This window comes from Pteronotus mesoamericanus, unplaced genomic scaffold, assembly GCF_021234165.1.
Source record: "Pteronotus mesoamericanus isolate MK-2021 breed Mesoamerican mustached bat unplaced genomic scaffold, CSHL_Meso_final contig_68, whole genome shotgun sequence".
NCBI lineage: Eukaryota > Metazoa > Chordata > Mammalia > Chiroptera > Mormoopidae > Pteronotus > Pteronotus mesoamericanus.
In genome coordinates, this window is record NW_026555234.1 from 4,336,407 (window position 1) to 4,622,664 (window position 286,258).

The 286,258-nt window shown below is 50.7% G+C and overlaps 3 protein-coding genes across 3 annotated transcripts; all 3 read right to left on the reverse strand.

Annotated features, from left to right (window-relative positions):
* Positions 1-787: 787 nt before the first annotated feature.
* On the reverse strand, positions 788-33,498 carry WDR1 (WD repeat domain 1). The gene is made up of 15 exons (XM_054581939.1): positions 33,284-33,498; positions 32,733-32,854; positions 25,083-25,173; positions 20,753-20,900; positions 19,446-19,626; positions 12,250-12,327; positions 11,869-11,949; positions 11,346-11,579; positions 10,565-10,654; positions 8,774-8,928; positions 7,408-7,495; positions 4,913-5,023; positions 3,750-3,923; positions 2,087-2,231; positions 788-1,120 (listed from the first exon to the last, which is right to left on the reverse strand). The coding sequence occupies exons 1-15, from the start codon at positions 33,297-33,299 to the stop codon at positions 1,014-1,016; spliced, it is 1,821 nt and encodes a 606-aa protein (XP_054437914.1). The 5' UTR covers positions 33,300-33,498; the 3' UTR covers positions 788-1,013.
* A 52,196-nt stretch (positions 33,499-85,694) lies between these two features.
* Positions 85,695-102,861, reverse strand: ZNF518B (zinc finger protein 518B). Its single transcript, XM_054581940.1, has 6 exons — positions 102,750-102,861; positions 102,123-102,324; positions 101,632-101,732; positions 99,909-100,262; positions 96,313-96,416; positions 85,695-92,302 (listed from the first exon to the last, which is right to left on the reverse strand). The coding sequence occupies exon 6, from the start codon at positions 92,104-92,106 to the stop codon at positions 88,888-88,890; it is 3,219 nt and encodes a 1,072-aa protein (XP_054437915.1). The 5' UTR covers positions 92,107-92,302; positions 96,313-96,416; positions 99,909-100,262; positions 101,632-101,732; positions 102,123-102,324; positions 102,750-102,861; the 3' UTR covers positions 85,695-88,887.
* A 16,466-nt stretch (positions 102,862-119,327) lies between these two features.
* Positions 119,328-197,754, reverse strand: CLNK (cytokine dependent hematopoietic cell linker). The gene is made up of 18 exons (XM_054581832.1): positions 197,624-197,754; positions 196,493-196,564; positions 187,613-187,641; positions 178,590-178,627; positions 173,170-173,311; positions 171,898-172,004; positions 166,817-166,862; positions 155,691-155,716; positions 155,457-155,476; positions 154,346-154,459; positions 147,436-147,463; positions 143,733-143,751; positions 141,858-141,939; positions 138,404-138,444; positions 132,066-132,199; positions 130,552-130,632; positions 126,821-126,976; positions 119,328-119,673 (listed from the first exon to the last, which is right to left on the reverse strand). The coding sequence occupies exons 1-18, from the start codon at positions 197,752-197,754 to the stop codon at positions 119,527-119,529; spliced, it is 1,413 nt and encodes a 470-aa protein (XP_054437807.1). The 3' UTR covers positions 119,328-119,526.
* Between the last annotated feature and the right edge of the window lie 88,504 nt (positions 197,755-286,258).

A 286,258-nucleotide genomic window follows, 5' to 3' on the forward strand; every position in this document is an offset into this window, starting at 1 on the left:
CACAGAGTCAGCCATCCACAGTGAAGAGAAAAGATATTTAATTCTCTCTCGCTCTAGCCTTGCAAAGCGCTCAAAGTGTTTTCACAAGTGCAGGGGGAGGGGCTGCCTCAGCCAGCATTTACCAGTGATTCCGACACACGCAAAAAAAATCCAAAGCACTGAGCTTTATACTTACTTTTAATTTCTGCACTGAAAAAGAAAAGGTGAAAATGACGACAGGTTACAGTGACTTCTTTACCTTTAAATTAATCTTTGCTCTGGGGGACAGAGGGACGAAGACAGAAAAACACCCAAGGGTGACAGTAAACGGTGACAGGACACCTCGGTCTGGCTAACAAGGGCTCTAAAATCCCGGAGGCGGCACCCTCAGCCCACTAGCTTGTAAACAATGACAAGCAACAGTTAACACACATTAAAAAAGAAAAAAAAAACAAAACAAAAAACCCCTCACGGTTCCATTCTTAAAATCAAGCACAAAAACTGACAGTGAAATACAAGGTCACGTGTGTGCCCGTCTACTCTGAGGCTTCCTGGAGGCGACCGCACGGCGCGGCTCCTGCTCCAGGGCTGCGTGGCGTACGCCACTTGGAACCCGGGCCTCGCTGAGCAGCGGGCGCGCCCTCCTCTCCCAGCGCAGCCTCCGCCTGCAGGTGGGCTTGGGACACAGCCTCCCTCGAGAGATGGCAGGAGCCACGGGAGCGGTCTGTGTGCTTTTGAGGCTCCGCCTCTGGAATGTTCCGCACTCGGGCTGCGCTGGGGGCGGGTTTGAGTTATGCTCCACACACTGTTTAAGTGCTCACTTTATTTTTCATGTGCAAACTGTCACTGTCTAAAGCTTTCAGAAGGACGTGGATAGACACGAACACCCTGCAGAGACGAGGGTCATCGGGGGTGAGGGCCCCTCCCTCGCGAGTGGGGCGGGGGGCGCGCGTTACAGAAATATTGAGAGAAATGCTGTGTTCTGCTGCGGTTAAACTCTAGTCCCTGATTCGGTCCGTCCAAGGGCGGGGTCCTCAGTAGGTGATTGTCCACTCTTTGACAGAGGCGTCGTGGGAGGTGGTGACCAGCGTGTGCTCGTCCAGCCAGGCCAGGCTGCTGACGTGGTGGAGTCGGTGTGCATCTGCGAAGGTAAAACACACTTCTTAGGAAAACCCCGCTTCTCCGCTCCTCCCCACGCCTCGGACGAGGACGACGCAGCAGCCTGGGACGAGTGCAGTTGGCCCGGGGCGCCGGGCGCCACTATTAGGCAGCCCCCTTCCCTCTGCACAGGGACCGGGGTCTGGCAGGACGCAGGTGAGAGGGGCGAGCCCCACGCCGGCGCTGCACATCCCCTCTGCAGGACGGCCCCACCCAGAGCCCGTGCCGTGAGCTACTGCCACGACGTGGAGGCAGCGTGCTGGGTGAAAGGAAGTAGACTATTAAGAACAGCTTCGCCTGTTTCTTTTTGAAACGTGGCTGCTGGAAAAACGTTAAGTCCATGTGTGGCTCACATGCTGGTCCACCGGACGCCACTGCAGCCGAGACGCGAGCCTGAAGGGCGGGGGAAGGGAGGCGGCGATGGTCGGAATGAACGCTGTCACCCCCCCAAAGCTGGCTGAAAGCCCAATTCGGGCCAGAGCGACGGTATGAGTTCAGGTCACAGACAAGAGCAGTGTGCTCATGAAAGGCGTCCCGCAGAGCCCCCTGCCACCGTGGGGACACGGCGAGAAGGTGGCAACATGGAGGAGGCCTCACCAACCACACTGGCACCCTGACCCCGCCTTCCAGCCTCCAGGACCACGAGCAACTAATTTCTGTCATGTGTAAGCCACGCGCTGTGTAGGATTCTGCCACGGTGGTCTGAACAGACTGAGAGATGTCAAGAGCGGCCGCTTAACTCAGCACGCGTCCCGTGTACAGAGACGACCGGCTCTCACGCCGGGACGTCTCGGCCCCTCTGAGGGCCCCGAACAGACCGGCAGAGCCTGGGGTCTGACAGAGGAGAGTGAGACACACACCTTCCCCGGGTGGCCTCCCCGAAAGGACAGAAATGACACTGGAGCCCTGGGGCCAGGTGTCTGGGAGCTGAGGCGGGTACGAGAGTCACCTTGGATCTTGACCCTGGTCTCGGGGTCACTCAGGGTCCAGACGTACACCATCATGTCCATGCCGCCAGAAGCGAAGTGCTCGTTGTCCGGGGACCAGGCCAGGCAGACGATCTTCGCGTGGTGTCCATAAAAAACGTTGGTCTCCTAGTCGCGAGCGAAAGGTAGAGGTGGCAGGTCAGGACTCAGGCTGGGGAACGTGTCCTCTCACGGACCTTGGTGACGATGAGCACCAGGCAACGCCTCCCACTCCCGGCCCCCTAGTGAGGAGCCGCAAGGCCCCCGCCACTCGAAGGTACGGCCGAGCACCAGCCCCTGCCCCCCAGGGCCCCCTGGACAGTACTGGGCTTGCCGGCCACCCTCCAGGCCCTCAACCCAGCGAGGGGACAGGCAGAAATGCCCGACCAGAGAAGTGCGGAGATGGGAACGCGAGGAGGTCCCTCCTGCCCGCGCCCCGCAGGGGGCAGGCAGCCTGGGCCAAGCCCTAGGCCCCGCACGGGCCCCTTCCAGAGCGCCCCAGCCTCAAAGCCTTGCCTCGCAGGGGCTCTCCGTTTGGGAAAGCACCCCGTCTCGTTCTTCAGCCCCGAAAACAGCCAGCTTAGCCACTGCTGCCTTTCTCCAGTTCGTCTGCTCCAGCCTTGGGGGACTCGGCTCCTGTAGGTGGCTCAGTGCCTCCTACACAAGGCTTGTCACAGGCCAATGAAACCGCCTACGTGACCCATGTGGGACCAGGAGGCCTGGGATACAGGTGGACACACGCAGATGTGCCCCTGCGTTCGCGGTGCCTGTCGTCCTTCGTGAACCTCACGGCAGCAGGGAAGACACCGCTGAGCTCCAGGTCCCCACCGCGAGCTGCAGCGTTTATGGGAAGACCTGCAGATGGCCTGAAACCTACTTTGCATGCACCAAAAACTAGCTGACCGAATGGACAACGTGACACAGTGATGTCGGCGGGAGACCCTAGACGGTGGACCCTTTCAGCTCTGCCGCAGCTATCCCAGCTGCCACAGGGGCTGGGGCTGGGGGTCGGCAGGTGGTGGGGAGGCCCCGGGACTGGAGACCCCATGGTCTCGTGCTGCCTGCACCAGTCCCTCGCCCAGCTACGGACTGCGTCCCTCCTGAGAGCGGCCCCCCTCTCTGGTGGAGCGGGGTGGACGCTGCCCAGGGTGCAGCTCTGCCGATGAAACAGGAGCGTTCGAACGCTCTCGTCAGCTGCACGCGCGGCTGCTCCCCATGCCCTTCCTGCTCGGAGCAGAGCGAGCTCCCAGGTGTCTTGGCCCCTGGGTCCTCCCTCCCAAGCCACCTCCCAGCATGCCCCAGGCACAAGGCAGCACTTGGTGACCCGCACTCCTGTGTCCTGGGCTTTAAACAGTGAGGACACAGAAAAAAAATCAAGCCCCTGCCCTTTGCCCAAAAGAGAAACAGGTCCCGTACAACCAGGCCACCTGGCTAAGCCGATCTGCTGTCCCCACCCACTACGGCCGCTGTCTCCAGCTCCCCAACAAGACCTCCAACTCCCGCCCCGTCAGTCATGCTCTAAGAGCAAAGAAGTCGCGTGGCCTTGTGCTTCCCGCCTGGTCGGTGACAACAGGACGGAAAAGCCGCGGCCTCCACGGGCCCCATGCCACCCAGCACGCCACAGACAGGCACAGATGGCACACTCACCGAGTAGCCGTCAGCGACGCTGAAGACCGTGACCGCCTTGCTGGCGTCGCACACGGCGAGGAAGGCGCCATCGTGGGAATAGGCCACGTCGGTCACGGGGCCCTTGGCCTCCAGGAGCTTGCCCTCGTCCTTCAGCGCGGTGCCCAGGATGGAGTACAGGCGGACGTTCCCGTCCTGCAGGGGACAGGGCCAGGGCCGGGGGCAGTGAGCCGCTGCCCCAGGGCATGCACACCGCCCCCTCGGGAGGTGGCCCAGCGAGGGGCCCCGGGCACCCCCCAATTCTCATTCTGTCCAATGCTGCGTATTTTACACTCTCCAGCACGTTCCAGCGCAGGGGCTCACAGGCCAGGCTTTGGGAAGCACCCACACCCATCAGCTCTCGGGTGCTCTGCACCCTGCACCCCTCCCCACCCCCTTCATACACCTGCTGCCTTTGGCGAGACAGCACCCCCTCCCCGTCCTGCAGACTTGCCACCCTTGGGGTGGCCCACGCGCCACTCCTGGGGGGAGGCACACCTGCTCTTTCCAGGGCCGAGGCCTGCCCCTCCGCCCACGGGCTGCCCCCTCAGCCCCAGGGAACGCGGGCGTGGGGCCTGTGGCCGACCACTGCCCAGCTCCCTCCGGCCGGAGCCTCCTGTGCGGAGGGAGCCTGACCTGGTGGCCACGCCTTGGGCACGTCCCCTCAGGGCAGGGAGCCCTCAACTTCGCACCCCCAGGCCAGGCACTGAGGAGCGCAACACTCGCTGGAATGAACTGGCAAGGTGAGCTCGCGGGGCGAGGCAGGGTTGGGCGCGAAGGGAAGGGCAGTGGCCGGGGCAGGTGGTGTGCCCGCAACCGCCTGAGCTTGGCCCCAGAGCGAACCAGGGACCAGCTGTGACCTTGAGGCAGCTGAGCTGCCGTGTTCCGGAGAGTCCAAGGCCTCCTGGCTAGGTCCCAAACGCCCCTCCCTCGGCGCTCTATGCCACATGCACAGAACCGGGGCAAGCATCTCCAGGCGCAGGGCCGCCCTCGGAGACTGAGGGGCGACATGCAGGCAGTCACCTGGGTGGCAGGAGGCGCCCCAGGCTGGTTCCCAGGGCCCCCATCCCACCTCCCTCCTGTTTACCCAAGACAGTCCCACAGCCCAGACACCCCAGGCTGGGGTGTGGGCGGAGGGGCCTTACCGCGCCCCCGACGGCCACCATGTCCCCGCCGGGGTGCACCGCCACCACTTCAGGCTCGTAGTCGAGGCTGTCGATGCTGGAGCACTTCCTCTGATCCTTCAGCAGGACGATCTGCAAACACGCAGGCGGCCGCTCAGAGCCCGGGCCCGGGCCGCGCCGCTCGGGTCTGGTCCGGGCTCGGGGCCGGGCGGGCCACCCCGACCCCGTGCCCTTCCAGAACGGTGCTTCCTCCCTCATCGGCGACAGGCCCCAGGACCACAGCGAACACCGGCTGTGACTGTCAGGGCACTGCCCCGATTGCCACTATCACCACCGCCAGCACCGACCTCTGGGGAAGCCAACTGACGCTTGAACTTTCGTTCCTCCAGTTATACGATGAGCCCAATAAACGCGCTTTGCTGGACCAGCTCCCCTGAGATGCAGGAGGACAAGGGCACTTGGAGGTGAGCAGGCTCCAAACCACCCCTGGGGACGCACACAGCATGCGCGCACTCTCAGTCCTGGTCTCTCGGACCCAAGGACACACCTTGGTGGCCCTGACCTGCTGCCTGTGGGCATCTGCTGTGGTCGGCGTGGGCTTCCACGGCTTGGGGCTACAGCGCTGGCCCACCTTAGAGAAAATGGGGGCCCCAGAGGCTGATACCCACAGGCGGTCAGCAGAGCGGGGACCCTGGCCCATGGGCTCCCCCGGCTCCAGCGACAGGACAGCCCTGGGGGCGCGGACAGATGCACCCCTGTCCTGTGGGCCACCCTAGTCCTGGCCCCTCCTGCTGACGGGGACGGGGCGAGTCCTCAGGTGGGGCTGGGGGCCCGGGGGCCTGGGCCCACCCCTGGGCCCTGGGGACAGACAGACTGGGGCTTGACCCCGCCTCAGCCACCACTGCCTCTGGGGGCAGCTCACAAATGCCTGAGTCCCAGCCTCCCAGGGGATAGGAACCCCGTGGAGCCTGGGGCCTAGGCCCCGTGAGGATGGGATCCAGGCTCAGGGTTAAGTTCCTAATAAACACACACATAACCAGCAGCCACCGACCGAGAGCCCCGCGCCGCGGCCATGCTACAAGAGTGGCGTGCGTTACGCCCCTAGAAGTTGGCGGGATCCCCTCCCCATGGCGCAGAGAGAAAACAGGGTACGGAGAGCGCCCACCGTGGGCCTGACGCCCCACAGCTCATCCCCTCACCTGCAAAGGCCTGGTGCTTAGAGAAGGGCCGGGGAAGTGCCCACTGCTCAGGGCATCCACCTGCCCTGTCCTAGAATGTCCCCCCAAGTCCCTCCCTGCACTTGGCTTGGGTGCTGCAAGCCATTTGCTCCTCTGCACCCCCACTGACCGACCACCCAGGCCGGGCGCAGCAACTGCCTGGCAGGCAGCTGGTGCTATCTAGGACACAGCATCCACGCTCCCCGAAGCAATTAAGTTCACGGAGCGGGGGAGGGGCCGTGGGTGCTGAAGGACAGCTTCCTTTAGCAGGGTTCGTCTCCCCTGCCTCTCTGATCCACAGGCCGGCACTCTAGGTCTGACAGATAGCACCTGCGACAGCAGAATCCTATACACGTGGGTCATGCTGGGGTCTCAAAGGCACTTCATTCAAAAATTCCGAAAGAGAAGCTATGCAGGGACCTCAGCCACACTGACCAAGAACCAGGCGCTGGGGCCAAACAGCAGCTAACACTCCTCTGGTCTGGTGCCCCTGCCATCAGGCGGCCTTGGGGAAGTCACCAGGTCGCTCTAAGCTTTAGTCTCCTCCTTAAAGAAGGGAGCTCACGAAGACGCAGGGAGCCCGATGCGCATGGTGCTTCCTCGTAACCCTCTCCGCGAGCCATTAGAGGTGAGGGAACGGACGCCCGGAGGGCGAGGAGGGCGCCCAAAGTCACACAGCTCCGCCACCAGGGGGCTGGGACAGAGCCCCAGGAGGGCACGCTGCCGGCCGCGCCCCGGCAGGCCTCGGGTGGGCGGACACACGGGCTGGCCTGACTCGGGGGCAGGGCCCGCCCAGCCGCCTAGGTCCAAACCCCTGCTCTGTCCTGAGCCGGCAGCTTGCCATCTCTGTGCTTCTGTTTTTCTGCCTGGAAGAAAGGGATGACATCACACGGCGCAGACAGGACTGACGAGGACAGATGAGCGCGTGCCTGCGACAGCCAACACAGTGGAGGCAAATGACACTCAGTAAAGAGCCCTGCCCAAGCCCTGGCGGGTGTGGCTCAGTGGACTGAGCGCCAGCCTGCGAGCCAAGGGGTTGCTGGTTTGATTCCGTCAGGGCACGGGCCTGGGTTGATGGCCAGGCCCTCAGTGGGGGGTGCTCGGAGGCAACCACACACTGATGTTTCTCTCCCTCTCTTTCTCCCTCCTTCCCTCCCCAACTCTCTAAAGGTAAATAAATACATAAGTAAAGTTTTAAAAAAAATAAAAAGAGGTCTGCTCAAGCTGCTGCCCACAGGACAGCATGGCGTTCAGAGACCGGACGCCGCCCGCCCCCCGCCCCCACCGCACGGCCCGTACCTGCCCGATGCACACAACCACCGCGTATCCTCCAGGGCCGACGGCCACGCACTTAGGCTGAACGTCCAGTTTCACGATGCCCTGTCCGCTGTGGGAGGAGGAGACGTGTTACTTCCATCTCCGCGGGGCCCGGGGGCGGGGGGTGACGCCGGCCGCACACACGGGCGGAAGGACTCGGACGGGAGAAGGGCTGAGCCCAAGATGGGAGCTGCGGCCTGGGGCGGGGCGGTGAGGGACAGAAGGGGCACTTCCCCTGCTGTCCCACGCGGCGAGCCCCCGCCAGCCAGGCGGCACCCCGTCACCGCTGCGGCTCCTCCTCCGCCCGCCCAAGTCCCTGGTGCTTCCTGGGTGCAGAGAGCGCTGAGCTCTGCTCCTGCCACCCCAGGTCACAGCGTCCCAGCAGATCATTTAAAAATGTAACCCATTATTTTTAAGAGATGAAAATTGTGTCATTTTTCCTTTTAGCCAATACAAAAACGCATCCCAGAAAACCTTCTTGAAAACAATAAACTGAGGAAAGTTGCACGTGTGGGGTCCCAAGGGCTCAGGAAACCAGCCCGCAACAAGGTGAGCGGGCCAAGGCTCTGCCCTGGCTTCTCTCCTCGGCCGAGGCTCAGGGGGCCCCAAGGGAAGACAAGCTGGGGGTCCCTGCGGGGCAGCAGGAAGACGGCTGGAGCCCACATGCTGGGCTGTGGGGCGGCTTCCGCATTCACCCTCGGGCCTGAGCAGACACGGGCGTGTCAGGGTGGCCTGGGGCACGCAGGCTCGCTACCGCCGGGCCCTGTGCCCAGGGTAAGGGTTGCCAGGGTGGCCTCCAGGAGCCCACCATGTCTAGGAGAACAGCAGCACCTACACAACTGAACTGAGTGCGGCCAGATAAGGCCCAGTCTGGGCCGTGGATGCGGGGCCGAGTCTGCCCAGGAGCAGGGACACGGTTCCCTGCCGTGCACCGAAAATTGCAGAGTACTTGTTAACTCGGCCATCCCAACCCCAGTAACCGTCAATCAACGGCACAGCGCAAACTGAAGGCCACCCTGAGTGCCTTTCACCCCTGTCTCCTGGGTGCCTGTCTGCCCTCCGGGTCCCACCTGCCACATGCCAGGAACCTCACACTGCCTCGCGGGCGCCACAGTGACCTTACCTGACAGGTGAAGGACAGAGCTGAGGAGGGGGGCACGGGTGAGACCTGGGCCGCCCAGCCTCCCCAGCAGCCCACACCTGGCCCCGTGTCTGCCGTTCACCTGGACGCTAACTCAGCTCCCGGCCACGGGCCCGGCAAGGACAGCGAGTGCTCAGGAAGAGGAGCGAAGGGCAGAGCAGGCGCTGCGGAGGAAGTGCCGGGGCGGGCGGGCCCCCGGCAGCTCACCTGTAGTCCCGCAGCGCGAGGCTGGTGTAGCGCACCGTGTCGTCCATGCTGCAGCTCACCAGCTGCCCGGACTCGTCCACGGTCATCCTGGACACCTGATTCGTGTGGCCCTTCCCGGTGAAGGAGTCGTTTTCCCCAGTCTCGGAATCCCAGTAATGTGGGGCACGGTTAAGGCAAAGCTGAACGCCAGGACAGGGTGCCCCCTCTCCGAAAGGCCCAGGGCCAGGCCCTCGCCCCGGGCAGCAGGGGAAGCATAGGACAGCATGCACTGGGCCTGGGGCATCTCCCCGTGCACATCCAAACCTGACTTCTAGAGCCGCCTGGTAAACCAGCAAGGGGGCCGGCCCGACCGCAGGCCCATGGGGCTGTTTGAACCCCGCCGTGCCCCGTCAGAGTCCCCCAAGCTGCGGTGACAGTGGCGCGCAGACCGCAGGACCGGGCTGGCCTGCGCAGCCGACGGTGCAGACAGACCGCAGCCTGATGGCAGGCCTGGGGGGGGCCGGGCCCCTCGGGGAGACTCCAGGAGGGCGCCACCTGCTGCTCTTTCTGGGGGCCGCTGTCGAGCCCACGGCCGTCAGCAGGTTACGGGCCCTGCTGCTCAGAGAATGGACGCCCAGGGGCCCCCAGGGAAAGCCTGGGCGGACCTCGCTCAGCGGCACTGGCTCGTGACCGGTGAGCTCCAGGTGGCTGGGTGTGAGGCGTGTGTCAAACTGCCTCAGTACCCGAGGTCCGGGTCGGTGCACCAACACGGGGTGGGGGTGCCAGGCGGTGAGGGTGCGGGCTGAGGGCCACATGGCTGCACGGGCCTGCACGCGCCTTCAGGAGAGGCAGACTCTAGCACCGTCTCTCTCCCCAAAGGGATAGAGCCGCACCCTTACCTTGCATCTCCCTATACTTAATGGGGCTGAGAGTGACTTGTCTGCTCTCCTCTCTTGGGACTGCAAGGGGACTTCCCACATGGAGCTCATGAAAATGGAGCTCTGCCCTGGCTCGTGTGGCTCAGCGGGTTGAGACCGGCCTGAAAACTGAAAGGTCGCCCGTTAATTCCTGCTCAGGGCACATCCCTGGGTTGGGGGCTAGGTCCCCGATTGAGAGGTGAGAGAAAGGCAACCGATGGATGTATCTCTCGTGAATTAATGTTTCTCTTCCTCTTTCTCTCTCCCTTCCCTTCTCTCTAAAAATAAATAAAACCTTAAAATAAAACCAAGACGGACGTCTGCGGCAGCCCAGGCTGGCAGTGGCCTGCACAAGGGCAGCTCAATGGCGCCCCTGCTGGCAGCCAGGCCGGCGGTGGGCACCTGTGGACAGACTCCTGCCCCGTGTTCAAGCTAGTCCTGGGAGGCAGGGCTACCAGTCCCAGGCCACAGACGTGGGGGCGGGGCCGAGGGGCTTAAGGGCTGCCACACAGGCCTCTAGGGACCCTCTCAGAGAGACCGCAACGCTTGGGCTCTGGGTCCACCCTCGCTGCCAGCAGGCACTGGGGTGAGACGCTTCAGCAACCGCGGCTTGTTTTCACCTTTATAAGACAAGAGGCTCTATGAAGAGGTTCCAAGTCCTTCCGAACCTAAGAGCCAGCGACTCTACTGCTTGGGAGGGACAAGGCCAGCAGGAGAGTCACGTACAGGAGAGCACCACTCAAGGCAACAAAGTGAGAAGTGACCTGTCAGGTCAAGGCCACGGCTGCCCGGGACGGCTGCCGCCAGCTGGCTGGCCCTGCCTCTGGCACCGTGGGAGCGAGAAGCTCCCCTCCTCCCGCCAGGGGCCCCGGAGCCAGCCCGTGAGTCAAAGGATATTAATGTGTCCGTCGTGGCTCCCAGAGTAGATGTAGGACTTGCCGCCGTTTTTGTGCACCGTCAGGCACTGGATGGATTTGCTGTGACCCTGGGGGGCAGGCAGGGCAGGGTGAGCTGCGGACTCGCCAGCCTGCCTCTGCGACTCGCCAGCAGCGCTCCACCGCGCTGCCTGACCCTGAGCTCCTGCTTCAGGGGCCTCCGCCACCCTGGCAGAGGCGGGGCCCGCCCAGGGTGGCACTGGGGTTGGCCTGAGGGCAGCCCTGGCCATCAGCTGGCTCTTGGGCGACAGGGCCAGGAGCCGCGGACAGGTCCCCCCACCCCTCCAATAGCTCCCTGCTGCCCAAACTCCCGGCCAGGCACTCGAGGCCACCTCACCCCAGGCCCCACCACTTCCGAGTCCTGTTCCCACGCCCCGCCCCGTCTTCTGCTCTAACCACCCAGAACCCAAGGGGCTCCCCACACCGCACGACATCCAGGCCCCCGGCTAAGGCCATCAGGCCCTCTTCCTCCAGGTTCCCGAGGCTCCAACGCCTGCAGCCATGCTCCGCTCACCCTGGCTTGGGGCTCTGGGTGTCAGAGCCCGTGAGCCCGCCCACAGGGGGCCGAACCCCTCAGGACAGGAGGGCAAGGGCCCCTGGCCTCCCATGTGGCTAAAGTTGCACCCCCAAAAGCAACCTGCGCCCCCAGCCTTCCGCCAGCCCCCGTCTCCCTGTTCCGAGCCGGGAGCCGCCCTTCCTCCCTGTGACCCCTGCAAGAAGGGCCACACGGTGTAGCCTTACCTTGATGACCCGCAAGGGTTTGCTGGGGTTGTTTTTGTCCAGGTAGTTGATGTACCCAGACAGGGAGATGCTGAGGAGGTGGTCCTTCTGCCACAAGCAGCCCAGCTGCTGGTCCAGAACGTTGGAGCCCATGGTAAACGTGGTGACGACAGAGTTCACATTGACGTCCCAAATTTTAGAGGTTTTGTCTCCAGAAGCAGAAAGCAAATGGGTGCTATCGGGACTCCAACTAATCTACTCAAACAAGACAGTCGATCACATGTCAGAATTTCCATGGGAAGTGGTCTCAGGAAGCACCCGGTCACAGCCCCCACTATGAGTAGGGAGAAGCAAAGCCGTAGGTGGCACGGCATGCCCAGGCAGGGCTGGGACCAGTGTCCAGGCCACGTCGCCCGCCGGACGGGGCCCTGAAGCTCTGCACCCCCGCCCCGATGCTGAAGCCTCTAACTGCCCACCTGTTCAGATGAACGCGAACGCAGCGGGGCCTGGCCACGACCCAGACGAAGCCACCCCTCATACTCACGGCGTAAATGCCTCCATCGTGGGCTTTGCTGCCTCCCAGCGCGCACACCTGCTCTCCTGTCTTCCCGTCGTAGATGTAAATCTTTCAACAGACGGAAAGACGTGCGGGTTACCCGTGCCTGACCTCTAAGGAGCGAGCACGCTACATGTGCTCTTTCCTACTTATCGCCCTTCTATCAGAGTTCCTAACTAAGACTCAATGACAAAACCTAAAAAGTCCTCTGAGATTTCGAATTTCACTCCACTCACAAGGAGATGGAGCGCTGTGTTCCTGGACCTTGGGGACTGCCCTGTGACCGAGTGGCCTGTTCTGGACACTCCAGGAGGAAGTCCGGTGAGCTCCCCCAGCACGTACCCCACCCCCGCCTGGCCCGGCCCTCACCTGGCCATCAGCGCTGGCCGTAGCAAATCTGTTCCCATCGGGGGAGAATCGCACACAGTTGACAAAGCGGCTGTGGTCCTGTGGGGAAGAGAACTGTTATCGACCCAACAACAGGAGGTTTGGGAAAGGTCTCGGTGAAATGCGCAGCCTCCGTCAAACAGCCCCCATCAGCAGCGGGAGCCCAGAGCCTGCAGGAAGGCGGCAGAGCTTCAGCGCGCCCCAGTGCCCTCCTGCCTCGGCCCAGCCCACGCCTCCCCTGGGAAGGCCTCCGGCCCCCGCCCTCCAGCCCGGCCTTCCTCCCCGAGGCTCCCTGCTCTGCAGGCTAGGCGCCTTCTTCCCGGTCCCCCCAGGGCGCGCTCGAGCCCCGCCTCTTCCACTTCCTGCCTGCCCACAGCATGGGGGGAGGCCTCTTCCCCCAGGCCTGGCACATGGCAGGTGCTCCGCTGGCAATCAGCTGGTATTTAAAAAAATTAAACCATGCTTATGCCCTTCATAAGGAATAAGGACCTAAGTGAGAAGAAGTGACCTCCAGGGTGATTCCCCCACCTGAGGAAGTAAATGAACTCATTCCTTACTCATCAGAACAGTTTGTATGACAATGACTCTCTAAACCCCTAAACACGAAGGCTGAACACGAGGCCTGGTCCCTCTCCCGTTGGCCCCGCCTGCAGGTGCGCATGGCCCCCCCGACCCCCTTCACCAGGAGGGCAAACTGCCTCCCTGGGGCAGACACTCACCTTCAGAATAAACAACTGGACTCAATGCTCATCACCTGTCTCCCCGCCTCTGCCCCTTCCGAGATAAAGCACTGACTTTATGATATTTATTTGAAAACAAGGTCTTTGAAGACACGGTCAAGTTAACATGAGGTCACAAGGGTGGGCCCCGCTGCAGTGACCAGTGTCCTTGGAAGAGGGAGACTTAGACAGTCACACAGAGAGGAGACGTGTGAAGATGGAGGCAGAGACCAGGGCTGCGCTCCCCCAAGCCGGGGGGCCCGGCCATGCCCACACTGGGGTCCTGGGCTCCTGGCTTCAGGGAACGGGAGGACCATGCCTGCAGCTGAAGGGCGCAGGCGGCAGTACTTTGTTGCGGCGACCCCAGGAAAGGAACATACGTAGGACCAATGCTGACAACTCATAGAACAACCTTTGGGTCAACTGCGCCGGCCACGCCAGTGAAGGAACCCAGACCAGGATAGAGGAGTTCAGTGTGAGGTTCACGGCAGGGGCCACCGAGCCAGGGAGCAAGGGAGCTGTGTCCCTGCAATGCCCGCGGGGAGGACACAGGGTCCCCACCCAGGTGCCGCTCACCCCAGTCGCACACGGTCCAGGTCTCGGCTGCAGGCCAGGCCCTCCCAGGCCCTCAGGCTGATGGTTTCTGGTCAGAGGAGACAGGGTCCAAGCTTGGGGATGGGCTCCCCGCCCCTCACAAGACGGGAGACGTGGAACGCTCCCCGCACCCCTGGGCCCCGCCGCGGGCGCCGCATCCCTCAAGTCGGGAAGAGATGCTGCCGGGCCCTGAGGAGAACGCAGGTTGGAAACTCCAAGTCTCCTGGCAGCGGCAATGGCTACTGCTGACAGGCACAATCATGGCGGCCACCTGACGGATGAGTGGGTGCCCCCGCCCCCGCTGCCCATCTGGCAGCGCCATCGTGGGACTGGACTGTGCCCGGACCTACGTGCCCGCCTCCTTCGGGAGTGTCACCAGCACCCGTGACAGAGGCCAGCCCCTCACCACCCACCCACTCCTTGCAGCGCCGCAGCTCGACGGGGCCCCTCCCGTGTGCTGGCTCAGCCAGGGGTTTCGGCGCCCTGGTTTCTGGTCCGCTCCTCCCATCCATGAGGCTGGCCCCACCCTACTGTGTGCAGAGCTGGAGGACAGGGCTTCCCAGCAGGCGCAACCTGCTCAGCTGAACCCAACTGAACACCAGCGTTCCAGCCCAGGCCCTCGGCCCCCCGGCTGCCATTGCCACACGCCCACCGTCCTTCTGCCCCGAGCGACCCCCGGGCCTCTGGGCACTTTCATGGGGGTGCCAGACCCCCGTGATGAGCTGGCTGGCTGCTTCCCCACCCAGAGTCCCTGAGGCCAGACCCTAACTGCTTAGGCTGCAGCCACCACTCTGCCGCCCGCTCGAGGCTGGTGGGAGCCAGGCGCGCCCCGGGGCCCAGCGGTGGGAGGGTCTGAGGCGGCGCCCTCCACACGCCCCCGTCCTCTCAGGGCAGCCCTGCGGAGAGGATGGGGCAGGCACGGCCCACCCTTGTGGGTGAGGGGACAGGAACACTCTTCAACGACCAAAGCCCGGCGCAAAGGCTGCGCGTCTGAGCAGGCGTCGAGCTCTCTCGCCCCCGACCCCGGTGGGCCCCTATCCCTGCTGCTCCGGGTTTTCTCCCTGGGAAGTGGACAGTGGGGAAGGCTCAGCAGACTGGGGGGCGGAGCTCCCTCCAGGAACGGGGAGCCAAAAGAAGAGCAGGAGAGCAGGCCTTGGGGCTAACAGGGGACTCCTGGGGGCGCTGGCCCCCTGCCCGGGGCGTGAAGAAGGGGCTGCGGGCTGGAGGAACACAATGAGCTCGTCACAGCGCCGCCCCCCAAAGCCACGCGGCGCACACGGTGGTTCCACTGCGATGCCGCCGTCTCCCCGCCGGGAGGCCTTCCCCAAACGCCTGTCCCCATCTTCCCCATCACAGCGCCAGCTGCCCTGACGTCACGGGGCCGTGGCCCATGGCACGAGCGGACGCGCTCGTTGTTGTCTCCCTGCCCAACGCCCCTCCGGGCCCTGAGGCCATGCAGGCCCCTGGGCGGGGGGGGCCCTGCACGCCTGCCTTCAGTGGCGGCAGAAGAGACAAACACCCCCGCCCCCAACCAAGTACTGGGAGCTGAGTGGCTTTAGAAACTCCTGTCAGCTTTTCCTGCAATTGGAGCCAAGCATCCAAATGGGAAGACCGGTGTCTACTCCTGAAATAGCCCATTTAAAAGGGAGGGTGCCGGGAAAAGCCCATTAACCAAAAGGGGGAGAGCTAAAAATAGCCCTTTCCACGGGGAGGGAGGCTGGGCACAAAGAAGGAACGGTCTTCGGCAGCGCCACGGGGGACTGAGACGCGGGCCTCTGTGGCTGTCCAACCCGGCCGCCGTCCCCTGGGCTGGGGCTCGCGGCACCTGTCCCGCCCCCACCACCCTCGTGGCTCAGAGCAGTCCCAGGGCCGGTCCCCTCCTGCTGCCCTTCAGTCCCAGCCAGGACTCGCTGGAGCTCCCGGGAACCCTCCCTTGTCACCACCCCCCATCACTAGCCCCCCGCCCCCGTCTCCTCCCTCTCACTCTGAGAAAACTGAGGCATCAAGCAATTAGGTAATAATTAACGCACCTGAGTCCGTATCACTGCTAGGGACAGGGAGCCACAGGCTCCAGGGCCCGACTCCGGGCCGCTCAGGTGTCCCTCTGGGCATCCTCCCTCATCCCACTGGCTGCCGCTGTCCCTCCGCTTCTAACCCTTAGGCCGAAACACCCTGTGCCCGCCTGCCTTGTCCCCCTGCCGTGAGCTCCCGGAGAGAAAACGGGCTCAGACACCCGTGCTCACCACCGCGCCGCCCCCGGAGCAGGGCCCGCGTCCCCGCACCTGGGGATGCTGCCTCGCCCTCCTTCAGCCCCCTGCCTTCCTCCGGCTCCCTTCTCGCTCCATGGCTCCCTGTACGGAGCCTCGAGGGGCAGCACCTAACCTGTCACCTGCCCCTCCTGTCACCAAAGGGACAAAGGCTTGCTCTAATCCTCTTTGGGCCACTCACTGTTCACGGGCACTCACCCTGCCATCAGCCAAGCTCTGCTCAGGAGGCCCGGGGAGGGGCCCCCGGCACAGCCTGCCCTGCCGCGCACCCGGCCCGTGAGCAGCAGGCCGGCCAGCACCAGGGGATCAGGGCTGAGGACGGGTCGTGGCAGACAGGGCACATGCGCGGTGACTGTGAAGAGCTGACACTGCTGCTGCCTCTGCCCCTTCATGAGCAAAGAAACAGGAAAGAGAAAAAACTTCTCCTTTTTCTGCTGTTGCGAGTAAGGAAACAGGAAGGAGAAAAAACCGCCACCAGTAAACCCTGCATGCCAGAGACTGAACTTCACTCACTGGTCGAGGAGGGCAAGACTTCCAACACCAGCCCAGGCCCAGGTTTCTAGCCTAACTTGCCTGACTGCCTGACAGGAAGTGAGACCCCGTCTGGGGCCGTGGTGACGCGCAAGACCACGCCCAGCTGGCAGAAGAAAGCCCGTCCCCAGGCAGCTGGCTGCCGAGCCACGCGCCCCGGCCCAGGGGAGACCAGGTGTCCCCTCCACTGCAGGTGTGCTCCCGCTGCTCACAGACACTGCGGCGGATGTGGCAGAAGATCCCTGGCCCAGATGCTGGCTGTTCTAAACAATCACTCCATTCAACCAACTACCCCACCTACCGCAGTGCTGGGGGCCTGCAGTGTGGACACACCTCTCCGAGGTGACAGAGGCGCATCCTCGGCCAAGCCAGGTGGCCACCTTGCACACCTGACAGGAGGAAGTGGTGGCCGGAGAGGTGTGGAAACTCGCCCACGCCCACACCGGGCCAAACACGCAGAGACGCTGAGTGAGCAGGCGCAGGCAAGGCCCCGCCCGGCCTCCCTCGCAGCCCACCCCAGGCCCTCGAGGGGCCGCCCCTGCCCACAGAACCCCCGCGCTGGCGATGGGGGGCGGGGGGTGCTGCCCAAAGAGCTTTGTCCACGCTCAGTCTCCTGCGATCCTGGGAAGTCACCTCCCCAGGTGGCCCCTGCATTGGAAACATGGGTGGCAGGGGACAAGCTGGTGCCAGGTCCCTCCATCCCACGCTCCTGCAGCCTCTCAACAGCCCATCCCGGGTTTAGGCAGACAGGACACCGGGCCTGGGTGGAGCCGGCAGCCTGGCTGTGGGGGCCACGGCCCAGCTTCGGCGGAACCAGGGTCTACACTCCACACGCACAACAGGAGGAGGTGGTCTGCAGAAGGAGGACTCCGCGACCCCACACTCCAGCCCCCTGAGGAAGTCCAGCCCCCCTGGCCTGTCTGAGAGCTGCTTTCACTTCCCCACAGTTCACACAGCATCTGTTTTGCTTCAACATGGACTGAGCTCAGAACACAACTCACTCCTTTTCAAGGTGGCAACCTGAACTTGACTCCTCTGTGCTCCTCCTATGCCCACCCCCGGCCCTGTGGCCTTAAACGTAATCAAGAGGAAGGCGGAGGGAGCTGGAACCTGGATGGACAGACAGATCAGTCTCCCGCATCACAGCTTTGCTCAGTGTGGTGAGGGCCCACGGCAGGTACGCACCGAGGAGTCGCAGGCCCACCCCAAAGTCGCCAACACCCTTTGAACAGGGCGCTTCGGGAGGGCGTGCGGGACTCAAGGCCCCCCACCCCACCCCCATCCTTGCAGCACCAGGCCGGCCGAGCCTGTCAGAACCTGGGCCATCGCCCTGCTTCCTCGGGGAATGGCGGGGCATCCAGCCTGAGGGTCGCAGAGCCGTCGGGCAGCAGTGCTGGGCCGACACCCAGGGTCCCCCACGCCAGCCCACAGTCCCTCCTGATCTCTCCGAGGTCCATGCGCGATGGGCTCCACAGAAAGACCGAGGATAAGCTGTGAGCCCACCCTGGAGACAGGTGCCAGCTGGGCAAACCTTTCTACCCCGCCCTCCTCTCCGGCTGGGGCCTCGGGGTGAGCGCTGAGTTCCCAGGCCCAAGGGAGAACGGAGGAGCAAGACCACCCCGGCCAAGCGAGCACAGGGAGAAGGTTGGTAGGGCCACGAGGGCAAAGACCGGGGCTGGCTCTGGGTGCAAAGCCTGGCTCCCCTCGCCCGCACAGAGCCTGCGCGCTGGGCTTAACCCATATCTGCAAGGAGGACTCGATCCCACCCAGGAAGGGGGAGGGCCCTGCCCTCTGCAGCCCAGAAACCAAACAGAACATGTGCGGTGGGGGCGGGGGGGGGGAGGCCTGGGGAGCAGGCCGGCTCCACTGGGACAGCCAGGGCGGCCAGGAGGTGCCATCTGACTTGGCATGGCTCACCCCTGCACACCATGGTGCGCGTCCCCGTTAGGAAACGCTGACCACGAGCCAGCCTTCACCAAGCCCCACTCCGCCCACCCCCACAGTAGGGCAGCGGTCCCAGGAGAGGGCACCGCGGAAGGGCAGGGGGCTTGGCGGGGGGAGGGCACACGCCCCACATGGTACAGGCCACTCAGGGATCGGCGAGGCAGTGCTCAGCGGCCCCCTGACAAAGGAAAGACCACCTCCCTACCACCAGGAAGGACTCCTGGCCTGGAGATCTGCCCACGCCAGGGTCTGCCCTCAGGGTGTCCTCTCCCTCTCCAGCCCCGCCCAGCCCAATGCTTATGAGTCACTGTGCTGCCATCAGAAGCCACAGGGCCTCGTGAAGCCGAGGAGCCGGCCTCCCGAGGGACACTAAGTCACTAACACTCCAGGAGGCTGGACGCAGAACCGCTCCGAACCTGCGGGAGGCTGTGCACAGCCCAAGCTCTTGGTTAAAATGCCCTGAGGCCGACGCGCCCCACACCCCCCTGGCAGGCGGGACAAGGGAGGCCTGGAGCGCCAGGCCCTGTGCCGGCCAGGAGCACGTGGACAGCGCAGACTGAGACCCCAGGGCCACGTCCGCCCAAAGCCCGGGACACTTCACTGGGGCACTCGGAGGCCCATCTAACCTGGTCCTCGTGTGTCACTTTAGAGGGCGTCCCCGCACCCGTCATCTTCCCTGGGGAGGGATGGGGACAAACCTCAATGTCCCTGAAGGTCGCCTCCTTGTCCACCCCGGTGGCTCAGCAGGCCTCGAGGTGGCACGACCGGGGAGCAGGCCGACGCCAGCCCTGGGCTGCCCCTCGCTGACACGGCACCCGCAGGCCAGGCAGGCTCCCAGGCGCACCCCCCAACCCCCACCCCAGAATGCGCACTGCACAGCGTCCCAAGGCGAGCCCCGCGGGCCCCTCCCTCCTGCTGGATCCAGCGCCACCCGCCCACCCGAGCGCAGGAGGCCCGGCCCGGTGTGCGGCCACGCACAGGCCCCGCTTTCCGCCCCCTCACCACCGGCCTGCGCCCGCGGCCTCCCTGCCGCCGGCATCTGACAGGCTCGGACTCCGTGGGCCTCGCATACAAACCACGAAGTTCATCCCAAACAAACCGCCCTGGAGAGAAGTCCACTTACGCCAATTGTAAACTTGAACTTGAATGGTGGCCCCTCGAAGAACGCAGCGCAGTTATCGTCGCTGCCCGTCACCAGCCGGTATGGCCTGCTCTGCTTGATGTCCACACTGTTGATGACTTTGTTGTGTCCCGTGATCTCACCCACAGAAGAGCCACTGTCCCACAGGAAGACGGCTCCAAACCTTTACCGAGAGGAGTCACAGGAAGGAAAAATCAGCCCGGGAAGCTGAAGGACACACGGGCAGCTGTGTGGCCGGTGCAGCCGCGCTCCTGACCACGCTGCACGCACGCTCGTCTAAAGAGCACACTCCGAAGGCACTGGGATTTGGGCTCTATGCAGTACTTGTTGAAAGCACTGAGGACACGTGCCTTTTGGAAGGAACTGGAGATCCTTCCAAACACGCCTGTGTGGCCCAGGGCCAACGAGCCTCCCACATGGAAGGCGCCTTAGAAAGTGCTGGCCAAAGACCAGGTTCGCGGTGTCAGTGGTCTCCTTATTGGGAGGAACCAGGAAACACACCGCGTTACTACCCTCCCTGCCTACAAAGAAGATGCCGCCTTGCTGTCGGCTGGCATTCAGTGAGAATGCATTGTTTTGGTTACTATATGCAAACAAATAAAGGAATTGTTAAGACCAACAAGAATGACTTGAAACAGTATAGAACAGTATAGGATTGGTACGTACCACGACATGGGTTAAGGGAGATAAACACATGCGCCTGCCCAGTTCCAGTCCTTGAGGGCAGTGTGGTACCCTCGAGGGAAACCTGGCGGACGCTGCCTATCACTAGACGCGTGAGCGCAGCAGCCAGCAAGGGCCACCTACCCAGCACCCCCTTGCCCCATCTTCCCTAGTGGGGGACCCGGGTGCTGTGCCCAGCTAGGGAAGATGTCCCGTCTCCCATGCAGCCGGCTGCGGCCCTGTGCAGCTGCTGGGAGGGACCCCAACCCGCCGTGCTCTATAGCAGTGTCTTCCGCTTTCTCCGTTTCCTGCTGCCTGCCGCCTGCCATGTAGGCGCGGCAGCAGGCACTCCAGGACTTTAGACACAGAACAGGCGCCTGGGCCCTGAGACAAACTCGGAGGCCTCACCCACTGTGACACGTCACTGAAGCCCACCCTGCAGGAGCCAGTGTCCCGTGCTGGTGACGCCTCTGTGAGGAAGGCCCGAGGACCTGGCACCTATGGGGACTTAACACACACCAGACCCAGCTGGCACACCGAAGCTACCACACCCCTCCCCCCAGGGACGTCAAGGAAGCAGCAAATAGGGGGACGTGGGTAGGGAGGGGCTGGGGCCAGAGACTCACTTCTCCCTTCCTTCCCCGACCACTGCGATCCTCTTACTGTCTTCCGTCCAAGCAATGTCCTTGATCTTCCCAGCGAAAGGCTGATACTCGTACTTCAGGAGGTGCTCCTTCTGCGTGGTGTCCCAGATCCTCAGCTTCCCAGACACATCTGCGGACACAGCGGGCAGCAAGAGCCACGTCACCACGGGTCCAGGCCACATGGGCACAAGCTGCCTGGGTGGAGGGACGTGTCGTGGGGTGACAGTGCCCGGCCGCTCACTGGCCCAAGCCTGCTGCCTCCGCAAGGACCTCGGCTGGGCCTGTGTCCCTCGCCTGTGACCACTGGATCACAAGGTCTGCACAAGCAGCGGGGAGCCCAGGAACACAGGTGCAGACCCAAGGCCTCGGGACGCAGCCTCCTTTTATGACCATCTTTCTTTCTTCGTAGGAGATCCATATGGCCAGTGGGCCTTGGGCAACTTCCTTCACACTGGGGAACTGAAGTTCTTCACTCGCACAACGTTCAGTACAACAGGACACCTGCCTCTCCTGGGCAGCCGCTGAGCTGCTAACAGAAACCAGGGCGCACTGTGCTGCCCAGAGCATGCTGGGACGGCATGGCGACCCCACAGAGGTGTGCAGACCCCTCCCGTGCCTCAGGCAGCCAGCAGCCCCACTCACGACAGCACGGCATGACCCCCCAGCTCCCAGCTCCCAGCTGAGGCATAAGGACGCCTTTGTGAGACGCAGGGTGGGTGCCGGAAGGAGGCTACAGACGGAATTAGGTGCCGCACCTCGTAGCATCTGCCATGGATTCGTGATGAGTACCAGTCCCTTCCTTCCCTGCCACCAGCCTGTCACCAAGTTCCAAGCACCAACCACCCCACCGCGCGACACACACACACACACACATTCTCTCCACCCACCCCCGTCCCCAAATCCACAGGAAAAAAACAGAAGACTTGACATTAACACTTGATGCTTAAATGCTCAGCCCCGGGGGTCTGGGGGACACACCGTCCCAGCTCCGCTCCCAGGGCCCCAGGCCACTGGGCCCCAAACCACTCGAGCACCGAACACCAACTCTGCCGCGGCTCCTGAGGGCAGCTTTGGCCCCGCTCAGGGGGCCGAGGGAGGGGAGCCAGCGCCGGGCTCCACGGCTGCAGCTGCTCCACAGGGGCCTCCCACACTGACAGCAGGGGCATGACGGCGGCACCGGGACCCAACGGCCACCAGCGGCGTCGCAGGCGGGCCCCCCCCCCACACCGCTGGCTCCGACAAGTCAGCGAATCTGCGGAGGCTCCGCAGGAGGCCCCCCAGGGGCAAACAGCTGCACCGCCAGGCCAGCTGTGGGACACGCAGGGGACACCGTCCACGAGAACACTGCTAACTGTGGGGCTTCAGGACCCCGGTCCTCTCCCGGCCAAGTCTGGAAAGACAGCCTGGCGTGTCACCCCAGGGGAGTTACAACAAGGTGACCTGCACCTCGGTTAAGTCCCTTCCCTGAGCAAACTGGCCAGCAGAGCAGGGAAGGGAAGGGAAGGGAAGGGAAAGGCAGCAGCTGGGAGGGCAGTGTCGTGGGCGGGAGCAGCGTGTGGGCGGGAAGGGCTCACTCACACACGCGGTGCAGGGCAGGCCGTCCAGGGGCCGCACCGCACCACCCAGACCACAACCACGGCCCCAGACGCGGGGCGCCCCACCACACGCAGGTGGGCTCGGCTCCCCTGGCTCAGCGCGCGCAGGCCCCTGCCTCCCCCGCCAGACCGGCGGCCTCCTTCATCAGGCCCCACGTGCTCATCACGCTCTTTTCAGAAGCAGCTGGGGCCCAAAAAACACCCCGGCGCTGGAGACCAGGCGCTCAGGCCCTCTCTGACAAGGGCGCCCTGAGCGGGAGTCACCAGACAGCGACCGAGCGGCTGCCTGGAGTCCCAGGGGGAGCAGCCACTGAACATGCGCCCACTCCTGTGCCGGCTGCGCCAGAGCAAGGAGACGGTGGCTACAGAGAGGCCTCTGCTCTCGGCGGCTCCGCAGCCGGCCCTCTCTGGGCTCGGGGGGCCCAACTCCAGAAAGCCTGCCCCGCGCAGCCTGAGGGTCCTGCTGTCTGAGGGTCACCTGGGAATCCCTGCTTGGACGCCCAGGCCACTCAGCATGGGGCGCGGACCGTCAGCACCAAAATTACCGAGGAGGCCGCCACGAGAAAGAAGGGAGGACCTGCCCGGGGATGGCTCCACACGAAGAAGCATCAGCCCCGGCCCCGTGCGCCCTGCAGGCAGGCACGGCCGGCTTGTTCAGGGCCGGGGGCCAGGCCCTAGCGGAGGCCTCCTCACGCAGGCCTTCCGGAGGGTTCCACCGTTGGGCAGACATGGACCAGCCAGACTTACAGAGACTGCAAGATCCCGCAGAGGGCTGGCACCCCACCAGGGAGTGAGCGGCAGGCTCCGCGAGGCCCCAGGACCCCACCCCGCCCCACATAGCAGGAACCAGGCACCACACTGAGCCAGAGAGCACAGCGCTGCTCAGCCTCGGCCTCCTCCTCCTCCTCTTCTTCCTCACCGCAAACCATGCACACGCGCACACAGTTTCATTTAGCCCCGGGCTCTCATCTCTGCAGTCTGTGTGTCGTTGTCTTTGATCTGGGCAAAGGACCAGGGCGCTACAAATGTGAACAGGAGCTCCACCCAAGAACACCCGGACCGGCATGCAGCCTGTCTCCTTGAGCTGCCCCATTCAACTGAGGCGTTGGGAGGGAACTGTCAAGCTGACCCTTGACATGTGTGGACTGTCCTCTGTGACTGTCTCTGTGCCAGCCCTCCTCACAGACTCCGCACCAGCATCTGAAGGCCAGCGATCGCTGTCTGGTTGAACACCCTGCCTGGGGACACAGGACAGGGCAGGCCTGGGCTCGCCAGTGACTCAGCAGCCGGGCCCCCGGCTCCAGGCCTCAACACACCAGGCACAGGAGCTGTGCCATGTGGGCAGAGGGGCCTCCCACCCCGCCTGCTCTCTCGGGAAGACACTCTTTTACAAGGCCCCAGGGCCAAACCTGGGGTTCTAACGAAGAGGCATTTGCTGGCAAGCTAGGCCAGAACAAAAAAACCCACAGGGCTAAAACAAATCAAAGGAGACAAATTAGAGCAAGTTTTATAGACGGAGTCAGAGTAGGTCAAAACACAAAAACCATCAAGTGCCCACTACGTGCCAGACTCCTGCCAAGTCCTTCTCACACAGCCCTGGCTGGCGGGCGCTGCTCTCAGCCAGCACGCCAGTCGCCCGGTGTGTCCCGGTTTTGGTGACAGACACTACAGTCGCCTGTCATCAGTTGCCCACTATACAAGAGCCATCCTAGGCATTCTGCTGCGTGGCCACAGGGGACCCTTCCCCGACCAACCTGGTTGGCCCTAGCAGCTGCTTACGGAAGAGGAAACCAAGGCCCGGGAAGGTGAGCTCCCCGAGGAAGGCCGCAGAGCCGGGAGGGGCGAAGCCTTTGGGGACAGGTCCAGCACGGCCTGCCATGCCTGCGGTGAGGGCAGTGTGGACAAAACAGCCACTGAGGGCGCCCTGAGCGGGAGTCACCAGACAGCGGGATGAGTCCCGGCCCTTCCCTGCTGGCTGGCCAGTGCCTTCAGCAACACGGTTCTACGTGTCGCTCTCCGGGGCTGCAGGGAGGCCCGCACCGGCTCCTCCCTGGGCTTTCCCGGGGCCTGAGCCGGGCTGGGGTGCAGGCAAGGCACACAGCAGACACCCACCGAGCGTGTGAATGAATGGGGGGCATGGTGATCCACCCTAACTCTGTGCCTCCCTTTCTCACCTGCAAACGGTGAAAAGCTACCTCAAAGGACAAGGTGACTAAAGGCAGCCTCCTGGCAGGTGAGGATCTCTGTGCCAGCCGCCCACGGAGCCACAGAGCCTGGCCAGAGAGCCAAGGCCCAGATGAAGCATGAGATGAGTGCCGACCGAGGCTGGCACCGCGCTGGGAACCGGGCGCGCAGCAGCAGATAAGAGGGACACGAGACAAAGCTGCAATTGAGAAGCACGCGCGCACACATGCTCACGAGCTCCAGGAGCCCTGACACGGCCAACTCGGAGGTCTCTGGCCACACTCACCAGAGCGTTTCTGCTGACCTCCGAGGCCGGAACGGCTGGCTGTCTGCAAACTGACAAGTAATGGACCGGGGCTTTTTGGTCGCTTATATTTTTCTTTTCAGCCTCCAGAACCTCATCACACTGGCTCCACCTGCCACCCCCACATCCCTTTGACGCTCCCCTGCCCTCCCAAGATGGGAGCCCCGCCCGGCTCCAGGGCCACCTCGGCCACACCACGTGCGTTCCCAAGCCACGTGTACACAGGTACCTCCAGAGGCGATGTAGAATCCGCTGGGCGCGTACTTGGCCACCACCACCTGATGGGCGTGCTCCGTGTAGATGTCAGCGACGGCTGGGTTCTGCAGGGAGGAGACCCAAGTGAACACAAGGCACGTGGAGGCACGCACACTACTTTCCCGTCTCCCAGTGACTGGATTGGCTGGGGGCGGGGGGAGGGTCGTGACACAAAACCAAGGTCAAAGGTTCAGGAAGGAGCTCCCAGAGGCACACCCACCCGCCTGCCTCGGGGGACAGAACTCTGGGGGACAGAACTCTGGGTGACCGCAACACAACTCCTTTTCTACGGTTACAGAAGTCGAAGTAATTTTCTCTCCCAGATATTTGTGAAATACACACATGAAATAAAGTTTCATTTTTTAAAAATCGGATTGCACTTTTCTCCCTTTTGTGCACATCGCAGCTGGTTCTTCAAGTCACAGCGGGTCCCCCCGCCCCGCCCCCGCCCCGCTCAGGTGCAGCGCTGCCCCCAGCTGCCACGCAGGGCAGGACCCAAAACAGAGTCTCCACTTTGGGGCAGGAGAACAGAGTGAGCACTGGGCTGGGGGGCCTCTCCTTGTCAAACCCTCGTGTGGGGCGGGTGGACTCCCGGCCCCCGGCCTTGCACAGACCAAAGGGTGGCTGGACTCCGCAGCTACAATAGGGCCAGGCTGCCAGCCTGGGAGCATCTTCACTGCTCAACACAGGGTGTTAGCACGGGATTCACTGAATGTAGGTCCCGGCGCTGACCCCCCTTCCGATCCCCTCTCCACACACACGCTGAGATGCCCTTGATTTGTCTCCGCGGCTGAACTTGCTTTTAGGAGGGAATGAAGACTCGGCCCCCCAATCTCTGAAAAGCTGCTGTCAACTCTCGCTCTGAAAGAGGCAGCTTCCCACAGAGGCGGCTGTTGTAGGCGCACCTAACCTGACCCCAGCCACCTAGTGGTCTCCCCTCTCTCCCTCCTTTCCTCTCAAGATCAGAGGCCTGCACTCTGCTCAGGCTCCGGCCACAGGAGCCCACATCCTCTATCCCACCAGAGACGAGGGAAGCGCACCCTAAATTCTAGCCTCGTCAACCACCAGCCACCTCCTGCCAGCCCTGGCAGCCCCAGGCCACTGTAAACGCGGTTCTCTCAGCCAGCAGCGCCTCTCCCTGGCTGCTCTCACTACTTATGCACCTGCACAAAGAGCCACCTCCTCCACGAAGGCCACCAGGATGGCCTGTTCTATCCTGTTTCCAAAGCACTCCACGCGTCCCGGGGGGCAGCTCTGACACACGCCACAGTCCCCCACCCCCGACTTTTCTGTGACTTGTTCCGTGTGCACTTATCTCTTTAGCCATCACAGCAGTTAGCAAACAAGAGGGGCTCAAGAAATGCCTTTTGGAGGAAAAGTTTCAGAGTCCTTCTCTTTCGCCCCTAAAAAATTAAGTTATTATTATGTGACTCATAAAATAATTCATTTCGGAATAAGCATTTGCTAGGGAAGTTAGAAAGATGTCAGATACACAAAAAAGATAGCACGAATGGCAAATGAGGAAATGAAATGGTGCGCAGCATCCCCGGTCCTCCGGAAATGCAAATCAGCACTACACTGGGACATCACTATGTTCTCACTAAAATAAAATGAAAGGCTGATGCCACCAGAGAGCAAGAGTGAGGGGCAGGGATGGGCCGCTGCACTGCCCGTGCCCCGCTGCTGGGAACGCCAACAGCCAGGAAAGCGCTGGGCTGGTTATTTATAGTTAAACATACACTTACCCTGCAAAAACCAGCAATCCACTCCCCGGCCTTTACTCAAGAAAAATAAACATGCAAGCCCACAAAAAGCCACGGCCATGAAGAGTCAGAGATGCTTTATCCATAAGTGACCGAAACTGGAAACTATCCAAAGGCCTGCCGGCAGGAGACAGAAACCAGCTGATTCTAGTCGGCAATGAAGAAGAGCAGCTACTAGCACTTCCAACAACGAGGGTGAATCCCAAATCTAATGCATGATTCCTGTGATAAGAAATTCTAGAAAAAGCAAACCTAAAGTGAGAGGAAGCAGATCAGCCCTTGCCAAGCGCCGGGGATGGAGGGAGCCAGCTGACTGCAAAGGGCAGGGTGGGGGTTTGTGGAACCCCTGCACTGGAATGTTCTCTGACTATGGATTATGGGGGCCATTATAGGACTGTATAGACTTCTCAAAAACTCAAGGTGTCCATTCTTCAAAGGGAGGGATGCTTCTTCCATCTAACTTACCCCTCAATGAAACTAAGATGCCAGCCGTCCACTGAGCGCCTGCCCGTCCCTCCCCGCCCCCGCCCCCCACACTCCCCCCCGCACCCCGTGCCGACACCGCCCAGTTCCCCACAAAGGAGCCGCAGCCGCCGTGTGCAGCCGTGCTCACGGGCCACCACCGAGGGCCCTTGCTCAAGTGCCTGTTAGACCGACAAAGGTCTTACACCTCCCCCCAGTGGGCACGAGTGGCCCACTTTACAGATGAGAAAGCCACCCTGAGGGCAGGCACCCACCCCCGGGCGACTTGTGCATGGCCGTGCACCGCATTCTGTGGATGGGCCCTGCGGGGGCCTTCAGGGAGGCGTGCAGGACGGGAGAGGGGGCAGCGGCCCCGGGAGGAGGTCCTCCTGAGAACTCCTTCCCCCAAATGGGCAGGGCCTCCGCAGGCCCGGGGCAGGGCGTGGGGCGCTCCCCAGGTGGCCCCAGCAGGTTCAGCCCCAGCCCCAGAATCCTGGGCCGGACGAGACACCCCCTTCCAGACACAGCGTGGGGGCCCGTGGGGGCGGCGGGCTGTGGAGGAGAGCCTGTGTCGGCGGCCACCTCCTCCCCACTGCTCCTCACACAGGGAAGCCTGCTAGCAGCGGCAGAACGGACACACCCCCTGTCCCTAAGGTGTCCTGCCATAGATTGGGCTCACTCCGCAGCAGCGGGGTCCAGAAAGCACCAGGGCTCAGACCCAGCGCCACTCCCAAGCCTCCTACTGTCTCGGGGACCGAGGAAGCAGGATTTGGGGAAAGGGGCCAGGGAGGGAGGGAAAGCCACCCCTGGGTGGGCCAACAAGCACTGCTGCTGGGGCGGGACTCCCCCCACCCCGACCCCGTCCTCAGGAGGCCTGCAGAATGGGGGAGCCACGGGGGTGCCCCTGCCCTGGGGCTCCCTCCCTGTGCAGCAGCGGGCACGGCCAGCTCTGGCAGCCAGAGGACAAGCCTCCAGGCAGCACGAGGCCTGGCGCTGAGGCCCTGTGGGCGCCGCGCAGAGGTGGGCAGAGGCTGACAGCACCACCAAAGCTTCCTGCGGCCCTGCCTGCCCCGTGTTCTAACAGCTCCCAAGCCCACCTCTTCTGTCCACCCCGACTGCAGACTCCGCCTAGTCCTTCCTGTCCCCTGGGGACCACGATGGTGTATTTGAAATGTGTCTCTACCTTCCATCAACCCACCACCTGCCTAAGTCCCTCGCTCCTGCCTGCGAACCCGTCCTTCAGCAGCTACGAGGCCCCCAGCAGGAGCTGCCTGGCCCGTACTCTGTCCCACAAGGTGTCCCCCCTCTGAACTGAGGGCCCAGCTCAGGGCTGGACTGGAGGCAAGACACAGAAGACGCTGTGCGAGAGGAGTCGCACACGTGACAAGGCTCAGGGCCAGGGGCCACCCTGCCACACATCTGCAGAGACACGGTGAGGGTGGCCCCCGGGGGGCGGTTGGAGCGCAGGTGCAGGGCCCAAGCCTCAGACTGTCCCTGCCTCCCACCTGTGCGGCCTTCCCTCGAAAACACCACACAGCCTCCCGTCGCCTTTCCCAGCCCTGCCCTGCCCAAGGAGACGGCTGCATGCAGCCTGGAAGGGAGGGCCCCTTAAATACCCTGCATCCTGGCAACATTGACCCGAGCCACCCGTGTCCCCAAGCCCTGTCGCATTCCTCAGTCTGGGTGCAGATGAGGTAGGGCCAGAGGTCGCCACAGCGTTTTACCCGTAAGGTGGAGTGATGGCTTGGTTTGGGGCGGGGCAGGTGGCGGAGGAAGGGCACTTTCCAAGGGTCAGAACTGGGCGTGGACTTGAGTGAGCCATTCCCAGGAAGGGTCAACTTCCACAACCCAACCAGAAACACGACCATCTCTCCGCTGGCCTCCCATGTGAGGCTGCAACCTTTTCTTTTACCTACAAGGAGGCTTTCTCCCTCCACCCTGCAGGAGCCCAGAACAGTGCCTGCCGAGGATGCAGGCCAAACTTCTCCCAGCCTCGGTGGACAGGGGATTCCGTCTAGATTCTCCCGTTCCCTGCTGCCTCTGCCTGTGTTCTTCCCAGAGAACTTGTACTCCTCCTCTGAAACCCAACTCAAATGTGCCCTTTCTCCTGAAGCCTTCCTTGCTGCTCTGCCGCACCGATGGGTCTTCCCCCGTTCCCAATCGGTCAGGATACTTTTTCTGAAGTGTGTAACCTGGTGCATTAGAATGGTACCTGTCAGGGTTCTCCCATGGCCCCTACTGACTTCTTGGGCTGGATGATCCTCTGTTGCAGGGCAGTCCTGTGCACTGTAGGGTGCTTGCCAACATCCCTGGCCTCCACCCACTCCTATCACAAAAAGGCCCTCGACTGATAAATAGCCCTCAGGGGGCGGCAGCAAAATGGCCTGAGAACCACTGATTTCAACCTTGGGCACCGTGACTATGGGCAGGGCTCAGCTACACGGGGGCTGGCGGATGTGGGAGACCCCAAGACACAAGGACTGGCTGTACCGGCTGGCGAGGACTTGCGGAGCAATGCAGATATCCTTGAGCGGCTCCCTACCTGGTCCCCCTGCCCCGAACCCCAGATACAGAAGAATCTATTCCCTCTACCGCAAACTTCGTTACTGGCTGCGTAACTTCTTCCTGGTTCTGGAGGGCGTCCTGTGGACCAGGGCTGGGCCCCGTAGTAGGGCTGCCTGCCTCCCACTGCGAGAGCCCCGTACCCCGTCCAGCAGAGCCTTCTCGCCACCCACATTCCACCGGGCTGGCACCACTGACCCCGCAGGTGCTCAGAGGCCTGCGGCACCTCTGCTTCCTGTGTCAGTCCGGTCTCCAGGGCTCCCGAGTGGGTCTTCCCTGATGGACAGCGGGCACCGACGACGGGCCTGCCCGTCGGGGCTTTGCCTGGAGTGGAGCGGGAGGTGCGCCCTGAGGCTAGACGGAGAAGCCTCCTCGGCTACAGTGCGGGGAGCCAAGGAGCAACTCGGCCGACCACTACCAGCCCTGCGCGCTGCCGCGAGCGACTGAGGCAGCGTGGGGCTGTTCCTGCTTCTACAACCCAGGGGAGCTGGGGCGGGGGGGTAGCTTGGACGAGGATGGAAGTGGAAATAGCAAAAACTTGTCAGATTCTGAAGTTACTGTGAATGCAGCATCAACAGGATTCTGTGAAGAGTTACATATGGTCTGGAAGAGGAGGGAGGAATGAAGTCAGAAGCTGCAGGCCTGAACAGCCGGGGACTACATTGCTGTTCTGGGGGAAGGACACATGGGAAACCCAAGTGTGGCTTCGGCACATTAAGAGTGAGATGCCAGTTGGACTTTCCACGGGCTGGTCCCCACCTCCCTTTCCCGACCCCTCTATGCACTGAGCCCGTCCCCTCGCTGGCCGTCTTCCTCCGAGCCCCTGTGTGTTGATGAGGACTCGTCTTTCTCACAGGAGCACTCTGCCCTCCTAATAATCACAACTTCACTGGAGAACCAGGGGCCTCCCGGCCAGTCAAACAAGGGCCCATGTGCCCGGTTGACACCCAGAATATGGAGGGACACATCCAGCAGCGTCCCCTGCTGTCCCAGGCCTGCAGCCACTTACAAATAAGTGGAAAGCGAAACAAACACACCCTCCAAGGAGAACCGCACGCAAAAGGGTGGCGGTAAAAGCAAAGCGCTCAGAAGACAGCCCAGCACGGGCTCCCTGAGCCAGGGGATGCCTCCTGCAAAGTGGGTGCTCGTCTGTGGCTGCAAACAGCTTCTCCACAGGAACCAGCTCCAGCTCTCGGCCTCCTTCACCTGGCTGAGCCTGGCGCCCCCCGAGAGCCATGGGCTCACGGGGGTTGGAGGAGATGCTGCTGCGTGAGAACTGTTCACGCCCGACACAGCAGGTCCCTCATGTGGGGTCTGCTTCTGGAGTGAGTGTAGGCGGCCAGGACACGTGCCGGCCCTGTCCAGGGCAAACCCAAGGGGCCCACAGTCTGCATCCCTGAGACGCTTTCATCCGTTTTATTTGCTGAACTACCAGTGAATGTCCACTTAGGGCCACCTCAACTTTTCTCAAAATTTCAGGCCCCCACTCCGGAGATCTCTGGATCGTTGCGATCCAAGTCCTTGGCCATGCTTCCCTCAGTTCTGAGCAAGACCAGATCAGCTCTCTAGGAATCCACGTGAGCAGCAGAGTAGCTGTTAGCACCTTCAAAGCACATTCACACCCACCCACCCCCTCACCCGAGGTGCCCGGCAATCCTGGGCAGAAACTGCCACACGGAGCTCCTGGTTTCTAGCAGACTGTCCAACAGGCTTCCGCAGTGGCTGGCTTTGCCAGAGGGACGGGGGCAAACCCAGCAGCACCCTGGCCCCACCGAGCCTCTCCTTTTACAGCCAAGGAGACCGAGGCCCACAGAGGCCCTTCATTCCCTCAGCCAGTTGGGAGGTTCCTAATGGCAAGCACGTCTCACCAGGGACAGTCCCAACCCATGGGGCACAGACACTCCCGAGAGATGTGAATTTAAGTTGACACCACTGGGGAACATTGCCAAGGAAAACCATCCACCTCCATGCTGTGCAAAAGGCCCAAGCCCGGCTGAGAAGCCCCTCCAACCCCAAAAGGTCCTGCCGGCACCTCTAGCTCCCATCCCCCACTCCGCCACTCCAACTGAGGGAGGGAGAAGAAAGCTTTCAGTGTGCAACCCTGGCAGTGAGGAGAATGACAAGCAGACTGGGTCACTTCAATGATCCCGGAGCAGTAGCAGAAATCTGCGAGGATTTCCCAAGGAACTGGCTCTGGAAGCATTCTCAGCCTGGGGACAGGAGGGCCGGTGATTCACGGGAATTAACTGGTTTCTGATTTTGCACTGGGGCTAATCGGATTCATAGAGGGAAGATGAGGCTGCAGGGTAGAGACCTGGGTCTGAGTCAGGGCTCGGCCACGCGGGGGGACCCTGGGTGTTCAGGCCTGAGTGCCGTTTTCCAAGTGCTGCGTGTGTGCCAGTCATGCTGGGCTGGAGGGCCACCTCATCCCTTCAGCGGGCAGGGCACCCAGGGGAAGTGGGGGGAGCCTCATCTCCTCATCTCCATTTCACAGAGAAGGGAACTGGAGCTCAGGGAAGCCTAAGTCACCAACCACCCCAAGGTCCAGCAGCAGCGGATAGGCCTGTATCACCCCCCAACTCCAGAGACCTTATGCTTATGGACTAAACCAATCTGAGCCTCAGTTTCCCCATGGAGAGAACCGGTTCTGGATAAACTTGCAACAGTCTCCCTGGGTTTCTGAGGTGTGGTCCCAAGGCTGAGGGGGCGTGGTGTCCTCTCCTTCCCAGGCCACTAGGCCGGGAGGATCCGGTGAAAAGGGAAGAACTAATCTAAGAGCTGCGCTGCTCGCTGCTGGGGAATGAACCGGCGCCTCCCGGGGGGAAGAGGGTACTTACATCGATGTTCCTTAGAATGACACACTTTCCATTGGTGTAAAGAAAATTATTGCCTTTGGGGTCGCCACCGATGATTTTGGAGACGCCCCTCTCCACTTGGGGGAGGCTGGCGAACACCTTCTCTGCGGAGACACAAACGAAGCGGCGCACGTTAGTGGCGCCCCGCCTCGGTCCCCGGCTGGCTGCGGACGGAGGGGGACGAAGGGGAGGAGAGCAGGGGCTCAGGACCGGTCTCAGCCGGTCACCTGTTGCCTCCACCGGAGGGGCAGAAGCCACCTTGAAGGAGCGCAGGGGACCGTGCTACTTCCTGGTCCACTATCCCCACCGGGCCCTTCGGGAACGCGGGGGCTCCACAAGGCCCGGGCGCAGCTCCAACTTTGGGGTCCCTGGGGCCGAGGTCGCCCCCGAGGGCGGCAAGGCGCTCGCGAGCCTGCGCCCGCACCCCTCCCCCGCGCCGGCGGACTCTGCCGAGCCGCCCACGCCCCGCCGATGGCCGAGAGGGTCCGGTAGTGCTGGCGCTCACCCCGGGGGCACCGGGCCGCGGCACTTACTGATCTCGTATGGCATCCTCGCCCACTTGTTACCGTCCCGCGCTCGCCAAGACCCTCAGGAGCTGCCCGCGCCGCGAATCAGACCTGGCGGAGGCCAAGCCGGGGAAATGGACCGAAAGGCGGCGCCGGGCGTGCCGGACGCGGAGGGGGCGGTCCGAGGCCGGGGCTCCGAGGTCTGCTCGCGCCCTGCCCTGCGCGCAGCCGCTACGGACGCGCCGAACCCGGAAGCGCGGCCCCGCGCGCGGCTCGCCCCCAGCTTTGACCATATATAGTCAAGTGCTCTGCACAGCGCTGCGGCCCCGGCGAGCCTGCGCGGACCTGGCCGCGCCCCTCCCCCTCCGCGGGCCCGTCCGGACGCCCCGCCTCCGGAAGTGGCGTCACCGGGCGGCCCTATGAAAAGGTGGCGCGGGCAGCGTTCCGTTTCAGAATGTTCCCGGGAGCGGGTGGAATTGGGCTTGGGAGGGAAGGTTGGGCTCCTCAAAGCTGGTCTTTGCCGAAGGTTTGGGGGCTCTGAAAAGCACAAGCGCGTTGGAGGGGAGGGGGTTTGGGAAAGATTTTCGTGCCTGTGTTTGCGTAGCGGGCGTTCCTGAGCCGTTAGCTTCTGGCCCTGTCCGCGTCCTGTGTTTGCAGAAGCTGTAAGGCGCCCTGCGGGGTTTTGCAGGCATGGTGCTTTTTCTTTTTTTAAAAACATGAGTAAATGGGAGTCGCCCTCCCTCGAAAACAGTTGCTGGCGCAGGGACTTGCGGGGTGTTTTTTGCTGGGCCCGAACTTTCATAACTTTTAGAAAGCTAAGAAGCCAACAGGAGCCCTTGGGGGTAGGGGTGCGAGGGGGGTGTGGGTTCTCAGAAACTCTGGGTTTATTTCCTCATCGAGAAAGCAGAAGGAAAGGGGAATCTTATCTCGTAAGACCGAGGCAGTGGCTCACTGGGGAAAAGCAAGAGTTTTGAGGAATGTTACGTGAAGCCTCACCGTGCGGGGCGGGTGGGGGGCCAGGGGGGGTACTCTTTCCCGAGTTGGGTGGAAGGGTCAATTTGAGAAATGTGAACCATAATTGCGTGTTTCAGTTTGGGCATAAAACATTTGAGCGACTCAACTTTCTGTCTAAGCTAGTGGGAAAGTTTTTCCAAGTGTATCCAGGTTCATCAATTTTTGCCTCCTTGGCTGTTCTGCAGAACACAAGTTCTGAGGGCTCACCTGGGTTATTCATTACAGGTGTGTCCAACCTGATCGCTTGGCTTATGCTTCTCCCTTCCCCCACTTTGCTCTGAGTCTGTTCTCCAGGTTACCCCCTGGGCGTTTTAAACGAAGAACAAAATCTCACTATTCCTCAACTTAAGACCTACAGGAACTCCCAAGTCTCAAAGTAAACGCGGAAGTCCCTGAGATGGCCTGCCGGGCCCTCTAGGATAGGGTCTCGTGGGTTCTCAGCCTCCATCTACACTGTCCTCTACTCTCAGCAGTATCCTTCGTCGCTTTTCTCCCCCAAGCAGACCTTGGCCCTTCAGGAAATAACCTAGTTGCCCCTGCCCCAGGGCCTCTATCTGTTCCTTACCTCGAATTACTTATCCAAAAGTGCTGAAATGCTCAAGTCACCTACCCTGACCTTTATTTTAAAGTGCAACCTTCCAGCCCTTGCAAACACTTGATGCTCCCATCCCTGACTTCTGTCTAGAGTATTTTCCCTGGCACACAGTATATGCTCAGATCGATGACAGAACATCCCAAATGCTTTCTCGATTGAATATTGTAAGGGATATGAAGGTCGTTCTGTGAAACGAAGGACTCTAGAAATGTCTTGGGTACAAAATGGTGTGATTCCTACCGCAGAAACGCAAGGCACAAGTGAAACCTGTTAACTAGCCTGAGAAACCAGGGTTTAATGATCAGACCTTAACAGGACTGGGTTAAGAGCAGGTGTGACAATTGAAGTTCATCCCTAGAGCATTTATGTGAAGCAAGGACTGACTTGGGGACATAAAACTAAGGCATTAACCTCAAGCCCTTGCAAGCTGATAGCCCTTATCAGGCGCATAAAAAGCCCTGCTGGACTTAACACTGTTCAAAATGAGACTATAAAGCAAACTTGGGTAAAACGTTCCCAAGTCCCTGGCAGGGTGCTAGGCTCTATGGAAATCATGTTGGTCTCAGGGCTTAGAAGCTTGGGGAGAGGGAGGGATGCTGACTGATAGAAATATCTACGAACAACATGACTTGGCAGGCAGTTGCAGGGGTTGAAAGAGGGCCCAGGGCATCATTCCCCGGGGTCCCTCTGTGGCGTGGTTCCCAGCCTTGAGGGCTCAGTAACAGCTGGATGGGGTTAGCTGTGCCTACTTGTGGTTCCAGCACTTTCCTTGGGTTGGCCTACTCCTCAGGTGTACCTTTGTTAACACACTCTAACAAGAGCAAGGCCTGGGGGCGGAGAAGCGGGGGTGCAGCGGGGCGTGGGGAGATTGAGTCAGCCCAGGGTTGTGAACGCCTCCCTTGAATGATCAACCGCCTCCCTGGTATCTAGGCAGGGATGTTTAAGGCCGGTCCCTTCAACTGAATTCTCAAAGTAGGCTGAAGGCCGTACTTGCTACAAGCACTCGCGTGCCTCCTGGATGGATTGGCTGCCGCCCCTCCACCTGGCAAACATCACGGGAACAGGGCCCACGTGCTTTCCCCACCAAGGGAGCCAAAGGAGCGTCGATTGTGACCTAGAGGGATGAGCAAGGGGAGCACCACCTGAGTTTGCATTGAATTCTAAAGTGTAAGGCAGTGTTTTATAAACATGCTCTGTGGGGCACCTCCTTAAAACCAAATCTTGCTTGAGGAAAAGTCCTAGGCTGGCTTCGGATAAGCTGGTTGCAGTCACGTGGGCTGGCTAACGTGGACGAGGCCCTGAGAATTGGCTTCAGGTGTGTGTAGAAGGCCTTATGGCTTCCCCTCTGTGAGAGGAAAATGGCTTTCAGGTCAGTGCTGCTTAAAGGCTTAGTAGTAAAAGGAGGGCTGGGGACATGTGGCTCTACAGGAAGTCACCTTGTCCTGTGCATGCCTGGCCTCAGCCCTGCTTCCTCTCCCGTAAGTGCAGAAGAGACGTGTGAGGCTCCTGCTCTCAGAAGCTTCGGGGAGGAGTTCTGAACGTCTCTCGAGGCCCGTAAACCTTACGTGGCACTTGCAGCCCTTGTGTTCTCATGCCCAGGCTCTGGAAAGGCATCTTCTAGTTCCTGTTGGGCCAGGAGGACAGGGAGCAAGGTGGGCACTCCCTTCTGCAGGAGTTCCTGGTGGGGGCCCGTCCACTTCCTGAAAGGACAGGGCCCTGCCGCCTCTAGGAATCGGTCTTTCTGGATCCTTCCCTGTGGCTCAGGCGTGCCACACTCAGGACCGCCATCCCTAAAGTGTTTCTGGAACAGCTCACCTCCACCCCCACTCCCTTAAGCCCTGGTACCACCGTCGCTGCCAGTGTTCACCACGAGCTAGCCCCTTACTTACAACCCCCCCGAAACGCTCTCCCAGGTCACATCAAGGGTCCTTTCATGGTCAGCTTAGCGATGAAGGGGGGCATGGTGGCCAAGTCACCTGGGGCTAACCCAGCGACACAGTACCTGGTGCTTCTGGAATGCTTGGTGGGGCTCTGGGCTTTCCTACTAGAGAGAACTACTGAGGGCTGGGCCACGCCACCCCAACAGCACGCTCCGCTCCTTCTGTCCTCTGGGCTTCTTTGAGGACTGATAACACAACCCCGGTCACCCTGTACACACCCTACACAAGCGTTAACCTCAGGGTCTGAATTCCAAAGCAAGTGCCGGGAGTGTCTCCAACGCTGAGCGCAGGCGCATTCAGGCTGCTCAGCTGAAAACAAGCAGGATTTAACCAGGTTCAACGGGGCGGCAGCCTTGTAAACAAGTGAATGTGAAACACGTGTAACCAGCCCTGTGCGTTGAGCCTCAGTGACTCCGCATCTGGGGTCACCTGCAGTAGGTGGACCTCCGCCAAGAGGGGAGCTCCTGGGGCTACTGCTTCACTTCAGACCAGCTTTCATGGTTCACGGTGTAGATCTCGAGTTACTGACCTGTTACTTCTTTACGCCATCACTTCATAGGCAGCTAAACCTGTGTCACTGATCCTCCTAAGGTCGGGGTGAGGGCTAACTGGCTCCACCGGCCACCCCGGTTTCAAAGACCTCTCGCCTCGCCTCGCCTCGCAGTCCTCTCCCGCAGAAAGGCCACCGTCTGGGCCCCTGCCTCTCCATTTCGCACAAAGAATCCCAGAGTGAAATCCTGCGTTTTTTCTCTTCCGTCTAACTTGTTCCATTTAGCATAATACCCTCAGGATCCACCCATGTTGCAAGTCACAAATGAACAAAACAAGCTCCTAAATACGGCTGGCAGAATGGAGGTTACCGGGGGAAGGTGGGGAGGGGAAGGGTGAGCTGGCTAAAGGCGGTCAATTATAAGGTAATGGAAGGAAACAAGCCTTTGTTAATAACGAATGTTACTTCAATAAACTTGAAAGCCTTACAATTTTTATCTCAAAACCTCCCATGAGCTGTAAAACAAACACATGCTTCCCTGCTGTTCCCTGCTGCCTGAAACCCTGAGTGTCCATGAACCAAATCCCCCCTTTTTAATAAAGGCACCAGCCGTATCGAGTTGAGGGCCACCCTATTCCAGTGTAACCTAGTCTTAAATAAATACAGGTGGGGTAGCCTTGAGGACAGGTGATGTTCTCATCCTCGGCTTCCCTGAGGGACCCTTTCCAGAGCAGCAGACGTGTCTGCCCTTGCACTTGGGAGCATTTTGGGAGACGTGCTCTCCCTTGGGTCAGAGGTTATGACTTGCCCAAGTTCGAAAGTTGGGGTGCGGCCAGGATTTAAGCTCAGATCTACCTTCAGAGTCCAAGCTGCTCTTGTCCTTCACACGTGAGGAAGGGCTGAGCCTCTGCCAGTCTTCACTGTTCTTGAATAGGCAACTTGATCTTGTACTAATAAATGGAAGAAGCATCTGTTAGGTAGGATAGACAGTAAACCACGGCAGAGAGGAGGGAGGCACGTCTCACCCACTAACTCAGTGGTCCTGCGCCTGGTTCGATAACATTGCCGGGCGTTCCAGCAAACACCGTGATAGCGCAGAAGGAGAGGAGCCCTTGAAATTCTGTATGTATTGTTTCCACTAGCTGGGAAAGAGCCTTTGAAACTGTATTGACCCTAAGGTGTGGACGGGGAGGAGGAGGGGGAACCTAAAAGCTGACTACAAGCATAAAGCCCCTAAATCCCAATAGTCGGTGCTCCCAGACTCGCCGGGCGCCTGTTAGCAGCTTGGTGCTCAAGCGCGTAGACAATCTTGCAACTGCCTTTCCTTGGCATCCTGCAGTGCTGGGCGGTGGGGTCAGACCTGAGAGCCGCGCTGGTGCCGTTGCTGATGACATGAAGCCTGGGGATGAGGGTGTGTTGCTCTCTGCAGAACACATCCTGGGGAAAGCCCACGGTTGCCTTTGCTCTCAGGGCTGTTCAGTACCTGGGTCCTCCTCAGCTGCTGCAGGCACGGAGAACTGCTAGATGTCCGCACCCTCGGTACAGAGTGTGTTCAGGCTCCAATTCTGCAGAACTGGCCCCATCCCCTTTCCCAAGTGACTGAGGACATCAGGGAGTGCCAAAGCATTCCGGAAACTCACACTGGCTACTTCACGCCGCTGCCTCTAGCTCCTAATCCCCTTCACACGACTGGTCTTCTCTCTCGTCCGCTTCTCTCCAAGGTGGGCGGAGGGCCCCGGTCCTTTGGCCCAAGAGCAGACAACACTAGGCCGGAGGTGTTTTGGCCTAGAGGGCTCTTGCCTGTTTGCTTCCACGGAGACAGGAACATTGATTATCTGGACACACTCGTTTCTCCACCCTCTGTTGTGGGGGTGAAGTGGCCCGACCCGTGGGTCGGGCCAGGGAACTGGCCGGGCACAGCTGGGCTCTCGGGGTCTGCTCCCTCCACTGGGTCACGTGTTTCTACATAGACATCCGCACCCCAAAGCGGCAGCCCAATGTTGTCCAGGCCTGCATGTGGCTGCTGTGATTAAGTACTACAGGCTGAGTGTCTTGAACAACAGACTGTCTCGAATCAAGGCATCGGCAGCATCGGTGCCTTCTACAGCTCATGAAGAATCAGTCCTGTGTGTGTGGCTTCTGGAAGCATCAGCCCGATCTCTGCCCACGTCCACAATGACGTTGCCCCTGAGTGCACCTGTGTGAACTAAATCCCTCCTCTATAAAGATGCCAGCCATATTGGATTAGGGCCCCCGCTGCTCCAGTGTGACCCCATCTTAGCTACACTGGCAGTGGCCCCACTTTTCTACAGTGTCCCGTTCTGAAGTGTCGTGTATTGGGACACAGTTCAACCCATAATAGTAGGTGAGAAGGGGCTTGCCTACCTTACCTCCCTGTGTCCTCTTACTGCCTTGGAAGGGAAGGACACAAGACATTCAAGTTTGCAGATATTCACTTTGACAGAGGCACTTACCCTATAAGTTGCCACCCATTCTGGGGTGACTGCTCTTGGGGAAAACCCCCAATCGGGACCCAGCACACAGGCCAGTGTCCTACCAAAGGCGTGATGATAAAGCAGTGACTCCTCAGCACTCCCTCCGCCCCCCGCCAAGTCTGGCTTCTGTTCTAAAACGTTCAAATGCAGTGGCTTAGAGTAAACAGCTAATGGAACACTTCTGTTACTTTTAGGGGCTCCTTGGCCCCGCTGCCACCCGTGGGGCTGTGGGCACAATTCTGCAGCCCGGCATGAAGTACTTCAGCAGCCAAGCGCAGCTGCAGAGGGCCGGGACCTGCTCTGCCTCCACGCCCCAGGCTTGCGTCTGGGCCTGGAGAAGGCCCTGGCGGGCGGGCGGGCTGCGGCCCCCTACCCATCGCGTCGTCGGCCTGGGAAGTAAGGGCCGCTGTATGCAGACAAAGGGAGTTGTAGGGTGTTTACTACAAGTCGATAGTCCAAAGAGATGGCAGAGACGCGGCAGGAGACGAATGAGCTGACTCAAAGTTAACAGATCAAGTAGCACCACTAACCTACATTTGGGGACAGTTGGCATCTGGTTTTAATTTTAAGCAAGGTTCTTGCAGCCTTATTCTGGGCGTGTGTGTCCCGGGGAAGCCCTAAATATCGTTGCTGCCACTGTTCTCAGGGAGCTGGCACGTCCGTGTCCGGCTGGGGGACGCTGCAGGGTCGGCCACAGTAGGGAGTTAGACGTGCAGGGCGCGCGGGCCCTCAGGGGAGGCTCGCCCCTGCGGGGTGCGATGACGGAGGTCAGGCAGCACGACTTCTGCGCACCGGCCCTGCGCCCAGTACCTCCCTAGTGTGTGCTAGTGATTGAATAAGTGACCCTTAGTCTCTGCATTGCAAGAAATCAACAGGGAGAGGCTGATTCCGGGAGTGGTGGAATCAAAGTAACGGCGGGGCCTAACCCCAAGGCAGAGCTGACACTGAGTCAGCCGCTGGGTGGAGGTTGGCTCATTGTTTCAGTATTTCAGTGCTGGTTGACAAAACCCTCCCGTGGATGCCCTCCAATTACCTCACTTCCTTAACTACCAAAGAGTTTGAGTATCATCCTTGACCATGGGGAAGTGAAGCCAGCATAGCACGTATGACTTCAGTTCCGTGGGCTGTCACACATGGAGTCCTGCTTACACGTTAGAGAAGACCGCCCACACTCCTGCATGCCTGGCAGGCACAAACAGAAAGCACGCTGGAGCCTGGTGTTCTAGAACTCGAGTATGCTGGGAAAGCAGCAGAACCTTGCTACGACCCGCCTGTACGGGAGACACGTTTCCCTGAGGGGCGAGCGGCGCCTCATGAGTGCCCTGGAAACAGGGGCCATGTTTCCCTCACTTTCGTAAATAGGTCGGGCCCTGTTCTGTAGGAGAAATGACTCAAGTGAAAAATCTGAAAGGAAGTGCGTGTGATGGTAACGTGTGTGTCCTACAGCCTTGGGCTGAAACTTGGCAGCTCTGTCGACTCGCTCAGCGGGGGAAGGCCGGTGCGCCGCCTGGGTCTCCTGTATCAGACGGAGGCTGCCCGGGACCATTGTTGCTGATGGCTCTTTGCCTTTTCCTGAATCCAGGGCTGGGTGGCACGGGGCATTGTCTTCCGTCGCACCATCTGTCACTGTTATGTCCTCTTCCTCGCTATCTTCACCCTCCAGCACATTCCACTGCTCTGCATCCCAGCCTGGCTTTGTCACAGTGGCCAGACCTGAGGTGGCAGCTTCCATCGCCCGGTTTGCCCAAGTGACAAGCTAAGATTTCCAGCTTGCCTTTGCTCCTCAGCTGTGTCAGCCGGTCCCAATGCTAACAGGGTTGTGGGCGTTTAACATCTTGGAATTTCAGTTCTCACTTCCTGACCCTGCTTCCACCTCGTCCTAGGTGGTGGCAGCGACCAGCTGAACCGCCCACAAGGGGGGCCAGCCCCCATACTTCCTGTCCTTGTGGCAGTGTGTGATGCATCATTCCTCAAATGCATGATGCCATCTGGTGTTTTGGGGGTCTCCCCACACTCACGCGGCAGCCCACCTGCCTCCAACATACAGGCCACCCCTCTTCACAAAGACGGGTGTCAAACCCTGGATTTCTCCCATAGATGACTCTTTCCCAAGGCCCATTTCTTCTGTCTTCTGGCTGGCTTGCCAAACGTTCCTATGCTCAGATGCACAGAAAGGCCCCAGACTGAAAAATCTACCTCTAAGTGGAGGACAGAGAAAGACCCAAAAAAGAGACCACTCAGTCTGGTAATGGACAGACCATTAAAAGGGAGGCTTGCAGTCACCCAGGGCACACCTTGTAAGAGGAAAGGGACCCCCAGCACCACCGGCAGACACCGAAGACTGACATGGGACAAAGGGGCAATTGTCATTGATACTAGCACCTGAACGCCACCAGGTGTGGAGAATTGCGTGCTGACCCGATCAGGAGCCAGCGCGCAGTGGGAGGCAGGGGAGGGTCCCCATTTGTCAGAATGCACAGGAAGCTCAGTCTGTAGGAGGGGCTTGCGGCAGCACTCTGTTCTGGCCTGGGTGCAGCAGCAGTTACGTTACAGAGCAGTGTCCCCTCCAGCACTTGTCCGTCTTGCATCCTCCCCACCTGACACAAGCATCTGGATTTAGAAGGCATAGCTGGCCCTCTAACCCTCTCAACCTGGACAAAAGAGCTGCCTCAGCCCCTAATTCAAGTTGAAGACTTAGGATCCCCAAGTTACGACCCAAAAGCTATGTCTAGGTGTAGCAAATCAACCAGGTTCCTCTGTGGTTAGCTTGTTAAGGACGCTAATGAGCTAAGTTACGCTTCGTGCAGTGGGAGTTGGCTGAACCAGTGGTGCTAGGATAGCCCACAAACTTCAGTGTTGAGAAATAAGCTCGAGACTTAAGGGGCTAGCTTGGCTGTAAAAATACATACGAGGGGGACCTCAAAAACACCGGGTTTATCTTCTGGAGGGTGGGCCCCTCGTACAGGCTTCCCTACCAGGTGAGTGTTCTAGGAACCCATCTGCGTCAGCGCAGCAGCTGGCATTGTGGAGAGGCCGTGTTCGCCTTCAGTGAATTTAAGACTGACTCAAGGTTCGCCCATTTCACGATGGGTGACTTACCAGTACCCTTGCCCACACCGCACTGAGTGTTCAGTTTTTGATCAAAAACGGCACGCCCCCCCCCCCCGCCATGCGCCGCCCTCCCTATTCACCTGACCTCACCCCAAGCAACTTTTGTTTCCCTGCCAGGTGTTCAGCCCCCCGCCCATGGCTGCATATGGCCCAGGATGGCAATGAATGCACCCCACCACAAAATCGTAAATTTACTTAAAAACCATTTTTCTTCTCATCAGTTTTTGTTAGTGTTTGTGTGTTTAATGTGTGACCCAAAACAACTTCCATTGTAGCCCAGAGACGCCCAAAGGTTGGAGACCTCTGAAAAAAGTCCTCACAGGGAAACATTTTGCTGAGGTGGAAGAGGCGAAACAAAAAACGACAGATGCACTAAAAGGCACCAAAACCGACGAGTTCAAAAAACTGTTTTGAGCAGTGGAAAAATGTCTCAGAGTCTCACTAGGTGTATCGCATCAAATGGAAAGTACTTTGAAGGTGACTGAAGCTTAAACATGTAAGAATAAATACACAACATCCTATAAATCGTTTTGAGTCCCCCCTCTTACATGCCCATCATCACTAACATGACCAAAGTTAGTGTGGCACGACAGGAGGTAAGACATCCGAGCAGCGGAGCGATCCATGATCGTCGGCCGATGCTATAAATCACGTGCGCACAGGACGCACGGAACTGGGGCAGGCTTGGCCTTCTCAGCAGTTTTGTTATTTGCGCGGTTCCAGGTTGGTGCAGGGCTGTCCGAGGCCCATCCCACCCCACACTTCTGTGGGGCGGGGTACCGGCTGCTGGGAGCCTTGCTGGGGAGGCGGACTCTGCCCTGGTGAGGATTTTGTCATGCGAATGAAATTGTTTGGGGGGGGGGGGGGCGTTGTGGGGGTTTAAAAGATAGCCATCCACAACAGAAGGTTCCAGCTGGGCTTGAAAAGAGGCCTTATCTTAATGCATTAAGCCACTGTCCGCACCCCCAGTCCGAGCAGAGCTGCTCTACTGGGGTCTGAAGAGGCTGGCGGGGCAGCTGGGAAGCCAGGACATGACAGCAGAGCCTGTGGCGCAGAGAGGAGCCCAGCCGGCTCCCTCGCGATGGCCCGGTCTCCGTGGGGCCTCAGTTTAGCCGCCTCTTGCTGGGCCCGCTCCATGGGGAAACAGAGGTGGTAAGACACACCGAGGGCGTGGGAGGGGAGCCGAGCACTGCCCGGCTGTGGGTGGCAGCCGCAGAGCCCCCGGAGGCTGACCCCAGTGAGACGCAGTGACCTCTGGGCACGGAGTTGACCCAGAGAAGCCTGCTCAGCAAGACTCTGTTGGCTGCCTTCCAGAGCCTTCTCGTAGCGAACCAGAGCAGGTGGGCAGGTCGGGAGCGTGGGCCCCCACGGCCTGGGACTTCTGCCTGTGTTGGCCCCTTGCTGCAGGGCTTCTAGTTTGACACAGCTGCCCTTCAAAATCGGTCTCCTTTCCCCGGCCGAGGCCGTAGCCTGTGGAAGAGGAGCCGCAGGTGCGGCGGGAATATGTGACGTGTGCACCTTGCATCATGAGAAGCCACGGGCCGAACCGGCTGCCTCAGTGTGGCCACGGAGCAGCAGCCTGTGTCGTTCTTGCAACTCAGATTTAGCCCCCGTTTTTTCCTTCTAACGAGGTGAGGTCTGTGTGCCACTTTCCTAACGATCCTTTCACTTATAAAGATTAAGATCTTATGGTCGCAGGGCCCCCAGGGTTCCAGGGTGGGGTTGAGACCAGAACGTTCAGCTTCCACAGTCTGCTGCTGTGATCCCCTAAGGCCACCAGGTGGTGCCAGAGGACGCCCCCTCAGCCCGCGGCCAGGCTGGAAAGGGGGAAGGTCCTGGGCTCTGTTGGGCACTTGGAGAAAAGGTTTGGAGACTTCAGGGGGGCGTCTTTCCTCTGCCTGACCTCCTTTGCTCTTGCCCTGCCTTCTTCAGAGCAGTCTTCATTCCGAGTCATCTCACTCCATCGTCCACGCTAAGCTCGCCTGCTTCCAAACACCAGTGGCTCCATGCCTGGGGGAACTGCGTGAGGAGCAGGGGTGCCTGGACCACGCGCCTCCCCCCGCCACCCCCCGCCGCCTCCCCCCGCCACCCCCCGCCGCCTCCCCCCGCCACCCCCCGCCGCCTCCCCAGGTAGAGAATTGAGCATCAAGCGGGTAAACTTCCTTCCTAACAAAACTATCTCGTGACATGACTCACGAGGTCTCAGCACAACTCTTAGCCTCTGAGGTTTTAATTTGATATAACCAGTAACGCCACTTGGGAACCACACTTTAAAAACTGACCTCACTTGAGGCAAAAGTAAAATCATTATGCAATAGTAGACAGGCGAACAAGCAATCCAACTCAAAGCCTCATGTGACCACTTGTAGTGATTCACAAGGTAGCAGTCTCCACCTTTTAATTTGATTCTGAGTATTCGATGCCGTGAGAGACTATAAAATTCTAATTTGAGGGCTAACATTTAGATAACCAGCAATTACCGTTCATGATCCTAACAGTCAAAAGCTTTCATTGAAACCTACTTTGTGCACGCCAAACCTTGATAACACACCCAGCGGCCCACAGCCACACGGCAACTAAGTTCCCAGGACGACCTGTAGGTCACCCTTCTCTCTGGAGGTCCCTTGTGGTTGCTGACTCGGCCCTGGGCCTGGCCCGCGCACTGGGTGGGGGGTGTACAGGCTCTGGAATGAGCGCCTTGTGCCTCGGCAAGGTCCTGGAAACGTTTCCTGAGCACATCGTGAATGCCCTCACGGCGGTGCCCTCACCTGAGGTGTCCCACAGCGTTGTGGCTGAGCTGACAACGCTGCCCTCTGTCCCTCGGCTGGTAGAGACGACTGGCAAGACCTACTGCACTGATAACAAGGTCCCCTGGCGTCTGCTTCGGCACCCCAGGCTGACCACGCCAACCAGGATGCTGAATTCCCCCCCACCCCCCGCCGGGGGCTTGCCAGCAGGGAGGGACTTCCCGACTCCAGGGCTCCTCTTCCTTTCCGGCCTCTAGGAAGTGACTGGGGCAGGACCACACCCGGTCTAGTGTTGAAAGGTTTTGAGGGATTCATTCGCAGTTGGGTGACCACATGCTCGGGGAAGGTATGGCTTGTTACAAGGCTACCAAAGAACCAGGAGCGGCGAACCTCGGTCCTGTGGGCTTAGTGCTGGTTGACACATCAGCCTTCCTCAAATGACCAAAGAAAGTTCCAGGCGGTTCTCTCCACATCACCAGTACTATCCAGTGAGGGGTGGCTCTCTTCCTTCCTTCATTTGCCGAGGTTTGGAGAAAGAGCATGCCATGTCTACAGAAAAGTTTCTCCCCAATCCCCCAAGCTTTCCTAGGTCCTTATGGAAAAGTATTTGTCAATATAGGTTCACTATGAACAGTCAAATTTTGTGCTGTGCTCTAGACTTACTGGATGGATGAAAAGGGCGCACAGTGAGACTGGGTGTCTGCTCGTCAAGGCTATGGGAGGGGCTTAGAATTTTCTCAACTTAGTTTCTGTCGTATAAGCTCTTCCTGCCAGACTGTACTGCTCCCCAGCCGGCCCCAGGCTGGACAGAATCCACCTCTTGCAAGTCTGTCTTCTGAGTGTCCACGCTCAAGCTTGGTCTCAAGGGGACCCTAAAACCAGGCAGAGTGCCTGGCGGGTCCTGAGGTGGGTGATGGCAAACAAAGAGGTTTTGGTCAGTATCCTGGCTTTCCTCTTAGAAAGACGCTTCCGTGGAGGATGCAGGGCGACAAACCCTGTCTCCCCCACCCCAGCTCTCTAGGCCTCATCTGGAACGTGGGATATTTCTGTGGCCACATACAGTGTGTCGGGCCACCTCGCCGTGATGCCAGGTCTAGCACACGTATGTCTGGACATGGCCGTCTCGGCTGCTCCCAATGTGACGAGCTCCTCCTGCAGGGCTGGGAACCCCACACCTTCGGCTCCGTTGGTGTTGCTCAGGCAGCAGAAGCTCATGAGAGCTGACACCAGTGAGACAGGAAGGCTGTGAAAGTGGTAGCGGGTAGCAGCTGGGAGCTGGAGGACATCAGAGGGGTTAGATGCCACGAGCAGGCTCACCTTTAATTCTAGGTGCTCCAGGGGTCTGGGGTTCTCCATCCTAGAAGGTCAAGGACTTGAGGTGGCTACTGAGCACCACCTCCTGGTAGGTGCACAGTGGGAGGCCTCCAGGGTCTGTGGCAGCCCAGTTGCATGGCCTCTGATGGTGGCTGCCAGCAGGTGAGCTGGGATGCCATCAGCTGGATGGGCAGGAGTAAGACAAACACGGCCCAGGGAGGTGGCCCAGTTAATTTATCTGGGTATAAAAATCTTTGAACCTTATCAGGCAGAGGGAAAGCAGGGGCGGGGGTGGAATGTTTTCAGCCTGAGTTCCTGTCCATTTGCCTCAAACAGTGGGCTTGTGACTGCCGTTCTCACTGGCCAGTGGAGCCAGCCATTCAGGGTGCTTTCAGGTGTGGGATGCAGCCGACCTACAGGATTCGCAGGAGGTGACAGGTGTCTTCCACCATCAGAATCAGGACCCAAAGACGTATTAATTCCATGGGCTCCCATCTACTGAAGCTTAGCCTGACTTCACCCCTGCAAGGCCCTCGGCCACGCTGCTGAGCAGCTCATTGGAGCAAGGCATGCAGGCAGTGACCACAGCGCTTAGCACAGAACGGGGACCGGGCACCGGGGGGCGGGCGGACCACAGCGCTTGACGGCTTGGGGTCTGAGCCCTGCACCCAACCTAACAGACTTAGCCTCTAGGAGAAAGAGGCAGGTTGGTCTCCTAGTTGTGACTTTCATATGTCAGCAAGCAGGCTCCGTATTGTCGGTGTCCCAGAGGGAAATGGAGAAAATCCACCTTACCTTCAATGTCTCTGCACACACTTTGGGAAGGCAGCAGTGTCTTTGGGGGAACTTCGAAGAGACAGGTGGAAGATGCCGCATCTTTCTTCCCTGGGCCATCAGCACCAACAGTCTCGGTTGGGCTTGTTTATCTCTGTGCTGCTTCAGGTCAGGAGTATTTCAAAATCCTAATGGTTTTTGCCTGCGCTCGTGAACAGATGCCAAAGACTGCAAATGTTCAGATTTTATCTTGCAAAAGTGCCAGATTGCTCTGTTTCTCAGTACTGTTGTTTTCATTTGGATGGTTCTTTGTTGGGGGGCTGTGCTGCTCATCGCGGAGTTTCTAGCAGCATCCTTGGACTCTTCTTGAAGACGTTAGCCCACTTCCATGTCAACTAGTAACATCGTCCTACATTGCAATATCATTGATATGAGACTCTCTAAAACTTAGTGCTGAAGGCCCTGTCACTTAACCCGCTGGTTTTGCTGGAGGGAGGGGCTTCCTTCTGGGCAACTTGGGCTGCCCAAGGCTGGCCGGCCAGCCTGAGCGCGCAGGCGGGCAGTCGGGGCCTGCTGTGGCAGGGGCAGCCTGCCTGACGCCACAGGGACTGAGAGCAAGAAGCGTGCACTCCCCCCCACCACAGAAACCAGCCTGCCCAACGGGGTGGGAAGGCTAGCCTTCCACGGCCCCTCTCCGCACCTCCCTGCTGTGGTCCCTCCTGGGACTCGGTCTGGGCAGTTGAGGGCTGGGGAAGACGCCAACTGCCTGCAGAGTGTTAAAGTAACTCCCGCGGGGGAGGGAGCTCAGGCTCCAGGGGGGGCTCAAGTGACTACTGACCTCATGGTCCCAGCTCAGTCACTCAATGGAGGAGGCCAGCTAGACCTTTGGCTCTTTTGCTGACACAGATTTGGAACTTCCTGTCTTAGTGTGCCTGGCTCACAGGGCTTTGGAATCTTGACCCCCTGGCGTGGGCCCCGGGGCTGGCTGAGCAGGGGACCATCTGCCTCTTCAAATGCCCCCTGCAGGCCTTGTGAGTCAGCCATCCAGATGCCTGGCAGGTAGATTCCTCTGCTTGGCACCCTCCCTGTCACTTTGGACTCCATGAGAGTGGGTTCTCATACACACGTGTTTGTGAGTCATTTTATTTTAAAGAAACGTGTTATTTATATTAACTCTTTAGCCTTGGGTACAGAAAATGAACTTTTATTTTGCCCTGCTGGGGTAATTCGGTTGGTTAGAGGGTCGCTCCAATACTCCAAGGGCGCGGCTTTGATCCTCGATACCGGGGTGGTACCAAACCGTACTTGGGGTTCTGCAGCACACTGTGGCCCTCTTGGCAAAAATTCCAGAGGCAAGAGTTTGGTGATAAAGGAAAGAAGTCTTTATTCAAAGGCAGCTCCTTAAGCCTATCAAGTCACAGCTTTAACCACTTAAGCCCATCAATTAAGGCTAACCTCTTAACACCTGAGTTCTATCCTGTTCCCTATTTTTAGTTCTCTTGTTTCTATAGGGTTAGTTTACACACTAAAAACAACATAATATACAAAAAGGACACAATTTTGAAAGAATGGTAGCCCTCTTTTCACTTCCATTGGCTCTAGAGGCGTCAGCTTCTCGGCCAGTCCCACCCTAGACCGCCCGCAAGGGCCTCGGCAAACTCCTCGGCAAACTCCTCGGCAAACTCCTCCTACGGCCCCTCCCTACTCCCCAGTGACCTGAGTCGTCTTAATTAGATCTGTGTCAAGGGCATAAGAATCAACTCATGAACAAATGGGTAGGTGCAACAACAAACTCTCTAAAATCAATAAAATGAACTGTTTGGTTTCTATAAGAATGCTCTACGCACTTCTGTTTTATCGTGCATTTATGTTGTATACAGTACTGGCTGATTCTGTAAATGGTTGCATTTTTCAGAGAACATGAACATCTTATTCTACATCTTTGACATTGTTGCATGAAAGTGGTGCAATCTGAAGAAAAAATTATAGCTTAGTTGGGGGCAGAATCGCCCCCGAATGGGGACCACTGAGCTAAGTTTTTTCCAGGAATATTAAGAAGGTGCTTTGCAGGAGGTCTCTGCTGATCAGACAAGCGGTTGGGTGTTAGATGCTGGTAAACCGGAGTTTCCATTGATTCCAGAAAACGAGGAGAACTTGGGTGGCCTTAGTCAAAGACCCAGGGGAGTTCCCAAGAGAACAGGCTCTCTACCTCCTTGGATGAGTTCCCTAAATTTAGTTCATAAGTGATTCGCACTGGATCCCTCTCTCACTTTGGGAAATCCCTCTAACTCTTGAGTTTTGTCCTGCAAATTGTAGCTCAAAGTCCTCACATTGTATATGCCAACGTGAACTCTTAGTACCTGAGGACAGAGCTCAGATTCAGACACTTAACGTGGCATACTGTCTGGTCATACTTAGCTGGTCTGGACAGATGCTAGATGAAAAGCATGTCTGTCCTGTTGATGCCACTGGGACATGTATCCCTGGGGGTGGCACAAATGACCACCCCTAACCACAACCACAACCACAACCACAACCACCTTGTTGCTGATAGATGTTCTTGAATGACTTGTGGCTACACTCAGGGAGTTGATAGAGACTTGAATTCTCAATCCCTGGTTGTCTTAGAAAAACACGTTTAGCTGTATAAAAAAATTTTTTTCCTGACTTCTACCACTGGCCACCATGTGGTCATTCTTAACAGCCAGGTATCATCCAGCGCCCAGATGTCTTTCCCAGGGCATAAGTTAGAAATCCCTAATGCCTGATTCATCCTGATCCCCAAAATCCTTGCCCACGCTGAAAGGACCAGATAGGAAAGGGGACCCACTGTGTCTGGGACAGCTGGTCTTCGGAGATTTCTCCCCTCAAAGACGTATGTGGGCTGATCAAGTGTCCTACCATGTCCCAGACAAAGCACAGGGGCCCATGTGAAGTTGGTATGGCTGGGTGAGGGGGCACTGGCAGGTCTGGGGTTTGGGGACCTGGGCAGGAGGCCCACTCATGGGAGTCAGAGCTTCACAGGCCTCTGCAGAACCAGCGTGGAGAGAGGACAGCCATTGGCGGGTCCTGTTTGTTGATGGACCAGGCTGCATGTAACAGGTGGATCTCTGGATAAGTGATGCCCTATGACCAACATGAAAGTTGGCAACTTCATGATGTGCTCCAATGAGGTTTGGTTTTGGCGCTGAACGCAGTCCAGTGAGATCGAGGGGTAAGGAATGGGGGGAGTTCAGAAAGTCTCCAAAGAAGTTGGTACGATTTTTCACTTCCCTGAATGTCGTCAAGCTCCAGTCCTCTTTCATATGAGGTGGTGCCTCTTGCAGTTTGGCTTTCGCCCTAAGGACTGGCTCACACGTTAGTCTCCTTCCCTGTAAGTGGCGTCAGTGCTCTTGCTTCCCGGGGTTTTGAATGCCTCCCTGCGCTGTGCCCCTGCCCTCTGCCCTCTGCCCCCTGCCCCTGCCCTCTGCAGGGAAGGGGCCTGCTTGTTTGCCCAGCGGGGGAAATAGCTGATCATGATCCACCTTCCTGTGAGGGATTAACAGAGAACGAGACCTGTTACGTTTGATTACTTTGTAAGAGATCAGAGCCCTACCAAGCACAGGGGAACTCTTTCCACATGCGCATCTCTTGCAAGAAATGAACAACCTTTACATTCTCCCCATTACATTCCTTATGGGTCCTGGGCCCAAGACAAGGACACGCAGGTCACTCCAGGTCAATGGAGTACAGTGGTACCTCAGTGCTCATCATTAATTTGTTCTGAAAATCGTGACAAGTGCCGAAATTGACGAGTACCAAATGAAATTTTCCCATAAGAAATAATGTAATTAGAAATACTCATGAAAGTTGCTCAGAACTCTCACACTACTGTGCTAATACTAAGTAGGGAGGTTGTTTTGTAATATAGAACCTTAACACTAAACAGATGTGAATAAAAAAGCAATTAATTACATAAAAATAAAACTTCACTTTACCTGTACTGAGAAGAGTTCCTGGCATAATGGGATGGTGTCGAGGAGGAGGAGGAGGAGGAGGAGGAAGAGGAGAGGGGGTAATTGTTGGAAGAGGAGGAATTCCCTTCTGAAACAATTTCTGGCGACTTCTCAGGGGTTTCTTGTGTTTTGACTCTTGGCTTCACTGAACACTGTTGGAGACGTGGATTTAGGGAGTTTCACTAAAACCCTATCAAGAAAACTTGTCACACTTTAGAAACATTCTGAAACAGACATTGTCTGTTCATGAAGCAGGTCCGCGTTTCAGCTCTCCAGGGTTCTGCCTGGGGGGTACAACTCGTCGGCATCTTCACCGTGGACCTCCCGGCCCATGCACTTGCCAAGGGGTGCGACATGCCCCGCTGCGGCTACCAGGGTCATCCCCAAAGTCCCTGGGAGTCACAGCCTCTGGCCCCAGGTTCTTCCGGGCAGTGTCCATGGTCTCGTAAGAGACTTCACGCCAGGTGTCACCCAGGAGTGTCACGGCGGAGGGTATTGAAATGGTCCTTCCAGAGCTCAGTGTCAACTGTGAGCTTACTTTAAAACACCTCTGGAAAAGGACCACCGTCCAGGGTTTTCTTTAAGTTGGAAATGGCCTTGCTGGTCTCTGGGCGGGAGCAGAGGAGCTGTGTTGGGGGCGAGAACTTCACGGCTACGGCTAGGAATGCGACTCCTCCAGGAGGGCAGGCTCCACGGGCGGGAGCACTTCCGTGACGGACAGCCCTCCACAGAGGCGGTTCATTTTCCTGTGAATAGTTTTTCCACATGGGGCCAAAAACGTCCTTCGTCCCCTCTCCGGAGAGCTGCCTCGTCACCCAGGCTTCTGGTGCTGGCCCTCCCCATCGCCCTGAACTCGCTTCATCACATTTTCTTGAAAGCTCGCAGGTTTTCACTGCGATACACTAGTAGAGGCTTGAATTTTAAATCCCCACGAGCGTTCCCACACAGCAGCAGAGTTAGCCTGCCCTTCATCGGCTCGTGCCTGGCGAGCCTTCTCCTCTTGAGTGATGTAGGTTCTGTCTGGCATCTTCTTCCAGAACAAACCAGTCTCGTCACAGTTACACGTTTGCTGGGAACAAAACCCTCAGCCTCCACACACTCCCGAAACTCGGTGACTTAGCTTTCGGCACCTGCTTTGTTGGCACTGGCCGCCTCTCTGCGCCTCGCCACACTGTGAATGCCGGTTCTCTTTCAGATTAATCGAACCATCCATGAACTGGCTTTAAAGTCTTCAGTGCCCGCCCCCGCCACTGGTTCCCGGCTTGTCTTTAGCAGGTCAGCATGCGATTGCCTTGCTTTCTCGTGCGCTATTGCCTCAGAAATGCTGTCACCTGCCCACTGTTTTTTCATTAATTATGAAAAACAATCAGATGGAAAGCAATTTTTCAACTTCTTCCAATGTCTGTGAACGTTGCTTACTCAGACTTTACACCTTCAGCAACACTTGCTGCTTTTTAATTGCTTCCTTATTTCCAACAATCATCGAGATCACCGTTCTCCGCGTCTTGAACGTAAGAACGGTATCAGTCACCTCTGTCATACCAAGCTATGATCTTTTCGATTGTGGTTCTTAATAACCACCTTTTAGGCATAGTGACATCCCTCTTAACCTTTTTGCGACCCGTGATTAGCACTTAAAATGCACAAACGTACAAGGCAGTGGCGATGAAGGCATGAGTGTTCTGCGTGGCTCACGAGCTGCCACGAGAGGGGTACGCCAAGGGCCGAGCGAGGGACAACTCCCTTACGGGGTGGCGTCGTGACTTGCACGAGTTCTAGCAGGGGTGGCGAGTCCCGAGCAAGCACCGAGCACGAAACGTCTTTTTTCTCGTCAAAATGTGACGACTGCCACCCTTCTCCTGGACCCTCGCTGACATCTAGGTCTTTGGTGGAATGAATGAGGTTTTGAGCCTGACTAGGACCCCCTGAGGAACCTGTTGCATGAGATAGAGGGCCCAGTGACCTTCCAAACATGGACTTCTAGGGGGGAAAGTGACCTCCAGCTGTAGCCTCCGAGGTCCTCACGTCATTTCTGGGGTGACTTGTGTAGTCTCATTTGTTCGTATTCTGCATTAGTTTTGAAGGGAGTATGGAGAGACACGGACCTAGGCAGCTGCCTTTGTTGCAGCCCCTGTAAAAGCCAAGCTTCCTAGTACAAGTGTGAAAAAGTCGCCAGCATCACTACTCCTGCACCCTGGGACCAATATGAAGTAAAATAAAGGCGACATGTTGGTCTAAAAACCAAGACAGCTGCTTATTGGCTAACGAGCAGGGAGTTGATACACGATGGGCAGCCGAACAGAGGCACGATTTCATCACGCTGCTCAGAACAGCGTGCGACTCAACCTTATTGTTTCTGGAATTTTCCATTTAATATTTTGGACCACGGTTCAGCCTCCATCAGGCAGGGTGGATCTCAGTGACACAGCCACTGAGAACTTACGGGCCAAGGACACTCTATGGGGAAAACCAGTGCATGTTTGGAGAACCCAGGCTCCTAGACCACGGCCCTGGCTGAAGGGGGAAAGGTCGGTGTGTGGCTTAACCGCCATCCTGGGCATGAGAGTCCTGGTCTGGGGGAGGCCTAGATGCAGTGATGCAGGGCCAGGGGTGGCCGGAGGGGTGGTCAGAGGTGGCTGCCCAGCTCCCTGTGGGTCCTCTGCCTTTCAGACAGACCACATACATTTATCCGCTTGGGTCAGGAGGCAGACTTTGTCTCAAAAAGAGGACCTCCTGAGTCTTTTCACATTTAGAGGGACTTTGAAAAGATGAAGGTTATAAAGTTTTCTATAGAGGCACAGCCTGGTCTCCCCCTAAAATCTGAGCCTTGCCCTCACCTTGCAGGTGATGCCCGGTGAGAGAAGCTGAGTGTGGGGACAGGGAACCGGGGAGGGGGGAGGAGCCGACCCAAGGGTGTGTGCTCAGGTGGTTGCGGAGGCCGTGGGGACTTGATTTCTTAAAAACTGAGTATATAGGATGCTTCTGTTTCCATCTGGAAGTGGGTCTCCAGGGAGAGCGCATCCGCTGCCTCCTCCCCTTCGCCGGCGAACGCTCGCGCTGCCTGACGGCTCCAGGCTCTCGGGGCTGCCGGGGGGCGGGCTTCCGATGGCGCCCTACGCTGCCCACAGCCCCGCCGGCCGTGCTGCTGCTGGTCCTGAGGTCCCTCTGTGCTCAGGGCCCGGAACCAGAATTCTCTGTCCAGATGGTCAGCCCAGAGAATATTCAGTCTTTTTCCTCTGGGTAATTTCTTTGTACTCGAGGATGAGGTGGGTCCTGTCCGGAATGAAGAGCCTCGAGCCGATTCTTACTCGGGTGCAGCATCAGTGAACCGGGGGACACCTGAGGGGGTCTCCTCTACACGTTTGACGTGATCTACTCGGAAACCCCACTCCCCCACCCAGAAGCTGACTGTATTATTAAATAATAAAAACCCACCTAAAGGACTGAGTCCTTGTCTAGAAATATAAGTGAGATGTGATCACGAAAATTCAGAGGGTGACCCTGTTTCCTTGGATGAAATTGCAAGCTTTTATGATCGAGGGGCCCTTTAAAACTGCTATTGATCCACGCAGGGTGGAAGCTCAGGACTGGGTTACCCTTGGACGCCATGCACCCCAGAGTCAGACCGCTCTGCGCCTCTGCTCCCGCTGCACTGTGGGAGACCTCGTTCTCTGGGAGCGTGGCGGGGGGGCTGCTCGGCTTGCCTTCAGCTGAGATTAGAGGGGCTTCCGATGAATGGACTCTTAATGTTTATCATTCTTTGAGTTGCAGGCATTTAATCCTTGATCCTGTGGTTACCAGGACACCTGCATTGTAGCAGAACCACTCTGGTGAGATTATCATAGTTTTAAAACAAAGGGCTATGATTTTGCCTATATCTTGAGTATCATTTGTAGTTTTTTTAAACTAAAGTTGATGAAGGGCAGAGAGGTGAAAACATTACCTTGTTAAAATGTAGTCTGGCGTCTGGGGCTGATGCGCTGAGACGGGTTCTCGGAGCTCTGCACGGGGAGATGCTTGGGTCTCCTGGGTCCAGGCTCATCGACATGTTATCCACGGACCGAATCAGTGCAGAGTCTGACTAGTCAGAACTATTTAGTAGGTGGGTGGCAGTAACTGACTGACAGATGCTCTCAAGAAGAGGGTTTCTCATGAAATTCCCCCGCTAGAAGCCTAACATTCCCCTCGAATTGCAGAACACAAATAAATGACTGCGTCTTGTCAGTACCGCATCAAGAAACACTCGACCACAGGGCGGGGCTCTTCGAGGATAGGGTGAACCATGAATAGGGTGCAGGAATCTCCTTGGGACCGTGGAAAACAGTCACCAGGGGAAGGAGTTTTCCCCTGCAGTCAGATAAGATCAATTCTGTATTTCTCAATCTTCCGGCTGACCCCCGGTGGGCAGCTTGCTTACTGCATCCCAGGCGTCTTCCCCGCTCCCTTGTCTTGCCCAGAGGTAAAAACTGAGGTCCACATTTGGTTGTGAAGTTGTGTGGTTGTTAACACAAAATAGGCCGGGCTGCACTGCTGGCTGGAACTATTACTTCATGCTTTTCTCCTTTTGCTATTCTCCTGCTTGTTGTGGGAAGATGAGTGGCTGCCCATGATCCTTTGGCTGAATGTCAAAACCTGAGGCTGTTTAAGACATTTTTCAGCCTACCCCTGCCCCAGCTTGTGTGTGGGGAGAGGTTGGTCTCATCTGTCTTTGCATCCCAGGGCTACGGCACACCAGTGACTTTGACCCTGGCTGTGGAGGCCGTGCAGAGGGGGCAAGGGACGCTGCTTACTCACATTCATGTGTCGCCACCCTTTGTTTCTACAAAGGGATGCATTTCTCCGCAGGTCCGTTATTCCTAGGTTCTCTCTCAGGCAGAAAACTGGCCTAACGGAGCCCGTCCTGTCCTTGATCCCACAGCCGATCCCCAGAGGAGCATTTCCAAGTGGAAGGCTCCTACGATAGAAAAACCTTACCAGCCAAGAGATCTTAGGGAATCCCTCAGTCCTCTATTACTATAAGTAACTAAAAACGGCAAAACATTTACTAGATATTCATTAGCACACAAGGTAAACAACCTTTGTGTTTATCTCCAGAATCAGTACTTTAACATGACATACAAAATGAACAGGGCTAAAATGGCCATGTTTTTCAGAAGAATCTATTTGTATAGAAGCTCGTCTGTTTCACTGCCAACTTCACCCTGGGGGCATGGGCGAGAGGGTGCGGCAGACTCCCGCCCGCTTTCAGGGAACATGTGGAGCCTTGGTCCTAAGGGCTTGCGCACCGGGCTACGTTGTCCAGGGTGGTCAGTGCAGGGTGCCCACCCAGCTTCCTTTAAGCCAGTCCTGCCGGGGAGAAACCAGCACTTGAGGATGAACCACAGCCCAGCGTCGCCATGCGTGAATGACAAGATCGCTCTCGCGGACGGCTGCTGAGTCTGGTGGTAAACAGTGCCTGGATCTCAGCGGTCTGCAACAGGAAGTGTTCACTCTATTTTTCTCCCTCATTTTCTGGAAGTGTTCGTTCTCGTCCTCAAAGGCCTGGGGGTCGGCGGGGGGCAGCTCTATTCATGTGCGCTCCTGAGATCCAAAAATGTACATGGCCAATTTCCACTGAGAATTTCCAAACAGATGCTCTCTTGGGTTTGCCCTGTTATTTCTTCAGCATGTTCTTTGGGAGTGAACAGTCTAATTACACGAAGCGGTCAGACTTTGAGCAAGGAGGAACTCGACCGCCCCATTCCACAAGGGAGGAGCCACATCCAAAAGAAATGTTCGGCTATGAAGCTTTTCTAGACATGACCCTCAGTCCTACTCCCTGTGTGCTCAGTTTCTGCAACTTGGGTGGCCAGGAAAACGCCCCCTCTTCACTTCAAGTGCATCGCGGCCGGGTACAGACACTTCACTTGGAATAAATGAAAGTCCAGCCTCTCATGTGTTAACCCAGGAACAGACGCCTGACTACTTAACGCAAGTGCCAATGCGCTTCTCGTGTGCCTCTCACTGGGGGAATCCTGAGGAAGGAGCGTTGGGAGAAAACATTGTTTTCCACACTGTTGCATCCACAACTTGCTCATCCCCGGAGAGAGAGGAGCTGTGCCACCTTTTCCTCAGGAGTGGTCGGCAGAGCAGGCCCAGCCTGCCTGAGTTCACGTTCATTCCGCTCATTCTGGCACGCCTTCCCGTGATGGAGTAAACGAGAGACTGACTGGGGGGCCGTAACCTCCGGGGACAAGCTAGCCCCTCGCTGTGCCTGACGAGGGAGTCGCCGCAGGCAAGGCGTGGGATCGTGAATTCCGTCTTGCTTCACACCCCTGCCGGCCTGGTCAAGGACAGGAAAGTAGGGCAAGAGAGGATAGCGTCACGTGGGTTATCTCAGATTTTATTAATCTAAAAGTGTCAATTTCTTTTTTTGAAGAATCGTTTCATTGGATAAAGAAGTCTTGCTTGAGGGGGTCTTTTTTTCTTTCAACGCTTTTGATGTTTCTGTTGCCTTTTGTGTCCCCCATGGTTTCTGATGGGAAATGATCTGTACATCTTATAAGGGATGCCTCGTATGTGATAAGTCACTCTTCTCGTTGCTTTCAAGATTCTTGGCCTTTCAACAGTTGTGTTTAGTTATAGGTGTCTTTGAATTTATACTCTTAGGAGTTTTTTGAGCTTCTTGCGTGTGTTGGTAAATGTGTGCAATCAAATTTGGGATGTTTACAGCCATTTCTTCCATTCTTTCTGCCCTTTTCTGTCCTCTCCTTGGACTACCATTGTGTACATGCTGTTGTGCTTGGTGGCCTCCCACAGATGCCTGAGGCTCTGCTCATTTTTATTTTGTCCCTCAGTCTATAATCTCAATTTATTTTCAAGTTTGCTGATTCATTCTTCTGCAAACTCGTATTTGCTATTGAGCCCTTCAGGTGAATTTGTTATTATATTGAATTTGTATTTGTTAGTATATTTATATCAACTCCAGAATTCCCAAGTTTTTAAAAAATTTCTATTTATCGATACTACTTGATGAGACATTGTTCTCATACTTTTCATTCGTTCTTTACTACTTTGAAGGCATTTAAGATCATTTAAGTTTTCGGTATGCTAAGTACACCATCTAGACTTTCTCAGGGACAGTGACTACTAACTGAAGTTTTCCTCAGGTATGGGCCTGTTTTTAATATGCCTCAATTTTTTTTTTTTTAACTGGATAAATCATTGGCAACTCTGGAGATCGGATTCCTCTACCTCCAGGGTTACTTGTGATTGTTGCTTAGTGAATTTTCTAACTCATTCTATAAGGTCATTATTCTTTATCATTTTCAGCTGAACTCTGCTGAGTTCCCTTAAGAGCTGTTCAATCTTCAGGTGATTATTAAGTACTTTGGAACAATAAGTCTTCCAATTGTGGATAAAGAGCTCTGAGTGTGTTGGGGTGCACCGCTGATGATCTGGCGGTTATAACTCTGCCTTCGTCCTTACTTCTCACTGTAAGCCTCAAGGTCATCCAGAAGTACGAGACTGGGGCTTTCTTGGGTCTTTCCTGGGGGTGTGCACAGGAAAATGTGCACATGGACTTGCCTCCTAAAGTTCCAGAAACACGTTGCTTTTCAGAGCCCCCTGTGTGCACCTCATTCTATGCTCTGTCAAGTTTTTGATAATCCTCCTGTTTACCCCGTCTAATAAGGCTGCCGTAGATGTCTGTATACAAAATTGCTGTTCATTCTTTTTATGACAAGCACAGAGAGACAGGACTTTCTTCTACTGAGCCAATTCTAGGTAAGGGTAACTAAAGACAAACTGAAGTAAAGAGCAAAATAGAGACTCAGAGCAGGCTGACAGCTCTGGAGGCGGGCGGGTTCATGGAAGCATCGAGCCAAAAAAACCCTTATGGACACAATGTGGTGATTGCAAGGGGAAGTGGAGGTGGAAAAGAGGGGGATAAATAATAATGAAAAAATGCAATAAAGACATTCTCTAAGAAATAGGGCTTTTTATGGGAAGTGCCAGAAGGATCGAGTAGTGACGAGCTTCTGGGGCCAGGGATTTTTCGTGACGACCCATCGCCCCCACAGTGGCCTATGGCTGCTCTTTCGGCAGCTGCCATGGCTGTGAGGCTCCGCTGCAGAGCTGGGGAGAATGAGACAAGTTAAAATACCGCACAGCTCACCGACCAAAGCATCGTCCACATTTTTTCTCGACTAAACACTCCTTGGGTTGCCGCAATCATTCGGCTCCTTTCCAGAATACTGGAAAAGTTGACTCTGACAACATGTCCTCATTGCTCTCGCTGCTTTTATGCAGGAACCGATTTTTGGAGGCCTGTACCCTGTCATTTTGGAGGCACTTCCTCTGTGCTGACAGTACAAGGGGACACTCTTCCAAAGCTACTTTGCTTTGACTTCTGATCACAGGTCTGTGTGGGATGTGCCTCATAAGACCCTGCCGGGTACAGCACAGGTTGATGTTTTGCCCTTGCCCACCTGACGTTCACAGCCCTTTGTCTCAAAAAGGGGTTCCTTTCTCCTGCAGGATACTTGGGGTGGTCAAGGTGACCTTTTCCGTCTTACAGCTGCCCGGGAAGAGGTTCGCACTCTCATATACCCCCGGACGACTGTCCCTGAGGGTTGATTACTCAGGAAATATGGACTATTGCCCTGGGGTTGCCTGAGTCTTCTCTTCAGGGTTTGCACACACTTGGCAACTAGAGCTGAGGATGCTATGAGGTCTGAAGGGGGCGGGCAGCATCTCGAATTCACACAGAGGAAGCACAAAAACTGAATGCAGAAAGCTTGGAACCAGGTGTCTTCTGCAATTTTTTAATGGAAGCTTTTGGCAGAAAGAGGGTTGTCCCAGGTAGGCTGTGCCAAACAGGGTCAACATCCACACCCTGTCTGAGAAGGGGGCCTGGTCTGAAAGACATGAGCAGACAGCTCTGAAACCATTTTAGCCGCTGTGCCATCCACCTGCGGGGCTCACCTCCCTCTAGTGAGCCCGGGACCCTGCCACTGAGAATGTCGCCTGTAGCTGTAGTACACCTCCTTGGGCCTCGGGGATAAGACCCTGGTGCTTCCGGGGCGCTCTGTGTCCTGGCTGCTCACAGGACTGTTAGCATCCCAAGGAGTCTGGGGTTGCTGTCTGGCACCATGGGATGGGATTTCTGAGGTTAAAATGGGCTCCTCTGTGGCTTCTGCATTTTTCTTCAGAAATCGCAGCTACAAACGGTCTTACTGGGTGGTGGGCGGTCTGATGACTTGTCTGCAGCTCCTGTCCGCGGGGCGCCCATTAACGCCGATCCACAAGGTTGCGAGCTGTGCCGGAGGCGGCACCACCCTCTGGGATTTGGGCGAAAACCCAAGGCTGAGAAAGGGACTGAAGGAGGGGGCTTGTGGGGGAAGCCAGCGACGGGAGTGTGGCCGCCGTCCTCAGCTGCGCCCAGCACCAGGGCGAGCACTGAATACGTCACTGAAGGAGCTATGCCTCGCCTCTGCCACACCTGCCCGCCCACTCCAGAAGAATGCCTGGCCGCGGGCTCTCCTCCCAGGAGAGGAGGGGCGCAGGCTCAGGGCCTGCTGGAGGAAGGCCGCCGCCCCCCCCCCCCCGCCCCCGTCGCTGAATCCCCAGCAGCCCACCCTCTGTGATGGTGGCTCTCCTCTCTCCTAAGAAGGGTCTTCACACTAAGTAGCCCCTGCACCCTGGCCCTGTCCCTGTCCCTGTCCCTGCTTCCCAGGGACACCTGCCAACAAGTTCTCTGAACCCTGAGAACTGGAGAATACTTTACTTTCTTTGGATTCTTTTACTGTAAATCTCCTGTCTCTTAAATGCTCTAAGATGGATGTGCATTCTTTAAAACAATAATAGATCAGCCTTTGCTACCGTGGGACTTTGTGAGTCGTGCTGGAAGAAATCTTTCGGTTTCGAGATCTGCACGACGATCTGAGTGTCAGTTACTGCCTTTCTGAGGATACATGCCTCACTTTCTGAGTGCTTTGGGAAAAGTGTAATCAGTAAGTTTAATTTTGTTTCTGTTTAGAATTTGAACAATATCCTTTTTTTCATGCTTTAATTTTCCAGTCGGTCTACTTCTCATTTGAATGCGAGCATCATATGCTCTTGGTGATGGGAAGGGTTTCCTTCTGCTTACATTCTGTCACCTCCATCCCCTCCCCGCCACACCCCCCCGCCCCGGGCTGAATCAGAGGGGGGGGCGGCCTATTCTCTTGTTTGTTATCCTTGGCAGAGCCTATCTCGGGTGCATGGTTGGGCGAGATACGTTTTGATTCTCTAAGGACAATGCTTCTGAAGCTATTTTGCTCCACCTTTTGCCCACAGGGGCGAGTGTGTGGGCGAGGGAGGGGGACCTGTGGCCCTCAGCATCTGAGCCCTGCTGGGCTAGCACTAGCCTAGGTCCCCATCTCACCCTCACCTGCCTGACAGTCCTGCTCCCTTTGTCGCAAAGTCCCCTCTCGTCCCAGAACACTCGTGGCCACCCAGGCGAGGTTCAGCAGCCCAGGAAGAATGTTTCGCACCAACTCGCCGCAGGCAAGACCGGGGACATTTTTGTTACGTGGACAATATTTGTTGTGGGCTTGGGTCATCAGGGGCAACTCCCACACCCGTGGCGCTCTGGCTCCAGGTGAGGCTTCTTCCCTTTGGCGCGGCGGAGGCCTGAAGTCAAGGACTCGGCCGTTTGGGTCTGGGTTGGTGTCTACCGACGGGCCGGCCCGGCCTTCAGCGTTCGGGAAGGGCTTAGCCCTCTCAGCTGATCCAAGGCTGTGTGACAACAGAGGCCGCCTGGAGGTCTTGAAATGGGGTGGTCTCCCTACAGAACCCTGGCTCTGATGCTCCTCGGCATAGTGAGTGGCCCGAGGGACCGAGTGAAGGTAAAGCTGGGAAAACTCATGGCTTGGTTTCCTCTCGTGCGGAAGCCCCCTGGCCGCCCCGAGCACCATGGGCCACGCGGTGCTGGGACCCTCCTGGTGTGTCCATAGTGAGAAGGCAGCTCTGACCTAATGGGTGAGCACCTGGCAGAAGTTCCTCCGCCTAAAAGTCGTGATTGAGCCTTTCGTGAGGAATAACAGCTTGCGTTATTTCAGAAAGGGATTTTTTTAGGGTTCTCTGGTCTTCTTAAAAGTCAGGGATGCCTCAGGAGTGACCAGGCCAGTCACTTAACACTGGATGGTCCTCTCTTTTGTGCTCACAATAGCTAGTGGTCCAGAAGAATACTCCTGGGGTCAGCCTGGGACCGATCAACCTTGATTCATGACAGAATTTGGGTCAACACTGCAAAATTATGGATGACGTTCTATGCTGATGGGTGTACACTATTTTCTGGATAAATAGACTAGGAAATGCGTGTTATCTCTTGCTTCTGCCCCACAAAGTTCCCTCTGACCGGAGAGCCGGTGAGGGGCCCATGCACAGCAGGGCGCATAGGTGTCCACCGCCTCTCCGGTGCCAGGAGGCCCTTCGACCTAAGTGTTGAAGGTCATGAGGCGCCCTTAATTACGGGGCCCTCTGGGGAGCAAGGGGGAACTGAGTTCAGCGTGAAAACTGTCACATTGACTTGTTTCTGCTTTCCTTGCATAATCACTCAGGAAAGTCACAACCCGAGGGGTTCAAGGACGGCTCCCCCGAGTCCAGACGCAAGTCTCCCCTTTCTTGATGCTCAGACATGCGTGGGCCTTTGTGGTCTGACTGAAGGGTCCGCTGTCTGTACCCCCAAGCGGGGGCTCCCAGAGCTTGGTCCCCTGGCCTCCCTAGCCTTCCCTGCCCCGGAGCACGAGTGCAGCCTCTGTCGCTCCTGGTGGCCCGCACCTTAGTGTGTTCGTGGTGATGTTCTCGGGGCTGCGTGGCCCCTGGGCTGCGCACTGAGCCCTCCTGACTCGGTGGCCCCGGTGGCCTCAAGGCCGCCTTCTATGGCAGAAGGATGGCTGACCTCGCCCGGTGTATTATAAGGGGTTTATGCAGAGCGGGGCTTTCCCAAAGCTCAGGGCCTTGAGCATCTTTCATTGTGCATTTGACCTTCAGTCCAATCAGACGTCATCCTGTCGTGTGCAGCGAACAGGGAAATAGCTTGGATTTCCACGTGGCTTGCAGGGGGAGGCTGCATTGTGTACGTGGAAATGGGCTCTCTGCAGGGGCGGGAGGTGTCAGCGGCAGGCGGCCAGCACCATCCAGAGCACCGCGGCTCCCGCAAGAATAGCCCTGGCTGAGAGAACCTGCTCCCGGGCGGGGCCGCCGCCCGGGGAGGGCGCAGAGCAGGATCTTAGAAGAGCTTGCGGGCCAAGGCGGGAGTGTGACCGGCACTGCAGCCAATTCACTGGGCCAGCAGGGAAGGGAGCCTTCTGGAGAAGCGCTCTGCCTTTCTCCGGGTATTGGAAGGGCCGGCGCGTGGCCGGCCTGCTCCTCCCCAGACCCCCGAAGTGCCCGGGGACGAAGTGCGTTCTCTGGGCCCTGCGAGCCCTTCCCGGGGACGGTTTAAATTTACCGTGTTTTGCCGTGTGAAATGCTTCCCCACATTTTTGGCCCAAACTTTCAGGGGAAAAACCTTTTAATTTTTTAATTCAATTATTTACTTATATTGAGAAACAAAACCCAATTATCCTATTCCAAGGTATTATTGTGCCTATGGATAGTTATTGCTTTCTCGAGTTGCACTTTTAACACATAAGCATAAATAAAAGAATTTAAAAACACATAGATAAAATTAGCACTACCCATGTATAATGTACGCTCTTATTTTTCCCCTCAAAAATCTGGGCTAGAAAGTGCACATTATAGCATCCCTTTGAGTGAAACGTAAAATTCGGGCACGTCTGGAAGAGGCGGCCGCCAGTGTATGGTTGCTGAGAGTCGGATTTCTCCTTTGGGTGCCTTGCCGGTGACCTTCAGACCCTGGATCTGCCTGATCCAGGAGACCGGGCAGATCATTCCCCTAAGGAGGGGCCGTGAGAGAGAAGGCGCTTGCGTTCCAGTGACTTCTCACACTGGGCCACCAGAGGCCCTCGTGAGTCAACTCGATGTAAAGAAAATGTTACCTGGCTTGTTTCAATTGGCTGTTGACACAGAAGTGCTCCTGGCCCCCGGGTGGAAGTGGAAGTGAGGATCAGGCCTGTAGCCCCCCCCCCCCCTTTCCCGTTTGCTTTGTTATTGATGCAACTCAAGGGTGAGCCCAACAAATGGCGAAGCAAAAGCAGAAACATGACCTTGAGCATTCTTGCTGGTGCGTATCGTAAGATGTCCACCGGGCTGGCATAGAGCCGCCTCCCCTTCACGCCTCTGAGCTGCACTTGATGGGAGAAGAGGGCCCTGGAGGTGGAGTAGGGTGCTGCTCACCTAAAGGTCGGGGAACACAACACGGTGTCTTCATGTTGGTCCCTTCAAAGCACCCACTCATTTTCTTGTACCCCAAAATCTGTGGTTTTCAGACACCAGTTTCAAGCAGGAAAGGAAGGCAGCTCCATGTTAGGAAAACGACCACACCTGGAAGCCTGCACAGGGGGCAGAAGGTGTCGCCTTGTTTTCTTGCTGGAACTAAATCGTGTTTGAGCTATTTGCACATGAACAACTTCTGCAGTTTAGGAAGTGCAGGCGCGATCTGTCCTGACCGGTGACCTCCTGGGCTCCCATTACTCCTGAGGAGGCTGGACTGCCTTCCCATTTGAAGCGCCCCTGGTTGAGGCGGATGCGGGACCAAGAGGTTTCCGCCCGCTCCCCCACAGGCAATCTGGGCAGGGCCCGCACCGACGTACTAAGGGGGGTCCCTTCCAGAGCGAGGTTGCCTTGACTTCTGCCACGTGGCTGGGTGGGGGGAGGGAAGAGGGGGTGCTGCCCACCACCCTAAACTTTGATGGGCACACCTTGGTCTTCAACCTTAGTTCAATATTCTTATTCCTGCATCTCAGAAAGGGCCCCCCCTCCCCTGCACATTTGGGATGCTCCAGGTTATGCTGTCTTACTGTACTTCCTGGAAGAGAAAAATGCTCTAATTTGTATCCAGAAAATCCCTGATAATGACTACATGGGCAGTATTTTTGTTGACCTGGGCCAAATAGGTCATTCTCCCCCGACACCTGCACCCACGGCTCTCTGGTCACAGGCGTCCCGCCTTCTGTGCCGTGGGCTTGCTTACTTTGGGGCAGCAACGGCCTGAGGGGCAGAGCCCAGGACGCCTGTGTGCGTGCGCAGGGCTGACCGCTGCTGGGTCTTCCTCGACCCTCACGGCCGAGGGTGAGCTTTAAATGTGGTTGCCTGTTGATCTTGACACAGTGTGTCCCCTTCATGGATCCAGCCCTGACCCCGCTCATTAGGGTGAGGAGGTAACGGAGAAATGAGGGAGTGTGCAGCAGGGAAAGTCTCTGGGGCCACTCCTGGGATACTCAGTCCTGTGGGCTCCGGGCCTCCCCCAGCGCCTCGGTGGGTAATAACCCACATACGTATTAAAATAAAGCGCCCCAGAGGACGTGGCCGCCCTTGTGGAGGACTGTGAGGAAGTTGGTGTGGATTCTGTTGAAGATGAGGAGAGGAATACTAATTTCCATTCTTCTCAGCCCTGCAACATGTCATACTTGATTGTGTCTGTTTTTCACGTGTACTCCCCCATGTGCCAAAATAAATGCATTGAGGAAAACCATAACCTACATAGGTAAAAAGATAAGTATGGGAGCAGGAATTCTTTTATTTTTTTGAGATTCTTAAATTTTTAATTATAGCTGACATTTAATATTGTTTGGGAGCAGGTATTAAGTTGCGCTGGCTTTGCTCCTGAGGCTTTCGTGGCGGCGCTCAGCTGAACCTGGGCGGGGTGCGAGCCGGGGAAAACGGGCTTCGACTTCCCCCCGGACGTCAGCGAAAGTTTCCTGTGGTCCTCATCCCGCCCACCCCACAAGTCACACCCAGAACCTTCTCTTGTTTCTTAGGCGTCAGAACAGGATTCTTTCCCTTCCCAGATCATTCGATGGTCCAGGTGAGGCTTCTCGCCTTCCGGATGCTGGGAACAAGACTTCAGCTCCGATTTATCCCCAGATGTGCCCAGGATGTCTCCTGCCTGGGCAGCGTGCGCTGGGGTCCCGGCCCCTCCATGTTACAGGAAAACAGACTCAGACACGGCTCAGGGAACGGAGTAAGCCTTTAGTCGCGCGCGCGGGCCCCGAGGAGGCAGTCTCCAAATTCTGAGCCCCGAACTGGGGTGAGGCCGGGGTTTATAAGCCTTAGCGTGGGGTGGGAAGAAGGATGCGGAAGTAGGCGGCGGAGGCCAGCCCCTTTCCTGAGGGCTTATTGCCGCTGGCGGCAGTTCCTGGGTTAAACAAACTTACGGAAGCGAGAGCCGAGCTGGTTAGTAGCATCGGGCTGTCTGGTTTTGGGTTTTTCTTCCCCCTCCGTCCAGGCCTCCCTCCCAGGCCGGCCGCCCTGACGCTCAGGTCTCTGCTCTTCATTGCACTGCCCTGGGGCCCCGCTTCCCATGTTTGTCTTCAAGACGCTAAACTTAGTATCTTAAAGGGGCAGCACTTCAGGTGGCAGGCTCTGATCTGTGCGTCCCCTTTCTGTGGGTCACGGTGACTCTGAGAATGTGGGTCCCCAGGGTTCTGAAGCACTCGTGACTCAAGCACCATGGAGGAAGCCCTGAGCCAAAAAGCCTGGAGTCTGTGCCCCTCCACTCCGCCCCTGGGGGCCCCTGAGGGCAGTGTTTGAATGACTTAAAACATTCTGTCCCTTTTCCTCTATTTCCCCCCCAGTAATTGTACAGATAATGGAAGCTTTTAAGAGGTTATTAAATGTTCTTAATAATCCTGACACTCCAGGGTGGGCCCCTCGGATCAGATTTGGGGTCCCCCACGGGGTGACTCAGGGTCCAGCCCCTCGTGGAGCCCAGTCCCCAGAGGCTCCCGGACCCCGGATCTGAGCTGCTCCCTCCTGCCTACACTTGGTGCGTGAAGTGACGGCCCAGTGAGAGGCCTGCAGCCGCGATGCTGGTTGCCACGGGCAACATATCTGCATACGGTGAGCCAGGCGTGGGGCTGGACGATAGTCCCGACTCCCGTGCATGTCCCGAGTTTGTGGCTGTCCAGTGGGCCGTGGGATTTTGGTCCAGGCCATGAGAACTGTCAAGCTCATTTAATATACTAAGAAGCTCTCAACAGAATCAGACGTACCATTGTAGATATAAAAGGCTCTCCAGTCCTGTTTACGTTGCCACTGCTGGTAACACAGGTCGACTCCCACAGGGACAGGTGGCTCCTTGTTGCCCCGTGCCTGATGGGGCGTCCTGCGGGGTCCTGACACAGTCGCTGCCCAGCGTCCAAAGGGCAGCTCCGCCCTAGGAGGGGCCTTCTCTAGCTTATTGGTGTTGGCGTTCCCCAGCTGCGGGGCGCCGCCACGGCCTCTTCTCCGCAGCCCCGGGGCAGACCCCCGTCCGCTGACCCCTGAACAGTGACCCTGCCCCCTGACCCCTGGCCTACCGTCCCTTCTGGCAAGGCCTGGGGAAGCGGCTCTACGTGCACAGACCTTTTTCAGTGGGTGGCCAGCAGGCTTCTAGTCCGTTACGGCGGGGCTGGGCCCGCGGTCCCAGCCACAGGGGGCCCTGCTGTCCGGCATCCCAGGCTCGGGGAGCACTGGGCAGAGTTCGTTATCTCTACTTAACGACCTCAGGGGGGCAGGGGCTGTTCTCCCAGACAGCTGGGGGCTGACATTGTTGTTCGTCACACGCCGCCCCCGCCCCCGCCCCCGCCCCGGGCTGGGGCTCTGACGATGTTTCTTTCCCCCGGGCTGTGCGCGGACCATGAACGCCCCTAGTCACAGTGAGGCGGGAGGGGGGGAGGTCGGGGAGGTGCTGGGCAGGTGGAACGGGGAACCTGATTCAAGAAAATTAAACAAGGCCAAACAGTTTGAGCAACTTACAGGCAGCTGGTGAATCACGAGGCCTTGTCTCCCCCAGCCAAGGACACTCGAGAGTGGACGGCGTGTGCCTCTCCTCCCTGAGCAGAGAATGCACAGCGTAAATCTCCCTGGTCCGGGAAACAGAATACGAAGATCCCACTGCTGTCACGTGTGCCAGCTAAACCCAAGGACAAATGAAGTCAGGGGAACGAATAACCAGAACGCCGTTAAAAGCCAGACAAACTCACAATAAAAGTAACACCGTATAGAGGACCAGACATTCCAAAGCCCCCGGGGCTCGCTTTGACACATCAGCATATTGAACATGCACCTGGGAAGCTGATGTTCTTCTGAAACCCTCCCCTAAGGTGCTTGCCACGAAAAAGTAAAGATTAAAAAGACTCAGTGCAGGCTTGCTCTAGAGCGCGCCCGCGCCCGCGCCCGCGCCTCTTCTCGGGCGTGAGTCTTTTATTCCTCCTGAACTCGAAGGGCCCCGAGGAGGCTGGCAGCCGGGGAGCAGAGGGCAGCGGCAGCCTGATGCGGGCTGACCCCGGCCCTGTCTCCAGGGCCCCGCTTCTCTGACTTCCCGGTGAGCTCACAGCAGCCCCGCCTGGGCTCTCCTGTTACTTCTTTCGTCCTAAGTCCTTCCTGGGTTTCACGGTCCCCAACTTTAATAGACGTACTCTCAAAACCACCTCGACTCGTGTTGTGAAAACTCTACACGAAGTCAAAGACCCACACACTACAGGCCGGTCTGTGGTGCCTGTCCAGTGACAGGTAACAACAGCTCACCCTGTGAGCAGCCTGCTTTCTCAAGATGACAGATTTGAATCAGCTCCAGCAGTTTCTCAGAATGGTCGCTAGGAGGTGCTGTGTCCTGGGAATTCCGCCAGCTGGGGTGAGGGCCAGTAGCACAGAGGGAGAGTTCTGCCTCTCTCTCTCTCTCTCTCTCTCTCTCCAGGCCAGTGGGGCAAAGTGCGAGTCAGCACCAGCCTCTACGATATGCGCACAGCTATTAGTCTGGCTTTGCGGATCTCAGCCCCTTTGTGTTGTGTCTGCTGATGTTTTGGGGGAGGGGACTCAGGCCCTGTAGGACAGCTGTCCTAGGGGAAGGGAGAAGAGGTACAGGGCTGGGTTCTTGGGAAGAACTTGCTGGAAGAGTTGTGTGTGGCCAGCATCTTGGTCAATCCACAGATTGGCAGGGGAGAGTACCCTTTGGAAAATTTTTTAGGTTTTTTCCTTTGAAAGGAAATATTTGTGTATGATTAGCATGTTTCTTCTGAACCAGGACAGAATCCAGGGGGGACATTACCCACACCCAGAGAATACTTTGTGGGAAGATTTCACATACACGAGATATTATGTCCAGAGGGTATCCAGCCATGAAATATGAAAAAGAGGCATTTATTGAAGATACAAGGTATAAGAAACACTGTGCACAGGACAATGATGCCTCAGTCCCCTTCAAAGTAGCCACCTTGGGGCCTCACACAGTTCTCCCAATTGCCATCAGCTGCCCTATCATACTGTCCTGAATATCATCGAGGTCTGAAATCTCTTCCCTTTCAAAGGTGACTTTAATTTTTGGAAAAGTCAGAAGTTGCAGGGCACCAAATCTGGGCTGTCGGGGGCCTGACTCACCTGGGTGATTTGATGTTTTGCCAAAGAACTCTGCATGAGACGTGATGCACGAGCGGGTACATTGTCGTGATGAAGTTGCTAATCACCAGTTACCCACAGCTGTGGCCTTCTGAATCCTCTGAAGGGTTTCCGTAGAGGAATGGTCAAGCTTAACGCAAAATTTGATGCAGATTCGTTGCTCTACTTGCTCAGTCATTTTGAATGTGATGGCCACACACTACACGTGCTCACTCAACAACATCTACCGCCCCCACTGACAGTGAAGTCATCATGGTTCACGCATGTGCATTCCAGGCCACTCTCCTTGGCTGCCAGGTGACATCAATGTTGTGCAAACTGTTCTCATTATATTAACAATGGCTGGACTTTTTCCTGACTGACCTCGTATTAGTTCCTTCATAGGAAATATGGATACTGATACCTATTTCTTCTTGCATAGGTTTTAGTAATTTAAGTCTCTGAAGGCATTTACGCTTTTACATTTGATGTTTCAATTAAAATAACACCATGAAGACCCTTCCAGTGCTCTAGGGCGGGGTGCTAAGAGGCTGTTGCTATTTTTATGACTCTTCTGGATAAGTGCTGCCAGGGGAAGAGCATCTGTGAATCCTATGTCTTGAATATAAAATATTTATACTTTTTATAATATTTATCATATTTATAAATATTTAAAATGTTTATATTTATAAAATATTTTGAGTTGGTATGGACTCCCCTGAATGAAGCGCCTGAAATAAAATATTTTGACACATACTTGTTGTAGCAGCAATAGGCTGTAGATATAACTACCAAGTCTGGGATCAAATCAAACTCCATTTTATCTTCCAATTCTGGAGATCACGGTGTGAAGTGGGTGTCACTTGGATTAAACCAGGTGTTCGCAGGTTGTATTCCTTTTTGGTTTCCTAAATGACGGCCTGTGTCCTGTGTCCATGCATCCTCCACCCCCGGAAAGTCCTGCGTTCCAGGCCGAGGGCCCCTTCTTGGTCTTCAGTCAGACCCCCCCCCCCCAAGGGGCCCCCGGCGTCCGCACTTAGCCTCTCACCTCCACTCCTGAGTCCCTCCTGCATTTCTCTCTCTGCTCCCCCTGGTGCGAAATCCAGGAAAACCTCCTTAATTTAAGGTCAGTTGACTAACCACCTCCATTCCATCTGTGCCTTAATTCCCCCTCGTCCTAACGAGACCCGACCCGTTCAAGAGGCTGAGAGCCAGTCTGTGAACATCTCTGGCGGTTCTCGTCGCTGTCTGGTATTTGACGTGGCAGCGGGGGTCCAGAGGCGGGGTGGCGGGAGCAGCCTCTGCACTGGGGGCCCATGAGCCGGCCCCCGGGGCGAGGTGACGGGGCCTCTAAGGAACAGGTAGGCGCATCTCAGGCCGAGTCCACCGAGGGAAGGGTCTGGCGCTCACCTGCCACTCAGGCTGCTGTGGTGCCTGGAGCTGCCATCCTCCTCAAAGTGCAGGCCGAGGCACGGCTCTCACAGGCGAAGGGCCAAGGGCAGGCGCGGGGTGGCAGCGTGAGGCAGCCCCTCTTCGCAGCAGGGTGCCCAGCCTGTTGGGCCCCCTGGCAGGGCGGAGGCGCAGCTCAGCGCCCAGCAAGGCGCTCCCTCCGCACCTCCCTGTGATAGAGGTTCCCCTCCTCCCTGGGAGGGGCCTCTCGACAGGGTCCCCACGTCCCACCCAACATCATGTCCACCTGTCTTCTCTGGTGCCTTCCGGTGCACCTCCAGTCACCAAAATGGAAGAATTAACTTTGTTGTATTCAAAGGATGAACCACCTTTTTAAAAACCCGTCTTTTCTCACGCGCTCACCCACACAAAGATGAGAATGGACTGTTTCAGGACATAAAATGAGATGCGCCCCAGCTTCCTCTCGGTGGCTTGGGTCGTGCAGGCTTCCCCGGGCTCGCACAGCGACCTTCACCACCTGGGCGTTCCCGACGACACCTGCCCCGGGGTGGGCTGCGGTGGGACCTTCAGGTGACGCCCTTCTGTGACCTGTGGGCTCCTTTTCCATTAGTTCTAGTTACTCTGTCCAAAAATGTATTTGGGGGCTGAGATCTCCCAGGACGCGTGTGGCGCTCTGTGCTGGTGAGGGGTGGGCCACCGCATTGAGTCTGACCATTTGCTAAGCTGGCGGCTGTTCTTAGGCCGCAGCGAGCAGGCGTGCCAGCTGGGAGGGGCATGCAGGCAGTGCCGGCTGAGCGCGAGGCTGCGGCAGGTGTCCCTTCACGTCCCTGCTCCTGTAGCCACCTGCCGCATGACGGACCCGCCGGGCCGACGGTCAGCAGCAGCCCCTTCGCGCTGGGCAGCCAGGGCCCAGGCGGGGAGCAGGATTCTAAAACTGTCCCATCACCACGGTGACTCTCTGCTTGGGCTTCCGTGTATCCTGGGGAGACGTGGGCTAACCCCACCTGAGTGAGGGGGAGACTCAGCCAAGGCAAGTGCAATGGGCAAGTCGTGGGCCTCTAGTGGCCGGCCAGGGCTCGAACCCAGGCCTTCTGGCTTCTAGTTCAGTGTTCCCAACATTGCACTGACATGAACCGAAGGGACATTAAAGATGGGTTTTTCCTTCCAGTCTTCCTCCCACACAAGAAACCTTTGCCTGTTGGCCCACGTCCCACCCACCCCCACCCCCACCCCCACCCCCACCCCCACCCCGTGTTCAGTGTTCCTATAACGCCTCAACCATTTTGAAGGCCATCTGACAATGCCTTCAAAACGTCTCACACCAGGAAATGTGGGGCTGGTGTGCCTTCTGGGTTGGGGTGGGTGCTATGCTTCTGTCTTCCCAAACTTAACCCTTTTCTGGTTGTGTTTGGTGACACATTTTCCTGGAGAACATGTCTCTGCGGTCCTAGAGGGTGGGCGCGGTGGGAGAAAATAGCTAACTTGCAGGATGTTTCAGACGGGCTTGCTGTTTGCTGCGGCCTGGTGAGCACTGGTGATTGTCCCGCGGAGGCCTTGCTGGGCAGCCTGGCCAGGGGCACATCTCACCCCTCAGCTCCTGGGGCAGCGAGGCTTGAGGAGCCCCCACGGACTTGCGAAGTCCACTTGCCGTGGGGTCTGTCTTAGGCTACTGAGTTACAAAGAGAAAAGAAATGTTGCAAGCATACAGAGAAAAATACATACAGGGAACAATGTTTCAAATGATCACTGACTTATCAGAGACTAGAGACCAGAAGACCAGGGAACAACACTTAGTGCAATAAACTAGAGTTCCAAATTGAGAAAAAAAATGTCCTTCAAGGTGAATAGCAAAAGATATTTTCAGATAAAAGGAAATAGAGATTTTGTTGTCAGCATTTCCACACTACCACGGCGTAAGAAACTAGAAATCAGAGGCGGAATCTTCAAGAAAGATGGGGGAGCATCGTGAACAATGGCAAACCACTTAGGTGAGTGCCTAAGACCATTTTTCCTCTTAGTGTTTTAAAAGACAGGACTGCTCTAAGCAAAAATTAGACCATTGTGTCTTGAGGCTACTAGCGCACGCTGAAGTGATAACATGAGAGAAACACAGAAAAAAGAATGATGTATATTGAAGTGGCATAAAAGTCAAGCATAGATATTGTAATCCTAGAGCAAAAATTTAAAAATGTGGAAAAAAAAAAAAGTAAAAGGCCAAAAGATAAAATAGAATCCACTTCCTAAAGGGAGCCCCTAGACTCTCAAAAATAACCCTTGAAGATCTCTAGTATCACCGGGCTTGACTTCTCCCTGGTTTTGGTTGGTTGGTTCTTCCACTGGAGTCTACCTGGCACCATCAAACTGCCTTCAGAATGGTTATTTGAGACATTCTAGAAACACTGAACATGTGGTAGAGTCGGGGTGGGGCTGGCTGGGACGTGGGCCAACAGGCAGGGATGTCTTTTGTCTGGGAGGAAGATTGGAAGGAAAAACCCATCTTTAATATCCCTTCAGTTCACGTCAGTATGATGTTATGAACACTGAACTAGAAGCCAGAAGACCTGCGTTCGAGTCCTGGGCCGGCCACTTAGATGCCCATGACTTTGCCGCTGCACTTGCCCGGGCCGAGTCCCCCCTCAGTCAGGTGGGGTTAGCCCGCATGTCCCCAGCTCTCAGGAGTACTGCCAGCACGGCAGCGTCACTGATGGTCGTTGCTGGCTTACCCGTAGTGGGACCGTCTGTCCACGGTTTGGGTTACCCACAGGCAATCAGGGTCCAAAAATATTCAATAGGAAATTCCAGAAATAAACAATTCATAGGTCTCACTAAGCAAGCGCACCGTTTGGACGAGTGTGTGGTGAAGTCGCGCACCATCCTGTCCCTCCGGGGGCGAGAATCCTCCCTGTCCAGCGTACCCAGGCCACCGTACAGTCCTGTCGGTCCCGTCTGCTGCCCTGGTATTGCCCGGCTTCGTGGCGGCCCCGGAGTGCAGGAGCGGTGACGGGGGCAGCCTGGGGCCGCCCGAGAGAAGCCCTGAAGTGTGCGCGTGCAAGAAGAGACGCGCTGGTCAGGGCTCTCCGTGGTTCCCGGCGTCCACGGGGGACGTCTGGGAACGTATCCCTGCCGACGTGGGGGGACCACTGTGCCTCCAAGAAGCTGCGAGGGGTTAAGAGCAATTTAGAATTAGTTTAATGCCTTTATTCCATACCTCGGTCCGGTCCGTAGCCTAGGATTTTTCTTTTGACTAATTGAACACTGCCACCTGGTGTGTGTGAGTGCGCAAGAGCAGGGATTCAGTTCCCAGAAGGGAAGTCTGTTAAAGCAGCAGAAGGTCCGGCGGCCCCACCGGCGAGCACGAGGGCTTCTGTTCCTCCACCCCCTTCATGACACTCGTGTCTTTCTGATAAACAGCCATCCTGACAGGTGTGAGGTGATGTCTCCGTGGTTTGGACTTGCATTTCTCTGATGATTAGTTACGGGGAGCGCCTTTTCATGGACCTGTTAATTTGCGTGTCTTCTTTGGAAAAATGTCCATTCAGTCCTTTGCCCTTTGGAATTTTTTTTTTTTTACTGTTGTGTAAGTTCCTTATATATTCTGAATATTAACCTGTATCAGATATATATCTATGTTTGCAAATACAGGGTCCAGCACAAATAATGCCCCTTTTTAATTACAAACTCTTTTATTACAAAAATCATAAGCATGTGATTTTGTACATTACAATATCACACTCAAGCGTACCGTAGGGCATTTTAGGTGAAGTGTCCAAATTAAAAGTGTAAATCGTTACACCCACGTTGTTCCTCTACCACCCACACTCAGGAAGGCCTGCCTTCTGCCGGACCCTGCCTTTTAACTTCTCCCTTTCTATAAGCTGCCTTTTAACTGTTGATGGTTCTTCCGCTGTACTGATGCTTTTTAGTTTGTGGTCCCATTGTTTATTTTTGCTGGTATATTCTTTTGCCCGTGCTTTTGGTGTCATATTCAAAAAATTATTGTGGGGACCAATGTCAAGCAGCTCTTCCCCTGTGTCTTCCTCTAGGAGTTTCTGGTCTCGTCCTTACGCCTTCAGTCCACTCCGAGTTAACGTCTGCGGACCGTGTCAGACCGCGGTCCAGTTTCACTCTGTGCGTGGCTGCTGCCCCTTCCCCCGGCACCGTCCCCAGAGGGGCTTTCCTTTCCCCCATCGCATGGCAAAGCTATGGATCTGCCTCCCAGAAGAGAAACCGGCTCTGCCCAAACGTAATTTTGTACCTTAGTTCAGGTGTTTCTGATTCCCTGAAAACCCACCACCAGCTCCCTTACAGGATGGTTTCTGATGATCTCATTGACTCCCATATTCTACGCTGGCAACTTTTCTCAAGCCTGCAACAGACCCACTTAATCAAGCAGGGGTTGACACTCTTCCGAAGCACGGGTGGTCAGAGCTTTTAATTCTATTTGTGTGTGTGGGGTGGGGGGGTGTTCAGCAAAGACGTTATTTACTGCCCAGAAGAAAGTGTGAGTGTATGGTAGGGGGCCTTTCCGCACCAGCGGCAGTTCTCCGACGCCAGCTGGGCGGCCTGCACTTCCATTCAATTTGATTTTTACACCACGTGCCCAGAGATATCGTCGGGTTCCCCAGGCTTAGTCCTACAAAACAGTCCCCCCCCACCCCTGATGCCACTCAGCCTATGCTGTCACCTCCTTCTGACTGGCTATAGATTGGAGGGTCCAATGGTCCCTTTTGGGGTTCCGTTAAGTTGCTGGAGTGGTGCTCAGAACACAGGGAAAGATGTCACTCACTAGATCACTGGTTTGCTGTAAAAGGCTAGGACGCAGAACAGCCAGATGGGAGAGATGCAGAGGGCGCCGGCTGGGGCGAAGGTGCGGAGGCGCACGCCCTCCCCAGGCGCACCTCCCTCCCAGCACCCACCTGCTCACAGGTCCAGACGCTCTCTGAACTCAGCCCTTCGGGGATTTTGTGAAGGCCTCCTTACCTGGGCACAGGTGGATTACATCATTGGCCGCTGGCAGCTGAACTCAATCTCTAGCCCTCGCCTTTCCCGGAGGGCTGGGAGGGACTGAGCAGCGCTTGGTTTCCCTGGCAACCGGCCTCCATCCTTAGGTGAGGTCCAAAATCGCTTCATTAACATGACAAAAGACACCTTGATCACTTAGGACATTCTAGGAGTTTTAGGAGCTCTGCTCCAAATGGACGTAGACCAAATATCTATTTCGTACGATAAATCATAATACCACAGGGATTTCATGAAAAGCAGGTAGCCCCACGCTGGAAGGCAGTGAGACTGGGCAGGCGAAAGACATTGCTTTCCTCTCCCGTCGCGGACTGTGTTCTCCCTCTGCTTGGCTCCCTCCTCCCTCACCTCCGACTCAGCTCAGGCTCTTTCCGAAGGGCGCCAAGGCCCCGCGGGCTGGGGTTGGGGGGAGGCTGCCCTGCTCTCTCGGTGCTGCGTCCTCGGGCTCCCCTTGTCTGCGCCTCTAGGGGCTGAGCTGGTGTTGCTCTTTGCACCTCCAGCTCCTAACAGTTTCTGGGCTGAGCTGAACAGAAGTGTTTATCTTCCTCCTCAGCGTCTGACAGGGAGCGTGAGGACCCAGCAACCCCCACGGCCATTGCCCTGGATCCTCTCGCGCTCTACTCTCCCTTTATTTTCCCAAGTCACATCATTTTGAGCTATTATACCTGTCTGTTCCTATCCTGTCGGGCTCGACAGGTGACATATTGGGAGAGATGGGGCCAATGAATATGAATGGATAGAAATAACTTGACATTCTCTTTTCCTTCCAAAGAGAGCAGCTCTTTTTCCATTGTTCATCGGCCTTGAAAGGATGGACTGGGAAAATCGAACCAACACCTTTTATTACAGCCCGGATACTAGGTCCGGCCCAGGATCTGAAAGCCTTTGCAAGAAGAGAGTCCAGGAGCGGGTGGAAGGCTGGCCCAGAGGCCTCCCTGCGCTTCAGCCCCGCCCGAACCCTCAGGGACTGGATGGGCCACACCCCGGTCCCAGGGGGGGACTACAACACGCAGGGGTTCAAGCTGGAGCTGGGGTGGCCAGGGCAAAAGGCTTGTGAGCTGTTTCATGAATCAGACCTATGGAAGCCGCTTGGGTTTTGTAATGAGGAAAGCAGAAGGTTTGGAAGTGAGTTGGAATGTCTATTTACCCCTTTTATAGGTGAGGAAACCATGACTCAGGCAGGTCAATCTTCCTAGCATCACCCAGCTAGTAAATGTGAATATTTTCCCCATGAGCACTGTTGGAAGAAATTATGTATGTAACAGCCAGCGGGGTGCTGGCACCGAGGAGTGCCCCCCACGTTTTGCATGCCTGGGTGCCGGAAAGACTGGTCCTAAAATGTCCCGAACAGTACCCGCCCAAATTTCACATGTCTCCCCTGTGACGATGTCCCGTTGCCCCACCCCACTCCTGTTTTCACCAGTGGAAGGGGCTTTCTGCCCCCTCCCCGGACGTGTGTGAGGAGACTTCCAGCCCTCTGCCCATGACCTTCACAGCAGACAGCGGAGGGCAAGGGCGGTCCTGTCGCGTCGTGTTCAGTTCAGTGACCGGAGCCTTGGTGGCCACCTGGCTGCTCATCCTCTTCTGGGTTGACCCGGCCCCCAGGACGCGGGCTGCCCCCTGTGTCCTCCTGTGGGGCACTTCCAGGGACGGTTGCTTCACCCCGCCAGTGGCTGGGCGTCAGGTCTCCGTGGATGCGCACTCTCAGGGGGCCACTGTGACCACACGTGACCTCCGTCCTCCAGGCTAGTTGTGTCGGCAGCCAGGCAGACCCGTGTAACGCCATCCGTCTGACTTGTGTCATTGCTCTGTCGATTCTGAATTTGGGGGGGCGGGTAAAGGGGCTTTAGGAAGGCCAGCGGATAACACCAATCTTGGCCCATTGGCCAGGGACTTTGAGACACACGTTCTGGTGGCTGGGAATGAAATGAAAAGGCGCAAGATGGAGGCTTTGGGCTGAGCAGCCTGCGGGGAAGACATCAGATTTTACGACAATAGCAGCGGGTGGGCCGAGGAGCGTATTTCTTCAGCGAGGAGCTATTTGTACTTGGTTGGGCAGCTGAGGACTTGTAAGCAGGAGCTCCATGGTGCCCTGTGGCTGACCTTCCCCGGCTGGGGCTCGGGTGGCAATGAAGTGTGGCTGATGCAGCTGTGAAGCTGGCTGGACGCTGATGGATGTCCCTGTTTTTACTGTTTCTTAGCCAAATCTGCAGGCCAGAATTTTCAGCTGAAGAGACGGCTGTAATGCCCGTGGGACCGCGAGCATTCCCGTAGGCTCCATGGAGTCCTGTGAAGCCAGCCCTACACCAGCTGTGCGTTCAGTTCCTACTCAACTGTTCAGTATTGCCTGGGTTTCCTGGCTCCTGGTGTGCAGTCCTTCCTTCTAGAAGGTGGGAAGCGCATCTGAGAAGCTGGTTTAAATGTGCAAAAGTAAAGTTCCCTTCCCATTCTGCCTGATAGGAATAATAAGAAATAGCATTATTATGATCTAGTCCAACCCCCTATTTTACAGGTTAAGCACATATTTTGCTCTTTAAACAAATGTCCCATTAAAATATTTATTATGCCTGCGCTTTTTTATAATTTTAGCTTTTACACATTTCAATTCTAACTGTATTTTAACATGCAGATAACTTCCGGCTCTAGAGAACATTTGTGTGAGTCCCCAGCAAATGTAACTACCGATGGTGATCTTTTTTTGGAGAAGCCTCTGAGCCCTAAATAGTTTCCCTGTATGGATTTCTTCAGAAATTTCCACCACAGTGAATAAAAACTGGAAAGAACCCCCGTTGCCTCTACACAAAGCACACAAGCCTTTAAGAGACGGGCTTGTGTATATAAAATTGGAGGCTGGGCGAAGCGGAGGACGGCCGGGGTCTGGTTTCTAAAGCGAAGGAGAAAGGCTCGACCAGGGGTTTCCCAAAGGCTCGAGTTGCTTCTGTTCCTCAAAAGAGTTTCAAGACAAGTTAAGAACAATAGCCACACCAGCTTGTGGCGGGCGTGTCGGGTGGGGCAACGGGGACCTCAGTGCCACCTGCTTGCGCCAGAAGCACCTGGCGGATTCCCTAGTGATTATTGAAACCACGAGACCAACGTGGGTCTCCCCAGTGGCCCGCCCACCCAGTGGCTGGTTCCAGGAGTCCATTTAGGAATTATTGCTCCGAACCCCTTTGTGATATTTATTCCCATGCTTCAAATGACCTATTTGCGCCCCAAGGGCCCAAATCCTCAGGCTTGGCATTGGAGGGGGCTTGGAGGAGCGGAGTACCGCGCGCTCGGGATCCACCTTGTCTGAGATGCTGAGATACCAGGCGGCTGGCGCCTCCACTGTCTGGTTCACTCTTTTTGCCCCTGAGGTTCTGAGGCAAGGCTGGGGAATTTACCGCTGGATGTACTGTGCTCACAGGGTAAATTGGAAAATACAGCTGCTTCCCATGCCAGCTCACAGAAATAACTAAGAATGTCTGAATAGCGGGGCTCTAGGTGACTTGCCCCAAAAGCTGTTGCTTGATCTGTTTTTAGAAAAGGGACCATTAAGGCTGCAAAGGGCGGACCCTGGACCGTCGCCGTCGGGTCCCCCGACGTTCTGAATCAGAAGCTGTTTCCGGTGAGACCCTTGGTGATGTGGGTGCCCAGTAAACCAGTGCCTCTCAGGCTTCCGGCTCCAGTCACGAGCCCTCTGTGCCCCGGGCGCTAGGCAGCCGGCGGCGAGTGAAGCCGCTTTCCAGAGGCGAGGTGGGGGCGAGCTCTGCACCCGGGGCGCTGCAACAACGTGCCGGTTCCCGTCGTTCCCAGCTGGTTTCCCCCCTGGGCCAGGGTCAGCTCATGCAGCCGCAGGACTGGTGCTCCTTGAGATCCTGGCTGTCTGCCCCCTGCTCGCCTCTCCCCGCCTCACCCGCTCACGTAGCCTTAATTATAGCCCGTGGCTCTGCATCTGCCGCCTTCGCTGGTAACAAAGTGCGCCGTCTTCCCCCGCCCCCAACCTTGAGTACTCTTTTATCCCTTTCACTTGCTAAGAGTAAGAGCAATGCCATGGCAACGTCTAATCCCTCACCTCGGGGTGGGGGTGGGGTGGGGAGAGAATCGGAGCAGGTGTTCTGAGAAAGGAAACAATTGGGCAGAGGAAGGGATTGATGAAGTCGTGGTTTAGCCAGTGCTTCCCAAGCTCTCCTATGTACATGTCACCCCCGGGGAGCAACCGGACCAGAGATTGTGTAGTTCCTACAAAATACCCGGTGATGCGGATGCTGTTAAACGGAGGCGAACCCTCCGAGCACTGGGGCGCACGGAAGGCGAGGTACTTGCTCAAAGTCATACATTTATTTTGGCAAAGTGTTGATTCCCACATAGTCCATGTGCTTTCCCTACATCTCCTAATCTCTGCTGCAGTTGGAGCCGTTCAACTAATTCCCGCCAATGGACCATTGGGAGCATGGCATGTGTCACCTCCTAGCTGAGGCCGCCGAGAGTCAGCCCTCCCTCCTCCAGGCTTCTTTTCTGGTTTGTACTCTGCCATCCGCCATGTGGCGCCCAAAGTAAGGTTAGCAGGAACGTGCGCGGCCCAGCCCTCAGTGGCTGGCCCACGAGGACTTGTCACTGAGCCTAAGCCACTACAAATCTGAGTTTCGTTAGCAGATTATTCTGACTCGTAGGGGCTCAGCGTGGCTGTTGGACAGCTCTTTGTCTGATGGGCTTTTTATCTGGGCCCTGAGGCGCCCGCAGGTGAGCACACGCCCAGTGCAGCCTGGACCAGGCAATATCGGGCAGCGGGGCTGCGAAGAACGCATGGCCAGGGCCCTGAGGAACACCCGAGGGCCTGCCATGGCGCCAGCAGCTGGGGCGGTCAAGGTTCATCCTCTGACAAGCACCATCTGCTTTCTAGGCCTGTCCTTGATCCACACGGAGGCACGTCTTCCTGCCTGGCTGGGAGAAAACTGCGCTTTTAGTTTTCTAGCTATAGTATAGTTTGTGAGCTATACTCACAAACTGAGTGAAATCTTCTGTTTAGAACCTTATGAGTCACCCCTACTAAAGCGATCACCCTGCCACCTCTGTTGATTGACTCATTCAAGGGACTTGGGAGGTTACCTATGCACACGGGCAAATGGATTTGTGTGTCCCACAAAATAACATCATTTGCATCATCCTACTTGCATGTAAACATCACAAGGACCTGACTATATTTTTCTAGGGCTATGGAGTTGAACAGAATAGATGAAGTAGCACTAGATGAAGTAGCACAACTGACGTAAATTTTTAAAAACCTGAAAAAAATATAATCTGAGACATCAAATCGGTATTTGAGACTTTCCAGCTTCCTCCTCCCCCACCCATGCTTCTCCTCCTCTGCTGAAGAGGCAAGTCCAACACCATTTTACTGGTGAGGTGGCTTAACATGTCAGGACCAGCGGAGCTCTGTTTTCTGAGACAAGTGGCAGCAAATGAAGAAACAAAGTGACCCAACCCATTCTATGGGAGTAGTGTATCTTGATAATAAAATTATATCAAGAATAAAGAGAACGTTAGAGCAATGCCACTTACATAAAAATTCTAATATTAGATATGTAAACTCCCTAGTATATACATATAAACAGTTGATTGCAAAGGTTTGTCCCAGCGTATGAGATTTAACATGAGAAATCTGTTCAAGTAATATGCTACATTAGTTTTAAAAAGTAACTCAATATGTTATATATTTAATAAATGTAGTTATGAAGAAAATCTAAGCAGCTTATGGATGCAAAGAAATTGCCTTAAAGTGACAAAATCTACCTTTCTAAAACCTATGCCAGAAGTGATGCTTAAATAAAATGGTGAAACTCTTAAGAAAACTTTTGTCTCTTTCAATACTGATTTCTTGTAAGCACTAATCTTTTTTACATAGAAAATATAAGGATGACCATTTTTATTTTTAATTTCATATTTCATTGGTTAGGACTTCTATTAAAATGTTGACAAGATGATAGAAGCATGCTTCTTAGAGCTATTTCCATTGCTGATGTCTAGGAATTCAACTGATTTTTAAATATTGAATTTGCACTTGGCAATTTTGCTGAACTCTTATTTGCAAATGATATGATGGTCTAAAATTCTTTTTCTTCCTCCTTCACGGTGTTAGTTGATTATGCAACATAGTCTTCATGGTTGCTATGAATGAGATCTGTTTCCCCAAATAAAGGGAATAAATTAGAAACCGGATTAGTCTTACACAACTTTGTTATATTTTCAAACCAATTACTGGCCTAAATGGTACCACCATGTCCCCTTTGCTGCCAGCATTCTTCAGATGCACCTGTAAGTTAAATACTCTTGCAATCAAAGTCTCAATGGGGTGGACAGGCCGACTTGAAAATGCATCCCGAAGGGCACAGCCAAGAAGAGCGAGGAGCGTTACTGTAGCTTTAAAAGACATGCTAGGGAAAGTCCCCCCACTTCGTAGACACCTCTGCCAACGGTAAACTGTCTTGCCTAGAGTTCATTTTGAAGAATCCCAATAACTAGCTTAACGCAGCAGCACAGAGACTCCGCCGTAAACCCAGGCCAGCCTGGAGCCAGAGAGCAAAGCGCAGGCCCTCCAACACGGGTGTCAGGGCAGCTGCGCGACCGAGGCACCTGGGACTGACTTGCGTGAGGGTATGCATCTAATCTGCTTTAGGCATTTTTCCATTAAAAAATTTGGACTCAGATCCTTTCGAGACAGCTTCTGACAAAGCCGGTAACTTACTATGGTGTCCACTAGTCTATTGACGTTAATTTTCAATAGGGACTATCTCTGTGGCCCAAACCTAAAGGAAAACCTTTTTCCTAATGGGTTTTTGAAAATGACTGTGTTTTCTTTTAAAAGTTTAAAATAGTTTAACAGTAAAATGCACAAAATACCGGCAGGCCATACACAGAAAATGACAACATCCAATAAACACTCTCAGAAGTACACCACCTCGCCAGGAACCAGGGGAATGAGAACGGAAACAATACACTGCTGCGTCCAGTTTCGATGTGGCCCACAGTGCGTTGAAGTTCCTGTTTCTCTGCGTCTTCACCAGTGCTCGGCTGGCTGTCACTTCCTAACCACCAGGCTGGCCAGCCGCTTTGCACACAGGCGACTGCCGGCTGTACAGCCCTCCAGCACTGCGGAGGGTCCCGTGGGTTGGAGATCACCGCTGGCTGCTTCGCTGCCCTAGTCTTCTGCACACGCAGACGGGGCGGCAGGGCCCCTTTGGGAGTCTGTGGCTGCTGCCGGGCAGTGGTGGTCAGCGGGAGCGCTGTGTCTTTCTCCACCTCTCCCCTCGCTCTTTCCCTGCTACGGTGACAAAGCCTGGGTGGTTCAGATGGTTCAGCTACAAGAGGAGGACCACCCCCCCTTTCAGAGGTGTCCCGGCCAGACTGGGGACATTTGGTGTGAATGAAAAATAGTCATTGGCTTGGCTGGCCAACTAGGCTTGCAAAATAACTAACCGCAACCAGCCACAGGTGTAACAACTCTGTAAGGCGTGGACCTAGCAATAGAACCGCCAGGCACTGGCCCAGAACTGGCCCGCCCGGAGCCGGGGAGGTAGTGGAGCTGCACCTACCCTAGTCTTAGAGACACACAAACCAACGAGGATTCTTACCACTGAGCAGCTCGGGCAGGAAGCCAACATTCACAACACAGCATGTTTCCCTTGTAATATGCTGTCCCACACAGTAGCCAGGAGACACTTGAAAATGAGGGTAGGGTGACGGAAGAACTGAACTTCATCTTTATTGTATTGTTTCCCATTTACCATTTAGCCCCCTTGTACCCCTCCTCCCCCCAGCAGTCACCACACTGCTGTGCATGTCCACGAGTCCTTTTTTCCTTCTTGCTCAATCCCTCTACCCTTTCCCCTCCCCCTACCGCTACTGCCATCCTGCTTGTTTCTGAACTTTAGTAAAAATACTTTATCAACGTGTGTACATATATTTCAAATTTGTTGACTGAAAATGTTTAAATAGCAATTTGGGTGTATTGGGTCAAGTACATTTGATTTCACCCACTCTTCTCACTCTGAAGCGTGGCCCCTGGAAGGCTGAGGTCGCACACAGGGCTCGCGCTGCACCCCTCCCGCACGGCGCTGCTCCCGACTCGGTCCACACCCCTCAGCCCAGCATCGCATCCCGGCCAGCTTGTCTGGCACAGGCTGGAACCTTAACGCTCCGCATGTTGCAAAACGAGGAGCGTTACAGACGCGAGGAGGTGCCGTGGTGCCTCTGCAGCTCTGCCGCACGTAAACCTCATCAGTCAGGGTCATTGACCTGTTTTCTTAGTGCTGAAATGTGGGCAAGTGGCCACCCCTTCCTACCTTTATGGCCTTGCATTCAGTTTCAGCCCCGGTCCCCTACCATCCCCCGCTGTAGCCCCCCTGGTGGCCCATGGCTGGTACAACCTCCTTGGTGCTTTTCTTGACTTACTCCATCGCTACATCCCTTAAACAACCACAGGTGACAACTTTTACTAGGCTCCACCTGTAGGGTTAATGACTCATTTTGACTCAGATGTCCCTTTTTGACTCCTCAGGTGCTGGGAATGAGAAGCGGGCGTTGACCCCTCTCTGAGCTACCTCTCACCTGTCTTCCCACATACGTGCAGGGTCAGTTCTATTTGGATACGTGGCGTCCACAGTGCAACCACACTGTTGTGGCCCAGCAGGCTCCTCCATGGCACGGGCCGTGCCACGCAGGCCCCTGTTGGTGGAGAGCTACCCAGGTTAAGTGCCCAGACTTATCTGACGAGGCCACGAGCCCGGTGCAAGAACTGCCAACTGCTGCCCAAACCAGCCCCCTCGCAGGGCTCAGCCGAGGCGAGCCCGAAGAGGAAGCTGGCCTCCACTCGGGGCTAACCGGCAGCGGGGAGGCAGGGTACCTGTGTGTCGGGTGACGCTGGCTGGGCTTTACACGGTTTAGAAACGCACTGCACGAGGCAGGCTGTGCAATAAACAGCTGAGTTGCTTAACATTAGAAATGAGAGGGCAGAGACAATTTTACGTTTGCTTTATTTAACAAAATTTACTCCAACTTCTATATATAAATGTGTTTCAAAAACAGAGCAGCAGGCACACGAACTGTTAACACAGGACCTCTAGTAACGCTTAGAACAGGTTATGAAATGTTTTATTTTTTTGCTCATGTTGACACTGACAGATTCAAATATTATTTGAAAGGCCGAGCAGCAGTTCGCGCTCGCTCTCTGGGGCGCCTCGACAGTAGGTCCCAGAGCAAGAGAGGTGGGGCTTCTGAGGGCTCACACACTGTGTCCGGTTTAGTTCAACAGCACTTGGCTCGTCATAGGGCTTCACAAAACCGTTTGGGGCTTGGGGATAAACATGTGAGTAAAGTATAACCTTAGTTTTTAAAAAACTTCCACTCTTGGTCATATCCTAAGTATGACAAGAGCATCTCACTTCTGCTCCCCCAAAAGAAAATCTACTTTAAAAAATAAGCGTAAAATGACTTTCATTAGTAAGTGCAATTAATACAATTTAGGGAGTACAGGTCCTTCAAAATCATTGCAACAAAGAGCACACAAATACTCAACACAGTTCTGCTACCTTCTCCAACTTTGTTAGAAATGATGACACGGCTCATTTCTTGACACTCACCTACACGTTACAAGCTATTTCCTAACGCCCGTCGCCCAGGGCCGACAGCCACTTTTTCTCACTTTTTATGACTCCCAGGAGCCCTCTCAGTTCCTTAACAAGTACTGTCATTCCGAAAATCCCCCGAAGCTTAGCTACATATTCTACCCACAAAAGTTAGCTCTGTACAAGTACATGGACTGTTTCAGGTAATACTTGAAGAAGAGTTTGTTGCTGCAAAGTGTGGATATTTTATGTTGACACTGAGCACTCTGACCTGTCGCGGTCATCTCTCCTGAAGGGCCACGGTCAACGCTTTCAGGAGAGATGCTGCTAAGTAGTGAGGTATAGGAGGGAAAAAAAAAATTCCAAATCACAGCCTTTTCTTCTCCTCCTCGTCCTACCGCAGGAGGCTCCTTTCATGTCGGAGGGGTGCAGGTGCACACGTGGACAAAGCTTCAGAATGGCCTCCTTTATGTAGTGAAGTCGTCCGCAAGCTCCATTTCCCAAAAAGCACCAACTGGAAATGCGTGGGGACCAAATACTGCCATGAAAGGGTCCGCGGGGCGTCCGCTCCCGTTTGTTCATACAAATCAGACCCACACTCACTGTGCTTTCATTTTCTAAAAGTGAGACCAGACTATTATAAAAAGGTACTTCCAAAATAAATTATTTCTAGAATACAAAACATTTTATATTTTCTAACTCATCTAATTTCATTATAAAATAGGAAATCAGAAAATTAGCTACTACAGTTTTCATATGGTAAAAAATATTAATATGTGTACATACACATATATACACATACAAAAATCCAAAGTTTCAATTTCAACAAAAATCAACCAATTAATCAACTCAAAGATCATGTCCTGAATTACATGTTAACTACCTGTAATGAGAAATGATGACCAAGAACAATTGCAATCCCACCTATGAGAGGATAATCTAAGACTTTCCCACGTGGGGGAAAAAACCGAGTCTCTCACTCCCCGGCGCGACAGAAATCTCACTCAGACATAAGAGCGCCCAGCTGTGGTCACTACACCAGCACAGCCCTTAAGGCAGTGCCTACAGCGAATAACACTCAAGTGCCAAGCTCCTGGTGGCTGGGTCACTGGCGTCCTGCAGGGTGGTTGGAGCCCAGTGGAGTGGGCAAGGGAGGACTAAGATGCAGTCCGAGCCCCACCTGCCAACTGACTGACTGCCCGAGAGGCGCCATGGTGCGGAGGGCGGGCGTTTCCCAATGCACGCTAAGGTGCTGTGCAGCCTGGCAAACGTCCAGACATCGGGCAGGAGAGGGGAGCAGGAGTGTTCTTGGAGTTGCTTCCCAGGAAAAGTGAGCAACGGGGACAGTGTGACTGTGGCTAAGGTCAATCAGAAGGGGGTGGTTACTATCAGTGAAAAGCTGGGATAGTGTTCCTATAACCTTATCAAAGATGGTGGGATGCTTCCATTTAGTTGATTCCTGCCCGTTTTCAGGATCTTCACGAGGGAAATCTTTATGGGCCTCAAAGGCACAAAAGGAAAGGGACAGGAAGTGAGTGGGGAGTTATTCCACAGGTGGGCCCGCTCAGAAAAGTGGCACAGCCCGGGGGGCAGTGTCCGTGAGCCAGGAGCGATGGGCGGCGTGCAGTCTTCACCCCCATCTGTGGGTGAGTTTCCAAGGGAAAACTCGGCCAGGCTGAAGTCACAACGGTCTCTACGCTCCGGCCCTGCATTACCTCCCCAGGTTTAATCTATTGTAAGAAGCCTCTTCGTTCACATTTTTAATTGGTTAATTTGTGAGAGGGGTAAGGGCAAACAGGAGACTTCTTTTCAGGTATTTTCCCTCTGACAATTTTTCTATTTTACTAAAAGGCACATTCCTTCTCCAATCATCACAAATTGAGATACTGTACTTAAAAAGAACCCAAAGGCTTGAAAATGTTTTCTTTCTTCCCTAACACCAGCTGTTGAAGTAGCAAATTCAGGCAAATCCTTACAATCACTCTTTCAAACATTTTTTGAAAACGCACAGATCTGTGTTATAAAGAACATACGGGTCATAGAGAGGCCAAGGGATTCAAAAGAATGGCCACTTTTCTGTCACCAAATTGGAGTAGAAAATATAATTTCTATTAGGTACCAAATATTCAAAAGACAAGCTATTGCGCCAAAAAAAAAGGGGGGGGGGGTGTGTGTGTATGTGTGTGCGCACACCAAACATGGATTTAACTCATCAGTAGCATTTTGTTATATGGGCATGTGTAAAACACTCTCAACTCACCCCTGAATGGATTACAAGAGCTTTGTATCTGCTCAGGACAAGGGGTGCTGAACAAAATTCCCAGATCCCACTGAGAATCTGCTGAAAGTTTCCCTTCTCTAGAACAAAATTACGTCCATAAACTTGTGCGTACACTCTCAGAGGCTTCAAATACCTTCCAAGTTTCGCTCACATATTTAGGTAAAACCAGACTCCTGGTTCTCAACATTCCTACAAGGGATCTGAAGAACTAATGATGCTTGCTTGCATTCCTACAACCTGTGTTTCTCCTATTGAGTCAAGGATGGGAGTTAAAAAACAAAACCCAAACCTAACCAGAATAAACTAAATGAAAAACAATTTACTTCAAACACCAATTTTTCACTTATTTACCCTTGGAATAAAGAATATCCCAATCTCTAGTTGCTTCTATCAAATGCCGTTGGCCGTGACTCATCCACTCTTCCTGGTCTTCATACAGACGTCCACAAAACCAGCACTTAAATGTACACTGAGAGTCATCAGGCAAGGAATCCACCACCTGGTAGTTGTTTTTATGGACTTTTTTAAGTTTCATTTTCAACATCATTTGCCTTTTTATTTGATTGGCTTCCTCCATGTTCTGGTAGGTCAGCCGAACATGATGCCTTCTGATGCCTAACTGACACCTGGTCCTCTCTGATAAGACAACTTTGAGGACGTTGCCTTTGTACTTGTTTATTACCTTCATCACATTGGTCACTTCCGGAGAGTCAACATCAGGATGGTTTAACACGATGACAGGCTGGTTCCGACGGGGGCATTTAATCAACTGGTCTGGTTTGGCCGCTATTAGTCGAAGCTGTCTTGCAACCTGAAAAATCGAGGGATCCTTGAAACAGCGGCTGGGATCAGCCTGAATTTTGCCTTTTTTCTTGGATGAATTTATATGCCTGGCTTTATTTTTATTTATAGGAAGACTTCTGGAAAGCATTTTCCCTTGCTTACTCAATTCACTGCTTCCTTGCTGACTGTGCAGGGAGCCAGTTTTTTTCAGGGTAGCGCTATAAACAGCACTCTCTTTTCTTGGTTTAGGCCGAAGGGATGTGTCAAGGTTATGGGACATGTCTATTGGCCCACTTTCACTTGTTGAAGCCTGTAAGTCTGAGTCCACCGGCTTCATTGGATGGAGTGGAATGGGTTTTATTAACTGTGTCTCACTGCAAGGGATGCTGACAGGTGCTTCACATGTAGCCTCTATGATGTGGGCATCCTTGGAAGAATTAAGAACCCTCAACACTGCCCCTTTGGGGATCAACACTGGAGTAGCAACAGGAGCCTTCCTGGTTACTCGGCTTTCGGTTTTCCCATTGCTGCCTTCTACAAACGGTGGATATATTTGCCGTCCACTAATACCAACATCATCCTGAGGTTTTGAGAGAGTACCTGTGGAATAGCCATTGCCAGTACACGGCACATTAATTTCTTTTGGGGTAGCTTTCGAAGTTACCTTCGATGCCTGCCCTACAGAACGACGCTGTGCATTATTTGCAGCCAGAGATGAAGGTTTGCCACAGGACTCAATTAACTGAGCAATCTTTCTACGCAAGAGTTCAATTGACTTTATTTTGGAAGTTGAGCTATTCCACTTAACGCCCTCAGGGACGTCTTCAGATCCAGAGCTCAGAGAAAATACTGATGAGATGACGGGGCCATCGAAAGAGTCATTAGTCCTTTCAGAATTCTTTAACGCCAAAGGTTTATCCCCAGGTTGTTGAGATCTGGTTCTATCTTCTCCCGTTATGTTTATGTGTAAATACTCACTTTTATGTTGAGAGGAAATCTGGCCTGTATTTGCAACTGCTTTGTATTCCTCTGTCTGGTTGTCTTTTGGCTTCCTAGTAGACGGAACCATTCTTACAGGAATACTGATCTCGCTTCTGGATTCCAAGTCATTTTTACTTATGGGCAAACGGCCCTTTTCTCCAGAGAAAGAAATGGTTGTAGGTGACGCCGCAAGAGGAAAACACTGCTGTGGGTCACTGTGCAAACGTTTTCTGCCTTCCGTAAAAGAAACAGCAGCCTTATATGGAAAAGGATTGGATGCGGTGCCAAGACTACGTAAAACACTGTTTTTCACTATAGATAATGGAGAATGATCTTTCAGGGCAGCGGGAGGCAGGGCAGTTCTGTGTGGATAAATATGACTTCTTTTCTGCGAATCCTCAGCTCTAGCCGGGTTGAGAAGGGATTCTGCACAGCTGTACACACTGGAATTTGACATGAACATATCGTAAGACCGTATCCATTTCACGTTTTTAACTTGTTTTTGAACTGACTGAAGGTTATCAAGGCCTCCAACTTCTCCAACATTCCCTTCAATCGTTAGAGCCTTGGTTTGTTCGGCAGAAACCATTTTTTCTTGTTCATTTGAGCCCTTCTCTTTAGTCTTACGTCCAGAATGACCTCCATCACCCCCACCAGCTTCTAGGCAATTATTTTCTTCCAGAGGAAATAGTTTCAGAACAAGCTGCTGTGTTCCATTGACAACCTTCACATCCATCAGCTGGGCTAAACAGTTTGCAGGGACAACGAGTTCTGCTGGTGCCACCACGGTCAATGGCATTCCGGGCTGAACGGGCTCTGTGGCTGGGGATAACACTTCCACCTCCACACTTTTGTTCTCGAACACACCGACTTCATTTGGCTCTGATAGGGTCCCTTTATTTGGAACACACACCACGTCCTTTTGGTATTCCTTCAATTCAGGTACCAACGTGATGTTGTGCATTTTGTCTTTGTTTGTCTGGAGGGAGAACCTTGAAAGCTGATCTGACAACTTGCTCTGCAGTGCGGAGCCGGGATCGGAGGCTTTTAAAAGCTCTGCATTTTGTCTTGACATGCTGGTCCTTTTCGGTTCCAGCTTGGTGACAACTTTGGGCAGCCGTTTTCCACCAGCCTTCTCGTGAACTCTCTTCCTGTGTTTGACGATGTAATCATTTCTAATAGCACCATAGTCACAGTACTCACATCGGTAAGGGAATATGCCCGTGTGTTTCACCAAGTGCCTCTGAAACTCCCCCTTCGTGTAGGAAATGTGGCTGCAGTGAGAGCAAATGAACTTGATCTCCTCGTGTTGAAGCGTGTGCTTCCTGTACTGCAGAGGGTCCTTCGTGGAAAAGCGACATTTATCACAATAGTACTTGCCTGGTTTAAAGTTCCTTACCTTAAACTTGTTATTGCTGGGGCTTGTGATAGTTTCGGCTTTATTTCCGATGTGAGCAGCACTGGGATTACTGTTCCCGAAAGGCAGGTGGGGAGAAGCCACCCCAAGGCTGCACTGGAAGCACACGTATCTGTCTTCCTTGCTTTGCCCGGGCCCCTTCCTCAAATCCTGAGGGGAGATATGGTGAACACTTTTGCACTTGACACACGTGGCGGTGGTCACCAGGGCGGCCTCCGCCTCTGAGCCCTGGTACAAAGGCGTCTGGGCTTCTTGTCTGTCTGGCCGAGTGGCTCTATTAGTGTTAGGTTGTCTGGGCGACATGGTCAAAGAACTGTGTCCATCATTCACTTGTGCGCTGAACAACTGCTGTCCAATATCCTTCATCTTCTTTATTTGCATTTCTTAACAGAGTCCACTGGGATCCAGAAAGACTTGGCATGATAGAGTCCTTCAGAGGCAGCCTTCAACAAATGGCGGTTGGCAGCCATGCAGTTACCTCCTGGGAGCATGCTTAGTTAGCTTTTCCCGAATACCACCACACAGGCGCGCGGTCCTGAAACATGGCTTTTCCGATTCTCTGCTATTCCAGGCCACGCTAAAGGGGGAAAAAAGAAATCAGAGAGCGTGATGAACATATGAACAGAAGGGTTGGCTGAGCTATTTCCAAACTTACCCAGTATTTCAATGACCTTGGATTTATGCTAAATCTTGACATACTTATTATCTTAGACACATGTTGATAATACACAACACAAACGAGCTGGCAAATAAGAAACATAAACTGAAACTGGTTTCAAACTCATCAATTTAGGCCAGCCTTGAACATAAACAAGGAGTAAGGAAATCACAGCCATCGTTCAAATAGTCTCTGTAAGGGACAGTTATTTTTAAATGTCACTGAGTGCATCCTAACAGGGTCACAGGTATACTTTCACATTCACGTAGCTAGGGCAGTCTGTTGTCATTTCAGTTCTTACACATGCGAGTTACCAAGCAGTGCAGCCATGGCTTCGGATCAGGTGTCCAGTTGTTTCTACATTACAGCTAATGACCAGCTGGGATTCCCAGTCTCACGCATACACTCCATTTGCTGTCACAAGTGGTAAGTCAATACTGTCAGTGCTGGGGAGCCACATATCCACCCCCCCAACCTCCCACTGACCCTCTATCCTGTGCCAGGCACTGTTCTAAGTATGCAGGGAAATGAGCAAAGCAAATCAGTCCCTACTCTCATGAGGGATCTATGGAGATGCTGGCTATCGATTTGTCAGACAGTAATTGGGAACAAAATACCGTAAAGGACGGCAGGGGCACAGGGAGTAACAATGTGATAAAGCTGTAGGCCGTGGGCGTGGAGGTGAGAGTCAGCAAAGGCCTCCCCATAGGCTGACCTCTGAGCAGAGGCCCCGGGGCAGCCAGGGAGTGAGCATGCGGCTGTTTGGGGGAAGGCACTTCAGGCAGAGAGGCAAAGGTCTGTGGAATGTGGCCCTGGAGCACTAGAGGGACAGGAAGGAGCCAGGAGGGGGAGGGAGGAAAGGACGGCAGAGAGGCGGGGGCACGGGAGGCCGGCCAAGGCAGGGTCCACAGCACAGGGTCCTAGGACGCAGCCTTTCCTCTCCGTGAGAAAGAACCAAGAAGAGGCAGCAGCAGCGATGTCACTCGATCTGGGCGGTGACTCTAGTGCCAACCTCCAGTGGCTGTGGGAGAAATGATGACAGGGAGACTTGCTGGGACGCGAAGGCGGTCCACACTGCGGCCGTGGAGGCATAGCCGCTTCTACAGCAAGTGTCACAGTGTGTGTGACAGTGACTACTTCTTACAAAAATACCATCTTTTGCCTAATGTGCATTTTTGCCCAAGTTTGAGGGGAAAAATAAGGATGTGCATTATACGTGGGTATAATGATTACATACCATGTGTATAATAATCCCATGTATAACGTGGACAAAAACATGGGTACTCATTATACATGGCAAAATACAACAGCTAATTATCATTAAATACACTTTCTTTCTCCAGAATTCACAACTAGGACTAGGCACAAACCAGTGAAGTTTGGGATCTGTTCAAAGCCTTTTTCTATGACCTTAAAAATCCACTTAAACCTTTTAAGCTTTGATTTTTTTTTCATCTGGCAACTAGAACTAAGGATAGTTGTCCAACCTCTCCCACAGCACGGAGCACACAGAGACACCTCTGAAGTTTTACGGGCTCGTCTAAGTGCAGGGAGGCCCTCTGAGGCACGCAGAGTCGGCTCTGTGGCGGGCGGCCCCGTGGGGGGGGCAGCCGCTTCCTGTGGGCACAGTGACAGGCCGGGAGCCACAAAAAAGTCTGACAGGCTGGTCCGCGGGAGCAGGTCCCTCTGCAGGGGCAAGAGAAACAACTGCGGCATGTCCAGATCTAGCATAAAACCTGCCCTTCACAAGCATTTTTGGAAAACTTCGTAAGAACACACCACATTGGATGCAAAGCCTGATTTTCTTTTTGGAGTGTTATCCCTCCCTATGTTGCTTTTGCAAAAGACAGTTATCTCCTCTCAGGAGCAGTTCTCAGCTTGCCACCAACCCTGGCAGCGCCCAGGGACTCCGTCAGAAGAGCGCTACCCTAAGTGTGTATGCAACGGGCATCAAGGGCACAGCGGCCCAGGGGTGCCAGCTGCTGCCTTTCCCCTCAAAGCTCACACAGACGCCTGAGTACGACCGTAAAACTGATGAGCATGGGCAAAGACCAGGGCTTTCATTTTCTGCTGCACACCTATTACATACAACAGGCAGAACTTTCGGAGGAGTACCTAGACGGTGACACAGCTTATTCTTCCAGATCTGTCAGCTGACCGCGTGGAGGGAGCCAGAGCCGGCTGGACTTCCACCCCAGGCGGGCTGTCCGTGTCATCCGCCTGCCTGCCTACGCCTGTCCAGGCGACTTGTAAGCCCAGTCTGACATTGCTGATGGCTAAAATCACAGACCTCTTATCTAAGAATTCTACCAACGCCACCAGTTCCCGTCGGCACTGTCATCCCATTCCCGCAGGGAGCGCTATGGCTGCCGCCAGAACCTACGGAAACCACAGGCGCCCGAGGCTGGAAGGGCTAAAAGGGGGGGACCTGGTCCAGGGGTTCCCGAATCTGGCCAAGCCTCGGGACCACAGCGCAAACAGCCATTCCTGGGCTCCCTCCTTCAGCCAGCGAAGGTCAGCCTCGGGCGGCGGGGGCGGGGAGGGTGGGAGGGAGGGGACATCTGGTTAGAAAAAGCATGCCATGGAAGTCCGATGAGAGTCAGTATTGGAAGTCACTGGTTGAAACTTCCAGCAACATCTGAGTCCTTTCAAACATCTTCACCAGCTGACCACGCAACCATAAATGGAACTCCTTTCCTCTCCAGGCAGCCAATTTTATCATCGCAGCTCTCATGGCCGGGAACTGACCCTTCACTGAAAATGAAACCAGCACCCCCGTAACTCTTACATCCTGCCTCTGGAGCTGCAAACAACTTCATCCCTCCTGACAGGCTGGCTGTTAGCTGTACATCTCTTCTGTCACGCAGTCCTCAGTTCCCAATTTTGTTCAAAGATCTGCACATCTCTCATGGACCAGCTTCGTAATCCCACCAGTTTCAGAGGTGGGGGGGGGGGGCGCGGAGAACATAGTAACAGGCCTGCCTGACATAGCTGGCTTCCCAACTCTTCCAACTAACACCTGACATGTAACCCTAAGAAATCTGTAAATAAATCATGTCACGAGGTGCTCTGCTGGAAGCCTCACACCAACCGGGGCGCCGCCTGTGCACTTCCAGCTTCTTGGCACCGTTCCTGGCCCCCAAGTTTCCCAGCGTCACAGATGGCAGTTCTGCCATTTCCCCTCCAGGTCCTTTCAGGACTTGGGGTGCCATTCCTCCTCCAGCTGAAGACCTAACACCGTGGGCGACTGGACAATATGATCATGCACATTAGCAAGGCGTGCAGAATGTCCCGAGGGAGGAGACCCCCTACAGAATGAACCAAGCCCCCGGGAGAGCCCCAGGAACGCAGAGTCCCCTTGGGGGCGCTTCTGCAAAACCATCTCAGTAGTGACGGGGAATTAAAAGTCCACAGGGACAAGGGCCAATAGGCAGCATGCGGCTGTGACCAGCAAACACCGTTTATGGGGGAGGCCAGACACCTAGGTCATGACCACGCTGGATTACCTGGGAGAAAGCATCTTGTTGGCTACTGAGCCATTCTAAAAATAACGCGTTTCCTACCTTATCACTTCCTTTAGTGCAGGTGAAAAAGATGTCAGCCTTCTTTAAAAAACAAAGACGACACATTCTCTTTGGCCTTTGCAACGGGTGTGGCTAGTCAAGGGGAGATGAGATCTCAGATGTATCACCCCAGGTCAAAGGTGAGCGGACCAAGTGGACGACTCTGAGGCTGGTCCTCACGCGCGGACCGCCCAGGGCCGCAGCAGCACACCTGGGCAACGGGCTCCTTGTCCCTCCACTGACTTCCTCTGTCTGGTTCACATTCCAGTACACTCGGCCGGGCCTTCCTGGCACATTACTGCCCAGCGGGCTGAAGGCCAGGGAGCATACGACACACTGGAGATAAAAGGCTGTGCAAGCGTGTACCTGACACTGAGATGGCGTCCAATAAACGACTATCACCGTCGCTGTTCGCCAGCCGTCCAAATTCACACCGCGGTTGCAAAACGTCTGCACGCAACCTCCTAGGACTGGAAACAAACATTCTTTTTAGATAAAGCAGGGAAGTTCTCAAAAACACAGGAAACACTCAGTACTATTAACTTGGCACATAAAGATGGCCACATATAGTAAGTTGCTTGTTTTTGAACAGCACACACACAGTGAGCTCTTTTCAATGCAGAGTCGCCTGCAATGTCAGCCAGAAAACTGCCACGGCGTGTCACAAAGGCACTGCCTCCCGTCTTGTCTTTCTGGGAAAAGGTGAGTGCAGCATTTGCTGCTGGTGGCTTTTCCCTTTGACCTGGAGCTCACCTGCCCCGGTTTCTTAAAGATTTATTATGGGAACATATGGAAAAAAATACCGACTTTGAAAACCAGTTCAGTGACATTGAGGGCTGGAAAACCGTAAGGGACTGGATGTGTAAGTTCTTATTAAAAAGGAAGCACCTGACTTCTCAATACTGAAAATGTCCAATGTTCAACAGAACTAGAAGAAAATCAGTACAGTAGCATTTGAAGCTACAGATTCTGGAGTTAGATTACAGGGCTTTAAGTCCCAGCCCCGTCGCTGTCTAGGGGACCTGAGGCAAACTGTCCCATTCCTCCTCGAAGACAGTAACAGTACCTACACCTCATGGGATCGTCCTGAGGATCAGCTGTAACAATGTGACTAAAAGCGCTTAGATCTAAGTTACTCACACCATAGATTGTTCAAAGTATTTTCCATTTTCTTAATTAAAAACATAGAAGGAATGATGCCAATCACAAAAATAGTCAAAGGGGTTAAATAACAGGCTTTGTAGCTGCCTGGCGATTGCTCTCTCCAGAATACATACTGAATCTCATTTTGTAATTTTAATTATGTTTGCTTGGTTGTACCACCTAACAGGGAATTTACCTCTGGGGCCGCCCCCGCCCCCCCCGCCCCCGCCCCCCCTCCCCGGCGGAGTGGCTGGCAGGTGCCCCGACGACATGGAGAGGGCGCTCTAACTACAACTTAGGCTTATTATACAGAAGCCAGTTGCCAATTTACCTTTTCTTCCCCAAGCCCAGTGAACGGCGCAGTGTTCCTGCAGCAAACGAAGGGGTTTCCACACTACAAGTCCGCGTGGAAAGCAGCTGGCCCACAGCATCACACCCCCCTTATGTGCATCACCACAGGCATTTCTGTTTCTGAGGGATGCCCACCAAACACAGTAGGAGTTGGCCAGCTGCACCCTTTCTGGACAGAGAAGCAAATTTAGGAACCTCTTCCCTTTCATTGTGACCCCTGCCTCCTCCGTCACAGGGGCTGGGCTGCAGCTGTGTGCGCGCCCATGAAGAGCAAAGGGGAACGGAGTTGACGGTTTGTAGTCCAAACTCTGACCCTGTCCCTTTGCTGGTTCCCCAGGCAAGTGATTTCTCTCTGTTCACTGCCCGGCAAGGAAACAGGCTCTGATGTCTTCAAACTTCAGGGGTAATTAGGAAAAGCAAGCTGGATAATGCAGGCAAAGCACCCTGCCTGGTGGCAGAGGGGCTCAAAAGCTGCACCTGGTCCTCTTGTGCACTCAGCCTTCGCTAGGCCACTGTTCACAAAACATCCTACCCCAAAGTGCCCGGAAGCATGTAGACAGGCAATACCTGACGGCAGGGGCGGGGAGGGGGATGTGGAATCCAACATTAGGTATGTGAACTATTTCCCTAGTGGGATGATATTCAGGAAGAAATCTGCCTCAGCAAAAACCTTTTCAGACCATTACAAAAAAGAATGGAACTGAATGGTAAATGGATCTAAAGAAGGAAAAATAGCAATGAAGTTATTTTGCAAAACTACCCCACACTTGAAAATGACTTAAGTGCCATTTGTGACCATTGTAATGACAAATATTTCTGAATGCTGTAGACAAATGTATCCTCTTGGGATCCTCGTTTTCCTTCTGGAACCAAGAGATCCACTTGGAGTACAGATCGGGGCAAGAGGCTGACCCAGAGAGCCCCTGATCTGCTGCCTCCGCTGCCCGCGTGGCAGGCGTACCCGTGGACAGAGTGATGACCTTGGGAGAGGTCTAAACCAAGGTCCAAAACCTAGGTTTTTGACTCCATAGCTGCGTGATGCCAGATGTGTTAATTTCTGAGTCTGAAGTTTCTCATTTGTAAAGTGGAAAAAAATGCCTCATTTACATGGCTGATGTGACGAAAAGGTAAACAGGCAAAGAGCAGGTAACCTTACACTTGGCAATCAGTACATGTTTTGTCAAGAAATAAGTCAACATACTTTTGGAAGACTCTTTGGAACACAGAAGAGTCCACTAATCAGCAGAGAAGCAGAAAACTCTCAGCTTAACAAACGGGCCTGACAAGATCAAGGATGACCGCAGGGTGGCAGGTCTGCTGCTGGAGGTGAAGCTTCCCCCCACCCCCGTCTATAGAGGAGTTACTTTGGGTTCCACTTGACAGACACTGTTGAGCACATTTATTGAGACTACTTCAGAAAACAAAGAAAGTTATTATATAGTTTAAAAAAAAGTCTGAGAAAACCTTTCAGAAGAAAGAATATGACCAACGTTGGAGTTGTTAAACTTACAGTTCTATGTGTGGAAAAACAAACGTTAAGCAAGTATACTCTTGTTGGCATTAAAAAAAAAAAACAAAACCCTTAAAACACAATGTAGTATTACAAGCAGTATTACAAAATACTGTTATTACACACACCTAGTAACTTCAGGTCTCTAAAGATGATATATTTTTGTATTTCCTTTTCTTGTCTTTAGGAAAAACCAAAATTTCATGAAAGAAATGGATTCAAAGTATAATAAAAAGCATAATCAAACACAGCAGAAATCCCTCCCAGAAAACCAGTGATTATTAACCTTGCCGGCATCAGGGTGCCCACTTCTTCAATGTCTAGGGTGTTAAACTTATTTTTTTAAGAGGTCCCTGGGACGGCTGGTCACCCCACTGTGCGCCAGGATTACCTGGAGGCTTGAACACGGAGGCCGCCTGGGTCCCGCGGTGTGGTTCTGCTGTGCAGCCGAGGCTGAGAACCACCTGATATGAAGGGAGCGGAGGAGCGTGCAGGAGGGGCAAGAACGTCAAGATCACGTGCAGTTTTTTAAATGCCTAACCCACTTGTGGGTGCCTGGAGGCAGGTCAAGGCCACTGCCTTGCACTGTAAGGAGGTGATTAGGCAAGTGGACTCCGGGTCCTACCCTTGCTGAGCCTTGTGACCTTGGAAATATCATCACCGATGCTCTCTGTAAAGTGCGTAATGACCGTGACCACTTTGTAGATTCTTGGAAACATCAACATTCCCGACAGCGGTGGGCGTGCGGTGAACACACCAAGCACACGGCAGGACCGTTTTACTCCCACACCTGCCAGGGGCTGCTGTCTTTAAGGAACATAACAGGAGGTGGAGAAAAGTAACTGCTACCCCTGCGATCCGATCCGGATGCCCAGCGGTGGGCTGCGTTTGTCAATCTTAGGGAACCTTGGCCCAAGGCAGGCAGAAGGGTGTCTACAGAGGCAGGTCAATACATTACCTCAATACTCCTCCGAGTACATCTTCAATCGCCCGCTTCTTGTACGAAAACAGATCTGGAGAAGCTGGCTTTCTTAAGGTCATGGAGTTGGTCAGCTGGTGTCTAATCTAAATCCTTTGTTTTCTGCTAATCACTGTGCGAGGCTGAGGACTGAAGTCACAGCCTCTGTGGCGCCACCGTGCCGGGCAGTTCTGACTTCTGGCCTGGAGCTGTCGTGCTACAGATGGGAGTCAGAAGCAGGTCGAAGGGGCTCTTCCGTGTCTTCTCAGGCGCCCGGCCCAGGCAGCCTCCAGTCCAGGCCCCGCTTCCACACCCAGAACCCTGGGGCAGTCAGCAAGCGCTGCCACAACAGCCCTGCAACAGAAGCCAGATGCAAGGGCTGGAGTCCCCGGCCTGTGCAGCCTTGGTTTCTCCAGGCACTTTTCTTCCAGGAAAAAGGGGATGAGCCCCCAGAGTGCTTCTCAAGCAGGGTGTCAGGCAAAGTCACACAGGGAGCATAAAATGGTAAAATGGGGTGGGGGAAGGGGCTTCCCAGGACTCTGAAGACCCAATGAATCAGACTACCCTTTGCCTGGGGTGGCCTCAGGCATGTGGTTTAAAATTCTTCCCAGGTGATTCTGGTGCCTCTCGACCCGACAACAGCCCCATGACGACAATGTCTGGATTAGATGATCTCTAGACACCTTCAACTCTAAGAAGGAATCTTGCAAATTGCAGTTGGCTGCGTACGTATATGTGAACAAAGGAAATGCCATCTATGCCAGGCAGCTGGAGAACAATTGAGACTGGGAAAACCTTGCTGGCAAGGAGCTTGCCTGTCACAGTCAACAGCATAGCGCTTGGCCATAGAAGGCACTTAATACATACTGGTTGAATGAATGAATGAGTCAATGAAAGAAAGAAATGTCTGCTTTGCCGAGACAGTAATACAAATGTTCTTTGTTCTTCCTTTTGCACAAAAACTGGCCCAGATCCCCTTACTTACAAGCAAATGGACAAGATTTTATTTTTTAATTGCTATTACTAGATTTTAAGAAATCTACATTGGTTTAGCATAACACATCAGGGAGGAGGCCCTATAAATAAAATAATGCCCTCCCTCCTTTGTTTTCAAAATGCACTCGCAATGACTGCCATCAGCATAACAAAACTGGGTACAGACAGAAGCGTTACTTTTCAAGGCTATGTTTAGGTCCAAGATAAAAAATAATTTAAAAAAAATGCACCCTAGATTAAAAATAATACCCATCGCTATCATGCCATTTAAAAAGGCTAACATTCTACTTTCATTCTTAAAAGGCACAGTACGATGCTGGTTTCTAAACCAACGTTTACTGGGCTTCAAGTGCCCCTAGCCAGTGTCTCCTGTTGTGTGTACACACATCACAGGCTGGGCTGAACTTTGCATGTGTGACTCAGCGAGACATGACCACTCCCAGCCTCTCTGCTCTTCTGTAGGAAAGTCCTTCAGCCTCCTGGAGAGCGAGTTCTGTCTCATTCTAGGTGACTCTGATTCTAAACTTAGGGGACAATGTTTAAGGGTTCTAACACAACAGTTCAGTTGAGCCATGTAGACTTCTATTTTTAAACAGGGCAAAGTGCTCGGCACTCCCTGCCTCATTTTATAATGGTAGGTTGATTAAATTGTTCATTATTGCAGTTTTTTTTTAAAGTAGGGGGTATTTTAATGGGGCTACATTAAATACCCAACATATATGAGTACCTTGAACGTTTTCTTTCATTCTCTCCTTTGGCTTTTCCCTTTTGGTTTAGAAATGTTCATTGTTTCGCATTGTTTCCCTGGCCCGAAACTGCCCAACAGCCCTAAGGCAACAAGATAAAAGGGCAGGCTGGGATGGGGGAGGTCCCACAGAGAACATCAGCCTGTGGAACTAGGCAGATCTTCTCTGTTTATCCTCCCTTCCCCCTCCCCAGCAAAAAGGTGCACAGGTCCTCCATGGTCAAGCCAGTCCCTGGACACGCCCCAAACGCCCAAGGAAAGACGATGGCAGTCTGGTTTTCAAGTTTATTGTTGGCACACTCACACCGATGGTACACATTATCCGAAGCAAGTCCACATCTAACAGCGCGGGTGTGGGAGGGCCGGCGGGGTGCAAAGCGGATACACCGTGGTCTCTGGGGGCGGTCAGCCCCCCTTGAGGGATCGCGGGGGTTGCTTCTAACTACTGAAAATCAAAACACGTCAGCGCTTACCTCCGAGGCTTTAAAAATGGCCTCCTGACGACACTTCCTGCTCCGGCCAACCGGTAGAAATCCTCCCAGGAGATGCATCATTTAAAACACAGGGGGCGGCACCGGAGGCCAGCTCGGAGGCTCCACACCATCGACCGCAGCCCCGGACGCCGCAGCCACCCAGGGTCGCGACCCGGCGCGTTTGGGGAGAGCCTGCGGGTCGCTGTGGCACAAAGGCGGATGGGCAGGCGGGGGACGCCGGACCCTCACCCTACCGCCACCGCCACCCAGCCCCCCTGGGTCTGTGCTCTCCCCGCACCGTCCGGTCCGTCTGTCCGTCCTTCCGTCTGTCCCCCCAACCCTCCTCCCCTACCCTCCTCCCCTTTCTCCTCCCCTCCCCTCCCCTCCCCTGTACCCAATCCCCCCTGCCATTGGCCTCCTCCCCCAGTACCAAGCTTGCAGCCAGCCTGCCCTGGGGACCACCTGGCCAGGAAGCCGCAGAGGCTTGGGTGGGCACGCAGCAGCCGGCCTGCACCGCCCGTCCCGCCCCCACTTGGCGCGGGCCCCCGCGGCCCCCCTCCGCACCCAGACCCCACCTGCCCCGCGCATTCGAACCTGGAGCCCTGGCTTTCCTGCTCGGCTACTCACCGGCGGGTCTGGGTCCAGGGAGGGGCGTCTATAACCAGGCCATAGGCCGCTGCTGCCAGCGCCGCTGCCGCGCCCCACACCCGCGGTAGGTCCGGTCCGCTGTAGATCCCTACTCGGGGGCGGAGCCCGATCCACGCAGCGCGTGCGCAGTGCGGCGGGATGCTCGGCTGGAGCGGGCGCCCCCGGCGGTCCCTACTGCTGCGCTGCTCCCTGCCTGGTTTTAAGCGCTGTGCAAAGGCGAAGATCCAGCGCCCTGTTCCCTGGTTGAGAGCTGGACCCAGCACGCCCGCATTCACTGCATGCCGTGTCCCTGCTTAGCCTTGCTGCCTGCAAGCTCCAGGAGCCTCCCTGCGAAAGCAGAGCTGACTCCGCTCCCAGTGTCGGCCCAGCGGAATGTTCGTGGGCACCCGCTCTGTTCCATGCTGGGTCCAAGCGGAGGGTGCATTTGTCCCCTGCCCTCGTGGAGCTTTAAGTCCAACAGCCGGCGAGTAAAGGCGAGAGAAAAGAAGTCAGGTCTTCATTCTCCCAATTCTTCCTCTCTTTAGAGCAACAGTGATTTGAGATGGTCTAGAAGGCTCAAATTCGAATCCCAGCTCCTTTATGTCCTGGCTCGAGTCTTGGGCGAAGAAGTCCCCTGACCTCTCTGCATCTCAAGCCCGAAACCTCATCTATTACGGAGGTAGTTGTGAGGGTCAGACAAGACAAAGACTGTGGGCAAGTCGGAAGGTGCCAGCGGTTTTTTCCTTCCTTTTTGGACTCTAGCGCCATTTCTGGGAAACTGCCTCCATCCCCACCCCGGCATGCGCTCACTCCTGTCCTTCCCGAAGGAAGATGTGATTAGAATAGACCCCTCCTCTCATGAAAGAATGGGACCATATTGCTAGAGTCCCGATAATCAGTGACACAGATGCGCCTCCCTATAAAATGAAATTGCTCCCTAGTAAGGACAGATAGTAGCAGGAAAGCAGCTTCAACCGGAAAGCACAGTTTCTCCAGGAATGACAGCCGAAAGTTTGTTTCAAAGCTCCGGAAGGAGCAAGGCTGGCTTCTGACACCTTCCTGTTGGAGGCCAGAGGTCAGGGTGCATGGCCCTCGCGCCAGAAGCAGGGAGAAGATGCAGGGCTGGGGCAATTCTTCATCACGGAGAAATGGAATTCAGGACACAATGTCAGCCACAGGATGAAATGTCAGCACCGGGATAAAAATGTCCCAGACTGAAATAGCAAAAGCTGGGCGGAGAGAATGCCAACCCAGAGATGGCTCACCAACACCAGGTTCCCCCCCAACTCCATGCTGCGAAAATCGACCTCATTGCTGCTAAGGGGGCTTCCTGGTTCTCTGTCTCCTGGGGCTCAGGTCAGCTGGTGGATCTCTTCTCAAACACAAAGAGATCATGTCAGAAAGAATAGGGCAGAGAGTTCAAAGTCTCCCTCCAGCGTCGGGTGAGCTTGGGAGGGCACTGAGAATTTAACCTGGCTGCTGCCTGGAAATTTCTAGTGGCAAAAGGAGCCAAATCAGGAGAAACTGTTAATTTTAAGTATTGGAGAATCCCAAGTCTGGGTATTAGTGTTCCCCCCACCCCTAAAATGTTATCTTGTAACTGCCACGCATGCCTAAGACAGAGAGCTCTGCCCTCTTGAGTTAAATAGAACTGATGAAAGTCAGTTTCCTGGAAGTTTCTTTGCAACTAGAACCAGTTATAAATCCCAGCAGGGTGAGAAGCTGTGAGCCTGCTCCCTAACCTGTCTGAACCTCATTTCTCATGTGAAATTCAGTGAACAATAGGACCAATCTCACAAATGAGTCCTCAATGTTAAACAAGGGAAAGCAGCTCAGTGCTCGGCACAGTCCCTGGCAGATGAGACGTGCCCAATAGCTGTTATTCTTTTACATTCCCCAAGAGCCCAAATTTAGTGACATAAAATGGTTCATGACGGGTCAGATACATGAAATGTTTACAGGCTGCAAGAGGGCCAAGCTGGGTTATAAACCACTCCACTAGAAACCCTTAAAGTCAAAATGTTCCCTCAAAGTCTTGATGCAGGGAAGGTTCACCCAGAAATGTCATTTCTGGACATTCAATCAGTGACCTTTCCTGCGCTTAGGACAGCCCTTCATGTCTTCCCATTTTCCAGCTTAGTTTGGCTAACTCTGTTTTTAGCATTCCATGGATTACCTCTATTACAAGTTGAATTATATCCCCCTCAAAAGATATGTTAGAGCCCTAAATCCCCAGTGAATGGGGATGCAAATCACAGCAAGAATGTGCACTTATTTGGAAATAGGGTCTTTGCAGATACAGTTTTAGATGAGATCATTAGGTGGGGTCCTAATCCCATTATTGGCATCCTTAAAGAGGAAACAGATTCAGGGAGGAGAATGCCCTGTGAAAACATCCAGACCTGGGAGAAAGGGGCCTTGTGAAGACAGAGGTCAAGATTGGAGTGATACTGCCACAAGCCAGGAACCCCTGGGGCGATTGGAAGCCGCAGTAGTCAAGCCAGGTTACCTTCCCTGTAGGTTTTGGAAGGAGCAAGGACCTACTGCAACTTGACTTTAGATTTCTAGCCTCTAGAACTGTAAAATAATAAATTGGTTTGTTATAGCCACCCTAAGAAACTGATACAAGCTCCCAGATATGATGGCCTCACATACAGGAGAAAAGAGGAAAGACACGTGAACAAAGCCAGTCATTGAGTGTAAGGGCTGGGAGCTGATGTTCACTCAGTTACTCATTCAACAAACATTTGAGTGCTTATTTTCTTGCGGGCACAGGTCAGAGGCTGAGGACAGGATGAAGAATGAGAGAAGGCTCTGTCCTCTGGGAGCATTCATTTTGCTGGCGGTTGGAGAGCTCGCACAGTTACTGGAATATATAATTAGGGAGTGCTAGAGGCGGAGGAGAAAATAAAACTGGGTAGTGTGGTGTGGGTGGTAGCACAAAGCAAGAGAAAGGATGATCTGAAGGGCTCGCTGAAGGGGCCTTGGAAGATGAGCTCTAAGTCATGAGTAGGAACCACCACCGGAAGATGGAAAAGAGCTTTACAAGCAGGGAAGAGCATGTGCAAAGGCCCTGGGATGGGCACAGGTGGGGCATGTTTGAGGAGAAGGAAAGGCAGTGGCTTATCCTAGCCACTCACAGACTCAGCCAGAGACGACCTGGCTCACGTCCCTTGGAAAAGGACCAGGTTTCTAAGGGCCAGGTCTCTAACAGCGGGTCAGGAGCTTGGGGCTAGCGCTGGGGGGAGGGGAGGCAAAGACACGTCAATCTCGGGCACTTCAAGACAAAGCGTACATAGGACTCCCAAGGACGTGGCTTTGTTATTATTTAAAACATGTCAGAAATTTCCAGTCCTGACCTTAGTGTGCTGACCTGTGAGAGAGGCTAAGTGCCTCTTTGCCTGGGGTCCCGAGCTCCTGTAAGACAGGCCTGAGACTAAAATTCAGTTCGCCCATCCTGGGGAGCAGGGACTGGGGGCTGCGGGTCCAGTCCTGATGCGATTGCGCATTGGCTGTGTGAGTGAGGGCAAGTGTCCGCCAGTTGCTGGGGCGCTTTTCTCAATAGCAAAAGGGAGTCAAGTGGAGGAACCTTCCGTGAAGGTTGCCCAGGTAGGAGAGAGCGCCTGAGGCAAGGCGAGCCGAGGCTCAGGTTCCAGCTGCCCAGCGTCCTTTCCTGCCTCTCCGGATGGCTCCTGCCTTGCCCCACCACCTATGGGCGCCGGCAGGGAGCTTTGAGGAGCGCACTGGGCATGCGCAACTAGTAGACCCGCCTCCCTCCCCCCCCACCCCCCGCCAGGCCTCCAGGACACTGGCCCCGCCCGCAAGCGTAGAGCGCTGCAGTACCGCCAACCGCCTGTGGTGTCGCGGCGCAGCTGCCCCTCCTGGCTCCCTCGTAGAGCTCTACTAGGCGGCAGCCTGCACCACTCGCTGCCATCCCTGCGCTCACCTGGGTGTCCGGGCTGCAGCCAGGGCTCCCCTAACCCATGGCCCACCGCCCTGGATCCTGTGAGAATCACGATGGGCTGCTTTGCTTTTGTTTCGCTTAGGCTGCAGACCGGAGCAGGAACGGTGGGGGCTGGCCTTGCAGCGCGGGCGAGATAACCAAGGACTCCGCGCTGGGCACCCGCCTTAAGCCTCCCCTTACGCAATCCTGACCAATGTTTGCAACGCTCGCATTTAATCAAGTGCAATTGTCGCCCTGGAGGATCACACGATGCCAGGCACAGAAGAGGCCCGCTGGCTTCCAGGTCCAAGCTGATCCAAACCGTCAACATCCCTTGCCTAGACGAGGGCTAGGCAAAGCTCTATGGGGACAGGGACCACCCTGTTGCAGTTCCCGAGGGAGGGAGTGGGTACGGGAAGGGGAAATGAGCGTTTAGAAACATTCGTGGCAGTTGGACGAGGCTGCGGGATCAGCAGAGTAGGCTGAGGAATACGGGTGGGGTGTGCTGACGCTCAGGGTGGTTCCTCCTGGCTCAGTCAGTGTTCTCCACCCCAGAAGTAGCTGCGTGTAGTTTGAAAAGGGATATGGGTAGGGGAAGACCTGGTCGTTCAAAGTAGGGTCCCTTCTGCCCTGCACTGCCTCCTCTTACGCCTGTGCTGCCTGCCACCCTGGTCCCCTCTTTCGGCCCACGGCTCATCACTAGACTTCTTCTGTCCTAAGAGCCTGGATAGATGGCCCACCAACACCCGCCATCAGCTTAAGATCACAATGCTAGAAAAGTTTTCTGGTTGCTTGCCCAAATCTGTTTCTCCCTTTTTTCCCCTCTTAGTCATAACCCTACTCCAATTACTTGCTTCTCAGAAAAAGACTATAAACTTTCAAGTCTTGCTTGTAGAGTGATTATATCACTACGTTCTAGTCAATGGGAAGTAAGTAGAACTAGATAGAGTATACATAGCATCCAGAAGTGTCCTTAAAGGAAGGGACATGCACCTTTGTGCAACTTTCCTAATTCTGATAGCCGGAATAAAGGGAAGAAGAGGCGATGGCTGGAGCTTGAGTAGCCACGTGGACCATGTAGTGAATATAACTTGCTGAGGATGGTGGAGAAACAAGGCAGAAAATGCCTGAGTCCCTAATAATCACGGAGCTACCGTAACTGACATCCACTGCTTATCTCCTGACTTAATTTATTTAAGAGAGAAGAAACTAGCTTCTATTTTGGATTTCCTATCACTCATCGCAAAATCTAACAGGAACTGATCCAGTGTTGTTTGGGAAAGTAAAGAGTGGGAGCGGGCAAAGCATGAGCCAACTTGATACGAAAAATTAAGTTTGTTGAATGATTTATGAACTCATGTAACTCAGCAGAAGCAAAAACCTAAGAAGTCTGCAGAAAAAATGGAAGTATTCTTTCTCTTCCCACCTGCCCACCCTGCAAAAATCCCCAGGTACAGAGCCAGGGCCATTGCATCTCCTCTTATGCAAATGGAAGGCTCTCACCATTTTTATTAGACTCTCAGAGTAAAAGGTCATGTATCTTCTTGCTCCTTTAAAATAAACAGAGCTCTAAGCACGCACCATGGTTTGTGATGCTCAGACGGGCACATTCAGGAGGATGCGCTCACCTGTTACGTCATTCACTCAGCTGAGCAACACTCCCTAGCAGGATGGTGATCAGTATGAGGTTTTGAACGACAGCTTCATAATTGTGTGGCATTTAATGAGTACCCAGAGTGAGCATTAGACAGACCGAGAAGGCCAAAAGAACGCCGGAGAATGGGAGTTAAGATTTCTAATTTTTTTGGCATTTTCAAATCTCACAATGAGATTTCCTGATGACCTGAGTTGTATGTGATCCAGATTCGTAAGTATTATATTAAACTGTATTCTTCTTAGTCCCTAAACAATACATAATAACTGCTATTTACAGAGCATTTACACTGTATTAGATATAATAAGAAAGCTTGAGGTGACTTAAAGTGTGCAGGAGGGTATGCAAAGATTACATATGTAAACACTGCACCATTGTTTACAAGGGATCCCTTAGACTTGTTTGTTGCTTGCTTGCTTGTTTATTTGCCTTTTTCTTTTTTTGTGCCAGAGACTACCTCCAACAACTTACTGAGAACGAGTGTTAGAGGTAAGCTGTTGGAAACCTTGAATGCCTGAAGTGCCTTTTTCATCCCTTACATGGATGGATGATTCAAGATTGAAAACAGCATTTTCTCAAACCTTTGGAGGCAGAGCTGTACTGTTTTCCTGGTTTCGATGCGAGTGGGAATGCTGGCATGACACCTGCTTTCTTTTATAGTACAGTGTCCCCACTCCCACCCATGTCTCTCTGGGTCCTTTAGATTTTCCTCTTTATTGTTTGTGGTGATGTATCTATTAATTGCTATTGATCTCTTAATCTTTCATCCATCTATCTATTGTTCTGTGCAGTTAATGTAGCCTTTCAATAAAGAACCTATTATCTTTCAATTCTAGATTTTTTTGATTCTTCTTTTTATTATACTATCTGTTTCTATCATCACCGTCATCATTGTCATTATATTCAGATAATGAAACTTCTGATTGATCTTCTTTGCCTTTCAATCTCTTCTCTCACTTTCTACCATTTTTTTTCCTGTTACACTTACTTTCTGAAAGATTTTCCTTGACTTTATATTCCAAGAGAGGTATTTTTTTTCTATATAATTTTATGAATACAATGTATTCTCTAATCTCTCTGGGGGTTATACTACTTAGACTTTTTAAGGAGTTTCTTCCTTTTCTTGGGGACCATTTTCTTCTCTTGCTTTCAACAGGAGGTTTTCCTCAAATGCCTACTGATCCTTGTTTGTCCTCCATTTATTATAATGAGGTAATAAAACCCCAGTGCGAGGATTAGGGCCTGGTGACTTCGGTAGACTGTGTTGGAGCCATTATTCATGCCGGGAGACTCCTCAAAGCCAGAATGTGGATTTCTTTCTTCTTGGGGTGTTCTGTCTCCTTTTGGATTATGGGGTATTTAAAAATATTGTTAGAGTATTTAGCCAATATCCACATGCTCTTCACCCAGCCTTGGAGACTGCTGATGTCTCACTGTGGTTACCTCCGGTCTCCTCCTCCTCCCCCAGAACAAAAGAGGAACGCGGGGCGGGGGGGGGGGGCGACCGCTGAAGCCACCTCTGCCCTTCCCCTGTGCACGCCATCTCCCATCTTTCCCTGGAGAAAAAGACCATTTTTTAAAGAGAAGATACAATGGGACACTTGAGTTGTGTATATATTTTGAAAGGGACTCAAGATATAAAGAATATTGATTGCTTGCAAACACAATGAGAAGTTGCACAGAGCTGTTGACTTAACAAATTGTGTTTTATAGATAACATCATTTTAGAAGGATGCGTTGTGCAGTTTGGTACCAAAAAAATTTGATATAATTTTCTTTTTTACAGCCAGTTACGATGTTTTCATTTTCCCATGCTGCTCTCTCATGAGGTCTGCACACATGTTTGGTTTTACACATTTGCTGGTGTAGCGACTGAATGTTCTGGTTTCTTTCCTCTTCCCTGATGCTGGGCTGGTTTTCCCATTGCACAGCCATTGCCTCCCTGCACTGTCCACAAACACTCTGTCCTTTCTCAAGCAGGTCCCTGTCCCACCAGAACAAATTTTAAACACCAAATATATTCTTATGTAACTATAATATAAAAAACATGGTAAGATATGTGTTGTGGGGTGTAGCTGTTTTTATAAACATAGACCAATTCCATATGCATTTCTCTGCAAGGTGCTCTTATCACTTACAGCCTATAATGAACAATTCCATAGCAAAATGGATGCAATGCTAAGGCATTCTTTTAGATAGTTGCATAATATTTCACCGCATGAGTACACTTAATTTACCATTTATTACTGAATTTTAATTTTGTTGTGTTACTTGGCAGACAATGCTTTAATAAGCACCCCTTTATATAATACATATTTTTTTTTCAGTAAGTATAGTTTTAATTCTATAGGATAAACTTCCAGAACTAGAATTGGTGAGAAGGATACATACATTTTTCATTTTCACAGTTTGCCAGATTAATTTCCAAAGACTTACAGTGATTCTAGCGCCCATTGTCACTAATGGTTTATAGAGATCCGGTCTGCCCTCCCCTCCCCCCCAGGCAGCGCTGGGTGTAACATTCTTCGAGCTTTTTGCTGCCACCGGTTGGGTGAAAAACATGTTAACTCAGTGTTACTTTAATTGGTGTTTCCCTGACAATTGTGAATTTGAGCTCCTTTTCACGTGTCTATGAGCATCAGGATTTCCCCTTTGATAAAATGACTATTTTAACCCTTTGACTATTTTCCAATTGGACCATTTGTCCTTATATTATTAACTTATGGGAGTTATTAATGTAGAATATGAAGGAATCATTTCTCTGACATAGGTGCTTCAAAGGGTTTTCGCAGCCTATTCTTTGTTTTCTGATTTTCCTTAGTCTTTTTTGTTGTATTTAAAATATTTACATAGTCAAATGTTTCTTTGTTTCCCTGCCTTTTTGTTTGGTTTCCTATGTTGCTTAAGAAGTATCCCCAATACACACAGCACTGCCACACAAATATTTTCATAGATTTTCTTCTAAGGAGTTATTGTCATATATTTTTTATCTTTAAATATTTAATAGCCATGGGATTTTTTAAATAGAGGCATATTTTTCCCTCCTCATTTGACACGCAGTTGTGTTTCCAGCAAAACTTATTTAAATAAACCACCCTTTGCCCACTGACTTGTAACACCACCTTTATCCCATCTTCACCTTCCTATTTGTGAATTTCCAGTATGTTTCAGTGGCTTTATGCTCTGAAACGGGGGAGGCGGCAAGGTTGCCTCCTCCTCGCCTCCTCCCACTATTTTTTTTGTCCTACCAGAGCCCCTTGCTTCTAGGCCCCCTAATGAACGGAGCGTGAAACTGGCTGTGTGTATACTAACATGTATACACACACCTGCCTGTAATGACTTCTATGTTTAACCATGTATATCTATACGAAGTGAAACTGAACTCCTACTGATGTCTATAAAGCTCATGCAGTGTTATAGCTCATTGTGGCCTGAACTTTTTGCTTATCAGGGACCTCCCACTCCAGCAGGGAGAAGCCTGGCTCACCCACCACCCACTGTCTTATTGACTCAGTCCCAGGATACCATGCACACATGTACCTGTGTCAGAAATAACCTGACCAACTGGAGAGTAATGTTGCTCTATACAGACAGTTCTCTTTCTCTGTAGTCTCGCAGCCTCCACTCAGTTCCAGAGTTACTTAGGGCAGGCATCTTTTCTCCCCACTGGTTTGCTAATAGTTTGTGAAGGATTTTTGGATCTATGCTGGTGGCACATGATCTAGAATTTTCTTTTTGTATTGTCTGTCAGGTTTATGTGCTTATTTGTGTATTTATTTATGATTGAGTTTATGCCAGGCTTCTAAAGAGTTCAGAAGTGTTACTTTTTTCTTGATTTTCTTAAAAAGTTTGTAATTTTTGTATTGTAACTTTATTTTTTTAAAGATTTTTTATTTTTAGAGAGAAGGGAAGGGAGAGAGAAACATCAATGTGTGAGAGATACATTAATTGGTTGCCTCTCACACCCCCGCAACTGGGGAGCTGGCCCACAACCCAGGCACGTGCCCTGACCGGGAATCGAACCAGTGACCTTTCCATTTGCAGGCTGTCACTCAATCCACTGAGCCACACCAGCCAGGGATGGTATTATAACTTTAAAATTTTTGATAAGATTCGTCATGATCTAGATCTTTTTTGCATGTATGGGAAAGTTAGATTTCTTTTACAAGTGAAGCAAAGCTGTTTAAAAGCTGTTCAGATTTTCTGTTTCTTCTGGTATAAGTATTGTATGTATGGACTTATATTTTTAAACCTAACTGGAATAAGGGTGCTTATGATATTCCTTTAATAGCTTTTCAATGTCTGTGAGATCTGTTGTTTTCCCTTTCATTTCTGTGAGATCTGTTGTTTTCCCTTTCATTTCTTCTTAGTAATTTGTTTTCTTTTGCTTATGTTTTTGGCTAGTTAGCTGTTCATTAATTTTAATCATTCTGTTAGGTAGGATAGATAGCAAACCTAGGCAGGGAGGAGGAGGAAGACATGTCTCACCCACTAACCCAGCCATCCTGAGCCCAAAGTCCCCAAAGATTTGGGTTCCTATTACGTGAAGGGGGAATTTTACAGTAAAAGGAGCATCCAGAAGGGAAACAAAGGCAGGGAGGAGAGGGGGAGACATGTCCTACCCACTGACTCAGCAGTCCCTGAAATTCTATGTATCGTTTCCACTCTCTGGGAAAGAAGCCTTTGCAACTGTGCTCTCACCCAGGGCCTGAAAGGCTGAAAATGGCCTCTCAGTGCCAAAGGAAGAAGCCCATTAATACCTTTGGGTATTCACGCCCTGTCCTGGAAAGCTAGCACCACCTTTACCTGTCAGTCAATATGCAACTTCTTCCCCCTCACGCCTCGCCTCTCGCCGGGCCAACTATAAACATCCTCAGGAAAAAGGACTCAGGGCTTGGTGTTTTTAGCTCTCTGGCTGCCCGGCCAGGCCACCCGGCTTCAGGCCACTTGGCCTCTGGCCAGTGCCACCTCGGCCCTCACCAGCCCTGCGCCTGCCACCCTGGACTTTGGCCACCCTTCCTTTCACTGCCCTTACCCTGCTTCACCTTGAGACTATGCCTTTCAGACCCTCCCCCCGCCCTCCTGGCCACCTTAGCTAGGCCCCTTCTCTTCCAGGAGAACAGATCACCAATAAACCCCGCTTGCATGCTAATAGACTCGCGGATCTCTAATTCTTTATTGCTTTGGCGAAAGAATTGAGTTTCTGGGAATTTCTCCCAGAACAATTCAAAGAACCAAGCTTTAGCTTTGTTGGTTTTCTTTATTGTTCTTTTCTTTTGTTTGTTTTCTTGATTTATGCTCTTATCCTTAATATTTTCTTCTTTGGGATTAATTTATGCTTTCTTTATGTCTTAACGTCGAAATTTAGGTACTTGGTTATGGAACTACCCTTTCTAATATAAGCATTTAAGGCTTTTAAGCTATAAATGCTTATATTAAATCATAATTAAAGGATAGATGAACCCTCAAATTTCAGTGTTTCATTATCATTCATTTTGAAATATTTTTAGACTTCTTGTTTTTTTTCCTTTGACCATGAGTAATTTAATGTGTTGCTTAATTTCCAAATATTTGGAGATTTTCCCCCCCTAGACATCATATTGTTATTTATTTTGCTCAGAGAATATAATCTATATATTTTTCTAGTCCTTTAAAATTTATCAAGACTTTTTTTCGGGTCCCAAAAGGTGGTCCTTCTTGGTGAACGTTCTACCTGGACCGGGAAAAACATGTGTATTCTGTATTTATTGTGCGAACTAGTCTGCAAATACCTATTGGTTCTTGTTGGTTGATGCTGTTAAGATTTTCTATAGTTTTATTCATTTCTGTCTGCTTACTTTGTTATTTCTGAGAGATGTGTATTAAAATCCCCAATTATCATTGCAGTTTTGTCTGTTTTTCTTGTTAGACACACCTTGGAATCAAGTATTAGGGTACTTTGTGAAAAGGTTTATTGCAAATCCTGGAGGGTACGCAGCACACAGACCTCATGGAGGGAGGTGGGAGAGTTGGGGGTGGGGTGACCTGGGGCTTTGCTGTTCGGGGGTGGAGGGTGGGGAGGCGAGGCTTCTTCGGGGTCCCTTCTTATAGATGAATTTAAAACCCAGGATCCGGAATTGAAGCAGGAGAAGGGAGAAGCAGGGCCACAGGTGTTAGTCGCCTCGGTCACCTGGGGCTTTCTGCAAGGGGGCCGTCGTGGGTGTGGGGCCTGGCTCTTTATCTAGTTTTGTAGTTGGCAAGGTGTGTCTTTGAAATGGATGCCTCAGGAGTAAAAAGCTTCAAGTCGGGTATTTACATTCCAATAAAAAAGCCAATTGTCAGGCATCCTCACATTCTCAGCAGTTTTTGATATGCTCTGAATCTTTTAAGGTTGACCAATCGGATGGGTGAAAAGTGCTATACAGTTGCCATTTTAATGAGCATTTCGCTGGTCGCCAGCGAGGAGGCAGCTGTCCGGCGAGCCTGGAGCTGGGGTGCTGGGGGGCTCTGTGCTTCAGCAGGCCTCTCCGGAGGCCCTGAGCGACGGCCTAGGGTTCCCCCGCCCCTTTCGCTTTCATCTGGTGGGCAGACAGGAAGCCCACTCGCCGTTCTCATGGGGGCTGCTCGCTCTCCGGGGCTCTCTAAGCTTCCTGGCTACGGTCTCCCTCTGTGTGGGTCCATTGTCAAGCTCAGTGGGGTTGGGGATCAGAGAAGACAGGTACCTCCATCTCCCGCTCTGCTCTATTGGCTGCTCCCTGTTATCTGCCCTTAAAGAGAGCTCCATTCCGCGACTGCGTCTACTGGCACCGCGTGTTTCTGCCACCCACTGCTCCCCAGTTATGACAGTAAGCTTGCACATCTTAACATCTTAACAGGGCTAAGAGGTATATATTCACATATGAACTGCTTGTTTATATCCTTTCGTCACACTTTTATTAGGTTGTTTCAATGCCTTTTGAGCTTGACTTTTGCAAGCATTTTAAATTCTGCTGTAATGAATCTATCAATCTTTCCCATTATGATTCATGTTTCAGTTTTGAAAACTCTTTGCCTACCCCAAGGTCACAAAAATTATCAGAAGAAAACATGAGTCTCAATTTCACATTTGCTTTTCATGTTTAGCTATTTGATCCACAGATAATTTAATTTTGCGTATGATTTGAAGTACAACATAATTGTATTTTTTTTCCTCCTATACAGTGAGCCCATTTGCCCAGAACCAGCCAATAAATCACCTGTCCTTTCCTCACAGAGGCTATTTCTGTTGGGTTCACTTGCCCATTTAATATGTGGTCACTGCATGTCTAGTGACTAGAATGGTACCCTTAAAAATGAGAGCGCTCAGAAAGTCCGACAGTGTGTGTATTCCTAAAGCTTGTGTTCTATTCCAGGGGCATTCTTCACCTCTCCACTTGACTATCCCCCCCTCCCCCAGGCAGCCTTCCATGATTGCACCCTCCCCCCTACATATCCTTCTGCCTGCCAACACAATGGTCTCGTACCTGTGAGAGAATGACCAAGCCTATTATTCTGTGTTGCGTGGTTTTAATTACATGCGCTGTAGTGCCAGGCCTGTACCCCGCAGTCACAGAGCTTAAGTCTCTTTCATCTTTCTGCCCCCAAATCTGGCATTTATTAATGCTCATGTGTGAAAAATTATTCTAGAAATTGTGTCATAAATGTATCCTACGTGTGATTTCAAAAGGGCTTTAGGAACACCTAGTGCATGAAAAAAACAAAATTAAACTAATATTTTGAATTTTTTTCTAGTACTCAATTACAGTGATATTAGGACATTTAATTACATATTTGCTTTCATTTAAGTTAGTACAGCTGTAAATCATGAATGTTAAAAAAAAGGAAAAGTGCTTAGTGAGAACAAATATTCAGGATGAAAAAATAGATACCCGAATATAATGTGAATCACATGTAATATAGACCATCGTGTACGAAGTGTGTGTACTTGAACACACACACAATGGGCTAAATTTGATGATGGGGTAAAATCTGATTTCTCTATAGCTATTAAAACAGAATTTCATTGATTTCAGGTTTGATGTAGTCACTCACCCTCCCCCCATGCATATATACATATATCCAAGGGGAGGAGTTTTCCAGAAAGTAAATTTGAAAAATTTTAAATTTTCTGGTTGAAAACTTTTAAAAGCCATTTTAAATAGACTTCAGCCAAAATATCTAATATAGACCTCACCACAGGCACTCGGTGATAAGTGTTACAGTGGAAATACAGCACAGTAATGGAAAGCCAATTAGGTGATCTTATTTATTGTATACTTGTTTGCTGTCTGTTTCTCCCACTTAATTCACTGCTATAATTCCAATATCTACAAGACTGCCTAGCAACAAGTACATATCCATACATAAAACAGGTGCTTATAACAAGGTATTATTAAAGATAAGGAAGATATAAATTGAGTTGAATAGGGGAGATTTCATAAAAAAAAAAAAAAGTATCTGAGAATGCATGGACACTATAATCGGATAAAGCTGAACTTCCACTTCTCTCCTGGGGCGAGGTGTGAAGAGACACTTCTCAACTGTAAAGGAAATAACAGTGGAAGAGGGATCAAAACCCTTTGGAACCTGGGCATGCCACGCGCACGTCATCGGACTCTTACGTCCAGATCCAACGAGGAGCTAGACCCTGGATGGCACTTTGTGCAGGAAAACCGCAGCCCCAGCCGTGACTGTGTCACCGTAAGAGCGAGACCGAGGAGGCCCGTTTCCTCAGTCCTAAGATGGGTTTGGGATACCCGCCCTGCCCTCCCCTCCCCGCAGGACTGCTGGAATGCTGCCCTATGATGAAATGTATGTACCTTTATCCTGCTGTGATCTGTTGCAAGCAAAATGTCACTACAGTCCACCCTGAGAGCCAGAACGCCCCTTTGGCAGACACGGAGATGGGCCACGTGGATGATCCTTGAAAGAACTTGAGCCTCCCCAGGCTCTCTGCTAGCCCGCAGCTGCCGTGCCTCCTGGACGTCCCCAGCATCTGAAGGTCAGCTTTCCTGCACAGGCCCAGGCAATGAGGTAGCGGGGGCAGGGCACCCATGCCTGGCCGTTTCTGCCCACCTGGGACTCCCCCCCACGGGCGGTCTTTGCTCCGCACCTTACCGGTGGGGCAGCTCAGGCTCTCCCGGGGCTGCGTCTCAGTCTGGTGCTTTTCGTACTCATCCTCCTGAGACGGCGCCGCCTGCGGCCCTCCCTGCCTTCTCCTGTTCCCTCTCCCCTTTATTGCTCCAGGCATTCCTTCCCCAAATGTTTGCATTTCTTCTAACTCCAGTCTTGACATCTGAGTTCCGGAAGACCCAACTAACATGGTCCCTCAAATCCCAGTCATCTAAGCAACCCCTGTCAATATCTCGCCCTTTCTACTTCTTTTCGGAGGTGTTCCTGTGTGGAAGTATTGTGGGCATTGTATTTTAAAATGGTCAATGTCTACTTTTTCCTCCTAGCATCACATCATGTGTTTATGAGTAGGAGGTGATAAAACATTTTAAAAACATAAAGCCAAATAAAAATGCTAGCCACTACCTGATGTTCATCTATTTTAACAAGAACGATGCTTGAGGAGCAGCAGAAACGTATCTCAAGAACACAGTCTGCACGCCGTGGCCCCTGTGAATCAGTGAGTCAGCGTTCTCAGTAAAATCTCCCCAGCGCTCTTCAGCCTGTGGGCTCTCTGCCGAGTCCGTTCCCACCCTGGCCGGGTTTACTGGAGCCCAGCTGGGCATGACCCACTGCCATGCCGCCTTCAGCCCGGATCAGTGTGCTCCTTTGTAGCCCAGCTCCGACGTACCCCTTCTTGCCTCGCCGATCCTGTGTTGTCCTGGGCGGGCGCCCACACTCCAGGGCAGGCTCCGGTGGGCGCCAGGGGCTCCAGCTGTACAAGCGGCTCCGTCGTCAGTGCCCCCGAGCTGACTTAGAGGCGCCACGTCATGATGGCCTTGCGAAGGGAGAGGACCCGCGCGCCCGGGCCGGTGGGTGGCAGATGCTGACAGCTCTTCTCAGACATTGTACTATTTTCCTGGATATCTCTTGCTTTTAATTATAACTTGGTTTTACCTCTGCATGGAAGCTACAAATATATACTCTATAAATTTCACATGTAGGCTTTGGTCACATTCAAAGTCATTGTGTACTAATAATTTCAACCAGAACTTTTTTTTTTTTTTTTAACTTCACTACAAGAGTTTATTTATTTATACATGTAAAGGTGGGTCAGTCTCTATTTTCAAACTGTCTTTATTTTTCATCGGGCAGGAAATGCACCTGGGACGATGTGCTTGGAGGGAGCCGGGGAAAGCGGTTGCAAACCCGGGCTGTCCCTGTGATATGGAGCGAGCGCGCCCACAGCCTCTGTTTCCCGATCTGCACGGTGAAACCAGAATAAACGGCATCCTCCTGGCGGGGAGCTGGGGCACGTGCGGTGTCCCCACAGCGTGATACTCACTCAAGGACGGCCGCTCCTTTGAATGGAGGTCCACGGCTGGAGTTTTTAAAAACAACTATACTTTCATTCACGCTTAAGCTCACCTCCGTGCTAGGACTCTGCTGCTTCCATTTGTCTTGAAACGACTCCAAGCAGCGTATGCCGGCCGTTCCGCAGCAGCGTAAGTGCACTTCTGACTCCTGTCTTTCCTGTGATACTCACAAGAGCTCGTTTTCCGACCACGCTTCTCCCCCAGAATTGAATTTCCAGCATTACAAATAGCATGGCGCTAACATTCCCCAACACCGGCAGCATAATGGATCATGAAAACATTGTGAATGCACAAGTCCAAGCATTTCTGAAATAAAGGCAGGCCACACAAGGACCCATAAAGAGCATAGATTTGGGACTCCCACCCAGACTTGCCGTGCGCCAGCTGCACACATTCAAGCAAGTGTTTCGTAACCTATTGCTCCTCCGTAACATGAGTGTAATGACCGACTTTATCACTGTGTCTTTAGAAGATAATTTTTTAAAAGTTAGGTTTGACTTTTGCCTCTCTTATATGTCTCTTCTGTGATGTGAGCTTTCAAAGCCATGATTGAGTTAGCAGTTTCCACCATAGACTGTTTTTCTTTTCTACAATGTCAAAACGTAATTACTTAAAGCCACAGAAAATAACCTTTGGAAAGAAGCGTCAAATAATAGGGGCCTTGGGTCCAGGGAGCTGAAGATAAAACAGGCGCGCCTACCGAGGGGAGGAGAGTTTGTTGAGAGGCAGTGGCTGAGCCAGGTAGCACTGTTCCCTGCGAGTCCCGGTTTTATCTTTCCCGTCGACGAGCACAATAGGGAAACACTTGTAGTGTTCGATGATGTCTTCCACCGAGTCAAACCTCTGAAACACACACAAGAAAGTGAATGGACATCTCCCTATCTTTCGTGCCTGTAGGTTAAAGTACAGATGTTAAGTTTTCCTTGGAAGAGAGATGGGCTCATTACCATTTTGGGGGGGTTGGAAAAGTGTGTCAGAAAGTCATGTGAAAAAAATTGGACGTGGCAATCCAATTCTCTGGAGGACGAGTGGTAAGGATGCCGTGACGCGGAGAAGAAAGGCGCCTGGGGAGACCAGAGGCAAACCAAGGCAGCGACTAGGATCAGGCCACCTGGTCAAGCTTCTCTGTCACCACGGGGTCCTGTTGTAAGCAGTTCAGATGGGTTATTGGTAGATGAGCTACTTACACAGCAGGCAGCCCTGGGGAATCTTCAGAGTTTATGGGCCTCCCTTAGCTCCTCCCCCCAACCCATGACAAACCAAAACGGAGCCCATCAGGGATTGACCTTCACTTAGTAAATTGGTGGGAAAGGCGTGCAGCGAACTCTCTTCCCATGTAACCCCCTTATTCCAACAACTTCTAGAGTAATCAGAAACCCAGAGCTGGCCGCAGGGCAGCCCATACTTCTTAGCCAACTTAGCTCCCTTCCCTGGGCTTCTCATGGGAAAAAAAAAAAAACAAACCAAAAAAACCCCCAGCAGATCGTTTCACCTTGATGTTTCCAGAGACATACAGAGAAAATCCTGAGGTGATTTGATGGGAAGTAAGATGATTTCAAGTTGCAGGGCAGTGGAATCAGGAAGTGCTTTGTTGAAGATACAGCCTTGAAATGCGCTGTCCATTCTGGGCCATCCCAGGGAAGGGGACAAGGAGGGTTTGAAATAGTAAAGGCAGAGGAAGAAGCAGGACAGGGGTTGAGGGCGCGTGGGCATCGCACCCGATTCGCGGAGTCCGGGTGAGCCCTCGGAAGGAGTACTGGGAGGTGGTCAGGAAGGGGGCGCTCCGCCGGCCTTCCCAGCGGGACGCAGCATGGCTCCTCCTGGGCAGCCCCGGGAGGTGAGCAATGGCCCTCCTTGAGGAGTCAAAGAAATGGCAGCTCAGAAGTGGGCCGGCCCGCTCGGAGGTCGCCGGGCGGCCAGGACCAGGAGCGGGACCTGGTTTTTCTGGACGCTGTCAATGCTTCCCTGAAACAGCGTTGCCTGTGGCTGTGACCCTGGCGTTCCAAGAGCGGCCGCCTGGAGGAAGGGCGTCCCAGTGGGGACGTCAGGTTCTGCTCTAGTTCTGTGTCCCCTCCCCAGACACCAGAAATGTTTGCAGGCCCTCGGGGCAGCCAGCAGGGAATGGGACTGCCAAGGCCACTGTCCCCAGGGAGGTTACAGCTGGTGGGGGCAAAATAACCTCCTGTACGGAGAGATCCTGGCCCTCAGGGTGATGTGCTGTGAAGACAGTCAACTCTGGGTTCCAGACCCTCACCCGGCCGCACCCTTGGGGGCTGCGCGGGGCTGAGGGAGGAGCCTGCCTTTTGCCAGGGGAGCACCAGGTTGGGATGCAGAGGCCTGAAGCTGCTGGGGCTCTCGCCTTCCTGCAATGGGAGGGGCTTGGAGAGGGATCACTGGCTGGCGGGACTTAGGGACAGAGATGTGGGCTGCTGAGCCTCCCCAGCTCCCAGACCCACTTCATTCCTGTTCTGCCCGGCGGCTGAGGCCACAAACCTGCCCTCTTGCCCCCGAGCTCATTTGAGTTGGGTTTTGTTCTTTTTTCACTAAAAGATCACTGATTAAATTCCTGTGTGACTTGCCCCTCTGTGCCTGCTGCTGGAGCTGCCGCAGAGTTTCGGTGGGAGAAGCCGTCTGTCCACCCCCAGCAGGTCCACAGAGAGTATCAGTTCCTGCCTGATGCTGAGGTGAGGGGCTTTCCCAGGTGTCCAGCGAGGTGATGATTGCTCAGCTAAAGCAGTCAGCCGTGAAGGGCTCGGGGAGTGCCGTGCGCGGTCCCCACCCACTGGCTGTGTGTCCTCGGTCAAGTTTCTTACACTCCCTGCCTCAGTTTCTCCAGGAACAGGGACGGTGACACTAGGACCTACCTCTGAGGACCATCATGAGGACTACCTGGCCTAACACGGCATTCAGAAGAGACCTCCAGAGACCACGCGTGCTCAGCGGACGCCCAGGGTCACCCTGAGCCCCTCCCGCCCAGGATCGCCAAGGACTGGAGCAGGGAGCGTCGGAACCGGAGGCGGTTCCGGACTATTGTTGTAGGCCTTGAGAAAGGTCAGAAATGTGTCTATTTCATTTCCCTGTATAAATCAAGGACAGAGTCTTTTCTCTGTTTCCTCGGACTTGAGGAAACAAAAAGTGATTGACGAGAGCAAACTTTGCCACGGAGAACTCTTCTACAAAATTGGCTCCCCCACGCCACACAACAGGAATCCTCTTTCCTGGTATTAGTCTTCAGGGGGGAAATGTTTGCTTTGTATTCTCATTCCTGTTTTCCAGGAGCGTCCCAAAATAATGAATTCAATATTAATTGTGTTAATCACCTACATGGATGACATTTTATATGAAACTGTCATTTCAACAAGCAGCAGGAAGCAGGCACGGCAGGGGCTATCAATCGCATTGCTGTTTCTTATTATTGACTTCTAGTGATAAACCTGCAGCTGATGTATTACCCTAAAGAGACTTTTAAAAGATTATAATTAAGCTCTTGTTTTTATATTAAATGATTTTTTTTTCAGGAGGACAGTAAATGTCATCCTAATGTTGGATCTTAAACTTTGTTTAAACCTTTAAGGTTTGCCCGACAGACCAACCGCAGGCAGTGTTTCTCTGCCGGACAGGTAAGTCAGTCTGGGCACACACGTGCGAGTGAAAGCAGAGAAGAGAACGCGATAGAAGCAAAGCAGGAGGGAGGCGAGAAGCAGGCAGGGGACGTGAGAAACAAACCCACGGGGTGATCGTCTGTGCCTTCTTATCTTGCGAGTTTGATTTGTCAGGTAAACAGCTATCCTAATTTTCAGCCACTAATGGTCAACGTAAGGTCTGGTGATTGAAATTGCTCTCTTAGGAGCTACCGCAGAAACGCTGACCCGTGATTTCTAAACTCGGCTGCAGCGTCGAGGTGCGCGGCAGGGACAGCTCTGAAGGCTACAGGCGGCAGGTGCCCCTCCGGCTGGCAGGGCTGGGGGTCCACCGGCTGCTCGGTAGTTCCACTCCTGCCCCTGCTTGAGTGCATGTGCACAGAGTCACAGATTCGCCGGCCTCCTCCGGGTGGCAGGGACTCCGAAGCACTCTGCTCTGGGTCCCCAGGACAGAGCACTGTCTCTCACAGAGCGACAGCGTATGGTTAACACTTGGCCAGTAACCGGGCAAATAAATGGGTGTAGTGAGCTGAATGGTGGTCCTCTCCAAACAGGCCAAAATATGTCCTAATCCCTGAAACCTGAATATTGCCTGATATATCAACGAGTGACTGTTATTTCCCATGACAAAAGTTGGGATGAAGTTGAGGATCTTGGGAGGAGGAGCTTATCCTGAGTTATCCCTACAAGTAATTACGTGTATCCTTGTAAGACAGACGGGAAGGGGGACTCATTCAGGGGAGAGGAGGAGGCGGTGTGACCACGGAGACAGAGACTGGGGGGAGGCAGCCGCGAGCCAAGGAAGACCTGTGCCGCTGACAGCACCAGGAGGTCGAGGCGGCCAGAAGATCCTTCCCCAGAGCCTCCAGAGGGGGCGCGGCCCTGCCCATAACTCCGCTTCAGTTTTCTGGCCTCCAGAACCGGGAGAGAATACGATTCTGTTGTTTCAAGCCACCAAGTTTGTGGGGCTTTGTCCCAGCAGCCCCAGGAAATGGATACACTAGCCATTCACCACCTCTGAAGTCAGGTGTGACTTGCTAGCCACATGGTGGACAGAATGGCCCAAATGCCTAATATGCAGGGAAACGGACTCCCCGACTTACTCTTTGCAGGCGCACATCGGGTGCCTGCCTCCTCCGCTGTGAGAGGTGTCGATGTGCTGGGCCTCCCTGGGGGGCCTCGCCTGGTGGCCCCGGTGCCTGGCCTCTGCCTGGAGGGGGGGGCGCACAGAGCTAATGAAGGGGCCTTCAGGGCTCACGAAGATGGAATCTGATAGTTACTACATACCTGCCTCTGTGTGCCTGGCTCATCTTACACTCAAAATAAGTCCCTTGAGACAGGTGTTGCTGCGTGGTACGCATGGCTAAATTCTAAAGTGTGCAAAAGCGCCAAAAAGCCACATAAGATCAAAATGATCTTTGAAAACCTGGTGCCTCACTACGTTTTCCCTCTAGCACCAGATGAAGTAGCTGGCTGGCATTCAGCAGAGCCCTGCTGGATCCAAGACTTTTCTCTTGTTCCAAGCACGGGCGATTCTTCCTCAGCAGGGAGCTTACACCGTGACAGGGGAGAGGGAAGAGAGTGCAGTCTATGGCTGTCTCAGTCCTGGACTGGGACAGGTAGAAAGAACCACCTATAAATGGTCATTTTTCACCCAGTGCCCAGCACAGCAAGCTCCACGGAAGTGTGAACTATTCAGTCAATGTTCTGGGCTGGGGATGGCGTCTGGGCGCGACATTGTCTTAAACTGCGTGAAGAAGTTGGTCTTTCTGCAGACTACATGGAACCCCAGCTTTGCCAGGCACTGGCTGTGACCGTGGGCCCGCTACTTAACATTCCTGTGCCTCAATTTCACCATCTGTTACGTGGAGATATTGGCAGCATCTACCTCGCAGGGTTGCTATGAGAATTATATCGATCAATGAGTTACTAATTGTTAACTGCACGGAATAATGCCCGTGCATGTAAGTAAAGATGTGGAAAGGAGGGGACTCTTGCTTGGAAGAGGCACGGGAGGAGGAAATTCCATAATCACGTGCAAAGGGTCTTCTTGACATAGGCTTTGGGCTCCCTCAGGGGTCCTGGCTGGCTAATGAGAGCAGCTCAGCTGGAAGCCAGCCCATGTGCCCGCTGAGGCAGCCAGGCGCGGCGGGCGATCCGATGAGCCGCTCTTAGGCGCCCTCACCGACGCCCAGTGTCTCTGTCGCCTCTCTCTCGTTAGCTGTGTGGCTTGCTCGGGGGAAGAGCGGTAAACTCTTCAGGTCTCAGTCTCCTCTCTGGTACAAGGGGCTCAATACCCAGAGGTGGGTCCTTCCCAGAGGTTTCTGAGGACCGCACGAGAGAGCAACGTAAACAGCCCCCACAGAGGGTTCTGTGGCCCATGTCAGGGTGCACGATTTCCATGGTCTGTATTCTCTAAGGAAAAGGATCCTTAGTCCTATGCATGTAAAAATGATTGATTTTTTTTAAATGAGAAGTTTTATAACCAGAAAGAAGAGACTAGAAGGATGAAGGGATGGTGAGCTGGCCAGTCCGTTACCCCGGGTGTCTAGCTGAGGGAACAACAGCCCAGTTATTACCAGGACTCAGTCGTAGTCACAAATGTAGCGTAACGAATGCTTGTCGTGGGCGCACTCGCTTCCAGGTGGCCTTCTGAGTGTTTTCCATTCACTCGCTCGCTCATCCTCAGCACAGAAGGGAAAACCAGCTACTTCAATTTGGACGTAACACTTCCTCAGTCTGGCTGTCTTTGGCAGGTCTATGTATTCATCTACTCGTTCTTTGCGCTCTTATTGATGCCCAAACTGGCCTGGGCTGTGGCAAGGGCTGGTGAACGGACCCCACAGTGGCCTGGCCGGTGCTGACCAGCCTCTCTGGCCCACGTGTGATCTCTCAGACATGGGCTCTGGGTCAGGCACAGTGCGCGCCAGACTGTTCAGGCTCCGCTGAGAGGATTTTCACATGTGTGCCTGCCTGGAGCATTTTGGCAACCCTGGCAACATCCCTTACTTTGATGTCTCTTGACAAATAGTAGATATTTGTGAACTTCTGGTTTATTTCTGTATGGGTTTGCTTGGGCCTCAAAACACCACCAAAACTGTGCCACAGACTGGGGAGGGTGGTGGCTTAGAGAACAGGAATTTGTTTTCTCACAGTTCTGGAGGCTGGAGCCCCAGGTCCAGGGGTCGGCAGGCTGGTTCCTTCCAAGGCCTCTCCCCTCGGCAAACCCTGTGTCCTCACAGGGTCTTGTCCCTCTCTGTGTGTCTGTGTCCTACTCTCTTCTTATAAGGACACCAGTCAGATTGGATTAGGGCTTGCCTTAATGACCTCATTTTACCTTAATCACCTCTTTGAAAATCTTATTTCCTAACACCATCACGTTCTGAAGTGCTGGGGAGTTGCTGAGGACTTCAGCTGGCGAATTTGGGAGGTGGGGGCATAATTCAATCCATAATACATACCAGCCAATAAAGCTGAGGTCTGGTGATGCCACATGGGAATCATTGAATTATAGAAATCTAGACTTGAAAAGACCACTTACATTTGAGGACACTAAAAACAAGTGAAGTGACTAGCCTGAGCTCACACACTTCGTAAATGATGACCGAGAAATTGAACCCTAGCCTTCCCTCCCTCCCTCCTTCCCCCTCACCCAAGAAGAGCTGAAAGTGCACTCTCCTCCTTCTCCTCTCACTACCTGTATGTTTCTAGCCATTGATAGTTTTCTGAGCCTCAGTTTCCCTCCATCTTAGAGACAATTGTTACGTCAAAGAGTTATTGGAAGAGAAAATGAGATAATGTAGATAGACAAGCCCTATCACCAACATACTCAGGGAAAAATCAATCTCCTTTTCCCTCTCTCTTTGATTTATTGACCCATTTATGAATGAACACTTGAATCGATTCATTCTTTCCCCTAGCCACCCAATTAAGAACGGGCACCGGGCACTGGGCACTGTGATTAGGCTCACCTTCAGGTGGGGACACAAACCTACCAGTTCCTACTGCTACCATGCGTTGTCAGAAATGCCTGCAGGGGGAGTTAGTGCGGGGGCAGGGAAGGCATGTGGCATCAATGGGGGCTTTGGTGGAGGATCCTGGGAGGCAGAGCTTTCATGTCTGGCAGAATGAGCTTTCTTTAAAGGGCAAAGCAGGGTAGAGAGTGCGTAGAGTGGCCGGCGCTGTCTGGGGGGTAAGATGTGGGCAGGGACGCTTGTTAAAGGGGCTGGAAGGATTCATTACATGCTCTGCCTCCAGGGCGGCGCTCTTCCTTCCCACCGTGCATACCCCATATTCTCCTCTCATTGTTCTTTAGCACAGGAAAAGGAAAGGCATGAACCTATACTCACTTCACCTCCTCTGAGTCCCGTCCCCAGAACAAACTGCTGATCCCTCTCCAGGAAGCGGATTTTCACGTTGTAGACTTTGTTCCCATAAAACACCACCAAAACATAGGGCTCTGTCTGGGACTTCATGGAACAGTCTCGGACCAAGAAAGCGCCGTCCTGAAGGGAAAGGGAGAATGCTTATCTTCTCAGGCGTCCCAGCATCGCACCCTCCCAACGCAGAAGCAGTGTGGCTCATGGGAGGTGCCGCACTGGCTCTGGGTTTTGGTAACGAGTTCTTTATTCAATTTAACGCGGTAAGTATTTATTGAGTGACAGTGTGTATGAGGGTCCTCTTTATTTTCTGAGAGGTCAACCAGTTGGATCATGACACCCCTTCTTCTAGACCTTCCAACCTCCCCACCATCCTCAGCATCGTGCCTGCAACCTCAGCATGACCTCCCTGCCTTGTGGTTTTACCTCCTGTCACTCCTGCAGTCTCCGTCCCTGGGGCCTATGTCCAGCTGAGCCACCACTTACTTCCCAAGGCCCCATCTTGCTCCTGGGCTGCATGGAGCAGCCCCCACCTGCCCTGTCCCTGCGTGTCCTTCACCTGCCGGTGTTGCGGAAACCCCAGTTCTACCTGACACTTTGGTGTTACTATTCCAGGGCAGGGCGGGCGGCAGCCACCACAGGCTTTGAGCAGAAAGGCCTTTAGCATGACAGTGTGGGCCTCTGTGTGCGGAGATGTCAATAGAGGACTGGGGTCTGAGAGACACACACACACACACACACACACACACACGGGGCTTCAGGGTCCTTGAGGTCAAAGTGCATGTAGCAGCTGTTTGAAGGGGAGGATTACAGCCTGGAGGGAGGTGAAGGCAGGTGCCTGGCAAACCAGGGGAGATAGGAAAGGGCCCTAAGGTGAGGTCCGGGAGGGAGAGTCCTGGAGGGAGAGGGAAAGCCAGAAGCGCGCATTACAGAAGCCAAGGCGATGGTCCCAAACTATCCTAGCAAGCGAGCAATAGTCCCCGCTGATAGTCCCCGTGAGCGAGGGTCCCAAAGGCCAAGAGTGTGAAGTGGTCTGAGGGCTGCGGACAGGCACGCCCCGCGGAAGGCCCCCGGATGAGGCCCCGGGCGGAAGGCCCGGGACTGGAGCATGCCTCCCGAGGGTGGGCACACCTGCCTGCAAGGCTCAGTTCCGTGGTGACCGCGTGTCATTTACACAACGAAAACTCGGACTGTTATTGCACAGATCATGATGAATGCTCTATAAAAATAAGTATAATGATATTTAGCATAATTGTTATATGTATTTCTCTCTCTAGGCTATATTTAATATCTATATATTTATATGTAACTACAGCATACGTGTAATTCATAGTCATAATATATAGAGTTATATAAGGCTTATAATACTGTGTAGTAAAACTTTAAATATATTAAATTTATAAATAACACCATAAATTGTAGTGATGTTCTGATGGTGCTGGCAGCTAAGGTTTTTGAGAATTGCCCTCAAGGTATCAAGCACTTTACACACATTGTTTTATTTAATCTTTACCTACAATTTGAGGGGGCATTTTATCCTCATTTTACAGGTGAGGCAATTAGGATCCAAGCATTTAAGTGAATTTCCTAAAGCATCCTAACTGGTCAATGGAGTACGTAAAAGTCAAGCCTGATTTCTTGCTCGTTAAATATACTAGCCTCCGAGTCCACTGAGTGGGGCTGAGGAATTTCCTGGAACTTATTTTGCCTAAACATTCAGCGGTAAGTGCATCCTTAAGACTCAAACATAGAAACTGGCCAAGGATCAGAAAGGGACAGTAGCCCAGATATGTGACCAACGTGGGGTTTATCATCTTAAGTTCTGCAGTGAGCTTGTCACAATGAATCTGCGTAATCCTGCAATTTAAACTATCTTTGATAAATGGGAAATGCATTTTGACAAAACTGAAACTAACAGAAAAGGACAGATGAAGCCATTCAACTGAGATTTTGTTCTTTCATTGTTTTAGGGGGAGAGAAGGCAGCAACGGGCGTGGGAGAGAACGGGAGGGGATGGGGGGGAGCGGGGACTGAGGCAGATTTTGCGGAAAGAACACTGATCTGGAAGACAGGCTCTGCTGCTTTCTCCCGTGTGACCAAGACCTTGACTTAGCTTCACTCTTCTCATCTAGAAAATGAGATGCTTCCCTTTATGTCTACTATGTTCAAGAGACTTTGCTAGCAACTGCATCCATTTCCTATTGTGGCTCAACAAATTACATAAACTCAGTAGACTAAAACACAAGTTTGGTCTCTTGCAGTTTTGGAGGTTGAACTCCGACATGGGTCTCACTGGGCGGGAACCAGGGTGTAGGCAGGGCTGCGTTCCTTCTGGGGGGTCTAGGGGGGCCCCTTGCCTTGCCTTGCCTTTTCCAGCTTCCAGAGGCTGCCAGCTGTCCTTGACTGGCGGCCCCCTCACATCTGACTCTTACACCCCTGCCTGCTTCTGACAAGGATTTCTCTGATTACATGGAACCCTGTCAGATAACCCAGGGTAATTTTTCCATCTCAAGATTTTTAAGCACATCTGCAAATTCCTTTTTCCATGTGATGTGACATATTCACAGGTTCTGGGTATTAGGACGTGGACATCTTGTGGGGGGGGGCGGTCATTATTCTGTTTTCCATAGCAATTTATGTGTAATTTATCTTATTTAACCCTATAATACCAATCCTGAGAGTCAGGTTTTATTAAAATTTGTTGGGGTCCTATCATTTACTCACCCATTCACTATGGAACTAATTCATTTATTTTTGGGTTTCTCCATTCAACAATGACCTTTGTTCTAGTTCACTGAAGACAGGTTTTGGTGCTGCCTGCGACTTGAGAGACTTTGTATCACTTCTAAACAATCTAGTATCATTTTCTGTGCGTAGTAGAACAGTTGCTTAATAACTGCTTGCTCTTTGTGGTGATGGTTGTAGTAGTCATTTGAACTGATTGCAAAATATTTCAGTTTTCCTCTCCTTTTGGTCACATGGTAGCTTTGTAATCATCCCCCACCTCTTCAAGTTAGGTCTGGCTGTGTGCCTTTGGCCCATGTAATGTGAGCAGACATGAAGCATGTTACTTTTGAGAGGGTATGTTAAGGGCGAGCGTGTCTCTGGTATGAGCACCCATGGAGATGCAGCCTTCAGGAGCCTGCCCCACCCACCCAGACCCATCTTGAACATGGAGTGCAAGCAAGAAATACAGTTTTGTTCTGCTAAGCAACTGAGCTCTGGGGGCTGTTTTTTACTACAGCACAACCTATCGCATCCTGACTACTACGGCATTCACGGTCTCTGCTCCTTTTCAGAAGAAGCAAGACATAAAGACTCAGCTGTTTCTTGGGCAGACCTTCAGTAAGGATCTGAAACTTGAAGGAAGCAAAAAGAAGGTACTTTATTCTGACCTCCACTTATACCCCATTTATACCCCAGCTTCCACAGTTGATCTCCAAAATCGTTCCTTAGGGTTGACCTTGCTATTTCTACTTAATAAAGAAATCTATACTTAATGATATTTAGGAACTTGAGAAAGCCACACAGTTGCTAAGTCTCGCATCTAAAACTCTGAGATCTTCCATTCAGTCACACCCTCCCTGCACTGAGAAATACAAGGTGATGCGGAACCACCCCGTCAAAGCGCACTGCTTATTACGTGCCCTGACCTGTGGGGCAGACAGCCCTCGGCTGACGGGGCCCGTGGAAGGCATTACCTTGTTTTCCTTTAGCAAGGCCTCCTCGACCTCCTGGCGACTGTACTCCCCGACGTACCATTCGTTGTGGTGCTGGACAGCCTGTGGGACGGGCTAAAAGGGCCAGAGGGAAGCACCAATGACTCATTAATTAATGGAGATGCACTTTGGTTCTAGAAGTGCCAAGTCACAGTTTGACAGATGGCAGAGATGCAGTCTAAACATTCCGTTTCTGGGTCTGGGCCCAGCAGAAGCCACGGCAGCGGAGGCACCGTGTGACCGGCATGGCTGGGTAACCAGAATTTCACTGCGTCCACTGAGGAAGGCCCTGCGGCCCCATGCTCAGGACCGACCACAAACCTCAGCTCTCACGCCGAGCCGACTGAGAGGGGACGTGCACTGTTTGTCGAGCCTATGCTGCCCTCGTCACCATGAAGACAGCGGGGGAGGGCAAAACAGGCGCAGAATCCGAACGTCTTTAGGCCCCTGGCCCAAAGTCATGTGCGGGGGAACTGGGATTTGAACCCTCATCTGCCTGGCTTTTGCCCTGTGCTGTGCTCCCTTATTTATACCAGTTGATTTCTTTGGATTATAAAATCCGCCATAAAAGAGAAGAAAGGGCAGTGGGAGGAAGCACCACGGACCCGCAGGTCCCCAGGATCCTAATATTAAGCAACCCCCCGCACGAGGCGAGCATATCGAAGACATCTCCCCATCTGTTGTCCCAACCCACCCCTGCGACAACCCTGTAGGATGGGCATGTCAGGCTGGGGGCCTTAGGAAGTCAACAGCTGTCACCTGGTTGGCAAGGGTTAGGGATGTGACATTGGGCCTTTGGTCTCTCGGTCTCCGTCCCTGGTCCCCTCAGCGCAAACCCCATCTTTCCAATGACAGGCATGTGTGAGCCAGCTCCCCACTCACTCTGCCGCCTCACTTCCTGCCCCCCGCAGCCTGAGCGCGTGGGTCTGGCCAGCCAGAAGTGCCGGCCCTTTGGCGGACACGTGGCTTCAGGACGTGGCTCGAGCGGGCCCTGCTGCCTGGAATCCCTCCCGCTCCTCGCCTGTCCTCACACCCAGCTGTCATTCTCGTCCCTCAGGATTGAGATCGAACTCCTCTCCTATTGGAGGCGTTCTTCGGAGTGCAGCCCTTCACATTTTATCACAGCGTACTGTTACAATTGTTCTGTTTTCTTATTAGCTGTTAATCCTTGACTGCCTGATTTAAGTAAGCTTTATCCCAGGTTTGTAGGTATGAGAACACAGGAAGTGTAGGGTTTGGTACTATTTGCGGGATTAGGCATCTGCTGGGGGTCTTGGAACACATCCCCCCTGAATAGGGGGGGGTGATGGTATGCAAATTAAGGAACCTGGTGAAAGAGCAATATAAAATGTTACAGAGCAAACACTTCAAAGTATTAAAAGCCAATACTATTGAGGGAAAATGAGAGTCCATCACAAGGGCCCCCCCGCCCCCGGGAGACACTGCCGGGTGCAGCTCTCCGCAGAGGCCCCGCGGGGCTGGGAAGACGGGCCTACCTCTTCCCCGGGCCTGGCGGGGAGGGGCTTTCTGCTGCTGGCAGCGCTGCGGGGAGGAGCGTGCTCCCGAGGGCCGACGCTGGCCGGAGCCGGGCATCTCCGAGAAGGCTGGGGCTGCACGCTTCCTTTATGATCTGGGAAGAGTAAACTCACGTTTAGATAAGCTTTTGTCGCGGTGTCCGATTGTCTCCCTCCAACGAGGCGCTGCATGGAGGCTGCCACCCGGCTCTGTCGGCGGCCCCCTCGGTCCACACCACCGTCACCTCGCTCTGGACAGCAGTCTCCTCTGGACCCTTCTCTTGCCTCAGCTTTCGCCCCTTCCTCCCCAAGGCAGCCAGAATAAGCTTTTAAAAATGTGATTATGACTTTGCTACTCCCCATGGTTAAAATCCTTCCATGATTTCCTTCACCCATGGAAGAAAATCCAATGTTTTTACCTCTGTCAGTAAGTCCCTCGATAATCTTTCTCTTCTGATTTCTCTATCCCCGCATCGTCCCATCCATTCTTTCCTGCCTTTCACCCATCCATCTGTCCGTCCATCCACCCACCCACCCATCCGTCCATCCGTCCATCCGTCCGCCCACCCACGCACCCACAGGTCCATCCCCACAGCCATCCATTCCCCCATCCGTCCTTCCAGGCCCCCACCCATTGTTCCACCCCGCCACCCCGCCACCCCGCCACCCCGCCACCCCGCCACCCATCCACCCATCCACCCATCCACCCATCCCCCACTGTCCGCTTTGTTCCGGCTGTAATGAACTTTATTCAGTTTCTTAAATGAGTCAAGCTTGTTCCCAACTCAGGAAATACTATTTTAAAACAAACAAAAAACTTGAAGAATGACAGTTTGTCTTAACAGAATCTCACTTTTTTAAATCTGAAAGAAAGACTGACAAACTAAGGTTATTCAGACTCAGGCGTTGAGCAGATATTTTATTAGAAATGAGCAAAGTGAGCCCATTAATTCACAGAAAACAATGGCAGCATTTGGTGTCAATTAAGAAGTTAGATTTTTTGAAATGCAGATTAGGAAAAAACTTGTATCTGCCCTCTTGACATAACAGCATCTTAAAATACTTTTCTGCTGAGCTGGGTAGTGGTACTTTGAAACGTGATTTAAAAGAACTTTTATAATGAAGCATGTTAACATTGAAAAGACCTGCTCAGGTCTGTGAATCATTATTTCCTAAGTAACAAATGCATGAAGCTACAAAATCATGCCTGGGTAAAAGGTTTCCTAAAAGAGGAGACAGAACAATAAATTTTAGAGCATTTTTAAAAAAATCATTGAAAGGGTTTTGATTTTACCTGGTACCTAAGCTTTAATATTCTACCACTTGTCAAGCTTTGATGTATTTTCTCTACATACTTCAATAAAAATATTTTCATGGCATGTAATTTCATTTCAGTAAATAATAAAATATTAATTTCGGGAAATTAAGGCTGTAAGGGAGGAGTGAGGTGTTAAGAAGAATACTAAACAAAAATATTTATAAATAGTCATTTCAAGCAAGAAATAACTGTAAAAATTTCATAAAGCCTTGGGGGTATAAAAACAATATGAAAATAACATACTGGACAATAGCAACATAAAGTGGAAGAGAACTGATTAGTGTGAAGGCAGAATTATATTATAAACTATATAGTCTTAATTCATTCTAGAAAATATAACCAAAATTACAGTATTGGTGAATAGCTTGACAAGAACTGTGAAAGAATAGGATACTTTAAAAACATTTTTTAAGGGTTTAATTTATTTATTTTTAGAGAGAAGGGAATGGAGGGAGAAAGAGGAGAGAAACATCAAATGTGTGGTTGCCTCTTGCACACCCCCAAGTGGGGACCTGGCCTGCAACCCAGGCATGTGCTCAACTGGGAATTGAACCTGCAACCCTTCAGTTTACAGGCCGGCACTCAATCTACAGAGCCACAGCAGCCAGGGCAGAACAGGATACTTTAAAAAATTAATTTTTAATTGGTTTATTGGGGTGGCATTGGTTAATAAGAGAACACAGGTTTCAGGTGTATAACTATAATACATCATCACATGTGTATTGTGTTGTGTGTTCCCCACCCCAAGTCAAGTCTCCTCCCATCACCATTTAAGAATAGGATACTGTTGACCCAGCACATTTTTGAGGCAAAATATTAAATAAAACATTAGCCAATGTTTATAAGCCTGTCACCGTCAGTTAGGTAAATGTGCATTTATTGTACCCTTGTTCATCAAAATGCCACACTCTCCCTGGGACTACTAAGAAGAACAAAGAGCATCCCTGAAACATGGAAACTTCCGCGTTAATGGTTCCAAGGACTGTGGCTTTTAACATTGAGCCTAAGAATGTTTGTTATAGGGAACTACAGGCATTAAAATGTTTGTTGTAGAGAACCGTGTTGTCACTTAGAGTTTAAATTGCACTCATCATAGTGCATTAATTTCACTCACCAATTTAAGGCCCTGAAAATAGGAATAATGCTAAAGATATCTCTCCTTTTAAAGTGTTTTTTAAAAAGTGTTCTGTATTGTTTGGAAAGAGGATGTAAACTTAAGAGTTTTAAAATTCAATCATGCTTTAAAAAAAAATCTTAAAACAAATGGAAGAATGGTATAGCTTCCAAGAAAGAGAAAGGAGAATAAAGAAGAGATGAACCCAATATCTGGCAGGAAAAGAAACAAAATGTCAGCAAAAAGCAGGGCAGATAGGAGGCACAAAATTATGTAAAAATGAATCAAAACTATTAACTATTAATTGCAATAAATATCAAAGATGTAAATAAACTTAGCATTTAAAAATTAGATGCAAACCACTATGCGGTACACCTGAGACTAATACAGAATACTATTAAAAAATACATAAATAAGAAATAATATTAAAAGTAAAGTGTAACTGAAAAAATATTTTTAATGTTAAGAAACCCCCAGAGAACAAATTAGATGCAAGTTGGTTCAAACATTCCAGTTATGTGCTAATTACACATCTACAATGTAGTGACACAGAGAGATCGCTAATGAGAGAACAGGGACTTGTATACCAAGCGAATCCTGACCACAAGAAAGCTGAAAGAGCTACGGCAGGATTAAAAAGAGACTTTAAAAATTTATTGAAAATATAGTAAAGCAAGACAAAGAGACTTATTATTGAAATGGCCACAATGATCTTCCAACATGGATTGAAACAGTAAGAACGTCCTGGAGGGAGGAAAATGACCGTTACCCGCATTTGCTAGCAGTGCTGTAGTGTATGCAATAGTCTTCAGTGATTATGAATTTTTCATTATATTGTGGCAACTGACTTATTATATTTCAACTCTGAGTGCCTTGCTTGAATATTTAAAAAGTCCTACTTGAAAACGAGCGCTGGGAAACAGCGTGCTTTTCCCCAGCGCTCGTGCTTTTGTGGTTTATTCAGAGAATGAGTTAAATAAAACAAAACAAACAGAAAAACAACTTGGCCGCCCAACTTCCCCCTAATGGTCTGCTTGGGTCTTTGTTTAATGAACAAATACAATTCGGAGCTTATAATCCCCTACAATTGTTGAACTGATTTTGTTCTAAAATCATGACAACTAATCTCTGGAAAATTTTCCCTACTTAAGACATTGCACTTGCGTTTTATACCCCCATGACATAGGACTCCTACTCGGGGAATCGAGGGTCACAGAAATGGGGAGAGTGACTCAGGGTAAGTGGAGGAACGTTGTGGGGCACATTGCGTAGGCTGTCAATGAAATCTGAGGGTGCGTAGCCTAATAGAACGGTATGGGTTGCAAAACCATACTCTTATCAATAATCACTTGTATATCAGTATTCTTAAGATATAAAGCCCTTAGCACAGTGCCTGACCCGTGTTAGTAACTCAGTCAATGCTGCTGTGTCAGCATTATCGGGGGACTCGGCTCTAGCTAGACCTTTCTTTTCTAACTTATAATACAAGCGTGTTATTTTAACCAAGTATCTACACATATTTGTTAGCAAATGCTCACTTACTGTTACAACAATTAAAAAAAATAATCGTTTAAGAAAAAAGCTGTATAGTTTACAAAATAAAATGCAGAGAGAAAAAGAAAACATTAGTGGACAAACACTAAAAACAAAAGAAAACAAACTTTTCACAATCCCAAACTTAGAGAGTAATGTTATATTTTGGACTGTAACCAAATCCGCCTGGATCCTCTGCTGATATCTCAAAATAATCTTTTTTTTTTTTTTTTTTTTGGTCCTGAGTCAACTGCTTTAGGCTCCTAATAACTTCGCCTGAATTCATTTATCAGAGAACGGAGGGAAGGCTGTTTATCAAGTAGTAACTGAACTATCAAGAATAACTGAACTCTTCCACAATCTTTTCTCACTTGTTAAAAAAAGATGAAAATGTCTACATGGGCAGAGAGGTAGATTTCACTCCTGGTTATGAAGAAGGCCGCCTCCCTCCTCTGGGACATTCAAGTTAAACCAGCGGGCTGCAGGGAGCCCCCCCTGGCGCGAGGGCTCTGTGAGAGCCTGCGTTGCGTGTTGGTTTTGGTGCACCTCACTTCTACCAAGCACGGTCATCCAGAGGTGAATTTTTACCCAGTAGAACGACCATGCTCAGTACGTTAATGGACTGGCATCACAGGTGCTCAAGATCTGGTTAGTCAAAAGTTGGGGCTCTCTCTTTTGTATTCTTAAGGCCCAGCCCAATTTTGGATACAAATCATATGCTTGGTGGATACTTGTTGACTGAAAGAGGAATGAATGGGGTCTGAAGGCAGGGCACAGGCAGAAGTGTTTCCCCTGCTGGCCCTTTAAGCAACCTTGTTTCCCATGAGATGCACAGGGAACAACCTACAAGAGCCAGTACAAAGGATCCCCACCGAGCCCTAGGGTGCTGGACGGGACTCCTGTCTGTGAAGGCCACCCACTTCCCTAACACTCTTTAATTGCTATTTTTCATTTGTGCAAAATGCTGTCTTTCAAGGTAAGACTCTGCATTTCTCTTTAAGCTGCTTCCTCGTCCTTGCAATATATCCTCAAAGCCTGTAAGTAATGCCCTTTCTCGGCCTGATCAGCCCCTGGACCTTCCACCTGAGTGCCGAGCCTTATCACCTTGGTACCCTGCATTCTGGCCTCCGGACAGCTGCCCTTGGATTCCAAGGCACTGCGTCCGAGCGGCCGAACATTGCCTCCTTCAGCCACTGTCCTTTAAAAAAGTAGCCCTCTCTTGGGAAACTCTTGTTAGCAGTGTGTACATCAGGAGGAATGAGGTTTCCAGGTTGGTTTTCCAATATAAGGCCCAGAGGGCGTCGGGCAAGGAGAAATAAGGACGTGATAAGGCTGGGGGGAATGAGGTTGACTGGGTGGGGAACCCCTGGAGAAGGGAGGGGAATACAGAAAAAAAGGGAGAAAAGTTAAAATGTGTCAGTGGTCTTCTATGTGTCTAGCAGAGGGCGGGGCGTTAATGTCCTGTTTGACTGAGCCGGGTGGGTGAAGTTCCAGAATGAAGGTGCTGAAGCTGACCCTGCCGAATTAGGGGCAGAATTAGGGCGGAATTAGGGCCCAGGTCGGTGGAGCGCTCAGCCTTTCCACGGTGTCCGGCCCTGAGCCCGCTCTCACGGATCCACAGGGAGAGAGAGACTGCAGGGTTAGACCTAAACAAAAGAATCTCTCTGGCGCTCAGGGAGAAGAAAGACAAAAGAACGTGACCGGTCTAGTTCGGGCAAAATAACACTAACAATGTCCCAACCTGCCACCCGCAGCAGGCACTACGTGTGCTATCTCAAATCTCACCGCAGACGGGAACCGTCGGGGTTTTTATATTTGCCACCAAGTAGTAAGAGGGGTAGGTATGATTTTCTCAGATTTTCTTAAGAGAAACCTATTTTACACCCAATGGGTTGGGAAAACCATAAAGTTTTGTCAAAAATGACTGTTGGAAGGCTGGGGCACCCAGGGACCTCTAAGCCGTGGGTGAGGCTAGAGGATACACAATACCTACTTTGGAAACCCATCTCTTAGAAGATCCTAAGATTGATACATTTTACACTTGGAGGACTTAGAGTTTGCACATGGGAAAACAAGTACATATTAATGTATGTGGGAAGACACCAACAATATCCTTCATGACATTACAATGCTCGTAAGAGAGAAGAAATGGAAACCACCTAAGCGATCTTACTTAATTACGGGTATGCTCCCGTCGCTGACAACCAGCTGATACATTTCTACACACCAGCTGATACATTTATACACACCAGCTGAGCAACTGTGAGGTTCGGGAAATGGCAGTGGCAGTGCAGGAACAGGGCAGTGTGAAGGCTCACCTGTTTATTCCATAATGCTTGGGTAACGTGTTCTTACCTCGGTTTTGCACTCTGTGGCGGCTCATCTTGAGTGAAGAGCTAAAGAAAATGTTGAAATGAAAGAATAAATATTTCCCATGCGGGGTCTAATTCCTCTCAGAAGCCAGTCTATGACAATGGTCTGAGTTAAGTCACATTTGCAAAGCACTTTGTGTTTTCCTGGCTGAGCTAGAAGAAGCGTCTGTTTTGTAAGGCAGTAGAAGATTGGGCCCTTCTCCCCTTTTCCAAGACAGGCAAACATTAGATACGGAACAAATGGACCCACATGGGTTCTTTTCATGTCATTTCACTGAGCACATGTCCTGATTCTTTACTTTCAGAAGCCATGAATCTAGACTTGCCTTCAACCTGCAGTCACTATAGAAAAGGACATGTGGCCGGTCGAGGCTCCTATTCCGTAATAATTAGTTACCAATTGAAGGAGAGTATGGAGAGTAATTTATTCATTCTTGAAATGCATGCTGGGTGGGAAAACGATGTGGATTATTCTCAGAAAGTCCATAAAGGGAAAGGGATTATAAAAAATATAATAAGAGATCATCAAAATATCACTATACATTCTTAAGCACAATAGGAATGACGTTACCAAGGCTGTTGACCAAGGGCTCTGGTTAGCACGCTACTTCATGTTTCGCTTTACCTAACACTTCGCTCTGATTTTTTGGTTCACTTCGCCCTGTGACCAGCATCATCATCGTAAGCGCTAGGTGCTGCTACAGTGAAATCGAATTGCAAGGCTCACACTCTACCGGAAATTGTTTGATTAGCCGAAGTCTCTGGGTTAATTAGATGAAATCTAGCCCTGTTACAGGACCGCTGAAATCAACCCAGTGCCTATCTGGTTTTTGTTATCGCGTGAGAGCCTGGGGTCATGGCTTGCTTTGGGAATAAAAATATGCGCAGGCTCTTTAGTCCCTGGTCCGACTCCTGCTGGCCCCTAAGACCCTCACTCTGTTTACACCAGCGTTTCTTTACCAGGAGCCAGCGCGCGATTGTGATGAGTGTTTGGGGCCAAAAAAAAAAAAAAAAAAAAAAAAAAAATCATATGTAGCAACATGTGCCTGCCTTAATACTTTAGGTAAATAAGGATTGAAGCAAAAACAAAAATAAATAAAAACAAAGCAAACATAAAATAAAAATGATTCTTTCATTTTGCCAACGTGTGTTGAGAACTTCCTGGGCCTGTGTGGTAGGTCTCGGGAGTATAAAATGAGTAAGATGTAGCCTCTGCCCGGAAACTGCTCTGTGCTGGGAGGGAAGACATTGCGTCGTCACCACTGTCTAAGTGCTGCCACAGGTGTGCGCACAGCCGAGGTTCCCACTGTAGCAGACGGTCGCTCAACCCAGACAAAATCGCTTTGGATCTCAGGACAGGCTGCCTGGGGGACATGCGAACGGAGCTGACTTCTGAAAGACGGACAGGACGCGGGTGGCAAGTGAGGGCGTGTTCCCGGCAGAGGGAACAGCAGGCGCAAAGGCTCAGAGGCAAGAGAACAGGGCTTATCCTGCAACAGACCAGAGAGTGGCTCCTTCTGGGCAGAAGGGAAGGCAAGGAGATAGGTATCGTTAGATGGCTACTGCAATCGTCCGGGCAAGATCGATGGGGGCTGGCCCGTGTTGGGAGCTGGGGACGTGAGGAGAGACGGGGGATTTAAGACACGGTTTGGATGGAGATAGAACTTTGGGAGGCAAAATGGGTGGGATGGGGCGACTGAAGGTGGGAAAGAGAAGGCGCCATTTACTGGGGTGAGAGTTTGCGGGGTGAGGGGAGTGTCGGCTTGGGAAGGAAAGGAGAAAGGAAGAGTGAGCTTTCAATGTTACGAATTCAAGATGCCTGCCACCTATTGAAGGAAAGCAGCCCATCGGGTCCGGAGCTAAGAAGGGGGGCGGCTGCCGAAGACAGAGACTTAGGAATTGTCCGTTTAGGAACTGACATCCCACACTGCGGGGCGGACGAAACCGCCTAGGCCCTTAGAGGACACCGGGCCGCAGGCGCACCCTGAGGAATTCTACCAATTACAGGCCAGCGCGGCAAAACGTCCCAAACGCCAGTCCCAAACTCCTGCTAGCACACATGTGGGCGCAGCGGAGAGCTCCTTCTCTTTTCACAACAATACGGTGATTTTTATTTTCCTTTTGGAAAATTACATGAAGAGTGGCTTTATATGGTGCTCTGGGCAAGAATTTTGTGTCAGATTGGGCCTTCAACGAGAAACAGCCTAAGGAGAACTACGAAGCCAGGGCCCTCCTCCCCACAGGCCAAAGGCTGAGAGCGAAGCTGCTGAAAGTGTGAAACGGGACAAGGCAGGGGGCGGGGCGGGTGTGGGCGGGGGTGGAGAGCAGCGGCGCACGGGGCGTGGCCGCGGCAAGGAGCGCTCCCGTGTCCCAGGCACCTGCGGCAGGCCCGGCTCTGCTCTCGGCTTCGCGTGTCGGGCGAGGGGTGACGCCCAACGGCACGTGCTTTGCTCACGGTGAAGCCAGGCCGTCGGACCACCTCTCTACGCCACACACAGGGTACATCCCTGTCCATGTCCATTAGATAAAGGGCAAGGCACCTTCACCCTGGGCAGGCCCCTGGGAAAGTCGGGTTCGTGGGCTGCAGTTTTAGAATCAAGCCACTATAGGCCTCAGGGGCTGCTGGACAGGGAAGCTGGACTTGACCCCAGCGGTCAGGGCCTCAGCCTGTCTGGGCCTCATTTATTCCCTCTGGGGAGTGGATTCCGTGGCTCTAAGCTGGGGTCCGGTGGATGCCGAGAAGTTGTCCACGTGTGGGGAGAGTGGGGTGGGGACGCCGTGGAAGGAAGTGTCGCAGGCAGGGACCGAGCCGGTGCGCAGGCCCTGCGGTAGGTGACGGTGGCGCGTGGAAAGCGCGGGAGTGGCATGAACCGAGGCCGGAGCCACCGGTCAGCCTGGGGTCCTGAGAGCCTTAGAGCGCTCATTCTGGAGGCCCTGAGCGCTGCTGGAAGGAAGCCAGCACTAATCTGCAGTGGTTTACAGCCTTCACTTCCTTGTCTCTTTAGTTGGGCTGACAGTTGTCACGATAACCTGATCAGGAAAGTGTTTAATCAGATAATGGTATTTCTAAGCCCCGGCCATCTGTAGCGTGAAATTCAAAAGTAACTGTAAGCTTCTGTGTGGTTATCAGTGGAGTCTACTTAGAAAGGCCAACTTCCCTTCCCAGAGTCATTAGCATCTGTTCCAGTTCCTTCGGAACGAGTTAATAACGTTCAGGTCTCTGACTCTCCCATACTTCTCCAGCCCTGACTCAGCCAAGTACAAAGTGCAGGAAGAGTGACGCTATTCGCTTCTATGGTAGCTGGAGCTCCAGGCTTCCTTACCAGAGGCCGAGGACTTCCTGTTTCTGAGGAAGCCTCAAGGAGTCATTGTCCTCTACAGTCCATGGCCTGACGCCCCGACAGCTGAGACCCACCTTGGGATTCCTGGCGCCTTACCTGGCGACGGCATGAGGGGTCTCTGGAGCGCTTTGATTCCATGACAGGTGACAAGCTTCAGGCTTCCTCTGGTGATAAGGAACTGTATAAAGGAGTTACATAACGTGGTCAGGAGGTGAAAGGAAAATGACATGAGAGCCCATCAGAGGCCTATCGGAACTGCTGTAATTTCAGCCCATATTCTCTGATGACTGGGAGCAGGCTGCTGGTGGTCAGCAGAAACCGTACCCCACGTATTCTACACCAGCCCAGGCTTCCGGGAGGGGTTTCTCCTGGAGGCTATAAAAACTCCTTTGAGTATGGACACTCCATATTGTTATTGAGAATATGGAACCTGGAGTTCATCACTGAACTTCCCCAAATACAGAACATTGCATTGGAAGTATGCAGTGTGGACGAGAACTGGACTGGAATTACGCACTCAGATGAAAACTTACACATAAACAATAAGTAAAATCCAAGAACTGCTCGGGGCAGGGCAGGGCAGGGCCTGGGCATGCGCAGGGCGGGCCCCCATGCCTGAACCCGCATACCCCGCTGGGGCGGGCAGGAGGGCCCCAGGGAATCTGAGGCAGACCAGCAGTTCCTACCTGGGTTACCAGGCATGCGTTTCTCAGAATTTCCCCTTTGATCTTCAAGTTCTGGAATGTTCTGCCAACCATATGAACTGGGAGTTATTTAGGAATTGCATAAGCCCTTTTTTTTTCCTTTCCATCATGAATTGATTTTAACCTGCCATCCAGAATTACCCAGGGTGCACAATACTACCGTGATAAGAAATCCCAGAGAGCACTCCCTCAATTCGGGCTGTAAGTAATAAAGTTCAGGAAGCAGAGAGATGCCTCCAGGTCTTAGTCTGGGTTGTTACTTTGTGCTCTGTCCAAGGTTAAGCATCACTTGGGAACCATTGATTGAGGGCCCGTGATTCCTTGAAATGTGATTGGAGCCAGTGACTGGGCCACTAGTCACATGTGGTATCAAAGTGTTTCATGGCAACAGCGGCCCGGAGCATCAGTACCTTGTCAGAACAGTGTCACGTGGTTGCAATGACGCTTGGTGGTGTGAGGATGCTGAGACTCAGTTTCCTTTAGGGTTTGATTTGTTTTAGATCGCCAGCGGGCCCCCGCTCCTCCCCGGGGCCATTGGGAGTCGACAAACCCAGATTAGGCTCCGCTCCAGCCTAACGTCCTCGGGAGGAAGAAGGGCATAGCGCCCCACGGGGGCAGTGCACCGAGGCCACAGCTGCAGCGAGGCGGCGGCGGCGGCTCCTGTCGCTCTGTCGGCCACACTGCCTGTGTTGCCTCCTCGGGCCAAGGCCCAGGCCCTTGGCTCTGGGCACAAGCCATCATTCTCGGCAAGTGAGGAACAGTGTTTTAGAGGTGGACGAGAAGGCATTACCCAGTTAGCACCCTGCCAGCGGGTGAGTGAGTGTGGGTTACATGCTTCCACAGCAACGACACCTGTGAGTTGTGTGTGTGCGCACACTCAGATGAGGGTATATGTGCGTGTGCACAAGTGACAACAAAGATGGGGAGACCAAGAGCTTCTCTGGACCAGCAAGGTCTTCCCAAACTGCCAGAGGGTGACCATGTGCCTCCTTGACTGTAGCCTGTGGCTGCAGGAAGACCATGAGCCCAGCTCCAACTTAAATCGTCCTGTTGAGACCAGAGGATCCTCGAAGAGACAGGCTGAGAAGTCCTGGGTCCATCTGGGTCATGTAACCTGTCCCCTCCCCCTGCACACGCTCATGCACACGCTCGTACACCCCAGGCCCCAAAACGATCAATCCTTTTAACAAATGACTAACACTGTAAACATGGAAACAGAACGTAACCTGGCGGTATTAGGATCTGAAAACAAATGTGAACAGTTTACCTTTCTCTGTTCCAAGGACCTGTGTTAAATGGGGAAAAAAAAAGGTGTTGAATAACTTGGTGATAGAAAACTTCATGCTCTGTGTTTTCAGAGCAACTGGTTAGTAGAATTGGGCAAAAGTTTTGTTGCTATTGAGATTTTTAAAATCTACGAATAACAGTAAAAAAAACTAAGCAAAAATCAATTTTATACTCGTTGTGGGATGTAACAGGTGAGTATACAGTCTGCTGATGGGACTCTCAATTGCTTTGACTCTTTGGAAGGCAATTTCATCATAGCTTTCAAGAGCCTTAGAAATACAATTTTTCTTATCCCAGTAATTCCATTGGTGACACTCTTTTTCTAAGAAAACAACCTAAAATCCAGACCCAATTCCACGCGCAGAGATGTTCGGCATGTCATTAGTTGTAGTGTCAAAACCCTCGACACAATTTACCTGTCCATCGAAGTGGGACTGTTCAGTATTCACTTGTTTATGCAGAGTGGGAAATAAGACTGTACTCTTAAGTATGCCTCAACATTACACAAAAAGGTCAGAGTAGAAGCTGGACTCCTGACATATTTCCACAGGGGGCGTGTGTGTATAAAAAGAATGTGAAGAGAGATGAGAAAACACTAATAGAGATTGTGTTGAAGTGACTATGTGCTGAGGCTATGGCTAATTTTCGTTGTATTTAAAAAATGCACATGAAAATAGTCACATTATTCTTTTTAAATGTAGCCGTTTATCTTCCCAAACAGTTCCTTTCTCTCTCATCCCTAATAGCAGCAGAATTCCTGATCATTCCTCATTACTAAGACCTACGTGCCCATGGGACTCGCGTCCTTGGGCTCCCTTCTACTCTTAAAGCAGCAGGAAGCCTTACAAGAAGCACAGTGTTGGCTGCACATACTTTTCCACAGTCCCCTTCATGCCGCTGGGGAGGACTTGGGCATCGTCTCGACAAGAGAGTCTTAACTTGGGGGGCAGAAGGGGTCCCTGTGTGGCCTGTGGGGTCCATGAACCTTCTGAAATTAAAAGCTATTTTTCCCCCTCTTTTTTCCAGAGGGTTAGGACGGGTGGTTACACCATTCATCACATTTTCAAAAAGGGTCCAGGGTCCATGGAAGGCTAAAGCCGGGGTCTGCAGAGGAGGCCCAAAGGGCGGCGCCGCGGACCCAGCTTCCCTGCTCCCGTGGGGCTGAGCTGGCCCTGCTGCCCGGGCCTCCCAACCCATGTTAGCTGCACAGACAGGAATGTTTAGCAACGAACAGCTCAGAGAGGAGGCACCACCAGTCCGGCCCGGCCCCGAGCTCGCCGGCAGACAAGCTCTTTTGTTCCAAAGACCACGGTGGCCCCTAGGGTTCTGGAAAGGGGACATGCATTTCATCAGGAGCAGCAAATCAAGGCCAATCTAGAGGCTAAGTAAAAAGCGTAATGAATCTATTCTAATGAGTGGTTGGAACGTCTCCCCGCTGAGGCTTCCCCAGGACTTTGAACCTGGCAGTTCAAAGTGCTCAATCAGATGCAGCTGTGGTTCTCAGGCTTCTGGAAGGGGCAGGGGACGGGCTGTGAGAAGCCTGTGGGAACAGATGTTTTATCTAATTGAGACCCAGTCAGCTGTTAGCGTGAGGGCCCTGCATTTAAATTAAATGAGATTAGGAGGGTGGAGTGAAATTTCTCTGGTTTCTCTACTTTTGTTGTTTTTGTTAGAAAATAAACCTATTCAAAATAAACATATTCAAATTAAATAGTATTGCTTTCAGTGTGTCCCTCCCTCCCCCTCCTTCTTCCCTCCCTTCTCTTCTTCCTCCCTGCCCCCCACCCCCCATTTTAGCTCAGAGGTGTCTCTGTGTTTCCCACCGCAGAGTCACAGGTTGGGAAGGCCTTTGGACTCGGGGTTTCGGCCAGCGTGGGAGCTCTGGCATGTCTCGCCACCTCGCCGAAGATTCTTTTCCTCTTAGGGTTTGGTGAGAATTAAATGAGACCACGAGTCTCTACTTTGTTGGAAAATTAAAAAAAGGCTGTATGAATCGGAGTAGCTCATCGCCTCTGATCCCCGAGATTCTGGTCCTGCACACGCACACAGGCCTGGCATTTGTCCTATGAGATAAGCTTTTGTGAGGAAGAAATGACCATGATGCTGGCCCCACACAAACAATGGGGAAATATCTTGGCAAAAGATAAGGCAGATAAGGCGGAAGAATGTGTTTTTCTATGAGGCTGTGTTGTTCTGTAGATGATATCGACGGCTAGCAAAATGCCAACCAGCGTGGCAAGGAGGACACACAGTCCTACTCTTTAAGGCTGACCTTCTCACATCCTTGTTTGTTAGTGACTGGGGGCCTAGTGTCCTTTCAGGCGGACCAATGAGTTATGTAGGTCACTGTGAGTGGTGGCCGTTTGCTACTTGGGACATGTAAATCCAACCCACAGGAAGAAGCGGGTGGAGTCCCTCTGGGTGTGTGGGTTCCCCTAGTCCCTCTGGGTATGTGGGTACCACCCCCAACTTTCTCCTTCCTGGTGGCACCTGGAAGTTCAATTCCCAGCAGAGGGTGAGCAGGTGAAGTCCTGAATGGAAGCGGGGCTGGCCTCTCTGGCAGCACTGCTGTGTCTTTCTCCTTGATGCGATTATCTTATGGATTAGAGCTAATAAATTATCTCTAATTTAATAAATAAATATATTTAATAAATAAATAATATATTCAATAAATAAATAATATATTTAATAACTAAATGTCTTGTTGGAGTCACACACTTGAAATGTGACTACTGATTTTAATATTCTTCTAATGCCAATGAACAAAGAAGGAAGGAAGGGAGGGAGGAAGGGAAAGGAAGGACAGGAAAGAAAGGAAGGGAGAGAGGGAAGGAAGGAGGGAGGGAGGAAAGCCAAACTCTGCAGTCTAGATATAAGAGCACTGACCCATATTAAGACAAAAACTAAGTCCCTTAGGAGACCAGAGGGAGGGATGTGAGGATACTCCTGTTTTTGGACAGAGATTTTCCATCAGTGACACTGGACTCACCATCAACTTGTTAAGGAACCTCTTCTTTGGGGGCTTAAGGACGTAAACATCCAAGGGGAATCTGGGATATCTCCATCTCTCCTGACTTACGTGCTGTTTTATTGAGTCTCTACTGCTCACCTGGTCATTGAAGCACTTATTTTGACTTTATCACAGCTTTGTCAAGTGGTGTACGCCCATCTCTCTTTTATGGCCAGGAAAACAGAAACAGGGGTGGAGTGGAGGTGGGGAGATTTGCCCAAGTTCCCAGAAGCAGCAGGCAGCAAAGCAGGCTCAAGCCCAAGTCTATGTGACTTTGTATCTTGTATTTCTTCTACTTTGCAGTCCTGTCTTTCTTGTGAAGAACACATAGCAAGGTATAGTATGATTTCCAACCTCTTATTTCTGTAATACTGGGGCCTGAAACCCATGGGAAAATGCGAAGTCTTCCATGGGAACTAGGCATGTTCTCGTCATTGTCCCCTAAACACTGGATATGGTGACAAATAGGACCTTGGTTTAAAATCTGAATCTTACACTTGTTTTGCTTTAGTTTTCCCACCTTTAAAAGAGGGAAAATAATACATGTTGAGCAGGGCTGTTATGATGACTAAGTGTAGCAGAACATTTAAAGCAAATGGTATCTTGTCCATTGCAGACACTTAAGGCACAAAAATTTCCCTTCTTTGTTTCCAAGGACGAAGTTGCTACTTACCTCACTTAAGTTCTTTAAGCTTATCTGTCTGCTGCAGGGAAAAGAAATACAGTGTTACATAAAATACAGGTCATATGATCAAAGTAAAATCATTCTGAGCCCTTGAAAACCTTTGATTATACTGTTATTGCCAAAGCAACACCCCATTGTCCAGTGTGATCTATATCACTGTTCTATAAACTAAAGTCAGGATATTTTCCTCATAATTTTCGAAGCGAAAGGAGGAGGGGCGAGCCAATATAAAAGGCGGTGACAGAAAGGACGTGAATAAGCTTGCTTCTTGTTTGAGAGGCATCTAAATAACACGATCTTTCCTCCTGACACTGGGTTTCCCGTGTCGAGTTTCCCTACCACCGTCAGACCTGCTGTTATTACCTTGATTCTAAGGCTCTTAGTTCTTTGCCTGAGGAAGTGAAAAGGGTTTTAAACATGAGATTGTCCGGGACAGTGGGATCCCAGGAAGCAAATATGAGAAAGGATGCTGACAACGAGGGGAGCCTCGAGGCAGAAAAACCATGACACTGAACAACAGGGGAAGAACTCAGTCTAGGATCTGCTAACGTGGACATTGGTCAAGCCTCAGAAGAAACTCCAAGCCTTTCGTTGATATGGACAAGGGATGTACGTCTCTCACCCTCACTTTTCTCATCTGCGAAATGGCCGCAAGGGTATTTGTCCGTGGAGAGTCATTGTGAGCCTTGGTAGAGACAAAAATGAACAAGCTGGGCCTTCAGTGGGCTCTGCGGTTGGAATGTGCTCCACGTCCACTAAGGAGACTCTGCAGGAATTAGGGGCGTGTACACTCTGTTCACCGGGGCCTGCTGGTGGAAGGGCGGGGCCCGGGGAAACCCCAGGGGACTGAGGCTGCCGCACCAACCTCCGTGGGAGGCGGTGACCTGGGTCGTAAACTTTGTCTGTAGCAGGAGAGAGAATCTCAGAAGCACCCGGCGCTCAGAGGCCCTGTCCTGGCCTCAGGCCCCCGAGCGCCGGGGCTGAGGCCCCACACTTTTTAACCTGGGCCGGCAGCTCCTGGGCTGGCACAGCCGCTCCCTGCCTCTCCCTTTTAACAGGATGGGCGAGGGGATAAAAGAAATGGGATTAGAAGTAATAAAGCAGAACCAATACCCATCGTATTGATTGCTTTGGGGTTAAACTGAGGCTAATCTGTCACAGGTTAGCCACGTGGCTTCAAGTTAAAGTGTGTAGATTGCTTTCAGTCTTGTGATTTTTTTTTTATGTTTCAAGAGTCAACCTGTGTTTGACTCCGTTTGTGAAGCATCTGAACAATCTAGGAGAACTTGAATTTTCCTCTATTTGTGCATTGCCTTTATCAGATTTACAAAAATTCATTGTTAAAGAGTTTTGCATGTTGGGGTTTAAACCTGCCTGTCAGCATTAGAAGTACTTAAAAAATCAAGTGAGCGAACTGTGTCTGGTGTTTCCAGTGTCTAAGGAGATTTAACTCCTTTTGTTTGTTGAGGAGCCTCAGAGTCCAAGATTCCTTAACCTCTCCCAAGTGACAAGCAGAGCGATAGTCCTTCCTTCTGTTTACGTCAAATCACTCGATTTATAAACAGAGCAATATCCTTGCTAGATGGAATTGGACGCCTCAGGAAAGCGAGGCTTTGGACCTGGGAACTTTAAGTATTGGATTGTTAAGTGAGAACTCAAGTAATTGTAACAAATCCCTGCTGTGCACAACAACCGTCCCTGGACGCTGAAATGCCCCTGGTGACCAGGCCTCCCAAGCGAGTCGCTCCCCTCCCCTGTAAAATAAAGGCAGCTGGCCTTGGGGGCGGGGCTCTCTCTCAAACGAGATTGATGAAGACAGGGGTCTGCACAAAATCACAGGGGGGCCGAGCAAGGCCTGGCCTCCCCGCCGCAGCGCTGCGCTGCCTCTCGCGGAGCATCTTTAACTCCTGTTTGCCCACATTGCGTGGCTGGAGATGGCGAATAAAATGTGGTCACTGGCTACACAGAATAAGCTTTGCCACATTCTTTCCACATACGCCTAATAGGTGCTCAGCGTGTATTTGAGGATAATACCTTTTACTATCAAAATAGGCCTTTTTGAGCCCCCCTTAGTTTTTGGTTCAGTTTTACATAAACTGGGTCCAAATCCTCGCTCCGTCATCCATGAGCCTTGTCACCCTGGCTCAGTGGAATTTCCTCTCTGAAGCTGAGTTTTCCCACCTGTAAAATGGGTAAGTCCAGACAGTAGCAAAGGAAGATGATTAACGTTCTCATAAATAATATGTATGGAAGCTACTTGGAATAAAATACCACCTTATCTCTGCAGAACACTTAGCAGTCACACTTTCTTTTAAATTAAACTGTAGGTCTCGGGCAGTTGTAAGAAATGACAGATCAGAGTGGCCCCGGGTGTCCTTCACCCAGTTTCCCCCAATGACAACATTGTGCAAAACTCTCGTAATAATCAAGTTTACACTCTAAAATTGGTGAGTCCCACTCGTAAATAAGAATGTGTTTATCTTCTTCACAATCTTCTCTTTCAAAGGAGGTTTCCGACATCTGTATTCTTTTTTCACTTCTCAAATCATCAAAATGTACATTTTTTTTGCCACCGAAATTGCTTTAACTGACACGTGCCAGTGTGGCTGGTTGAAAAGGGAAGCCCACGGTTGGGCAAAACGGTGTTTTTTTTTTTGTTAAAAGCAGGCGCTTTCCTTACATTTTGGCGGAAGCCTGCACCGTGGGCCACTGAGTTTGTTGAAGCAGAAAGGAGACACCGTGGCTCAGTGACCCCATGCGTTTTCTGTGTTCTCATCCATAAGCTGGCGACTGTAGCGTTGCTTCCGCATGGCGTCATTGTGGGACAGAGTTAATGCACCCCAAAGACTCCAAAGTCAGCCCCAGGTGCAGCAAGAGCTCAGCAAACGCCCATTGCTCTCAGATTACCCAGGGTGGTTTTATTTGGTGCGTGGGCCATGGTCTTGAAATTACAATGGATGCATAATTTGACAGCCATTCCTTTTTAAACCTCTTTCTAATTCTGTCCAGGAGTGTCTCAGCGTGGCGGTTAGTGTATTTCAATGCCGCACTCACATTTGACTTCCCTTTGAACAGGGAGAAAACTCCCCAGGCTCAAAGTTTTGGTCTGAAACTGTGTGGCCGTTACTTATGGCGGTATGTTTCCTTTTTACATCAATTTACTTCAGTTAAAAAAAAAAAAAAGAGCTGAGCAAAAAGTATTAAGTACATGGATATTGTACACGTCATGATAATGGTCTAGAACGGTCGAGGACGTCTAGCCCACTGTCCCCCAGCTTCAAAGTTGTCTCTTAGTTTTAAGTCGTTGGTGAATGATTGAAACGGCACTTTCCTTGTCTGAAGTGCTTTGATTCAGTGATAGTTCTGTGAAGCGCCACTCAGCTTCGGAAGGGAGGGTCGGGGGCTGAAGCAATGGCTGGGGCCACCACCGCCGTCCAGGGGAGCAGAGCGTGTGGAGGCCGCAGCTGCCGCTGCCTTCCTTGGACCCGGTGGGTTGCTGCATATAAATCTCGGTCTCCTGTTGCAGGGAGGGGGTGGGGGGGCAAGTCGTCTCCCGGGCCCTGCGGCCAGGCTCTTGCTCCTGCTTTGGAGGAAGTAGCTCGATCACAGGTGTTCCTTCTGTTTTCAGTGAAAGTGACCCTGGCAGTCGCCTCTTGTGGGTCGTTTACAGGTCCAGGAAACATGAGGCCCAGCCCTTTAGGTGCTGCGTCCTTCCCAGGGTCCCGCACAGGGCCCCACGCGGTGTTGCCCCCTCAGCTGTCCCAGGCGAGCCCTGTAGCTTTGACTGGGCCACCCGGCTTCTCTGAGTCTTGCTGGCCCTGTGTGTGTGCGTTGGGGGGCGGGGCGGCGCGGGGCCCAGTGAATGGGGGAGAGATACTTGACCGGGCACCTGCTGTGCGCTCTCCATGGGGCTGGGCCCTTTGCCCTGCTGAGCCTTAGAAAAACGTGCTGCTTTGCCCGCTGGAAGGATTCCGTGAGATGCAATGTCATTACCCTCTGGGGACGTCCGCGATGGAGAGACCCAGCCCAGTTGCTACCACATCTAAAACTATAGCTCAAACACATGTAAACCATAGCGGCAGAAACACCAGAGGTGCAAAATGCAAACCTCTAAGGATTCCGAGGCACCAGTGGGCAGCGCCACAGTGAGACCAGACGGGAGCTGGGCGCGCTCCGAGTTCCAGGGAGCGCTCTGTCCGACACGAGACGCCGGGCACAGGCAGGCACGGCCCAGGGAGCCTGCTCAACCCCGACTGCCCCTCAGATATACCTGGGGGAGCTTTAAAAAATAGGGGCACCTGGGTCTCACCTCTCAGAGCAATTGGACTGATGCTACTGGGGACTAGTACTTTTGAAAAATCTTTCCGGATTATTTTAATGTGAAGCCAGGATGGGAAACTTAGCACTAGAATGTCTGGGCTCTGCTTCCAGGAAAACAGGGTTCTGGGGCCCCAAATCTGTTGGGGACAGTGGGAGAGACTGTTTAAGTGCTTTTCTTCTTCCCTATGTGGTGACAGATACCGTCCTCGGCACTTTAGAAAACTCGCGTCCCTCCCCACCACAGCCTGTCACATGGGATGGCTATTTGCTTTGTACAGGCAAGGAAGGCAGCACTCGGGGCGGCCGCAGAGCTTTCTGACATCGTCCAGCCGGAAGTGGCTGGACTGGGATGCAGACCCGCATCTGCTGGGTCCCACTGTCCTGGTCTTCTCAGTGGCGGGGGGCAGAAGGGGGCACCCAGAAAGAAGATACCATATTTTGCCTTGTGTAATGCACACCCATGTTTTTGGCCCAAACTTTCAGGAAAAAAATCTTTTTAAAAATTTTTTAAATTCAATTTTTTATTTATATGTAAAACCGATGATCGTATTCCAGGATATGATTTTGCATACAGATATTGTTATTGCTTTCTACAGTTACACTTTTGACACACAAGCATAAATAAAAGAATTAAAAAGATTTATATAGAATTGGAATTAGTACTGCCCAGGCGTAATGTGCATCCTTGTTTACCCTCAAAAATCTGGGCAAAACTGTGTGCATTATACACGGCAAAATACGGCAACACCCCCTTCCCTCGGCACTAACCACGCCCGTGGCCTTCGGTGTTTCATCCCTCCCGGCTGCTGTCTCCCTCCTCCCCTGCCTTTCAGCCAGACCTTCGGTCGTAGCCCATCTGCTCGCGCGAGTGTTGGGGGCATCACATTTCCCATTCCCAGTTCTGATGACACATTTCGCCGTGGGGCGGCCTAGCATGGCCGCTGCCTCCTCGGCTCCGTTGTGGAGGACAGAAACCCAAACGGGGCATGTCTGATGGCTCCCCGTCTGCCTCGGACCCTTCCTGGGGAGGCGGCAGGAGGAAGCCCAGGTTTATCAACCATCTCCTGTGTGCCGGGCTCCGTGCCGGGGAATAGGCACACCGGGGCGCGACGGCGTCCCGTGCGGGCTGAAGGGACACACGTGTAGCCAAATACATTCCACGAGATGGCAAAAGCGCCCGTGTACAAGGGCTCACGGCCGTGACAGTGCGCTCCGTGTTGGCTGTAAATGTTTGCCCCTGTTAAGGGCTTGTCAGGAATTGCTTATTTGTCACCTTAGCCCAGGGGGGAGTAGAAGCATCCCCACTTTACTGCTGCTGAGGAGGCCTCCCTTGCGGCAGGTTAGTCATCTGCCCGAAGGCGGAGTTCCTCAGCCTCGGTACTGATGACCACAGCAGGCCCGCTGGGCTTTGCTGTGCGGCCGGCCCGTGCACAGGACGGTGTGCAGCAGTGTCCCTGGCCTCTCTGTCCGCGGGGTGCCCAAAGCATCCAAGTTGTCACCACCAGAATATCTCCAGACACTGCTAACTCCATTGGAGATGCAGTCACCCCACTAGAAGTCCCCAAATCCACCAGTTCATGGGAAGGAGAACCTAAACTTCAGCCCGAGGGGTTTGAATCGGGACTCGAGGACTCTCCTCCCTGCCCACAGGCCGTGCCCATGGAGAAGGGCCCAGAGGAGGCAGGAGACGGCCTGGGGAACGGCGAGGGGGCTGTGGCCCGGAAGGTGTCTGTTCTCGTGAAGCTGTGAAGGACGCAAAGATGAAGAGACATTCTCCACACAACTGAGAGGAGAAATGACATTTCGGGCTCTGCAATGGCCCCCGTCGGAACCAGTGATAAGTGGGTTTTCCACAGAAGCCGAAGTGGGTCTGAGAGTTTGCTCTTCTGTGCCCGCGAGAAAGGCTCACTCGCCAAGAATGCTGGGCGCCTCAGCCTTCTGACTCAAGCCGGCAGCAAGAAAGCACCCCTCACTCTGGGCAGGAACCCCGGGGAGATGCTAATCTCCGCCCCCGACTTCTAAAATAAGGTCATTTTGGACATTCAAACTGTCTTGGGGGGAAAAAAATACGCCCCTTCGGGTGTGGCCCCTTCTGAGATCAGAGCTGCCTGCCAAGCGCCCCGCACGTTTCGGGGCGAGAGTCCGTCACCAGCATAATCCCGCAGGGCTGGCTTTGTGATGTGTGCCTGTCACAGAGGCGATAACGCTTCTGACAAACGGTGTTCATACGCGGTTCTGTCTGTCCAGCCTGGGCGACGGGCAGCGGGGACCAGTGCTGCTCCTACAACAGCCCGAGCCGCCGTCTGGTTTTTACACGAAAGGTCCCGACTCCATTCTGGCATTTAACATTTTCTTTAATAACTAATTTCGGGTCTCCAGGGGGCCATTCTTTCAATAACTCATTTCATTACCACAAAAGCTGTGTTTTCGGTTAAAGAATTAAACGGCAAGTTTCTAAGACTATTCCCCCCCCGCCCCCCCCGCTGGGGAGTCTGCTGTGAGCCGCGGCTGTTGGGTTGTCCCTGCCACAGCCCACGCATCGCCCTGGCCCCCCCAGCCCCCACGACCCATCTCTCACCTGGGCCCTCTCTGGACCTCGGGGTAGATGTGCCTCTTCGGCAGGGGTGACCTGCTGCTGTCCGGCTCGGGGGGAAGGGGCTGGTACATCTTCGGAAGAGGGGCCACCGGTAGCCTGTGTGAAGAGTCATGGGGGAGACAGAGACGCTTTGCTGCCCAGGTGGCCTCTCAGACAGCCCTGCCCTCAGCGTCCTCAGCTTTGGGTGGGAAGCGTCAGTTTCTGGGCGGCCGGACTGACGGCTCTGCCCGTCTGTTTCCGGCAGCTCCGGACGCCAGGCAGTTGTTCTTCTGCGGAGCCTGAATCTACCCCCCCACCCCCCAACCAACGTGCTCTGTGGTTCGGTTCTTTTTTCTGATGTAGTGTTCTACAGGGTGTCTCTGGTTCTTCGACATGCCTCCTGTTTGAGCGGTAGGAGGCCCGGGGACAGAAACTCACGATAGCTTTCCATTTATCCCAGACTGGAAGACCCGAGCTGTTGAAACTCCCCAAAGACATGGGGGATGTTTGAAAGTCAGCGAACACCTCACTCCCCCATTTCTTCCCCACTCACTCACTCACTGCCAAGTGCATCGGGCACTATTGGTAGAGGCTGGAAACACAGAGAGGAAGGAGACTCAGCAGTTGGCTCACTCACTTCCCACTAGGAGCATAGAGAGCGGAACCAGGAGAAGGTTCCCAGCAAGGGTAGAGATCGAGGCACCCACGGGACCACGGAGAACCAGGGTGGCTGCCTCCTCAAAGCCTGAGAGATCGTCTGTCTCTCTCACCTCCATCTCTAAGTATAAATGTAATAATAGCTGTGCTTATATACATGTACACAGCTCTGTTCTAAGTCCCTTGAAGGTGTTTCCCAGGGCCAGTCCTATCTGGCGGTTTCTGGACTAGAAGAAGGGCAAGAACAGGAAGGGACAGGGAAGAAACGGTGAGTGAAGATGAACGAACGATTAAATGGGTGAATGAAGGTTTGTTTAACCTTGGTCGCTGGCCAACTCATATTAATTTTTCAATGCCAAATTTTTGTGTTTCCCCTTTTTAAACTCTGGAGCTTTTCAAGTTCTGGAATTTATTATTTAGTACACAGCAGAACAAAATAATGTTTTAAGTGTCTTACCGAGGAGGCGGTAAAGGAGTCTGCAAAAAAAAAAGAGAATCAGAAATTAAACTGATTGTTGTATGAGCTGAGCTAATGGTTAAGAATCTGTCGATTTACAAACAGAAGTTACACATCCCAACTAAACATCCAGGATGTGGTTTTTAATCAATAGCTAGGCCTTCCCAGTGTCTGCATTCCTACGCAGCTAAAATAAGGAGTGGTGCACAAAAGCCACCTTGTGATTCTTCTCACCTTGTTTCTCTTGGGGGATTTGTCTCCTAAAACAGAAGAGGGAACAGCAGTGAGTTTACAGAAAATATCATCAAGCTATTTTTACACCTATTTAAATGGAAATCATTCCCATTTGATCGATCTTGATAAAAATGTAAATTAACATTGGCTGATACCTAATTAGGTACCCAGCACCACGCTAAACCTTTGGTTCTGTAATTTCATTCTGTCCCCACCTTTGTGTTGCTATGAAGAAACTGAGGCATGGGGAAGTACAGCACCTTGTTTCCAGCCACGCTAAAGTTAGTAACTAGTAGAACAAGATTTCAGGTCCCCTCTTAACCATTAATTCTTGACTAGGATTAACATTCTTTTATGTTTAGTAATCTCATTGCTTCAAGTTCTGGCCTAACACCTTCACTGGACATTTCTGCGCAGAGGAATATAGCATGACAGAATTTTCCAGACAGAAGGGTTTTCCAAGACCTCAGGATCGAGCTGTTTTATTTTATGGATGGCAAAACAAAGGACAAACTAGGTAGGACAATTGCTCAAGACCACCAAACCCTAGAAAAGCTTGGATGGGGCCAGGAAAAGATTGTCCTGACTTCTAGGTAGTTTGATTTTCATAATTCAAGTCAGAGACAGCTACTGAGCTGCCACTCTGAGCTAAGCCTAGCACCAGGCATGGGGGATGAAAGGACAAACAGGTCATAATTCTGCCCCTCAGGGCGGTTACTCTTCTGCGTCCAGGCCGCGTTCTAGGTCCTCGGGGTATAACCGGGACAGTGAGAAACACGGCTCTTGTGGCCACAGCTGTTATACCGAAGTAGGTGGACAGGCACTGGCAACATTAAAAATGTGATAGGACCTGTAAGGAGAGAGGGGTGTGGTTTTGACGAAGGTGTGGGAGACTTCCGTGTGTCTGGGGCGTCAGAAAAGCCTCCTGGAGCAAGCAGCCTTTGCTCATCTATGAGGACGGACAGGGCATAAATGTCGTTCAGGGGCCGTGGGCGGAGGCAGCGAGACAGCGTGTGTCTCACTGAGAATCACGTCTCAGCCGGGGCTGGCCCGGGTGGCCGCTCGCTGAGTCTTGTCTCCTCGTTTGTGAGACGAGCTTGGGCTGAGCCTGTGGGTTTTAACTGTGCTCTGCAGAGCTCCCTGGGCTCCCCCTGGGGACTCCCGAGAAGCCCAAGGTGGGGGCTGGGGGCAGGTTCTGGCTCCTCACCCACGTCATTGGGAGTCTCCACATCATCTGCTTCCCCCTGGGTCTCCTCCTAAGATTTCTTTTGGGTGAAGACCCATCTGCCAAAAACAGCACAATCCAACCCTATTCAACCCACCCCAACAAGATACAGTACATACTGGTCTGGGGGTCTTCCAGGTCTCAAAGAACTTCCTCATTGAACAAAATTGCCATTCTCCCTGTTCTGTGTTTGTTTTGGAAAATGTTGTTAAATAGCTAGGATAGACTTCAGTGCACGAGTTCAAACACTGATGGCAGATAGGAATCTTAGATGTTCTTGGCATTGTAAAAACACAAAATATGACCCAGGACGTATTTCAGCAACAGTAGCAATATAGTTAATTTGGATCTTTGGCTATTTTAATAATATTACCAAAAAGCATAGACCCCTTGATGCTTTCTTAAGGCACAAAATTAGGAAATGTAGAATTAGCTTGCCCTTGTTTTATTGTGTTTGGGCCTCACCTTACGAACAACCAAGCAACTGGGGGCAGGGGCGGGGGCAGCTCCCTGGCTGCCCGCGGTAGTGGGCGTCCCTGCTGGACTAGACACTGGCTTTCCAAGTGGCCTTTCTTCACAGCTACTGCGTGTCTATGGGCGATCGATTCAATTCACTGGGAAAAATCAATAAGGAGACGGAACGTCCGGCATTCAATAGGAACATTCCATTTATTGTTTCAGAGACATCTATCTCATTTGCTTCAGTGACTGGGAGTTTGGAGAAGGACATCTATTTTCCTTTTAGTCATTGACTTATTATTGAGAGCATGGCATGTGTCAGGTGTGGATTCATTTTTAATATATGTATTGATGCAGCTGTTGGGGACTGTAATACCAAAAGAAGAAGAAGAAGAAGAAGGAGGAGAAGAAGAAGAAGAAGGAAGAGGAGGAGGAGGAGGAGGAGGGGAAGGGGAAGGGGAAGGAAGCTGCTGTTACCACACAACCTATATTTCAGTGTCAGAAGACAGAAAACAAACAAAAATATACGATGACAGGTGACGACAAAGCTACAACGAAAATGGAGCAGGGTGAGAGGGACAGCAGGGCCTGCGGGGGGGGGGGGCGGCGGGGGAGGGGTGCTGTGTCTCAGGAAGCCCCCAGGAGGCGCAGTGGTGAGCGCCGGCCTGAGGGACGCTGGGGAGCGCACTGTGTGGCTGTGTGGGCCAGAGTGCTCCTGACGCGGGAACAGCGGGCACAAAGGCCCTGAGGTGCGAGGAGCGTGGGGGTGGGGGCTGGCATGGGGGGGGCGCCCGATGGCAGGGGTGCCGCGTGGGCTGTGTAAAATTCTGCTTCAGCCGCGGCGTGTCTTTTGGATACAGAGTATTCTGTGTCTTCATTATAAGGTAAGGCTGTCTCTGGCATGATGCACAATTCCTCTCACTTAAAAAATTTGTGTGCCCTACCATCAGCACCAGCGACACCCCCGGGGGTTTGCGCGCCGCCAAGGTGTCTCCCAGGTGCTGTCATGCTTCTCATTCCCCACTTCAATAACTGAAATCCTCCAAACGAAGAGGCAGTGATGGACTTCGGGGACTCTGCTAGTAAGAACACCCGGCCGCACAGGTGAAGCAATGGGCCACGTTGTCATACAGCTTTGAAGGGAATCCAGGGAAAATACAGCCAGGGTTGTTTTTTTTCTTTTTCTTCTCTGTCTTTTTTTTTCCCTCGGGAAGGGGGCTTGTTTAGTAAACACCTCAGGCATGTGGGATAACAGGAGAGGATTAAGACTGGCGTTGAATTTCTTGAATTTGAATCTTGATGCTGCTTCCTATGGGCAGAATCATAGCAGGCGCTCAGTCGCTGCTCACGGAATATACGGATTAAGGAACGGCTGAGTTTCTCATCTGGGAAAGTGAGGAATGGCTATGAATTACAAATACGAATTAGAAATTGTGAGGAATTCCACGTGTGGAATCCTGACCTAAGGAACTTCAAGCACATAGCCTCTGTTGCACACCCACTGTTCTAGTTGTTGCGTATTGTAAGATGAGAGGAAATGTGGCCATTTGCCCTTCTGAAGAAGTACACGGATATTCTCAAGCTCCATGAAAAGTTTCATGGCTGTCCCTCAAGACAACCCAAATATCTCTGCTCCCAGGTCTTTCTGGTCTTGACCTTGAATAAAGCCGTTTCACTGGGACGAGGCTGGCACGCGCGCCACCTGGCGGCCAAGTGTGCCATCAGCACCCTTCGACGAGTGTTATTGGCTCTTCCGTCTGCGAGGAGATCGATTTCATTCCAGCAGCAAAGTTTATTGCTTCTTGGGAGGTAATGTGCCGAGGCGACCCCAACGTGGCTGTAGACCTTGCTGGACCCAGTTGGAGCATTACCTGCGTAACTTATTAGGGTGAAACCATGAAGAATCTTTGAACCTCATAGGGGTCTGTGGTCTGTGAAATTAAAGCAAAACCTCCCAGGGAAGAAGAAAGTATCTTGAGACTCTTTGTGGTGTGTCTGGAGCAGCCTGTACCGACGAAGGCTGGCTGGTGCATTTTCAGGGATTTCACAATGCAGTCATTAAACCCAGCCATTATTGAAATGTAAATTATATAAACGTGCACTGGAGTTCTATAAAAAACAAAGGTAACACGTGTCCAAAACTCATGACTTCCTAATTATCCCGCTACATTCTGCTAGTATCTTTGCTGTTGAAGTTATTTACCTCTGTTGTGTCTATACTGGAAATACTACACAACGGCATTTCTTCCCAAAGCCATGTTCAAAGACCATGTTGGTAGCTTGACATTTGCCGTCGTGGGGGTGTTTGTTTATATCACAAAAACTGGCAAATGGTACAGATCAGGGTTTGACTTACTGTTCTGCTGCTTGTCTCGACTGAAGAAAGCGATGGAGAAAAAGCCAGTAGAGCAAATGAAATTTGGGAATGTGTTGTGCCCCTGTCCCTTGTGATAAGAGGAAAGCCGGGGGGATGGGAGTCCGCTGCTCCGCACACCGCCGGCGTTTGGTGTTGACCATGCTCTGGATTTGGCCTCTCTCGTAGGTATGAAATGGTATCTCCCTGTTTTGCTTCGCGTTTCCCTGATGGCATATGGTGTGGAACCTGCCTTCATGTGCTTCTTTGCCATCTGTTGAGCTCTTCGACCCATCATTTAAAAACAGGGTGCGTGTTTCCTTATTGCTGAGTGTTGAGAGCCCTTTGTATATTTTGGATTCCAGTCCTTTATCAGATGTGTCTTTTGAAAGTATTTTTCTCCCAGTCTGAGGTCTGGCTTCTAATTCTCTTGGCCGTCATCTTTCACAGAGCAGTTTTTATTTTGATGAAGCCCAGCTTACCAATTCTTTCGTTTGTGGGTCGCGTCTTCGGTGTGACATCCAAGATGTCTTTGCCAGGCCTGAGTCATCCAGGATCCCTCTGGTGTTGCCTTCGGGGAGTTTTATAGTTTTTGTTTTTCATTTAAGGCTGTGCCCCATTTTGAGTTAATTTTTGTTAAGGGTGTAAGGTCTGTGTCTCGATTTTGGGGTTTTTTTTTGGCGCGTGATAATCCCGTTGTTCCAAGAACCATTTGTCGGAAAAAAAAACAAACAAACAAAAACCCCAACAAACCTTTGACTCATTGTATTGTCTTTGCTTCTTTGTCAAACATCAATGGACTATATTTATGTCAGTCTATTTCTGGTCTCCTTGTTCTCTCTGATCTGTGTGTCTGTTCTTCCACTGCGGCTGTTTCGGTCACTGCAGCCTCAGAGTACGTCTTGAAGTTGAGTAGTGTTAGCCCTCCAACTTCGCTCCGAAACATTATTTTCAGAGATCCCGCCATTAAACATTTACCTGCTTTTGACCTGCTTGGTGCTGCTACTAATGAGCTGAGTGACTTAATACAAATCGCTTGGCCTTCCTGAGCTTTTCTCTCCTTATCTGTGATTTAAACAGTTGCAAAAGAACACTCCTCAGATCGAAGAATTCGTGTCTCGATAAAAGGGACAATGACACAATAGGACAGTCATAAACAGGGTCCTTGCAGTCATTTGAGGAGGTTTTCATCTCACCTCTGTGACTGGGTAACTCTGAGCAAGTGATTTAAACATTGTGGACTTCAGACTCTATGTACGTGAAACGCAGAAAACAAAGGGTAGTTCCTTGGGTGGTTAGGGTGAAATAAAATAATACCAGTTTTTCACTCAGCTACCATTCAACTTGTGTTAAATCTATGCCATACCCATTATCTGTGAAATATGATCATGAAAATTAAGACTTTCAGAAATAGACCATCAGTGTAAGCAGAGACAGAGACTCACTATGAGATTGTACAACGCTCGGCCTCAGTCACAGCGTTTGTTATATCTAAGCTCTTTGATATGTGAGAGGGAACCCTTAGGCTTGGATGTCCTATTGACTGATTATAGAAGAGCAATAGGAAGCAAATAGGATCCAAGTGGTTAATGTATACCTGACAAAGCCCGTGGGAGAAAACTCTCCAACTCTGTGGAATTTTTAGAAATTAATTCCAGCAATAAATTGCTGAAACCAGTCATTGGGTTGAGGGGGGAACGATCAAGTCAGGCAAAGTCAAGGATGTGGCAAGGACCCACCTGCTTTGACAACTCCTCAGAGAGGGTCAGAAAGTACAGCTTTTTGTACTTGAGCAGCTTTATGCTGGGATTAGGGAGGGATGTGGAGTGAACACGTCTTCCCAAAACGAGCCCGGGAGCCGTCTTCCCTGCTGACCGGGTGCCTTGGGAACTGGAGGGCAGGCAGGGCGCGGTGAGGCGCTGAGACTGCAGGGGGGCGGTGTGGGCTGCCGAACGCGTGGCTTTGAGCGCAGGAACCTCATCCATGGATTTGCAAAATCCTGGACTGCTGTGTCCCCCTGTATGCCTACAGGAGTGCTAGTAAGGCCCAGTGAGGGAATTTAATTTGCCAAGTTTAAAATCGGAACTGAGATGGGGTCGGGATCAGCACAGGCACTTGGCGGGCCCCTCGGGAGGCCCCCACCCGATGGGACTGGGGGACTGAGGACCCCAGGCTCTCTCTCCTGGTCCGATGATACCTGGCAAAGCTTATCTAATTCGCAATCAAAATGAGCTCAATATTAGAGTTAACTTAATAAATCTTTACTATGTATCCACAAGGTGCTGCGCATTAACTGTATGGAAAACAATGTCTAACAAACTGTGGTCTTTGTCAGCAACGAGTCGAGCTTGTTACTGTTTATCTGCAACAGATTTCTTTGGTGCGCTGAACACCAAGAGATAGACTCTCTCAGTCTACAGAGAGAGGCAGGGGGACATCCCGGTGCTGGGCGAATGGCAGAGGGTGAAGAGGGAGGGGAGAGTTCTGGGAACCACTCGTTCAGTGTCCCTTTGTTGAGGGTCCACCCACCATGTCCCGGGGACTGTGCTGTAGATTCTATACTGGGTATCACCTCGAAAACAGACAGAAACCTTAGGGTGTAGGTGCTATTTTCTCCATTTTGTAATATGGAAGCCTAACCTTGGAGAGGGAAGATACTTGTAGATTTCATGTTTGGAAATGGCACAGCTGGGATTTGAACCCAAGGCTCCAGGAACCCAAGTCCACCATTCATACAACCACATCGTAGCTGCTTCTGAGCCTCAGAAATCACGCTTAATGTCTCCTGAGGTCACTGTCTCACGCCTCACTCCAGCGTCCCCTGTTCTGCGAAGCCTTCCTGCATCTTTGTTTTGAGTTCCCACAATACTTAAATCAGAGCCGGCCAAACTGTGGGCTTCTCACTGTCTATGGTCTTACGGGACTCGATGCCTGGGCACAAAGAAATTTTGAACAAAGTGACCTTCTACCCTGGTAATTATCACGGAGAGCTGTACCTGCTTGTTTTGTTAACTCTCCTATTTGTGGCCACTGTATGTTTCCCTATCGGAAAACACATGCGGTGCACCAAGCCTTTCCTTTCCTCAGAGCCTTAGTGTTCTGTCCACGTGTGCAGCGAGACCACGCCTTGCCCTGCAGTCTCCTTACTGAGTGGTTTTACAGTTTATAACTTTAACTTTGAACTGAAGATTGTATTAATGCCTCTGTTGCTTTTGAGCCAGGGGCTGTGTCTGAAATGAATTTAAATCTGTTAACGATATAATCGATAGAACGCCCAATTCCATCCTTTTTGCGATATTTTGTGTTGCTGTGTTCCGTCACTAGGGGGCAGCATCAGCCATCAATTCATGTCTTTGGCATTGAACCTCGCAAGGATTCGTGGTCTATGGGGAAACAGGAGGAGGACTTTGCACAAAAAAATTTAGATACTGGCACATACAGTAAAACTCTGGGATCATTGCCATAGTTATCAAAACACTGGGTTCTGGTCTTGGCTGTGACTACTTGCTTGGTGACCTTGAACAAGTCACTTCTCTTGCTAGACCTCCTTGAGTAAAATAAAGGAGTTGAACCACATTGACTATAATGTCATCTCTGATTCTCATTCCTTTGGCATCTAAATTCATCTGAAAGCCAACTGGTAGAAAGGTCTTTTGATGGCATGATGTGGAATTCTATTTTACTTCTTTTCAACCAAGCTCGTGTTTCTGGATATACATGTTCAGTCACCTCTGTATAATTCTCTCTTTTCTTGGGTAGTTTATTGTATTTTGTTATAAATGCCTTCTTCTGTATGGTATGCTTGCTTGTCACCTCAAAAGAAATTGGTTTAGAGTTTGTGCTTGGTTTACATTTAAGGCCAAAAGAAATTCATTTTAGTCTCTTCTATTCTCAGCATTAAGAAGCAAAGTCACATCACATTTGAATATTACAGCTAGCCTCATTTGAAAAGAAGACGATTTCTTTTGACTCTGGGGTTAATGCTGATGGTTCATCACAAACAACTTATACCCTGTATATTTTGCTACTTTGCCCTCAAGTAAAACTTTTATCCATTTTTAGAAATGAAAATAAAGTCAAGCTTCAGGGAAGATAAGTTCTTAAAATCTGACGGTTTCCAGATAATGTCAGAATATGATTATAAGAAAAATGACACAAAATATATATTAACATAAATCTATAACTGCTCAACTTGATGAAAAATATCACCATAAAATTCTGCCATTACTGAACCACCCAATATGTTTTTTTCTATGACATTTTATGAGAGTGAATAAATTATCTGAGAATGTGTTTGCATCAAAAACACAGAAGTTTGTAATAAACACATAAATCATTGAAGCATTTTGTAGGAAGATGTCTGATCTTAAAAATGGAGGGAGCTCGTATTAATTTCCCCCTCCCAGTTTGCTTCTCTGCGCTGTACCTTAGAGTTCTGGGTGGTGATGAAGAACCATCACTTATGGAAGTATGGGAAGAGGTAAAGTAAACGATTCTTATTGAAGTTTTCCACACGACCTCCGCCCCCTCCCTACGAGGCTCCACTTCCCTAAGCCTTGCTTTCCTAGAGGTCCTGTTTGTGGCTATGGCCTCAGTTTACCTGAGTAAACTGAGTGGTTATCTCAGTTAGATCCTCAGGGATCTATTTTTAAAAAACAGTCCTACTTCTGTAGCCATGGTTCCCATACATCAGCCAACAACCCCTATAAAATTGACAGCACCTCTTTAACTCTGAAAGATCTGTCCTTGTTGCTCTCCCTGAAGACTTGGTTTGCTTTTTGTGTTATGGGCAATTAATATACATAAAGAAGTATGATCCCCTTTTTTGCTGAGTCTATCGGGAAGCTCAGAGGCAAATTAATATCTTAATCTTAATAGAATGGAGGAGTGATGTGTGCCTGAGGGTCCTAAATTTTATCTTTGTCGTATAGTCTATCTAGATTTTTCTATGATTTTTATTTTAATTTTCTTCTATTTTACTATGCAAGTTTCTGATAGCTACTCCAAAATCTTTGTGTGGTGAGACAAAGTGTAGATAAAGAAATGAATGAATGCTTGTGGTATTGCGAATTATAATAAGGAGCATACATTTGATCTTGGTTCCTGTATCTGGGTCAGAGCTCTTAAATCCCTTGAAATTTCCTGAGTGCCGAGAGCTTTAAAGGTGTCTATTGTTAGGTTAATGAGGCGAGTTTTAGACCACACCTACGGATGGAGGCTGGTCACCTGAGAAGCTACCCAGATGATTAGAGGGTTGGGACTTTCAATCAGACAGAGTTGGAAAGGGGAGAGCTCCTGGAGACAAAGGTCAGTCACGACAATTTAATTACCGTATTCTTCCTTGTACAATGAGCACTTCCTGTCCAAATTTTTTGGGGAAAAATAAGGATACTCATTATACATGGGCAGTACTAATTCTGTATCTGCTTAACTGTTTTTAATTCTTTTATTTATGTTTATGCATTTCAAGTGTAACTGTAGAAAGCAATAATGATATCAGTATGCAAAATGCTACCCTGGAATATGATAAGTGGTTTTGTTTTTAAATATAAATAAATAAAAAATTGAATACAAAATTAAAACAAAAGATTTTTTTTTCCTGAAAGTTTGAGCCAAACACTTGGGCTGCTCATTATGCACTGGAGCACTTTTGCATGGCAAAATACAGTACTCTTTGTAGTGAAGCCTCCATAAAAACACCCCAGGATGGGGTTAGGAGAGCTGCTGGTTCGGTGAACATGTGGAAATTCAGGAAGCACGGAATCTCTTTACCCTTCCCTCGTCCCTTGCCTTGTGTGTCTCTTCCACCTGGTTGTTCCTGAGTTACATCCTTTTATAATAAACCAGTAATCTAGAAAGTAAAATATTTTTCTGAGGTCTGTGAACCATTCTAGAAAGTTAATCAAACCCAAGGAGCGGGGCATGGGAACTTCCAATCTATAGCCAGGTGGTCGGAAGCGTGGGTGACACCTGGACGTGAGACTGGAGGGGGTGGAGGTGGTCTTGTAGGACTGAGCCCTTCACCTGTGGAATCTCAGGTTACACGTCTGGGTAGGTCAGGTCATATCTGAACTGACAGGTAGACGCCCAGGTGGTGTCTGCGGTGCTTGGTGGTGTCTGGTGCAAAACCCCCAACCACACATTGAAACTGGGATCAGAGCCGTCTTAGCAGTTAAACAGACATATTGATGAGTAAATGAGTGGTCGAAGAAGCTTCTGTCATCAAAGCGAAGATGGATCTCTCTAGCAAACTGTGAAAAAACAGGGGCTCCGGGCCTGGGGACGAGGACAGTGCCGCAGCTCTGAGCCCCGTCCCTGTCCTTCCCCCACACCCACGCCCCTTGGTGGGTCGGTCCTTCATAAATAACCTTCCGTAAGTTACCCTAATTTGAAGGTGCCCTCTGTTTCCTTTTAAGATCCTGTTACCCATTAAAGAAAATGTGATGTGAGTAACATGTTATAGAATGTAGCAGTAGACACACAGAAGGTGAATTTGACAGGTTTCAATGATCAGGAAATGGAAATCATGGGGTTGCCAACTGAACGTTGTCAGGGAAGATGGGGGTGGAGGGAATAATGTGAGAAGCTATAATGGATACAATCCCATTGAATTTCTTCACTGTCCTCTATCTGTGCTCCTAGCAATACTGAAATGGATTATTTCCCTCTGCTTCCTACCTGTATCTTTATCTCTAAATTGAGTTGCTTTGCCTAAAGCTTTAATATCTGTTTTCATATTAATTAATCAACAATTTAAAATTAGATTTCTATCTTGCCATGATTTTATTGGCTGTATGCTTAGAAAAATAACTTAGTATATGGTTAACCCAATCCATGTGTTTTAAAACCATTTCTTTTTGAAATTGCACAACACAGAATATGAGTTTTCACAATTTCTTCATCAATAAAGTAAGGTGATAAAAAAGCATAAGATATGTGAGAATATTTCTAAAATTAGTTATTTCATGAAAGATGAAAGTTCAATAGATCACCTTGTTTAAGAAAATCCATGGCCACAAACAAAAATGCAAGAAGATTTTGGAAGCAAAAAACTATACTTACGTGTCAAACTTTGTGACTTGACTTTACTGCTAACATGCTGGCTTCTGATGTCCTTGGAAATGTGTCTGTCCACCTGTAGAAGAAAACAGGGCACCATTATCTCTTAAATTGTGACTGTGATACCATCTAATGTCCTACTACTCTGTGTGGTTAGATTCCCAAGAATAAAGGCATCTGGACCCATCATTCTTAGAGATCCTCACATGTGTATGTTTGGCAGTCAGTATGTGCAAGTATGTATAGATGTGTGTACCGCTTGCCAGAGGAGCGTAGTGGCCTTGGGTGGTATTTGTCATAAAAATACTTGGACTTGAGATCCAACCCTGTCTCTCATTGCTATGAAATTTTGGGAAGGCATTTAGATCTAAGTGCATGAGCCTTAGATTTTTCATTGTTACAATAGGGAAAATACTTAGTCAATTCATGTTGTTGACCTATTATGAAGATGAACATACAGGATCAAGTACACTGAAAATAATTGAGCAGGTAGATCAGCGTGTGGCCCCTTTGGAATGCCTGGGTTGGGATTTCACCCCCATCACGTGCTAGCTAGGACATGTGGCTGGTCACTTGACCTTCTGAGCCTCAGTTTCCTCATCTGTGAAATGGAGGCAACAAAAGTACTGACACCTCAGGAGGGAGGAAGGGTTACAGGAGACACATCATGCAAAGTGCCTAGAAGAGGGAGTGGATTGGCATCACATAAGCTTGATAATGGTTAGCTGTCACTGTTAATATTATTAAAGGCATTAACGAACTATCGAGGGCTGTCCAATTGCTAGACATGAGGGTGTTGAAGATGATGAACATAGCATAATGGCACCCCATGCCTTTGGAAATCTTTAAGCCTCTGTCAATATTGGGCCTATGATGGTTAATTTTATGTGTCAACTCGACAGGGCCTCCGATATTTGATTACCTACTATTTCTGGGTGCATCTGTGAGGGTGCTTTCAGATGAAGTCGGCCTTTGAATCAGTAGACTGTGTAAAGCAGGCGGCCTTCCCCCATGTGGGCGGGCAACATTTGACCTGCTGAGGGGCTGGGTAGAATTAAAAGGCAGAGGAGAAAATAACTTGATCTGTAGACCTGACTGACCTGGGACATTGGTTTTCTCCTGCCTCTCACTGCGATTCGTACCATCGGCTCTCTTGGTTCTTAGACCTTTGGACTCAGACTGGAACTTCCTCCAATGAACGTCCCGAGTCTCTTGTTTTCAGACTGTAGACTGAAAGTCTCCACAAACACTGTTTTATTTATATGGATGTGTGTATAAGTCTGTAGGTCTATAGCTCTCTCTCCCCTGTGTTTCTAGAGAAACCTGACTAACACAGGGCATCAGAGTGCCTCTTTGTTGGCACCAAGTCGAGGTGGCCAAGGTGGATGGGAAAGATTGTCCCTGAATCCCATTACCTCTTTGATGTTCAATGCCCACCCCTGTCCCGCTGTGGAACATTGAGCCACCGTATTTATGCTTGGGAAGGGCGTGGCTCCTCAGCTCGTCAGTCTAGCCAGGAATTGAGTGCGGTCTGGATTTTGTCATTGCTATGGCTTCTTCCATTGCCTCTTAGCTTCCAATCCCCCCAGGGTTACCCTGTGGCAGCTGGGGTGCCGGAGGCTTATTTCAATGTCCTTGTTGCGCCCTCAGCTTGCAGCCCTCCTTGTGCGCCTGCCCCAGGGACGGGGTCTCTCTCGAGACTTTTGCCGACCTCCCCTTGTCTGTTTGGTCACGGGAGAAGGAGAGTGCTCCACGGCCTCTGTCTTAGGTGGGCTCTGCTGTCTTAGGGCTTCAGGACTGGGGCTTCCATAGGTCCCCGTTCATCTTACATTTTGTATCTTTGCTGGATCTTTTACATGAGAGAGTTTCTTTAACTCCCCCCGGCAGTGGGTGCTCTCTGATGGTATTAGCATAGGATCCCTTGCTCAGGGGCACTCCCATCTCCTATCAGATAAATACTTATGAGCACCTGCTACCTACCTGCGAGGATGCTAGATTGTGAGGAAACAAAGAGGAACCCTGGAGTCTGAGAGAGGATTCAGAGCTGCACACGGGTCCGAGTTGCAACATACTGCCCACCTTACAACACAGGTTTGACCGTGACGCCGGTTTCCTGGTCTCGGCCTGTTGGGGGTTGATAATTCATAGGGGTTGCGGGGGTGCTGCACTGTGCCGCGTGGGATCCTTGTCCTCTGCCCCCTCGATGTCCGCACTGCCCGCCCCCCCGGTCTCCAGACAGTGCCAATCGTCCCCTCGGGGCAAACCATCCTGGAGGAGAACCACGGGTTAAATGCAATGTGTTGTTGGTGTTAAAGACGGCTTCCCCCAAAGTCTCCTCCAAGGTGCCTGGCTGGGCTCAGTGACAGCTCGGAGCTCTCTCTGCACCCTGGGCTCACCCCGGGCTGATACTTCCTGCTGCTTTGAAACTGTCAGGCTGGGCACCTGCCTCCTCCACGAGAGTGGCCGCTGGCCCGCCTTTTTGTCCCCAGTGCTGAGCGCAGTGCCGGTCCTCGGGTCCTCGGTCGGTGTTCAGAACTGGGAGGTGGGCGGCGGTTTCATGGTCTGGGGCGGGAGCCAACCAGGGAGTCTGGAGAAAAACTGGCCTCGGTGAGGGCTGTTGAGGAGCTGTGTCGCTGGTGGTTTTGTCTCAACAGAAACTCGCAGAGCTAATAAGGATCAGCTCCTGAGAGTGAGGTTATCGTGAAAACATAACCAACCGGCTTACCATAAAAACTTGCTTATTCAAACGTTGATTATGAAAGTCAAACTCCCTCTTTATCTGCATGGAGGCCAAGTCCTTATCTAATTTCTAAGACGATTTCTCTCCCGGCCAAGATTGGGCTCATGCCTCTCATCTCCTTTTTCTCACGGGGTTTCCCTTGCCTTGATATGCGGAGATTGTAGTGCCACTTGCTAAGTGGTCCAGCTGAAGAAAATGTGTTTTGTAATAAAAGAAACAAAGATAACCTGAAAGAATAGAAAATAATACGCGCGGAGGCCTAAATTCTGGCAGAGTTATTTTAAAAAGTCAAAGGAGAAGCATCTCTAAAACTACTTCTTACGAAGGTTGAGTTACACGTACGGGGCCGATGAGTCCGTGATTCTTAGGGAAAGGAAAACTCGTCTTCCTGGGCTGGTGTCCTCTGCTCCTTCATAACCAGGCCGGGCCTGGGGGCTTGAATGTCTGGGACGGTTGCTCCAAAATTCGTCTCGTTCCCTGAATACGCTTTGTGCGCTAGCGATGGTGCCCTGCAGTGTCCTCGTCCCTGTCACACAGCCCCGGGGCTCACCCTGCGGCAGATCTCAGTGACTGCAAGCCGTCCCGGGAGGATGTAGGAGGACAGACTGGTGAAGGGGTCCACGTGAAGAGGAGTCAAACTGGGGAAAGACAGCTATTCATAGTTCAAGGTTCTGTGCAAGGAACTGAGAGTTGGTCCCTTGTCACCCATTGAACCACAATCTATCGAAAACCTCTTATGCGAGGGCACCGTTCTAGGTGCTGGGGCTAAAACGGTCCCTGTGCTCTACTGGCGACCGCTGCGTGACAGGCGCTGTGTTCTGTTCCGTGCGTATTACCACACCAGCCATGAGGTCTTACAGCCGAGGGTTCCTGGCCCAAGCCGGCGGAGCTCATCAAAGCTGGAGCTCTGAAAACGGGGATGACCGTGTTCCTCTTGCAAAGGTATTTAAATCTCGCTCATTCACTCCAGGCTCTACACAGAAAGACCTTCCTAACTCCCCTTACCTGGCTTTAATCATTTTTTCAAAGCACTTGTCGCTTGACATATTGTTCAACAATCCGTTGCTTATTTACTTGTATTTGTGATGTATGTAAGTTTCCACTAGTATGTAAGTTTCCTGAGAGCAGGGAGGTGCGTACCAGAGCCTATCGCTGTGTCTGGTCCACGGCAGGCACTCGACATGTGTTTCTCGAGTGAATTTGTCGAGTGAATGGTTACAGTGTTTAGCATGGTGCCCGCGCAAAGAAGGGGCATCAATATTTCACCCCCATCTTGCTCCCCCAGTCTCTCCTGGGTGCGTTCTGTGTCAATGACATTGTTTGGTAAAAGTTGTAACTTCCTTTTCTTGTCATGTTAACAGAAGCCCTCAAGTTAAACAGGTAATGTGAAAAAATAATGCACAAGGAAGAATGTGCTGTATGCAAAAGCATGTCCGCATTCACCAATAAATGGGGGACAGATTAAAAAAAAAAGAACAGTGAAATCGGTTAAAAATGCTTTAAAAAATAATAGCTGTTCTTGGCTGTATGTGGTGGACATTCCCACACAGGGCTTCTGGGCGGGTAAATTAAATAAGTTTTGAGGATAGAAATTTCACAATATACACCAAACGGCTTTACAGTGTTTTCGCTCCATGGTTAAGGAAAAATAATTAAAAATTCCATAATGGGGTATATCTGTAAAGATTATGCTTATTGATTATCGCATGGGAGATTGTTTTATAACCAGAATATAATGTGAAAGGAAAAGACAATCTGGTGTGTACTATGCAACAAGACTCCCTTGCATGGAATATGTCTGCATAGAAAATATTGGTGGGAAATAAACCCAAACATTAGGACTGAGAGCCCTGCCGCCCCAGGGGTGACTAATAGGTATTTTACGCATTTATGCATTAGAAAATTAAGCATTAGCAAAAGCGTTATTCAAAATAAAGTTCTATATGTGCGTTGAGAGCATTTGCAAGGAATTTTCATAAGATTATCTTTGTAGCCTGCACACAGCCTTCGAGGCAGGTGCAGTGAGGATCCATATTTCTGTTCCGTAGAGGAGGCCACAGGCAGCCATGGCCAACGCTGGGCCTCGAATCTGGGCACAGCGATACGTTATTTATTATCAAAATGGTCTGAGTTCGCGTTCTGCTTGTGGAGAACGGGGTGGGTACTGGGTGGGGTGCACGTGGAAGCCTGGCGCTGGCTCACGGCCAGTCCTCGGCCACCGTTCGCCCTCTTCCCTCCATGGGACCTGGGCCCACCGGTCCCACGGGCTCAGCCACCCACGCCCGACGAGATGCCCTGGAAGGAAGGGGGGCCCCGGCTGCCAGGAAGTGCCCTCCGCGTGCCTGGTTCGCAGAGCCCTGCCTTTACTCACGTCGTCCAGCTTCATCTGTGTGTGCCAGCTTCGCGCCTCTGCAGGGAGAGACATCTTGCCATCTAAGGAGAGGGGGGAGGCCACCGCATCCTTCAAACAGCGCGTATCTGTGAAAAGGGTAAACATGGAAGTCATACCCTGCATGCACTCAGCACACAACAGCTTGTAAAATTTTTGCACCAGTGCAAACTCACTGAGTCGCCAGGACCAAAGTGTGAGGCAGGCGATTGAACCTCTGCTCCACAGATGAGGAGCCTGAGGCACAGAGAGGAGAAATCGCTCCAGTCCCTCATGTAAATGCCAAAGTCTCCCCCCGCCCCCCGCCCCGCCCCGGGGGATTCCTCTCATCCTTCAAGGGCTGGGCTGCATCACACCGTTTGAAAACCCTCCTGGAGCCCCACCCCCACCCCCGCTGTCCTTTCTGTTACACACACCTAACACATTCCCTCCTGTCTATCTGCTGATCGGTCTCTTTCTGCCATGACGTTGCGACCTTCCTGAGAACGTGGATTAGGTTTTGTGGATCTTTGTGCCCCTTGGTCACTCCTGACAGGATGACACTCAGGAAGTGCCTGCTGAGCCGATGAACTGAGGAATATCGTCCTTATTTACAAGGTGACTCTGTTCGAAAGAACTTCCCGTGGATTCGTGTCAGTGGGTCAGCCCCTCAGACACCCCAGGACTTTCTCTCAGGAGCTGCTACCTCTCAGGCTCCGGGAACTCACTGAAGCTGCCTCCTGTGCCCCCGTTAGAGAGGAAAGCGGGTGTGGACTTAGCTCTCCCTTCCCCTTAAGATGCTGGGCTTTCCGGCCGCGCCCTCCTGCCCCTCACAGCCGGCTACCCGCAACATGGATCGGCCCAGGGGAAGGTCTTCCTTTCACTCTCTGCAAACGGTCTGACGTCCTCCGTGCTGCCCGCCTCTCGGCCTGCCTACCCTCTGCCACGCTCAGCACTCATTCCTCGGCCTCGAGGACATCATCATGACAATAACACCCAGTAGTCGCACCCTCGGCCGCTGCCAAGCCCTCTCGTGGGAGCGTGGCATTCCCCGCACACGGCACCCTCGGAAGACTCTCTGGATGAAGTTCTGTTATTAGGGACCCTGCTTTTCAAACAGGGAAACCTTGCTCCTTGTCCCACCTCTCAAAAGCCCTGGAGGCAGGGTTGTGACCCGGGGTTATTGAACTCGGGACCCACAGTGTTAATGACTGCGCCATACGGCAGCATGTCAAACGAAACGTGCACGTGCAGATTTCAGATCCCAGCCGTTACCTGCATATTCGGATTCCTTTAGAGGCCTGGCTGGTAGAATTTTCATCAGTTGCCACGGCCCGGCCATGGGAAACCCGGGGGCTTCGTAGTCATCGTCCCTGGGGTCTTTGGCTTCATCCCCGACTTGAGCGAAGCTCCTCTCCTAAGCAGGAGGGGAGAGTAGAGTGAGTCCAGGGAGGGCGCCAGGATGAGAGAGATCCCAGGCCACGGTGCTAGCCGGGGGGTGGCGTGGGCTCTCTCAGGTGGGAGGTAAGAGTCTGGGCTCGAGGGCAGTGGAATTCCTGTGGTGGGCAGAATTCTAATGATGTCCCCCAATAGTCCCATCCTTTCATAGTCAGGCAAATGATTATCTGGATGCTGCTGTGAGGGGTCATTGCAGACGTAATTAAGATTACAAATTACCTGTCTTTGAAACGCAGAGAGGTCATCCTGGATTATCTGACTGCGACCAGTGTAATCACCTACACCCTCAAAAGCAGAAAGGGGGTCTGTGTGCAGGTGGCATGACCTTGTATGGAAGAATTCCCAAAGAGCCCCCTGGAGAATTATTGGAACTAATAAACAATTTAGCAAGGTGGCAAGACACACAATCACTGCACAAATTTCAGTTGCGTTTTTATGTTCTAGGAATGAGCCCCAAGTCGGGACACCAGGAATGGCGGGACCGGGCACCGGTCCGCAGCAGGCGTGTCGTTGTCATGGAGATTCTGGAATCTGCGCCCGCGTGTCAGGACCTGGGGCCAGCGCTGTGCCACGTTCATACGGGGAAACGACTTCAGTGACCGCTGGTGTGCCGCACACAGGCACCCCGTGATGCTTTTTCCTTTCTGGGTCTCAGAACGCTCACCTCTCGCCTCATTTGTAGAAGTGACTTTTGTCTTTACGTGCGCCCCAGAGAGAACCCAAGCGTCACGCTGGTCAATAGTGCTGACGTCTTGAGAGATCGAAGCAGAGCGTCCTGTGATGTCCCACTCTCAGAAGAAGGAGATGGAGTCGTCTCCAAACGAAAGGTGCAGGCGGCCCTGAAACGCTGATTCGCCCTGTCTGGTTGTCTCCTTTGAGCGTCTGTCCTATGTCACAGCATGTGGGTGGCCGCAGGCCGCTGTTGGGCTGGGAGGGGGCCGGCAGTTGGAGGGAGGCAGTGACACATGCTGGGAAAATCTTTGACGTCTTCCAGCACATCCTAAGATTCCCAGCAGCCATGGCCAGGAATGATAGGTCCAGCTTGGCGAGATTTTTATGCACCTTCCCCAGTCTGGCCTTTAAAATAGTGAGCTTTTATCTTTCTTTAACAAATACAGAAGCAGGTCATAGGGTTCCCTGGCTGGGGAGAACCACAGCCGCACAGGAATCCAGTGCCAGGTCCTGAAAACTGTTCTGCGCCCTGAAAGTGGAGGCAGAGAATTTGGGGTGCTCCTTCAGTGACGGCATCCATCCATCTGACTTCTCATCGGACAGCAGTGGCAAGTGGGGTGAGCTGGGCTCAGGCCCTGCCTCGCTGCTCTGCAGAATTTCACTTCTTCTCAGCCGATCCCAGCCGTAAGAGCGACAAGGCGTGGGGCACGCGTGGGCCCTGGCTCTGGACTCCCAGTTTATTTTCCATTCAGTGGCTGAAAACTTAAAATCTTAAACTGCTTTGTGGCCTTAACTAGATCTAGGTATTTTGCGTATACAGTAGATTCTTAATATGTGCTTGTTGAATAACTAAATTTAGGGTGTAATCCTTCCTATGTGTATAATTAAAAATTTTACATTAATGCTGTAATTCATCTAGTTATAGAGACATCTTTACCAAAGGCTACTTCAAATTTATTTTTGAATTAGATGGTTATTCTAATTCACACCCGCTGGAATAAATAGCATCCCACATGGTCACAGCGTGACTTTGACAAACAGAAGTGTCTTAAATGAGACAGTGCATGTCACATTTTGAGCAAAATGCCGACGTCAGCGCTCAGTAACTGTTAGCTGCAAATATCGCTACAATTGCTGCAGTAACAACTACTATTAAAGAGAGTTGCAGGCAAGAGGAGGCCACCAATCATGCACTTTTCCTCTTCAAGTCCTGTTCACATTGGTTAAGCACTTGATACCTGCCAGGGGCTTCATGTACCTTATTTCGTGGAGTAAGCAGAAAGATCTCTAAGGTGGTTTTATTATAGTGGAAGGATCTGGAATTAGACAGGCTTTAGTTTAAATTCTAGCTCTGCATTCTTCTAGTTCTCTAATACACATGGGTATGTTGGTTACTAGCTCCAAACCTGCAAGCGTGTGGTTTTTTCTATCATCACTCCGTCAAAGCGGTTTGGTGCCAGTTACCTGATGGGTCCAATTTCCAGGTGCACAAGAGCACCGCGCGGGGAGGGTTGCTCACCCGGTCCCCATCTGGAAGGCTTTGGGGCTCCACTTTGGCTTAAAAGCAACTCCACACATGTCATACCAGGGTGCAGAATGCAGTTCAGGTCTCCACGGGGCACCACAAACAAGGAGGGGGCCCCTCAGAGGGCAATTTTGACTTTCAAGGCGCTTACCTTGATTGCCACCCAGGTGCTCCCCAAGCAGGCAAAGCAAGTCTTGAGTCTGTCTTACATGAACTGAGGAGTGAGGCAAGCCGCGCGGAGGGCAAGCTTATCAAAGCCGAGGCGCTCGGCGGCGCGCAAGGCTACGGACCCCACACAGTGCCCGGGGGGCAGGAACGAGGTCGAAGGGGAGAGGGCGCGGCCAAAAGGGGCAAGTCAAGTCGCCAGGTGTAAAGTGGAGTAGGGGCTCCCCCTATTGGGGACCTGGCCTGCAACCCAGGCACGTGCCCTACACTGGGAATGGAACCTGCGACCCTTTGGTTCACAGGTCAGGGCTCAATCGATTGAGCCACACCACCTCGGGCTGGAGTAGGGCTCTTTGCATGGTCAGGTCACCGAGACGCTGTGTGCCCTCCACGCACGGGCCCTGCAGCTGTGAAGCCCCTCCTCTCTCTCCTCCCCTCCCCTGACCCCTCCTCCCCTCCCCCCCTCCTTCTCTTCCGTCTGGTCGCAGGGGGAAGGCAGGGTCCAGGCTGGGAGCCCTGGGTGGTGCACCAGGTGAGAGCGGCACTGCCCCATCCTAGGTCTAAACTGCGGGCCCGTTTTACGACCTCGGGTGGGGGGGGGCGTTACTCAGTCCGTAAATTGGAGATGGCCAGGCCCACCTGATTTGCTTGTACTCGGAGATTAACTGAGCAAAATGCACATAAAGGCTCTCCTTGGGCCTCTGCCCATGACGCGTTAGATCTCTTCCCTCCAATCGACGTGCTGAGCGTGAGGAGAGCAGGTGGCGGGGCAAAGCTAAACTGGCTCGGGGGTCCACAGTGGCCAGGTGAAGGGGGCAAGGTGAGTGGGCTGTTCTGCTCGGGCACGGCGCGCAGGGTGCTGAGCTGGAGCACAGGCACGCGGCTCCTTCGGGAACCTGACGGATGAACGGTTGTGGCGAAAACGCCACTGATACACTGTTACCCGAACACCAAGATGTTCCTCAGGGCAGACGCTCTGGGAAAGCCCTGGACCTGCTGCAAGAGCCGGGAATGTGAGAGCAGAGCCAGTCGTCTGTGCAGCGGCCCTGCCAGGTCTCCCTGGCACGGCGTGTGGGGACGCCGGGAGGAACAGCGACTCCCCCGCCCCTGCCCCGCCAGGGGAAGCCGCGCCAGACCGTGCAGTCCTCCCCACCAGACTGAACAGAAATATTTGGGTTTCTTTCTTTCCAGGAAGGAGACAGTTTTAATTTTAATAAGTGACATCTATTTATTTATTAACCTGTTTATTACCTTCTACCTTAGAGGTTCTTAACTAAAGGGAAGGGAAGGGGCAAGTCAAGGAACATATAGCAAGGACTCATGGACAAAGCCAAAGTGGGGAAGGATTGAGGGAGGGGGGGGAGGGGGGCAGGGGAAGGTGGTGGAGGGAAGGCGGACAGAAATGTATTTGGAAAAATAAGTTAATTAAAAAAAAACACCCTCTCTCTAAAAATAAAAAAAAAATTAAAAGAGAAAATCCCCCCAAAAGAAATATAAATGAATAAATTAATAAATAAGAATTAAAATTCTCTAGTTTCAAAATGCCCATGAGTTAAGGGCTGCCATAGCAAATCTTGTAGAAACTTATATGTACACATCATAAATGAGGTTAAATTTCTCCCATTTTCTAAGATTTAGCATTTAAAGAGTCCTACATCTCAATGTAGGTCAGAAGAATAGGAGTTGCCAAGTTCATGCTTTACTTTTGTAGTTTTGCCACCTGGGGCCTAGATCAAGTTTAAATATACCACAATTTTATGCTAGCTTTATTTGTATTTTTTGATATTCAAATTATATCCAAAAAGACAAAGGCCTCATGGGAATCAATGGAAAAAGAAATAAAGTGAAACTTAAAATAACTAATTAAAATACAAGAAACCCCAGAGGACTCTGGACAATGTGAAACATAACTTTTTAATTTCACTTATTTAATAGAGCTTAACTATATTTCTTGAAAGTCATTAAACTTTGAAAAAAAGTCCAGTATTCTTTACCCATAAAACTTAAAATTAATAAAATAGTTTGTGATTGACTGATTGATTGATTGATTGTGCGTGTATGTGTGTCCTGGGGTGAAGTTCTATAGCTTTAATTAGATTTTTAAAGAAGTCTTTCAAACAGGAGAGAACCAATTATTTTATAGGCAGATTCTGTCTATCTGTCCATCCATCCATCCATCCATCTATTATCTACAGGTGTGCTAGTTAAGACTATTTAAATAATATACATATATAATTTAACTATAAAGTTATTTATAAATATTGGATAATTGAATTCTGTTATATATTTTCTCAAGTCATTAAAATTCTCTGTAAATATTGTTAATGGCTCCATGATGTGAGTATAACATATTCAACTACTTTTATATTATTGAATATTAAGCATGATTCCAGTGTGCTGCCATTTAAGATATATTATTATAAAATATAAATGAGTATGTTTAAATATTAATCCAAATTTTAGGTTAGTTCCTTAGTTTAAATTCCCAACCATAGTATTATTGGGCTGAAGAAAATGGACATTTTTCTATTGCTTAGTTAATACTATGAAATTGCTTTCCAGAAGCTTCGTTCCACTTTAGCATTTCACCGTGAGTGCTTGCTCATCACACACTTCCCAGCACAGTGTGTTGGCATGCTCACCTTATCCAATCTGCACAATGACTGTGTGAATTAATTTTTATCTCCCTTTGATAGCTGAGGAATTGACATACAGTTTTATACCCAAGAATTGAAATACAGTTTTCCCTGCCAGGAAATTATACGTTTTGAAATTTTTTTCTTTGTTTTTAATCCACCGAGTGCCTTGACAAAAAGCCAGTTATTTTGTAAATATCAAAGACTGAGAAAATAGGTAAGAGAAGCGGCTGACTTACGTAATTGAGGAGAGATTCATTAATAGTCTGGAACTGGCCTGCCAACAAAAACAGACCAAAATGTTAATGCAAAACATTGAAAAGACTGCGCTCTTGTTTTTCTCCAGAAATCTTGTGCTCATTTCACTTAATTTTTCTTGACTGTAATTGCTGAAAATGAAGTGTATATTCCTATACTTCTCACTCCACTGCTCTCGCAAAAACGGAGCAATGGAAAAGAAGGAAAGAAAATCAAATCCAAACGAAGAGGCCTCACTCTTTCCATAGCAGGTTAACATTCTCACAGGAGGAGGAAGACTCCTCCCCCACCCACCAGTGCACCCAGGTCCCCTCTCCCCGGAAGGTGTCCCCTCTCCCCGGAAGGCGCAGTGTGTCGCATTTGCAATCGGTCCACGCCTCGGTCTCCTTGGACACACTGAGAATGGGGTCCTATCTAGTCATCTATCCCCAGCTCCAGGCACAAGGCTCAATATTGACCAGATGAATTCTTTTATGCTTTTTCTTTTTAATCCTCATTTGCCTGAGGACATTTTTTTCATGGCTTTAGAAAGAGAGAGGATGGTGGGGGGTGGGGGTGGGGTGCAGAGAGAAACATCAACGTTTGGTTGCCTTCTTGTGCAGGAGACCAAACCTGCAACCTGGATATGCGCCCTGACCGGGAATTGAACCCGAGACCTTGGAGCCCCATCCGTGGTCCACTGGACGGAGCTCCCACACAGGCCAGGGCCAGATGAGTCCTTCAGAAGCACTGTCAAATGCATGTTGTTCAGTTGAAGCTCCTCGGCACTCCACTCCCGCACTGGGACTTGCTCTGTGAAGGTTGGTGGAAGGTGCTCAGGGTGCACTCACTGTCCTGTTTGACATTTTACTCTCAGGTTATGAAAACCAGCAAAGGGCTGCTCACTGGCCTGCAGGGTGTTTTTTTTTTTTGCTTCTTCATAGACTTAATTTTCTTTAATTGCCCTGCAGTTTCATGTTGTTAGTCTGCAGGAGGATCATTATAAGCAGAAAATGTTCTTATCATACTCTCTTCATTAGCACACAGGTGAGAAGTTTCCTGCAGGTTTGTCTTTGCAATTGGTTTGCATCGATTTGATGGAAAACAGCAATCCCATGAGAAACTGTATTTCCCTTTCTCCTTTGGCTGCTGTGAATCTCAGGGCGCAGATCTGGCCTGCGTCTAGGGAGTGTAAGAGGACCATGGTATGATAGGTATTTCTACATCTTGGTCTGGCTTCATCATTTTAAAGAACTTTTGGCCTTTTACTCTGAAATCTCTTCCCATTCCAAAATACGAAATTCACAGTTGTGAATGTGCGTCAGCATTCCCAAGTCTTCTGGAGGGTGTAGGGTGTGAATGAATGGAGGTTTGGCTCCATGGAAACAGCTTTCTGGAATTTGAGGGACCTGTGCTGGTGGGGAGTGGGAGGGGTGTTAATTAGCTAAACTAATCTTGCAGGTGTGGAGCTGGGAGGTGCAGAATCCTGCCTGTCACCTGTCCCAGCGCCCCCTGGTGGTGGGACTAGCAGCTGTCACTATCCTGGGGAACTAAAGCACACCTTCCTGTCCCAGCACAATTACGCCGGCCCAGAGATCGCTGGAAAAGAATCCCACAGCTTTCCCAGGCCCTCCAGAGCTGCGATTTGTACCGTTTCATGAACTGAGTGAGAGCAGTGAGATCGCCCATAGACACCAGCTGGCCTGGAAGGAGCCAACGACCCCGGGTTCATTGGGGATCTGCTCTGGCCCTCGCGACCTCAGACAGCAGCCCCACCGCCGAATTCAGGGTCTCACATAGTTCCACTTCAGGGGATCGCCCTCACGAAATGCAGTCATTTTACTGGCATCCCCACGGTAAGCTGGGGCCTCTGCTCTCAGCAAAAGCCAGCATGGCTGCCTGAGACTCTCCTGGGGTCCCCAGATGTGCTTTATGCCACTTCTGGGTCTTTGTGTGCTCCCACCTGGAGCCGCTGACTCACCCTCCCCTGATCACTGCAGGCTTCTGGGCCACGACTGAATTGTCAGAGCAGCTCATTTCCTGTCTCGCTCACCGTGACACATCAACATTATAAAAACCAGGGAGCATCCGATTGCTTCTTTGTTGTGAACAAAGGCTGTCCATCTTGGGGGCAGGAGTCGTCTTTGTCTCTCTCGTCTGCAGAACCTCTCTGTGTGCGTAACAGTGATGCATCTGGGACATGTACTTATAAAAGGGCTGTTCACAGCTCATGAAACACAGCCCAGGTTCCCTGCCGTGGCCCCGAGCCCAGCCCGGCCCGGCCCAGCCTAGGCCCTCTCCCCAGTGTCCTGCCTTCCCAGTCGCTTCCTCACGGAGCTGTTGCCATCCAGCCTCTCCCGGTCCCTCCGGGACATCGAGCTCCTTCCATCTCAGAGACGTCGCCTGTGCTCTTCCTCAGCCCGGACCATCCGTCCCTCCGCTCTGCCCTTGCTGTCAGACCATATCTTATATGACGTCTCCCTCAGGGGACTGTCCCTGGCCACCAATCTCAGGTGAAAATCAAGAAGCAGCGTCTTTCCAGCCCAGTCCCCATCACTGCAAGCTCCGGGTGTGGCGGTGAGGACGCTGTGTGCGCACCAGCCCCGAGCGCGCATGCGTGTCCCAGCAGCCTTGCCCTGGGTGGCCGTGGCGGGCAGTGTGGCCGCTGGGATGTGGAGCATGTGATGGAGTCCACTCCAGGCTGGCCCGCTGGACCCTCCACGCTCTCGTTCTTTTCTCAAGGGCTGGCCAGAGACAGAGGACCCCAAAGCCCTCAGGGATAATGGAAGCCACTGGGCAGAAGCAGCGTGTTTGGAAAAAGACCTCTTTTGATCCACATTGGATTGTGATGTGGGCAAGATATAACCCTTTATGTTCTTAAAACTGCTAATGTTTGTAGTTTACACATGACAGACATGAGCCTTCCCTGATGAAAAGTCTTTCTCGTTTCTCCATAGCATGTAGGAGCAAAGCCAATAAACACCTTGCTGCAGCCTGGGGCGCCTGCCTCCCCCGCAGCGGTGAGATTTCGGGCTCCGTGCATCGCAGGCGCGTGATCAATGGGCTGTGAATTACAGTGAGGGGTGCGGCAGAAACTCCCCAGAACGGGGACGCTGGACCGCCTCTCTCGCAGAGTAAACTGGAGATGGATCCTTCCTTTTGCTGGACCCCTGATCCCCACCAACCTGGCACCCCCAAACGCTTCCAAGTCTTCGAGTCCCCCGGAACTGAGGGACAGGTTGGCTTCTCAGAGAGCCATTTTCTGAAGGGACGAACAAAGCCACTCTTCACACCGCCGCCCTGGAAGAGCTCTGCTCGGGGACAGTGGTGGGTCAGCCATCAGCACCGACCCCGGGGAGCCCCAGAGAATGCCGACTTCTGCGCTGCTCGAGGATGCGTCCTTTATGAGAGACAGTGGTCCCTCAAGCTTCTTTTTAAGAGGGACGTGAAGACGTGTGTCCTGAAGAGGCTCAGAGGCTTTCCTGACAGGCGGAAAATTAGCCCAGGTTTCGATTGTCAACTTGGACACCTCTTCTCATGCCCACAGAGGTGTAACAAAGGCGTGTGGCCAACGCCCATCCAGTTAAGGTCCCCTGGCCATGTTCATCTTGGGTGTGGGGAAAAGAGGAAACAGGAAAAAGCAGGCCCCCAGTATAAACTAATTGCTGTCTGCACAAACTCCCATGGGGCTGTGTATTCACACTGTGGTTTGAGAACTACTGACCCAGAAGCTCCTGCTGCCTTCCATTAGAAGCTGGGCCAGGAAGACAGAGTGACTCTCTGGCTATTTTCACTTATAAACATGCCATGAACTTAAGCCCCTGGAAGCACAAGACTGGTGCCTTGCCTGTGCCCCACTTACAGGGACAGGGGAGCTGGCCCAGCCGCAAGTACTGTTGCCATGGGATAGTCACACTTGGAAAAAATTCCCCAAGCAAAACCAACTTTTGTTTTCCTTTCTTCACAAGATTTTGGAGGGTGGGGGTGGGGATAGAGGTAAGCAGAGGGTTCGAGTTGCCTCCAGCTCCAGGGGGCTTCCCGCTGGATCCACCCATCAGTTTGTGGTGAAGAGCAAGAGGCCGGTGAATTCCCAACGCGCATCCCCGCGTGCCGCGTGGCAGAGACGGCTGCGTGTCTGCCCCGCCCGTTTCCCCTTTCTTCTCGGTCCTAGGACCCCGTGGGTTAGCTGGGCACAGGGCCGCTGAGAGGCCACACGTACCACAGCTCCTCACAGCCCTGGCAGACACACGGGGCCAAGAGTCCAAGGACCAGTCGATGAAAGAGGTGGAAAGTCAACTCGGAGTTTCCTCCGGTGACACCGCTGTGTGCCGCGTATTCCTTCTTTTCCTCCCTTTGCTTCTCCTGCTGGTCGGATTGCAGGCGTCACTCTTTCAGGGGGTGGGTCAAAACCCCATTCGAGGACAGGGCAGGAGGGGCCCGGGCTGCTTGCCTCTGGACTTGACCGCCGGAAGGAGAAATGGGCCTCTGTCGTGCATCGGCCTCAGGATTTCTCTTCGAAAGTGTCTTGCAGCCTTTCATGATTTGTCAGCTTTGGAGCTCACCCACGGACACCGCAGAACCTCCAGTCAAAGGCGCGAGCCCATTTTTCATGGACGCTGAGCGAGAAGTTCTAGGTTCAAATCCTGGCCTTGTCGCTTTCTGGCCATGGGCTCCCAGGCAAGGCTGCAAGCCTGGGTTAACTGAGGTCCGCTGTAGAAGGGGAATGTAGCGTCTACCCCAGGTAGCTGTTGAGAAGTTGAAAAATGTAACTCCCAGGCTCAGCGCCCCACTCATGAGTCGCTGTGTTCTGTGTTTCACGTCTTTTCAAGTTCAGCATCGCGACCAAGTCTTTTTCCCTCCGTCCGGATCCTCGGTACTCTCTGCTTTCATATCCGTAGTAGAAAACTGTTTAAGATTTTCTGTTCATTTTAGAAACAAAAGGTGTCTTTTTCAACATTCACCTCTGCTGACAGGTTCCTGTCGTCTCTTCACAAGGGTTCCTCAAGCTGGAGTCCCTTCCAGATGTGAGGCTCAGGGACTCAGGGACCGTCACCATCTGGTTGATCTTCTCATCTTAAAGATGGAAAAAAAACCCAAACCCAAAACAAAACCCAAACAACCTGGGGCCAGACGTTTGGCATATAGCTCCGAGGGCACGGTGACAGACCTGGGTCCCCCTCCACCGATCTCCCCACGTGCTGAGTCCTCTTGGGCTCTGTTGACCTGATCTACATGGTGAGTGTAGCCAAATCCCTCCCTGCAGCTGGATTGCACGAGTTGATCGAACGCCTGCCCCAGAGCAGGGGCCTCACTCGCTACCAGTCAGCGCCTTCCCGTTTTCTCATTCTCAGGTCCTCGAACTTGCCGATGTCATGAGAGGACCAGCCTTCAGATTCTGGGCGCCAGCCTCACAGCCTTGGGCCCTTTGCTGCCCCCCTGCGCCGCCTTTCTTCCTTTTTCTCTTTTAGGCACTTGAAGGGATCCGAGAACAGAGGCATCAGCCGTGATGAGGAACGGGACTGCCCACACCCTGTGCCCTGGCGGGTTCCCAGCTTCAGACCGCCGGTCTATGGCTGTAGGCGAAGGCAGGCACGAACTTCTTCATACTGTGTTTCACTCCCTCTGAGAGAAGGATGATAATATGCAACAGCCCTGGGCTGTATGACTTGTACTTGGGAAGAAGAGAAACAACAGCGAGGAAAAGCAGGAAGGAGAGGAAGAGAAAGAGAGAGAAGGAGAGATAGATACAGATGATACCTATATGTCTAATATGGCTGTTATATGTATTTGTTAAAACATACATGCATATACAGGGGAGGGCAAAATAGGCTTACAGTTGTTTACATAGAAAACAATACAATAATAAATAATACAAAAATAAACTCTGTGTTTTGGGTATTCACAATTGTAAACCGACTTTTGCTAACCCCTGCATTTATTTTGTCTGTCTCTCTCTATCCACCTACCTATCCACCCACGTACCAACCTACCAGCTTAGTCATCTAGCCCTTTTGGGCATTTCAGTTTTATTCACTGGACCCCAGTCTCCTGATCTGAAGATTGGACTATTTGTGTTTAAAATTTACAACTCACAAACTCACAGAAATAGCTACATGGCAAACATTTATTGGTGAGTTGGGAGAACAGGCTTAATGTTCTCACTGGGTGGCCCTTGGAAATTCAGTTCCTTTCTCTAGTTCCTAATCCCCTCACCTGTAAAGCATGGTCTTAGCATCTTAGACTCGCTGAGTCCTCAGGACCTTTTATCTTAATTTATTTTTTTAAAACCCCTGTACCCAAAGCTAGTTATAGCCTCTGTCACGTGCAGAACTACCACAGGTTGCTTGAGTGAATGGCTAGATGAATGAGTGAGTGGTGAGAGCTATGGCAGCTGCTTTTGACTTGCGATTTTTATTTATTTTTTTTTTGCGGGGTTATCTCCAGGACTTCAAATAAAATATTCTGAAACAGTTGTCCAGAGAATTGACTGCAGCTTCCTGGTGGGGACAATCTTGATAGTTTCTTTTGGCTTCAAATAGTGATTCTTAAAAGACTACCTTAGAACTACCTGAATTGGAATTATCTCATTAAATTAAAGATTCCTGGTCTCAGAAAAGCCTGTCTAGGCACAGGCCAGGGGGTGGGCTTGAGAACACGCGTCTTTAACTGTGTGATTCTGATATAAACTGAATTTTGAAGACAATTCTTAATGCTTGGGCTTACCCATCTTAGGAGATTTGAAATCTTTGCCTGTACTTACCAGAACTGGGGAAACATCTTTTCCTAGCAATTCAACTGCCAACTTTTCCCATTCATTTTTTTGTCCACCCATTTCTGTTATGTCTTGAGAGAATGGGCCTCCGCTAAATTATGCAGGTGCGGCAATGCCCAGAAAGGACCAGCAGGGGGCATTAGCTGCTCACATATTCAATACCTGGCCGTCTCCCTCTAGTTCTAAAATCCTTACTAATTTTTCTTTTAAAAGTGGAAAAAAAAAAGCCCCAGACAACCTTTAGGACTGCTTTCTTTAGAAAACTAAAAAGCAAAACAAAACAAGAGCTTCTGGACAAAATTAAATTTGTCCTCTGTTTAATTGAATCAATATTATCAGGGTTTTTATTGTGTATGGTGACTTAACAAAGAGAGACCTGTTTTCTCATTAGATCTTCTCCAATTTCATTCTTTATTCAGTAGAAGGAGAAAAACTCCTGAGCTTATTTTAAGGAAACAGTGGTACCATTCTCTCTATATCAGCCTCATAGAGGTATCGGTATTGACAAGATTGTCACATTTGAATCTGTGCCTGTCTTCTCCAGGTCTGGAGTATTCTTTATTTTTGGATAGTTTTTAGGATATGAAAATATATGCTGCTGTAGAAAAATTAAGATGCAGAGAAGCAAAAAAGAAAAAAAAAAAGAAAAAAAAAGAAAAAGAAAGAAAATCACCATAATTCTGTATAGCCATGCAACCCCCGTAAACACACACACAGGAGGTCCAGTCTGTACACATGTGGCCACGCTGCGTGCACCGCTCTCGTGGCCGCGCCCTCACAGAACCACACGCTAGGAGAGAGCCCCGGCAGTGGGCTTGCTTCCACACCATTGTTTTTAGCGGCTACATAGTATTCTCTCCTATGGATGCCCCGCCATATTTCCAACTAATCCCATGCAGGAAAAAAAATCACAGACCATTTAAAGCACTAGGAATGTTATAGACATCCCTGTGCGTGCAGAGCCCTACATCCATCGTCATGCGCGTCCTCAGTCACGGCGTCCCACGCGGGGTGGGGTGGGTCTGCGCACGCGCGGACGCGGGTGGCGGGTTTCGCCGCTGTTTTCGGCAGCGTGCGGACTCGAGTGGGTATGGGCCGGCCTGTGCAGCTGTATCGCAGTGGATCTTCTCGGGGTTTCGATTGGTTTTCTCGTCCTTGTTCGTGTCTCTAGAACGTTGTGGATGGAATGGGATACCCACCTGTTTCTCCCCACCTTTAGGCAGGCGACCAAGGTCAAGGGACAGGGGTGCAGGTCCCCTGGTTTATAACTCACCAGCCACAGCTCGAAAATAGCAACTTGACTCCCAGGCGCCCCCTTCAGCACTTCCTGTAGCCCCACAGGACTCTGAGTGGGCGGCGGGAGCGCACGTATTTGAGACCGTTTGGAGAAAGCCGATCTTGACGACCACAGCACCTGTTAGGCCCTGGCAGGGAAGCCTGACAGAAGCGTGTTCCGTAGTGGGGCTGAGAGCTGGGCGCTTGCGTTTTGCTAGATTCACACTTGCAATTTTTCTTTGGCTTTTCCCCACTCTCCCCACTGCTGCGTGGGGCATGCCACGTGCTCCGCGATGCTCCCAGGGCCAGCACGGTGGTCGAGAACCTTTGGCCTTCCCTCCTGGAGCGCAGCGCTCTGCAGGATCCCGTCGCGGCCCCGCCCCCTTCCTCCGTCCAGTTCTCCTTTTCCTCTCATTCCAGGCATCGTTTCTAACCACAAGCTTTCTAGGGAAATTCTGTGGGACTCGCCTTGAAAGGCTCCAGGATGAACAGCACAAACTCTTAGTCACACTTGAGGGGGCCCCTGTGCCCTTGTGGGTGCTGAGTGTGGGGAACTGGGTGCTGAGACGAGATGCCGGAGAAGCGTACACTGGTTTCTGATCCATTCAGCCACTCAACAGTATTTTGGGGAAAACCCATTGTGCTGAGTTGAGTGAAGCACAGGAGTAGCCACTCTTACCCATTGGGCAGAGAAAGCAACTCAGGCCCGAGGGATCTGTGCCCATCCCAGGCCACACGGCTCCCTGGTGGACAGACAGGGTTCCTGCCCACCTGGCCAGGTCCCAGCGCAGGAGGAGGTCCCTGGCCATGCTGCCCCTGGGAGCCACCAGAGGGAAAGGCTACAAGGTGCTCCTGGCATTTTGAACAGGTCAATGGTTTCATCAAAGAGAAAAAAAAAGAATGAAAGAATGAAAGGAAGAGTCTAACAGACGGGTGCTCCGTTCCCACCACCCTGGGGACCGAGGGCCCCTGACTCACCGGCGGCACTGCAGACTCGAGGCCATGACCTAGGGCAGAAGACAGAGGCAAGGTGAGCGTCAGTCCACCATGGCGTTCACACCCTCCCAACAGGGGCGGCCGGCCCGCAAAGGCCATTTCACGGCCAACCTCTGGAACTATTGCTTGGTGTTTGTATTGTTCTAGACCTAAAGTAACAGCTCTTGACAGAGACTCTAGAAAATAGAAAAATGCACGTAGAAGAAAATAACCATCAGCACCACAGGTAATATTTGGACCAAGTTCCTTCTCATGGTGCCTGTGTGTATAAGGATGCATGTGTATACTCGAATACATAGCTAGACAAACATAAAAGAATGTGTAGGATCCTGATGTTAAAAATATGTTGTGTATCTTTAGCTATTATTCAAAAGCACGTTTATGGGCTGTATGATTTCCAGAGGGGGCAGTTTGGGCCGGGCCGGTTTTTCCTACAGGGAACAGTGTTGCACTGTGCACCCAGGCCTGCATTGTAACCTCATTGCTGAATCCTTACACGGAGACCTCCATCAAGTGCAGCGAAGGGGTCAAATAACGGGGGCCTTCTAACCCCTTGTTCACGTCAATCACCAGGTGCCTTCCGCACGGGCTGCCTTTGTTCATAGTCCCACCTGCAGGCAAGAAGTGACCATCCCCCTCTATCTCACTGCCGTGAAATCCATTCTTTAAAACAACTTTGCCCCCTTGGCACTCTATTCCTGTCCCATGTCCTTGATGATTAGTGAGAGTGAATTATTATTATTATTGTTATTATTTTCAAATGGTTTGGGGCCATTTGCATTTCTTGGGTGATAAGTTACACGTGCACGCCTTTGCCGCTGTCCAGCGAGGTGTGTCCCTGGCCAGCACAGCCACCCTTGGACAGTGTGCCTTTGGAAGCACCTTCTCCCCGACCTGGGGTAAGGATCTGAAAAGCCCTGGGGTGATGGGAAGCTCTGAAGGATGTCGCTGCTGTGAGTCGCCTTGTTTGTGCTGTTAATAACCCCGGCCCAGGCTGTGCAGCCTTCCTCCGAGGCTCTCCAAGTGCGTCACAGGAGCAATTAATTGAGCATCGCAACACACGCCAGATGTAAATATTTATGAGGTTTGGTTGGTGGCGGGGCTTTGGGTGCAGAACAGTGAAGCTGGGAGACGTTGGTAACCAGGAGACCTCATCCTATGAGTCCAGCTTCCAGCTCACACTGTCGTCTTCTGTGCTCCATTTTATACTCAAAGTGGCCCTGTCCCAAGTTTACAGACAAGAAACAGGGGACTCAGAGGACCCAACAACCTGCCCAGTCCCGCAGAGAGGGCAGGATTTGACGCCTGCCTGCCTGCCCCAGAGTCCTGGCTATTCTGCCCCGGCCCGGCCTGGAGGCCCCGGTGAGTCAGGCTCTGCAGGAACCTTGCAGCTGCGCGCTCTCGGCACCCTTGCCATTATTAACTCTTGGAACCCTTTCAAGGTGCCTGAGATTCTGCAGAAATTAACAGTAAAGCAGCCAGCAAGGAGCCGATTATTTATCTGGGGCCTGGGAGATCTCTCTGACACTTGCCACACATGGCCTTTTTGTGACATCTTGATCTTTGATGAAGGCCTCAGAAGGTTCCCCGGACTTGCACCTGATGGCATGTGAAACGCAAATGACGTGTTTGAGGCTGTACAGCGAGCCTCACGTGAGCGTGGCTGTGGACAGGAGGCAGCGGGCTGGGAGCGGGCGGCGCACGAGCCTGCACCCAGGTTCCGGAATGCCAGGCCCGGCCTTCTCTGTCTCCTGGAGAGGACGACAGCCTTTACGTCGGGATTCCGTCTTGTTTCTTATCTTGGCCTCTCCTGGTTTTTAGAATCAAAGACTGTTATGCTAGGAAGTACCTTGGAGAGAATGTGGCCTGATTCACTGCTCCAACTTTTAGATTCCTGGAGCTGCAAGTGAGGTCTTTTGACGTCTGAACAGAGGGGAGGGAGAGCGCCCATGGGCACAAGGCGAGGCTGGACTCCCAGGAGGCTTCTCCATGCTGTGGGTGCAGCTAAAGCTTAGGAGAGTGAAGTGACTTCCCTGAAGTGGCACCTTGAGCTCTGGGCACAGGCCGACTTGTCTAACTTTAAACCGCTCATCACTTACAAGCCTCGAGCAGCCACTTCGACCTCGAGCTTGGCATCTGGAAGACGCTGATTATCAGGGCTGCCTGGAAGCAGCTTCTCAGATCTGCTCCGCCGCTTGGCGGGTCCCACAGCGAAGGTGCGCACGTCCAGGTTCGGTCCTGCGGGACCCTGCACCCCAGGGCTCTCTGCACGTCAGCGCAAGCCCAGGGAGTTAGCAGAGGAAGTGTCAGCAATGCAGGGACTGTGGTGTTGTTCCAGCTGAGCCCGCAAAGGGCGAGGGAGAGGGAAGGCTGGACCTGCCGCCCAGGGCCAGGGAGGGACGGTCCGGGAGGCCTCCTGGACTCCGCAGCTTTGTCTGGCTGGAGTGCCGCTGACAGGCTCTCTGAAAAGGCTCCTGTGTTCACACTCTTCGAGCTTGACAGCCCGGGATGATTAATGAAAGATGCTGCTTGCAAACTTCGTGGAGACTGGATGTGTTTTCTCTGGGCTCAGGCAAGACCCACGTGTTAGCGAGCTGCCTCCTGCCTGGGAAGTACAGGGATGCGCCCTGGTTTCCTGTCGTCAGCAGCGTCCATACATGGCAACGTGCACACCGGCCACAGCTGGGCAGCGTTAAAGCTGGGCAGCCGCCCGCTGTCTCCCCGCCCCCGCTCCGTCCACAGGTGGGGCTGAGGGAGGCTCCTCTTCCTCTCTATTCCCTGCTCGTGGAGGAGGCGCGCGGGTCCGCGTTGTGGGGGAGTTCAGCGAATGTAAAATGACAAAGTGGACCTCAGAGGCTGGTGGTTTTCAATACTTAAGGTCCTTACAAATAAAGACTTTTTAATTTCTGAATTATTTTACATTTTTAGTATTTCTTAATAATTTAATTTAGTGCCCTTTAAAAATAAAAAACTATTAAACATATTAAACTCTTCCCACCCCTCCCCCGTTGTTCCCTAGGAGAAGCGACTGCCATGAAGCAGGCCGAGCACCCTTGCGTTCGACTTATCCCTGGAAACAAAGTTTGGATGGTGTGTGATTCCAGTCCCACAGGGAGGGGACTCGGTCTTGTCCCCAGGGTCACGCTTCTGGCGTGGAGACTAAGTCCTCGTCGCCTCTTGTGCGTGGTGCGCGTGGGCCCCTCTGGGTCTCCCCAGGCACCCACGCTGGTCCAGAATGCGCCAGCAAAGCCCTTGGGAAATGGCGGGGTGACTTCACCCTCTCCCAAGCCTCCCAGATGAACAGGCTCAGCTCCACATCTCACCTGAAGTCCTGCTCCTCAACTAGAAAGACTGCTTTAGAATAAAAGTCTCTCACGTTTAGAAGACAAGTGCTATTTTGGAGAGGTGCTAAACGCAGCGTTGGAATAAGTACGTTCCCTTCTTCCCTGTCTTTGTAATGTGCGCACTAAGTGATTTCGCCCACCCCTCCTGGAGGGTCTTGGTGGGCAGTGGCTTTATGTCGGTCTGGGGGCATTATGGAGCGTCAGCCCCAGTGGGACCAGGAATTAAGCCTCTGACTCTGCAGGTGGAGGGAAGGGGCCGAGGTTCACCCTTGGAGGAGCTTTTCCTGGTGTCTCTTTAGGCCTGCCCCGTCTGGTGGCAGGGCCCGCCCTCCTGCCTCTGCTCCACCAGGTGGGATTTGGAAACGCCCAGGGTGCTCCGCAAGGAGGGAACCTGGAGGGAGGAGCTCGACCGCCGGCAGCAGCGTGGAAGCGCTCAAGGCCACGCGCTGACACTCTGAGTGGTGGCGCAGGAAGTGACGCAAGGGCAGCCGTGGGCGTTGGAGAGGGAAGGGCTGGGATAGGGCAGCCTAGGGAAGGCCTGGTGACGGCCTCCGCAGCCCGTGGGCGTGGCCACAGAAGCCCTCCTCGGACAGGCTGGCCTCTCTCCTGTGGAGCCCACCCTCCTACGACCCGAACAGAGTAGAAGCGATTTCTCAAACTTCCTGCTCCGGGCCCCCAGCTCCTAAAAGGGAGGCCCGGTACCAGGTACAGTGCCTGGAACATGGGCTGTACAGAAAAACATGTTGTTGAATGAGAATGAGTGAATGAGTGAATTGAATGAATGCACCCACATCCAGGGAAGCCACGATAAGAGGGGCGTCTCAAGAGGAAGCCACCCTAGAGACGCGCTGCGGACCCCGTCGGGGTCTCTCACACGGGCCTGTCCTCTCGCCGCAGGGCCTGCGGTGCCCGCGCGCGGTGGGAGCCTGCTCCACCCGTGCGCGCGCCCCCCACCTAGAGACCCCTGAGATTGGCCCTGTGGTGTTTTCCACGACAGAGGCCAAATTAGAGTCTCCCAGCCCCGTAATTCTTTGAAGCGCTTGAAACGCACACCAAAGTGAAGTCAGGTGACTTCATTTTTCATAAGTGATTACCTGGCTTCCTGCTTTGTCAAAGGAATCCCTCATTAGTTTCAACAATCTCCTTTTTTTCCTATTTAATTAAAAAAATAATTTGGCTGTATACCACTCTCTGAAGGGGCCCTGGGGAGAATGCTGGGAGTGTTTGGTACAGCTCAGAACTGTGAGAAGCCCATCCCCCCATAACCCTCTGAGGAGGGCGGGGAGGGCCCTCCCACCCCCTCAGGATCCTGCCCGGCCAGGGTCCACGGTGGTCCTTCCTTTCAGCTCGTGCTCTAGTGACACACTTAGTAGAGCTAAAAGGCTGTGCGTAATTATTCATTTCTTAATCACATCTTATAGTTTTAAATCTTGTGGTTTTTTTTTCTTTCCTCAACTAGATTTTTTAAGTTCTTTAGGTCAAAAAGCTGGTTTCGTCACCAATAACCCCTTTCATATAAGCTGTCTCTGACCCTCACGAGCATGAGAAGACAAACACAAAGCTTTCTAGCCTCGCTGGGCTGCCCCGCAGAGCGCGCGGCAGCAGGGCCAGGCCCGGCCGGCTCAGCGGGCAGAGCGGCCCCTGAGCCCGGAGCCCCTCCACGCTCTCGCCAACCCTTCCCCACGCGCCCTGCCTCCTCTCTCCTGTCCTCCACCCTCTCTCTCTGTTGCGAGTCCCGTTTGTCATCTGTTTAAGTCTTGTATGTGCCAGGCATGGGGATAGGACAAGTTAACAACAGCCTTCCAGTGGGTCCCAGTGGGTCCTGATTCTACACCCCTCCCCTCACTACATCAGGGTTTATTGAGCATCTGCTATGTCACAGCTCCGAGCAACAACCACAGGAAAGCTGGCGGGACCCCGCACGATACTTGATGCTTGCGCAGTGAAAGCCCTCTGGACCCTCCACACAGCTGTCAGCTTGCAAGATCCTCAGGGGATGCTCTGCTTCGTGCTCAGTGAGGGGGGCAGGACGGGCCAGAAGTGATTCTCACGGGTCTCTCAGTGCCACGGGTTCCCAGGGCGGCTGGAGAACAGGGGCGGGAGGCGGGACCCGAGAGGTCAAGAGCAGGCAAGCGGCAGCCAATGCCCTTGTTGTCTCCAGGAAGACCCAGCAGGGGGCCTCCTAGGGCACAGAATAGAACGACTAGAATGGGGCAGCTGGCTCCCGAAGGGTGAGGCCTGGCCCTCCTGGGCCCCGGGAAATTACAGCCACCTGCACCTTGTCCCGCAGGAATTAACTCTTGCTGCAGGTGTTAGTGGCTGAAGGAGAAAATGGATAGTCAATGAGATAATGCGTCGGGAGGGATCTGAATGGGCAAAGTGTGAGAGACACTGTTCGTCACAGAGCGGCTGGGAAAGGAAAGAGAGACGTGCGCTTGGGTAGGAGGACGCGGCTGGGAACCTTGGCTCTGCCACTCGCTAGATTGTGAACTCGGGCGAGCCCTTAGCCTGCCCCCTGCTCCCAAGGGGGCTGCGCCTGAGTCTGTCTCTGCTTATGGTTCGGTGCTTTCGGATCTGTTAGATAGCTTTTCTATGTCCCCTCCCCCCACCATAGACAAGCATCGTCGTGGCAGGGACTGTGTCTTCATCTCCTCATCTCCAGTGCCGTGGTCTCCCTGCTGGGGAGGACGTTCTCCCCCTCCTCGCCCTTACCCGCTTGCCCTGTCCCCACTCCCATCTTCTTCTCTCCATCCACCCACGGTGGCGGAGCGGGGAGGGACAGAGCGAGTGCTGAGCCCCGAGACCTCTTACTCCAGCTCCGAAGCTTGCGCTCTTAGCAGTGATGCTCAAAGCCAGGGTCCTCACACTTGAATGGGAGGGCTTATTTAAGCACAGGTTCCTGGGCCCCAGCAGGGGGGTTTCTGATTGGCAGGTGCGGCCTGAGCACCAGCATTTTTAGAAGTTCCCGCGGATGCTGATACTGCCGGTTTCGGGCCGCACTCTAGGAACCGGCCCTGTGGGGCTCCTGGCGGCGGAGGCGGACGGCCTTCTCCGGCGGGTAACGCGGCTGCCCGCCTCTCACGTGGTGTGTGTGGACACGGGCGCCCTGGAGACGCAGAGGACTGCAGACGGAATTCCCACGCACGTCCTGACTCAGGAGAGGAAGAGAGAGCGTAGGACCCAGGAATGGCACTCAACCTGAGACTTAGACTCCAGTGCACATCGCGCTGTGGCCAGTTCGTTGCCTGGGGGGGCTGGGAGGGGTGTGAACAAAACGCCTCTCCCAGGCTCTTTCCTCCTCTGTAAAGTGGGGATAGTAACACCTTCTCCAGAGCACCATCGTGAGGATTAAAGGCAAACGTCCTTTCTGTGGTGTATAGTGCACGTTAGGCGTTAAACTAACACCACACTTGGCTTTGAACTCCATTGGAAAACATCCATCAGTGTGTGCCTGTTTCTGGCCGCATCGGGCGACGGGGTCCTGGGATTTAGGCGGGTGAATTCGACGGGACGGTCTAGGACACGCGCACCTCCGTGCAGCGCCCGGGTCGCGGGGAGGGGATGCGGTGTGATCTCGTAAGTTTCTTGGATGGCATTCAGGGCGTCGCATCGGGCGGGGCCCTGGCACTCAGCTCAGCCTTTGCTTTATCTGTTTGAGTTTGGGGCTGGGTGGGAGTGGACGGCCCATTTGCGCCTGTGGGGGGAGCCGAGGCCTGCACACAACAAAGGGGCGGCGGCAGTGAGGGCAGCGGAGCGGAGCGCCAGGGTGGCGTTAGGTGTTAGTGGTAACATTGGCACGTCCACCGTTTACCGCGCCTCAACCCGCTACTCAGCCCGGGCAGGTTCTGTACCCTGGCCAGCCCGCATCCTTCTCCCTATGCAAGGAAACGAGTCATACGATCGTTAGGACCCAGTGAGAGACTACCTGTGAGCACGTACCACAGCGCCTGGAACTTGGTGAGCACTCGGTGCACGTCAGCCTTTGTTATTTGTTGAGAACCTACTACGTTCGAGTCGCATGGCAGAGTATCTACTCACCCAGTACAGGATCGCTTCAGGTACAGGGGGTCAGGGGTGGACGGGACAGCCCGCTCCTTAGGTCTCAAACAGTGTTTCTAAGATACACGAGGTGCTGCGGTGGAGGGGGCGGGCCTGCGTGCGGTCGCCCCGCTAACGAGCGGTCCGCGGAGATTTCAGTCCAGCCGCGATGGACTCACCGCTCTGCCTCTCTGCATAGCACCCTCTGCCCCTGACCTTCATCACCACCAAACGCCGATGATTATAATTTATATGGATAATGAGAACGTTGGTTTAATAGTTATTGAAGTAGGACCATAGACCTAAATCTATAGTTTTCAGACATTTTGATTTGATTTATGTATCTTAAACACTAATTTATATTCATATAATACTTTCATTATAAAATACGCAGTGGTACAGAGATTTGTGTATGAATATGGGGATTTTTTTTTTAACTTGAGTTTATAAGTGGTTTGGAGCAGGTTGCAGAAACATCGTCTGTTGCTCTTTTTAATATATCTTGAGCATGCTATGACACATCCTGAAATAATTTGCTTCAGAAAAAAAAGCCCTGCTTTCTCTTTTCTCCCCCAAATGTAAGTGTAAATATTACTTTGATGTGTGTAATTGCTGCAACCATCTCCATTTGAAGGAAGGCTTCTAACCCTTCCATCTCCCCTCTCCCGCTATTGTCAAGAAGTAAGGAAAATGGATTTGAAATGCATTATTTAAATGGATTTAATGTAAACATTGAAGAAGTCTGAGAACAGCCACAAATTTTCCTTTGCTTAAATGTGGTCTTGGAAATGTTTCAGGTGTTCTGTTTTTACAGACATTCATTCAGTCTGCTTAGGAAAAATATTTGTCAAGCAGATCTTAGGGTCCCAAGAACGCTCCTTGTGCCTGGCGCATAGTAGGAACTAAAAGAATGTTTGGTGACTGACTTGAGTTGAAGTAGATTCAGATTCGAAAAGAGGTATAGTGCTCGGAGACCCTTCGGCAGCTCTGGGTGCAGAGAGTGCTCCTGTAGGCCCTGGGCGGGGGTTCTGTCTGGGTGCAGGGAGACCCACACCCCTGCTACGTGGTGGGGTGTTGCCCAGGATCAGACTGCTGGCTCATGACCGAGCTGGACCTGACTCGGGCTTGGTCTCTTGTCAGGGATTTTGTCAGCCCCCATTCTGAGCTTTCAGACGTGGCTGTGAGCCCCTTGAAGCCAAGACTTGGTCTTTCATCTCTGTGTTCTCAGTAACCTGTGCAAATCTCGATGTCATAATTGATCAGTAAACAAAGAAAAGAAACACCGTGGACAAAGAAAAGAAACCACATAGGCGGGTGGCTCCCTGTAGTCCCCTTGTTTGTGAGACCTGGCCGTGGACTCACGGTGTGACCGGCAGTGAGATTCTACGACACTGACTGTGCGCGCGCGTGGGTGATGGTCAGCTCATTTGCCATAGAGGCAAATGCTTCACTCTGTTAGTCAACAAGAAAATACTCTCACCCAGTTTTTGGCAGAGTGGTGCTCTGGAATTTCAAATCACTGGGTCCTTCATTTGTTGTCCTTTTGTTGCCCCTAGAATGAAAGGCAACAAATTATAGTCAGGAAAGAGTAAGGAGCTGGGGCAAAGTGATATAATTAACTGCTTTCATTCACAGAAACAACCGCCCAAGCTTACACATTTTCCAAATTTGTCTTTGCATTTCCATTAGGGTTAAAGAAAATCCCTAAAATCCCCTTGAGTTGTTTTAAGTAACTCAATTACTTTGAATTACTATTATTACTTTTTTAACGCACAAGCTTTATTTTACAAATGGTGGCAATGGGATAGAAGTGCCCCAGTCAAGACGAGCACGCGGTCTGCTCCCTCGTCAGCAGGGCCACGGGGACGTCCTTGAACTCTGAAAGTCTCCGGGACATTGCTCTGTGAGAGCACGAGGGTTACACCTTCGGCACACGGTCAAACAGGGACAGCGCCCACGGGCCAAAGAATGAGCTACACGTTTTTCTACATCAGCTGAATTCTGCCCCAAACCAGCAAACGCCACCAGTGTAGGAAGGAAGACTATTTAACAATAGCAACTTCGATTCAAATAGTATTGATTGAACTCCTATGTAATTTAGGCACTTTGCTGTGGTACTTTCTATGAAGAGAGTAAATTATTTTGAATGGAGTTGATTTGTTAAAATTCATTAAGGCCTACATTATCATAGACTATCACTGTTATACCTTATTTAATGAACCAAGCAGACTGTATTTTCTTTTATTTTTTGTAGGCGTTTCATGAGCTTTGTCACCTGTTTACTGACAATACTGTTGCCTCCAGTGCCCTTCCACCTGGTGAGCACCTGTGACTCATTGTCCTCCAGGTGTTCTCCCCTTGGGCCAAACTTCTTCTTCTTAGACCTTGGACTTTCTCTACTTCCTCCCCCAGGGCTCTTTTAGGCACTGGTCCCTCTTTCTCAAATACCCATTGCCTTCTTTTCCTTCACACTAACTCGTGCTGAGCCCAGTCAGGCCACTTCCTCAGAGAGACCTTCTCCGATGGGAGACTGGCTCCTCACAGTGCTCGTCTGAGTTGAAGTTAAACTTCTGTTATACCTGGCAGCTGTAATCATGTCTGACAAGTCTACCTCTCGATGAGGAGAGATTTGCAGAGCTTGGCCCCCTGGGGGGCTGGGTCAGTGCCTGGCCCACACTGAGCTCTCAGTGGACATGCATGATTGTCTGCCTGAAGAAAGGGCTCCAGGAGCTGCCTGACCATGCCCAAGCCTCTCTTTCCATCCAGGATTTTGTGTGGAGCCTATTGGTTGCAACGTGATGGGTAGAAAATTGAGTGAGGGGTGTGTGTGTGTGTGTGTGTGTGTGTGTGTATGAAAGACAGAGAGGAAGAGAAAGAGAGGGAGAGATGTTGATGTGAGAGAGAAACATCAATCAGTTGCCTCTCATATGTGCCTTGATTGGGAACGGAACCGGCCACCTTTTGCTTTGCGGGACGACAGCCAACCAACTGAGCCACACTAGCCAGAGCTGTTTAGATATGTTTTGCCATTGTGAATATTTATGTTATTTTATTGTTTCTCATTTTGCTTTTTCGTTATTTCATGATTTCAAAATTATTTAATTATTTCATATATTTCATTACTCTTTTTTTTACCCAGGTGGAATTTGATTTATAAATCTATACCTGCGCCCTGATTTCTCTTCTAAGGTCTAGGCCTGAACATCTAACTGTCTTCTGGGCCTTTCTAACAGCTGTCCCCCAGACGGCCCAGGCCCTTTCACCGGCGAGCGGCTCCATCGCCCGGTTAGTTTCCAAACCAGCACCCTGGGCGTCTTCCCCCGGGTTGCCGCCAGATCCTAACGGTCAATCCCCAGTGTCTCTCATTCTGTCCCCGCCTCTTCACTCCAATGAGCAACACTCAGTCTGACTTCTCTTCTCGTCTTTCCCAGCCTGGCCTCTGCCGTCGGCCCTCTGCCTGCCTTTCTGGCCTCCTGGCTACCTGGCCTCCGCTCCGCCCACCGAACTGCAGCGAGAACCCCTTTCTAATGAGTGAAATACTGTCAGTCACCTTTGGCTGGAAAATCCTTAGCCCCTTCAGGAACTTCAACCGCATTATCTAACCCAGTACTCCTCAAGCCTCTGAGTTACCCCAGTTTCTTTCCCGCGCCTGGTGAATGGCTTCGAATGCTCCGGCAAATGCCTGTGTAACGTCTAGTTGAAAGGGGACCATGTCTTCCTGTGCGATATGATCTCTTTGACCCAGTCGATTATGTCACTCCCCCTCCAAGCACAGGATGTTTGTCCCTCGCAGGAACTTTGAAAATATTGACACTATCCCCTGCTGCTTTTCCTGGATGAGCATCCGGTTGACTGGAGAGCCTTGAAGTCCTTCTGTAGAAACAGCACCGTCTTCCTTTTCTCAGCCTCTCAGGGATGGCCGCAGCCAATGGCCAGGGTCCTCGCAATCCGAGGCGTGGTCGGTCTGAGAAGTGGGGTGGCACCAGCTGTGTTAAGGGGTCCCCTGAGATGCCGGTGTGAGTCCAGCCCAGGCAACATGATATCATATTCATTTCCACGGTCCTCCGAGACCACGGCCTGTGTTCTGCCACCTGTCACTTGTTGTGCTAGCATCACCATGAACTTTAACGTGGGCATCCGCAAGATTTCCTTTTCCTTTGCACAATCTGTGAGACTTAAAGTTCATGAATTTTTTTCCCTTCCTTATAAATCTACAGGGTTTTTTCTCCCTGATACGATTGATCAATTCTTCTATGCTCATCACTTCTCTTAGTTTCTGTTATCATGCCCTCAGAAGGAGAACACCCTGCTACGTTAGCATCTTCAGAGTCATCATGTTATCTCTTGTTTCTTCCTCTAATGTGGCGCCATACTGTATTCGCTACCCATTGCTGTGTATTGATGTTATCACAAGTGTAAACCACACACATTGATTATTTCACAGATTTTGTGGGTCAAGAATCTAGGGAATCTTTTCTGGGTCCTCTGTTTCAGGGTTTCTGTTGAGGCTGCAACCAAGGTGTCAGCCGAGTTTGGGGTCTTCCCAAATGTTGACCTGGGGAGGAACGAGCCTAGGAATACTCCATGGCTGATAGGGTTCAGGTTCTCAGGGCCCGTGGGACGGGGAGCCTCAGTTCTTTGGTGCCTGTTGTCTAGAGGCTGTCCTCAGGTCCTTGGCACATGAGCCTCCCTCACACGGCCACTTGCTTCATTGAAATGTGCAAGCAAGGAGACAAGAGGAAAGTTACAGTCCTAGGGAACGCAATCACAGAGGTGATGTCCCATCAATTTTGCCACATCCTATTGTTTAGAAGCTGTCTCAGGCTTGTTTACCACGAGGGGAGGAGACAACATGGGGGAGGAACGTGAGCACCAGGACATGAGATAACTGGGGGAACACACACATTGCCACATGCTTAGTGTGGAAGTGTGAGTCGAGATGATCCTTCTATAACATCCGGAAGGTTTTTTTTTTTTTTTTTTTTTGTTGCAAATTTACAAACCAAATCAGCTAGAATCTTTCGCGGCTTTTTTTTTTTTTTTTTAAACTTTCTATGACTCCTAAAAATGTCAGGCCAATTTTCAAAAGTTTTTCAGTTAATTCCAGAAGACTCCAGCAAATGCCAGAATAAACTGGTGCTCCAATTCTTGCATGTGAGAGGCCATTATAATAATTTTCTATAGCAGAATGCTATACTTCTAGCTCCCTTAAAATAGTCCCCGCATCAGTTGTCACAAACGACTTCTCCAAGTGATTGACGTGCATTTTGTTCATTTCACTCGGTCCCTAAGCTGTTTGGGTGGCTGCATGCCTGTACACAGCGCTCTCCCCGAGCATCTGAGCAAAGCTCAGTTTCTCGGGGATTCGAGGCGATAGGCCTGGATGCTGACACATTTAATGTGTTTGCACTGCTGTACCCAGAAGAACCGAAGGGCGCACACAGCCTTCTTGCCTCACAGATTTAAAAAAAAAGTTTGAATTTGAATGTATTCACATATGGTTTATTCCCTCAAGCTCATAACGCCTGCACCATTCACTCCCTACTATCTTAGATTTTTTATTAGCTAACTGGCCCCCGAAGATCTGAGCTGGTGATCCTTCGTAGAGGAACTTGAGAGGAACATCCACTCAGTAAGGAGTTGACCACAATGAGATGTTTTAATTACTATCCCTCACCCAGTCACACCTTTGTGCTGCTTAATTTTACGTGTCAACTCGGTGAGGCTATGGTGCTGTGGTGTGTGGGCTTGAGAGCCTGTTTCCTGAGCCTCCCCAACCCCATCCCGGACCCCTTTCCTTCTGTATCCTCATCAACACCCCTAAAAGGCTGTCTCTGGTCACGGGAACATAGCCCTCTGGCTCCAGTTCTTTACTGATCTGAGTTGACATAGCGAAGCAGACCTTGGTGCCATCCTCAGATCAAATAGCTGTTGAGCAGCTCATGTGCTGGGTGTTGTATTCGGACTGGGGACACAGGTGGACAAGACACAAAACACCCTGCCCTCATGAAGCCGGCCGCCATGTGAGAGGGACCCGAGCCAGTAAGCCAGGAGCCCACCCCTCTGTCACAGCTTCCTACCTTGGTTCACTGCGGTGTCAATGGCTACCCGGTTTTAGGACCATCCACCTGGCCCTGGCCTGGTTTTCCCTTGGGCTCAGCTCTGACAGGTGCCTGTTGGGTTGACACCTGGCCAGGAGGTAGCCCCTCACTGACCCTCCCTCAGGCCCCTTGGCTCCCTCCACCAGCTTTTCTGGACTCAGAGAGAGGCTCTACCTTCTCTACTGAAACAGAGCAGCTTCGATTTTCGGGGCTTGCCACCTGCACCATCATCCTTGGAGGACCCCGTCCCTCCCCTCACATGGAAGAGCAGCCGAGGAACTATCTGTGCATGAGAAGATCTGTAGGTGGGGCCAGGAATCTGTTGAGGGAATTGCTAATTCTTGCTCATGAAGGCAGACTATGGCTCCAGAATGTGCCAGAATAGACAAGCTCTGCCTACGGGTTGCCGATGCAGAGTGGAGGGTGCTGTCTGAATTTAGCTCCTTCCTTTGTCAGAGTGGTGGCTTCAAAGATTCCCAGGGCTCAGGGCTTGATGGCAAGATCTGCTTGAACCTGTTAATTTTATAGATGAGACAACTTGGGCCCAGAGAAGTGCAGTGAGCTGCCCATGCTAAGCAGATGCTGACGGAGAAGGCTCCAGCTCAGCACCTGGCTCCATGTGGAGCCCGAAGTCCCTGTCACTTAGCCTGGGCTTCCCCAGTGCCTGTCTTCTAATTAGGCCTTTCTAGGTGCCTTCTAAATAAATTCTCCTCTTCCTTCTTAATCTTCCGGAGGAAAGAAAGAAAGAAAGAAAGATAATCTAATTTAGAAAACATGAAAGCAATCCTGAATCCTTTATGTCCGGGTTGCAAGAAGTCCCATGAAACTCCTTTCCTCTTTCCTTTTTTAATTTCGTTTTTATTACACGTTTCAGGTAGACAACGTTATAATTCGATATCTACATACGCTGCAAAGTGATCACTCTCCAGAGTCTAGTTACTCTCCCCTCTTTTTTTGTTTAAATTTTGATTCAGCAAAAGAAAATGAACCAAAAAACCAAAAAACAAAAAAAGAAGCCTTACGTCTCATCTTTTCAAATGCTTTTTCCTTTCTTTCTCTGTCTTGACTATCAGGAGATGTGGCTTCTAAGAGACCATCAAGGTATGTAAAGAGCAAATGCAATAACCATTAACAGCAGTGAATTACCCTTTTTATAGGCCCAAAGTTGTGTTCATAGTGGAATTTAATTTATAGATGGTCATGCCTGAAAGATTCTGGAAGATTGATAGAAAATGACATGGAAAAAAGCAAGATATCTATTTTTAAGAAAACCCTCAAAACAAAAGCTTGATGCGTGCCTGGTTGGTACACACGCAATGAAAATGCAAGAGTCAAAGGGAGTGAGTGGCCTGCTTTTGCGGCCTGTGGCAGCCTGGGAGGGCCTCCCGGTTACATGCAGGAGGGGCTTCCAGGGGAGGAGCACCAAGGTGATACCCTTCCCTCCATCTCCAGGCCCAATGGAGAGAGGAAGGGAAGTCAAGGCCGTGGAGGGAAGTGAGAGAGGAAGGGCAGGTCTGCGACCCCAGCTGCCGGGCTCCACCCGTCCCACTCGGGGAATGGTTAGTACCGTCTGCAGGGGTCTCTACCTCAGTCCCATCGTGTCTCACTGCCTGCCTGCCTCACAGACTGTCTCACAGACTGTCTGCCTACCATGCGGCAGCCGTAGTCTGCACTCTGAAATCTACTGTTCCTACTGCCTCTCGACAGTGCTCTCTCTATGACCCCTGCTTGGCACTGCAGTGACAGCTGCCACGAGCAATTGGCCTGTCCCAGGAAGGGCCTGGTCCCTGAGATCTCTCTCTGCAAGCAGAGAGGCAGTATAATGACATCCCCCTGTGTTGCCACATTTCTACGATGAGAGGTCCACACATTAACACCAAATGCAAGCTTTCTTGTTACCTAGAGCATCTTGTTTTTCCCCCTCGGTGACTGAGTGTTGAGAGAGCTCAACTACCCTGCCTACATCCCTCATTGAAAAAATGACATTAGTAGATTTCTGCATTTCTGGCTCTTAGTCCAGGGTCCTGTCCACAGGAAGGATTCAACACGGATGTGCTGAGATAGAGCTAAGATTTAACTCCAGGTCTGGCCAACATCATGGTCCAAGGAAGAAGCGTGAGTTTGAAATCGGTCCCTAAGGCTTAGGGGTAATGGACAAAGCAAACGATGCTCCTACTTGCTGTCAACATTCTTCCCAGTTATTCCTGTTGATACATTATACTTAACAGAAGGAAAGAAGAGCCCAGAGGGGCCAAATGCATTGCCTGTGGACACACAGCTAAGTGCTGGAGCGAGCATTCAATGTCAGACCGTCTGACTCAGACCATCTTTTTTTACTGCATTATGCTGGGTGTCAGGGAGACAGAGTGGCCAGGGTCCCAGACTTACCCCAGGGCTCAGATGCTGTCCTTGGTACCCAGTCACTTTCCCACTGTGATGAGCTCTGAGCCACTGCAGAACCATCTGAACATACTGTCTGGCGATGTTGGTTTTCAAAGCGGTTATCAAAAATTAATAAACTCTGGAGAGCTGAACATTATAACACATCCGCTCCTCTGTGCTCCCCAGGGCTCTGTAACAGCATTGCCTGACCCTGGGGGTGTTCAGATTTTGCCGTGTTTTGAGAGCACCCTGAGAATTAAATGAGATACTGTGTGCAAAATGCTAAGAACAGTGCTTGGAATATACTGAGTCCTCAATGAATATTTGGGCTGGAACTCTTAATCACAATTAATTCTCAGTGGTTGGGGCACATCGGTGAACAGTACAGAGAGTCTTGCCCGGAATAAAGCAGACAGGGACCCTGGTCTTGGGGGACGGAGAAGGCCGGCGATCACACCCAGCAGAAAGGCGCGCAGGCCGGCGACTGTTCCATGGGGTGGCCAGGGTGGGGCTCACTGAGCTGGTGGCAGCTGGGAGGAGGCACTGTGGGGCCAGCTACGGGCATCTGCAGGAGGGGCACCGAGGCCCCGGGAGAGGGGGTGGCTGTGGGGTGGGGGTGGGGGTGGGCAAAGCCACGAAGCTGGAGCGCGCACGGGGAGTTGAGTCGGGGAGGAGGCTGCCACGGATGAGCAGCAGCAAGTGCAGGGATGGATTGGGAAGGTGACCCAAGAGCTTCTGGAGGAGCGAGGACAAATGGGGTGAGGCCCTGCAGTCACTGGGAGGCCTTAGACTCCAGAGAACATGAAGGCGGGTCAGGGTCTCGGACGGGAGGACACAGCGGCGTCAGAGGGGTTCCCGTGGGCTCTCTCTGACTGCTGGGTGGAGAAGGGGTGGACCTTTGGGGATCCGGTAGAAGCAGGGAGACCTGGTGGGAAATTCTGTCACACCTCAGGCAGGAAGCGATGCTCGCTGGGACCCGGGGCCTCAGGGTAGGGGGTGGGGAGAGCGCCCAGCTGCCATCTTGTTATCGTAGTGACAATGGCCCCGGCTCTGGCGGTTTCCTCTCCCAGTCCTGCTCACAGAATTAATCTCTCCTTAATGTGGGTTCCCTTGGAAATCATTAAAAGATAAAGAAGATGTGGCACATATCCACAATGGGATGTGACTCAGCCATAAAAAGACGGAAATCTTGTCATTTGTAACAGCATGGATGGACCTAGAGGGTATTATGTTGAGTGAAATAAGTCAGACAGAGAAAGACAAATGCAGTATGATTTCACTTATATGTTGAATCCAAAAACAAAACAAATGAACAAGTGAACCAGAAACAGACTCATAGATACAGAAAACAGGCTGGCAGTTGCCCGAGGAGAGGGGAGTTAGGGGGATGGGCAAAAAGGGTAAAGGAGAATAAGGGGCATGAACGTCCGGCTATAAAATCAGTGAGTCCGAGGGATGTAATGCATTGCAGGGGGAATATAGTGCATGACACTGTAATAACTTTGTACAGTGACAGATGGTTACTAGACTTATCATGGCGACCACTTAGTAAGTTATGTAAACGTAGAATCACTATGTTTTTCACCTGAAGCTAATATAATATTGTATGTCAGCTACACTTTAATAATAATAAAGAAGCAAGTTTCCCAGCATCTTATGCTTTCCCTGTTCCACCTTGCATTGTTTATCTGACTGCTTGGCGGCGCTCTACCTGCGCACAGACCAGGCGGTCGGCAGGACTGCAGGGGAAGCAGAGAGCCAGGGGGTTGACCAGGTGGCCTGGACGCCAGGGCCCCTCCAGGCTCTCTGTCGGCTTCTGCCGCACACTCTGCTTGCAACCTCCAGGCTAGTTCCTCCAGCCGGAAAATGAGAATTCAGATTGGTTGAGCACCGAGGTTCTTCTGACTCAAATTTCAGTGGGTTCAGTGACAAAGTTTTCTCTCTGGCAGATGCCTGGTTAAGATGCCCTCAGGGGCCTCCTCCTCGTGGGGAACTTGAGCGGGGTGTTGGACGTCCTGGGTGTGGCACCTGGCACGCCGATGAGTGGCTCAAGCAATGAAAGATGCTATCATACTAAAGCAGCCAGCTGCCCTGGGTGCGTGAGGTTCATCCATGCAGGGTCCTGGAGCTGAGTTCTCTTTCCTTGTTCTGCAAACATTTCTGATACCCTTGTGTCTTCGGGAAACCCACCTCCCCACTGGCCCCTGATTGGCCCAGACCTCTTGTTTTCCAGAAGGCTGGCCATCATGGGAGTTAAGACCCTGAGCTCTGGAATCAGTTACATGGCAGTGTCTGGGTCCAGCCAAAGCAGCCCAGTGCCTTGTTAGTTAGAGGTGCTCCCTGGACCAAGAGCATCACTGGGATTCCTAGGCACCTCCTCAGCCCTGCAGGCCTGGAGTCTGCATTGTAGCAAGGCCATGGGATCTGTGTGCACATCAAGTGGGACACTTTTCCTGTGACCTTGGGTGAGTGACTTCATCCCTCTGGACTTCATTTTCCTGATCTGCAAAATGAAGCCGATAAGAACACTTCCTTCTTTAGCCTACTGTGAGAACCAAAGGAGTTAACTCCTGAAAAGCCTTGTGACTTCCTGCCGCTTCTTCCGGGGACCTTTTCCGCTCATGGCGGGGGGCGGGTGGGGGGTGCGCCTGGTCACTCTCAGCTTTGGGAGCAGTGGCCACGGACATTGGAAGCGTGAATGGGGGCAGTGCCGCTCTCCGCGCCCCTGGCTCGGGTGCAGAGCCCCGGAACGTAGGACGGGGCAGACCAAGGCATGCGCTCATAGTTACGGAGGAGGCATACCACCGAGGCGCAGTGCTTGCACCTCTGCCAGCCCTCACAGCGACTGTGATGAAGGTGTGACCATCCCCACTTTACAAAGAAGGAAATGCGTCTGGGGATCACATATCTTTTCCCCAAGGTCACCTAGGAGCTGGCTGTGTTCAGGAAAGCACGGGAGTTTTTGAGCAGGAAGTCGGCCATGCGGGAGGCCTTCGGCCTCGCACCGGCAAGGGGAGGGAGAGGCTCCACCCCCGGCCATGGGTGTGCTGGGCCGGCTCCCACGGCATGGCAGGCTGATGGCTCAAATGCCAGGAACTTGGAAAGCCAGGTGTTAAACACAGCCATGGTTAAAAATTATATTATGTAAAATTGTGACCGAATAAATTATATTAAAAACAAAGGCAAGAAACACTCAGAATGTATCACTTCTTAATTATTTTACCGCACTTTGCTATTTTATCTACAGTCTGGGTGCTATGTATCTCTATTGTATCTATATGGTGGAAATATGCTACTGTGTATTCTTCCCAACTGCACCCTCAGTGACTTCATACTGGTATTGACTTTGGCCATAGTGGGAATGTTTACACCAGAGAAACTGACACATGCTACAGATCAGGGTGTGATTTCTCTTTGTTGATAGGCTAACTTAAAGTGATGGAGGGAATGTTAATAAAGCAGATTTATTTTAGAACTGCATTATGTCTGTAGCTATAATATTGTGAATAGCACACACACTGAGGAAACATTTTCCAGTATTCCAAGGATATTCTGATCAGCAAAGAAGCTGCTCAGATCACCGAAGAACCAGTGAGGTTCCGCCACATGTCCTTCTTGTTTTACTTCTGCTCTACTCATTAATGCAAAGGAAAATATCAATCACTATTGAGGTCAGAACTGTAGTCGTCTGTCCCTTGCAACCATAGGTTAACTAGGGATGTAAGGGTTCAGCAAAAATCAATGAAATAGTTTTGCCGGAATCAATGAACTATATGGAAACGAACAATAAAAATATGATATATTTCATATGATCTCACCTATCAGAGGGACCTAATGAACAAAAACAAACAAATGAGCCAAATAAAACCAGAGACATGGAAACAAGGAACAGACTGACAGTGTCCAGAGGGGAGAGGGAAGGGGGGACAGGGGGGAAAGAAGGGGAAGGGCCTAATCAATGAACAGGTGTAAATGGCCCAGGGACAGGGACAACAGGGTGGGGACTGAGTGTGGGCGCGGGGGCAGGCGGGGCCGGGCAGAGCAATGGGGGAAGATTGGGACAACTGTAAAGAACAGCAATGAAAACTATGGCATATTTCACTCTTATTCATAAATTATATACTATATGTCCTTTATATCTATAGAATTTATCACAAACTTATATACATACACTCATATATGCATATATACATATATATATATATATATTTTTTTCCCCCAGAGAGCTGTTTGCTGAACATTTATAAAATTAACCAGAACACCTCCTACTAATCTACCCTGGCCCATTGCCATTAACGGTGCCCCATGGCAGAGTGAGCTCAGCTGAGGCGCCCGAAACAGCTGGTACGTGACACGTGTGTGCTCAGCCTCTGGGTTTCTGAGCCGGAGCAAAGGCTGTACTGCCCTCAGTCACATGCTTCTCATCTCTAAAGTGGGAACAATTAGAAATGTCTCGGTCGAGGTGCTATGTGGCTGGGCGTCCCGTAAAAGTTCCTCCTATTCGCGTTTGTAGTACAGGAGCCCAAAAGGAACACGACCCCTAAGAATGAGCTGCCTCGCTCCCGCCCAAGCCTCTTCAGCCTCCCCCACGCACTAATGACTTCCGTGCGCCTCACGTTGGCTGTGCTCCGAGACCATCTCCCAGCGTCTATTGTTTGTTGCTGGAGAAGTGTAAATCCAGGGCAGATCCATGTTCAAACCCCCTTTTCTTTTTTGCCCTTAAAAAAATCTCCGTTCATAGGACTGACCTGAGCAACAGAGAAAGAGACCCGGATCCCCTGACTGGCTGAAATGGGAAGGTCTGGTTTCACGCTGGGAACTGTCAGCTGCTGACCAGCAGGGGCTGCCCATTAGAAGTGGCCTTTCTATGCTTGTGGTCTTCTGTGCGAGGCACTTAGTAGGTGCCCCAAACTCTCCTGTAATTTATATGATAATTAGCTAGATAATAGTTGGCATTTGCTCAGAGCATTAAAAAGAAAGACTTTAACTACTGATTCATTAGCTGAGCCAACCGTCTGAAGCTTAGGATTTGATTTCCCAGTAACCCCTCCTATGTTATTTTGTTTACCCTGAACCACAGAGCCAGAAAAGAGGGAAAGAGAAAAGACTTTATTACTTCTCTGGCAGACTCCCTTTGTGATCTGAACATCCTGCACATCCCTTCCATATACGGGCAACCATGAGTGAAAGAACAGCCTTTGTGTTTCCAATCCTGGGAGGTGAGGAGAGGCGTGAATACACTGTGTTCCTTGTGGTGGAATCACTAGCATTTCAGTCGGGAAGGAAAGAGCCAATGAGTTTATGCAAAAGAGTCAAGTTTCTTAACGACAGATTTACCATATGACCCAGCAGTTCCATAGTCATGTGCCTACCCAACAGAAACGAAGACAGGTAGACGCACAAAGCCTGCACAAGGACGTTCTTTGCAGGCCTAGTCATCAGAGCCAAAAATGGAACATGACCTAAATGTCCACTGACAGGCAAATGGATACCAACCTGGGGTATAGTCGTGCAATGAGATACTATTGGGCAATAAAAAGGAAATAACTATTGCATACGCTACAGCTTGGCCAAACCTCAAAAACATGTTCATTGAAAGAAGCCACATACAAGAGGCTGCAGGTTGTATGATTCCATTTACATGAAATGTCCAGAAAAGGCAAGTGTGTAGAGGCACAAGGTAGGTTAGTGGTTGCCAGGGTCAGAGGGGGGAAGTTGGAGGCCTGCCATTCACAGTAAACGGCTGTGAGAAATCTTATTGAGAGGATGAAATTGTCCTGAAACAGATTTATGGTGATCATTACGCAAACTGGTAAATTTACTAAAAAAAAAAAAAAAAAAAAAAAAAAAAAAAAGATTGTATACGTGAAATGGCTGACTTACATGACACGTAAAGAGCGCCTAAAGATGTTTGTTTTTCAGAAAGGTCCAGAAGACGATACGTTGCCGGCATCTGTTAGCTTTACTCAATCATCAGTGACGGTCCCAGGTTCTGTCCTTGCCCACAGAGCAGCGGGCAGCGCCCTGCACCAGCCCTTGCCTCGGCCGGAACCCCGTGGTGGAGCAGGCCAGCCCCTGGGCCTGCAGGGTGGCCCGCACCTGCCGACTGAGCGCTGCAACTCCCCCTGACAGCACCCAGCTGTCTCGGAGGCCCTCGCCAGAGCCTTTTCACGCGAAACTAGAGTTCAGTGTAGTAATCGCCTGCTAGGTAAAGAAACTCCCTTCTGGCTTTAGGAGCTTGGTGACTTTAAACTAATTAGAATTGGGAGCTGCTGCCAGCAAACCAGGAATAGACGTCAGTGGGACTCTGTTTGGGTAATAATGCCGCGGTCACTGCCTTGTTGGAAATGCAATTCAGTGTTACAAGCTACCATCCTTCTCAGAGCTCTCTGTGTGGCAATGGCCTCTAACCGGTTATTAGGATTAGCTTCACTTCTGCAGGAAACACAGGCGTGTGCGAGGTGGGGGCGGAGTGTAACCAGAGAAGCAAGGAAAACCAATAAAAATGAAAGGAAGGAGGACCTTCAGCATTATGAATGGGTTAAAATGGAATTCTACGATCCTCACAAAAAACAGAACAAGAACCAAAAAAAAAAAAAAAAAAAATCAAACACAAACAAATAAAAAGATGGTTGACAGCAGGGTGCTGCGCATATAGAGTCTCAGGTGCTCCGCCAAGACTACTGGTCTTCTCATCCCCATTGTGAGGAGGAAGGCCCATAGGCGAAGGGGCAGGAAGCACCCTCTGCGTAGTGATACATAGAACTACAAGGCCAGCTTACTCCCGCTTGGGCCAAGCCCAGGATTCTTTCCCTGAGGCCCTGTCTGAATAGCCACTAAGCAGTTCTAAGTGGTATGAAGAGACGAGGCTTCAACAACTAGCCCTTTCATGTTCACGCAAGAATGGGAGATGTCTGTAGCCTGAGCACTCCTTCCTCCTTGGACTTCACGGCCAAGCGGGACATTGTGCACATCAGGATAGAGGGGAGGGACCAGGCACGCCTCCTGTCCTCTTACACATGCCCCTCTTCTCAGAGCCTTAGAGCTCACAAGGCATCATCACGGAAGCCAGAGCCTGCAGCGCAGAAGTGAAAGCTGTACCCCTAAGTCACTCCTCTGGGCAGGAGCCAGAGACATCCAGGAGGCCCCATGTTACTAGAGGTCCGTGCCTTTTTGGGAGCAGGGGCAACGACTTCATTCTTTTTACAAGTTGTTTTGCATCCAGAATGTCCACATTAACACTGATGCCATGAAGTCACTCTCTCAGGCCCTGACTTAACTGTCTGAGAATTGTCATTGATCCCATCGGGAGCTGCCTGGCGAGACTCCCCCTGACCTCGACGTCCCTCCCCTTCCCTTTGCCCATAAAGACGCCCTCTCCGCTGTACCCGTGGGCTGAACAGCTCAGGCCCATCATGTTTCTTCTGCTCAGGCTGCAGGCCCCCACACGTCCTCAGCCAGTCAACTCGTGCTCATCTGTCGGGACCGAGACCCGGCTCTGCCCTCTGGAATGCATCTCGCCTGCCCACCCATCAGGCGGCCGCCTCCTGGTCCCCGTGGCCTCGGAGCTTGCTTGCTCCTCTCATCATGGCGCCCATAGGCAGCTGTGACAGCCAGCCTGCTTGCCTGTCTGTCCTTTGAGAGAGAGTGGAGACCCCTGCTGAGGAGGGCAGAAGAGTGGCAATGCGTCTTGAGACAGGGAGATCCATGAGGGCAGGGACTGTGTGTCATTTGGCTTCTAATTCTTCGTCCCCAGCACAGTTCCGGGCACATAACTGACATCTGGGGGATAAGGAACGGAGGAATAAGTTTATAACGGACTCTGAGAAAGCTATGTGTCCTTGAGACCTTCCTGTCTCAGGGTCTGTTGAGTCAGGGGCGTAATATTTGCTACACAGTGTTGCTCCCAGAAATGGGCCACATGTCAGAAGTGGACCAAGCACATCCAGGGAAGATCCATGGACATTGACCGTTGGAACCTCTAGCCCTTGAACTCATTCTGTTCTCAGATTCTTCAAACTAATGTCAGATTAGTTGTTATGATTCTGTTTTCTCCAGGAAGAGGTGAAGAAGAAAATGTTAAGAAAAAGAGGATGCGTGGATTGAAAAGCAAAGGAAAAGTCACTTTCCACTTGGGGCCTGGGGTTTGCGGCTTCTCAGCGAACTTTCTTTGTGCGCAGCACAAAATGTCTGCACTTGAGCCTATTGTCCGATGATTAGGGCTGAGGCTCCACAGGGAAGAATGAACAATTCTCTGGGTGATTGAACACTCTGTCAACGTCCAGTGGAGGATCAGCCCTGAGCCACTGGGCTCAGGTCTCTCTGTGGTTGTGACACTGAAAAAATTCACACCCTTAAATGGCTCTCCAATCACTCTGTCATCGGGGCAGAACAGGACTTGGAATTTGGAGTCTAAGTCAGAAAGCAAGTGTTTTGGGAACCACAGCTGCTTAGAGACCAAGAAAATGATAGATTTTGTTTGGAAATTTGAGTCCTTTAATTCTAGGCCTGGAAAGAGTCCAAGGAGTAGAAAATACTTAAGAGTCTTTGAGCTCCTCCCCTTTATTTGATAAACGCCCTGTAGACTGTTAGGAGCATAGCCAGTCTGGAGCCCTGGCTTGTAATACATATTCCCATTGTTCTGCTGGGGAAACCGAGGCTAAGGTTCACCCAGCTTAAAGGGGTGGTGCTGGAAAGAAGACTTGGGTCACCTGACGTGACGTGACAGCTACAGGGGCTCATGGCTGATGGTAACCACAGTGTGGGGGTCCCGACCCACGGAAAGAGGGTCTTGGCACAGCCCTTGCTCAAGATGATGTGGGGATAAGAAGGGGCCCTCAGCCCACCACTAAGATGTCTCCACTGCACGGGCTGGAGGGTGTCACCAGCTCTCAAGAAGCCACGAGAAACAGCATGACTTTGCTCTCCAAACCCCTGGTCCTAACATGGTAGAGAAAACGTAGTACAGATGCATGAAAAAAATCTGTGCTGTGAAATTTACCTGCTTTAAGCATACAATTTCACGGCTTTTATTGGGTACATTATACCTCAATAAAGTGGCTAAAATATTATTTTTAAAAATCTTAAAGAAAAAGTACATACAGTGCAATTCCATTTGTATAAAATTTTATAAAACTGAAAATTAACTTACAATGACAGAAAGCAAATCAGTGATTGCCTAGGAATGGATGCGGGGGGTGGGGGGCACGGTCGGGTAGAACAGAGGGGAGGGCGACAAAGGGCACTAGGAAATTTGGTGGAGTGATGTGTGTTTATTACCTTAATTCTGGCAGTGGCTTCAGGGGTGTATTCACACGTTAAAGGGCGCAGTTTGATGTGTTTTGACCTGTGTGTAGCTCCACTGTGTAACAATAATAACTCAATTAAAATGTTTTAAAAAAAATCTATACTCTATAGACTTCTCATTCCAGAGAATGAATCCTCCTTAACTCCATTAACTCACGGGTTGATTTAATGAGTTCCTGAATTAACAAACCCCTTTAGGGTTTTTAGAGATGGCTACCTGGGTCAGAGAGGGTAGAGGAGCATTAACTTCAAGATGCGGAGAACGTGCACTCAGAGAAGTGGCCCCCTGACAGAGTTCCGTTAATAAAGCTTCACTCCTTCCTTCTTTCAACAAATATTTGTTGAGCAACTGGTCAGTGCCCTTGGGCTGTGTAATATGGTGGTCAGAATAGGAGTTCTGGGGCCCGCCCGCCCGCCCACGTTCACATTTCAGCCCCTAACCTTGTAGGCGTGTGGACTCGGGAAAACTCAGTGCCTATTTCTAAGCCTCGGTTTCCTCATCTGTAAATCAGATGTAGCATCAGTCTCTGCTTCATTGCATATTGAAAAGACTACATAAGACGGTATCTCATACATTATAAGCTCTCAGTGAATTTTAGATATTATTTTTAAGAGTCAGGCACACAGCGATAAAATACCTAAAAAACGTTGTGCCCTGACCTCTAGGGTCACTCAGGTGAGCGTGAAGTGCTGTGATGTGGAATCTATGGCTGCGCCAGGGGAACCCGATCCTAGCAAACCTTCCGTGGAACCCCAGGTCAGGATGGCGACGTCTGGACAGAAAAGATAAGGGGGGTGGTGAAGAGGGGAGGAAGGGTTGGAGGCCACACTGAGCCAGGTAGCTGTTTAAGTAGAAGCCCTGAGATGTGCCTAAGGTGTGAGTTCTTGTGAGATGTGAAGACCTAGCGATTGCAGCCACCCAGCCTTTTGGAGGGCTGTCTCTTCCCCATCCTTGGTGGGAAAGCGGATACCTTGAGAGGCTTTGGCCTGCGCCATTTAAACAATTCAGAGCCTTAGTGCTGTGGGCACATCAGTAAAGGCTGGGACAGGTAAGCACTCATGTGCTATGCTGGACCCTGATTTCAAGACATTAAATAACAGATGTTCCATGAAGAGAAGCGACCTAATGTCCAGGGGCTTTGTTTAGCTCGTGGGGTATTAAACTCAGCAGGCACAGTTCCCGCGGGCCTTATCAGCACCTTTAATGTTCTAATAAGCATCATGCAACTTGAATCAAAGTGTTTGTCCTGCTTCCCATATTATCTGGTTATGACACAACCCATTTATTCTTCTGCAGAATCTTAGTGACTCTAGTTGAAAGGAAAACACATTGCAAAATGGTGACTTCTGCCCAAATTCCTCGCGTTCGGGTTGAGGAAACTGCCCTAAAGATGGGGACAGGAAGTGATCATCCCAACAGCTCCAACCAACCGGTGGCAACCCCAGACTGGACCCCCGCCTCCCTGGACCCACTGCACTGATTACAGGGCGAAGAGTCCACCATTTCTGTCTTGGCAGTTTTTAGAAGAACATGTCACACTAGTTTTTACTGGGCAGTAGGGCTGTAACCATCACCGTTTTGTGAAGGTGATCGCATCTTTCATCCCAAGAGCTCCAGGGGCACCAGGGGCCCAGCCACAGGACGCCGTGGACATGCAGATCTCCTGCACGTGGAGCTGTAAACCACCTAACACGTGAGGGCTGCTTTCCAGGGAAACCCTAGCCGGCGTAATGGGAAGTAGCTGCCCCCCATTGTGCGGGGGAAGGTGTGGGGGGTATAAAGGGAGAGCGTGCAGGCAAAGCCAGTAGGCTGACGCCATGTGAGGTTATTGTAACCGGGGTGCCCAATCTTTTGGCATCTCTGGGCCACATTGGAAGAAGAGTTGTCTTGGGCCACACGTTAAATACATTGTGACACATAATCACACACAAAAAAATCTCATAATGTTTTAAGTAAGTTTGTGATTTTGTGTTGGGCCTCATTCACAGCCACCCTGGGACGCATGTGGGCCATGGACTGCAGGCTGGACACCCAGTTTGCTTTTCTTGCTGCTTCTACACTGAGCTTTGCTCTTCTGGGCTCACCTTTTTCTTCCCAACAGATTGTCCCCTGTAGAACCAGTGAGATCATTTATGAACTTAGCAGTGAAGAGCGCTGGTGCAGATTGTACTAAGGGCATGTGTGTATGTGTGTACCTGTGTTTATGCCACAGACAGGTAAAGACTCAGAGGGAGGCACCCAAACCAAGCTGCCTCTTCATTAACTCTATACCAGGTCTGTCACCGTTTAAATTCCCAGGATGTATCTGAGGGCTGACCTTGCCCGGGGGAGGGGTTGATCTATTAGGAAAGGAAGAGGATGTTTGTGACCTGCTATGCACTGGGCACATTCACAAAAATATTTGATTTCACATTCATGAAAATATTTGGGCAGGGGCATGTGTATTCTCACCCTCCAACTGTAGAGACCGAATTTGGGGGCACGTCGTTGACTGGGCTGTGCACTCTCCTTGGTAGATGGCAGTGCCACCTTCAAACCAGGCTGCTCACAGCTCACCTGTGCCAGTGTGGGCCCCTTAGGACCAGCGCTGCCTCATCTCTCTTATCTCGAGAAGTTGCCACAGAGGCCTGGGGCTCACACCTATAACATGGGGGTTTCTCTGAGGAAAAGGGCCTGATTAATTTGTTGTTTTAAAAAAAAATTTATCTTCTAGAGGCATAGATTTTGGACAGGTAGTTCCCGCCTCCACCACTCTGTTTCTCATTTGTTATCGCCTTTCTTTTTCTTCTCCTCCTCCTCCTTCTGTCTAAATTTCACTCACCTGAACAAGCCCACCTTAATTTCCTCTCATTCTCTTAAATGGCCTTTAGTTTATTGGCAGAAATTCTTTTCTCCCCAACAACTGGAGAGTCAGCTCCTCTTCCTTCCCCTTTCCTCTTCCTTTTAAAAAAATTTTGTATTTTAAGTTTTTATTTACATAACATATGACAAAAATAATAAGTAGCTATTTTAGAAAATTGAGAATATAAATATGAGAAAAAACAAGAAGAAAAGTATGCTATAGGAATTTTGATATATTCTGGTTTAAAGCACACACAAATGATCATATTTTTTGGGTAAAAATATGCGCATCATTAAATATACCTCCATGAAATCATATTTGACAGCTGCATAACATTTCACACTCTGGCTCTTATGCTGTGTTTTAACAATTTCCCAAATTCATGGCTACGGATGTATGCTTTAATGACATGTCTGGACTTGAGGGCTGTACCACTCACCACCCAAGTCCTTGCCCTCTCTGTGCTGTGTCCTCACCTGCACAGCAGGGAGAGCTCTGTACTGTGTTCCTTCCATAGAACTAGCACTGAGATCACGCTCTGTGGATGTTCTGTCCACTCCTGGTACTCTGGACGGTTCCCTGTTGCATAGCATCTACCTAGTGCACTGTTTACTAGCATGCAATAGCCAGCTGGGTTGGATTCACCAATCAAACAACATTACTACTTGCATCCATGGTTGGCGTTGGAGCAGGAGCTGTTGGTGACGGCTAACGGCCCACACATGCACCTTTTCTGGGAGGATGGCCTTGGACCAACGGGAGCCACCTGGCCTGGTGATGCCTGAGAAGCTGGGTCCCCCACTCCCACCCCCATGGGCACCCTGAGGCCCTGACTCACTCTGTCCCCATATCTGGGTTGAACAATCCCTGTGACAAAACTCAGGCTCTGGCGCTGCCCGCGCGGTCAGGCCAGAATGGCCCAGGACACTCCTTCCCGATCCTGCTCTCCTACCGACTCTCCTCCCTGAGGCACTCGTTCCAGAAGTGCCGTCTCTGGCCCTGCTTCTAGGGCAGTGACGCGCGGCCCGAGGTCTCAGACAGCGAGGTGGGCTGAGCGGCCCCCGTCTCTGACCTGGATAGCAGCCCCGGGGCCGGCAGTCTTTCTGTCCCCCTGCCCCCGATCTGTTTCCAGACAGCAGCTTATGGAAACTTTTCAAATAAATATGTGTTTATGTTTATCTTATGTGTGAAAACTTTCAGCGTCTTCCCCTTGTTCTCAGAGCAAAGGCCGCTTGGACTTGAGTGGGTTTTGGCGGCCACCGATGGTTAACCCCAATCTCTCTCCCTAGCTCAGGTCATCCTGACCTTATAGTTCTGCAGAAAGGCCACCATCCCTTCAGATTCAAGGTCTTTCTCCATGTGGTTCTTTCAGAAGTTCATTTATTTTTCATTTTTTTGCCCAGTTTTGCAATCGCCCTTCAGATTTCAACTCAAGGTTACAGTCCAACTACAATGACATCAATGCCTCCTCTCACAGCTATCCTGGGATTTATCACAGTTTGCAAACATGTATTTGTGAGATTATTTACTTTTTTTTTTTCTCTCTGAATCAATGGTAAGTTTCTAAAAGGCAGGGTCTGTGTCTTGGTTGCTCCCCAGGATGTGACAGTCCCTGGAAGATGCTGGGGACATTGCAGAGATGGACGCAGAGGGGTGAAGGGGCTTTGGAGGCAGTCTGTCCCAGGGATAGGCTCACCTCCTAGCTCCCTGGGACAGACCGTGTGGTCTGGGCCTCTGTTTCCTCCCTTTTCAGGGAAGACAGCAGCGCCTGCCTCCATCACAGGCTTGCGCGATGGTCTAACCTGGCCAGGTCTAACCTGGCCTCAGGGAAGCGCGAGGAGGTGGGCTCACCTTCCCAAGACAGACTAGTAGTTTGAGCACCAAAGCAATAGAGTGTCCACCTGGGAGGCCCCTGACATTTCACATGCCCCAGGAACCGGAAGTGACCACAGACCCAGGAGGGGGTTGGGGGCAGGAGGTGGCACTAATACCCAGACCTAGCAAACGTCACTTCAAGGTTTACAGTTTCAGGCAACCTCAAGGGGTTTTGAGGCAACATCTTCCAAACTGTCAAGCTTATGGGGGCCGTGGCAACTTGGTGAGGGGGAGTGTGGTTCTCACCCTGGCTGCTCGTTGGAGGGCTGTTTGTAAATAGTCACAGGCATTCTCAAGGCTTTAGAATTACAGCCTCCATGAGGGAGGCCCATTTTCCCCCAAAGCCTCAGAAATATTTCACAAAGACATTGTAAATAAAATAACCCCACCTGGTGCTTCTGGAGCTGCCAGCCCACCCCCGTCCGAGGAGAGAAATGGAAATAGAACAGACTAAAGAGAAATAGTTGACCTCTAGTGTCAGGCAATTAGAAAATTTTCTATCTCTTTTCTTTCTTTGCAAAGTCTCTCGGTGACATCAAAATTATTTCTACCTTTTAGTGAAGCTCAAACCACAAGAGAATTTTTCCAACTGTCCTTCAGATGTCACACAGTGAGTGGGCAATAGAGTAAGGGGTCCACTGTGTCTGCTTCTGAGGTCTTTTCATTGGAACCCTTAACTTCTCTTTATGAAGAAAGGGCCAACTGTGTATGTCACCCGATTCACAAATTGAGTTGCCGTACTAATGGTGGCTGAAGGCTTAGGCTGGCCTTGTATACTGCGGCCACCTGACATCTCCAACCGAATGCCTGGCTAGCAGCTAAAAATGGAAATATTCACATCTCCATCTCCCCAGGCTCCCTTGGTTCTACAAATGGCGCCTTCTCTCACTCAGTTGTGCAATGAGGAGTCCCGGAGTCATCCTTGACCACCCAATCCCCCCCGAAAAAGCCATCACCAGCCTTGGAGGTTCTCCCTCCACACTACCTCTTGGGTCTGTTCACTTCCTCTCCACCTGACCTCTGCCACACCCACCATCGCCTGTGCCTGTCCCCCAGTCCGTGAAAGGGCCACGTGGTCTCCTTAACCTCCGCAGAGTTCCGCGTGGAGGCATATAAAAGAAGAAGATGAGGGCCTTCTGATTTTGCCCTGGCAATCTGCAAAGCGTTTCATGCCCATCACAACATGCAACTTTGGTTTAGCATGTCAAACTTTTCTGTAACTGTGGTGGACTCTTTGTTCCCTCCCCCAGTCCATGACGCCGCAGAGACAGGGAGCGGCTCTCGGTGTGGCCTGTATCCCTGAGTCTAGCCCAGAGCTTGACAACCACGTTCCTCCTCTTTTGATAAATGCTAGTGACTTACGTTGGCCACACCTTGCAAACACAACAGATTTACTGTCTGTCTTCTGGAATGTTGGCACTATTGGAAAAGTCATGCCACATAAACCTGGTGACATTCGTCATTTTTATTCACTTTGCACATAAAAACTAGCCATCTTTATTCCCACCACTTTTGCGGCTGCCGCTATATTTTTGCACTCGGCACACATCATAAACTAAATGATATTTTACAAAATACCTCCTCTTAGGTCTAGATGAGCAAGTACGGCCAGTTAAATCTGGAACGCCTTTTCATTTGCAGAGTTAAAGCTAAGTTAGAGCTACGTCCTTAAATTGAGGCACGGGTGTTCCCTTAGCTTGACAGTGTTTATCATTTGTGCTGTTTAGCATGGTTCTCATCCTCATCATCTTTGTTAGTGGGATGTGGTTTTCTCAGAGGATTTGATGAACACCGGCATTGATCGAGGACTTAACTATGCATCAGGTGATATGTTAACACTTCATCTGCATTCTCTCCTTTAATTCTCCTTCCTACACGGGAATTTTGACTGTCATCGCGGGAAAACGAGATCAGCAGTTTGACAGAAAAGGCATGCCTAGTCCAGGAATATCTGACCCTACAACTGTTTTCTTTCCTCTGGACCACTATGCCCTCTTGGATGTCTGCCAGTTCTCGAGGACCAAGACTCTGTCACTTTCTACTCCCTGCTATGACAACGGCTCCACACCCCATGGAACACTGGGACCGTGACTGGGCGGGAAGATGCGCAGAGGAGGAGCAGAGAGAATGTGCCGCATGTCATGGTAACGGGATTGGCGATGTCACTATAAGAAGGGCTAGACGGTGTTATGTGCTTTCATGTGCAGGGTTTCATCTGCTCCCTGGTGCCGGCCCTTCGAGGCTGGTTGTAATGGGACACGTAAAGCAATGTCAGGTGCTCTGTCACATAAAGATGATGGCTATGTGTTGTGCTCACATATTTCCATTAATACTTAAGGTGACCAGTGAGGCTAGAATTAGAACTCCCATGAAACAGATGAGGAAAATGAGACCCAGAGTGGCGAAGCCACCTTCCCCCGCGACACAGGCGGGTCTGGGTCCAGACTGATGGTCTCAGCCTGAGCCCTGCCCTAACTGCTGTGTGGCACTTGTTTCTCAAAGGTGCCTGATTTCAGAGAAGGGAGATAGAAGCCACTAGAACCTTCAGGGAAGGCCTCTAAGCCAAGAGGGGAGAGTGAGAAGACGCTAAGGGAGGAAGAGAGAATATTTGCCCTGAAAAAGTGGTCCACCGGAGGCTTCGGCTAGGGAAGGAAACGCCAGGAGGTCACTGCGGGAGAAGTCTCACAAGTCGCCCCCGGGTCAGTGGGCAGGCCCGCGGACCCCCGCTTCCCTGCGGCCCGCTGTGCGCACACGGCCCTGCATAACCAGGGGAGTGAAGATGAACTTCATTATTCCTACTCACTGCCTGTGCCTGTCATTTCCCCAGTCACTCAAGCTGGGAGCTTCTGCCTCTCCACCTTTGACTGAATGGAGGAGGAAATTCGCACGGCCCGGATTCTGCCCACTGGGCTGTGCTGCTCTGCACGTCGCTGGGCATTTTTTTTTTTAGCACTAATTACCTTAAGTACTTTTAGCTGCCCCACTGCTGCTCAGAGGCACCTCTGCGTTTCTGGCCTTTCCGATCCAGCTCGGCTTCTGTGAAATACCTGTCAGCGCCCAGCCTCCTGAAGCTGTCTTGCTCCCATGCAGAGCTCTGGAGAAAAATGTGACCTTTCTTTCCCTTGGGTTCACTCACGTTCGCGCGAGTCATTAGAGATGAGGAAGCCTCCGAGAATACAGTCGCTGGAAGGGACTTTGATAAAATGCGCAGCTGGGCTGAGCATCCTTCAGAGGAGAATACATTCTCTTTGTGGCTTTAAGGTGGTTCGGTTGGGTTATCATAACCATCTTAAAGATGGAGAAACTGGAAATTTTATAGGCTAAATTCGTTGCCCAAAGTCACATGGCTGGGAGGTGGCAGTGTAACCGAATGCAGGTCCAGCCGCCCATTGCTACAAAAGCCAATCTCGAGAGGCTGGTGCTGATGGAAAGGAAAGTGGTTTATTTTCAGGTGCTGGCCACCTGGAAGATGGCGGACTCACGTCTCAAAGCCCTTCTCTCCCCTCTCCGTGGAGGCGGAGGTTTTCATAAGGAGGGAGAGGGGAACAGGACAAAGAGATCAAGGGAGGGTGTTGAAAAGTTCTCTACCTGCCAATGAGCATGGTTCATTCTGATAAGGCAAGTGATGGTCTGGTGTGTGTCATTCGGGTTTAGTCACCTGGCTTCACGTCTTCCCGGCTTCATAGTACCCTGGCTTCATGTCATCCTGGCTCTGCGCTCAAAGGTCAGCAAATGTCCGAAGCTGGGATTGCTGAAGGTTGGGATCTGTATCTTTTTCTGAAGTTAGTTCTTAGGATTCTTGTACAAAATACTGTTTTTCTATAAGCTGCATGTTAGTCAGAGTCCTCACTCACGGAAACGATGTTGAAAGAATCGTGGGCACGTTACAATTCCCCATCGTTACAGCAGGATTGGAGTTCAAAGGAATACCTGTCTCTGAGGCCCAAGTTCTTTCTGCCAGACGAGGCTGCTCTGAGCAGCATCAGGGATCACAGGATGCTGCTAGGGGAATGAAAGGGGTATGTAAGACATTGTCCCTGCTTGCAAGGTGGAAAGAGAGTGTGCCAACCACTAACTCCCACACTGGAACGAAGACCATACTTGTGGTACATAGCATGCGATCCAGGAGAACACAGAAGACATCTGGGGAAACTTCTTAAGCAGTGATATGGGTTAAATCGTATCCTCCAAGAAGATATGTTGAGTCTTTGCAGATGTTGTTAAGATATAAGTTGAGTTCATACTGAAGGAAGGTTGGCCCTTAGTCCAGTGTGAGTAGTGTCCTTCCAAGAAGAGGAGGCGAAACTCAGGGACAGACACCTATAGAGGAGATGGCCATACGGTGGTGGAGGCAGAGATTGAGGTGATGTAGCCACACATCCAGGAATGCCAACAATTGCCAGCACCTGGCCCCTTTGACAACCTTGACTTCAGACTTCCAGCCTCCAGAACTGAGGGAGGGTCAGTTTCTGTTGCGTTAAGCCATCCGAATTAGCGGTGTTTGTTACAGCAGTCCTAGGACTCTGATATCAGGAGCTACCACCTTAATGGTTGTTGTGGCTGAGTGGCCCTGGGCAGGGGTGGGGCAGCAGGGTGTGGCGGGAGGGGACTGCAGTGCTCGGAGGCAGGGCTCACCCACAACCCACTGTGTGCGAACAACAAAATGAACCTCTGGGAAGCAACCGATCTCTCTGGGGTTTGGCTATTGCTGTAACAAACTAGCAAATACATATTTCAGATGTTTGGGGGCAAAACATGAGAATGACACAGAGGTCCTACCTCTCCAAAAGGCTTGGAACACACCGATCATCCCTCTTGTACTGCCCGCGAGACCACCAATCACACAAAGACAGTCCCTTGCCACAGCGACAGCCGCGGTGCTCTCCTGAGGATTTGTAACTGCACCAGGAAAGCTTTCTCAATCAAATGTGGCTTAGAGGTGTGGTGGTTGTATAACAAATTGTATAAATCCAGATGTTTTGGAGAGTGGATGGGGGCACTATTCGTAATTACTCTGGGAAGAGTGTGGACTTGGATTGTCTTAGGCAAATTGGGCCACATGGTGACCCAGCTCAGAGGTGGTTTGGGTGAAAAGCAGGTAACACGATGGAATGGAATTGAGGATTGAGGTGTCCCGGGGCTCGAGTCTGGGAGCTGGCTCTGTTAATTATAGGCTCTGTGAACTTGAACAAACTCCTTCACTTCTTGAAGGTCCCGTTGTTCATCTGTAAACTGGGAAGAATGATTACTCCTCACAATGGCTTTGCAAAAATGTATGTGAGAGGGGCATATTGATTGTGCAAAACTATAATGCTTTAACTCATTATTATCATCCTTGCTGTTGACATTGGTGTTGGTATTGATTGTGGTTCCCTGGTGAATTAAAGCTGGGGTTCTCCACCTGTGCTGCTTGCTAGAATCATCTGGGAAGATTTATCAAATGAATGCTGTGTTAGTTTGCGTGACCTGCTATAACAGAGAGCCACTAATCGAGGGGCTAAAACAACAGAAGCTTATTTTCTCCTAGTTTTGGAGGCTGGAAGTTTGAGATCAAGGTGTTGGCAGGGTTCTTCCTTCTAAGGCCCCTTTCCTTGGCTGATAGATGGTCGTCTTCGTCTCTGCCCTCACACAGCAACCCCTCCGCAGCTCTGTGTCCATACTACCCCTTACCTAAGGACACCAGTCCTGTTGGAGAAGGGCTCACTCTAATGACCTCATTTTACCTTCATGACCTCTTCAAAGACCTCTCTAAATACAGTGACAATTTGAGGCACTGGGGGTTAAGACCTCAACCTATGAATTTGGGGAGGTGACACAATTCAGCCCATAATGGATGCCTTGCCCACCTACAGAAATATTTCAAGCTGGTATATTTCAAGGCCAAACTCCATTGCACTGAAGAAATTTTCAGGATACCCTTGCTCTGGTTAGAGTCAATTCTGGCCAATGCAAAACAGTCTAACATCAAATGTCAGGCCCTACCCACCATGCTGTACCTCTGAAACGAGTGTAGCATTATATGTCAACTGTAATTGGAAAATAAACAGATTTTTATAAAAGAGGCCTGTCCTGGGCATTCAGGAGCCACACACACGCACGCACGCACGCACGCACGCATGATGCAGGTTCTTTCTTGCATTGCTTGGGGGACTGCTGGAAACTGATTGAGTGACTCGGAGCCTTTTGCGCAGCCTGCCCGCCCCGTTGGTGATGGGAAATGGTTTGGACAGAATGCCTGAGCGCTGACACAATGCATAATACTTTGTCAGTAGCTTTGGCTCATTGTGCAAAACACTTTCTCTGCTCAGCCAGCACTCAGCTCACCTTGGGCTTGCTGGCCCTGCTGGCCGGGGTGAGTGGGGCTGCGTCTCACGCCCGACACGTGTGTAGCGCCCCAGCCTTGGAGGCAGCGGATAATGTGAGCACCCTATGAGGGCTGGCAGCACCCCCTCTGAGAAGCAGCCTACTCACCAATCAAAGGAGAAAAGACTTTCTGCCTTCTCTAACCCAATGTTGCCATGGAGAGCTTGAAACCATGAATTAGAAGGGTCTTCTAGACCCAACTCAGCAGCTACATACTCATGTGACTCCTTAACTTAAAATTAGTAACTAAAAACAAAAAGTTCAGTTTCTCAGTTGCTCTGTTGCATTTTCAGTGTTCAATATCCACATGTGGCGAATGGCTGCCATGCTGGATGGTCCTGATGGAAAACGTTTCCACCGTCATGGAGTTCTGCTGGACGGTGCCACGTGGGGGCCTTTCATTACCTTCTCTCCTGAAGGTCACTGTCACTGCACAGGTGAGGCGCGTGCGGTGCGGCAATATCACATCTAAAGTGGAATAGCTGAGACTCACCTCCAGAAGTACCCAATTACACGAGCCTGGATTCTGTTTCACTACCTCCTACTCACATACCACCTCCTATTCACAGGTTAATGGAGTCTTTCCTTCACTCATTAGCGTCAACAACGCTGGTATCTACAAGGCAATGGGCAAGCTTCTGGCTGCTGGAGTCTCTGCCAAGGCGGTTCTTCAGGGCACTGGCATGGGCAGGAGGCTGGACTGAAGTTTTTAGAGGTATTCTTGGAGGTCTCTCTCTGCCTCTCTGTCTCTCTCTGTGTCCGTGTCTTTCTGCTACATACACGCTCACCCTCCTCGTGCATCATAATTCTTCCTCTATTGCTAACTGCTGGGCCCCCTTAAACAGGCTGCATAAACATCATTCACTTCCACTCCCTTCATGAAACAGGAACCCTATTGCTTGGCTATTACTCCATGTCAGGAGACCTGCGATGCTGACTACTCAGAGCGCGCTATGCGCGTGAGCCGTTACTATTGTTCCTCTTCTTCCATCCTCATGACTTTGCCTCTCCCCAACGCTGCAGGCTTCTGCTTCCCCAAGAACTGTCCTTGTAGCAAGAACTATAAACAGCAACGTGAAACCTACTTACAGGCAGATGAAAAGCAGATGCTGGAAGCCAGCAGGAAGCTCTCGCCTGGGAGCCTGTGATTCTAGCTTCAGAGGCAGACCTTTGCTGCAGTGGAGAGGGGGATGTGGCAGCTGCCTCTGGAAGCTTGCCCACCCCTTCTCCCCCCAACCTTTGAGCATGTCAGGGCTATTTTTCATGTGGAAAATAAAATCAAGTAGGAGATCAAAATGTATGGTTTTTGCCTTGGGTGTCTTAAAGCTATAGGGGAATAAAATTGTGCTTTCAAGCCTGATTTAGACTCCTAAATAGAGAGGAATTGGCTTCTGAGGCACAGCTGGGTGGGGGGAACCTGGAAGCTTTGCTGGGGGCGTGTGGCTGAGCTCACAGTGGGGTTCCACAGGACCCTGGCAGTAGAGGACGGATGCGGGGACTTGAGCAGTTGCAACGCATTACTGACATCATGGTGGTTGGAACAGAAGATTCAGGGAGGCCCAGGCGACCAGATGGGTCCCCAAATTGGGGTTGCTGATTGAATCTGGGTCTGCACCAAGGGCTCTGCATGGCATCCACAAGAGTTTTCATGGATGGAAGGTGAACCAACTGCAGGTACCACCCTCGCTCCGGTGGGTCCCTATGGCCAAGCTCCGCCAAGAGGGTGGAGGATATTGTGATGAATGAATTGTGTGGTGTATATTTACTACATTTCCTTCATCCATCCATCTGTCCATCAATGGACATTCATAGTGTTCCCACGTCTTGCCTACTGTGACTAGTCCTGCAAGACCTTGGCCATGAAAAGGAGTGGGGAGAATGGTGAAACAAAAGCTTTCTCCCAAACACCACCCTGCTCCCCTCCTCTCATCTCCGGCTCCTGCCTGAGGTAGGTGGTCTTCTCCCCAATGCCAGGCGCCCTGTGCCGTCCTCTGCCATGGCACCTGCTTCCTCTGACAGCTAACAATGTTGCACGGGGACACACTGAAGGGGTGATGGGCAGTGTGTTCATGTCACTGTCTCCAGCATCTGGCTGGTGCCCAGCCTAGAACAGAGCACTCACTAAATGCCTGCAAATGAATAACGTGCCTTCGGGGGAACTTGAACTCTATCGTTCTAAGATTCTTCGTGCCTCTTGAAATTCCAATTCCTCTCCTTTCTGGGGGTGAGAACCTCATAAATTAGCATGGTTAAGTACAAGTGACACAAGTATTTAAGTCATATGTAACTGAGTTCCCATTTAGCAGTCTAACTTTGGAGACAATAATATATTTAAGCCTCATTTAATCCTTGGGATGATACTCTCACAGAATGGTTGTACCAGGGACATAGTTGGCACTTTAAAAATGACACACATGCCCTGGTCGGGTGGCTCAGTTGGTTGGAGAGTCGTCCTGTACACCAAAAAGGTGGCGGGTTTGATCCCTGGTCAGGACACATACGGGAGGCGACAGATCGATGTCTCTCGCATCACTGTTTTTCTCTCTCTCCCTTCCTCTCTCTCTAAAATCAATACACATACCCTCAGGTGAGGATTAAAAATAATAAACAATAAAAATGGCACAAATGTGGACACCCCCCATGCCCAGCCCCCATCCCCACATTACAGTTCCATGTGTAGATACCCATTTTGAAAATTTCAAATTCTAATTGCATTTCTGCTAACTTTAATGCTTTCTCCAAGCAAGGCACAAACCAAAGAGAATTAGGGATTGGACTCCGCGAGGCTAAGGTTTATTTTTAAAGCCAGAGAGCTTTGGGAGAAGAGACAGTCTGTGCACCTATGTGTCAGCTTGGGAAATAGTTCCCAGGCTTGAGGTGCGATGTGAAGGGGTCCAATGACGGGCATCCAGCGCACGGCGTCAGCTTTGCAGCAGGTGCGCCCAAACAGATCATTTTGTCAAGAAGTTCTTCCCTGCCCATGAAGCTGGGCGAGGAAATCGGAGCAGAGCTGGCAGGGGTTGACCACCAAGCTGAGCACCTCTGGGCGCGACCAGGGCCCCCATCCACCCTCCGATGGTCAAGCCTGAGAGGGCCTGTCTCCCCTGAACCACGCGAGCGATGGAGGAAGGCTACGTCCTCTCCCCTGCTTCTCCCTATTTCTCACATGTAAAACTGTGAGTAATCTCATGGGCAAATGAGACTCTCTCTGACTCACAGGAGCCCAAACAGCCAACAGTCAAACCGTTATTTCTATTTATTGCCTGCTAGGATCAACTTCATGAAGATGTTTCTAGAGGAACTGGGTAAATCCCAGCGTTGCTTTCGGGGCCGTGGGTTTGGCAACATGAAGCAATTGCTGAACTAAGATTCTTGCTGTCAACAGTGCGCTGGAGAACAGTGTCCCCAGGGCAGCTTCCTGGACCTTTCTCCCTATCCTCAGGCAGATTTCTCTACACTATTTTTGTTCTCATCACTGAGCATTGTCGATGCCAGCATTTCTCGGATGGAATTGTCATTTGTGCATCTTGAAGGCTTGCCATAGAGCATCGGGACTTTGGGAAGGGGCTGATTGAGTCTTATTTCATTGGTACCTACCGGGTGGGACCAGATTCCGTGTGATGCACAAGAGACATGGCTTCTTCTAGGCCTGCCTTGAATTTCCCACAGAAAACTTCCTGTCCATCAAGAGATCATTTTTTTTCTCATCCATTTCTCTCTGTGACTCTTTGGTGAAAGTAGAAATTCATCAACTGCAGTTGTAGTCTCAAGTTTGTGGAAAAACCTTCCAAGTCCTCCATTCCTTTCTCCTGTTCTATTTTTTTTTAATGGAAGGCATCTGAGCTGGTGGATTATGAACTGGAAATTTTTCAGGGCTGGGAAATTGCTAGACAACTGGTCCCTTTGTAGCCTGAGTGTTATTAGCAGACACTACTTGTTTTTCTTTTGTTTGCTATTATTAATTCCAGTGAGAAAGAAGAGGAAGAGGAGGGGGAGGAAGAGAGAGAGCAAGGGGAGGAGATGGCCATTTAAGGCAGAGCCTTTTGGAAGTTGGAAGGCCATTTTGTTTATGGTGGACTCCTGGGAAAGGCCATGAGCAATTCACCTACAACACACAGGTGAGACCCTTAGCAGCAGTGCAGGGAGAGAAGCACCGTCTGTCAAGTACCTGCTATGTTCTAGGTGAGGTCCTTCCTGTCAATGCCAGCAATTCTGAAAGACAGTTAGCAATATCACCACTTCACAGAGCAGGGGGATAACTGTGAAAAAGGATTTCATGTTTGCGTTCAGCCGACTCACGTGAGACACATTCTCGATGCCGGCTACGCAGGCAAGGTTGACGGACACAGACACCTTAGCTGCCCCAAAGCCCATAAGTGCTCCTGCTGTGACCCTCAGAGGGCTGGCATGGCCAGGTTCCAAGTGGAAACCTGGGGTTCCAGATTCTAAGCTGGTGCTTATCTCGCTACATCTGCCGTGCCAAATCCACTTGTTCTGCTGGCACCCCTCTCTGGACATCGTCACGTTCTGTATCTCACCTGCTCCTCATCTTGTTCCCGATCTTCTCAGCAATCCATCTCATCATACAATTTACCGTGTGATGAAATGTCACGTCCTTTCGGTCTTACTAAACTGGTAAAGACTGCTCACATATTATCTCAAGGGCCATCATGGGACCACAGTCTTGTGAGATATCTCTGCTTTACAGGTGAGGGTACTGAGCAATTTGTCAAACGTCACTAAATGCTGGAGCTTTTACTGTCTTATGTCTCCAAGTTCAAAGCACTCACAATTACAAGGCACGTGATGCCAGGCATTTCCCATGCACTTTACACACAGTGTAGCGCATGACCCTTATCTGGCAAGTGATGGAGGAGAGATGGGAACTAAGGTTAGTTTTAGGGCTTAGTCTCTCTTCCTGTGACCTCTCTTCACAGCAGCCACTGTTCTCTCTTCCTGATCGAACCATGCTGCCATTTCAAGCACCCGACGTATGAAAGATGGTAGAGAAAATTGTTGCTATCATCTTTCTTTCTGAAATACGATGACCAAGACTCACAGAGTGAAGGTCTCACCTGGGTTCAAAGAGCCTGTGAGTGGCAGAGGGAAGATGAGGCCCCAGGCTTCCTTTTTCAGCGTCGGTGGCTGTCCCATTGTTCTAGCCTCCTGGACCCTAGCGCCACAGCTTGAGGAAACAAAGCAGCTTGGCACTGGCACACAGCCTCTCAAAGGCGGTTCAGACTCGCATGCTTCACGTCTCCTTGAAGACCTTCAACATCGCAGGCTCAGGGAGAAGCATTTCCCTGAGGTCAGAGGTGTAATGGGTTATACTTACTAACCTCCTGTTCATCCCTCAGACAAGGCATGTCTGATTGTCCTGGGAGGACGGAGCCAGTGACCCTCAGTGGGACAGAAAGAAGCCTGTTTTTCAGAGCTCACTAAACCTTCTCATGCTAGGAGTGAATTGTCCTTCCATGTGTAACTGGCAAACTCTTTCTTGTCTTTAACAGCCAGGTCCACCAGCAGTGAGGAAGTTCTAAGCTCTCAAGAAAACTGTTTCTCACCTAAGTCTCTCTACCTCCCACCTACAACTTCTCCCTGGATGGATGTAGGTGCCCTTGCTGCCATGCTTCTGTGTTTCCTTGTACGTTCCACCAGCACTTAGCGTATCTCATTGCTTAGAAAGCCCTTGCTTACTGGTGCATTTCTCTACTTGCTCCACTGGGTCATTAAGTCTGGCCCTCGCAGCCAGCACAGGGCCTTACTCATGGGAAATAAATGGGTGAGAGGATGTGTAAATGAATAGAGTTAAATAGAGTTGAATTGAATTAACATGTGGATGAAGAAGATAATAAAGGGTTGAATTGACTAAAGTTTTAATTTACTGCTAACTGGGCCTATTTCAGTGACTGAATTATAAGTAGACAGACAATTGGATATATCTGCAGATGTATATTATACCTTGGGTATACCCATATTTATATCTATATTTGTTTATATCAATATTATATACCTACATAAAATTAAAAATCACCCTGACCCCACATGCAGGGATCACTGCTGAAATTTTAGTGTATATCCTAGAATTTTCTGTACCTGAAATGATACAGTAATCTTTAATATGAATGCCATTTTGGGTTGCTTTTACTTTTTTTCTACCTTTATAAGAGTGTCTATTTTACAATCAGAGAAAATGAAATTTAAAAAATCCTATTACTTATACTAAAAAAGGTAGTTAGTACCTCTTAAAGGTTTTCTCTTAAACTGAGATAGTAACTGCTGAGAATAGCTAAAACCTATGAAGGGTTGCTATGTTAAAGATGCTGTTCTAAGCACTATATTATATTAAGTCATTTAGTAGTCCAGACTTGAAATGATTAGTATTATTAACTTGATAAGATTAATATCATTATTATCTACATTGTATAGATGAAGAAACTGAGGCACCTATAAGTTCTATGACCTAAGGTCACATAGCTGATAAATTACCAAAGATAACTTGACTAAGTAAGAGGCAGGAGAGGTCTACAGAGCCATGTTTTTAGATACATTATCTCACTTCATGCCTCTTTTTATTCCACGAGGTGGAGTTTTATTTTCTCTTACAGGTCTGAGAAACTGTGATACAGGGAGAGGATTAGTAATCCAGTCTTCTAATCTTAATACCTGGTGTGACCCATATTAGAACCCAAACTCCATAATCATTCCATAACAGCACATGAGACTACTCGTGTATTTTATATTTGTGTATTGATGTGTTTATTGTCTGCTCACTCATGCATGTGAAGATTAATTGGTGGTACATATCTGGATCAATTAATATTGTGGGGCACGTGACAAGTGGTAATAGCTTTGCACAGACTGCTGACTGATACTGTTTTTTCATTTTAATGTATAGGCTGGCCCTTGAATCCCTTATCTCTGAAGAGTAAATCTAATAAGATAATGTATAAAAATATAAAGAGCACACAGTCTGGTGTATGGTAAGAACTTAATTCATGTTCACTGAATGAACGTTTGCAGAACTTCGATGAGTCACATTGAGGAAAGAACGCGCCAATCCTAGGGATGTATTACTTTCCTTAATGTAAAAATAAGAACCTCATTCATGAAATTGACAACCTGGGAATTTTTTTATTCTATTTTTAATTAAAATATTTTCAAAATATAATAAAAAAATTGAATTCCATAGGGAGAATATCTTTTATTTCTTGCAGCTAAATGAACTGCATACCCTGGCTGAAACTTCTATAGAAAACAGTTTTTTCTATAGAAAAAACTTATTTTTTCTATACAAACATCAAACTTATTTTGCCATTAATTGCTGGCAAAGGTAAGGAGTACTCAGAGAAAGCCGAAAATTTAAATAAAGGTGAGAACCCAGAGACGAGAAAGTAGGTCCTTGAAGTTGGCTCTCTCCTTGGTGGCACTGGTAACACAGGGAAAAAGGGCCTTTGCTTTTTTTGGCTTCAAAGGACACAATGGACTTGAATATGGAGCTCAACTATTCTGAAGTCTGGGGTCTAGTAGGAGACCAGGCCTCTGTATCAAACTGGGCTGTAGGTGCTACGGTCTCAGTGTGAGCGCACCGGAGCTCAGCCTTCCTTCCCACTCTCAGACACTGATACCTTTTCTTCCTCTGAGAATTTACAAATACACATGGGTTTTCACCCTAAATTATCTAAAAAGCTTTAACCTGAGAATTTGGAGCCAATGAATCCTGTTTTTCATTCAAGCCCCTGATAAGGGCAAACTCGATCCTGTCTGGAGGGGCTCACTTCCAACCCGGGCTGTGGAGAACTCCACAGATTAATTTCTAAGAAAAATGAGCACACCGATAAAATCAGAAAACCATTGGACGACAGAGCACCAGAGTAAGAGCTGGAAGAAGTAACAGACAACAGAATCGGCTGCTCAGTCTTCAGGTGTTAAATTTATCAGACAAAGTAGATAAACCAAGGGTGTGTATTATGTTTAAATTTTAAAAAAGGCTTTGAGATGTGGATTTTTCAGAAAACATCAAAACAGAGAGCCAGGATGTCCAAAGCAGGTTAAATAAGAAGAAATCCATACCCCGGCCCATCGTAATGAAATTGCAGAAAACCAAAGACAAAGAGAAGACCCCAAAAACATCCAGAGGAAAAAGAAATATTACTTTCAAAAGAATGACAGTTAGAGTGGTAATTGATTTTTCAGCAGCAACAGTGGTTGGCAAAAGAGTGTAAAAAAATAACTTTATGGTTCACAGAGAAAATAACTCTCAACCTGAGTGCAAAATGTAGAACTTATGCTGGTACTTATAAATGTTCTCTTACAACAGGCCTCAACTCCAGAGGAAACGTCAAATTGTGTTCTTTGTGCTGAAAGGAAGTGATCTTCAATAGAAGGTTTGAGATATAAAAAGAAAAGATCACTGAAGATTATGTTAAATATTTTGGTAAGTAGTCAAAAACATTGACAGTTTAAAACAAAAATAATAAAGTCTTAAGGTTTTAACAAGGAGCATAAAATTAAAATATTTGACTGCAGGAGCATATAAATTGTGAATGGTGATCAGAAATGAAGGATTAATTGTTCATGTATTGTTCAAAAAGAGGGTAAATAACATTAGATGTTGATCATTTGTTTTAAAAATATCTAAAGAAATCACAGAGATAGAATTAGAAGGCATAACTGATAAACTCATAGAGATACAGTGGGGTGAGAAAAAAATACCTAAATATATGTTTACATCAGACTAAAAGAAGAAAAACAGGAGATCAAAAGGATGAAACCAAAAAAGGATGGGCAAATAGCACAAAATAAATTATAGGGCTAAATTTAAATATTTCAGTACTTATAGTAATTTTAAGTGGAGTCAGTTCTTTTGTTCAAAGACCATTTTACTGAATTGAACAATTCACATTCCAGCTTTCCACTTTTTACAAGAGACATACCTAAAATATAAGAATGAAAAGTTAGGACATAATATGAGGTAAGATATACAATTAAATTACTAACTAAAAGAAGCTGCCTTGACTATATTAATATCCAAGAAAATAAATTCTTAGGAAAAAGCATTTTTCTGAAGAGGGTCACTATATAATGACAAAAGAATTAGTTCACCAGGAAGTATAATAACTGGAAAAGTCTAGGTTCCTAATAACAAATGTATTTGTAATAACTATTAGGAACAAGATAAATTCACCATCATATTAAATATTTTTAACACCAGTCTTGTAACTGATAAGATAAAAATACAAAAATTTATTAGGATAAAGGAGATGTAAATAACATAATAAAAAATTATCCTTATGGAGTTTTTAAAACACTGCATTCAATAATGGTGGCAATACCTTTCATGTACACATGGGACATTGCCAAAAAGATTGTCTGATGAAGCAAGTTCTCAAAAATTTCACAAAATAATATCATGTAGACTGTTTTCTATGGCTACTATTAAGTTAGGTTAGAAATCAGTGACAAAGAAGCAATTAAAATATGAATTCATTGGAAATTATATCATGAGTGAAAAATAAATTATAATGGGAATAAAAAGTTTACATATAAAGAATAATGTAGAAATACATAACTGAAATATTTATAATAGAAAAGGAGAAAAGCTAAAATTTACTAAAGCATGTAACTGTAGATCAGTGAAATAAGAAAAGCATAATGCCAAGAACATAGACAGAAGGAAATAATGAAGATAAAAGCAGAAGTTACTAAATTACAACATGGAATTATAGAAGAGAGGACTAATAACATCTGTAACCCTTGGCAAGTTTGATCAAGAATAAAAGGGAAGGCGCCAGCAGACAAAATCAGAGATTTAAAAAAGGAGACATAACTATAGGCACAACAGAGGTTAAAATGATTAGAGAATATTAGTGAATAAACTAATACTTAGAAAAAATATACAACAAAAATTACCCATGAAGAAGTAAAACTGAACATCTTTCTGTAACCAACAATAACATTGAGTCAATAATGAAAACCTCCCTCTAAGGAAATACCAGTCCAAGGCAGTATTATTGGTAAAGGAACAAATTATTCCCAAGCACACAACCTCATGTTGAGAATAGAAAATTGGGAAATGCTCCCTAACTCATCTGATGAGGTCAGCACATTACTGATGCCAACAGCCAGCCAGGAAAGCAAGAGAAAAAAGAAAAATAGAATTATAGGACCTTCTCACTAAAATTCCTTAATGACTCATTGTACTACTATACTAAAAATAATATGTTGTGACCAAATTGTATTCACCTTAGAAATCCAAATTTTGTTTAGCATTAGAAAATCTATCGCTATGTCATTGGACAACAACAGTATGGTGGTTGCGGGGAGGAAGCGGGTATGAAGGGACTAATTAGTAATGGGACAGAGACAATAAAAATGCATAAAAAAGAATTAAGAAATGTTAAGGAAGAGAAATTTGATTATGGACTTAGTATTAAATAATAAATAGTCAAGGATTATTGTTCAAAAAAAAAAAAGGAAAGCCCATTCTTATGTCACTGCATTGGCAGACAGGGAAGGAAAGTGTATATATAATCATTTCAATAAATACCGAGAACATATGGATTACATTTAATGCATGTTTGTAATAAAAAGAAGGCTCTTGGTAACCTAGGGTCTTTCACCCAGTATTCGAAGCCGCCAGTCAGGAAACAAGCCTCCCACTTTGTGCCAAGACACTAGGACCGTCCCCTTTAAGAGAAGGAGCAGGGCTGCTTGCTATTGTCACCTTAATTCATCGTATTTTGGGGACACTAACCAGTGCCGTCAGGCAAGGAAAGAAAGTATAGAAAATGGAAAGGAAGAAATGAAATTCAGTTATTTACAGGTGACATTCTTATCTGTAGAGCACACCCCAAAGAATAAATGGACAAATCATCAGAACGAATACAACATCCATCAGGGCTGCCGCATGCGTCATGTGCAGAAACACACATACCAACCACAAACATGAAAAAATAAACCTCTGATATCTTAACTTTTACAATGTCTTTAAAATATGTAAAGTGCCCCCAAACAAATCTCTCAAACCATGTCAGGATCCAGTCCTTTGGAAAGGAAGTGGTGAAACATTATGGAATTATGTTGAAGTTTTCCCTCTTTGTCTCTGTCGTGCATCATGTTTTCAGGAACTGGAACACTCAATATCAAAAAGATGCCAATTCTCTACAAAGTTATCTAGAGATTCAAAGTAATTCCAATAAAACCCCCCAAAGTGGTGTGTTGTATATAACGACAAGATGATCCTAATATTTACATTAAAGAACAAACATTTACGAGCCAATTCATTGATGAAGTACAAGCCAGGGGATGTAACTTTCCAGATATCATGATTTGCTCTAAAGTTACACTAATTAGGTTTTGTGTAATTAGCATGGGGCAGACGCTGTACGCATGGCACAGAAGAGAGAGCCCAGAAAACGGTCCTCCTGGGAAGGAGAACTTGGTTTACGACCAAGCTGACCCTGCAAATCTGTGTAGAAGGGATGGACTTTTTGATATACAACCCTGAGTAAATTGTTTATCTGTATAAAAAAAATTGATCCTCCCTACTTCATACCAATACACAAATTAATCACCTCCAGGCTGATTAAAGGCCTACAAGTCAAAGGCAAATTTTATGATGTTTGGAATTCAATATAGGAAGCTATCTTAACAATCTCAGGGTAAGAAGGAACATTTCTTTCAACAATACACAAAATCAACAAATCATAAAGCAAAGCTGGATATGTTCAATGGCCTCAAAATTATGATCACCCAAGAAAACATCAAGAGAATGAGAGCCCAAGTCACAAACTGAGAAAAGTGTACAGAATAAATAAATAACTCGTGCAAATCATTGCAAAAAAGGCAAAAAACCTGACAGAAAAGTGGGCAAAAGATATCAACAAGCACTGTGTGCAGACGAAAAAAAGTATAATGGCTAATAAAAATCTGAAAAGATGCTTACACGCGCCTGTAGTCAAGAAAAAGTAAATGAAAGCCATCCATCAGTTTGATAAGAATTAAAAGTACCAGCTTCAGGGGCTGATGAGGTCATGAAGCAACGGGGTTGCCTACACACACTGTGGAAGGAGCTGGTGGCTCTGGAAACCAGGGCGCTGTCTAGTAACGTTGAAGGTGGGCGCACTTTGTGCCCCAGAAGTTTCGATCTTGAGAATATACCCACATAGACGGATGCTCTTGAATATATATGTTCCAAGACACAAGCTAGAATTTTCCTAGCAGGACCGGTGTAAGCAAAACCTGGCAAACAACCCAAATGCTTATTGACTAGACAGTGGAGAAATAGATTGTATTATAGGTATGTAAGGAAATATTAGTTCACCATGAAACTGAAGGGATTATGGCAGCCTACAATATCGTGGGCTGTCTTTGAACAAACAGACTACAGAAGGTTAATAGCTGACCCAGGGTCCACACGAGATCGATGCACTGTTTTAAACATCTTACGTCAGTGAGCTCACTGGCTCTGCACCAGAGCACCATGGAGCAGGCTCTGGTATTATTCCTGCTTTGCAGCCAAGGAGAGAAAACAGGCGCCCTGGCGTTAATTGACATGCGAAGGTCTCTCGGCTCTCAGCTGGTGGAACCAGTTGTCAAAACCCAGGTTGTCTGCGCACCACATCTGCCCCTGCAACATGGTTCTTTTGGCCCGAAGTACGAAACCAAGCAAAACCAAAGTACTTTTAATGATACAAATATATGTAGCCAGTGAAAAATAAAAGCGAGTGGACGATGAGCGCACGATGCGGCACAGGTGCTGCCTACGGGGGCGGATGAGGAGCTGAGATCGCTGACAGGCTGAACAAGAATGTCAGATCCAGTGGTCATCCTTCAACTCCGAACTGCTTCTTTGTTCTTCATGGCTTATGCATATTTAAGAATGATTCTTTAGTTTCTAATCAATATCGAAAACAATGGAAGGAAATAAAGGGAGAAAAGAAAACATTGTCGAAGATGGCAGAGAAAGACTTCATGGTTTTTCTTCATAAAATTTCATGGAACTTTGCTGATGGAATTCCGAGACCATGCCACAGAAGCTGACCTAGATGCAGGACTCAGGGAACTTTTGTTCAGACAGACAATGGCAACAAAGGCCACTAAGTGCCACCTACCCAAAGGGCAGCATTGCAGGGCGACACAAGCCACCCCATCGACAGTTGATTTTAAACATTGTCACCCAAATTCAGGCTTTCATCCTCCCGCTACCTACGGATTTCAGCTCCTCCTCTTCCCCAGCCATGATGAGGTTTGGGTAATTAAATCCACCATCCATCATGAGGTGTCAAGGATTGATGTCTTCAATGACTTAGCGTCAGTTTTTAAGCAACAAAATTCATGTTATCAGTCAATTTGATGTTACCCTTCACATGAGTCTTGACAGCCTTCCCAGCTGCAGTGATTCCTTAAGAAAGTCTATTCCTGCTCTCTCCTTCATTTGCTTCTTGGGAACATGTCATTGTTCCCCAAGCTCAGCTCAGCTGTCACCTCCCCTGTGAAGACGTCTCTTCTAAGATCACCATGCCCTTCCCCAAGATTTGTCCCCAAGGAGAGTAACCACTCACTCCTCTGATTCCCCTTGGTGCTTTGCTTGCACTTGGAATGAAGGACCCCTCATTAGCACCCTGCTTGCCCACTCTTAGTTCTTTATTTATTACCATTCTCATCTAGAATGAGTGTTCTTCAAGGTGGAATATCAGGTCATAGGAATCTCTAACGTGTATCCTGACTACTTGACAGCAACGTTCCCGTAAGAAATAATAACTGAGATGATGATAAAAATCGCAGACAGTATCTGTTCGAGTCATCTCTTGCTGAAAAATACACCACTCCAAAGCACTGGCTGAGGAACAACCACTTATTTAGATCTCTTCTGGTTCTCAGCTGGATGGGTCCCTCGTAGGTTCTTCTGTGCGATTGCGTTCCGATGGTTATTTCCAAGCTGGACCTATCTGTGGGGGACAGTGGGGCACATGGAAGGTAGAACAGCCTCCATGGGGTGCCCGCACCACACACGCTAGACTCACGTCCAACTTCTCTGCACATTCGCATCATCACAAACTGTCACTGTGGGTCAGGTTCTCCAGACACTGGTCTGGCTCATAAGAAAGACTCGCAGGGGTGGCTGGTTTTACTTCTTGCCAGGTAATAAAACACAGCATCTGAACATTTAGGCATGATTATATTAATAGAACTTGTCAAATTATTTCAGGAGTCATGTGGCATCCGAGCAGTGGAAGAACATAAAACATGAGATGGCTAAACGATGGGAGATTGCATGGCTATAAAAATGACTTGAGTAACATTGGAAAATACTTATGATATATTAAAGTGTGAAGACAAAATAGGATGCATAGTTGTATAAGAAAGTCTAAGAGGAAATATCCCATGATGCTGACTGCTTTTCAGTGCTTTGATTAGTGGTAGTTTTCCTTTATATTTTTCTCTTTTTTAAATTTCGACAATGAATTACATATATGATAAACTCACCTACTAAAGAGAGTCACAGGCTTCTTTATTCTTTGTGACATTTTGAAAGGCCATAATTATGAAAAGTCCAATCTTGTGGACAGTCAGCAGGAGGTGAGGTTTTCAGCGGGAAGTAGCAAGTGAGTGAGGTCAGTTAGTTGCATCCCCAGCTGGCAACTGTGCTGGCGAGAGAGGAGGACCATCTTAGAACTGCCCCCCCTCCATGGCCTCCCACCTGCCTGAGTCCCGGGGCTGAGACACTGGCTGCTGGGGCAGAGGTGCCCTGGCCACGCCTGCAACCCCTGCCAGGCTCGCCCTGGATCTTGACTATGTTCTCTCTCAGTTTGTTGTTTTTTAATTACAAGCCAACCATGAAGCTGAATCCCAGCGATGGGACTTTGGTAGCACGTGAGGACAGTCCAGGGTGGACTGAGAGCTGGTTTGTAATGACTTGTGGGTAATTCGGGAGGCAGCCACGTGGACTGCTCTTCCGGGGGCAAGCCCCTGATCTCAGGATGCCAACATCAGTGGTTCTCATTTCCCCAAGATTACATGGCATTGATACTTTTTAATTGCTGCAAATCAAACTAAAGTCACTCTCCCTGAGGCCCAAGGCAGCGGCTGTTCACATATATCACGGAGGAAAATAATGACCCAAGTTTATGAGGATCTTGTCGTGCAGATGTATTGAGGGGAGTGTTTATTGGGCATCTCCTGTGTGCCAGACATTGAGCTGGGCCCTTCTGAGGAGGGCTGATACCCGCCCCCACCCAGCGACTGAGGGGACTTGATCGGGCAAGGTTTCGAAGAGGAAAGAGACTTCTCATGAGCAAATGAGGCATTCAGTTTGGGGATGCCTCTCTGATGAGAAATACACACAGATGATGCTCTTAATCATCGCGAAGCAGTTCAGTCAGGGCCAAGACCATGGCGTTGGGAGTCAGAGCGGTGTGGCTCTGAATGCAGGGCAGTGTCATCCAAGGCGGGGCCTCCTGCGGTGACACGGGGAGGGAGCGCGAGTGCTGAGTAGGGAGACGGCAGGGCACCGATTCCTACGCAGAGTGCCTGGCCTGGAGACTATTTTCTTCTCTCTACACCTCCATTCTCCTAACTAGACACTGAATTCAAGTGCCCAAGTGTTGCAGAGAAGTATCGTTATTCTTCGCGTAGCAAACGTGTGGGGTCCGCGGTTAACGCTGAGTTGAGGCTGAGAGGGGAACTTGCTTCTCTAACGCGCTGTCTCAGGAGGTCGTGAGCCCCTGGCCAGGGTTTTCAAGGAGGGGCTCGGTTCTATCTCCCACAGCCGTTGCTCAGGGGGCGACAGTCACGTGGGGAAGCTTGAACTCCGCGCTGCTGAAGCTCTCCTGGCTCCCAACTTCTATTTTATGATGTTTTGTTTACCATCAAAACTCTCCCCAAAACAACCAAATGTGAAAGACAAGTTCCTTGATGCAAGAAAAGAAATACTGGGTCATTGTCAGATACTTTGATTGAACCCGTGTTCCTGGGTAATAATCGACCATCACAGTGTCATTGTGTCACATGTGACAGGACACGGAGCATCGCCTGCAGGGCGCCACGGTGACAGCGTGTCCTCCACCACTTTGAGAGGATAAAGTTTAATCTTGGCGATAAAACCGCCTCATAAAACTTTATAGGTCACAGCTGCATCGTCCAACACCAAGGTCAAGATAAAATAGACCACTGGGTGAAATGCGGGCCCACCCTTCTTTATCCAAATTCCACTGGGCCAGGGGTTCAGGATATTCTGGGTTTAGAAAAGTAATATTGTACATATACTGAATACTATGTAATATCCTCAGTCCCGGTCTGGAGCAGTACCCGGTCATCAAACATACTGATATTTCTGCAGTGACACATTCCCGGTACGTGTGATAGATAAAGAGCATACGTAACTTCACCTCATCACAGGTCAAGTTTTGCTGTTGTTAGTCACAAAAATCTTTCAGCGTTTTGAAGCCTTTTGACTTTAGAATTATGGATAAGGGATCATGAGCCTTTATTTAAGGACTAGGCTTCAAAGGAAATGCAGTAATACGGGGAAATGCTCATAATATAAAGCAGTATTATTGAACGAGTGACTGGAAACAATATGAGTTTTAAAAGTAGTTTTCCTGAAATTTTAAAATATTACACAAAGATAGAGACAAATGACTTAAAATCTGCGTAGTTTCCTGTTCGACCTTCACAGTGCATTTCTCAGGGTGCGCTTTGAGGGCGCTTGCGCCGCCATCTGTCCCCAGGCAGGAAGCAGCCCGGCCGGTGAAGGGCACCTGCTTACTGGAAGGGCCCAAAGCGACCACTGCAGCTTCCTCTGTCTTTCCAAAACGCTCAGAAGTGCAGCACCGCAGTTCTTATCAGTTCTGTCCGGAGTGATGAAGAGCTACGGGAAACCAAGACCCCCTCGCCCCCCTTACCAGCCCCGATGGTCAAGGGGCCCGCGCTCAGCTCTGCCTGCCCGGCTCTACCGCCCGCGGAGCGAGGCTCCATGGGGCTCAGCGGACCTCCAGGCCAGCGGCGAGTTTGGCTGCAGGGAGAGCTACTGTGGAAGGGCCGGCCGGTTTCAGAACCCATTTAGCACCGTCACATCGGACTCCTTAGCATCTGGGGCGCTTTAGCGTCCCCTTCTACATCATACTCAGCAGATTTGTGTCGCACACTGCGCGCTGTCTTGGAGGGCAGGGCGCAGTCTCATTCCTCTTAATAACGAGGTGCCACGTTCAGGGCCCGCCCAGCCCTGGAGCCGGAGCTGCTGCCTCCGTGTCATGCTGGCCATCACCGCTGGGCCCAGTGCCGCCAGTGACACCCAGGCATTGCCTGGTGGCCTTGTGCTGCCCCTCGGCCGTCCCCCTACATGCCCCCCCCCCTCTGCCCACCCCTCCCCGGGCCTGGGAACCACCCAGGCAGCAGGCAGCCCTTCCCCCAGGCCAGACCCTGCCCAGGCAGAGGGAGGGGAACGGAGCTTCTCCAGCCTCCGGAGGGTTAGCCGGGCACCTCCCCCTCTCCATCATCCCGCCCTAAAGTGACTCCGGGGTTGCCCCCACGTTCAGTCTCACACACGCCCTGCTTCTCGTTTCACACAGAGACGAATAACAGCGCAATCCTTCCAGTGGGCAAAGTAAAGCCAACCAGTGGATAAGCAGATTGATTTTAAAGTAAAATCAGGACACCAACTTTTCTCAACTTAAAGGTCTTCTTTTCATTATAAATATTTCTTACGACTCGGAGACCTGTGCTATATATATGTTTTTTACTATATTCGTAGATATCAGGAACGGGTGGATTTCTGGCCGGATTTCATACACACTTGGAAATCCTAAACTGACCACCTCACCACTCTGAGAGTCCCCCAGGAGGAAGCTGATTCCAGGTTCCCTGCAGTGGGAACAAGCGTGCAAACCTCTCCTTTCAGTTCTACCCTCCCATGCGATGGAGACATTCTGGTGATGGAGCACCTTGTCCCCACCCCAACCACACACCTGTGCTGGGCAACAAGTGGCCTGCACACAAAAACACGCTGTGATGGGGAAAGGTATTCACCGAACCCTGATGCCCCGAGGAGGCACACTTCCTCGACCCGGCCTGTCAGGCTTGGCCTTGACATTGGACGTGACCTTCCCGTGGGCCGCGCGACACATTAGCATCATTCCTTAGCTCATATTCCAGCACATGAGAAGGGGCGGGCTCACAGCCACACAGAGGTACTTACTGCTTGTTCATAGCTCCTGGCACCGGGCAAATGAGAGGGATCTTCAGCTCAGCCTGTGGAAACAACAGCAAACCTGTTAGTGGGCCTCACACATCACGTTTTAATTCTGGTGAACATGCTACTGTTGCTCCTCGTTAAAATGCGATACAGGTGTCGGCTCACAGGAGATGATGGAAAGCGAATCAATCCAGGCTGGTAATTGGTTTATTTCTGGAGTGGGGAGGGGGTGGGCACTTCTTCCCTGACAGGCTGTCCTCTTTCTGTCAGCAGTCATCGCGTCTGCCCCGGGGAGCGGAGCGAACGCGTCCTGGGCCTGGTGGTCCCTGGCGTGCAATTGTGTGCCTCCCCCGGGCACCCCGGGCCCGATAGCCTGGGCTTGGCTGGCTCTGCTCTGGGGCGCCTGTGAGCATGTGGGAGGAGGGACGCTTTGCCTTTTACAGTGTAACTTCGCCATGAAGTATTGATTGGGAGTTACATTTATATACTGTTTCACATAGGATGCAGCACTTTATTTGGGGCTTATATTTACCCACATAGGAGAGAGCATTAGCCCCATTTACCATGTACTGATAAGTCAGCAGCAGAGGATCTGGCCATAGTCAATAAGGGCTTTACTTCAATGATCATGTTTTATCGACACCAAGACCCTGGGAGGTAGAAAGGATATTGCCCACTGTATCGGTTGGGGTTCGGGCAAGGCACAGGTGACACCCTCACATTAGATAATTTGAGAAGAGTTTAATGAGGCCATTGAACAGGTGTGGACAGGCTGAAGGGAACCGGAAAGGACGGTGAAGGACCGGGTGATGCTGTTACCGAGCCTGGGTCTGGGAGGGCGAGCGCAGCTGGTGGGACCCAGAGAGAGACGGGGCTGGTGGAAAGAGAGCTGCGGCTTTAGCGGGAGACCCGCGGGGACAGAGCTGCGGTGGGTGGGATAAACCCGCCTTCTCACACTTGCCCTACCCTGAGTCTCCGGCTGCTGTTCCCCGTTGGCCAAACTCAACAGGCAGCCTGGGGCGGGAAGCCATTGGCATGGCCTCTATCCGTCTGTCCCTGGGCGCCTGGCCGAGGGCAGTGGGGCACAGAGCGGACCGCATAGCTAAAGAGAATGAAGCCCGTGGGGGTTAAACGACATGCCCAAGAGCACCCACGTGCGACAAGAACCCAGATCCACAGGAGTCGGAAACTCCATTTCTTAGCCAGTCACCATGTCACAGCCCACTGAGTTTCAGACATTCCCAGTGCATTCTGCCATCCCTCTACCCATGCATCTGTGTGTCCATCTACCCAAATGCCACTTACTGAGCACTTGCTTTGTGCAAACGTTGTGCCCAGTAAAACACAGTCCCTGCCCTTAAGGCACCCCTAAAACTCAGTGTAACACAGTTTCTGCATCCCTCCATGATGGCTGTATTCAAAGTTCTGTGTAAAAATCGATATATATATATAAAACAAAACAAGGTGAATCCTAGCTCTGCCTTGGAGCGCCAGGGGAGCCTTTAGAGGGGAGATAGGGCTTGCGCTGGTTCTTGCAGAGCAAGTCTGTGTCTTCTACACTCAGAATTAGGAAAGGTGTCTGGGCAAACGGAACACCCCATGCAAAGGTGCGAAGGTGTTCACGGAAGCACAGTGTGCTTTAGGGGCCTTGCATAGCTTGGCGGGACACAGGGGTCAGCAACTTGGTTGGTGGCAGAAAATGGAAAAGAACTTGTGAAGGTCCACTGGATTCCACTTGTCAAAGACCATGCATGCCGAGGGCTGAGATTTGGGCTTGAGCCGTGTGATCTTGGACCAGTAGCTGCAGGAAAATTATTAAAGAACTAGGACTAAGCTCCAAGTCCTCAGACATCTGTGCATTACCCCATGGCCATGTCCTCTGTCGTATGCTGCTGGGTCAGTGAATGACAAAGAAGGAGAGGCAGCTGTTGGGCTGTTTGGATGGTATGTGCAGCACCCAGTTCCTGGCTTCCTGTGGAAGCTGCCCCTTCGTGGTGGCGGGGAAGAGGACTTGAGCCTGAGTCCATATAACACAAATAATGCACATCAAATACTGGGAGCATTCTGGACTGAATGTTGAGAGACTCTGTCCAATGCCAATGCTGTTGTTAACCAGCTGTGTGACCTCGTAGGAACACTTGGCCTCTCCTGATTTGTAAATGGTAGCATCTACCTTTCTTTTACAGTATTAAGGGTGAAATAAGCTGATGCATATGAAAATGTCGTACAAACTCTAGAGCGTTATGGGAATATGGATGTGTAATTCCTTGTATGACAAAGTAAAGTTTGCAATTTTAACACCAGTCCTTGTATATTTGTGTATCTAGGGTTATAGACAGTGGTTGCTGGATATTAATATTTAGAGGGATTATGTTACCTGCTTATGAGTATACAGGACAAATTTGTATTTCCTCCCTCGCTTTAGGAGCCTCTGCCATTTAGATGTCTCATAGTCCCATCACTCCTTGGAAAGCGTCAATCAGCAGAGCGGAAGCAGCCTCCGATGGGGTGAAGTAGGCCTGTGCTCTCGGAGGGCTCCCCATGGGCTTGGCGCTCGGCCAGCTCTTACGTCCAGGGCAAAGGAACCACAAGGGGTAGGACAGCCCCCTCCAAGGCTTACTGCTTTGGACCAGAGGCCAGGGGAGGTGGCCAGGGAAGCTGCTTTGTGGCCCTGTCCCTGACAGCCACTGTGTAGCCTTGCACAAGGCATCGGAACGCTCTGTACCTTGGTTTTTCACCTGGAAAATGAGCCAGTTGGTCCCAATAGGTCTCTTCCAGCTCAAAGATTCCACAAAAACCCTTTCATTTAAGAGAATCACCATCTGTTCATATTTGGTGACAAAAATGATCTTAAAAATTTGGAAATGTGTTATGTTTCTTACACTGTATTGTTCCCTCCAATTTCCTTACAGAGCACAGTTGCAGGAAGCCGGCCACGCGCTGGCACACAGGACATGTGGGTGGTCGGGGAGGGGGTTGGGGTGCGTGGTAGGAGGGAGTCTCTCACTGAAACCTCTGTGAATTATTTGATCTGGAACATAAGCGTTTATGCAGCTTGTATTTTGAAATTTCAATAAAAGTTCAAAGAAGATATTTTACCAACAGCTTTTGAGAGATGTAAGTGATCTGTTATACAAAAAGAATTTTAATACTTCATCTAGAGAGCCCCAAGTTTCCTGGCACCTAAAATGCAGAGTTTGGGGTCTCAGCAACCCACATCAGAGTGTGAATTGGCCCGGTGGTTGTGGCTAGCGTGACAGTCCAGGCCAGCGGCCCTCTAAGATGCTGCTGAGAGCGCTGGGGTCCCCCTTATCTGATCTTCATTGTTCAGCAAAAGGATGTGGTGAGAGTGAGGTGCGGCAAGTCAGACAGGATTCCATGCTCGGACGTTTTCCACAAGTGGTACGCGACAGAACAGACAAGGCCTGCCCCTTCCTGACATGTGCTATTTTCACACAGAGCGGAGTGAACGTTGAATGCCTGTTATGTGTCCACCAGCCCCGACCACAGTGACCCCATACGATCCCTGCTGTCATTCTTATTTTCTGCAAAACCAAACTGACATTAAGTAACCTGCTCTCTATCGCATGTAGAATAAGCTGGTACTGCAAACCACTGGCGTGGACATGTTTCTGTTTTGTGCTTGGACAGCTATCTAGCTGCTTTGAGCCTCAGTTTGCTTACTGTAAAATGGGGGCAACGCAACAGCTATCTGCAGGGCTCTCGTGCGGATGACGTGAGAACCTAAGTTCTCCGAGACATGGAGAAATAGTGATTAACATGAACCTGACCTTTAAGATGAGTGGAGGGCCCTATATCACTTTTGGGTTGTAGTCTCCAGAAATAGTAAGCCCTTCTCTGCTGTACATGCCGCCGGTGGGGTCAGCATGGATTCTCACATCTGCCCGCCCTTCCGAATTCCCTGGGGAGCTTTGAAAAGCGCTGATGTCCCAGGAAGTTTGACCCCATTGTTCTGGGGCGGAGCCCTGGCATTGGGACCCCTGTAACGTCCCAGGTATTTCAAGGGACAGGAAGGCAGAAGGGAGTGGCCGGGAGAGCGGCAGTCCTTGCCGTCCTGATCTGCGCAGCTCCACTCACAGACGTTTTCTCATTCTTGGGGAGAGTACCAAATAACCATGAAGCTCATCCCAAATGGAAATCCAGGAACTGCCAAGGCTCATCAAGAGCCCTCCATGCATCCAAAGTTATTTCTGAGTGAACTTACAGTGAAATGTTTAAAGAAAATCCACCAAATCCAGACATTTTTGGCAATGGATGAGGGTGGGCGCATCTTCTAATCTCACCAAGCAGCCATTTCTGTCAGTCAAGGCTCCAGGCGGCCAGTGAGTCCACCCCAGGCTCCCGCGCCTGCCGTCCGTGGCAGAACCTGCTCGCGTGGTCTGCAAGCGTTTGCTGAGGGTCTGCACGTGCAGGGCACTGTCCAGGTGTTGGGATGTGGAGACCACAGAGCGGTGCTCTGCCCGCACAGCCCTGAGTGTTTTCTCCGTGGTGCTGTGCATGATGATGAGGAGCGAGGCTAACTATGTACCTGTAGGTAATAGTGGAACTAAAGGTGTTGTCGGCCTTATCGGGAGCTTCCTGCCTGGGCACCCCCAGAGGGGACCCGTGCACCTCCCTGTGGGGTCTGTAGAGGAAATTCCTCTACCAAGCTCCTTCAAAGTGACCTGACCCCTCGCTAGCCACGGTCATGGACGGGGTCGGACTTCCCGGCTGAGGACCCCCCAGGCTGCTTTCTCCAAGAGGCTCGGGGGTCCAGAGACGTGTAAGATCAAAGGGCACTGTGGGGCGCTTGCTGTCGTTACCTTGACGCAGAGACCCCGAGAGGATGCAGTGCCCCAGTCACGGGGAAAAGGCCGTGGTTTGCATTTACTGTCTGGAGGAACCGGGGCATTCATTTCAGCTTCTCTTCCTACTTAGCCACAGAATGAAGCCTAAGTGTGGCTTTTGCTGTTGAGGCGACGCTCAGGTGCCATCTGTCAGTCCCAGCAGGGCACTTGGTGCAAATGGTGCTGATCTGGCCAGCGCTGGCCCTGCCCTGGGGGCGGTGGTATAAGTGCTCAGGAGCCTCAAGAAGAGACGGAGCCCTGCCTGCAGGGGCCGGCGGTCAGGGAGGGTCTGGGCCGGAGGAGCCCCTGGGCCCTCGGGAGTCCGCAGGGAGAGCCCGCCGCTTTTCATGATGCCCGTTTATTTCTCCAGCAATGGAAAATGCCAACTGGATTACAGCTTAGACACTGCATTCAGGCTGAATCATAAATACCAACCAGGGCACAAGTCACCTCACTGTGTACCAGGCGCTATAGCCAGGCCAAAGAGCCGGAATATGCTCATCATTGATTTTGCTTGACTTAGAAGTCTATGCTCTCATTTCAATAATAAGAGTTCCCGTGGGATTTCTGGACCCCTAAGGAGCTGGAGTTCACTGGGCACCCAAAGCAAACCCCAGTTTGGAAACACTGCTCTGTCTTATGTTGCCTCCCCATGAGACTCACTGCTCCCCTCCAGGGAGAAAGGGGGCTGTGGGAAAGGGGTGCACAGCACGGCTGGGGGCCTGGAAGTAAGGGGGGGGGTCCTGCCCCAACCATGCGGTTTAGCCAAATAATTCCCATTGGCCGGACCCATTCGTTATATTTGGAAGGGATGTTCCCACTGGTTACATTTGATTAGCTCACCGAGCACTTTGGGGTTGAAAAGCATTTTGTAAAGATAATGGATTTGATGGTCAAAACATAAATATTTCAGAAAACTAAAATAAAGGAAATAAGACTCTTCAGATTGGGAGCTTCCTTAAGATTTCCACAGAATGTGTGTTCAACTTGGGCATGAAGCCAGGACGCCTGCTTCGGAGCATGGAACCCGCCTGGGGTCTCAACGAACGTGACAGGAGGAAAAGATGTATAAATAGACTGCATTTTGGTTGAGGATCTTAATCTGAAGATAATTAGTACCCTTATGGTATGATAAGTATGTTAAACAATTGGGATGACGTAAAGCAACGCATCCGTCCGGTTTCCCGCTGTCCTGGGGAAGTCTTGTTCTCCACGGGGGGTTCACTGGGGCTACCGAGGGAGCTTGCAAGGAGACCTGTGTTCATCAATATTTTGGCTGCAGTTCACCTGATCTGAAATTAATATTTTATGAAGGAGAAACAATGCTTTTCCAGTACAGAAATATTTTTGCTCTCAGTCATTTCTCACTTATTCCTTGAAGATAAAGCTCATAAAAATGCTCGCCTCTGTCTATGTCAAAGTTGAAGCACCATTTTCTTAACAATGATGACATACCCGAATAGAGATGGGTACAGGTTGCTGGAGTGGATACGAAAATCAGCCGGGAAGGTCAGATGTAGCCGTGCCACCCAAACTGGGTCAAGGCTGGAGGAAGAGGTCTAAATCAGGGCTTGATGCTTTTCCTCATTAAAACAGGAAAACAAGAAAAGGACTGAATATAAAATGCATACAGCATACATCTGATTCTCTCTGCACATCACATCCACTGTATCCAAAGTGATGGATGTTATTTGGAGTTGAGGGAGGGAGTGATTGTGCATATTTGGGGAAGAGGGTTTGAGGGTGTGGGGGGAGAGATAGAGAGAGAGGACACATGCATCCACGGAACTTGTGTAAACATGTTGAAACCAAGATTTCTCAGATGCAGCTGTTTATTAATTTGCTCAAGATTTTATGTAATTTTCTTCTGTTTTCATATAATAATCAGAAAGTTACATTTTAGAGATGCTCCTACTTAGAAAAAGATATATGCTGATGGGATTTCTAATTCTATGTCCTGGTCAAAGCAATCAGCTAAATTGAATTAAATATAACACTTAATTTTATTGGATTTCCAATAAAGGGAGGCATTTAAAGTCAAATGGATTGTTATTATAGATTTTTTTTTTTTGAGGAATAAGGGAGACTGCTCTCCTCATTTTTTTTTGCTATTATGTATAGGCATATATATATGCATATATATTTTTTTAATAAAAAAAGATTTTTCAACTGTCTTGGTAACAAGTAACTTCCCTTAAGTATCTCAAGGCAAAGTATGTTCACTTTTTTATTTTTAAGTTATTTGGAAAAAACCCTAATGAACTGATGCAGCTATGGTTTCAGAGTTTATTACTCCTGGTGCTTCTTGTTTTCTAAAACAATCTCTGTTTCTCTTTTGCAGAAAGGGTTCCCTTCTTTCTGGGGTAAGACTTTTGTCTCTACCCTTTAATTCCATTTTGTAGTAACTAGTCTCTTTTTCCTCAACTTTTCTCATTCACTCTTTCTGCTTCCTCATCTTCCTTTCTTCCCTCTGCCCTTTCCCCTTTCTTCTCTAATTTTCCTCCCCCTCTTTCCTTTCTTGCTTTTCTTTTGTTCTCCTATCATGAAAATGGCTTTACTGTTCAGATAAAATGAGACTATACCAAAAAAAAAAAAAATTCTTAAGAGCCTCATTATACATTTCCTTTCTTTTTTATTTTTAAAGTTTACCTCTTTACCTCACCCTTCCTTCACTTGGGGGGTGGGCACTGCCAGGCCCAGAATCCCAACATCCTCGGCTTGATGGGCTCTCCAGTGGCTGACTCATGCCTGGGGGTAGTGCTGAGTCACATTTTAGAAAAAGAAAGACAGGAGAAGACAAAGCGAGACTCAGGGACAGAGATGTGCGGGTACCAGAGCTCACAGGCCAGCCCTGCCTCCCATGGGCACGGCCAACAGGGCAGGCTCAGGGGTGAAAACATGGTCCTTCTTTGAACATTTTCTAGGCACCTGTTGGATGCTAGTCATTTTCTAAGGAGCTCTTTCAGGATCAAAAAGGGTCTCAAAAAAGTGTGAGAAAAACTTCAAATCCAAAGACAGGGCATGAAAAGACAGGTAATTTGACTAAGACTGGACTAAGACTGGACTAAGACTGGGCTAAGAAGAATACTAATTAATACTACTAATAATAATGCTATTTACTGAATGCCAGAAGCCTATGTAGGACATCCTGTTTAATTTAGATTCCCCTGTCAGGCAGCAATCCAAGTGACTTAGGTTTTTCAATATTAAACAATTTCGTCATCTCGCTCAGTGCAGGTCCACTTGAGCCAAATCTGTCTGGGGAACAAATGCACAGTATGGACTCGGATGAGCTCATCACCTAATTTGTAACTTCAAGTGCGTTTAGAACTTAATTCCTGAATTGAACTTCCCCCGGATAATTAACTCTTCCTTTGTCCTTTCTTTTATTCTTTTAACATTCCCCTAGCAAGATGTGTGGAAGGCAGGTCTTTAAGCGCAGGAATGCTGACTTGTACAACTTAGGTCTCAGTATCTCTAGTCCGAAAAATGGGATACCAGCATCCTCCTTAGAAGACCAGCTGAGATCGTGGGACTTAAAGCATTTTGGAAACTCTCCGCTCTTATGCAAGTGCAGTTCACCAGGTGCTTACAGAACAATTTCTGTGTCAGTACCTCAAAGGATGCTGAGGGTATGGAATGGGTGAGGAGTGTTCTAAAGGAGTTTTTATCATTTTTCATTAAATCTTAATATTTTTCAGAGGATTGGTGCATTTGGGGAGTTGTAAGATACTACCAAGGCTTTGAAAGATTAAAAGATTAAAATAAATACAAAAATGATGAGATTAGCTTTCTGTAGAATCACCTCAAAACAGGACGTCTTTAGATCAAAATTCTCTAAAAGGAACAAAAGGCCAAAGGATCTAGTGATGGTTTGTCTGAAGGTAAAATGAACTGATGATAATGGTGCTAAGAATGATAAGAGAGACTACCATTTACATTGCACTTAATAATAGCTAGACATTGAAATGTGGAATATAATATGCATTTCCATGGTGGCTGCTGCCCACGATTTTGTTATTCATGGTTATTTTTCTTTGTTAAGTACTCGTATTGGAACAATATAACCTGAGGTGTTTCAGTCTTCTTGATAACTTACTTGGCAAAGTTACCAGAAATTTTGGCTCAATCTGTTAAAGATCTGAAATCTAATTTAGAGTTAAAGACCTGTCTCTACTCAACAATTTAACCCCTTTGGCCATTCACTCTCTTTCCCGTTAGGTTGGGTGGCATAGCCGGGAGTGACTCCAGAACTCAGGTCTTGGTAGGCCTTGGCGGTTGCCTGGGATGGTGGGTATGGCTGCTTTATGTAGCAGTATCCACGAAGACATGCTTCTAGATCCAGCTGTGCTGCTCACTGTGCGACCTCGGCAGCAACGCTGCACAGCAACCATTTATCCATTTCCTGAGTGTCCCTTCCTTGCCAGACACCACATGTGCATAGGGACACAGTGCTTGCTCTCAGTCTCTTAGCGGCCCACCAAACGGATCGTTCCACCCAGTTTCAAATTACAGCACACCACCAACAGCAAAGCGAAGCTCAGGGAGGTTTAAGCCACTTGGACAAAGACACACAATTAAGTAGCACATGATGTTTGCACTCAGTTTTGACTGATCCCAAAACCTCCTCTTTTTCCGTTTCTCCATGATGTTTAACCTCGGCTTGCCTGAGCCTCAGTTTCAACATCTTTTAAATGGCCCGATCCTGCCCTGCCAACATCGTTAAGTTGTTAAGATCATTCCATAAGGAACTGAGTCCAAAGGCTCTGTCGATTCTACAAGGCTGTGAAACTGTGGGACATTATTCTCTAGCGAGGTTACCAAAACAAAATCTTCATACATTTACCTGTATTCATAAATTTCATGGTGAGTATGGGCATATAAAGTATAGATACTTTGAGGACACTCATTTCCTTTTCCATCTTACTCTATTATTTGTTTGTTCTCTTCTTTAAACATTTACTAGGCACCTGTTGTATGCTGGTTGTTTTCTAAGGAGCTCTTTCAGGATCCAAAAGGGTCTCAAAAAAGTATGAGAGAAACTTCAAATCCAAAGAGAAGGTGTGGAAAGCCAGGTAATCTAACCAAGACTGGACTAAGACTGGGCTAAGAAGAATACTAATTAATACTACTATTACTAATGGACTCTCCATTGGCTGACTCATGCCTGGGGGCAGTACTGAGCCACATTTTAGAAAAAGAAAGAGATAAGAAGACGAAGTGAGACTCCGGGACAGAGGTGTGCCCCTGCCACAACTCAAGGCCCGCCTTGCCTCCCATGGACACCCTGGCAGAGGCGCCTCCTGGTCCCCTTGGAGGTGAGCATTTTATCCCAACTTTTCTCGGGCTTCTTGCCTGGTCTGGTGTGACGATTCTAAAGTCACACCAAAGCAGAAAGAAAACCATCTCAATTCAGAAAAGTTAAAAATATGTATCTGTCTATCTCCACGGGGGCTCCAGGCGTTAGCGTCTACTTTCAATGGCCTACTTTGAGTCGAGGCTGCCTTTTTAGGGGGCTGTCCCAGCCACGGTCCGACCAGAAAGCCAGCAACCAGCTTGGCCTTCGTGCTTTTGCAACCCTCAGTCAGGGAGCCCCAGCTCAGAGAGAGAAGATTGAAAACGTTTCACCTTTTACGTTTTATGCGTAGAGGTCTTGAGTCCTTTTTCCAATGGAATGAAGGGAGCGCGCTAAAAACTGAGCAAGGGAGCTGGCTTTTTTTTTATGCTGGCAGAAGCTTTATAAGAAGCATAACATTGCATGCTAGAAAAGACTGTTTTGCTTGGCGGCAGCTCTTTCCTAATAAGCGCTGGTGGCAGTGAGGTGGCCACTCAGATGGAGCCGGCCTACCTGGTTTACCTGAACAGCGTGAGGAGTGCGAGAGGTCCCTGGGTGAGGAGTCCGTTTGCTGCCCGGGCAGCCGTGGAGGCATCGCGGAGGCTCCAGGAGCTGCTCATGAGTCAGGCAGTGGGCTGGGTTATTCTCAACACGGAGCTGTGTCCTTCAGCAGAAGGCTCCTCCTAGGTCTGTTTTGGGTTTGGTTTCCTGTGCAATGCAGCCACAGACCTTTGCTGGTGTGACCTGTGTTTAGGTGGGACTTCCTCCTCTTGAGCTGAAATGCAATCAATGAAGCCACAGGAGGCTGAGGGCTTCCAACCCAAGGGTGTCCTTAAAGACACGTGGTGTCCTTATGCAGCACTCTGCAATTGCCAGAACACACTAAAACAGATTGTTGAGTAACACTCACATGTGAAAGGTGGGCTTTGCTAGACTCATTTCACAGGCACACAGAACACTAATTATCTTGTGTCGTGCCATGGTCGATGGCTTACTGGGCCCATCCAAGGCCCGTGGACCAGATCCATCAGGTGTTACGAGGAGAACATGGGGACAGTGATGAGACACGCCTGGCTATCACTCCTGCTGTGTTCATTATTACGTGATCTTGGGCAAGTTTTGGTTTCTTTTTCAACTAATTTCCATTCTGTGATGGAGGTATAATTTTATATATATATATATATGAAATTCGAAGGAATGAACAACATCATGTAAATAGAGACATGTTGCGGTGGTTTGGGCGTCCAGCAGGAGCTCAGTGTACTTCAATTTCTGTTGCCTTCACCTGGTTCGTTTCAGCTGGTGCAAATCCTCATGGGTGCCTGCTGTCCTCGTCTGGTCCTTGCCACATGACACTCTAGTTTTACATCAAATGATGTTGAATTCCATAATAAACACCAAGGTCACTTAAATTCAAAGGTAGGGGTTTATATTTTCTTGGGTAAACAGCCCTGGTTTTGACGTCACATGCACTCTTATGGTAACACTGACGCGGCACTCATTACCTGGTAGTAGTGGGCCAGGTACTGCGTGTGCGCAGGGGGCTGCAGGCCACGTCTTACTAATGCTTACCAATGATCATGTGAGGAAAATACGTTTGATGCCGTTTTGTAACAGTGAATCGCCTAGAGAGAGTCCAGCGATTTACCCACTTTGTCAGTTAGCTTCGGCTGCAGTAGGGGCTTCAAACGCTAACCATGTGACTTAGCTCACTATTGTGTGGTTCAGAGGTCTGGATCTGTGTTGGTTTCCTGGGCCCTGTCCCAAAGTTCTGCAGAGGGGTGGCCCACACCACAGAAATTTGCAGTCTCAGAGTTTTGGAGGGTAGGAGTCTGAATACAGGTATTGGCAGAATTGGTTCCTTCTGAGGAAAGATCTGTCTCAGGCCTCTCTCCTTGGCTGTTACCTGGTGGTCTTCGCCTTTACATGGCATTTTCCTTGTGTCTGTGTCCACATTTCCCCTTCTTTGAGGAAACCAGTTCCCTTGGATTAGGCTCCCCCCACCAATGACCTTATTTTAGCTTGAGCACTTCTTTGAAGACCCTTCTCCAGTTGGGTCACGGTCTGAGGTGGTTTGGTTCAGTGGTGTCGGTGGGGCACAATTCGACCCATAATGGGACCTGGTCACCTGGGCTCTGCTGGGGGGTTGACAGGCAGGTGGGTGACCTGAGGTCGTCACATCCGTGTGCCTGGTGGTTGGCAGGAAGTCAGCCAGATGCCTCGGTTTCCCTCCACATGGCTTGCCATCATCCAGCAGGCTATACCGGGCTCGTTCACACGATGGGCTCGGGACCCCAAACACAGCCAGAGAGGAAAAACCCCAATGCACCAGCCATTTCACGTCTCTGCTTTCATCTAGTCTGCTATGGCCCCATTAGCCAGAAGAAATCCCATAACCAAGCCTGGAGTGAATGTGGGAGATCACTCAACAGGTGGGTACGGGGAAGGGAATTATGGGGGCCTCTATTGGCAAATGGTCTAATATCCGTGCCAGCATCTACTTAGTTGCTGAACTGCAATGAGACCCAATTCTCATAGTATGAGAATCCCTGCATCTTACCAAAAAAGAAATGTAGACAGTTCGGTATGTGAATGTGGTTAATAGTGTAGGTTAATGTTTATACTTTTTTTCCTGGAATTTATTAATTAATTCATATATGTTAAATATTTATTATGTACCAAGCACTCTATTAGGTGCTGAAAATACAATTAGGTGAAAGACACCCAATCTTTGTCTTTATGGAGCTTAGTCTTGAGGAGGAAAAATAAATGAATGGACTTCACAAATATCAACAACACTACAATTTGCAGTAAATGCAATAACTTAGGACCTGATTAGATATTCATTTACCTGGAACAGTTACTGACAACACCTACCTGCTCTCCACCTGGCACTGGTCTAGATGTGGGGACACAGAGGGGAGCAAGTGAAACCGGCCCTGACAGAGCTTAGACTAATGGAGTGGAGAGACGTTGACTAGGTAATGGTGATCAGTGTGACATGTGATCTGAGACAGGAGGGAAAAGGACCCACGGTGCACAGGAGGCAGTATGTTCTGCTCTGGGGGTTCAGGAAAGACATCCCTTGGGAAGCCTTTATGATGCATTGTCATTTGCTAGACTGAAAGAGGGGAAGGAGGAGGGGAAAGGAAGGAGGGAGAGAAAGGAGAAGGGAAGGGGAGGAGGGAGAAGAAAGAGGGAGAACTGAAGATAGTGTCAGGAAGGACATTTAAGGCCAGAGGGATCGTCTGTCTAGATGCCTGGGTGGAAGAGACAGTGAAGCTCACCAGAGCGAAGGACAACTGGAAAGTGGAGAGAACAAGAGACAGCATGACACCGAAGTATCTAGAAAGACAGGCCACATTCCCCCTCGTCTGAGCCCAGCCACCCACAAGTCCAGCCCATGACTCCCTCTTCCTGTGTGTCCTACATTTCATGGTCTATGAATCATCTCTTTGGGTGATGATTAATTTTGTATTAATTGCTTCCGGAGTTCTTACCTCTTGCTCTCTACACTCCATCCCCTGCCTGCATAGTTGATGGGGTCCAGAGACCCTGAGTTATACTCGAGGGTATTGGGGAAATCCAGAGGGGCTGGTGCTTTGACAGCAGGGTCAAAATCACCCAGATGTATCAGTGAAAAGCTGCCTGGCTTTGGGCTTTGACCATTATGAGTCTCCTGCATAGAATGGAAGTGAGAGCGCTTACTCGGAGGAGTGACTGGGTCGGTTAAAATGCTTACCTGCTGCAAAGTGTCTATGCTGTGCCTGACATCTAATTAACTTCGGCTTCCTTGGTTTCCCCTGGGGCCCCCTCCCCTGCCATAAAGCAGGTTCTGGGCCCTGGGTACTGACTGGCGGTCAGTGATGCACCACGTGTGTGGATAAAGCTGTGTGCCAAGCTGCCTGGGCCGGGGCAGGATGTTTCTGGGTCAGCGCCTGACAGTGAGTCTGCTGAGTTTTCACTTGCTGGCTGGTCCACGCAGATGAAGCCTTTAGGTAGGCTGTGTGGAAGAATGACAGGAAAAAACAAATCATCAGAAAAATAAAGAGTGAGGCTTTTAAGTCCCACGCATGTTGAAGTAGGACCGGGGTCCTGGGGCAGCTCTTGCAGACCCTACGGGGAGGGGTCAGGCTTCGCAGGTGCTGTGGCTTTGCCCGCCTCCCCTTGGTCCCGCTCACGACTGAACTGCGGCAAGTGATTTAAAGTAACTGAGTCCCTCATTTCTCACCTTTAGGAAGAAGCACGACCCCACTAACCTCATAGCATTTCTCAAGTGCAGGGATTGATTACATTATCCTGCAAATATAGGTAGACAAGGAGATAGGGGTGTAACCACATGTCAACAGCCTGGAACCCATTCAAACAGATCTTTGTATGTTTTTTCAGCTTCAATGAATTTAATGCACAGGAGGAGAAACTAGGATTTTTACCCACACTTTAAACATTATTTTCTTATTTTTAAACTTTTTATTTTGAAATAATTATAGATTCCCCTGAAGTGGCTACAATGGTAGCGAGAGGTCCCCGGGAGTACCCACCCCAGTTTCCCCCCAGAGAGACTGATTTCTCATGATTAAACATTTTATGCAGAAACAGACATACTTTTTAATTCAACTCCTTTCTTTAAGACTGAGACAACGCGGCGGAGGAGGAAAATCAGAGGCGGCAAAGCCTGACCTAAGGGGCCACTTTCCTGCTGTCCTTGTTCTTTCCTCAGTTTTCTTTTGCCATTTTTTTGAACAAAACAAGTCGAGGCGGTAAGAGAACTGCTGATCTGGGGGAGCACCGTGCCACCCTGCGGCGCTCGACTTCATCCTTTTGGCTGGGGTGACGGCCAAGGGCAGGCGCCCGACACACCGCCGACCTTGGGATGGAGCCGAGGCCGGGGCCGCACCACTCAAGTTCACGTGCTTACACTCCAAAGCACAAGTGAGACTGTCGCCACCCCGGCGGGGGTGCTGTGTGCTTTATAAATTCCTAGTGGAGGGGACTGTCTCCAGCACAGGACCAAAATCCACGTACGTTATTTTTTTCTTTGCCAGTGACGTGAGAGCTGAGCGCCCGCGTGAGGCCGTGGGCTCGTTAGCACCAGCCTGCCTGACTGATGGTAGGGTAGTGCCTGTTTCCGTGGCGCCCCGGGCAGTGTGACTCCAGGCGCCCGAGAGGGGCTTGCCTCGCACTGATTGCCTTTTCCTTCTGACCTCGTCTCTGGCTCCCTCAGGAGACGTGTCCGAGCCTCCCCCACTCAGCTGTGCCCTCTCCCGCATCACACGAGCCCCTTGCCTTCCGAAAGGGGAAGCTGGGCGTGAGCTCAAGTCGCGCGCTCTGCTGGAGTTCAGATGCGCTCGGTTCCCACGGGATCCATGCCACCAGCTGCCTGGGGAAAGTCTCACACCAACCCGGCCGACATTCCAACACATCTGGTCGTGCCTGGGGAACTATGGCAGGTGGGGTTGTTCCCACGAGGCTCAGTCTCTCCAGGAAGCATCCTCAGGCGCCTCCCACTTACTGGCCCAGCTCCCCTCACACATCCCACAGCAAACCAAACCCCAACACGGTTAGGCCCAGGACTCAGGGTAAAGCTCACGGGTCCAAGGCGAAGGGCCATCTTTCTGAGTATTGGTCCTGATTTGGGGCATATGTCCTGGCTGAGTTTTGTTGCATTCATACTAAGTTCTCTGGGAAACACAGAGGTGGAGGTGATAGGTAAATGCAGGCAGAGTATCTCCCTAAAATTTCTGCTTTTCTTCCTTAATGTCCTTTACTTCTTTACTCACAGAACTGCTAGCTGGTTTACCAATGAATAAGTATCCATTAAATGCAAGTTCATGGCTCAGCTCACAGTTTTTCCCCTGAAGGGCCTCAGAATATGCCAGACATTACTCTAGGCATTTTGCATATGTGATCTAATCAGCACAATAATCCTTCCTGGTTGGTGCCGTTGTTACTATTACCCTTTGGAAAAGCAGAGTCTTAGGGGCACCAGGCTCTTACCACACTGGCGATAGATGGAAAGCCCCCAGGCGGAGGCCTGGAGGGAAGAGATTTTTGAGTAGAGGTAACCCCGTGACAGGGTCCCAAGAGAGGGATGAACTTTGGGGGTATAGAGGTCTACTAAAGTACATATTCTTTGGGGGTGGCTGGAGTCGTTTCTCGTCCTGCAAGTCATTGTCGTACCAAGAGCGCACTGCACACCACTGAGCACTGGATGCACCGCACTGGCTGTAGCCTAAACCTCTGACTTCCACGTGAGGACGTGGAACCCTACCAAGGCGAAGCGAGCAACTGCCACGGGCGTTGAGAGAAGAACCAAGAGCCTGAGTTCAGACTCTTAGCCAAACCTCTTTTCAGACCAGCATGGCCTTTCTCCCAATCCTGCATATAAGTGGCAACCATCGTTAGCCAGTTTTTTTGAGCAGAGCTCTGTTTAGACAAATCTGGCCAGGAATGTGACATCATTCACACACACAAATCTGCTATCAGTTGTTTGCCAAACACTTTTCCCGGAGGTTAAAAACACTGTAATATTTTTAAACCATGTGGGCAAAGTCTCTCCCTCTTTGCGCAGGGGCTGAATCCTTGCCAGGGACGCTAAATTGGCAGGGCAAAGGGTCCCATCTGTCCTCACATCAGCTGAATGTAGGTCTTGCAGTGAGAATCAGATTAAGAAAGAAGAAAACAGCACCCACAGCATTCAGGGGCCCTCGATTAACAAACAATCTGTGGGGGAGACAGCGGGACGAGCAGGGCTCAGAATAGCAGATGAGAGGAAGGAAGCCAAGTTTCACACCCAACATGGAAGCGGGCCTTGGCTTTTCACCTCTCCCTTCCATTCTCCCTGTCTCTTTCTCTTTTTAATTTTGTATTTTATGGGAGGAAGGAGAATGAAACCAAAATGACTTCCTTCTCTTTAAGGCAAATAAGAATAATAATAATATGATAGTGTAGGTAGAGTCCCTTAACAGTTTTCAGATTCTTTTCCTGAACTTTTTCTTCATTTGCTCTGAGTCTATAATGTACCAACCTGTCAGCATAATTTTTGAGCCTCAAACAAGTCAAGTTTCAAGTCTTGTCTGGATCCACCACCGGTGGGTCACTGAGCAAGGACAAGCGGACCTGTACCCTTCAGGTCACTGGAACAGGCCAGCTGGTTCCCCATTCTTCAAATGCTCTCCTGTTCTTCAGGCCTTGGGGCTTGACCGGAATGATACATGCACTAACTCTCTGAGTCTCCCTCTTGCGGACAGGCAATCTTGGGGCTTTTCTTAGCCTTCCTATTCATGTGAGTTAATTCTCTATCTATCTGTCTATCTGTCTATCTATCTATCTATCATCCATCCATCCTTCCTTCCCTCTGTCCATCCCTCCTTTTATCTATCTATCTATCTATCTATCTATCTATCTATCTATCTATCTATCTTTGAAGAACCCTAATATACTCATGTATAAAGTATTTACATTGCAATAGGGATTAGAGAAGAAACAGGTTTGGCAGAGAGAAGATGTCTAGTTACAAAATTGAAGGCATGAGAAGGAAGCAAAGGCACTGACCCTGTGGCTCAGGGAAGAGAGGATCCAACGGTGGTGAAAGAGATGGCCTACATGATGCCCCCGATGTCGTCACAGCGCAGTACACGCCATGGCGTTCGTATGACTGTGCTACAGGAAACTGATGGTCACGGTGGTTAGAAGGATTTCGAATGTGCAGAGCCTGAAAAGGTCTCCAAGTCTGCCTGACTTTGAAGCCGAATAAGTGTCCCTGCTGACTTTACAGAGACCCTGGTGTTTCCCATTATTTTGCACGAGAGACTTCGGTGGGGTTCTATGATACACTCACAGTGCTTCACGGTCTACAAAAATTTAGCACTTATTACCTCATTCAAACTGCAGAACCTGACTTGTGATGACGCTGCTGTGTGTAACTTCACAAGAAAGAAGCTGGAGACTCAGAGAAGCGAAGAGTGTTGTGAATCGCGCAGCTTGAATGCAGAGCTCACGCAGGGACTCAGGCCCCTGGCCCCGAGCTGGGAGCCTCACCCCTGACTTGGTGGCCTTGGCTCTTAGTGGAGTTTAGGTTCTTATGTGAGCAGGCAAAGCAGCAAGCATGGGCAGGGAACACTACCTACGAAAACCTATCTTTCATAAAGTAAAAGAAACAGGGCTTTGTATAAACAGGGGCAAACAGGACCATGCAAGTGAGATCGCAGGGTCTATGCAATGATGTACATACAGTTACACAGAGGCTTTGGATTTAGAAATTAAATCCTTCAACTCTGTTGCTGCTTCAAACGCTCCAGCAAACGGATGACGTCAGCTTGCTGGTGATGGAGAGCACCTCCAGAGTCGGTGAAAGGTTTCAGCAGCGCTACCCTTTGCCCGGTCAAACGTGCTCCAGGTCCTCAATTCAGTCCTTCGTTTCTTCTCTAATGACATCCACGGGGCTGTCACTGTCCAACTTTCCTGGCCATGAGTGAGATATATTTGTTTCATTTCTTTGTCACTACTTTGACAAGGAGCTGCTGAACATCACACCAGAGATGTTGCAAGCAGACGTTGTGTATTTTAGTTGATCTATTGCCTGTGGTTAGAAACCAAAATCTCCTTCAAAACACTCTTTACCTTGCCGCTCCCCTAACCAGAGCATTGAACGTCCTGCATGAAGCGTGTGTGTCCTGACCCCTCGGTATCAAGTTGTGAGTACGAGAACACAGCTGAAAACCAGCATATTCTGCCACCACCGAAAACCGTCGCTGAATGTGCAATTTGTGCCATGTCTCTGGTGAACGCTAGAAGGACAAATAAATCCCAGTTTCTGCTCTCAAGGAGCTTGCTGTGACGTGGGAGACCAATAAACAGACAAGTTGCTTGGTGAGCGAAAACTTGAGACATGTGTAAGGGTTTGGGAATGAACCTGGTAATCTCCAGGAGTGGATCATAATAAAAATTCACTTACCACTTGCCAGGGGTGATTGTAACAAGGGTGTCACATGTACTAGCTCTGCAAGGTGCATTCCTGTCATCCCTGCTTTACAGATGAGGAAACAGGCACAGAAGGGGAGTAGCATGAGGTTACCCTGCAGAGTGGCCTGAGATTTGAACCTGGGGGCCTGGCTCTCCCGCCGCGTACCCATCTGTGCTGCTCTCTGACACCGTCTTAGCTAGTGGTCAGTGGGACCGGGCGTGGTCAGCCAGCCAGAGGCAAAGGGAAGCCCATTCCGTGCAGAGGTGGTGCCAGCAGGGCCCGATCCAAGATGGAGACTGATCTCTTAGACTTGGGATCCACCTCAAGGACGAGAGGTGGCCTGCACTTTGCAGGATTGTCAGGGATAACATTTAGTTTGAAACAGTGGCCACAGGCATTAACAACACCGCTAACTCACATGTTGGAAGGGGCTACTTTCCCTTTCATTAAGTGTTTCAATCACCATCTATCAAGCACCTACTATGTGCCCTGGGTCAATGAATGGGGGACACACACAGAGTGGAAACAGGGTGAACAAAACAGTGGCTGGTAGGAGATAGTGTTCAGGTGTTTTTTTAATGTCTAAGCACAATTTTCTTGCATCCTCTGCGGTGTGAGCCTGTGGGTCTTGCCGTAAGGCCATATGTTTTCTGGAATTCTGTGTTTGTTAGTATAATGGGTTGGCAGAGGCGAACAGAAACTATCTGGCTCCTCCTCTTAGGCAGTAAGTTCCCGGAGAGGAGGGTCAGATCTGGGGCTACACTTCTTCGTGTCCTAAGTGCCTGGTACCTGAACACACGTGGGATAATCAGCACACTTTCAGGACGTGCAATGAGGAAATAGTATAATCTGCTTTGAGGTCATATAACAGGGGAACTCATTAAAAATGAGGGAGTGGCCATAGAAAAATCTCTCTGAGAAAGTAACAGATTAAATACAGTGTGCAGGGGGATCAGGGAGATAGCTGGAGGTGAAGGGGAAAAGGGGAGAGCGTTCTGGGGGCGGCAGGGAGACCCCCCACGGTTCGTTGTGTCTCATCTTTTTCATGGCACATAGTGGTTTCCTTTAAGCTCTGCAGAATGCCATTTCAGGAAGTCCTCTTTCTGTTTTGTAAAATGACTCATGCAAAAGTGCTATTTTGTTGTTATTGCCACTAAAAATAAATTCAGAATGAAATAACTTGGAATCATTTTTATGTTCGTGCTTGATTTTTTTTATATGAAACGATAGAACTGCAAGTTTAAGTTTTCTTATGCCATTTTTAAAAATGATTTTTTTTCTTGCTGGCTGTGTGAGCAGCCTGCCCTGAGCCCCCGGGGATGGTGCTGCCCGCGCTCCCAGTCCGTCCCTGCCCCTTCATCAACCACAGGCAGGAGGAGGTGCGTGCCTGCTCCCAGGTGGGGCCGGGTGGGGCTGCACACCCCGCCCCGGCTCTAGGATGTGGTACCTCTGCCCAGAGCAGCGGGTGCAGGAGGAGCTTCTTGCACCCAAAGGGTCGAGCCTCCGGGTGCCTGACGCTGCTCCTTGGCTGTGCCATTAGGAGAGTGTAAACTCTCTGAAGCTCAGAGCCCTGAGCTGGGAAAAATAAATGACACAATCAACTGAAGTGTCTGTTAAAATGCCTGGCAGATGGTAGGATTATAATCCATATCATCCGAGCCACCCTGGTGCCTGCCGGCTTTGTCTCTTACGTTTCTTTAAGTCGGCCCTAGGTGTTTCCTGCACCCGAGACCCTTTCGTCCTCAGACGAATGGCAGCACGTCTGGTAAGCTGGTCTGGATGGAAGCCGGGGTCAGGCATACGTGCTTGATCTATAAACGTGCTTCTTCAGAGAGCAGAGCATCCTAAGTCAGATGGCGGTTTTTGTTGTGCAGATTTGTTCTCAGACCCGAGTCGGTGGCGGGCTGGATGAGTGGCTTAGCGAGGAGGGGCTGGGCTGCAGTGGATGGAAAACTGGACAGAACAGCATTCTCCTTGGGTGCATCGCAGGCTGCCATGCCTCCGTGGGACCAATGTGGCCGTGTGACATCTGAGGACAGAGAGGCCAGGGTGGTTTGGCCCAAGTACAGGGTGTGGGCACAAGGGAAGTGCCTTCTTGGAGCAAAGAGGGCGGGGCTGGCCTTTGGAGGAGATATCAGGCGAGAGTAGAAGAAAGTCAGAAGAATTTGTCTGGATCTTGTTTTAGAACAAGCATTTCCTGGTCAGCGGCTGTGAAACAGGCCCTGGGAACCACCAGTACTGACGGGTGGAAGGCATGGAGGCTGGAGGCTGAAGCTCCTGCTACAGTGAGAGTCGGCAAGGACAGAACACACGTTGACACTGTTAGGACCCATCTGTTCTTCTGCAATATGCGTGACCCTGGGAAAGACTAGCTACCCTTAGACCCGGCATTACTTTTCTATTTGCTGTTATAACAAACTGCTGGAAAATGTGTGACTTAAACAACACTATTTTTTATCTTGATTTCTGTGGGTCTGAAGTCCACACCGAGTCTCACTGGGCTCAAATTCAAGTGTGGGCAGGGCTGGGTTCCCATCGGAGGCCCTAGGGGAGACTTCGCTTCTCGTCTTTTCAGCTTCTAGGGGCAGCTGCATACGCTGGCGCGAGACCCCTCCTCCATCTTCAAATCCAGCAGCATTGGGGACCTCTGACTCTCTCTCCTGCCTCCCTCTGCCACATCGAAGGACCCCCGTGATGACATGGGGCCCCCTCAGATAACCTCCCTTCTGTGGAGTCAACTGCTTAGCCTCCTGAATTCCATTTGCAGCCTTACGTGTCCCTTGCCACATCACCTAACACTTTAGAGGCTCCAGATTTTTGGGCATCAACATCCTGGGGCCTGTTTTCCTGCCTTCCAAGATCAAGTGTGCTGTGTAAGGACAGTGTAAGGCCCTGGAATAGTTTCCGAAGCCATGGGCTCTGGTTTCAGTGTCAGTGTTCATGAGCTGAGCGCTCTGACATGGTACCTGCTGGTTCCCTGTTTCTTTACCTGCAGACCGGCAGCCCTGCCTGGAGACAGTGAAAAGCAGGGACTGGTGGGTCTGCGTTACTGTCTTGCTCTGTCTCTAGCTGAGGCCACACGCTTGTGTGCTTACCAAGACCTTTCAGACAGTAAGTCCCAAAAGGAAGAAACTGGCAGACAGGTCTAGTGGAAAGCCCACGTGTCTCTGAACCTCAGCGTTTCAGGCCAAGTGTGTCTGGACAAATCACTCCCTTTCTGCTTCTCACTTGGACCCTCTACAAAGAGAGACATGGAGGGTCTGAACTCCTGGACCTCCATTGTCCTCCCAAGGACAGTGCTTTGATTACTGTAAGTTCAAAGCTAAAGGGGCCCACGGTGGGGGAAACTCAGGGATAGTTTGCGTCTGTGTTGAGCTGACTACACAAAAGTTCCCAGCCAAGGACTACATGCCAGGGCTCCCTGGTGTACAAGGAGAGAGGCCAATATAAACACCAGGCAAGGGACAGGCTTTTTTCCATCTGCCAGAGGCACTTCTGCAAGTATCCGGAGTCTGAGGCTGTAGGACATCAGGGGAGAAGAGCATATACATCATCTGCGTGCATACCCTGTGGATGTTACAGGCTATCCCATTCATTGAAGTCATTTGGTCGCTCCCTCCAAACCGTAAATGTATACAGGGGCAGTTTTCTGGTTACTTTTGTGCAAGTAGAGCAAGACAGGCCCACGGTAGCATTCGATCATTGACCAGGCCCAGGCATCATGGTCTCCTTTTCCTACATGGGGCCTCTGAGCTACCTCTTCGAGTGCCTGAGATCATAGGCTTCCTTGAGACAAAACAAAGGTTTGTTTTCTCTCTCTCTCTCTTTCTCTCTCTCTCAGGGAGAAAACAAGCTCTGGATGCCACCCTTGTGCATCTCCCGGTGTAGAGCTAGAGAAGCGATGGACATACAGGAAGCCATGGTCCACCATGGAGGAAATTCAGGGTATGTTTAGACTCAAGGAAGTCACCTGAGCCAATGTGGAGAGGGTTGGACGTTTCCCAGGGAGAAAATGATGCTTGTGCTAAATGCTGAAGGGAAAGTAGGCCTTCAGTGGACCAAGGTGGGACCCAGGGTTTCTGGGAGACAGAATGGAATGGAGAGAAGCCTTGGCACATTCAGAGAAGAGAAGGGTGGAGAGGTCGGGGGAGAGGGCCTGGCACAGCAGAGAGCATTCAACGCCAGTGCCAGAGAGACCAGCACTTTGTCCCATCTGCGTCACATTCTGCCGCTGCATAACCCTTCAGTGCACTGAGGTTTTACATCCGGAAGTGGAAATAAGATTCTACAGCATTTTATGATGATTACGTTGGATAATAATAAAATAGTGAATGCAATATTCATTCTTTCCAGATACTCTTCTAAGTGCTTTATACTGTTAATTCTTTAATCTTCTCCACTCTCCGTTTTAGACACTACCCCCTGTTCTATAGATGAGAAACCTAAATGCAGAAATATAAGTCACTTGTCCAAGGTCTCATGCGAATTAGCAGCAGGGCTTGAATGCGGACACCGCCAGGTCCTCAGCCAGTGTGTGCAGATGGCGGATCCAGGGCAGCAATGCATAGCAAGCGCTACGGGGGCGGAGGGGCGAGCAGCATCGGCCGGGGCAGAGGCCGGTGTGTGAAGGGCTCTACTGGCCACGGAGAGCCCAGGGGAGGGGGGGCAGGACGTGGCCAGATTTTCATTTTAGGGTGATCGCTCTGGCAGCCACGGGCGGGCAGGCCTGGAGGGGATAAGGCATCGGATTGTCTTTTCAAGGCAGTGGAGGACATTTTCAGCGTGTTGAAAGAGGGTCAAGAGACTTCCTTCATAGGCTTCACGCTGCCGCAGCCAGAGGACAGGGTGTGAAGGGAGGGTAGACCACTCCACTGGGATTCCACTGGGAACTGCCCAAGTGCCATCGAGACTACGTCTATGATCACGTCATAAAGCTTCCTTTGCAGGGCTTTTCTAGATAACAGACAGGGCTTTTGAAAAGCCCGGTTTAGCAAAATACAAAGCGGTATTAAGTGAGGATAGTCATTTAACAGGTCCGGTAACTGCCACAGTTCAGGAACTGATAGCTGATGCAACACTCGTCTGACGTTATTGACCCTGGACCATTTCCGAAAGGGAAAGGGGCTCTACTACAGAGAATCCCGAGCCACGGAGCAGAAGAGCGCGACCCCGGCAGTCCCTCCGTCTGGGAATTGCAGCTCAGGCACGTGCATGGATCTAGGGTCTGGGCGGTCGCGTGCCCCTTGGATTTCTGAGTGGAGGAGTGAGAAGCTGGGAGTGGGTGGCTCTCCATGTGCGTCAGTCTGAGACGATGAGTGACAGGAAGGACAGGAGTCACGGAGACTGGCCAGAGCTGGGGCGGCCAATCCAGCTTCCCAGGAGGAAGGGGAAAGTGAGGCTGGTCGCAGGTGTAATGCAGGAGGGAAATGTGACCTGAGAGGACACTCGGCAAGGACTGAGTGGACACCAGCCTCTTCTGTGCTTTTTCTTTTTGGCTCCTGTTTCCTACCATAGCCCTTTCTAATCATCAGCGCTCCTGTTTGTCAGGCACCGATAGTGCCCCAGCCCTGTCCTAGCTAATCTGAAAGTATCACCTGGATGAGGTCGCTGCCCTTGTCCCCATTTTATGGTCCGGGAGACTGTGGCTGTATGGGTGAAGGGTCCAGACCGAGGAACTGAAGTTACGGCATCTTTGGAAATGGTGCTGGGATGCCTTCGCCCCCAAAGCCAGAGTCCTTGTGTCTCCCCTGAGCTTCCTCGCAGCCTCCCAGACACGCGGGGTAGTGACAGTGAGGGGCATGCCGCTACCTCTGGTGATGCCCGTGGCACGCGTTTAGCTCAAAACCTGCCTTGTTAACTTTCTGTGCGGTCTTCTTCACGTAGTACCTTCTCCGTAAAGGCCAGAGGAACGATTCCGCAGGAGAGCAGCGTGGAGTAGACAGGCAGGAGAGCTTGCTGCTTTGACTGTGGCACTGGATGCTGTAAGAAGGTCTCCCCTGGGCTCGCGGTCTTTGGTCACTGGTGTGAGATGAGTCATAGTTAGAGCCCAAGGGTCAGCCTTGGCCTCATGGGTGGTTTTCTCACTCAAGGCCTGACGCTCCTAGACTTTCATCAAAGAGAAAATTCAGCAACATACTCTTCTCTCTCTGAAGGTGTGAGCTAGTGGGTGACTCTCCACACTAAAGCGTCCCTGCTCTTAACTGCTTCGTGGCACTGACATGGGCTTTAGGGGCAGAGAGAGCACCAGCTGATTCTTTAAGACTCTGTGGGACCTGGCACCCAATGCCAGCATAAGCCATCGGTGTCTCTGAGCAAAGCAATTGTGCGCTGGCTCCGGCCTGGAACCTCACAGACGTTCAGCCTAAGATTGCTGAGTCACCCAACATGTTCTCCCAATGAACAGCTGCCAAGTCATGTGAAACAGAAAAGTATATATTAACCTATAACAACAAAATGTCTTGGAGAATACTGGAACAGAGAGTCTTGGAAACACATAGCACGTGGTTTTTCTTCACCAAGTCTTTTTGTTTAAAAAAACTGGTATAGTTCCACTTAGATAAGGAAAGCCATTTATATTTTCATTAGCTTAAAACAAATTAAATATGGAAATCTTTGACTCTTTCTTGGCCCTTGAACGGTGGAGGAGCCTGGCGGTTGAGGCCGCAGGCCTCGGGCCAGTGCCCCCACTCAGACCAGGTGACGCAGCTTGATCGAGAAGCTTCCTGGACCCCAGGTCATCTCCTCGGCTAAAAGAAGACATTGAAATGGATGGTTTCTGAAGTCCCTTCCAATGCCGGCATTCTGTATTTACAAGAAGCATTCCAAATGAGTCCTGCGATCTCCATGAAAAGGAGGTTTGAAGTTGGAGGAAATTTCAGAAATACTCTAGGGGGTCCTGGGAGGTCCGTGAGCATATTTGACAGAGTGTCGCCCAGGTACCAGGAGATGCTGGATATCCAGTTTCAAAGGCGGTGCTAGATCATATGCAGAAAGTTCAAAGCGAGGACAAGAGCCCATTAGATGTCTCCCCTGCATTCAGGGCATCGAAAAGGGCCAGCAGAGTGGAGAGAGAGTTTTGTTTTTATTTTGAATGTGTATTTTTGGACAGTATCTTGCAGCGCCCTGAGACCCTTACTCCTCCCAAAGAGGGAGGGGGTGCCTGCCTCTCACCTCAGACGTGGTTGGGTGGAGGTCACAGCGTTCTGCAACCTGAGTCTTCCCCGATGAACTGAAAGAGCAGGGATGAGCGGGGCAGGGGCCATGGGTGGGAATGTGTCCGCTGTGTCAAATGTCCTGCACGCTAGGAATGTCTCTGGGAGAAAGCTAGGTGAGTGAGCATTTTCCGCAGAAAGTGAGAGCCATGAACGAGGCCGAGCTGAGGAGGAGCCATTTGAGCGCGTGTCCAGGTGGCACCTGGAAGGTGAGAGAGAAGGCGTGGAGGTGCCAGAGGAAGATGACAGCATTGCCCGCGTCAGCGAGCAGGAAGGGGCAGGGAGGGGGTCTCTGAGGTGGACCCTCTTTTGGACACTTCATGGCCCTCTCTACAACTGCAAAATGCAGACCCCCAGCTCACAACATTAGAGGCCAAACAAGACCTTCCCTGTCACCCTCTCCTTTTCCTCACCCCCCACCGCCCCCGCCCAGCCTCTGGACCTGGGCTGGCAGGGAGCGGGGGATGCGAGGTAGGAGAAAGTTTGAGGGGAGGACCAGCCCAGGGCCACGAGAGCCTGTCCCGGTCCGGAGGCTCCCCAACTGCGTGTGCTGGGGGTGGAGGGTGGGTGAGAGGGAAAGAGCTGAGGCTCAAAATCAAGGTTGAAAATTTGCTTTTTAAATAAATATACACTTTTTAAACAGCAAAGCAAGATTGTGAATTAAATTGCCATAGTTTGTGTTACTTAAGAGAGACTAGAGGCAGGACCAAGGAAAACAGAATTGTTTGGAGCATAATTATGTATATGTTGTTCAAGTGGCTAAAAATTTTCTCTTAGATCAGCATGCAGGGGACTATTGTTTTGATTTATACAAATTACAGATTCAGAAATCAGGACAGCAGCTGGTATATAAATAAACATCCTTAGGTCCTTAGATCTCTTTTAGTTTAAAGCATTTTAGATAACATATTCATAGTTGTGTGTGTGTGTGTGTAGTTTATTTTCATATTTACTACATGATTTTAACAGTGAGATGGCCCACATCTCATTGGAAAACTCACCCGAACTTAAAAAAAATTCTTATTTTATTTTTAATCCTTTGTCAAACCATCAAATCATATATTCTGACAATTGATTTAAGAATTATTGTCAATGTAGCTAAAGAATATTGAAAACTACTGGTAATAAGTAAGAAATTAGTAATTTTTCTTTTTTATGTTCAGACATCTTCCTTTTAATTCATTTATGAATTAAATGATTTTCTCCCCTCCCTTAAACCAACATTTCCATTCAGTTTCAGTATCACTAGTGAAACAGCTTTGTAATATTTATGACTACATTGCATTTTGAAAAAGAAAAAACAACAATGAATTGTCTGAAATACCTTCAGCTAAAGATAAAACCCATATTCCTTTTCTTTGCATAGTATCAGAATGGATCTTTTAGATCTTTGCTGTTTAAAATGTAGTCAGTGGACCAGGACCAGCAATATCAGAAAGATCTGGGGCCTCATTAGAAACACAGAGCCACAAGCCCCTTCCATAGATCCACTGATTTGGAAAGCATATGCCAGCAGGGTTTGGGAAGCAGCCTTTTAGGTAGCAATGTTACATCTCACATGGGATTTCTTGTCTGTCTACTTAACTAGACCTCGTGGCCCTGAGTCCCCACACCATCCTAATGAAAAGGGTAAGAGCGGAACAGAGTTTAATTCAGCTACATTGTCTGCGCCGCATGTGACCTCAGGCAAAGCACTTAACTTCCCGGCTCAGTTCTCTCATTTAAAAAATGTGGACAGTATTCTTTAGCCTGATTCTGCAAAGTAGGACATATTCAAAATAATGGTATTTATAATGGCTCTAGTGCCCTGTCTGGCTCATAGCAACACTCCACAAATTGATTTCCAACCAAGTCACAGCACATCCACCATTGTCCAAACAACAGTGAATTCCTTCTTTCCCCCCCTTTTTCCTCCTTTAACTTCTCTTTGGCAATTTCAGCCACACAGGGCATAACTAAGAATATTAAATTAAGTCTATGTCCCTCTGGTGGCACTGCAATGGTTACCGAAACCACTGAGTCACGCTCCCCGCTTGCTGCCTGGGGGGGCATACCCTGCATGCTCGCCCGCCCCGCTCTCAGGCACGATCCCATTTCCAGTCTCCAGACCTGATGGGCAGGAACAAGGGATGCGGGAAGGAGGCCCCGGGAAAGGGCGTGAAGAGCCCGCTGTCCCTGGCGGGGACAGAGCTGCCCCAGCAGCTTAGAGGCAGGACCTGAGTCAAGAAGAGGTGGATTCTTTTTTTTCTGAGTCTCTACTGTTTGAAAAGCCAGGGAAGTTGCTGCTGCTGCTGTTGTTGTTGTTGTTGTTTTAAATTATACCTAACCAACAGTTGAGAATGCAAGATTATTATTTTTAAAACTGGGATTTCTGAGCAAGCGCTGCTGAATCGAGGGTTCAGCAATATAAAATTAAAAATAAGTAGTTTCTATTGGAATCAATTCTCAAGAGATTTCTTCTTTATGTGGCAATATTAACACTCTCTGGCTCAGGTAAATTTTTATGATTTTTGTTCTCCCTGCCCCTTTACCCCCACTGTTTTTGGCTTTGAGGTTTAGAATTCCGATAAAGTCAAGTACATGGTTTAATAAGAAATACTGACACATCTCAGCTGAGGCCTAGAATACGAGTGGTTTCATATTTCTGCAGGAGAATCATGTACAACACCTGGAGACTTGTGCTTCAGGGAAAATGCCGTAGATACACTGTGATCTATTTTTTCCACCGTGTCCAACTAAACACCCTGGACCTTACATAAAGGCCACCAAAATGAGGGAAGAAGAGGCAGACTCGCTAGGGAACTTTAGACCCAGGGAATAGCGAGTATTAAGTTTCCTGAGTTTGTTTTTCTGCTTCATATGTCCAGACTTGGAGCTGAGGAAGCTAGCCCCATGGAAATACCAACAGGCACAAATAGAAATGCCCCAGCGCAAGCCTAACCTCTTCTCTCAGAGCAACATAAAAGGAGCAGTCCAGCAGGACACAAACTTCTACAGGATAACTGCTTTATTGCAGCTGAACACCACGGCAGAAACTGTGGGCTGCCCGCACCAGCACAGGCTGAGTGGGGAGTCTGAACTTTCACCTTCTCAGGCACAGCGAGGGTCCTCAAAGACCCTGCCGGGAAGGTGTCGGAGGAGGTGGGGTGGGAAGCTGGAACGCTTATCCAGGCCAGGGAGTAGTGCGCTCCTTTCTCATTACAGACGGCCAACCTCACTGGACACTCATTCCAGACTTCCAACCTCATTGGACAGTGATTCCAGAATTCCAACCTCGCTGGACACTCATTCCAGACGTCCAACCTCTTTGGACAGTGATTCCAGAATTCCAACCTCACTGGACACTCATTCCAGACTTCCAACTTCACTGGACGGTAATTCCAGACTTCCAGGGATGAGGTGTTTCTCCCTACCCTACACAGGTGTGGTGTGAAAGAAGGCTTCCTGGGGAGTTGTTATGAGAGAAGCCTACCCCCTTCTCACACAGGGAAGTGTGAGTGAGGCTTAGTGGGGAAGAGAACTCCCATCCCCACCTACAATGACAAGGTACAATATCCCCACCCCTGGGGTTGATTGAGGCCAAGTAAGGAAGCTAAATACCTACACACAGCACCCCTGGGAATACTGAGGCAGCATCTGTCTCTACCTCATCAGGTGGTGTCAGAGGAAGCCAGTTAAAACACAAGGTTTAAATGAGATCCAGAGTTTTCTAATAGCCAAAATGTAAATTTTCAATGTGAATATCACTCATCATACCAAGAAGCAGGAAGTTCTTATTAATGAGGAAAAGACAATCAATAAATGCCAACAGCAAGAAAGCAGAGACATTAGAATTATCTGACAAAGATTTTAAAGAGCCAACATAAAAGTGCTTCAGTGAGCAAATTAAGAAGAGGCTTGAAACAAATAGAAACAACAAGAATCTTAGTAAAAGAAATGCAAATCTTGGTAAAGGAATGGATGATGTATGAAAGAACCAAATGGAAATTTTAGAAGTGAAAATACAATAACTATGATAAAAACCTGAATGGATGAGCTCAGCAGCAGAATAGAAGGGGAAGGGAAAAGAATCAATGAAACGAAAGTAGAGCAATGGAAATTATTCAATCTGAACAGTATGAAGAAAGTAAACCAAAAAACAAGCAAACGAAAAACAAAGGGAGCCCCAGAGACACTGGAGACTGTAACAAAAGGTATAACACTTTTGTTATGAGAGTCCTCAGAAAGAGAAGATAAAGAGAGGAGCGTTGAAAAAAATAGTCAAAGAAATAATTATTGACAACCTCCCAAATATTATAAAAGACATGAACCTACAAATTCAAGAAGCTGAGTGAATCTAAACAGAATAAACCCAAAGAAAGACACACCAAGACACAACATATTCAAATTTCAAAAAACTGAAAAGAAAGAAAGTATATCGAAATTAGTAAGAAAGAAATGACTTATTCGTTTACTTCTGGGGAAAGACAATTCAAATGGCAATGGGGTACCCAGCGGAAGCCATAGTGACCCTGAAGACAGGGCACATTTTTCAATTGCTGAAAAAAATTAAAAAGAACTATAAAATCAAAATACCATATGTAGTAAAAAATATCCTTTAGAAATGCAGGGGAAATCAAAACACATTTAGGTGAAGAAAAACAGAGTTTTTCCCTAGTATTCCTGCCATAACAAATGGCTGAAATAGGTTTTTAAGCAGAAGGGAAATATGAAAAGAAGCAACCTTGGAACCCCATGAAGGACAGAAGAACACAGTGAGCTCAAATGCATACCAACAAAACAGACTCTCCTTTTTCTCTTAAATGTTCTAAATTATGTTTGGTGGTTGAAGCAAAAATTGTAAGTCTGTGTTCTAAACATATGTGGAGGAAATATTTAAAACAGTTACAGATGAGGTTGGGTTGAGAAATGTAAAAGAAGGAAAGGTGTCTACCCTTTCCTGGAACCAGTGGAATGACAACAGCAATAGGCTATGGTAAGTTTTATGTATAATGTTAATACCAGAGCAACCATTAAAAAGGCTATTCAAAGGGATACATTCAAACATATTATGGCTAAATCAAAATGTAATTCTAAAAAATGTTCTAATAACCCATAAGAAGGTAGGAAAAAGAAGACAGAAATGCAATTAGACCAAAAAGAAAACAAAAATAAAAAATAAAACGGCACTTAGCAGCCCAAACAAATAATTGCATGATGTATGTGGTTGAATTTACATTTAATCTAGGCAGACATTAGCAGAGAAGATGAAAAGGGCTATCTCAGGCGTGTGGCTCAACTATACACTCTCCACAAAAAACTCACTTCAAATACAATGATATGATGAAAAAAAATTTTTAAATTTTAATTGATTTGCAAATATTGATCAAAGAAAAGCAGAGGTGACTGTATTGATATCAGATAGAGTTACCAGACATAAAGAAACAGAGATAAAAAGGCCAACCCACCGAGAAGAAAGTAAACCTAAATGTACACATACCAAAAACAGAGCTGCAAAATATGTGAACCCAATTGATGGAACTGAAGGGGAAAATGGGCAAATCAATAATTATAGTTGGAAACTTCAACATCCTTTTTGACAACTAAAAGAACAACCAGACAGAAAATCATCAAAGATAAAGAAGAACTTGACAACACCATCGATTAAAAGGATTGAATCAACATTTATAAAATACACCCTGCAGTAGCAGAATACACATTCTTTTCAAGTGCTCATGAAACATATATCAAGATAGACCGCTTCCTGGGCCTTAAAGCAAACCTCAACAACGTTAAGAGTTTAAATCATATATCATGTGTTCTCCGGTCAATGTGAGTTTAACTGGAAATTACTAACAAAGATAACAGGAATATCTCTAAACACTTGCAAATTCAACAACACACTTCTAAATAATCCATGCATCAAAGAAAATGTCTCAAGGGAAACAAAAGAAATACATTGAATTGAATGAAAAAGACAATATGATATTTAGACTTTGTGGAACATGGCTAAAATAATGCTGAGAGGGAGATTGATAGCAGTAACTGCATGTATTAGAAAGGAAAGTCCCAAATCTATAACCTAAGCTCCAACCTTAAGAACCTAAAAAACAAACAAACAAAACCCCAAAATAAGCCCAATGGAAAAAGAAGGAAGGAAATAATAGAGAAAAGCAGGAATCAATGAAAAAAAAAAGGACATATTAGGGAAAAATCAATGAAATAAAGAAAGGTTTCTTTTAGAAGACCAATAAAATTTATAAACCTCTAGAAACAGTGACCAAGAAAAAAGAGAAAATACATAAATTACATCAGGAAGGAGAGGAGGAATGTTACCTCAGACCCTGAAGGTCTTCAAAGGATAATAAGGAAATACTATGTACAGCTTTGACAACCTACATAAAATGGAACGATTTCTCAAAAAATACAAAATACCACTACTCACTCAAGGTATCATAGATCATTCGAACTGCCCTGTGAAGTATTAAGGAAATTGAAGAGAATTGACATCTTTACTATATTGAGTCTTAACACCCATGAACAAAATATGTCTCTACCTTTATTTTGATAGTTTGTGATCTTTTTTCATCAGCATTTTGTGGCTTTTAGCATACAAATTCTGTACATGTTTTCTCAGAGTTATACCGAAGGATTGTTTACAATAGCCAAGCTATGGAAGCAACCCAAGGGCCCGCGAATACAGGAGGCGATGAAGTGGTGGTACCCACACACAACGGAATGTTACTCGGCCATTAAAAAGAAGGGCATCTTACCTTTTGTGACAGCACGGGTGGACCAAGAGGGCATTACACTGAGTGAAATAAGCCAGTCAGAGAGGGACAAATACCCTATGATTCACTTACATGTGGTTCTTAAAGAACAAGATGAACAAACAAATGAAACCGAAAGAGACTCATGGATACAGAGAGCACTGAGAGTTGCCAGGGGTGAGGGGGCTGAGTGGGAAAGGGCAGGTATTAAGAAATACAAATTGGTAGCTATAAAATAGTCACAGGGATGTACAGTACAACATAGGAAATACTATTGTAACATTATTGTCAGTACTAGTGTAGTAACTATGTATGGGGCCAGGCGGGTATTGGAAATATCAGGGGGAAAAATTTGTAAAGTATATGATTGTCTAACCACTATGCTCTACACTTGAAACCAATACAAATTAATATTAAATGTAAATCGTAATGGGAATAAATAAAATATTAAAAATATTAAAGCTTCCCCAAAAGCATAATTTATAAGAAGAAAAATTGGTAAATTGAACTTCATCAAAATGAAAAACTTCTGCTCTGTGAGAGACTCTAGGAAGAGGGTGAAGGACAAGCGGCAGGCTAAGAGGAAACATTTGCAGACCACATATCTGACAAAGAAATAACATCTATACTATTTAAAGAACTCTCAAGACTCAACAACAACAAAAAAAAGTTCAGCTAGAAAATGGGCTAACAACGAATACAGGCATCTCACAGATGAGGACACACAGGTGGCAAATAAGCCCGTGAAGAGATGTTCAACACCATTAGCTAGTAGAAAAATGCAAATGAAAATCTCAACAATTTTTCAGTAGGTTTGTAGGTATCACTTCATACCTATTGGAAAGGGCTAAAATACAACATAGTGACTGCGTAGTGTCCCTGTGAGCTTTGACATTCCCACCAGCAACGAACAAGTGATCCTGATTCTCCGTGTCCTTACTGGGTCACTCACGCATGGAAATGTAAATGGTACAGGTGTTTTGAAAACAGGTTTTTAGTTTCTTAAAACACTAACATCTAACAATTGCACCCCTGGGCATTTATCCCAGAGAAATAAAAACTTAGGTTTACATATAAACATGTACACAAATACAGGCTATTATTTGTAATAGTAAAAAAACAACAACCCATAACTGGAAACAACACACATGTCCTTCAGTGGGTGACCGATGAACCCACCTGTGGTACATCTGTACGATCAAATGTTACTCGGCAACAAAAAGGACTCAATTATTGATACGCACAGCAACTTGAAAGAAAGACCACGTGGACATAGTCCTCTGTCTGGAAATAGGAGCTACTTCTGGATTGTGTTTTAGGGGAAAGGGGTGGAGAGACGTGTGAGGAAAATATGGTACGTACAGTAAAAATCTCCACACCCTGAAGGGAAAGACAAGGATAGGGTGGAAATTTGTTCATTCATTCGTTTGTCCATGCAGTGAATTCATCCACTCAGTTATATTTCATGCATTCATTCATTTATAAACATTTCATTCACTTGACCATCTTATCTTGCATTCAAACAGTAATTATTGAGACCAAATGTAATTATTGTGTACAAAGTATTGTTCTAAGCACTGGGGGAATGGAAAAGTGAGCATAAATTGGCCTCTGAATTTAGGGAGCTTATGGAAATTCATTATACCTTCCTCCAAGCCAATACACCACCGACCCACCCACCCACCCACCCAACCAACCATCCTGTATTGATAAGGACCCTTTCTATCTCCAAGGCCTGTCATGTTGCTTGGGATAAACATATAAATATACATGCCATTAATTTTATACCTGTTCATTGACTACCTAAAGGAAGCACATTTTAGAGCTAGGTGCCAAACTATTAGCCTTCTGACAACCCAGGAAATAAGGTAGATATAGAATGGGAAAGGGGCGTAATTCACCATTTCTGCATAGAGCAATGAGTGAGATCATATACTCTGTAGGACGGAATTTGATGAGCCTCCAGGCAAAGCCCCTGCCAGGGATCACTAGGCTCTCACAAGGTGACTGCCACGAACTGCCCCCTTCCCTTGCTAGTCCGGCTGGGCTCCTTATGTGTTCCGTTTTCTCTGCATGTGTTTCCTGAGCTGGAATGTCCCTTCCCTACTCGTACACCTAAAACCCACTGTTCTGTGGCTTTTGGTGTCTTCCCGTTAGTCTACAGAGGGGGAGCGAACGGCCGCCCCCTCTGTTCCCGTAGCACTTAAGTCTATGGATTGTTACGGTTCCAATCCTGCTCCGGGAGGGTGTATCAGGAGGCTGAGAGACCAAACAAGCAGAGATTGAATTCCACGTTTTCCACTTACTGATTGTTTTCACTCAGGGAAGCTTGTTAACCTCTCGGAGTCTCTTCCTCCTTATGGCTTTATGGATGCAAACAGGATCATGTCTCAGAAGCGAGAATGGGGTTCAGAGAAATAACAAGTAGTTCAGGAAACTACTTGGGGGTGGGAGGCGCTGAGGCAGTGCCAGCTCTTTTTGTATTAGAACTCTTTTTTGCATTTCTGTTCACTTCCCTTTTCACTTGAGACAGGGTCTATTTCTTGTTTATTTTAGTATTCCCAGCTTTTGGACTCTTGTACAGTAATAATGTTGCTAATAATAAACCATGCCTGTCATCAATATATTACTTACTGGTACACAGCACATAATAAATGTTTGTTGGAACAGCTTGTTTGGAAATCACTAAATTTCTGGGCTTCTTGTGTTTCTTCCAGTTATACTGCATTACTTTATGTTCTCTGAAATTCTAGTGCTCTTGGAGGGGTCTGAGAAAACCTCAGGGGCCATGGGGAGGGAGTGGGAAGAGGGAGGTGGTGTGGCTTTGAGGACTTTTGTGCGTGGATAGGATATAAGCATTTACCCGGAATTATGGTATAGGATACTTGGTGAACTATTTCAGAATAGTCGCGCGAGGGGCTAGGGGCTGCTTTCAGCACAATTAGGAAGGAAACTGCGTAAAGGTGCATATATTATATACACGCACCTCTCATGCAGGTCACAGTGTGTAGCTGCAGAAAGAGAAAGCTCGATGTTCACTTCCCCCACTGCACCTCCCCCACTGTTGGCTAAAGAGACATTGAAACATGTAGAAACTAGGATTAAAATGAAGGGGCCTACCAACCAGGTATTGTGAATATGTTTGGGTGAATATTAGTTTCCTGGGGCTGCTGTAACAAAGTAGCATGAATTGGGGGCTTAGAGCAACAAAGATGTGTTCTCTTATGGTCCTGGAGACCGGGAAGTCTGCCACCAAGCTGTGGGCAGTGCTGGCGGCCCGGAGGGCCGTTCCCAGCTCCCGGCAGTTTGCTGGCGACTGTGGGCATTTGTGCCTTCTGCTGTGCTGTGCATGCCTGGTTCCGATTTTCCCTTTTTATAAGGGCACCTATTCCAGCATGACCTCATCCTAACTAGTTGCACCTGCAAAAATCTTATTTCCAAGTAAGGTCGCAGTCTGAGGCACGTCCACGTATGGATTTTGGGAGACACAATTCCACTTATATATGGTGTAACTAAGAGTTGTATAATCATTAAAGATTAAAAACCAAGAACTTCTTCAACCCTCCCAGGTTGTGCAGGAGAAAGCTGGAGCCCGGGGGTGATTCAGTAGGGAAGTGGGGGCAGACTCGCCCACCTCAGCATTTTAGTTCCATCTCTTCCAAACCATGTGGCCTCGAGTCACACTCTGGAAGCTGCATCCTCCACTTGGAAATGACATTATCTTGCCATCCCTAGTGGGGGGGCAAAGGTCAAACGGGGCCACTTCCATGAAGATGCTGTACCGACTCTGGTAGCACTAGAAGAATAAGGAGTAACTTCCTTCAGGTCCTATGCAAGTGGCAGACCAACCCGCCACAGGTGTCTGTGGAGCATCACACAAAGTCTGGAGTTCTTTCCGTGGGCACGGCCCTGTCCCCGCTCCCATGTCCACAGAGGTCAAGGCTGAAGCCTGAGGCTCTCCTGAGCAGGGAGGGGGAATACAGTCAGAGCAACTGACCTTCACGCCATGCAAAACTTGGAACGTGGCCAGGCCGAGGGAGCCAACCTAACCTTGTGAGGATCTCATGAAGGCCAGGTCCCTTTGCCCTTGGACGGGCGAAATTTTCAATAAATGATTGCTTTTTCACCAGCTTCAGAGAGTGAGGTCTGGGGAGGGTGAAAACGCGTGCTTCACGGGTGAGCTGAACACCAAAGGCCAGTCCGAGAGTTGTGGGAAGTCCCGGGGTGGGACCCAAAGCCCCTGCAAGTCTGTTCGGTGGGTAAGCCCCAGGGCGGAGCCGGACGGGGGCGTGCGCCCCGACTTCACTCAGGAGCGGTGTCACGGTGGGCGGTGGGGAGAGTCTGCTTCGTTAACATCCTGTTTCGCTGTCCCTCCCCTGTTCAACGGGGATAAAGCTATTCCGGCGCTGGCGGGGACACGCAGCCGGGAGCTGTCGCTTCCTGGTGTGATCGGGCAGCGCCGCCGGCAATAAAGCATGCATGCTCCCCAGGGGCTAGCCGTGTCTTTTCCCTGGACCTAGGGAGTGTCACAGCCTGTGCGTGCGGGGGCAGGCGCAGGAGGGTGCTGGCCGCAGCACAGTTTGTGGGGTCGGTGGAGGGGAGAACACCGGGTCGTCCCTCATTGGAAGAGCGAACGAGGAAAACACCAAGGGTGCAAATAATGGCACATCAGGAAGCAGCTGGGATGGAAGAACCACCACAGGCGTGCGCAGGCTGCGGTGACAGTACGAAAAGCTGAGCGCCGCTTGTGAACTTGTAAACAACGAAAATTCACGGGCCCCACCCCGGCGCGAAGAGCCAGAAAATATGGGGGGCAGGGGGAGGCAGCCATCTTTCCTAACAAGCCCACCTTGAGTTCCTGACATTTGCTCAAGGTTGAGAACCCCTAAAGTAGCGCTAGGCACGGATAGGTATCAAAACATTGTTTCGGGTTCGAAAATAAGAGCAAATGAGGTTGGATCATCCAATGAAATTTGTTTAACTGAAAGGCATGTCTATGCCCAGAAATACTTAATGACAGAGACCACTGTTCTTCAATGGGAGAAATGTGAGGAGGAATGCGGGGGAAAAAGGAAGGAAGGAGGAAGCTTTGGGCCTTGTCTAAACTCATGCGGGTATTATACCAAGATCCGGGAATGGGCTTCATGCGACTTTCTGCAGCCAGGATTCCATACGAACAAACAGACAAAACGGGAAGGACAATGGATGAAGCCCAGAACTGCTCAGATTCTTACTTTGTGCCAGATGTGGTTCTCAGCCGTTCGCCTGTCCCGCCTCCCCGGGGTCCCCTGTAACCCCACGGCACACCCACCCACATCGTTCCTTTCTCAGCAACGAGGAAACCAAAGCAAGAAAGCTGGGGACACTTGCCCCAGATCACAGGGCTAGAAACTTGCGGTGACACCTCGCAAGTCCTTCTCCTCTCATGGGTTTAGCTCAGTGCCTCTCCACAGAGCTTGCCGGCCACAGGCCTCTGACAACGGCTAGAGATGTGTCGGGTTGTCACAACCGGGCAGAGCTCTGGCATCGTGTGAGAAGGGACTGGGGTGTGGTGTAACACCCTGCTGTGCACAGGCCAGCTTTGCACAACAAAGAATCATCCGGTCCTAAATGTCAGGAGTGACGATGTTAGAAACCCTAAAACCTCTCTGGTCTCCTGCAAACCAGTATTTGCCAAATTGTGTGTAAGAGAACATAAGCATCCCTCTTGTTTTGAATTAGGTGTTCTGTGGGGAGAAGAAACATCAGTGAATTTTATCCTGATGTATGTGTATTTTAACGTAATATATACGTGTAGCGGGTAGTGGACCTTAGCGCTGAGGAATATCTTGATCCCATGGCTGAAAGCAAGATGCCCAGGATCCACCCTGGTTGGCAGGCACTCCTTCCCACTCCCTGCTATGGCTCTTCACCTGCCACCCCTGCTGCCTTTTCTCATACTTTCCACGTGTACACATGGTGTCATTCTCTGTTGACTGTGTCCTCAGCATATCCAGGTGGGAGCTCTTTATACAGCAATGAATTGCTCTGGGGATCCACGCCTTTTGCCATAAACTTCAATCCGTATGTGTATCACTAGGTCTGATTTCTGCTAGACCAGGGCGCTCCTGCCGTCTCCCCTATTTTGCCAGGTTATACCACCACCCTCTCAGGTACAATACCTAGGAGTCTGAGAATCATTTAATGATTCCTCCGTTCTCCTCAGCCTCCCTCTGGTAACAAGTCCTACTGAGGGTACGATTTTCAAAATACGTCGTAAAATCTGCCCCTACCTCCTGCATGAAATTCAGCCTTCATTAGCTCTGGCTGGAGGGGTGTCATGACCTTGAACTGGGGTCATGCCTTTTTAACCTTGTATTTGAATACAGGTCTGACTGGCTCCAAACTTTTCCTTTCCTCTTGCTCATGAGAACTTTCGGCCACACGTGAGGTAAATTCTCCAGGTTTAGAAATGGGAACACTACGGAACTAAATAGTTCCCAGCCTCGCAGCTCCTTAGGATCTGAGGAAAAGCCACAGTAATAACAACAAATAACCCAAAGTCGTATACTCTTCACGAACCGGAAGGCTAGAACCACCAAGATTTTCCTGACTTCCCGCTGTTCCTTGGTGATGGTCACCTTTAGTTTCCATTGCCTGCACATGTTCATTCATCCTGGTTTGCGAATTCCCTTGCCGTCCCCCACACACTGGGGCGTCAATTCAAACGTGCCACACGTTTCATTTATTCTACACTCACGGCATCTCTGTGGGTAGAGATTTTACTATGGGTTAGTCAGGGAGGAGCACCAGAGTCAAGAACCATCCAACTCACGTTGACAAAAACTCCAAATAAAGTATCAGACATCTTTTCTCTTTAATACTCTCCGGGGACTTTCTTAAATACCAACCACAGGGGACTTCTCAGCTCCTAGTCCTCCAGCCTTCTGCCCCAGGCTATCCAGTCCTCTCTGTTCACATAGGGGGTTTAGCCACATCCTTTGCGCTCTGTTTCCTGCTAACGCCCAGTCCTCAGACGTCCCTTTTAACCTCAATGAGCTGATCAATGTTACTTTGAAGGAAGCCATCTCCTCCTAAGAGAAACTCTCCTTTATGTGTTAAGATAATACATTATTATCATCCCTTCAAAGGGGCTGAAGATTTCCACTCGGGTAAAGCATTTCTAATCATTTGGGTCTGAGATTCATCCTATAGCAATTTTTTGAGAACTTCTTCAGAGCTTGGCACTGTTTTGCTGTTAGGAGATTATCACTGTGTGCAAAGCCCACCAAGAACTGTTCTCACCGAGGCTGGGTCCCAGTGCTACAGAGTTTGGATTGCCAGGTACTGTTAGTGTGCACTCGCAAAAGACTCTGCGGGAAAGGAATTCAGTGCTCTGAAAGCCGTCACCTAAGCATCTGACCTAGGTGGGGGCCCAGGAAAGGCATCCCTGGGAAGCGAGGATGGGGGCGCGTCGGAAGGCCTGGTGTGCTGCTCCAGGCTCGACAGCTGGCTCTCTGGCAGGCAGGCTAAGAGAAGGAACGAGCCCCGATGAGGAAATGTTCCTCCTGCGCCTGATTCCAGGCCATCAGTGCGGCGTGTCTGAATGCACAGCTGGAAAGACAAGCACAGTAACGGCCACTATATGGCATTTCTGCCATACAGATGAGAGCTTGCATGCATTGATTCCAGTGATCTCATTCATAGGTGAAGCCTGAAAAGACCAAACTCAGAGAAACGGGGAGCTGAATACCAGGTACCAGGGGCTGAGGGATGGAGGAAATGGGGAGATCTTGACCGGAAGGTACAAACTTCCAGTTATAAGATGAGTAAGTTTTGGGGATCTAAAGTACGACATAGTGATTATAGTTAACAATACTGTAGTATATAGTTGAAAGTTGCTAAGAGATGAGATCTTACATGTTCTCATGACAAATAAGAAACAGCAACTATGTGATAGGAAGGAGATACTAACAAACTAACGCTGTGGTGGCTATCATTTCACAATATGTATCAAATCACCATGCTGAGCACATTCAATTACACAATGTTATATGCCAATTATAGCTCAATGAAGCTGAAAAAGGGGCATCGTTAAGTAGGACAGGGTAGGCAGATAATCAGGAAATGATGCCTTTTGTGAATTTGTTACCTTTGTTTTAATAGACTTCATTCACGAGTATATGTAATTTTGTCTTTTAATAACAACCATTCTGGATATTTAAGGCAGCCCCGTGACCCACACGAGCTTCTTCCTACAGGGCGCCGCCGGCTGGCGGGCTTTACCCAAGGGGAGCAGAGGGAGGTGGCGGCACGTGCCAAGGCCCTGTGATGGGAGGGCGCTTGGCCAGCACCCGCAGGCTCCTGATAGCACGCGAAGCCCCCGCGGGTCCCTACGCAGAGGTGCAGCGCTCCGGCCGGACTTGGCACAGGAGGCCTGCGGCGGGACGGGGGCGGGGCGGGGGGGCGGGGGGGCGTTTCCGTGGTCACTGAGTAGTTTTGGCTGAATCTGGGTAAAGGTGCGGGAGAAGGGTCGGAGCTCTGGGTGGGGACGACGCGCCCGTGAAATCCTCTTCGATTCTGAAATTCCATGACAGTCAAAGGAAAAGACGGGAGTTTTTGAGGACAGATGGAAGAGGCGAGAACCGGTGACTTAGGAACCTGGAGGGGATGTCTTGCACATTGGAAACAGATATATAAATACAGCCGCAACTTGAGGCCAAAAAAAAAAAAAAAAAAAAAAAAAATGAGGCTTATCTTTAAAATAAATAGCCACAGGAAGCAAAGCGAGTCAGGTGTTCCTTCCTCTCTCTCTCTTCATGGGTTTCTATTTCTGAAACATCACTTCCTCGAAGTGTCAGACAATTATATCTGCTGATAGATTTTTGCCGACAGGGTCCTAAAGAGGATAACGTGAATTATTTATGCCACTCCCTCTTGGCGCGAGTGACGAGGGCAGTGAACGCTGCAATGTCTCATGTTAGGAGATTCCTCGTGCGGGGGATTCAGGCAGCATGGCCAGGGCTCGGACAACGGGCGAGGGCCTCGCAGGGGAGGGAAAGCGACCTGCCGGAGGCGCCCTTTTCCGTGCGGCGGTGGCCCTGGCGTTGTTTCTGCGCCCCCCTCTGCCCTCCGGGTTTCAGCCACCGCTGCCTGGCCCTGCAGCTGCCTGCCCTGGCGTGCTCGCCCCTCCCCCGTGGCAGGAGCCCCGTGTCTGCCCCAGGACCCCGTGCCACAACCCGCCACCCCCGGCACCATACCCTTCAGGTCACCTCCACCTCGGACACTCCTGACAACAGCCCACCTTGTCCCCTCCCCTGTCATCCCGAGGAAGTCCCCGTCAGTCCTGGTTGGGGCCAGCCTGAAGAAAAATGGCTTTGGAGACATCGAATTCTTGCTTCATTCTGTGACACTGGGTAACCTAGGGAACCTCTCTGGGCCTCAGTCTTCTTATCTGCAAAATAGGGATTGGAATGCTCCCCACTTTTGCTCGCTTAGGTGTGGAGGAAATGAGTGTACCCAAGCTCCCAGCACGATCATAATAAATGACGACGTCTTACCTTCTCTCATTATTATTTTGGCCAGCCACCTGGCCTGCATCCCTGTGTTTTTGAGAGAGCCATGAACTCATTCATTCATTATGAGCGTCTGCCACGTGCCGGGCACCATGTTGTCTACGCTCTCTTGCTGGGCCTGGAATTCACAGGGGCTCTTTACCCGACGTCTGTTATGTCTGTTCAGAGACGCTTTCCTCACTTTTCAGAGAAAATTAGCTTTGTGTTGCTGGGGAGCTCAGGGCTGGGCACATACAGGGAATGACTAGTGTGTCCCTAGCCCCAGAGAGAGGACATGCCGTGAGCCCACCTGGCATGGGAGCCATGCCCCTAAGTAATCTGTCCGGACACACATCAGCCATGTGTACTTCCTCAAAGTGCACCCTTAAAGGAGCTGGGGCCCCCTACTACTAGCCCGCCAGATAAACGTCCTCTTTTCCTTTTCTTCTGAGGAGTGCCGGCGAGGGAAGGAGAGAGACTTGCTACGTCATAGGCATCTACCGGGCGTCTGCCCTGCAGTGGGGTTTGGAGGCACTGTGTTATTTCCTCCCTACAATGGCCCTGGAAGAGACATCTTTCCCCTGGTTTTGGAATTGGCTTGGCTAGAGGTCAGAGAAATTAAGGAACTTGCCCCCAAACCCAGGACTTGCGATGCCCCCGAGGCCTGGCCTTCTTTCTGCATACGGTGCTCTCAGTCTACCGGCAACCCCTCAGCCCCGCCGTCTGGGTTTGTGCCGAGGTGTCTCCTCTCAGGACCTCACAGCAAAAGCAATAGCATTGAGCCATCAGGCGTGGGGACCCTGACACCGCTCAGCGCGATCTTTCCCCCCTCTTTGTTCAGGCTCCCTTTTATGGGGGCCCTTCAGTTGACAATTTCACGCTTTCCATAGCTAAGGGAAGCTTAGGAAAAGAAAACTTGGATGGACTCACCATTAAAAACTGCAGTTCAGCAGAAAGTATAGCTGAATGGCTTGCACGGGGCAGTCACCACGCACCTTCCAGATGATGGCCAAGTCCCAGCTGCTGTGACAGACACCCACCAGGTTGTCTTCACTCACAGGATGTTTTGTGTGAGTGCTTGTTCAGACAGCTCCCCTCTTTCTGGCTTCTCTGCAGGGATCTTGGTCTGCCCGTACCTGGGTACAGTGGTCTAGGGGAACCGAATTGGGCTGAAGTCCCTGCCAGCTACTCATGAGGACGTGAAGTGGCCTGCAGGAGCCTGGAGTGTCTGGCTCAGGGCCCAAGCAGGTGAGCAGCGCCCAGGAGGGGCCCCCGCCTGACTCACACCTGCTGTTGACACCCAACAGTTACATGTTCCCGTGGCTCTCTCTGCTTACGTTTGTAAAGGCTGAGCTCAGGGGGCTCCGGTCTCCCCCACAGCCCCAAGGCAGGAACCTTCCTTCCTAGAGCAAAGGTAGCAAATGTGCCATTTCTTTTCTTTCTTGGCCAGCATTCTCCAACCTGGATGCTGAGCTTTTGTTATGCACCCTGCCAATGCCTTCTCCCAGGATGAGGCTCGCCTTCTCCTGTTCTCCTGGAA

Bases quoted from the DNA above. Each gene is read 5' to 3' on its own strand.
- CLNK (XM_054581832.1), bottom strand. From the start codon at position 197,754: ATGGTCAGGCAGCTCCTGGAGCCCTTTCTTCAGGCAGACAATCATGCA. The intron at 155,717-166,816 runs GTAAAGTCAAGT...CTTCTGTTTTAG, and splicing joins CAGAAGCCAGCATGTTAGCA to GAGACAAATCCCCCAAGAGA. The intron at 147,464-154,345 runs GTGAGAGATGGG...TCCCTGCAGCAG, and splicing joins GAGGTCCAGAGAGGGCCCAG to ACAGATAAGCTTAAAGAACT.
- WDR1 (XM_054581939.1), bottom strand. The intron at 19,627-20,752 runs GTGAGTCTCTGG...CTCTCGGTAAAG, and splicing joins GTCGGGGAAGGAAGGGAGAA to GTTTGGAGCCGTCTTCCTGT. The intron at 11,950-12,249 runs GTGAGGGCCGGG...GTCTGTTGAAAG, and splicing joins CGGCCAGCGCTGATGGCCAG to ATTTACATCTACGACGGGAA.
- ZNF518B (XM_054581940.1), bottom strand. From the start codon at position 92,106: ATGCAAATAAAGAAGATGAAGGATATTGGACAGCAGTTGTTCAGCGCA.